Raw genomic sequence first — 243,793 nt, 5'->3', positions numbered from 1 at the left:
AGACATTCCAAATCCACTAGGACGCGTTTCTGTGTCACCTGCTCCGGGTGACTCTGCCTTGGCAGGGGGGCTGGCCTGGATGATCTCCAGAGGTCCCTTCCAACCCTAACCATCTTGTGATTCTTAACCTGCTCTGTGAAAGAAATCGGCCTTGAGGGTTTGCCTTGGGGGGGGCTTATCTGCATGTGCGTCTTCATGTTGTTTCCCAGGGCACAGTACAGATGGATGCATCGGGGATAGGATGGGACGGGATCCCATCGCGTCCCCTCCCGTTCCGTCCCACCCAGGGCCGGCCCCTCTAGCCCCGCCCTCCCACTCGGGCTCGGCGGAAGTGAGGGCGGGGGGCGGGGCCGCGCGGCTCCCCGCGGGTCTGGGCCGCCGCCATTTTGTTGGCGCCCGGCGCTGCCGGCGGGACGGAAAGGGCCGGGAATTGCCTGGCGGCTCCTCCCCCGCCGGGCCCGAGAGGCGGGGACTGAGCGAGGCCCTGCCGGGACGGGACGGGGCGGCGGGGCTCAGCGCAGCGCAGCGATGTCGGCGTTCTCGGAGGCGGCGCTGGAGCGGAAGCTGTCGGAGCTGAGCAACTCGCAGCAGAGTGTGCAGACCCTGAGCCTGTGGCTCATCCACCACCGCAAGCACTCGGCGCTCATCGTCAGCGTGTGGGAGCGGGAGCTACGCAAAGGTGAGGCCGGGGCCGGGTGGGCCCCGCCGGGGCGCCCCGGGGGCGGCGGATCCGGGGCAGGAGGAGGAGGCGAAGGTGGCCGCCCCCCCTGCGGCGTGTGCGGCGGCGGAAGCAGGGGGATGGCGGCGGGGATGCCCGACCTGTGGATGGCAGGGAGAGGGCGAGGGCGGGCCCCAGCGCCTGGGGAGAGTGGAGCTACTGGGGCCAGGGTTCAGCCCCTGGTCTCGGTTTTTTGATGACCGTGGGCTAGGAGGTGCTTCTCCTCCCTCTTTTTCCCTCTAGTCCCCTCTCTCCTGTCTTTTCCCTCCCATTATCCCTTCCTCCCTCAGCGAGATGCCTCTGAGGAGGCTGCCCCTCGTGTTTTGCCTCCCTTTTTTTCTTGTGAAAGGAGAGAGGAAGGTGGGAAACAGGAGGGACGGGATTTGGGGGTTTTTGTTATTAATACAGGTAATTACAGGTCTTCCAAGGCGGAGCCTTTTAGGTATTGTCTTTCATCATCTCTGATAATGGTTGTTAGTTGTAATACTATTTGAATTTCTTGTCCACTCATGCCAGAAACTGTTCTTGTAGGGCAGCTGAGGATGGGAATACTCTGGAGGAAGAGCAATTTAATGTGTTCAAAGTGGTTTTTACTTCCTGTTTTTGCCAGATGGCTACTACCAGTGTTAGAATAATAATAAAAATGTGTGTTTCTTTAACTATGTTAAGTGTACATCTGCACACTTAAATGCTTATGTGGCTTTCTTTTTAACAGGAAGGAACTTGCAGCTATAGATAGTGGTTCAGGGACCGAAAGGGAGAAATGGCATGTGAAGGTTTATTTGATGTGACTAGAAAATAACTTGATCTTAAATTAATTCATTTAAGAAATTAAAACTCACTTGATAGAACTGTGCTTTGCTCTAGGAAATATTGCTGTCTTCCAATAGCTTCCTTTGGAGCCTCGCTATTATGTGGATCTTTAATGGAAAAAGTAGAAGACTAGGCTTTCAAGTGGAGAGGAAAAATAGCACTAAGCCATGACAGGACTTATGAAAGAGGAACCACTGAGTTTCATGTAACATGGCTACTGTGTTGGGTTTTTTTTAAATACTCTTTTTGTGAGAAGTGTGATCTTTTGAACTTTCAGGCAAGAGTTGAATTCTTTTTTACCATTGCCGTAAGAAAGGCTTACTTGACGTATTTCGTCTTATGAAATAAACACATTTTCACTATATGTTAGTTGCAAACTTGCTTTCTTGTTCCTGGAACAAATTAATGGATCTCCCATCTGTGTCTGAAACATTTCACATTTCTGGGCCTTCTAATCAAACAACTTGAATGTTTGAGGTGGTGTATGATGCCAGAAAGGCATCTTAAACTAATTGAAATAGGGACAGAGTTTTGGTTGCTCATCTTAATTAATGTGCACAATACTACTACATAATAATGCAGGATATTAATGCTTAATCTTTAACCTTAATTTTCCTGTTGTGCTGTTTGACTGATTGGAGAAATGAAGTCTTTGATACATGGTCTATGTGTCTGAAGGTGGCATTGAGAGGCAAGGATAACCATCTTCTTAAAAAGTCAGAGGAATGCTTTGCTTTTTCTCAGTTTTCAGTGTCTGACTTCCACTTCTAAGCCTGTTTTGAGCTTTGGATGAGCATAGCTGCCATAATTGGTTTTGTCTTGAGTTTGTCGAAGCTGTTGTCCAACTTTTGAACCTGGCATAGTTAATATACAAAGGATGTATTTTAGTTTTTCATCTCTGATAACAGTACCTGAGTTTCAAAAATGTTAGCTTGCATTCACCCAGTATTAACTTTTTGCTAATTGCATCACAGAATTGCAATATAGTCCCTAATCTCCACAGGGTGGGTGTAGTGATCTAAGTGGACAGCCTGTGGAGGATGGGAAGGAAAACCAGTGTACTGTGGTGAAGTGAGGTGCATAAACACTACAAAGCAGAATGCTAGCAATGAGGCTGTAAACAGAGTAAGTTTAAGGCTCCTGACTTGCCTTCCATCCAAGCTGTATGAACATGATTCCTCTCCTACTTGAGAGGAAAATTACCTCTATTTGGAGAAAAGGTACACAAAAATTACTGGCATTGCCAGCTGCTATTGCTAGCCAGCAGTGTACTGGCACTGAAAATTGAATCTTGCCTTTCTAAATTTTATTTTCTTTCATTGTATATCTATTGTCACCCTCATCTCCAGACCTTCCTTCCAGCTTACTCCCTTTCGGGCTTATGGAACATGGTATAACTAACTAGGTTGAACACAATATAGTGTGATGTTACATTTTTTCTGGATGCTTTCAGTTTTGGTAAAACATCACTTGAGTCAGATGAGCTTGCATGAGCCTTTCTGAACATGTCTCTAGTGATTCATGAAAACCAGTGCTAGGATCTGAGCTCTTTTGTTCCTAAGTGTTTGGTTCTGATTCTTTTATTTTTAAAATAGTTGGAGTAGAGGTGAAGAGGCAGCTTTTCAAATGCACACATAATTTACACAACATAAAGTCTTAGTGCCCTTCTGTTTACTTGGCTTAATTGATACTAGTCAGGTCTCATGTTCTGGCATATCTAGAGATCATCGGTTCCATACACCTTCATGTACAGGTTTTCTTGAAAAGTTTGTACTGAGGAAAATGATCCTGCTTTGGCTAGATTTCAGATGTATGTGAAATGTAACACTTGAAGTTAAATAGTTAATTACTTGGTAGTCATAAGCTTTTTCAGTAGTTAAGTAGTTAAGTAGTACTAATTAATTAACTTGTAATGTGGATACATCAGTCATTCCCAAAATGCAACTGATGGGCCCATTTAAACTATGTAATTTTGTGTATCCATAAAGGGAATAACTTACTGGGTATTTTTTTTAAACTGAGTAGTGGTATAATACATAAAAATTTGTTGTGTAAACCTGCAGTCAGTAAGTGGCTGCTGGGAAAACCCCTAGGAACACCTTTGAATAGGCTTTTCTGAGATGGAATCTGTTGAGAATTATTTTTTGTTACTTGCAAATCAGGTATGTTCTCTTGCATGCATCTCTTGCTGCCTGGTTTCAGGATTCTCTGAAACGGTAGGGATTTTTTACTTGTTTGTATGTTTTGTTTTGAAATGAAAAATTTCAGTTCCATAATTCAAAGCATCAGCCTTCAAGGGTGAACAATAAGTGCTTGTTCAGGAGGCTCAGTGTGCAATTTGCTGGGTACTGGGTTAAAATGAATTCTTTTTCAAAGAAAAACAAACCCCAAACTTGCTAAAAGTTTGTTATATAGGAGTTGTTATTTTAAGCTCCAGTTGTTGTCTGTAATAATCTTTTCCTGTCATCTCATTTTCTGTTGGCTTTTCCAGGTCCAGCTCTGTCACTTGTTAGGTATTTATGTCCTAATGATATTTTAATAATCACAAAATATTCTGAGTTGGAAGGGACCCAGAAGGATCATCAAGTCCAGCTCTTGGCTCTGCACAGGACGTTGTCGTGTTGTATCTTTAAACCTGGTTTCAGATTCAAGTATCTGTTTCCTCAGAACCTGATGTGGCATCTCATTGATTAGTCAGCCTCAGAAACTGATGCTGATCATCCCCCACCTCCCTTAATCACTTACCCTCTTGTTTTGGCTGTCATCTGTCACCCCACCCCTGTCACACTGATCACTCTTCCCTGCACAGCTTATCTGGGTTAGCAGCTCTAAGACAGCCACAATTGTGTAAGTACATCTGGGCTGCTACAGAGGGATGGATGTATTTTTTAGTGCTCGACTCTGACAGTTTACCTGCTCTTCCAGTTAATATGCCTTTTTTTTTTTTTTGGTTTTGTGGTGTTGAAGTCATTCAATGGTATGAGAAGCTACTATTCTTTGCTTATTTAGTTGTTTGTCTGCAACTTCTGCTATTGGGACATATGCTGGTGTATGGATCCTCACTCAGTATAGCTGTTGGCATTGATGCAATATGTTTTCCTGAAGCTAGTGGCTGTTGTGGCAGCTGCTGAAATTTGGAAGATAGAGGATTTTAGTAGGCAAATTGAGAAGGCCTAGCAACACTGAAAGCAGATTTGAAAGTTGTATTGCATTTAAATTACTCTGATACTCAAGTCAACTGCTTTGAAGCACAACTACAGCCAAAACTGATTGCAGTATATTGCCTTGCAGATGGGAAGTAGATCACAGGAAATAAGTTCCTGATTTGCAATTATTTTCTATACTATGTCGTGTAGCTTTTTCTGCCAGAAGGGATCTTTCTGTACTGCTGATTGTAAGGTTATTTTACTTAATGGTGCCATAGTGTCATTGGCCCATGTGAGAGAATAAATAGATTCTGTTTTAATTAAAAGAAAGAAAACTGTGGCTTCCTGACTTTGTTGGTTAGTAGGTGTTCTTGAGGAGACCAGTAAGAATACTTAAGACAGAGGTGCTTGTGGGTGCCTTCCTACCTATCCACATGAATTTTCTCATCTATGCCAAAAGGTTTGGAGATCATCAAATAACAGGCAAAACTTTAGGTGAATTGGAGTAATTGAGTCAGGTTAGAGAAACCTATTTGCTACACACATGATTTAAAAAACGACCTACAGTTAGGAGCAACAGAGTAGCAATATAAGAGTATAACTATTGAAAATAGTTATATTTGGATAGTGCACTCCAAATATGTATTAGTGCTGTATCTCGAGACCTCATATTTTACCTGTACGTGCCTGTCTTTTACCATTCTGATTCTGAATACTTAAGTGTAGCGTCTTTTTCTTGTCCTGAAACTGTTGTTGCCGTTAATTCATATCCATCTTGGCATTGTACTAGCCAGGCGAGCCAATGAAAGAAATTGGTTTGTTTCATGTGTTCAGATAATTCAAGATACACCAAGTGCAGTGGGGAAGCTTCTGCAGAGTAATTATGTTGGAATGGTTTCCTTGGTCTGTGACCAGCTTTCTGCATCCCCTGGTAATTTGATGCTGATGGCCTTTTTCCCAGAAGTGTCTGTGTGCTGTGTTCTCTTTGTTATTGGCCTCCAAACTCAAAGTCCTAGTACTTGGACTGTCAATCCAAGTGGGCAATCCCATTCCCCTCTTTGAAAAGAAAACACAGCAGTTATCAAACCTTGGTAAAATTCACCAGGAGAATCAGGTGACTGTGCAATGTTGAACACTTAGTTTAACTTTTTCTTAAAAGAAGGTTAATGAATTTTAAGTGCTCATTGTACAGTGTGCCTTTTATGGATTATGTTATTTTTAAATTGTCCTTTCTGGTGGCAGCCTCTCAAGTGGCTTTTTACAGTCATGTTACAAAAAATGCTGCATTTCATCAGCTTGCATAAAAACTCAGGTTAGCTCTCCTCAGTGTGAAGAATCAGTGATCTTGCCCTCAAGCTTCAGTGCTGCTTGACCTGAAGATGTTTGGTTGTGTAATAAAAAGCTTGAAAGCTTGTCGAGTGTTTACAGAGATGTTGTGAACTTCTCTTGCAAAGGTGTGAAACGTGCTGTGAGACAGGAAGTGTCCTAGAGATTCTAGAAGTGATGACACTCTCCTGCATGTATGGAGACTAAAGTAATTCTAAAGCTATTGAGCCAAGTCTTTATTTGAATCCATATTACATAACATTAGTGTGCTAAATAAACTGTTTAGTCCTGATAACCATTGTGGGATTTTAATATACTGAAGCTTATTATCTCAAAACCTCTTGTTAGATGGTATTTTCTTTCAAGGTCAGTCGATGTAGCAAAGCTGGGCTGTAGAACCTTAAAGCCTGATATAACGTTTTCAGATGGCTCAGTCAATCTATACAGTTGAAGTGAGTGAAATCTCTTATGCTTGGGTGTTTTTCTGTAGTTATATCTAAGATGGTAAATATCTCTTGGCTCTAGGGAAGAGGTGTAGAACAGCATGAAACTAATGGGCATGTTACTAGCAATCTTCATGAGAGCTCAATTTCAAATCAGGAGGTAAACCTGGAGAAGACAAATATAGGTGATTATGGTGCCTTTGATTGCCAGAGCTAACCTCAGTGAAAATGACCATCTTATTGCCTTTCAAGGTAAAAATACTAGTTTCTTGCACTAAAATGGTGTCTTAGTGTTAAGAGCTCTCTAAGTGTTATGGACTAAAGCATATAATGTCAGGGCATCTATATTGAACTGGCAAAGAACCAGGCGTACCAGGTATGCTTTCCTAAGAAGCATGGCTTGCCAAAAACTAAGACTTAAAAATGTAATTTCCACTTAGATACCTCAGTATGCCAATTGTAGGTGAAATATCATTAATATCTGAAGGATATTCATTGGCATTTAAACATGTCAGGTACATTTTTCGGACAGACATAGTTTCATTTGCAAGATGCAGATCCCACTTAGTGTCATTATGGATGCTTTATAATCAGAATAATATGCTTAATATGGTCTTACACCAACCAACACTGTTGACATGTTAAAATATTTCAGAATACAGTACTTCAGGGAGCTACTTTGGTGGCTAAATGGTAAATCTAACTGAAACAAGCAGAGGAGTTATGCGAACGCTGCACAAATCTTCTGAAAAAATGACTCAGTCCAATGTGGATGATTTCTTAGAAGTTTTGTGTTAGCTCACTGTACTGTTAGGGTACCAGAGGTACTGTGGGCTGGCTACTTATAACACTGTACACTCTGGCAGCATGTGCCTTACAGATCCTTCTTCAACCTAAGTTCTTATGTTTTTTTCCCTTCATTTTCTTCTCACAGTAGGAATGCTTTTGCTAATAGCCTTGCCACGTGTTGAGGACACTTAAAATAATCCATTTGATCCATTTTGTTGTTCTGAGATTTATCAAAGCCCTGGACTGCAAAGTTCGTGTCACTACGAGTGAAGAGAGATGCTTTTAACATAATTTTTTTCCAGAACAGATCTATATGGTCCTGAATTCAGTTTTGTATTTCAGACTTCAATAGTTAATTTACAGTCATAGTAGAATGCTTTTCAGCTCAAATTTGTCAGCTTCAGTTGCCAGAGGTTACATTGTACTTTAGTCTCATGGGTAAGGCAGGTTGCTAGTAGATCAGTATGTAAGTCTTGAAGATTTGTGAAATGAAAGGAAGCCATTCTCAAGACTAGGCATAATTTTCAGCATTGGAATTTTGTGCACCACATTCTTACAGCAAGAGGGATTCAATTTTATTTCACAATTGTCTTTGTGAACATAAGGGTACAGTATTGATTGAACTTTTAACCAAAGCCACAGTTAGCTTAATAGTGGGTTTAGGATTTTTGTTCATTATATGCAGCTTTGTCTATGTTGAATTGTAATAGCAAGCTGAAAAGGTAGTACTAGGTGAAATAAGCCTGAAAGTGAGTTTCTGGGTTTTCAAAGGCTTTTCCAAACCTGGTACATGGATGTCTTTACTGCAGTGAATAGATCAAGTCTAGGTTTTGTGAGAATCAGCACTACCTGACTTCGTGGCACTGTGCATGCACCTCCTGTCTTTGCCAGCTCAATTGATTTGGCTTATGTTGGAAAGATAAGATTTGTCACAAATTAGTTACATCACTGAGCATTAAAACATGACTTTTTTTCTGTAAAATGGATGGACAAGGACCTATCTTGCATGCAGTTCCAGAGGATATAGTATGGGGAGTGGCCTGCTTCATTAGATTTTGAGTCATAATTCTGGGCTTATTTAAGAAATGGGGAGGGGTGCAGGGTCATCTTTGGTAAGTGCTCGTTACTTTTTGGTATGCCTGTGAGACAATATGTGTTTTCTAAGATTCTCTCTTTGAATAATTCAAAGCTTTCTATGTGTCAGAACTTTGTTTTACCTGAAACCTAGTAGGAGATGTGTTGTTGTATCATCAGTCAGGTTTTAATATAGAAGTTGAGTAGCATAAGTTTAAAAAAATCTACATTTTAGATTAGCCAGATTTTGTCACAAATTTATTTCCTTTAGTGACTTCAGTGTTTGGAGTAGACTTTTAATAGATCCACCTTGTGTCCAGCACTTCCAAGCTAATTCTTTTTTTTTGCCACTCTTTAGTTTGCCTTGACTGTAAGAGATAGGTGTGTTTTTACGTTTAGCAGAGGGGTTTTTTTCCCCCCACTTAGTCCAGAACTCTCAACTTGTTAGATATGTCTGTCCAAGAGGATGGGAAAAATTCAGTACTTCAAGGAGAAATCCCTCATAAGAGTCTTTCCGTAGTGCAAAATTTATTTTCAAAAACATTTCCCTGGAGTGAAAGCATATCAACAATGAATTTTCTCTTTGTATGTGAGGGTGATGGTTCTGCATTTTTGAGAGGTTGGAATAGAAATTAACAAAATCAAATCATATTGTGGACTAAGCATGAATTATAGGAAATCCTGGACTGGCTTTACTACAGTTGAGAGGGCAGAAAAACCTTGTCTTTCAAAAGAAATCTCTTTTTAAAATCAAAGTGTACATACTGAGACTATGTAGTGGTAATGATATTCTGGTGTTAACCAAGGATAGAAGTGTTACAATAAGAGTTATAGACTTGTAGACTGCTGAAGATTAATGAAGTATGATTGTAAATGTAAACACCCAGGTAGGAACACTTAAAAAACATGGAATAGATTTTCAAAAGCAACTTGTAAATTGCAAGCTTGTAATCTATTCCACATTAATGGAGAGGAGGTAGAATACTTAAGATGCTCGGAGAAGGGATACACCAAGGAGCCTGAAAGTGGTTTTTGAATGTTCTCTTGATGTTACAGCTACCAGCATGTGAGTATTTTAACAATTAAGAGATGAGGGAGGAAAGTATCACAGTGATAATAAGGAGACTGACTAGGGGTTGACTGTTCAATTTGCTCAAATGCAAGAAGGAGAAGTGGGTATGTAAGACTGATGAAATTCAGACTGAAAAGGAGGAGGTTCTTCTCAGGAATGAATGACTGTGGATCTGTGAAGTGACTTGTGAGAGGACTTCATGAGTGTAAGAAATTTATGCAGGCTCAGAGGAAAGCTGAAGAAATCCATGAGGGCTACCTAACAGACAAATCTCATAAGACTAGGAAAAGACCTGAGAATAGTTGGGGTCTGAAGGACACTTTGGAATATCTGGGGGTTTTCCTGTTTGTTTTCAAAGATGATGCTAAAGAAGTTTTCATACTATGAAGGAAGAGGAATTTGTACAAAGAGAGCAGAAGAGAGAGAAAACCCAATGGGTGACTGGAGTCTTTTCACATGAAAATGCTGTAAATGTGAAATGGTTGTAAGCAGTAATGAAAACAGAAAAAAACATCTTTTATTTCAGAGTGGGGGAGGTCCGGAGGTGGGTGTTTGTATTTGGTATAAATGTGGATAAGTAGATATTAGTTAAAGGAAATAAAATTTCTAATTTTTCTTTATTATTCTTTTTATTAGCAAAACCAAATAGGAAGCTGACATTCCTGTACTTGGCCAATGATGTCATACAGAACAGCAAAAGAAAAGGACCAGAATTTACAAAAGACTTTGCTCCAGTAATAGTGGAGGCTTTTAAGCACGTTTCAAGGTACGGTAAACTTGTATGTGCATTGTCCTTCTTCATACTGTGTTTGAGGGGGATTTAGAGAAGTCCTCAGTTGGTCTCTTCTGGCCCAACTAGTCTTTGTGTGCTATTTCTCTACTTGAGGTCTTGTTAATTTAATTTATTCAGTGTTCTTTTGATCTTGGAGAGTCTTAATGCTGTTGGATGAAGTTTCATAGTAAATTCATCAGCATTCAGTCCGTTCTGCTTTGGAAAGCTGTCAGCTATTCCTGAAACTAAGACTTGCTTTCAGTCTGTGTATATGTGCTGCAACAGTTTGATATTTTTCGTTGCTGGTGTTTCATGATTTGTTTTTCCCCAGCAGCCATTAATCTCATCGCATGAGGAAGCTAGAGTCTTGATACAGGATTATTTTCACAATGATACACAGCTGTTGAAGCAGCACAAACCTATTTGCAGTGTTTGCATAATAGGGTTACAGACCTGCAGATTTATGGGTTGAGCAAGAAAACAGAGTTGGGCATTGGCCCTTTTTTATTTATGTGCTTGCTAAGACACCATGAACTGGCATTTGCTTTTCTTTCTTTAAAATGTGATTTTGTTATTTTCTGAGATTATTTGACTTCTGATGCTTGGATATTGCTAAGGTATGTGAAGGTTCTTCTGTGAAAAATAATCATATAGCAGCACTGTACTTCTACCTAGTGCTGATACTTACTTTTTTCCCCTGTAACAGTGAGTCTGATGAGAGTTGTAAGAAACACCTTGGCCGAGTGCTGTCTATCTGGGAAGAAAGGTCTGTTTATGAAAATGATGTATTAGAACAACTTAGGCAAGCTTTGTGTAAGTATTTTGTGTGTGTATCAAGGTTCAGTCTCTTCTTTGAAATACTATTTCCCTGACTGCTCTGTTTGTTTTCATTTAGATGGAGACAGAAAGGGGAGGAAGCGCACGTATGAACAGATAAAAGTTGATGAAAATAACTGTTCACCTCGAAGTTCTCCCACTGACCCTCCTCAGGTAAAAACATGTTTATAAAATTCTGTATTTACATATGGTTTCATGCAGAATTTTTCAGTTACTCCTGTTTTTGAATGATCTCTGTTTTTCTTTTTAATGAGGTACTGTTTCTGTGCAAAAACTTTTCACAGTATTTCAGGTTACATGTATATTGTAACTTTAGTCATTTGACACTAAACCTGAATGTATTAACTGTATGTCCAGCTTTGCTCACATCAGGATTTCAGCAGCAGTTTCTACAGTGTTTTGGGTTCTCATTCAGTTTCCACGGTAGTAATGAGTAACCCATGTGTTAGAGTAAGATTGTTATGGATTTATCAGTAAAATATTTCTCAGAGTTGCAATCATGATGGTTGGGAAAAATTGTCTACCTTGCACTGTTATAGCTTTCCTAATTCGTGCGGGTTTTTTATTATGGTATTGCCCTATCTCAAAAGGCTTTTTGTTATTGTCAGGAATGACTGTCCTCAAATAATCACATGAGCTCTACTTTCAAAAGAAGCACACTGATCTAGTCTGATGCAATAATGAAGCAAAATGACACGAAAGATAATGTTAAAAATCTATAGTAAAATGAAAGGTATTGTAAAATATTCACTGTCAAAAATAAAAGATGTATAAGTAATCCTTATATACCAAGAATTTAAATGAAAAAAATCTGTTGAAGGAAGGTGACCTTTAAAACTGGGAACGCTGCAATATTGTCCTGAGAATGAAAGGTTTGGTTTTGTTCTCCATCTAAAAGCTGATGCTGCAAATGCTGTTGAAATTGCCATCAAATCAATTCCAAAGCTTATTGTAAGATACTGTTTTGTTCTAGGATCTGTTTACTTAAAGTAGTTCTCCATCTTGCATGCTTTTTTCAGACCACAGATCTCATTAGAGCATTACAAGAACTAGAAAATGCTGCCTCTGGGGATGCAGCAGTTCATCAGAGAATAGCCTCGCTGCCTATAGAGGTCCAAGATGTGTCCCTGTTAGACAGAATAACAGGTGAGGGTTGGGGACCCAGTAACCAATATGCTGTTGTGAGAACCTAACGATGTGTGATGAAATCACGCTTTACTTGTTTTTCTCTGCTTGCTTTTTAGATAAGGAATCTGGAGAGCAACTTTCCAAAATGGTAGATGATGCATGTATGTTGCTGGCGGATTACAATGGCAGGTTGGCAGCTGAAATAGATGATAGAAAACAGCTGACTCGAATGTTATCAGACTTTCTCCGATGTCAAAAAGAATTCCTTGCAGAGAAAGAACATAAGCTGGAAGTGCGTAATGTTTTGTTTTAGTCCATTCTTCACTAAAGCTTGTTCTTGCAAATGTTTTTAGTTGGCCTAAAAAACTGGTATCTCCAAAGATAAATATTTAATTGCCGCTCTTACATCTTTGCTTCCAGCACATTATTAACATTTTGTTTGATTCCAGTGTTCTAAACCTGTTAAACCAGCTCTTTGGTTTTTTAGCTATTCAGTCTTTGTTATATGTACAGACTTAGTTTTAGTAGTGCAGATAAAAACTCTTACCCTGAGTGTTACAAACGTAATTTCTCACAATTTTTTTTCATGCTCCTTTCATTCACTGTTGTAAGTCTTAGTTATGTATTTGCTAAAGGATAAGAATTTAATCATTGGTTTCAGCACAACTTTTTAACCAGACTCAAGCATCCATTAAACCTAGTAAAATGGAGTTTTAGCCTCTACAGCCTCTAATACAGCTGGTTAGCAGCACTAGCACCATTAGGACCAGACAGATCACAATAAAAGAAGGATGCAGAGTCAGCAGCTCATTATGAGCATGATCCCCTAAGTTATTCTATTCTTTGCTATTCCCAGTCATCTGTTTTCCTTTCCTACCATGTAATACTGTAAAGCCTCCTGTTGAACATCCCACATATTTAGAATATGTCCATAATTTTATGTCAGTTGCTTACCAGGGCTAACTTGAGTACTACAGTAATAGAACTGAAGCTGTATCATTTTTCAAGAGGAGATATCTAAACAATTGCAGTGCCCTGTAACTGTAGCATATGCATATATGGTGCCCAAATTAATTACTCTTGAGGTTTCGTCATACAGGCCTGTCAGGAACATTTTCTTTGCTTAATGGTTTTTTTTTACCTTTTTATAACTTGAGTTCAGATTTTGTATTGCCTTTGTTCAGGAAAATGCTGTTCACAATGTATTTGAAGTCATCATTCAGATCAGTTGTATCATTCCCACTCTTATTTCCTGACTTACTTTCCTCTGTGCCTCACAGAAAAGCAATTGATGAAGGTTCTTCCTGTCAACTTTACTGTGTGTGTTTATCCTGTGGGAAGAATATCAACCAACTTCATGTAAGATAGGTGGTATCACAGTAGTTCTGATTGCAATAGCAACTGACCCACCTGGATAATGGAACCTGGAAGATTAAAGAACAGGAAGCCTTAAGCTTTTCATCACATGCCCTACCTCCCCTCTGACTGTGTGTAGTAAGTTTGAAGGACAAATACCCAATTTCAGTGAAGGACTGGTTGTCTAGAGACACTGACTTGTTTTTGTAGCTCAGTACCAGCAATTATTCCCTGTTTAGGTATAGTAGACCACTGGGATAGTGAGTTGCTCAAAAGGCAGTGACTTGGTGTTTCAGACAGATTTATAATTCTGTGAAAACAAGAGAGCTCAATTAAAAAGAAATCACAAATGGTAGTGCAACTGTGAGCAGATTCTGCCCTTGTTCGTTGTTTTCATCAAATATAAACCAGTTTAATTTCCCAGTATTACTAGATCAGAGAATTCATAATTGTAAGAGACAGGAGTTGCGTATTACTGGGCTGTCATAGTCCTTAAAACCAAGTTTCTTGGCTGAATTATTTAAACTGCTAAAGAATTGCATTCTAATACAGCACAGTTCCATTTTGGAGTAGTATGAGGTCTTTCTTTAAAAAGTGGGAGACATTCTTCAGTAGCTGTAGCAGTCTGTTTTAAACAGATGAAGTCCTGGGATGTTGAAGGATACTGTAAGAATGTTTTTAGGCTGATCAGTGTGGTATACATGTGAATTACTAATAAAGAACTGTGAGCCGATATGGTGTCAACCCAGGTTACTAATAAAGGCTGATGAGCCAAGAGATCGTTAAGAACAACAACCTTACAATGAAGTTTCTAAGCTAGTGTTAAGATAAATGAAGTGACCTCATGCTCACTACCATTAGTGCTTTTTGGTTTGAGAAGTGGAGGCTGATAAACATTTTGATGTTTTGAAATGTTAAGATCAGGATGTTTTCATGATACTGTCTGCAGGGCCTCCTGACTTAGCTCCTGTGATTTGTTTTTAGTTCCTAAGAAATGGAGAGGAAGCAAGGACTCTGTCTTTACTGTCTTGGGAAATTCCATACCTTAAATTGAACCTTGCTTCTTGGCTTCACTTTTGAAATAGCACTGGGAAAGGGGCCTGTCACCTAATTCTTTGAGAATGTATTTCCCTGAACTGTGTTCCTAGGTTTCGCTGCTCAAGTATGATTTCTGATGAAATTAATTTGTTCTAGACAAGATTGTTTCTTTTGTTAGACTTCTGGCTATTGACATTTTTCTTAGCATAACATGGTCTCTGGGTCGTAACATATCAAGTCTTCATTTCTTCCTGAATTAGTATCACCAATCTGTGAGTATAATGCTGAGACCCTAGCTTACTGATTTGTTAAACACCCAGGTATGGCAAGAAACAAGTGGATGTATTCTTGGTTGAATCTAGAGATGTTACTTGCTGTTGACCTGGTTTAACAGCGATAGAATTTGAATTTCCAGAGAATTCTCATTAGCTTTCAAGTTTAGATGGGACCATTAGACCTAAATTTGCAGATCTTTTATCTTCTAAAGACAATTTACAGGTAAGTAATTTTGAATAACCAATCTTTCTATGAGTAGTTTTTTTAAGATTGAGAGTTTCTCTAATTGTTATTTCTGAAGCAGAAGCACATGATTCACATAAAAATCAAGGTAATGTATGCATTAAATCTTGAAAGGAGATTTTGGTAACAAATAAATAATACCATGTCTGCATCAAAAGCTAACAGTACTGCTTAGTAGGTGACTTTCCTAAGTATGTTTGGGGTAAGTAGTGTCATTTTTAACTCTTAAATTGTTTTCTTTAACGTCTTTCTAGCTTCTGTTGCAGGTGGTGGACATGGACCTATCTTCTAATGATGTCACCATCCATTAGTACACACATCCTGCTAAAAATAAATTTAAGAATCAAAATCTTGTATTGTCTGTTGTTTTTGAAAACTTGAAGAGGAGGATTTCTGTAACTAGTCGTACCAAACCTCTGCTATTTTCATCTGTATTCTCACAAACATTACTGAGTTTATGCCTGAGATGGATAAATATTTATCCAGTGTCATTCCTTTTTCTTGAAGACTAAATCTGTCACGTGATTGTTCTTAAAACTCCCAGGTCCTTTTGATAAAATCATTCGAAATTTGCAATGGAGAAGTTTGGGGGTCACTTGCATTGAAGCTGCCATTACCAAAAGGAGAGAACTGTGAAAACAAGACTTTTTCAGGCTTTCACTTACACTCTAGCTATTGGGTTTACATGATCAGAAATGAGAAGTGATGAATGTAGGGCTTGTCCTTCACAAGCACAATAAAAAACTTTATTAGGTAGCAGAGAATGTATGTTTTATAATTGCACTTATGCCCTTTTGGAACCTCCCTCAAATTTCACATCATCCTAAAGAGTATTTTCTCTTCACTTTTGTAAGTTTTAGATTAGTATAAATATTTAAGGTTCAGAGTACTGTAGCTCTGTCTAGGATTTCTAACTAGATATGATTCTGTCGATTAGAGAAAATGGAAATTTTTGCAGAAATAATTTTATGGAACCATTTCTTTATGAAAACTTTGAGTGCTAATACCATTTCAAGTTTTCTGCTGTTTGGGTTGATTGTTCCCACTTTGCTTCCTTTTCGTATACCCGTCCTAACTCCCTGCCTATCCCCTACTTTTTGAACAGAAGTGTTGGTTGGTTTCTTGGTCTCACTGAAGGCTGATAAAAGGAGCTTTTTATGTTATACAGGAACAGAGAATTGGGTATACATAAATTGATACCCAGGTGTGTTCATGTCCTTTTGATAAGACTGTCCTGTACACATTCTGAGGTTAACATGGCCTTAAAAATGAAATGAACGAGAGAAGTATTTGATTTACTGTTCTCTCATGTTGCTTTGCTTTTACCTCTTCCACAGGTTGATTACAGAGTAAATAGTCTCTTACTACGTTTCAAATAAAGGATCTGATAGTCTGAAATCTTACATGACGTATTAACAAGTGTGAGTAGGGGATCATGCAACCTTTTTCTAGAAAAACAAGACAGCCTCTCACACTCATTTTGACATTACAGAAAAATGAAGCATTACTACACTTAGTGTATACTGGATGACCCAGTTTCTCACATACTGTTTCTGTCAACTTACCACTTAAAATTGGGGAATATGTTGTCACTAGATCCAAATTTTTATGAAGGAAATACTACTCTGGGAAGTAAAACCACTACCGTGTTTTAGCAGCTTGCATTTAATTAAGACACTTTTATTGACGATGTCACTGTCTTGCATTCCTGATTTTCTACAGCTATATAGACAATATTCATATTCTTACACTCACACATCTGGTTATAAGTGTGGTTTCTTGGCATGTTGAGAGAATACTATATGTTCAGTACACTTTTATTATATGATTGAGCTTTATGGCTCAGTATAGTTTGACTTGTCTTCCTGAAGGTTTTGTCATGGATTTTTAAAGGTAAACAGCAAAAAGTTATTCACCCTTGTCTGTAGCTGTGGACTCAAAGGCCTTTTTTTTTTTTTTTTCCTGCTTGGTTCACAATTAATGGTTCCAAGTGTAGGCAAAAATGTTAAGTAAACAGTTCAGGGATGGCAGTGGTATAACAGGCCTCTTGTCCTTAGGTTTTGTTTCACAATACAAGACTGGATTGGTACTATTGTCTGCTGTTGCCCTCCAGCATGGCTTTAATGTAATCACAGGGTGTAGTGCTTTCCTTGCTATTTTTTTTTCTTTTTACCGCTTGTACTTCACTAGAACCTTTGTAAGTCAGCTCTTTTCGTTCAGTGACAGATTACTTAGGGTAATATATTCCATCATGCTTCCTACTTTTCAAGTCCACTGCAAATAATTCATTTCTTCATAACCTTGCAGCTGAGCAGCTAAAGTGTTCTGCTGAGCTTTGGTTGAAGTCAAAAATTGATTTGTAGCATGAGTGCTACACTGCCCTTTGTTAGGGGATAGAGTTTGCAGTATTGTAGGTGATCTCCAACTCCATAAATGTGGCAGCAGCACAGTAACTCAAGTTAATCTTGAGTTAAAGCTGAGCTGCCAACAATGCAACCATTACAGAACTTGTAGCTTGGAGGTAGCAGGAATTGGGCAGTAAGGTTCATCTATACTCATGAGGACTTTTGAATATTTAAGATCTTCTGATACATGCTTGGCAACGGAAATAATGGTACCAAACAACATGTTGTGTGATCTCTTGACATGAATCATTAATTTCTGTTCAGGATTGCAGCTTCAAAAATTGAAGCTGAGTTGGCAGTGCTTCCAGTTTGTGGATTATGACTTCTACACAAAGAGGTGTTTGAGTCAATTCAGATATTCTTGTGCTGAGGGGAACGTGACTGTAGACCTTTTAATAATAAAGGGAGGAGACCTTCACCATAAGTACTTTCCTTCTGTTGTGGCCCAGTTTCAAGTAACTTGTATTGTTTTTCAGAGAAATGTATGTAGCTCTTAACAATCAGGAAGGAAATATAGGCTAAGGATCTCTAATCAATGAATTCTTTTCATCCTAGCTCTCCCTATCCTACCCTGTACAAAATGGAATATATAAAATAAGACCTGGGTTGGGTCTCTTTTCTGCAATAGAAGTAGGCTTGCAAAGCATTTCTACAGGTAGATAGTGTATCTTTTAAATGTGGTTGCTTTGTTTCCATGAGCACTTTTTTCAGTGGCTGGAGATACAGTTGTAGAGTTTTGTAGCAGTAATTTGCAGGACTAGAATGGAGAACAGCAGCCTGGAGGTCAAACACAGCAAAGCAAAGTCAAGTGGTCAGTGCATTTTATTGCCCTGTGTTGTACGCATTTTATGAGCATAATGCTTATTTGACCCATTTCTCGTAGCAAGCTTATAACCTGTATGTACTTGAGTAATAAATATACCTTTTTCATATAGTGACTTAACAGTTGCAGGCTCAGATACCATGGTGCATAGTTACTCAGTTTTCGGTACCTGAAAGAGTATTAGATATCACAGATCAATTCAGAACAGCAGAAACACTTGAAGACTTCCACATTTTAAATTGACTTGCCAGATATTTGAATATAAATCCTGGCTTTACTAAGGCAGGTTTTAGGTTATACTTTGCTTATCCTTGTGAAGTAAGGATAATATTTGCTTCAGTTCATCACATTTTAAACATTGCTTGTCACCTTGAACATGCTCTGCTTTTAAAAAAGGGTAATAAAAATGTTACAACTTTTTTTTTTTTTTTTTTTTTTTTAGCAATTTCACCTTTATTATTTGTGAAGGATGGGGGTTTTTAATTTTCACTCTGCAGCTTACCCATTACTTTTTATTTGAAAGGGGAAAAAAAAATACAAGATACCACAAGGTACCAGGTACTTTAATACCCTTGAGGTGCCTTTTGAATTCCTCATTATAAAAATACAGAGAGAAGATACTGGTCTTACCTAAGTAGGACTTGCTGTTGTTTGCAAGGCTTTTAGACAGAATGCTCCTGGCTACTGCCAGCCAAAAACTTCATACTATTAACCAAAATGAATGGATCTGTTTGTGTCACCCTCAGAAGAACAAGTTTGCAGGTATGTAAAACCTTGTGCAAACATCTGAGATGTTGGGAAATTGAAAAGGAAATAATCAGTGTTATGTCTAGAACTTCCTAAATTTTTTGAAGGACAGCTATAGATTGGCAAGTGACTGTGTGGTGCTTCCTGCAGCAGATGTTTCCTTTGCTTTGATCAGGTGTTTGCTGGAAGAAAAAGTAAACCTGGATGTAAGAAATGGATATAAGAAATACTGAAACCGTAGTACCTGTTTGTGTTGGTAGTAGCAGTGAGGTCTTTCAAGTTAAGACTACACCTTTTCTGCAAGCCTTAATTTCCTGCAGTAATACTGTTACTGTTTACAGCATTTTAAAATTCTGATGTTTGTGTTGCTAGACTTATTAAATTGTAATAGTTTTTTTTTCATCTGTGTTGTGAATACGAAGTTAGCAGAACTGTAAACCCTGCCTGTATCCCTCCCACAGCTAGAAACTTGCTTTTGGAATTATTTGTTAAAGCAGCTGTGAACTCTAGATAGTAACATAAGACCACACTGGGGTGAAAGGTAGTAACTACAAAGACTAAACACTGGGCTTTCTCTCTCAGGAGTTACAAAGGAAACATCTGTAGTCTAGTTTCGAAAAAGAATGTTATGGATGGAAAGGAAGAGGGAAGGGAATGTATTAAAAAGCTCTGCCCCACAATTGGAGATGACTTGTGTAAACAAACTGAATGAAAATCTGTTGCTTTAGCTAATGTCTCCTGATAGTTTCATTTAATGGGAAAATAAGCCTATGTGTATTTGAAGATAAGTGTGTCTGACTCAAAAGCTGTGACTCAAAAGAGGACTTAATGTTCTCTTTAAATAGTGTCCTAATTAAGGCCTGTGCTGTTAGGCTGATACCCAAAAGTTACAATTGGAAATTTTTTCTGCCATCGTTAAGATCTAGAAACTTTAATATGTTTTTTTTTGTTTAACGAGCTTCTACATGAAGTTGAAGCACCATGCTCAAGTTGCACTTTACTATGCCCTCTACAAGTACTTAGATTTTTTTTGCTGCGTTTCTGATAATGATTTGCCTGGTAGGTTGGAAGAGCTGATGAAAATTGCTTCCAGGAATTTCCGGCAGCAGAAAGAAGAGAAATGACTAGAACATCAGCTTGCTTTTTCTCTCAGCCATAATGAAACAACACAAAGCAAATTTCATTCTGTCTCACTGACAGACTTCTGATGTTTTCAGTTAAAACCACTGTAGTGTTATACAGAACAAGTGATTTATGTGAAATCTGATGTAGAACATAAAAACACTCATGCTTTTGTGGATAGAAGGAAACAGTGTTCAGGTGGACAGCAACTAGCTGTGAGATGGCATTTAAAGAAAATGTGCATCCAGTGTGCTTACTGTAGATCGTGAGCAGAGTGCTTGTATTTACCTCTGTCCTCATATCTGCCTAGGAAAATAATTCATCAGCTTAAGTAATCATTTGAGGTGGCAAGTATTTTCAGATCTTGTTAATGAAATAATAAATTACATATTGTTATCAGTTGTGTTTCAGTGTCAGCATAGGGGAAAGTAAAAAAACTGATGCAAACTAATTAGTAAGTATAGGTGATATGACAAAAACCTCTCTGCATTTAGAAAAAATGTATTATGGGTGAAATATTCCTATTTTGGAATATGTTAGCATTTTGTAGTATGTAAGGGTAGTGCACTTTCCATGTGGTTCTGTTTGTTTATTTGGTGGGGTTTCTTGGGGTTTTTTTTGTTTGTTTTTTTTTTTAAATCCAGAGCTTGAATTGAAATTTGCCTATTATTGAGTCCATCAACTTTGAATAAAATATAAGAAAATAAGAAATAAGAACACTCAAGAATTCATATGAATCTTACATGACATAAGAATAATTTTTAGTGTTAGTAATTTTGTTGTCAAAATGATTTGAGTTCATGTGAATCAAAATGAAGTTCATAGTTGAGTTTCTTTAATCAAGCACCCAAGCAATTCTGTTTTCATAATTTAAATTCATTATGATCTTATGTAATGGTCCTCCTGAACTAGTCACAGGGTTTATTGTGACTGTTGCAGACAAATTCCATCTCTTCAGCTAAGGCTATGAATGTAGAGGGCAGAAATACTCTTCAGTAGGACTCAGTGAAACTGAATTTTACAGATCAAAAGCATCACAGTTAAACCAATGTCTTAGTCAGCATAGTAAACCTGGGGAGCTTACTTCAAAAAATAAAATCCAGCCCGTTTTTTTTTTTTTCAATCAACTACTCGTCATTCCTGAAAAGCTTAAAGAATAGTAGTCCACTTCATGGAGCGGTAGGTCAAGAGCCCCAGCTGAGAAGAGATGAAAACTGTTAGGGAACATAATTCTTAGCTGGGCTGTGCTGATAAATCCAGTTTGTAAAAACTCTTTATCTTTCTGTTATAGCTTGCTGGTTAAAAACAGGATTTTGAGTAATGTTTCCTTTCATCTAGTAGCAGCTGTAGTTCAGTTAATACTGGCCTTATTCTGAAGATTCATCTCCAAGAAGAAATGATAGCCCTTTTTCCTAAAGAAACCAATCTGGTAGGCTTGCTTCCATACTGAAACACACAATGTGTGTACTCTGAATCAAAATGCTGAGGGGGAAAGAGGAGTAGGGTCACTCCAGAACTTTCACACAGTGCTGCAGGTACCTGGCAGAAGTGTTTATTCTTTCACTGATTGGAAGCTGAGATTTATGTTCATGTATATGTTTAGACACATGCCTGCTGTTTGGTGTTTTGTTTTTTTTCTTCCTAGCATCTTATTTCAAATTGCGTTTTTTTTAGAAGCTGGATTATTTTCTTCATACCTAGATTTCCTTGACTGAGCAGGGTATGGTATATGTGTCTGCAAAGCAGGGAGAACAGCTTGGAACTATGGATTAAAACACAGTTGAGGACAATGTGGAAACACCAGCTCTCATTTTGAAGCTGTATGGATTAGTTATTCTGAGGGGGTGTAATGGAACAGTAAGAGCAATTGGGAGAGCTGTTTTAGCAGCAGTGAGGAAACACTGTATTCCACATCTGTTTTGCTTGCTGAGAATTAATTTCTTAGCTGGGAAGAAATGGAAGCTTTTTGTCACAAGAGTGCTCAGCACCACCTGATAAGTGTGTAAAGTGGTCCTTACACTTGGCTTAGAGTTTTAGTCTAAACCAAAGAAACAGCCAGAGTACATTTACTTCTGCATTCAGGCTGAAGCAGTTGTAGTGTTTTTCAGTTCTGCCAAAAGTAAAAGAATATTCTGTTGTTCTAGTTTAGAGTTGGTGAAGTTTTTCCACTGCCAAAGTCTGCAATGCTATGGACTAAAACTGAAGGAAATAAGGAGAAACAGAATGCTGGGAAACAACACAGGATGATGTATAAATCTCGTAAATGAGCTCTATGTTGTCTTGGAATTTTTGCTTTTATTTATATAGTGTGAAGATGTATCTCTGAGATAAAAAGTGCATTAAGTTGACTTTTTATCAGATTAGAGAGTGTAAAACATTTTTCTAATATTTCTTAGGTAGTGCTGGCAGCGATTGGCAGACGAGGGGAGTGAATTGCTCTTATATAAGGCTTACAGGTACTGTCCGATTTCCTGTGATACTTGACTGTTGCAGTTATGCTGCCAGTTGTATCAGTTCTTTCATTTGACAGGGAAACAGTTGTTCTTGAAAGTTTGATGAAATTACTTCTGTGAATGCATAAATAGCAGAGGGGCATAAAGGAATGCTTCAGCAGCTCTTCTCCCCTGAGTCTGCTATCCTGAGCCGTAACCTCCACTGCTCTTTGCCGCGACAATAGTTGGGCGGTGTAGAAGAGGTCAAGGGATACTGAGATGGAAAGGGGAGAGTTGGAGAGGGCAGACTGGGTGGGAGTTACTTTGGGGTGGAGAATTAGGCTAACTGGGATGCAGTTAGGACATTTGGCTCTTGATTTAGAGGAGTCAAATAGCGTCATTACTTATGGAACACTCTTGTACCACTGTGGTGCCTCATCTTGAATAAATGTACTACTGTGGGTGTAAAATATTTGCATGTGATAATAGAATTGAAACAGTATTTCTCTGAAAGTAGTCTCAAGTGCCAGTGTTTTTAGGTGTTCTCTCCAATATCACTAGCTGTTTTACTTTCTTACCTGATTCAGTATTAAATTCTTTGCTTTTCACAGAAGCACCTTTGTTTAATTTTCTTTGTCTGTGAAATTGACCTCACAGCAGTTTCTAAATTCTCACTGGATTAGTAATTTAGAAATATATTATGAATTCCAATTGATTAAAAAAAAACCCCTACACATAGTTATCAAATAAAGTACACCCTTTCATCAAGAAAAAGAAGAAAAATCTACTGTTACAACTTTTTGAAATTGAAGAAGAGCTTCAGTATTTGAAATGAAATAGTACATATTTAAATGGAAACATTTGAAACACTTTGTTGTCCAAGTGTCAAAAAAGAATTTTAGTTACTTGTTTTTCCACACTTCAACACTACCAAACTGAAAATATCACTTTTTTTTAAGTCAATGAGAACAGTATTTTTGAGGGGCATAGGTAGGAGAGGAATGTACTGTGACTTTTTAGGCAGACAAGTATGTTACAACTTAGTTAGTGGAGGAAAGAAGGACTCTGATGAAATAAAGTATTGTTAAGAGGATTATCTGGCCCCAAGCCTTATCTCACTGAATCAGGCTCATTTCTCAGTGTGAAAGGGAGACTTTCTCCATAGTTGGCTCTGTTTTCCACAGCATACACATAATTTTTAACTGGGAGTGAGAGAGGAAGCTTAGGAAAAATGCCACATACTTCCTAAAATAATTGTTGAAGTTACAGTAGCTGTGCACCAGGGGGCTGGGATATTAAATCAGTATTTTGTGATTTAGCACAAATCCTGCAGTATTTGAAACTGTTCTGTGAGTCTCTGATTTCAGTATAGGCTGGTGTTAACAAATAGATAGAAATCACTGTAAAATTAAGCCTTAGATCTTCCTGTAAGTTAGACATTTCCCTTTGTGTTTTGGTGAGATATTTTCCCTCATCCCCAATCATCCAAACCAGACATTTTTATGCTGCTCCATCTTTGAGGTCTCATAAACCAGATGGGGAGAATTTGTTTTACAGTCAGCACATGCAGCAGTTTTAAAGCTCTGCTGCATCAGAATTTGGGGTAGAAAACATGTAGTAGCTGCTTTGTTAGTTATTACATTGCAAGACAGAGGGTCAAGTTTTGAAAAACACAGAATTGAAAGTTGGAGATAAGCACTGAACTTTTGAGTTCGACCCTTCAAAAGACTTTTCCTTTGAAGTGAATTCTGAAAGTAGAATGTTGACCATAACATAATGTGGAGAGGGCTGGAGAATCAAGATTTACATCTGACTGTGGTCGTAGACATCAAGTAAATGCTTATTTTGCTCTATTTCCTCAAATACTTGGTTTTCATGACCCCTTTCTGTTCTTAATTATGTTTTTCTTCCTTTGTTTCTCTTCAGTCAGTATCAAAGGTTCATTTTACTCCAACCCAAATACTTAGTTCATTGGCCAGCAAGGGGGGTAGAGGGACATCATTGTTTGTTTGTACCACAGTTATTTATGCCTGTGAACAGTTCTCAGATTTTATGTGGAGCACTGAGCTCCTTATAACTTCTTTAAAGACAAGCCTCAGAACTGTTGTGTTCTCAGTAAATGTGAGCCCTTTGATCTTGGGTGCAGTAGAAAGCAGGAGACAGCAGATGGTATAACTCCCCCAAGTGATACATTTGGCAGTGTTTCAGACACAAAAAGTTTTGATGTAATTTATTTCTAGGTTGCTAATGGCTACCATAGAGTAGGAGGAATGATTCTACAAGAGCATTAGATAAGAAATCACATTTTCTGCATCACATCCGTATTTGCTTTTTGTAATGACCATCACTTTATTTCTTCTTTTCTGCCCTATCACTTACTCTGCATTCTCCTCAAACCATGGTCACTAAGAGAGCACTGAGAATGTTGCATGTGTATAGAACCTCCTTCTTTGCCTCCCTCCACTTTGTCTTTGCTATCCTACATATCCAGACGCAACAGTGAAAGTTGAATCTGGTGCTCTTCATTGCCCAAGATTTTAGAGTGTCAAGGTGAAGCCAAGTTAATTTCTAGATCTGTTCTAGAAACATCATAAAATTTCCCATCTTAAGGTACCTGTTTTCTGAGGGAGATAATTGACATCCATCAGAACCATCCATAGTGAACCATGTACAAAAGGTGCTAGCTCGTTTATAAGGTCAGCGTATTTAATAGGTAAACTTGGCGAGCTGTGCCATCATCAACTTTATTTTGGAGTATTTGGCATCCAGAGAAAATCAGGGGCTTTTTTGAACTGAAACTCCATGGGTAGCTTCCAACCATAGCTTTTCAGTCTTTCTCATGTACGATGATTCCATAATGACTAATGTAAGTGAGAGATACTGCATGGGTACCAGTAGATCATGGTTTCCTCTTTCCTCACTTTCTGTCTTCTGCCCCAGGAAAGCTAGGTGGTGGCGATTTTTGTTGCTGCTGTTGTGTTTTAAACCACTAGTACATTAAAAAATCTTTAGTTTTAGATGATTAAAATCTAGAAACTGTACCACTCTAATTAGTAATGCATACACTGACTGTTTAAGCAAAACAATTTAGTATGCCATCTTGAAAGCCAGGCATTTTTTGTGCTTGCTGTCACAGGTCATGTAGTTGAATTGAGTGCCATTTCCTGTACAGAAACTCATTGTTTGGCGTAGGATGATATTAGATGCAACCTCTGTACAGAGAATTAAATTCCGTCTGCATGTATACCTATTAATATGCCATAACATGATTACTGTGCTTAGCTTATCTGAAGATAGCTAAGGTCCTTATTCATAATATTCTTATCTGTGGAAGAAATCAGGCATTCTTGCTCAGCAGGGTTATCTCAAAGCATTTTTATTGTCAGGCTGAAAGATTGTGGAATAAAGCAGTGATGCAGGTGCAAACCCAAAGCAGAAAGTATGGTCACTACACACTGGTTTCGTTTTGAGGATCCTGCGTGAACTTTTTCAGACAATACATTCCTCTCAAAAAACTAACAATTCCCAGTTTTCTGGATTTCTTGTACAGTAGTGCTGTCTTAGAACACAGCAGCAAGAAATTTAACGTGACAAAGCTATCTTCCAGAAAGCAGTATTTAAACCACTACTCTTTTGGTTTCCTAGCTGGCTTCTCACCTATAGTTTATATGGATTGTCAGTGCATTCCCTTGCTGCAGTGCCTGTAAGTGAAAGTCATCCTGATGTCATTGAAAATGTACTGGGCTTTTCTTCAGCAGCTGTTTTGTACCCATATTCTCAGCATTTCTAGAAAGAATCACCTTGAAACTTCTTTTTATCTCCTGGCTGATTAGTGTCTTCTGCTTTGTGCAGAGTGAAGAATCTAGGCCAGTTTTCTGGAACACCAAGATCTTCCTTTTTTCCCAGCTCACGCTCCAGTAGAGCTATTATGCTTTGTGCTAATCCTTGAGTCCTAGAAGGATGCTGCTTTATTATTGGGCTTACTAATATTATTGGGCTTTACTAATTCTGGATCATGCAACTGCTTTCAAGCCAGGTAGTTGAAAATTATTGTGTTGATGCATATGTAAAACACAAAATTACTATTAGCATAATTTTTTTCAAATCTAACAGTTCATGATAGAGAAGGTTCCTGTCACTGTGCTGACTAAGAGCATTTCACTTATTCCTTTTGTGTCCTCTGCGCTCTATGTGTTCATTTACAACTTGGCAAATATCCTAGCCCCAAATCCTTGGATAACAACCACTAGTAGTCAGTGGAAAATTAATGTTTTTTTCATGCAACATGATCAGAAAAATTGTTCACACTCAATAGCAGCTATAGGTTTTAACTTGTGCTTCTGTTAAACAGCAAGCAATAATGTTTAGGCTTCTGAGGGTAAAACTGTGTGGGCTGTAGGATCATATTGATCACTTGAACTTCAGGTTTGTCTGAATAACTTAACATTCAGTTAGGTAATAACTAAAAGAGCGAGAGAGTTTATAGAAGCTACTTTTAAAAATACCAAAAGTGATAAAGACTGAGATGTATACAGTAGGTTTTAATGATCTTCAGTTATAAAATACTGAGCATAAATGCCGGAATTGCATCTTTCAATGTAATTGATAAAGGCTTTGCATTTAAATATATATTTTCTAATTTAAGAAATCCTAATTGTATGAGGTGATTTAAGATTTAGAGCAAGTTTATTTTCTGCACATGAGCTAGTACACAAGCTTCAATAGGAGGAGAGTGCTGGAAAATACTGAATTTCATTAGAGCTCCAGTAAAAACAAAACTACTAGTGAAAAAGGTACATGCATAGACACTGTTGTGAGGGTCAGCAGGCAGGCTGTCAGTGCTGCTGTGGGAGGGTGGGATACTGAGCAATTCTGACAATGCTGTGGGTCCAGAGTTTCCTTGAAATAATTTCTGCAGAAGACGTGTTCTGTACGTCCCTCAAAATTTTTTAATTGCAGAAAATCTTTCTCTTATGCTGCTGCATACAGACTTATTTGTTAAAGCATGTTGTTCACTGCTTCATGGCACATGTGTGATTAACAATGCTGTTTCTTCCAACACTGGGGCACGTAGCATGCTTTTATGTGATGTCACACAGCTTTTGCCATGTCGCACAATAAACTTTATCCTCCGAACTTCAGTTGATCTGGCAACATAATGAAATATGCCATAAACAGTTGCAGCTTTCCTCCTCCACATGAATGACTGTGGAGAGGGTTTTTTTGCTGGTTTTATTTGCCACTGTTCTCTTAACTCTTCTTGATAACGTAGCTGTGAGCAAGTCACTTTCCCTGAACAGTGACAAAAGCATGGTTTTGTAGTTTGTTCTTTTTAGCTGTGAAAAGGGGGACAGGTGTGTCCTCTCTGCACCATCAACAGGTACTTACCCTTCCATCAGAGGCTCCTCTTGCTATGTTATTGCACTACTGAAGACCTGCTAGAGCTGGCTGGGAGTCACTGAGGGACACGTTTGGGCTGCTTAGCTATTCAGCTTGTGCCTTGCTAGCTGGCTTTTGCAGAGTATCACTATAGAAATCACCTTTTACTTTACAAGGCAAGCTCTTTGATTTTTTTTTTTTTTTAATTTTGAATGCATGGTGACTTGTGCAGTCACTCTTTAAGATGGTATCTTAAATTTGGGCGCAAGTCTTTATATTGTATTATAGGTCACGGCTAAATCATACATAATTTACTGTAAGTGTTCATTGTCATGTTTCCCCACATCCCTACAAGGGGGAAGCATTGCCCTTTTCCATGATGATTGCACTGCAGAGTGACAGCAAAGTGCTCCTAGTACTCAAGCTCTCTACCTCATAGTAGGGTGGAAACATATACGCAAGGGAAATGTATATAGTTCTTTGTACACTTACTCTAGCCTACCGCATGTCCTGGCAGGTGGGTTTTGGTGTGCCAGCCAGTCGATCCAGCTCTTACCCAAACTTCAGCTGCAGGTTCAGACCTGCTGGCTTTGTTTCCCTTGATGAAGTCCCAGATGTCAGGTGCTGGGTGTACTTTATTTTTATTTTTCTTTCAAACATCACATTTACAAGAGATCTGGAAGCATGAGCTTATGGACAGACCAACCTTAACGGTTTACTGAGCAACTAGGGATAGACAATTAATAAAAAAGTTTTTAAATCGCCCTACTAGCTGTGAATAATGGATTTGTGTTCAATTCACTTTGCCACCATGGTAAGCCCTTTGCTGCAGCCAGAGTGCAGTTTCCATTGCTGCTTCAGGTCTTGTTTTCTCAAGGAATTTGAAGCAGCTCACCAGTGAAATGAGACAGATGTTATTATTTTGCAGTTTGGACGTTGAATCTGCTAAACCCCATGTACTTCCTTGCTTTCCTGAGACACTGTAAGGCAAAACAAAGGAAAAGTTTCTAGATTCTTATTTCAGCCTGTACAAATGGCATTAGAGCCTGAGGTTTTCTTTAGAACCTTTGGTACAAATTTAAAGCAGTATCAAGTTTGTGAGAGCAGATTTAGTGTGAATAAGGGAGAAGATTGGAGTGTCTGTCATACAAGAAACCCAGGGTAATGTACTTGGTGAAAATATATCTAAGTGACTTGCATTCTGACATGCAAGAAGCACATAGCAGAAAAGGAAATTTAAGTGATTTATTACTTTGTATAATTCTATTTTTTTCAACACTGGAAACACAAATAACTAGTTTAGAAAATACAGTAGAGAAACTGATGAAGAAGAGTAACTATGTTTAGATGCCTACTGAATAGTCAAAAATCTTATTCATTAGAATCTTTATCAGGAATATCTGAAATGTTCTGCTTTGAAACAAATGGTTTTTCCCTGTGTTCCCCTCCATCCCAAAATAACACATTTTTTAAAAATTGGATGAAAATTGAAAGAACAAAAGATTTTTTTACATTATTTGCTTCCCTCCCCCCATAACAAGTCTGCGGATTTACTCATGCTGATATTTGTAAATATCATGAGGCAAATATAGTAACACTTATTATGTTTGCCTCCTGACCTGATCTCCCCAAGTCCCTTCATCCGCAACTGGATAGAAATACAGACCTACAAAACAGAAAACTCCACAGATACTCTTCAGAGCTTCTGTATAAACTAGCATAATGATTTTAAAGATCATTTTAATGAAATATAGGTGGCTTGAATGGATGAAAGAGGCTTTTGAGGTTATTGCAAGCTGTAGGCTTTTGGGAACAAAATAGTTTATAATGGGAAAGAAGAGTTCAGGAGAAGAACTGTAAATGTCTTTTCTTGTTCCTTTTAATGTTGTTTACTTGTTCTGTGTTCTTCTTTCTCTCTGGACTTTTTCTTCTCTGGTTGCTCATAATTTCTACCCTAACAACCTCTTTTTTACACGGTTTTTGTTATAAAATAAAACCCGCAATTTGAGCAATTTGGAATCTGGCAAAGAATGTAAAAAATGTGCATATGCCAAATTTGCTGTCTGAAATTGATTGATTGCTAAGAGACTTTTACATTGTGAATTTTTGTTGTAATTGCTTTGTGACTTCATTGGTATCACTTTGCTAAGGCAGATTTTTCTCATCATAATATTTTAATACTAAAGCTCGAGAATAAGCACTTTCTTTCAGTGATGGAACTTGTATTTATGTGCATTGTTGGAAAATTTAGATTCTGATCCTTGTTGGTTGTAGAACAGGTGCAGTTGTTTGCTTGCTTCGTGCATAGTAGAGTTTTCATTGGAGATATTCCCATAGGGCATATGAAGGGCAGGTAAATCAGAATATGTGTTGCTGCTGTGTTGTTCTCCTTTCCAGCTTTACCTTTCTTAACACTTCTATCCCCGTTACTGAATACTACATCTGAAGTATCTATTTCACACAAGATAGGAGAAAACCACAAAAATCACCATGCAGCATATCAACAATTTGTCTTACACAGACAATTATTCTTATTAGTCACGTAAACTCTAGTGTCAATTATCAGTTGACACTGAGCACTTTCAAGTACCATTAAACAAATCAGGCTTGTGAATATGTATTTTTGAACTGTAACTTAATGCTCTTCTTTAGAATCCGTGTCTCTAAAATGCATATTTCAACCTACTTAATGAAACCGTTAGAATGAGTTGACAACTGTAATATGAAACTGTCTACCTGATAAAATTCATTAGAGTGTACACATATGAGATGGCCCATGGCATTTCTTGGCTTATTTTGAGAACCATTCTTTAAAAATCTGTGAAAAATAGCCACATGCTCTTCAGGTAAGGCTTTTCTGGGATTGTAAGGTGGCTGTCCTTCACAACTCTTTCTTCAGGTTGAATAGAAATAATTTATGAACTTTGAAAACAAAAGACAAACATGAATAATTAAAAAAAAAAAATTGTAAGAGCTTGTTCAAAAGGTCCATGACCAGTTTTATGTGGATAGACCTGCACTGATTTTTTAAATGAACAAGGTCAACAGTCTGGGCTCGCCTGTAGCTGAAATTTTGGGTCCTCTGTCTGAACTGTGTTTATTTATTTCACCCTAAATATAGCTAATACCCAATCTCAGGTCAATAAAACAACTTTGAATCAAACCGTTCTCATTTTCTTTCTTGCTCACAGGTTAACATTGAGTGCCTCTATACTGCAGTTGCAAAAGCTATATGCTTTAGCCTGTTTTAAGTTCTCTGCTGCTTGGATTAGACTGCTACTAGTGCTTAGCCTTGCTGCAATAAAACTAGGCTTTATGCTTCTTTATGTAGATGTGTCTTTGACAAAAGAAAAGGATTTGAGACAGTTGTAACATGGCTAGCAATAGATAAATCCGTACCTGGTGACCTGCAGTGGTACTTTCATTCTCAGATTCACTTTTCATCTTCAAAATAAGTACATGAAGTCTTGGCTTTACAGAAGTTTCATACTCTCAGATGTTCATTTGTCTCTGTTAAATAATGAACTTCAAAGTCCACGTTTTTGTGATTCAACACTCACAGCATTAGATTTAGAAAGATGAGTTGCATGTGTGGAATCTGAAGTTGGAACTGATACTGTTGTAATGACCTACAGGCACAGGGGTGCATGAAATGAGAAATGTGCATCTTATGCACACAATTTTTATAGTTCAGCTGTTAGGTCCAGTAAATATTTGAGCCTGAAGACTTTACACAGCTGTTCTTAAATGCATTGATAAAGGTGTGTTTTTCTTACAGACCACCAAAATTTTTCACTCATAGATTCCTTTAAAATTAAACCCTGGTATCCTTTAATTTAGATTTCCTTTAGCTTGTTTGTGGATGATTGAAACTAAGAAGCTATCTATAAGCCTCGAGCCATTTAATTTTATTTATTTTCTTATTTTCAAAACTGTTCTGCTTTATCCCTTCTGTGTCTGTATAGAGTATCAACTTGAGTATTTGAGAGCACAATTGCTCAGAATTGTTCTGAAGTATTTGATTGTCATCAGAAGTTCTCCAAAACTTCATTCTGTCAGCCAAGGTTTGAAACTTAAGGATTGAGTACAATTTAAGCATCTCTTGGAATTGTGTAGGTTTGAGTTTATTAATGGCTAATTTTTCAATCAGATAAAAATGCTGTATTGGATAATAAAACACAAGGAGGCCAAATTTAACCTCAAGCAGGTATCTTTCATTTGAGCTGCTGCTCATATCTGCCATCGTGGAATGCTTTAAATTCGATCATAGTCCCGTAGAGATTGTCTAATTAAACCAATGTCTTTATATAGTAATTTATAAATTAATATTCATCACCCTGGACCTTTTATGATTGAGTGGAGATAAATATAAACAAAGTAAGCCTAGTAATACTCCTGCTAATTAAGTTTAATCATAGAATCGTCAAAGTTGGAAGAGACATTCAAGATCGTCCAGTCCGACCATCCACCTATCACTGTCTCTGTAGCCCCTAAACCACTAAACCATATCACCCAGTGCCAGATCCAGGCACCTCTTGAACTCCTCCAGGGATGGTGACTCCACCACCTTCCTGAAGGCTTGTAAGTTCCTGTTTTCTTTTCTTCAACTTTCCCAAACATTGACCAACTTTTTGTCAACAATGCCACAATCCTCAATAATAAAACTAAGGACAAGTTTGTGATAAAAAAGTCATATAAAATTATCTTTTATTTGAAATTAAATAATTTATGTTCTTTCTCAAATTAGTACAGAATGGGGAAATCCTTCTTTCTGAGGGGACATGCATTTTGATATACCAAGGAAAATCAACCTGAATTTAATTAAATTACAAACCTGTGGAAAAATCTTACTTTTGATATGCTCATCAGCGATTTCTTAAAACATTGCTAACTTCTATGAACAACTTCTATGCTAGACAGTTTTCTGGTTTGGGCTCAAGAAGACTTCTGCAATTGAAACTGTGTACAATTGTTCTCTAGGCTGACCATGGGCCACTTGGCTGTTTGCTCTCTATGATGTGAGAGCAGAGAAATTCCATGCATGGGTTGTCCATGGCTCCTATGAGTGTGAGTAATGGACAGGTGGGAAGCCAATCAGTTTGAATGCAAAACTTTGAAAAGTGCACGTGGAACTTGGCATTAGAAGCTTTAGAGATTAAGAAGGAATCCAGGACTAGAAATTACAGTAATGAATGGATTAGGAGATCTGCTGACTGAGAAGGGAGTGACCAGCCAGAAAAGCGTAACATCATGTAGGACTGAAATGAGAGGAACTGGAATTCATTTGGACTAAGAGAATGGATAGAAAGATCTCATGAAGGTACTATAAAGGCAGAGAATAGGGACAGACCAAGTATAGGACTGGGGAGAAACAGGTGTAAGGGGATCAAAGCTATAGGCAGAATGATAAGTGCAGATGAGGATTGGAGAGGAAGGAATTTAGATATGGAGTCAGAAGAGGTGGAAATGGGAAGAAGTTGGCAAAAACCAGTTGTGATTGTCTGTATTGCGTGTGAATACAGGCACAACGGGAGTCTGAGAGGCATTGAACATCCTTGCTGGACAAAGGTTGGTTCTAGAAACAGTGTTCCAGGAATGGAGATGGAGACCAGGAGTCAAGACTGCAGTGAGTGAGATTTGAGATGCAGTTTTAGGCTGGAAGGAGCTGGACAAAGAAATTGCATATTCCAGGAATGGGAAGAGTAGTTTGTGACTCTGTGGAGGATTTTGCATTTTTGGTAATCACTCTTCAGATGGGAAACATCCTGATAAAATTTAATACTGTTTCGCTCAGGAATTTGTGATTTGAAAACCTGCAGTGTATTCCAGTCTGTACCACAGCATAACAGTTGATGGTAGACAAAGTCACACGATCAAGCTTTCCCCAGATGTTCACTGATTTAGTTTGTGGATTTCACACTTCTGAGTTCATTGCTTCCTGTTGCTTCATTTGCAGACAAGCTGAGGAGTCTCTGATACTTTAACTTAATTCAGAAAATTGATTTCAAAGTTTTAAGTTCTTGGTAATTTTAAGTACTAAGAAAAATGGGATACCCAGAATTAGACAGACGATGCATTTCATTTTGATCTGTCAGCTCTGAAGAATAAATTGTGTTTTGTAATGGTGAAGCATGCCATTAGAAAATCTATGAGAATATTAGTAAATCTGCACACAAAATAATGCATACAGTTAGTAATGCCTGGGGCAATGAACAAAACAATAAGGAATAAACAAAGCTGTCACTAGGTAGGTGTGCTCATTGCTTATTTAGCTCTAAATGTGACAAGACATAATAGAAAATGGTTAGATATAAACATACCAAAAAGTTGCAGTTTTCTTCCAGAAATCTGTTTTCTAGGAAATACACAATGTGCAATGGAAGGTTAACCAGGCCAGTCCTTTCCTAAGCTTGTCATAACTGTCCTTGGTTTTTCAACCTTGTGTGAAGCATGTAGATGTGTTCAAACGCAGTTCAGTGTCTTAAATGAAAGCTATTTCAGGGGTTTGTTTGTCCTTAACACTGGTAAATAGATTGAGCTTTTAATCATACTGCTGAAGAATTTTAAAAGGCAGCACAAAATTTCACCCTGCTCATCCGTTTCCCAGGGTGATAGGCTTATCTGGCTCCTTTTAGTGTAGTTGTCGGTCTTCCTTGCAGAAAAATACCCTAGCTGCATGAGGCATTTGATTTTAACAAAGTAGAGTATAAAAAAATACCATGATTCTGAACTTCGAAATCTAGATATCATGTTATCATATAATATTTGCTTTCATCTGAACCTTTGAAAAATTCTAGTGGTTTCTGCACTGCTGGACACAGCATGTGAGAAACCTTGCTCTGTGATGCAGCTCTGACATGTGCACCTGAAACTGGAAGGTTGTAATGGACCTACAAAGTCAGAGATCTCAGTTTTAAATATGGTGTATGTACAAGCCGTGGATGTCAATGTACACACATGCTCTCAACGCCTTAAAAGCCTTTTAAGCCTTTTTTTTTTTTCCTGTACTGAAAGTATTGATTTCCACCTTACTTTTCTTTCTGTAGCTAATAGGGGTGCAGATTAAATACTGGTCTTCTGCAAACTTTTTTATTCTTGCTTTGCTATACATTTCCTACCACACAGTATTTAGATGCATATCATAGCCTCAGTGAAGAGATGAAAGTTCAAAGTCATATCAATATCATAAAGGGAAAACATATCCACGAAATTTCAATTTGTTTTATCTGTACCGCCTTCCTACGGTAATTGCAGAAATTTTATATTAAGATCTATTTTAGTTGGAAGGGAAAATATTCTCTTCAGCCTGTTTAGCCTGCCTACATTTTTATTATTTATGATGTCTGTAGTGTCTAATCAAAAATTATTTGGCTTTTTTGCCCGGTGCTTATTTGATAGAGAATCACTGTTAATCTAGATGCTGAATCCATATGTTGTTAGCATTGCTTTCACAAAATATCCATATTCTACACTGACAAGTAATGGAAACTGTAGTAATCAGTGGGATTCTAATGAGCAAAATAAGTTCTTCTAATTATCTCATAAACCTACTTTTATGACTGGAAGTACAAAAAATTATTACTTGAAAGTAGTGTTATCTTAAACCACTGGAGAAATTGAAGAGACTTTACTTCCATAGATCAGGTTGCCCATATATCCCAAGAGTAAGGTTCTCCATAGGTAGGAAGGAATGCAAATTATTCTCAGTGCAGCAAGACGAAGCATCACGCTTCTGCCTGTCCTTGACTGTTTGAAGTAAAAAGCTTGAATCTTGCCTCATTTACATAGGGGTAATTGGAAGTTTATCTTTAAAATCAGCATAATGAAAATGAAATTCTCCATGAGGATTTCCACTTAAAATTTTCCATTTAAACGTGTCAAAAATATGGTTGAATTGTTATTTGGTTGTATAGTGTACAGCATTTCCAATGGAGCAACGATATCAAAAATAACACCAAGATATCCCCATTCCCATGACTCTGCTTTAATTAAGTCACACACTCAACATACATACTTGTGAGGGAGGATTGCTATGAACATCTAACCTGCACTTTCAATCTCACATATGCTTTTTATTAGCAAAATTGGATTAAAATTGCATTCTGTAGCTTAACAATAATATAATGAACTACAAAACCTTATCTGTTTTGGGGGTTTTTTTATTTACTATAGTTTTACAGTAAAAACTTTGAGCAAACTTTCTCAGGGTTCTCTGTTTCTGAGAAGACATGAGGAACAAGTTTTGACTACTGAGGGTGTGCATTATGCCAGAAGTGTTGGCGAGAGGAAGATGACTGTTTTATATAGGAGACTGAATGTATGAAAACATTTTCCTTAGTGAAAAAAGGAACCTACTGTCAGTAATATTGATCAAGCTGATAGTCACTAGGCAACAAGTGCCAGACAAAATTTATATGGAAAATGCTGGAGATCAGAAAAGTGATGTTGTTATGGAAGTTATTTATTATCAGCTAAAGGGAATTTTAAAGGAGTCAAGCAACTGACAGTCTAATATAAGGCATGTTTCAGGTTTTGGAGTAAAGTCTTGCAATAATATGGCTTCTAAGTCTGTCACTAAGTAATTGTGCATATTTGATGAGCATCAGGCTTCAAGCTTATAAAGGGATACTGATTTGTTGCTTCACATTCTTCATTGATGGAGAATAAATTTGGACAGGATTCAGCTGTTTACAAGAATTAACTGCTGGAGGGATTTTATAGTTACTATCTTTTACAAATTTTAGGCCTTTTGAGTGTATTGATTGATTAATATTCTGTGTATTGCCAAGTTGGTTGTTTTACTAAACCATGCAACCTGAAAGCTGTCTTTTCCTTTGACATTAAAATCTATTTCCTAAAATAATAATCAGGGGTATATCTCTGCAACCTCAATTAAAATGCCTAGTGAGAAGGGCAAGAAGTAGCTGGCAAAGGACCGTGCATCTTGCACAGACTCAGATCACTGAGGCCTCTCAATGCTGCTGTAATATTATATATGAATGTATATTATATATGAAACAGTGAAGTATTTGTGACCTTTGGGCATTATTGAAAGGATACAGTATCAGGATACAGACCTTAATTTCCACAGCCGCTTCCTGAAGTCATTTGTACCACAGAGAATGTTTTGGGCGAGAGTGAGCAAGTGATGGTTTTCATAGGACCAAGGGACTCGTAGTTGTAAGACTTCTTTGGTCATCTGTATTATAAAAGGAATGCTGCTTTACCTTGTGTACTGTTACCAAATGTTTACAGTTCCACTGACTGGGCATCTGTAGTATTTTCACTGTGTTTAGTATCTTGTAAGACACTGAACTTTATGTAATATTTGATTTTGAAAGATAAATTATATCAAGGAATTGATGATCCTAGTTCAGGGACACTTTGTTCCTCTCTATGTAAAGATTTAATTATTTTTAATTATTTTTAAATTATTTATTTTTATTATTTTTACCTTCTCATTAAGAATTTATGATATCTTGTGTTCTTTTACTGCCCTTGGTAAGAAGATCATGCTGCTGCTAGTGATTGCAAAATTTTTTTTTTAATGTGTGTTGGACCTTGTCCAGTAATCTTGATCATCCCCCAGGTATGTGGGGATACACTTTTACTAGTATATTGGGTTCTGTGACCAAAAGGTCCTTTTCTTTGTCCTTCCTTATTTTTCCATGCTATTAACAGTATAGTAACGTTTAAAATTATCTTTAGATAATAAACAGCATGATTGTTATCTCTAGTAGACATTTGCACAGTGTGTGTATACTTGTTGGAACTTTCAAGTATTTTGGCTCTGTTGCAGGAAGATATAGAGTTTTTTCCCCACTATTATATAGAAGTGGTTATAATCATGAGATCTTGGTTATCCATGTGTTGATTGTCCAAGTTGTAGGTTAAGTATTTGTTGTTATTTTTAACCATTCCCAGGCTGCAGCAAAACCTGCAGCCACTCTAGAAAGCATCTGCATTTGATGTGTTGTGAATTGTGGTATAATTTCATGAAGCACCACTTTACCTGGTAATGCTTAGCTGCTTCTGCTTTCCAGACTTTCCAAGTGTTTGAAGTTTAAGTATTTCTGTGAATTATACCTTAATCTTCTTATATTTTGGGATAACTTTTCATTTTATACAAACTGGTATTCTTCTCCATTATGTATTATGTTCTTAATAGGTGAGCGCTAACTATATTTCAGTGCACTGATTTACATTTTTAAATAGTTCGTCTTGTATAATGTTGTTTCAAGTGAAAAGTGCCTCATGATCATGAAATATATCAATTATGAGTAGTATTCCAACACAATGTGAAATCCTAAGTTTCCAATTCAAGAAGTTTCTCAAAACTCAGGGTTAAATGCATAAATGTACTGATTAAGTATGTTTTTTATTTTAAAAGTTAATACAAAATTGTTCAGCTTGGGGGGGCGGATCAGCAGGCCTGGTTAGAGGATATTTGGTTGGTTGTTATTCTTTCATCAATATGAGATGAAAATAACTTCTATTACATCAGTAAGTTTATTCTCCCATAGTCTGTGAGTGGTAATAGCGTATGTGTACGAACTCTCCATAATAAAGTTTTAAGAATAATTCCATTTTACTAGCTACATGGAAAAAGCCTGTGGTTGTGTTAACTGGGATTGTCTTCCTTGTTTAGCAATTATGTACTTACAATTCAAAGCAAAATAATACCATGTCTGTGCTTTTGAAGTCAGTTGCTGAAAAAATGCTAGAACTGATGCCTCTGTCTCCAAAATAGCCAGTTTTCTGGTATTTCACCTGTTAAAGGCTGTTTATCTAACTTGCAGAAGGAATACTTAATTTGGAAATTAATTACTGTCAAGTGCAGTAAGTAGTAGGGATGGTATTAGCAAAAGAACCTCATATTGAATTCTTCTGTGTTACAGGAGTACAAACGCAAGTTAGCCAGAGTGTCCCAAGTACGGAAAGAACTCAGGTCAAGGATCCAGAACCTGCCTGATCTCTCACGACTTCCCAACGTCACAGGCAGCCATGTACACCTACCATTTGCAGGAGACATCTACAGCGATGATTGATTACAAGAACATCCTTCCATAACCTCTGCTTTTCTGTGAAATGAGGGGTAGGCCAGACTGATCGGTACTCTTGTAGTATTATTTTTGTATATTGTTGGAGAGTGTCAGTAAAAATACTTTAATAATTTATAAAAAATGGTTTAAAAAGTTGATTTGTTTACTATTTTATTGGCGAGTGAACATAAGGGTACATTTATAAAAGTGGCATGTGTGTCTGTTACACCGAGGAATTAATGATTATCTTATCTTTTGTAAAGATTTTGGTTGGGTGCCCTGTAAAAAAACTTGCTAAGATTTTTCTTATGTACCCTATATTTAATGTAGATCAACATATTATGAAAACATAATTCTAACTTGAGACATTTCCGTTGCTAGTGAGGAAGCGAAATTTGGAAATCACAGGCTTGTGTTTGCAAAAAGGTCAATGCAATTTAATGCAAAGTTAAAAGTGATCTTACTGTCCATTACATTTAAATTATCCACTCCCAAAACAAGTAAGTTATTTTGAGGTAAATGTTAATAACCAATTTTCTGTTGGAAAACATAAGTCATGTTACACTGAGCAGATCTTTAAATGACTCAAAATACTGCAATATTTTTGTTTCATTTAAAAGTCATTGTGTAGAAACTATACAATTGACCAGTTTAATTATGATTTGAAATTGTAACTTTTTACAGCTGCTTAGTTTCTAAATTGAGGGACCATTCATTTGTACTCTAATCTCTTTCTAGAACATCTGTCTCCATCTAAAAAGGTTAATCCCAGAAATGTGAAGCTATTTTACAGCTTTAATTAAATTGAAAGGTCATTCTCTAAACTGTCTCAATTGCTAAATGCTCATTATTAATGTTTGGCAACGCTACGTACCATCCATACATGAAGCAAGATGATGATACAGCTGTGCTGTACATCCTCTTCCACTGAGAAACCCTGGAGGCCACCATGGGCTACCAGCTCCCCACCTTGACCCATCCCAGCAAAGATTTCTAAATCTCGATCGTCTTTTTTTCACACAATAGGAGGAGACAGTTCAGACCTGTGTATGAGTCAAACAGTGGAAAATTATTGCCAAGTTAACAATCTCCTCTGCATGGCACAAATGTGGTGTTTGTCTACAAACAGCTGAATTTGTGAAGAATCCTTGTTAGTGTACTATGCATCAGCTGCATATCTCAATGGCATCAAAATACATTGTGTGCCGGTGTCGTCTAGAGCCTTATATCTTTGTGGGTCTGATGTGCCAGGCCATTGGATCCACACAGTCCAATAGACCCGACTGTCCCTCTCCTCTACCTTGCTAGAGGCAGGGCCCCTCTAGTTCTGGTTGTGGTACTTGTTGTTCTCTTACCATAAATATGACCTGGAGGTCCCTTCGAGAGGATCGCATATAACATCATCACTTCTTTACTGTTTGGAGTCTTGCCCATGAGAGTCTGGAGCAACATTTATCCTTGAAGAGTTTCTTCTGGTAGTCATTCCTCTTTCCAATTCACGTACCCAGGCTGCTAAGGAAGAGGTGGGTTTTCCATCCCACCTCCTCATATCTTCTCCATGCTCATGAAGGTAAAACCATAGATTATCTTGGGGAGTGTACCCTCTTTCCTTAGCTGGGGGATGCTGGCTCCTGATAGCAGAGGCTCTCGTTTGTCCTGATGAGATATGGAAGATTCCTTCCTTAAATTCCTCTCTTAGCTTCTGGTGGCCCTCTTCAATCTTCTCTGCTAGGCTTCGGACATGTTCAGCCAGTTTTGTTTCCACAGAGGAGATGTGGGCTTGTAGTAGGGTGGTGATAGTGTCTTCATAAATCCTGAGTTTACTAACCAATGCACCCACCTTGTCTTCTCCCTCCCTCCATTGCAACATTGCTAAGTAATGGGAATATATTTCTGGCCCGAGCTGTGCAAACTTTAACCACATCTGGGAGGTGCACTGTACGCTGTCTGGACTTTTAGGGAATCTTTCATCCTCTGAAAAGATTATCTCCAGTACAACTAATTCTCTTGAGCATCGGATACCTTGTTCCATTATCCTTGCTGCACATGGAGGTCCTCCTTACAAAGATACCTCTCCCTTACACTCAACAACAGTCGCTGCCAGAGGCTGTTTCCTGCCTCTTTACAATCCCCTGATCAATGACCATATCTCAAGACAGAGATCCCAGTTGCCTTGCTTCACTCCCATCTAGAATTGTATCATTAGCTGTGGCATCCCAGATTCAGAGCAGCCATATCAAAATGGACTCATTTGTCTGTCACATGAACTCTCTCTGCAGCTCATGCAGATCACCCAGGTTAGGGACCGAGTGGATGATTTCTGGCTCTGTTTCTTCTGCTGAGCATGAAGGTCCTGCCTCTTCCTCGTCATCCACTAAGCAAACTGATTTAGTCTTGGATGCTCTTTTCTGGACAGGGATGACTGCTGTTGGTTCAGTTTGTCCTTCTGGCTCCACAACGGTTTGCGTGGACATCATGCTGGTTAATTTGCTTTGTTTTACCTCTGGCTCAGCTGTGGTTTGTGTGGATGCAGTACCTGTTGATTTGTTTCCTTTCTCCTCCTCCTTAAGGTGCTGTACCATACCAAGCAGCGACCAGTAGGCAGTGGCCAGGGCCCAGCATGTTGCTGTAAGCTGCCCATCTCTGAAGCTGTCAGAGCACCCTCCTCTCACGTATCTTATTGCTCTAACAGGGTCCTGCAGTTGTTCAGGGGTGAATTTCCAGATCATTGGAGGAGAGAAGCTCTCCAAATACTGGCCCATGTCCTGCCACTTTCGATGCCACTTAGCATTATCCACTCCCAGAGCAGGCCTCCAGGCAACTTCTCTAGAAGCTGCCCTGGGCAGCTGCTGCAAATGACCCGTTATTAACAGTCCATCAGAAATCTCATACAGGGTGTAGAATACACAGTTTTGGTTATACCCGCATAGTGATAAACTGGTCCTGGCCCCTATAACTAGGACAATGGTTGAATTCCATCCATGGAAAACTTAATTTGTAGCCAGAGGTACAAAATAAGTACAGTGACATGGCTTGTTGGACTGCATTGAAGGATCTGTCTTGGATACTTAAAATTATAGGGAATTTTTAAACAATCTTTTGCTGCCTTAATTGAAAATAATTATAATAATGAAGTTGTATGCTGAATTTTCTTGATTTCTCGAGGGTTTTAAAAAAGACATGACACTTCACTAGATTTGTTTTTCCTCTTCATAACTCTTAGTGGTAATGTTGTTTATCTGCAGATAATGTAGAACTGATAAAAGAATGAGGAAAAAAAGGTCAACTACTTCTTGATGTATATAAGTTTTAATTTTGAGAGAGTCTTATTTTCTGGATATATTTTTCTTCATTTTACTGTGAAATTGTTTGCTTCAAGGAGTTTTTCACAGCTGGGGTTTTGGAAATGATCCCTCAATATTTCTTTGGAAAAGAGGATTTGTGGAAGGCAAAGGTCACTCTTACAGCAAATATTGTATATTAGTGACTGAATGGTACGTTTTTTTTTTTATTTATATGGAAAAGGCATCAGGTATCAAGTAGTTAGAAGATTTATCTTGTGACTGTAATAGTATAGCAGAAGATAACATGGTACGATACAAATGCAGTCCTGTAGTGTCAAAAAATACCTCCAAATTCTCAGGTTCCAGAGCTTAATGTACGTACTTCTGACATCTCAGGAAGAAAAGAGGCTGGGTGGGGAATGGTGGGGTGCCTAGGAGCTGGAAGGGAGAACATGCCTGGGTGGAAATGTAAAGCAAACTGAATGTGAACTTTTGTCCAAACAGAAGTAACTGTGAAACTGGGCAGCACAATGGTTTAGCTGTAGGTGGGATTTACAATAGAACTGCTTTGGTGCATTACCACCCTGGGAAGGAAAATGCGTGGGTATACCCTGCCTGCCTCTTCTAACGTGGTCTGACTCTATGCAGACTAGAATGCCCACCCTACAAAAGGCACAATTATAAAATATCTGAACATTTTTCATCTAATAATAAAAGCATAATAATTAGATTATTTGCTTCACTATATTGCACTTTTATTGAGCATTCTCTGAAAAAAAGCAAAGAGATTCCTGCAGCACTTTGTCATATGAGAATGCTTATCTTGGAGGTCACTGGGACTGCTTGTATATTCTAGTGTTTGCAGGCTCAAGCTGTGTTTTTTGCAGAATGTTTTGAAAGATATCAGGAATATTACCCCAATTCTGTGGTTTGAAAAATAAATGTGAAGTCATTAGTTACAAAAATTACTATTCTTAGAAATTATGTTTCATTACTCCTTTTGGAAATTAAACTACAGCCTGCAGTAACATTAGCTTGTCTGATTCACTCTGTTAATGTTTGTATTAATATATTAAAACACCTCTGTTAATCCCTAGCAACACAACCCAGTCTACATGCTTATTATGTATTTTATCTGAGTAGTCTTCTGAGTGTCAAACTGAGAGCTTTCATTATGACAAAATTACATTCCTGTTTACCTGAAGTTTAAAAAGACAGTGTGTTAAGCCTTCCACGGACTAATGCTGCTCTCACAAGTCAGTGGCAACTCAGTCTGGTACTTCGATGAAGACCCAAAATAGATACATAGGATGCAGTAGCCAGCTGTGCAGACAACTATGGAAGACATGGAAATCATACACAGGCTTGATTGGCCCTCTACAGAAGTGCTGGATGTCAGCCTCTTGAAACGTAAGCAAATAGATCTGTGGGTGTGGATTTTTTTCAGTGGGAAGATCAATGAAAACCAGCACATCTAAAATTTGATGGTTACTTCTATAAATATTTAGGGCCGGTTCTCTTCATTCCTCATGCATATCATCACAGTGACTATTCCTGCAAGTAAAGAAGGCAGACTCAAATGTAGTGTCTGAAGTGGAATTCTTTTTTAATGAATGACCAATTTTGTCTTGGCTCCTATTTCAGTGTGTCATTTATCTTGATTAAGTAGTAAATCTCTTCCATTGTGTTATTTACGAATCTAATTCAGAATTCATATTTACAATATTTAAATTATCCTACTAAGCATGATGTTTTTGTGGGAATTTGCAGAAGTTCAATAGCACTCGTTATTTGTTTGCAACAAAAATAGATTCATTTGTTAAAAGCTAACAAGAAAAGTTTGAAATGTAAAGATGTTTCATTATTGTGCTTTTCTGACAGAACCTGTAATCCTTGTGTAATTTATGTCCTCAGAATAACACACCTGTATGTACGCTCTTTCATATTTAATAAAACATTGTTGTAAAAACATCTTTGAAATTATTATTTATTGCTTGCCTACTCAATCTCATTGTGGGAAATGGCTTTTATGTAAATGCTTCCTATACTTACGAGTCAGACAAGATTTCACAATGATGATGCTGAGGAAACAGTTGATAATAATTTCAAGGTTTATTACTTTCTGTATTTTGTGTGACAGTTTTCATTGAGGAAGCAGTGCATTAAAGGGTCTGAGGTCCTATCTCTAGAACTGTAAATTTTAAAAAATAAACTACTGTTCATATACCATCTAGTTTAGCCAAAGTTTGCTGTTCTTCAGAGGTGGGGATGGTGTTTGTCTGTATTTTTGTGTTTTTCAATATACTGTTTCTGTGAAAGTCCAATAACAGAAAAAGACTGTTTTAAAGGCTTAGGAAAAACATAAGAGCACTGGAGGTCATTTCTACCCAGCATTTTTAAGCACACTTGTAGAACAAGGAAAGGCGCATACTGAATGACCTTTTAAAATTTTTTTTTCACTGAATATAGTCTTATAGCTTTCAATAACAATCACTTTTAACAACACAGCTGGACATACCTGACAACTCTGGTAATTTCAAAGAAAAAACATGTTGTTTGGAACAAGACAAGACTATATTAACAAATACCGTGATGCAATAGTGATACATTTGGAGTGCAGAATAACTGTATCTTGGTGCCTGCCACCGACAATACACTTTTTGGAGACACCTAGTTTAGACATCTATCCTGTGGTCTGTGAATAGATTGCCCAGTAGCTTTCTCAGCATGCTGGTTGTGACCCCCTCATTGTCTTTTATCCCTTATCTGTAGTTTTATCCAAAAGGAATGCACTCTTGAGACCACAAGGTGGTACGCAAGAAGCACAGTAAACAGGGACAATTGGGAGATGTGCTTTGATCTAATATTAATGTTGGGGCACCTTAAAACACAGCAGATGGTTTCACATAAGCCTCATGGGAAGCACAGCAATAGCGTAGCTAATGTGTATACTTTTAATAGGAAATTTTATTGCAAAACTTGTTTTTTCAAACACTTTTGTATAATGCACATTTTCCGTCAGTAAGATTGAAGTATTTTTCCAGAGGACTGGATCATAAATACAGCAACAGGTGAAGTAATGCCAAGTTCTACACTGGAAAAGGCATCACTCCAAGGTTTGTATTTTGATCAAAGAATGACAGTTAATTTGATCCTACATGTACATAAGAGACAAACGGCAGTGAACCTTTCAGTTATTGTGCAAGTGTGCAGGAGATATAAAAAGGTTACATGCCAATCTTTGAGACTGTATGTACAATTTACAACAAACTATTCTCCCCTGCCCTGGATTGCTTTCCAGTCTGCCCACTTATTTGCTGGTCCAGTTTTGTTAAACGCTGTTCACTGAGTCTGAAAACACTTAAAAGGAACTATTTACTAGACTAGCAAAAAGAAAAAAAAAAGGAAAATACGGACATTTAAATTCAAGTATGTAAATGTTTTTAACTGATTCGTTCTCTTTTTCAGAGGGGAAATCTGAAGAATTTACCACTGCAGACTGTATGCAGGACAGGCTATAACCTCAGTCCTGAACAGTGACTTTATATACTGTCCTCTCTCATCTCTGTACCAAACTTAAATTGAAAATCTAACACTGGAGACTGCTTTAATCTTGACAATCACCTATTCCCATCAAAATGACTTCTCTACTGTCCAGGGCAATACTAGTTTTCCAGACTGAAGTCCAGAAAGGAAGCAACTCTGAAGCCTGACAAGGCTGAAAGATACTTAAGAAAGAGGTTCTCAGAACTCGGTCATTTTCACAAGACAAAAGTGACCCATTTTGGTAGCACCAGAGGAACTGGAAAAGAAGTATCCTTTCTTCTTTATGACTGTGCCACTCTTCTATCAGTAACTAATCAGGGTGCTGGTACCAGTCTAGTGTGGAGTTGTCAGTTGGTACTGAGAGCATCCCACATCTGAGTGCAGTTAGTGCACCCAAGGCTCTGTGTTATCATGGGACCTGTACCATCTGCAGTCCAAATCATGGAGAACATCCTTATGAAAATGAAGAAACTTAAATCTGGTGATAGTTTTCTCTCTCTGTATATGAGCGCTGTCTTAAAAAGTAATTTACCTTTGTAAAGGCTGTGCTTAAATTGCCACAGCTGTCAAAATACAGCGACACTACAGGACACTACATTAGACCCTTGAAAATACTGTACCTGAAGAAGGTGCCAGTGAGTGTGTCTTTGTTTTACTCAAACATGCAAAGCAGGGGTGAGATTTTTTACATTCTGTTGTGATGAATTATCTGTTGTGAAGGGGAGCAAACTGTGACCTCCCCATTCCCAAACTGCTTTTTGGTCAGCCAACCTATCTCTTGGTTCTGGTGGATCCACTGATCAATCTGATATCACTGGCTTCCTCAAAGGATAAATCCTGGCTTTTAATTCTTGGACTATCAGAAACTGCAAAACACATTCAAGGTTCCCAAGCATAATAGAGTGGCTGTGTTCTCATCTCCCTCTGGCAGACAATCACTACCCTTTGAAACCGAGCTTGCCTCTAAAAAATATGATCTATGCTTTCGCAGGGTACAGGCTTGAGTTTTAGACACACTGCTTTGTTGATTTACTAGAACTGGAACAATATTTATTGCTGTAATCTTTATTACTTTGAAATAATACAGAACTAAAGTAAAGTCAAGAAGGTCTTGAAATCTGCCTTCTGGCTTCTCTCTTTTTCTTCTAGGTTGAGCATCCGTTTTAGCTTAGAAAAGTGAAATTTGGAGTTTCGGGGAGTCTTGGAAGCAGAGTTGGTTGTTGCCTGTCCAGATTCACATGTTCTGAAAAACAAGACTCAAATGTCTTAAAGGTGAGAAATCAGAATTAACATAAAGTAACTGAGAAAGTGCACATATATAATTTGGGTGAAAAAAAATTCAAGGTAAGTAGTGTATTTTCATGTGAAAGCAGTCAGAAGTATAACTTTGTTATGCAAATTTTAAGACAGACATTTCACATTAATGACACTAACATAACCGAGCATTCTTTTGCACACAGTGGCTTTTCATGAGAATCTCTGATTTTAAAGGCTGAACAGTTAACATTGATCTCCTCAACCATACCACTGAGAAAAACACTTAGTTATCAGTTTAAAGTTTACTAAATGACTGATCTAAAATCAAGACATAATACACTCTACTTGGCAAAGTGCTTCTTTAAATAGGAGAGAAACAAGTACCTGGGAAGTGATGAGGGACCGTTCCCTTTAGATCCCGACCTACTGAAGCTTACAGGTGTAATTTTCTTTGAAGATGGAATTTTTACATCTGGTGTCTTGAGGCTAGATTTAATAACTGGAGTGCCAGAATTTTGTGTCTTGGTTGACAGAAAATCCCTGCTTTTACCATAATGTCTTGTTGTTTTGTTGCATGATTTGCAAGTAACTAGCTGTGGAGAGAAGAAAAGAAATATCAAGCCTTCTTTCAGTCCTTCTACCTTGATGTTATAAAGCCATTTTAAGAGTTATCCAAACTGTTCTCCAAATACCATGACACAAATTAAATATTTGCTTAAGTAAAACATGAGATACTAAAAAGTAACATATACTTTACAACTAATATTTTAATTCAGATTTCTTAAGCCAAACACTTCCTATGGGTTTATCTGGAAATTACTCCAATTCCCTGGTAACTAATTTCAGAAGACCTGTAACTCTGAACTTAACGTTGTACAGTGAACTACAGAGAACAACCCTGTCAAGACAGAAAGATGAAAGAGCAACTGAACTGGATATATGGTATCTTGGGCATACAAGATACATTGAGTATACAAGAGTACCTCTGTACATTAGAGGTACTTGTATTTGGCTAAAAAGCATGACATACCATATCATCTAAATACATTAGCATATTGTACGCCTGATAAAGTCATATTGCACACTTTCCAGGGAGTCTTGAGGTAAAATATTTAAATTACCAAAGTCCCAAAAACTGCCATCTGCTTAACTAGTAACACCAAGTCTCAGTGAACAAAGATAAGGGTTTCTATTAGGGCAAAAATACTTACTACAATAAGGAGGATATTCTGAACAAAGGGCACTTTCTCTTCTCTCTGTTTACTTCTAGGCTGCAGGGAACTTCCAGCAGCACAGTAAGTTGAGAGGTGCATCAGAACAGATAATGTCAGACAGTCACAGAGACTGTCAGATATTCCTGATATCCCTTACTGTCATGGCAACTACCCATATTAAGAGACATGAGAGTAATACAGCCAGACAACTTTCTGAGGCACACAATTACACTGACAGAGAAAGAGTTACGTGATGTTTCTGGTTAAAAAAACATACTCAAAAGACTGTCACAAAAATGTCTAAGCAGTTTTGAAAACATCTATACCAAATCATTTCAAAGTGTGTAAATTTAACTAAATTCAGATTGTTTAGAAAAAAATTGCATTTAGAGATGCTGAAATGTTTTCAGTTACTTAGGTATTTTGACTGTCTCTAGACATTATTTTGTCAGCCTAATGAACTAAAAAAAAAAAGAAATAACGTTAACTTTTGCTGCTCAGGTACTGATGTATTTTTAGTTTTTCTAAATGTAATTCAGATGGGAAAAAACCCAGCATCACATGGTGACTTAGCACTCTGTGGAATATAAGTGGAGGTGACCACCTTACAATGCAGGAATTACTGGATTAATAGTAGCACTTCACAGCTAGTTTCTGTTCCCTGAACTGGATCTGCAGTAAACTGCAAAAATTTTAAAGCCCCAAAATTGCCCTATGTTATACGCCTTTTCATAGCAGAAACAGACTAAAATCAAGCTCTACTTGCTAAGAAAGGTATCAGAGGTACAACCTGTCACATTGTTGCTCACTTTAATTTTCAACCACACTTGAATTTTCATTTTCACAAGTATTAGATTACAGGGATCTACACTGCTAATTTTGAAAGCTGCCAGTTGCTGACAGCATTTAAAGACGAGAAATACTTAAACCATAATCCGTAGGACAAATGCAAACTGAACAGAACAAAAGTGCAGCAAACTGTAGTTACATACCAAGATTAAAATATTATCCAGAGTTTACATTAGACCTCTTTGGAACTGAATTTTAAACTACTTATATGAATGCACAGTGCATCCTTACAAACTCTCTCCAGCTACAGAATAAGACTAAGAACCCATCATAATTTCATGTTCATCAGTTGCTTAAAGAGAGAGTTAAGAGTTAAGATACCCTTAAATGTTTGTGATCCCAGAAAAATAAAGCCAAGATTTCAGCTCACAGAATCTTAGAACACCCTGAATTGGAAGGCACCCACAAGCATCATCAAAGTCCAACTCCTGGCCCTGAACAGGACAGCCCCAAGAATCACACCATGTGCCTGAGAGCATTGTCCAAATGCTTCTTGAACTCTGTCAGCCTTGGTGCTGTGACCACTTCCCTGGGGAGCCTGTTCCAGTGCTTCACCAGCTGGGTGAAGAACCTTTTCAGATATCCTTTCTGAAGCTCAACTATGCTCTACAATTTGGGTAAAGTGATTTATAGAGCATCTTATTTTGCTCTCATAGCCAAGAACCTCGGTGATATTTCCCGAGTTTAATGTTGTTTTATTAACTCTTTAATAATTTTGGGTTTCATAAAGTTTACTCCCCAAACCAGCCGACTCTTAATAGAAGAAAATACCAAGTGTGCTAGCAACTGCTGTGCACAATAGGGTGCTGTTTCATTTATTACAACAGCCATTCACATAACATGTTCTAAAAGTAGTACATACCTTGGCAACACTAGATTAAACGTATACTGTTATTCTTCAAATAGTAGTTGTTATAAAAAATAGTAATTAAAGCTCACATTCCTAAGTACTTCTAGGAAAAATAACTGAACCCCCAAGAGCAACATCAGCTTGTTGAAATTACCTCCATAGTTTAGTTTTGAAAGATTTCTATGAACAGTAATATTCAGACAAATGTAAAAAATTCAATTAATACAGAAGGTAACAATAATCTGATGTAGCCATGAGAGCCTAGTGAAATAAATGAAGTAAAGCTTGTGTAAAAATGTATTTGCTCAACAACTGATAAAACTGAAACAAAGGCAGTAAATGTCAACTTATCACAACAAGCCTGACTTCAGTCAATGACATGTTTTGCTTTTTAGGTATGGGACTATTCTTAGCAATGGATTTAGGATCTACATGGCTGTATTAAAGCTCTGCATCAGGTACAGTTGCCTGGTCCTAGTTCTGCCACATTTGTAGGAAAAAAAGGAACAGGCAGAAATCTGCTACTCCTGCCATTTTTTTTGCAAAGCTATGCTAATGATACAGTAGCTGACAGTGGAAATACCAGAGCTTCTGGCAGGAAAAGATTACTTAATTTTCAGCAAGAGCTTAGACATCTGCAGAGTCTACCCAGACTGCTGCTAAAGATATCACAGGGAAGGCAGAGCTGTTTGTGTAGCTTCTGACAATGTGGGGTTGTGGGGTTTTTTGGAGGGAAAATCTTACTGTTCTTGTCATTGTTCATGATTTATATATTGGGGAGGGTAGATTTAAAAAGTTTTGATTATGAATAGAAGTTATTCCAAAAGAAAGAGTCATATGCTCATGAAAAAGAAATGTGCAGGTGTAGGCTCCTCTTCTGAGAGAAAGGTTTCTGTATCTTCTTTTTTATGCCACTGAAATAGGGATATGAAATTTAGAGAAATGTCATGTACTTGTCAGTCCCAAACAACTGTCCTTACCAGAACGCTGCTTGACTCCCTGTACTTTTTCAAAAGCTTTGTCTGTTTCATGTTAAGTTTATGGTTCTTCGCCTCTCGCTTAAGAACTTTCTCTATCTGTGGAGACACTTTCATCTTTGGTTTGAGACGCACCCGGTAGCTGTCAGGAACCAGGAACTGGAAGCAGTAAGGACATATCCTTTCTAATCCACGTTCATTAGCTACAGATAAATAAAGGTAAAAGAATGAAAAAGTTATTTTTATAAGCAAAGATTCATAGAGTATGTTTCAGTTTCAACAATACCTAGGTACGTGTTTTTATGTTTAAGATACAACTAGGATTCCAGAGGAAGCTGGGCACCAGTATGTGCTCAGCTAAGCACAATTCAGGGTAGTTTTATGCTTATGGTGTAAGTTTACACAATATGTAACTGCAGATTTTACTGAAAAATGGAATTCCTCGCTGTAAATCTTTTAACAACGGAGGCTCACAATTCTGCAAGGAGCTCCCTGCAGGCACACTCTTGCCAGATCAGGGACACCAAAGCCTTGTAAAGCTCTTTGCCCGTTTTAAGTGCGAGAAAACGACCGCACCTCAGCCTGGGATAAAGGAATGCTTTGAGATAATTTTCAGACCCAGTAAGAGGCTCGTGCATCTGCTTTATCAGCTCCTGCTACCAGAGCCGGAGTCGAGCCCCTCTCCCTACACCGCTGAGGAACACCTGGCCCCTGCTCTCCGGCAAGCTCGACGTTCCTGGCGGCAGCCAGGAGCACAGCGCGGCACAGCCCTCCGGGTGCAGTGCGAAAGGAAAGGGGATAATGGAGGAAACGGGAAATGCGGCATTCCCACGCTCCTGCCCCTCGGGAACCTCTGTGCTGCCCTCCCACGGCAGGAGCCTCTGCTGGAGGGGCGCCCTGCTCCGAAGCCCCTCTCCTCCGGCCCCGGTACCACCGTGTGTCCGGGGACCCTCACTCGCCTCGGGAGCTGCGGAGCGTCCACCTGCGGGAGAGAAGGGAAAGCGTCACGGCACCGCCACCGGGCGGGGACACCCCGCGCGTCACCACCGCGCTCTCTCTCCCACCCACCGCCACCCCCACCCGCGGCGCGGCTCCTTACAGCAGGAACCGCGCCTGTCCCGGGCAGGCTCCCGCCAGCTGCGCCGCCGCCGCCGCCAGCAGCCGCCGCCGCCCCATGGCGCCGAGCGCCCGCCCCGCCGGAAGGGAAGCACGGCCGATGTGCAGCGCTCGGCCGAGCCCCGGCGGCTGCCCGCGGCCGCAGCTTCATGGTACCGGGCTCGGGTGGGCCCGCGGTACCGCGGGTCGCTGGGCCGGGAGCGGGGGAAGGGCCGGGGTCGGCCGGGGCTGGCGCTGAGAGCGGCGGCGGGGCCCCGCGGCCGCCCCGGGGGTTCGGCGGGCGGAGGGGCCGGGGGGGAGCCGAGCCCGGCCCTCACCGCGCCGCCCGCTCGGAACGGGGAGTGCGTGCTCGGGAGCCGCCTGTGTCTCCAGCGGCGTGAAAAGTTTTGCCTGTAGGGAAGAAAACTTTTACCCTAGGGAAACAACATGAGGAAGAACTTGGCGTTGAGGGTGGCAGAGCTCTGGAACAGGCTGCCCAGGGACGTCGCTGAGTCTCCCTCTCTCTGGAGACATTCCAAACCCACCTGGACGCGTTCCTGTGTCACCTGCTCTGGGTGACCCTGCCTTGGGGTGCCTTCCAACCCTAACTATTCTGTGATTCTATGGGGAAAAAAACAACCAAACCCCAAACCAAACCCTACGGATGTCTCTGTCAGGGATTGTCACGTGAAGGATTTGCAGCAGCAGCAGCTCCAGAGTGACGCCTGATGCTCGGGAGTGCTGAGCTTAACCCGTCGCCCGCTCTATTTGAGGTGCCCTTCTATGAATTTTGGCAACTGCATACTTGCTTTATCGCTCTGCAAATGCGCTCCCATTAAAAAAAAAAAAAAACAAAAAAAACCCAAACAAAACAAAAAAAACCAAACCCTCAGCTTTTCACCGTTTGATGTGTGTCCTCGGCCCCATTCATTTGCTAGACGTTTTCCTCCTTTGATCTATCGGTAATGGTGTTCATTTAGGAGAGGTATTCAGCTGAGCAGGCTTCGATATTCTATCAAGGAATTTGAATAAATACAATTATTTCTTATTTTCTAACATGGAATAGCTAAGAGCTTTAGACATAGAAAAAGCATGGGGCAAAAAGGAATTTCAGGGCTTCTTTTAATAGAGCTTTACAATGCAGTCAGTAAATCTGGCTTGTTAATGAAATGTTCCTAATAGCTACAATTAGGGCCTCTGCTGACTTTTATCTTTGAATTGAAAATAATTTTTTTCAATGAACCTTTCAATACTAAACTTTTATTGCCATGTTGCTGGCTTGGTTGATCATAGTTTTTATGTGAACTCTATCTTTCCTAAGTGGAAGAGCAGGGATGTCGTATAATATCTATTTAAAGCACGACCAGTGTTCATCAGTCAACAGATTTTTTGGCAAATTAAATATTCCTGGTTATTAATATTGGTGGGAAAAAATGAATGTATTTTTTGAACGCAAGTACGGAAAAATAGTTCCAACACTTTTTTGAGGGGTGGGTCTATTTTTATAATTTTTTAACCATGCTTGCTCCCTAAGAGAGTTGGTTGCAGAGAAAGAATGGTACAGCAAGATAATGCCATGTTCTCTCCCAGCCTCTGCCTAGCAAAAGGGAAATGTGCTGGGGATTTATTCTGTTGCCTGGAGCTGACAGACCGACTTCTTCCTGCCCCTGGAATGGTGCAGGTGGGCCAGAACACTTGCACCAGCACCCTGGTTTAACTTTTTTTTGGTGAGAACAAGTGCCTGAGTGACCTGGTTAGCAAACACTGTGCTTTACTTATTAAGCAGTGACTAATACAATGCAAAGGATTAATTTTGATTTCTCCACCAACTGCTTCCCCCTCCCCCACACTCTTACACTCTTCTTATCCCTGCTTTTTTCTTCTCAATCTCTTACAGTCTGGCTGAAATGCTGTTTTTTTTTTTTTCCTCCGCTCCTGAAACAACTTTGGGCCATTCCCTTTTTTATCTTAGTTCGCTGGGTTCTCTTTGCATAATAGATCATCTTTGTCCGAAAAGCAGTGCCAACAGCCACTCCCAGTGCCATTCATACACAGTATGTGTCTTGCCCCGGATCCTGTCACATGATGTTTCCCATGTTAGGTGTGGTGCTGAATGTGCTAAACAGAACTCAGACACAAAGGGGAAATGACCCAAACCCATGGCCTTAAATTCATGGCTCTCTACCAGCCCCTTCATGCAGAACTCCCATCAAAAGTCAGTATTTCTGTGCATCCAGTGCAGGCAGGACCAAACCCTTAAAATCAGATAACATTCAGATCTCCAGTACAGTATTTGTGGCATCAGTGGGGTGAATTCATCTGCATTTCAAGGCAGAATGCATTCATCTGTACTTTCTCCTGGCTTTTGTTCGCAAAAAACAACAAAAAACCCCCCCACATTAGCAGAGCCATGTTACTGCTTCCTGCTTCTGTTGTTTAGTGTTTTGCAGCTACCACGGCTGGCCAAGAAGCTGTAAATCTTGCCTTGTGTTCTGTAACAAAGAGAAAAATAGAATGATTTGTGTTGACTTTTGGTCATCGTGTATCATTATCGATCCGAGGGAGGGCGGCGGGGGAACGCGTTACTGTGTATCTGTTGCTCGCCAGTTCTCCGGGAAGGCGGCGTTACCCAGCAGTCAGTAGAGGGCAATAGAGAAATACAGTTTTGTGATGCCTAAAGGATTTGAAGCCCTGATTATGTGTTTACAGAAAAGAAAAAGAAGAAAAGAAGAGCCAGGAGGATAGGTTGTTCAGTTTACTACCGGAGACCTGACTGTGACAGACTACCAAGGAAACAAAATTTTCTAAGAGAGTAAAGAAGACCTTCTGCAGCATTTGCAAGGGTCTCCTTTTTTTCTTCAGAGTTACGTGGGATAACTTAGCCAGAACTTATTGATGTCTGCATGTTCAGTGGACTCGGGAATGGACTGGGAGATGCAGAAAAGCACTCTTTGGAAGGAACAGAAGAGGAGGCATTTCAAAAATCCTGCAGGTGACCGAGGTGAGCAAACTCACAGCTTCTCTTTCGGGTGAGATAATAGATGTTCAGTCAGCTGTATAAAAGTCATGAGCAAACTGAGTGAGTGATTGAAATTAGATGAGAATTCTGCTTTTTTTGGGCATGCTGATGCAAGATTAATTTCTTCTTGGAAAATAAGAAGGGATAATGATGCTACAAGGATAAGCATTTCTAAGCATACGTTATTTTGGAGATGTGCTAAAACTGGTGAGCTGTTTTATGTGTGATATTTTATATTAAAACTGTTTGAAACATGCTCATCATTTTACAAGGTTTGTGTGCTATAGTTCCTCTGGTTTACAGATAAATATATAAATAAGATGTAACTATTATTGTTCCTTTTAGCGGAGATTTTTGCTCATCTCTTTACTAAGAGATTTTTGGATGCATGTTGGCAATGCCCTCAGGTTCTTCAAAGGCTTTATAATCAGAAAGATACTGAGAAATTATAACAAAGAATATAGCAATAACAAAAGGAGTTGAGCCATAGAAATCAAGGGAGTGACAGAGGCTTGGGAAAGCAGAAAAAACCCGAAAAGACTAAGTTAGGAAATAAACATATGAAACACTTTTCTGTTGCCAAGATCTCAGCTGGTGTCACCATAACACTTGGAAAATATCCTCAGGATGGTGGGAACCATTAAAGCAGTACAGATTATCAGAGGATAAACTTCCACTTCAGCTGCCACTGGTAGCAGAAGTGACCAATAAGAAACGTTTAGGAAATGAAAGATGAAGAATCAAAGCATTGACATTCTGGGGATATCACAGAGCAAGTGCAAGGGTATCTAGAGGTCAGTCAAACACTATCCATCTGAAACAAGGCAGGGTGATAAATAAAAGAAATAAATCATATTCTAAAAAGTATCATCAGCTTTGAAAAGCTAATTAAAGGAAAAGTTATCTGGTGTTCCTCCTGAGCATGGATTTATTTTGTAAGTGGTATGATAGGTAAGGCTATGACACAATGATTTTTCTGTGCCTTGAGTGCCAAAACATGTAAAAGATTAATATGTTTATTGTTAGTTTATACATTGTTTATTATTGTTTATACATACTTCTTTGTAGTATATACCTGAGGGAGGTAAAAGATAACATGTACAAACCATGTCACTATTTTCCATGGGTTGGCAACATCCATCTGATAGGGAATAGACCCCATGAATATCAGAATCCACCTGGTCTTGAAAGCTACGAGTTCTAGTTTCCAGTTTTTAATTCCCTTCATTCCATTTCCAGTATCTTATGTCTTCTTGTATACTTGCAAATCCATTCTCTCAAAAGAAAATAGAAATTAAAGATGGTATTGAACAAAAACCTGAGAGAGAAATACACATGCAGTTTAAGGATATCTATACTTGTGTGCCAACTCACAGAAGTTACTAGTTCTGTATCTAAAATGTGAAGCTCTTGGGCAATAAACATTCTCTTATAGCTGTTATCTATTTTCAGTGAATTTAGCAGTGTTGCTTTTTGGTGTTTGCTGAAGAGTTTTCCCACAGGTCATACCTCTACAGATACAGTGGAAGGGATTGTTGTAGTGGGGAGCCACACAGGTCAGCGGCTAGGGCTAAGGAATGGGAGCTACTGCTTGTTGAAATCCAGGCTTTGCTTTGCCCCTGTGTGACTTTGGGGTACATTAGGCTTGTTTATGGTCAACATATGAAGTGTCCAGCCTGGCACCTTGCCAAGGCTGAGGGCCAGGCTTTGAATGGCAGGGTGCAGATTGTACAGTGAGGCCCTCCTCGCATGGAAGTTATGAGAAAGGCCATTGACTGGTTGCAGTGTCCTTCAGTACATAGATAAATATACTTCTATGCCAGTTCTGCATAGGAGTCCTTGTCACTTAGAGTGTCACCTTTTTATGACCTTGAGTCATAAAAGAACTATTCCTTCATTTTCACTCACAGAACAGTTGTCTAAAAATGTTGAAATCTCAAGGCAAAGTTCCAACTGTGAAAAAGATGGTGCTAATTAATGTGTTAATTGTCATGTAAACCTCTTTGTTTAATGAGATGTGAAATAGCCCCTACCATTAGGAATATCAATGTGCACAGGAGTTTGTCCCAAGTGCTCAGGGTCATTTATTGCTGTGTTGCAGCACAACCCAGGGCTGCTATTTCAGCCTCTTGCCAAAATAGAAATGTTTTACTTTCTGATGAGTCATCTGGGTTTCACTGAGATCTAGCAAGGTTTCCCCACCCTATTCTTCTTTGCTGTACAGTCCAGGCCCTGCCCTAGAGGCCTTGCTTTCCCAGGGAAAGATGGGGTGGAACCCCATCCAGCAGCTGTTGGCTCTGTTCCTTGATTAACTTGGAGGGGACTGCTAGTGAATGGAACATTTTCTCTGTCACTGGAGCCGAACTTGGAGCATTCCTAGCCTTTTCTGGCCAGCAGTGTGGCAGAACAGCGCTGGCAACTGAGTTGGAGTTTGCCACACATTGTGCTTAAATGTTACCTGCATCAAGACAGAAAGGGAAGTAGGTCAACCAAAGGAGGAAGCTTTAATCTATTTTTCGTGTTGGTCATATTTATAATAAACAACACAGAAGAGCTATATGTTTCAAGAAAATATTTCCTTACTCCCTCCCCCCCCTTCTGGTGCAAAAGGGGATAGAGGAAAACTTAATTTTTTTTTAAATTCTTTTTCTTTAAATTTTTTTTCTTTAAATTATTTTCTTTCCCTTTTGATTCTGAGCTACCTGTTCTAAGGTGGCACTGATTTGAGCATGAGGTTGGACTAGATGACCTCTAGACATTTCCAACCTTACCCTGTGATTTTCAACAACCATGCTGTTATTTTGGATTCTTCCTGGCTCCAAATTACCTGAGAGAGGAAAAAACCCTCACAACTATTTTAAGATAATTTTCTTTCCCCTTAAGTTATTATTTTAATTCATTGAAAATGGACCAGGGAGAATAAAAAAACCAGGTACTTCCAATAAATAACTGTGTTATGGAATAGTTCTTTTCAGTTGTTACTTTCTGAATTTTGTTATAAAATGCTTTGATTACCATGCTCAGACTGTTTTACAGAATTGCTATTATGCAGAAATTTAGTCTGCCGAGGGCTAAATTGTTTGAGGGCTATACTCCCTGCTGCAGCCAAAAAGTAGCTTCTTACACCTATAGTCACCAAAGTTAGTCTCATGTTTCAGAAGCTGAATGTCATTGCTGATTCTTTCAGTTTATGCTTGGTGAGTCAGATGGCAAGAAGGGGTAAAATATTTACTGGTAGAGTATGTGAAATAATATGAATTTGAAAAATCCATATTGGTTTTTCAGTAATCCGTTTTAGCTAAGTTCATTCGAAATTAAACTGTTTGCCCAGCTGACATCCTTAATTCATCACCCTCGCTCAAACTGAGATCTTCAAAGCCATTTACAACAGCTAAACAAACATATCTTTCATTAGCTTCGATTATAATGCCTGATGAAGTGTGCAGAAGATCTGAATCTTTAGAGATGACAGTGATGGATATAATTTAGACACAGGAGAGGTAACAGAATCAGAGTGATGCTTGGAGTGAACTTTAATCCAGAGTTTCACAGTCAAATATAGGTGGGCAGTGCATTGCTCCTTATGTGCTTCAAAACTGCTGCTGAGGCACAGTGGTAGCACAGCACATTGTACCTGCCCTGGGAAGTGAGAACTTGAATCTTCATTGCTGGCAATGTGGCACTGTCCCCAAAACTTACTCCTCTTTAAAGGATAAACTGGAATGGAGAGGATGTAACTATCTCCTAAGTCTGAAGCAGCTACAGTAAAAAGGAAAAACTCCATGTGACACCAATTTAATTAGTATGCAATATCATTGATTAGTGATGGAAAACAGTGAGTGTTGTATTATAACTGCACAGTTCTCCAGTAGTGAAAGGATCTAGCCTTTGTAAAGTTGGCCTGCGTGCAAGGCCCTCTGCTTTCCTGTGCCCCTCAGAGATTTTGTACAAAACAAAACAGCAAGGGATAGATGATTCAACAGAAGATTTTTATTTTTTTTTCTAAAACCGCAGAGGTCTCTGCTTAAGCATCCTAAGCCATAAAAAGCTAACAGTAGTTATATGCACATATGTTAAACAAACATCAGTGGAGTTGTCATTAACTTGCTGCTTATTTGAAGTGTGGGGAAGGCCTGATGCGATCTCCAGACGTTTTGAAGAAGGCACATAGCCATATGTTTTTATGTATTCTTTTCATTATTATTAGATAATGCTAACAATAGTGTTGAAGTGTGGTCTGCATCAGTCTCCTGAAAGATCATATTGACCCTCAGTGAAGAAAGACTCGTTTTCCTTCTTCAGAGAAGTAATTTAAGGGTTAAGCTGATGGCAGGGCAGACATAACAAAGTTTGTCGATTCATAATTGGTTTGTACAAATGAAAATTATTTTTTTCTTTACTGTGTCCTTAAGCAATGTTTTCCTGATGAAAATGTGTATTGGTTTTTGGGTTGGTTGGTTTAGTTGGTTTTTGTTGTTGTTTTTTTTGTTTGTTTTTTTTTTTTTTATCTCCTTCTTTCTCCAAAGCCAATCTGAGATCTCTGCATCCTTTATCACTGCTTGAAAAAAAGACCTGGTTATCATAAGAATAGGAAAGATAGGACAGTGGAAAACCTGAAGGAATAAAAGTCCAGACAGAGATGCACTGGCATACTGTAAGGTCTATGAAGAGCTTGTCACAGTGCCTGATGGCTCTCAGCTTCTGTTTCATTTGCTCTGATGGTTAATCATTTGCTTGAGTGCTCAGGTGCCATGGTGATGGACACACTACCAGTGCCACAAACCCAGCGTGCTGCATATTTATTGGAACATTATTTTTGAAAGGAAGCCAAAAATAAATACAACTTTTGAAAATCCTCAGCACAGCTAACATTGCCATTTACTTTCCACTCTAACAATATGAATTAGCATGGTAGGATGTAGGCATCTTCCTCCCATTTTAGATTTTTTCCTTCTGCTGTTGATATCCATAGCTTTCTCATTAAGTGGTTTGAAAGGCTTTAGACTTCCTCCATATGTTGAGTATTGCACATTTGTGCATTGGCCTTTCTGTGCAGCTATTGAGATGTTAGTTCTACTGTCATCAATATTAACATCAAGGAAAGGGCCTTGGAATAAGAGCCAAATGTATCCTTGCTCTGTTAAGCTCCAGCAGTTTGCTAAGTGTGACCTTTGTGAAGCTACGGGTATAAAGTTCAACCTTGAAAATCTTGGCCGGCAACTAACTGCTGGAATGCCAGTTGGCAAGATATTCCTTCTTCTTCTCCAAATGCGAGGCCTTGTGCATGAATAGCTCCAATGCAGCATCTCTTCTGCAGTGTCACGTTCTGAAGTCTGATCCTCACACAGACCTCTGTTGCTGTTGTTACTTTTTATAGTGGTGTGCTATTTATATCTCTATTTGAATATGAATGGTGGCCACCACAGGAAGTTAGCACTGAGCAGTAGTTTCCCACTGAGGGCATTGCTGTGCTAGCATCCCTCCAAGATAACTGCATGGAATATAGAAACAGATATTATCTCTTTATCACAAGCACCTTATGAGTTTGCTCCTGGTTTTAGTATCTTGAATTGCTTCACAACGCTGCTCTCTGACCGCTGGTGCCCGGAGCAGATTGAAGTAGCATGCTGGCAGTCTATGAACCCCCAGAACACGGCGTGCCCACAAGGCAAGCTAAACCACAGAAGAAGGGATCAGATGGAGCTAGATGCAAGGTATGAATCCACTGGAGTTGGATAATTGTTCCTCAGACTCCACTGATTGTAAAAGCTTACTTTAACTTTTGTTTTAGCCCACAGGAAATGGAAAAGACATCCTTTCTCCCTTACATTTCCTTCACGTGATATAAAAGTACCAAATTTTTTTTCACGCTTATCTTACCATCTGCTCCAATAGCAATTAGCTCACCAATTGGTGTTGGACAAGTTCAATTAATACATGGTAAAAGCGTGCAGAAAACCTCAAAAACAGTGATGCAGGGATGCTGCTTATATCTCCCTGGCATGAGGTAGGAAGGGCCTGCTTGGCAGAGTTGGAGACAGAAGTGTGAAGACAAAGCAACGCTATTTGAATCCCTCATATTACTGATTTATTTTTTTTTGAGATACAGTAAAGACACAAAATATGGCAATCCTATAAACATTTCTGAGTCAAAGACAGAGTGAGATTTATAGGACTTGTGGGTTAGGACAGTGGTCACCTCCTAGTGTTCTTCCTGTGAGATCTGAACTGATGTTGTTGCAGGGGTGTTGGGAGAGAAGCCTCAGGTGATTGACCCTCTAGGGATTTAGTTTGGAAGGCATTGGAATTGGGGTCCTCTCCTCTCTATCAATTCTTCTGCAGTATGGGACTTTCCACCTTGGCACCATCCAGTGGTTGGACTCTCTAGGATACACAAATCCTTGTAAAACATACCAGTAACAGCTGCTGTGCTCTGGTGTTTTACTGGAGTGAAAGAACAAACCTTGAGGTAAGTGGGAAATGAGTGGTGCTTGCCTCTCCTAACTCCAGGGCCACTGCAGGTAGAGTCATATCTCTCACCCAGATGGAAGATGGGCCAGACTGCAGAGGAAGGCACCAAATGGGGTGTGGTGTAGTATTGTAGGGTGTGGAAGTAATACCTTAACAGTCCTGGTCCCTGTAGTACGATTGCAAAACTGGCATCAGAATACGAGTTTTCCTCGTAAAATAATTTTGTTGCCATGATATTGCCAGTCATACAGGCAACCCTTCCTGCCAACCATTTCCTTCTTTTCAGTGCTGCACGGTAATTTTTTGTTTACTTTGTTTACTTTGAATACTTTTGGTTACTTTGCTTACTTTGAATGGTTTTTTTGGCGTTCCTTTGCAATAAGGCTGAGGGGTATTGCCGTTCACAGGTGGGGTGCAATTCAGTCCATCATCCTTCTTTTCCTAAGGTTGTTCCACTTTTGAGAACCACCCTAGAACACGTGCAAATTGAGCGTAGATAGAGGCATCTCTTGCCAGCAAATCTGTGCACTTGGATTTTTCTATGGACTGTTGTCTGAAACTTGGCAAGTCTTTTGAATCTTTCCTGGATGAGCAGTTCTGGATCATTCACAATTTTTTGGGGGAGTTGGAGTGAAAATAAACATGTGCTTGGGATGCTGAGTGCAAACTCAAACCCAGACTTTCCCACTGTGAACCCAGAACGGAGAGATTTAATTTGGCTTTTTATGGATTATGATCTAGTGTCAGAATTAGGTTTTGAGTCTGAGTGGCATGCAGCATCTGTGATAGTCATGTAAATATACTGGTTTAGTGCTTGCAATATATTTACAGCCTCCTATTAATTGCTGACTAGTGGTGTTTTTGGCTACAGTGGGAGAAGCCGTGGGCCTTCCTGTTGGTACTGGATTTGGTACTTTTGATAGTAACGAAATCTGCAGATGTAGAAACACAATAAATCCTCAGACCTGAGGGTCAGAAATAAGTCCATTACTGAACAATCTTAACGTCTGTTGGAATGAACAGAGGCAGAGTTTATGTAGGTTTATGCAGTCAACTGTAGCCATTGACTGTTCACTATCATAAAAGAAGATCCATGATATTTCTGTCCTCAAACACTTGGTAATTTTGGCTTAAAGCAGTAGGCCCAAATCTAAACCGAGTTCAGGTGTTTAAAGTGTCTAGTTAACAACAGGTATTGGTATGCCTGGAATCAAAAGTATTGTAAGGCAAGGAAAGCAATCTCCTGGTCTGGTGCTGAAGGGGTTAATGAGGAATTAAGGAGAGGAAACAAATAAAGGCTTCTAGAGTTGTGTTTAATTTTTCAGTCTCTTTGCTGTCTGCCAGTCCTTTACACGAGTGCTAAAAATTTCATACAAAAATTAAAAATGTATTTTAAAAACCAATTTAAGAAACTGAACATGCAATGCTAACTTTGGAAAATTGCAGCTCTATTTTCTGACAGAATCTTACATTTGTGACTAAGGGAAAACTTGATTATTTCAGTGGATTGCTGGAGAAGTAGATGTGAATTTCTCTTTATCCATTCTCACCTTAACGGATTGACTTGGAGACCTTCAGTTTCAAAGAAGGTAAAGGTGTCAGAGGAGTTCATATGCAACAGACATTTTTCTGGAAAAAGCCTTAGATTTGATAAACTTTCAGAAAAATTGCACGACTTGCTGGAGACAAAGTACCTTTGTTGTGAATGTTTGCTGGTCCCACCAAAGTTGATGCTCCTTTGGGAATTCACTTCAGCTGAGTCTAGGACTTTGGTTATAGACTGTTGTGAGCACTGAAGATGAAGACACTGGTCATTAAAGCTGTGTCATCGTCTCAGCAATGAATTGATGTTCTTTTTGGCTAAAGTTCAATGTTCTTTGAATGAGAACTCTTGATTTACATTAACTGTTTCTCAGCCATTCTTGTGTGAGTATTAAGCTGATGTCTTACTACTCTTTGTGGAGCCGCCAAAGAAATAAGAAAAAAAAAAAAATAAAAGAACCTCAACCAAACAAAACCCCACAGAAAATATTGATTTAAATTTGGTGGCTGCTGTTGAATGTGCTTGTCCTTCCCTCATGCAGCTGCAGAACTTACTGGCATTGCAGGTAGGTTGTTTGACTGTTTCCTTTTGAAGCTTTGCCAGTTCTGCTTTGTGGATCAGCCAACAACAGCCTCCTGAATTGTGCTTGCACCTGTTTCCTCTTCTTCTGGAATAAGCAGTTTTTTCTGAAAAGATCCTTGACAAAGGCCAAAGTTGCGCACCTAGCCCGGCCCACTGATATAAAGGAAATCACATTTCCTTGGTGTTTGTAGAATGAAAGTGGCAGCTGTTACCATGAGAATAGGCAATTTATGAAAGAAGTCTTGAGAAGGCTGAACATTACCACTAATCGAAGAGATTGCAGTCAAGACAAAAGGTTAATGTTCAAGATCTGCTAATTAGGAGAGAGCTGCTTTTCTGATGTGAGGATGGATACAAATGACTTCTGTTTGATAAAAATGCTGTTGTCCTGGCTAATCCCTGAACCTATTATTTCAGATACAAGGGTTAGATTCATCCCTAGTATAGTATCCACTGATTTGTTTTCAAATAGGTTGAAACTTAATGGGTAAAAATAGGTACTATTTCCTGGAAAGGTTCTTTCAGATACTTTCTACTTCACATTCCCTTTTTGGAGACATTTTTCTGCATTTTGTTTTGTATTTTGCAATTACTGATATCCTCTCTGTCCTTTTGTCTCCGCTCAACACATTTTCAGGGGTGTAGAAATTACTGTGGTTCTTCAAATGTCTCCTTAAATGTGCTGAAAATGTTATCAGCAAATAGAGAAAAGGCTTTGTTATTTCTGCTGCACTTCCTCTGTTGATTGACTGTGCCAAGACAAAGTGCATAATATAAGAAAGTCATCATCTGCAAACACGAATGCTTTGGCCAGATCGTCTCTGCTCATATGCAGTGCCAAATCTTCACTCTCTTCAGGAGAATTCCATCTCTCCACAAGTTCTGAAAGTACAGTTTCTGTTAAATTTCTCAGCTTTAGAACATCCATCTGACAAACTCCGTCTAAGCAGCTAATAACAATTTTTAAACAATTCCACAGTTTGTCCTGGATTATTTCACAAAATACTTAATTATTCTTAATTAAAACTCCAGTTGATTGTATTTTTGGTACCCTAGCTGTTCAAATAATCTTGGGCTCTACATTCTTCTCTTTATTTATTTTCACTTGTAAGTAGCCTGCATTATTGCAAAAGCCTTTATCTGTGTAATTAGTTTGACATGGATTTTGTAATGAAAACTGCATGTGAAAAATGGAGTGGTAAATGTTCTTGGTTATGTTCCCCAAAATGACACCAGTAACATCGAAGCAGTAAAAATATCAACACCACACTATTAATGGAGCTTAAGGACCCTCTGTGACCAGTGGATGCAAGCAATGGGTCCAGGAAATTGTAAAGGGCATTACAGCATGTGATACTTCCAACTATATCTCAACCTCTATCTCAAAGGTTGTAATTTTACCCTTACTCTTTTATCTGGGAGGCTATTTGAGAAACTCATAGGCTTATTGGAACTTCCCTTCTTTACAGCCTTGAGGAATGTGTGGCATGTGTACTGCCTTCCCCCCTGCCCATGCTGTTGTTGCTCTTTAAATTAAATAACACTTCTCTCACCTGGAAGCATCTTCCTCAAGGCATTTCTAGCCAGCAGCTACATACTTACATAGCTCTTCTATTACTGGGCTAAACCACTTAGCTCTGTTAGTATCTTTGGATGGAGAATCTCCATGTCTCCTGAGTTCTACTGAAAATCTCCATCCTACAACCTCACTTGCCTTTTTCATTATGTTACTTGTTTAGTCATTTGCTCATTGACAACTTCAGTCTTCATTTGTCACTACTGGGTCGTCTCCCAGGTTACATTTGAATTTTCTGCCCGGGGCCTTGCTGCTTACCCCATTTCTTTGGCTCCCATCTTCAAGCTGCTCACTTTGTATAGTTTCACTGCTCTTCTTTACTGGCAGTACAAGAACATGCAGGTAGTCTTCTACCTGGCTGACAGTGGTCAAGAGCTATGAAAGGACAACAGAAGCCCCAGGGTGGATTCTGAAGGCTGTCACTGCTAATCTCAACTGATTTGATGCATCCCTTCTTAATGGCACTTGCCTGTTATTAGTCCTCCTTTAGCTGTTTTTTTTTTAACCACTAAAAAAGTCTTAGTTCTCAGATTCCTTAATAACATATAACACAGTGTCAAATGCAGTCCTACAGTCCTGAAAGATGAGATCTATTACACTTCATCTGTTCACAAAATCACTTACCTCATCTAAGAAAACTATGTGGATGATTTGTGTGGTGTCCTTTTGGGAAATTGCTGTTGCATTTTATCCCATTTTTCATTTACCTCTGTGTCTTTATATATTGTCTCTCTCAAAATGTATTTTAAGACCTTTCATACTAATGAGATCCAACGAAATAGCTTGTAATTTCCCAACTGCCATCTCCTCTTATTTTTCTTCACAGATTTTTTGTAAGTAAAGAAACCATATCTGCTATTTTTCAGTTTCACTCCCAGCTGGATGGTGCTATTAAAAATATTTGTCACTGGACTAGCATTACATGTGAACAAAATTTTAAAAAGGGTGAGTTAGTGATTAATCAGACTTCAAGCTTGATGCATTTAACTTTTTGAATCAAGTTTTTTGTTAGCTGTGGGAGTTTCTATTTGCATACCCACATTCTCATTATTCACCCTAACTTTGTCTCTAAATTTAACCTAAAAGTTTCTGATTGAAAACTGTGGAAAAATATTTATTGAAGGCCTTCCTTGTGTTGTCCTTAATCTTTTCCCCATCCTTCTTCTGCAGTGGCACATCGTTTCTCCTTGTGTATTTTTGTGGAATTTTTTGTTTGTTTTGTTTGTTTGTTTTCTGGGTGGTTTTGTTTGTTTGTTTGTTTATACGACCAAAGAGCCTTCTACTATATGTTGTCATATTCTTTTTAGGACAGAACTCAGTGAAGTTCTTGGGAGTTCAAACTTTATCTTAGTATTTTTTGACTTCTCAGATGTTCCTAGTTTGTGGACAGTACCTTTGGCATTCTGTGTGGACTCTGCTTATTTCCGGAGCAGAGTGGGACTTTTTTACAAAGTCCCACTAGTTGCTGGCTGTAGCTTTGTAAAAGCTTGTTGAATTTACCGTTCTTTTTCTGTATTACAGAATAGACGTAACTTAAAAGAGCTTAAATGCAAATTTTAGTATTTTATTTCATTTTTACAGTGCTTTACTATGTTAGCGCAATTCTTAAGTTCCTATGCCTACCTTTCTTCTCTCTTGTAGAAATAATCCTTCTCATGTCATAATCAAAGCTATGAAGATGATGTGTGTGAGAAACAGATCAGGGTCTACATTCCTTGAAGTACTTTCACCACGTGCAGCATTTTTTCACAGCGGTGGCTTTTTTAACTGTTTAAGAGATACGTATGCAGTATCAAAAGAAATGCAAAATATTTTGGAAGATGAAACTGCTTGGAAAGCGAAGGATGCATGGATTTGTTCAGGTGCCCGGTATTTCTCTAACAGCCTTTTTGCCACTTGACTCATGTTTTATTTCTGTCTTTTAAGTATTAGATTTTCTTTTGTCACACTGGTGATTTGCAAATATACAAGTACTGTAGTGAGCGCTCAGGAAAGTGGTCTTTCACAGAACTAAATTGTTGCATGGAAAAAGTTCCTTGGTAACTGCTTATTACTGGGATTTTTGTCAGGTCTCAAGATACGTCATGGCTGTGTTGCAATAACACTAGACAAGCATATTCAGTTGCAGACTGTGCCCCAAAGAGCTTGCAACTAAAATACATTTAAGGCCAAAGGAAGCAAACATTCTTTTCATGGTTACTGTGAAATGTGGGGAAATAAGCCAGTGTCACTCCTCTGGGCCGTGTCCAGTAGCTGCATCCAGTCCCCTTGACTTCTCAATCTTTCTCTCAGTTGCAGGAAGGTTTTTCCCTTTTTCATCTACTAGAGGAGTAGGAAATTACAGTAGGATACTGGGAATGAAAGGAGACAAAATTTCCTTTATTTTCCTGCTGTTTCACTTACTTTAATAATCTGTCACTATATACAAAGCAATTGGTAAAAGGGGGAAGCATAGTATGTTCTCTACTGGTGCCATTGCATTTTTTAGCCAATCCAGTAGGATTATTCTTTAGCCATTAATCTCTTACAGGGAGGAGGCAGTGGACAGGTCAAAACCCGATTTGTCTGTTAATTTACAAATTTTGAGCAAAACACATAAGCTCACTGAACAAAGAAGTAGATGACAAAGCAGAAAATATTTTTTGGTATTTAGAAAGCTTCCTCTTGAATTGAGTCTATTCACAAGTAATATGACACACAATTCTGAGAAGATATTAGAAAGTCTCAATAGATTTAGATTTTCAGATTAGCTGGTGAGCCGCACAAATGTGACCTGAATTATGACTCTCCTGTGCTTTCTACTTATAAATATTTTTTCCAATACAAATAAATTATAAAATAAATTTAAAGTAATAGTTAATGAGAAAAGAAATTTTTTTAATCTCATGGACACAGGTACTTTGAATGGTGTAATTTTTTGCTGTGAGAATGAAAAAAAAACTTCTTCAAATCTCTTTTGTGTATAAATACATCCATTTACTTCAGTAGCATCTGTGAATTCAAATTTGACCAATAAAACTCAGCTGGAATGTCACTTCTCTGTGTGTCAGAAAGATTCAGGAGGGGTTAGTAAGGAATCTGTGTGTGTTTCAGTACTTACCTGCTGTGTGATCTTCACATCAAGACAGGATCCTTGGTTATAGGAAAGAAAAGAAAGCAGAATTTTGTTTTATAGAGTGTCATCTCCTGTATGTACAGAGCTATTACTTCTCTCTCTGGCAGTGAAACCATGTACTATATTTAGGAAGAAAGAAATAGTACTTGGTACTAACTGTACTTAGGAAGAAACACTTAACTGTCAGGCTTGTGAGATACTGGAACAGGTTTTCCAGGGAGGTTATGGATGCCCCAACCCTGGCAGTGTTCAAGGTCAGGTTGGATAATGCCTTGAGCAACCTGGTCTATTGAGAGGTGTCCCTGACCATGTAAGGGGAGTTGGGACTAGATGGTCTTTAACATCCCTTCCACCCCTTAACATTCTATGATTCTATGAATCATTCTATGATTTTATGATTTGCAAAAAGAAGAGCAACAAATCTTATCAAGGTGCTTGCATAATGTTAAGGAATTTTAAGGAAAATCTGATCCAGATGGTACTAAGACTATGAATGGAATTTCAGATACCAGCATGATGTTACAGAGAGCACTACAAGAAGGCTCACCCAACTTTACTTTTACTCACCCAACAAATCTTGTGCTCAGTAATTCATTTTAACAACAACAACAAAAAGTACTAATAATTTTATCACTGATAGCGTTTTTTTCCCCCAGTCTCTGTTCTGAAACAGTCAACACAAATTTCTGTTCCCTTTTTCTGATTGTTTGGGTTTTTTTTTCAGGGAAGAAGAAGGTATTCAAACAATTGGAAATTTTTCCATCAAGAATGTGGAGATAATAGATTAAATGGGGATGTTAAATCACAGTAATGGAAATCTGCCCCTTCTAGTATATGTGCAGGTTTTCTGAGGAAAATTTTCAGAAAATGGGATCTTAGCCTTAGGATTTGTACTCTTCCATGAACTTTTCAGGAAAGCAATTCTGCTACATGAAGGACAATCCCTTTGTTAACAGCCTTTTAGAGTGATGTGTGTTGATTTAAAATTCAGAGAGACAAAAATAACTGGTTTAATTTTTGGATGTGTAAAATGTAGAGATCACTAGTTGAATAAACATACCATTTCTTGTAATGCTTATTTGTTAGAAATAAAGCATATTTTTTACTTGGCTTATATGTCTGTGTTGATTTTTCTTATCTCTGGAGCAAGAGCTGAAATACAGATAGCATGGCATAGCTATTTACTCAGCAGTCATCCAAACAAACTGACCTGATTAAGGTGAAAATTTCTCATTGCAGCAGTGTGTTAAAATTGGTGTGTTAAAATATTTGTAGTGAAAGGCATGTTCCTTTTGCAGGTTTTTTTTAATAAAAAATCCCAAAATGGTCAATGACAAAATCATACATTTTTTAATTTTAAAAAGGCTCCATAATGCCTTCTGAGTATTACAATTTAGATACTTCTTGTTCCTGTTCTGCTTAGGGGCTTGTTTTCCTGTTTGGACCTAGTCTTCCATGACATGCCACTATCTCTGCTTTATGATTATGGACATAGTGTATTCTCTGATGAATTGAGGGAAATACAGTCTAATAATGTAGCTACACAAGGGAATGAGAATATGAATCACTCGAACTTTAACATCTGTGAGGGCCAGAAGCTTGTATTTAAAACTCCTGTGGAAAATTTAATTCTTTTCTGCAAGGGGAAAAATCGCACAAATATTTTTAATTCCCTCCAGACAGTTGAAAATGTAGGGTGACTTCTGTAAAATTCTGTGCAGAAACATAGTATTGTGAGTGAAAGGCTCCATCTGAATTTTTGTACAAATGATTTCTTCTGACAGGTGGCAGAGAAGGGTGATGGTGAGTTAAGAACATGTTGGGTTATTGGTATTCTTCAGTCATACTCTATTTGTACAGAGAACTTTTTTGTTGATGTCTCTATTAATCCTTTCTCTTAGTTTGTAGCATTTGAGACAGAAAGCATTTTTTTACTCAAGTGTTGTGCGAATGGCATGGCCCACACAACTGAAATACATCTGTGTCAGCTTGGCATCAGTCACTGTCTGTGGCTCCAGGATAGGTATCTTTAAGCATTGAGCAACAAGCAGGAGTTGTATTTCAAAGCCTTGAAACCAGCAGCTGGTTTGAAAGCTCTTCAGTTTGGATAGAATATTCTCGGCTTAGATTGCTTAATCAATGCTCTGTTTTCACTTCATTGGCAAAAAATAATACAAAAAGAAAGCTTCTCTATTAACAAATCATTTGTCATTTCCAAGCTGGCTGCAGAGGTCTGTGCAGTCATGTCTGCTGAGTCGCTAAATCTTTATGCCTCCTCCTCTTTGGAGAGTCATTAAGCTTAGAAGCATTACCCTCTACAGGGCTGATCAGGATGGCTTGTTTTAAAACATGTCAAAAATGTTGGACAGCAGCTTGTTAAAAACTTCCACATTATGGATCTTTCAGATTGACTGGCCATAAATTAATGCCAGTTCTTTTATTATTTTTAGCACAAGTTGAAAAGATGCTTACACATCGTAATTAAGACTTTAGGCTGGGGTTGGCACAAGCATGTAGTGCATCTAAGCTCTTCCAATTTTTCTTCATATTAATCCAAAATATTTTTTACTGTCTATCTATTTCTTAGAAATCTCGGTAACTGTTACTCAGTGCAACTACAAGACTTTGCCCAGAGAAACTGTGAATGCCCCATCCCTGGAAGTGTTCAAGGCCAGGTTGGATGGAGCTCTGAGCAACCTGATCTAATGAAAGGTGTCCCTGTCCACGGCAGGGGGGTTGGAACTACATAATCTTTAGGGTCCCTTCCAATCCAAGCCATTCTATGGTTCTGTGATTTTATGACTGTTGAGAAGCTGCTTTTCAGAAAGTCTGTTTGCCCACATCTTCATTGTCTTCAACTCAAGTGAAGTGTCACTGCTCCTAAAAACTGCAGTTGACCTAAAGCTCTGTAAGAGACTATTAACTGCAACCTAGCCGTGCAGACCAACACTTCGGACCAAACCTGTTTGCCAGGGATTTGTGTCCAAACACAGAGCAAGTGATGAGTGTGTGCATATACTTGTGTCCACCCTGACTTCCATCAGGTGACCTTCAGTGCATTCTATTTGTACCCTGGTTTAAGACAGTGAGCGACCTGGGGCTTGGAGCGGGTATGGAGCAGGTACATGTTTCAGCTGACAAGGTCTCTGGCAAAGGGGCAGGTGGGGGCAGCCTGTGGAAAACCTCTGTGCCAGAATTCACTTGAGCTTGGCCCTTTGGTGAACAGGAGATGGAGGAGAGGAGAGCAACCCTCCCCCTTTACTCCCTTTCAGGGAGGTTAGTCCCTATCAGAGAGAAAGAAGGGCTGTCTCTGCCCACAGGAAGAGCTTTTTGGCTCTCTGCCTTTGTATGCACCATGTGAGGGTGTGAGCTATGTCTTTCCTCTCATTATACCACAAAGACAGGCTCTCCTCTCCTATAACTAGGTTTTCAGAGCTCAGCAAAGGTGCAGACCCATGTTTTGCTAGAAAATGACTTGACATTTTGTTAGTGCCAGAGAGAATTGGACTCTAGTACCAAAAGCTGATTTTAGGTCTTTTTTTTGAAGACTACACTCCAAATTAAATAATTTTGTTGCCTGACCAATTCGCAGTGAAGAACTACATCTTTATTTCCTGTCTTGTATGCTGTAAGTGCAATTTGATTATATTATGTTTGTTGTACTTTGAACTTTAAGTTTCCAGGAAAAGAAAGGAAGAAAAAATAGGAGGAAGATTGTGAGATAAATGATATCATATAATTCACTCTGGTCTAATTTGTGACTTTCAGATTTTGAGCATTTCTTAATTTGATTTGCAGGTGATGATCTGCTGACAGAATAAATAAATCATAGATAGTACTGAGACTGCTCAGCCATTTGCTGTGGTATCACTTCTACATAAGGTACCTGTATCCCTCTCTTTCTTCGAGTATGTTATCTCTTGTATAATCTTCTGTGTTAGGAGTTTTATGCACAATGAGTGAGATGAGTTCTGAAAAGTCCAGCTCTGGACTAGATCCTAGGTTTTGTTGTCAGAACTGGAAGCTATAGTCAGGAAACTTAGTTGTATTCTTGTAGAACACATGAAAGGCTTAGTAAGGTTGTGGAGTGTAGTAAATACCACAGAACTAAATTACAGGTGTCACTAACTGTAGTTTTTGTTACCTTTGTCCCCATGAAGTGTATCGTGTTTGCACAGTGTGTAAAATTTTTCTACTTGTCTGATAACCTGAAATTAAATTTTTAAATACTGGCACTTGTATTTGCAATTTATGACTTTCAGAGTGATGTCAGTTCCTCTAAATAATTAAAAAAGACCCTCTTGTCCAATATTAAAAACAAACAAACAAAAAGCCATAAATAATTCTGACAACTAACCTTTGGAATGGAGACCTAATTAGTTCTTATTGAGCTCGGTCCAGAGATCATTGAAGTAATTTGGAGTCTTTCCATTAAAGTTAATTGACTTTAGAGCAAAACTCTTTCTCAGACACACTGGTTTAGCAACATAGCAAATAGTCACCCTGTCACCCATCAGCAACATCACCTACAGACAGGGTGTGTTAGCTGTTCTATTTGACCTTGTTTCTGGAAAAGATATTGCCTAAATTGATGATGCCCCTGAGGGCATATAGAGGATGCAGAAAAAACTTTGTGCCCTGGGTACCTGTTTATTTGGCAGTCACCAAAGCCTGCAGGTTACACTCATTCCAGTGTCACTGTCAGGCTTTCGTCAGAAGTGTCAACATTAACAAGATTTTAAACTGTGGGCGAATATAGAACATCATTTGATCCTGGTGAAGAACTGTTTGCCTCAGCACTTGTGGGATAATGTAGAGTAAGCAGCAAATCATTGATGAATCTGTAATGCAACACTACTCCCAGGAGTGCTCAGGCAAAATTGCTGCAAAGAAGAAGGAAAGACACCAAAAGTGATTAAATGCAGCGAAGGATTTTAAACATAAAGGAAAAAAAGAAAAAAGAATACAGAATTATGAGCATAACCCTTTCATTCTGGCTTAATAAAGACCATAAGGAACCCACAGATGCTGAATGTTTGCTGAACCTTAATTGGTCTGGAATCATCCTTTTATGGATGTTTCTCTAGTTTTATGCCTGTGGTAATGTTGACCTCTGGCTACTAGCTACAAGTTTCTAGTGAAACTTTTACACATTCTGCCAGGCCATTAATTCTCGTCACTGTGAAACACCTTATTTGCTTTTGTTGTTCATAGAGATAATTAATAAACATAGGTAAAAATATGCATTGATAGAGCAAGGTATTTAATATTTCTTTGTACATTTAAAACGCAGAAAATTCTCTGACAATGTTCTGCAATACTTAATGGAGATTAGAGAACCTCAGTGGACTTGCATTGTCAAAATGGTACATCATATCTGCCAACACAGACAGTTGGCCCTTCACCTAGCATTTCAGCAGATGCTTCCTTGTTCCCCATCTCTGTTTTGTCTTGTATCTGGCTGCCATAGTTCTAATATAGATCCAGTGGGGTCAGTGCAGGTTCTTCCACTGTAATAGCTGGGACTTGTATTGAAAGCCTTGGTACTTGGGAGATCCCTGTTCGGTTTCCGTCTCTGTGGTGTATTTCCACTGGGAATATAAGTAAGTCACTCTTTGCCCAGGGTTGACAGAGGTACTTTCTTATGCTTGAATAGTCTGCTTTGTGACATAAGTTTGTTTGCTGCTAAATTGCTGTACCTAGGGAGTAGGGTTCAAATTCCATTTAGTGCCCCAGGTTACTTAATGTAGCAATTTAATTTAGACAGTTTCAAATAATGACATCAAGAGAAAAAAACCCCACCTCCCTATCACATTAATTATCCTCAGAGTAATCCACTCCCTTTGCAAATTTATTTGAGAAACTAGGCAAGGTTATACTGCAGTATTAAATACAGTCATCTGTTTGGGTGAAAGTATTTGCAAAGCTCCAGCTTATACTCTTATGAAGTTTAGATTAGAGTATGCATTCCACCTACTGATGCAAAAATGCTGAGTTAATGTACCAAAAATAAATATTTATTTAAAGAAAACAAGGAGCCTTTAAGTGAGCATTCTGAAAATTTCAATGCAGTTTTGCAGTCTATTCTGTTGCATGATTTGTGCTTGAAGTATTGTTTTCTACTTTATTTTAAATATGCTTCTCTATTGTTGGAAATTAAGAAACCTTTACTTTGCACTGGCTGATAGTTTTGGAGGTAGATGGAGATGGTTGTTAGTCTTTTATGATTTGCAGCAGTGGGGATGTCCCTTCAGACTATATTGGCCTAAAATGATGTAAGATCTGTTTAAGATCATACATCTAAAATGGTGTAAGGAGCTTCATGTTTATATTCAGGCCAGTGGACATCCAAAAGAATTTGTCTCCCAGGTACCATCAGAAAAGTGGTGGGCAGTGTGGATGGGCTTGGCAATGAAGCCCTGCCTGTTCCATGATAAAAGAGCCCCACAAGGCTTTTCAAGTCTGCAATAAAGCACAAGATCAAGGGATTAGGCAGGAAGGAAGAGGAGAATCTACTCTTTTTTTTTATCTGAACTCACAAAAAAAAAAAAGAAACATTCTCTCTCAGGCATAACCAAAATGGAAGGCAATGTCTTACCAACAGAGGAACATATATTTAGCACCGTGATTTATTGAAAGTGTGTGTGCTTGTTTCCTGAGAAATACATAGAACCTTTTGATAACACTAGATGATAGCAATCTGCTCTGTAGGCAGATGTGCATATAATAGATGTGCCTGAGGCACATTGGCCCACATTGGGTGAATTCTTTTTTTGTTTATCTTTCTACATGGTTTAGTTTTATTATATTGACTGTTGAGAACAATGTCTACCTTATGTTGGAAATTACTACCTTATTATAGGTATGCAGATTTTAATAATGCAGTAACAGTAATGATTTTTTTCTAAGTGTATGTTAAAAATAGTGTCAGTATTTTCCTGTGGTTGAAAATACTTTAAAATTGGTGGACTGGTCAAACTAATTTTGAAATAATCTATTTTGCTGTTTTTCCAGATGATGTAAACTAATAGAAAATGGACTCAGAATCTGGCTAGACAATGCTTTTGCTTTTTTGAGAGTTTATGCATTATGTTTAGGAGTCTTGCTCTATCCTCTCAGCTGAGATTTAGATGGGATCATTTTCTTTGAAGTTTTAAGGTTCCAGATCAATACGGGACTCATGTTTGCATGTTTTCAAGTACACAGGTAGTCCATCTGAAATCAGCAAATAAAGTTCTGACTGAATTGATGTCAATACCAGAACGCCCAGTCACTTCAGAGAGGCCAGACCTAATCATGGTTTTCAACTGAGTAATTTTGGGGCAGGGAGAGGGAGGATTGTCCTGGGTTTTTACCAGTGAATGAAGGATAGTCTTATTTTAAGATTTTAGCTACAGTGCAGATATCCACAGAGAACTGTCCAACATAGTTATTTCAGTTTTGTAAAAATCTTCTGGTTTAGTAATTCCCATTCTTTATTTTGTCCTGCCTTTTACATTATATATTAATATTAACTATATTACTATGATAACATAAAAATGTAATCTAAAATGGTTCAGACAGCATTTAGATACAATTGATGCAAAGATTCTAACTATATCAAACTTAAACCATTCAATTATATAAAAATAAATTGTTTTGTGATTACCAAAATGCTTTTGGTTTAGATTCCTGAATATCTTTTCTTCAACATGTCTGTTTAATGGGAAATTCTGAAGTAGCGACATTCTTTCTGATTTAGAGCATAATCAAATTTTGAAGTGTCAGGGTTTCCTGCAGAACAGAAATTTCGATTTTGACCACCTTTCAGTGCAGTGAGTACTTAGTTCACTGTGACTGTTTGCTGACCCAATGAAAAGCTGGATGCTAAAGTGCTGTTCAAATGTGGAGCTTAGCTGGCTAATGTTATCCCTGATCAAAATAATGTGAACATATGATCATACTGCTGGACAAATACATTTTCTGTTGTGCCTTGATTTATCAGAAGATAATGAGTCATTTTATGCTTGCTCTTACTCAGACACTACTCCCCATTTCTGGTTGACAAGATTTTAAAACAGAACCTAAGCTTTTGTAGAAAATAGAATGTTTATTTTACCTTCCTTCTGCACTCGGAAAACAACTTCATGACATAGAGACAGAAATAAACCATAGCCACAAGTAAGTCCCATAGCCACAAATAAGTCATAGTTTTACTATTAAAAGCTTTTGCAATAGATTGATGCACATTATAGCCTCTTTTATTGAACCTTTTATTAATTTCTACTTATTTCTTAATTTCTTGGCAGAGCACAATATACTAACAACAATTCTTTATCCACTTACCTGGTAACTTTACCTACAGAGCCACAGTGTTGTTTATCTTCAGCTGTACTGGTAATGGTCTGAGATTGACACTGTCTTTACACTATTTTATACAAATATAGTGTCCTCTGTTTAAGTGGAATGGGTCCCAATTTATACATGTGACTGCAAAAAATGGCTTTTTGACATTTTATCACATATTGAAAGTGCTGAACTCTTGGGTAATACAAATGCCTGTCTAGTGGTAATATCCTCAAAATGTTTCTGCTTGTTTCCTAAAATATCTACCTTATCAGAAGTGTCGTTCACACAGTCATGGAGTCCTTTGTTCAAACGGGGCTGACTATGGTGTAATAACTATCCCTAGCTGTTTGATGGGGATCTTTCACACATAGGCTGAGTGACAACTAGGCACATAAACCTTCTTCCACTGTTGTAATGGACCTGGAAAATCTGCTAAGCCCTGGAGGACAAGGAAGGTCAAGGAGAGGCAGGATATAAAAAATAATATCAACACATTGTAAGTGTAAGCAAATATAATCAGATTTTGCATTTAAATGAAATTTTATATACTCACAGGAGGCATCATCTAGTGGTTAAAGTATGGAATTGGGAGCTGAATGATGCTGCTTCTATTTTTGGCCATGCTACTGCAGGTTTTGTTCGAAATAGAGAAGAGCAGAGGTCAAAAATATACCTGTATAAAAGAGCTTTCCGTTTTTAATAATAGCATGAGATAAGGCCATATCCCAAAGCATTACAGAGAAACAGAGCTTTGATTGTAGATAAGATTTTTATGAAAACCAGCTCAGAATTTCAAAAAGGGACAGATCAGAGTTAAATGAGAATGGATATGGAAGGAAAGTCATACTCAGTCTGAAATCATGTGAAGAGAGGTATGTAAGTGTAATCTGAGGTTGGCAAATGTAGAAAGCACCAAGGGTAGTAAAGGCACAATAATTAGTTAAAGGGTCCATCTAATACACCCATGAAATTTCAGTAGCTGTCTGGCAAAGGATATTAAAAGCCTCCTTTAGTATGAATGTAAAATTACTTATAGAGAGAGATTTGTGCAAAGTTCAGGGTAGAATTCATGGTGTTCACAGAGTTTATGTCTGCAGTTTGAATGGGAATGGATTCAGACGAGTTCATGCCCAGCTGTGCTTAGCTGCACAGGTAAGGTACACATGTGAAACTGCCATCTAAAAAAAACAGAGCTTAACTGAGACAGCTTGGAAGGTATGCATATTCTTTCTCCTAGCACACCTTCATGCCATCACTAGATTTCTTCACCATTCCAGGATCCAGGATCTTATTGAGCAGTTTAGCTATTAATTTACAAAACTTGAATTAATGTGCGGTAGATTTCTCTTCTGTTCGTATCGTGCTGCTCTATGCTCTAGATTTGGAAGCTGGTGGTGCTTGGACATTCTGAAAATGTGAAGTTATTTATTTCCAAGATAAGAAAATATATAGGTCTTTGCAATCACAAATGGGCAGAACCACTTTTCTCTGAATATCAAGTGTAGTCTAAGCATCTAATGTTAAAAGGTTCCTGATGTGCCTTTTATCTTGCTCCTCTACATGCCCACTATGTCTCCAGCCTTGAGACTCTGAGCATTGCATCAGGCCTTGCACCTCAGACCTGTTGAGATTTCAAACTTAGAAATGGATGGCTCACTTGCAAGATTCAGTGTTACAAATATTCTTTGAGCATGACATTGACATCCTTAGTCAGCTCTAGTGGCATTCATCCAGTAGCTGGGAGATCCCACTTCAAATTCCATCTCTGCCTGGGTAGATATGATTTTGTATTTTCTGCCTCACAGGAGAAGCACCTTAAATAGCAGGCTATAAGAGTAAGCTTTGAGAAAGAGTGATGGGACATGGAGTCAAAATTACCCTTCCCTTGGGTCAAGCAGTTCCAATTTCTATGACGTGATTAAATGTTCATTGGACTGGGGGGGGGTGGAGTCGAGGGAGGAGGCAGGAGGAGAATGAATTATAGCAAGGGATAAAGAAGAAGGAGCCAAACATTTTCAGATATTTGAAGGATTTGAAACTGGAATTTGAGATTCCACGTGAGAGCTCCAAGAACGTTGTAGACATCTTGTCTGTATTTTGTGAGTAAGGGATGGCTTAAGTATCCATCTTCAGGAGATGGTTCATAACTGTGAATTACAGAAGTGCCAGCTGCAGCTCAGGATAACACCTATGTTGGGGAGGATGGGGAAAAGAGGAGGGCACCTCCATCTCCAGCAGCACCACTCTTCCAGCTTCTTCAGACTGACCTTCCATACGTCCTGCGCTGAGGCACCTGACTGTCCCCATGCATTAGCTGGTAGCACATCAGTATCCAAGTCAGGATATGGATTGTTAACTATCAAAACATCAAGGTAGTCCATTATACTTTATACATCAAGAATCTCAGTGGTACCTGTAAACCTCTTTGTAAAGCTCTTTAAAATCTCCAAATGAAAAATGAAATAGCAATAGTTTTTCTATTCAGAATGGATTAAAAATCTAAGAGAGGCAAGGTTTTAGAGGAGATATTATCTTTTATTAGATCAACTGCAATACTTGAAAGAAGCAGGCCACCTTTCAGGCATGAACCTCTTCTTTGTAATCTTGATTGTCACTCATTACCACAAGGGGTTGCAAAGTCAACCTCCCAGTTTGACTCTATCTTTGCATGCTTTTCTCATTTTATTGCAGGAAGTTATATTTTCCTTTATGTTGCTGATTTTGTGATTATTCTAGTTAGTCATCTTGCCTGAAGTATAGTTTTCAGAAGCTGGACTGCATTACCTTTTACAGCTCCAGAGACTTTTTTGCAGCAGCAGAATACCCATCTGCTGTGTTCCATCTGGTTTCCACTTCTGCCTCTGTCACCTGAATGTAGAAAGCCAAAAAACAAATGGGTCCAGCATTTTGCATTTTAGCAGGCACACATGCAGGAAGTATATTTAATGGTTAAATGTTTAATAGTTAATTAATAAATTTTTACAACTGGAGCTCTAAAAAGAACAACTGAACAGCTTAATTTTTTGAAATTCAGTTACCCCAATGCACTTGGGTTCACGCTTAATAAAAAAGTTAGTTCCTTGAGGGTTAAAAAGAAGAAAGAAGCTGGGAACAGAGGGGAAAAATAATTACATTATTTTTTTCTATATTCCAAAATGAGTGTTAGCTTTCTGTGGAAAATCAGTCTTCGTGTTCATCCACCTGCCCTTCTTTGACTTAAAAGATTCTAGTCTGATATCCAAGAGTTTCTGCAAATGCTCTTCAGAGATTATTAAACCGTTTTGTTTTGTTTTCTCTCTAAAATCTTCACTAGACTTTCAGGATTTGTAGATGGATATGCATTAAGGAGAAAGCAGAAGCTGGGTGTAAAAATGAAGTAGGTGTTCAATGAAGTTTGTCTGTAGCATTTGCTCCAGTAAACTGAACACTCTGTTATGCTCTATTTAAAGATGTCTCTAAGAACCTGTTTAGTTTTGCATCTGTCCAAATTCAAGGCATTCTGAGAAGAGATTTTTGTCTCCAGCTGAGTCCTAAGGCTGGTGTTTAGCTACTCAAGCACTAATGTCACTGTGTATTTTTTCATAGTAAACAGTTTTCCTAAATTTTTGGTAGATTTTTGTTATTTTCAGCTTCAAATGACAAGCAAATGTTCTCCCAATCCCCAAATGTTCAAGAATATATTGGCTATATCCGTATGAGGCTAAACTGTGACAAGCTAACACCTGTACCACACGCTATGGGTTTGGTGGATTATTTATGGAGCAAAGCATCATTCACTGATATAAACGAGTAATGACACCGTGGCCTGTTGTTTTCCCCCCTTTCTTCTTGGTCCTTCTAATAAACATGGAAAATATAAGAAGAATTTCAGGAAGCTTTACTTTATGAGAGGAGTCAAAATTAAGAATTGTGATGATGAAAATTGTCAGCGAGAGTAGCTCATAAAAAGTCAATTGCTTGCGAGGCATTGGGAGTTTGGCAAGAAAGTATCAAACCAATAGCACATAATGGCTCCCTATTAAGACTGTAGGTGCTTTGCAGAGTAACATTAATGAGCTCCTCTAAAACTTTTGGGAAGGTTAGACCAGTCTAAACTCACTTGCTGCTTCGGTTTAATTTAGACATACATTAATGTCTCTACAGTTGCTTGATGCTGAGGAGTAGAAGGAAACCTGATATAATTCACTAAATATGCTGTTGTGTTGTGTTAGCAAAACTATCAGAATGAATAAAACACTTTAAATATATAACAAAATTAGTTACAATTGCAAAATAAATTATAATACAGTAAATCAAAATAATAGCAAATGCAAATGAAGAAATAGTAAAGTGAAATATTGCATTTAAGAGTAAAAGATACTGAAACATTAACATTGGGTTGCATTTAAGAAATCACTAAAATGATGATTTAGGATTTGATACAAAATTTATTGGCAAAGAATTGTTTCTGGATTAAGGCACGACCGTTTGTTCTAACATCAGTAAATTCATTGTGAAGAAGCATGAGTGTAGAAAATTTCCCTCTCCACCCATTCTTCTATCTCAACTCCTTTCAGAATTATAGATATGCTACTGTATGTCACCAGGACATATTAAAATGTAGCACATTTCTTAAAAGCTATTCAGTTCCTTCTCTTTTATGCAGGTGCATGAAAAATGCTTTTGTTGGCTCAGGCATTGATAAAGTAATAGCAATTTCTGCAAGCTAAACTACTCAATTTCATTATTTATTTGGAGAAATTCTATGGAATGGAGCAAGGGGAGTGAAATTGAGGGAATTTATTGCAATTTAGAGTTGAAGAAAATGGTAATTAGTATGAAATAAGAAAGAGAATACAAAACTTTCCTATAGTTAGTTACTGGCAAGGTTTTGGGTATTTTTTATATGAATGTCCTTTCCTTCCCCTTAGTAGATGTTTTCAGTGCATGACCCATACCTATCTGAGAGTGTGAGAACCACTCTTAGGGTGTCTATAGAACTTTGCTAAGAAAATCAAGTCTACTGAGTAAATTTCAAGGAGCTGGGAGCAAAAAAAATGGTTGAAAACTAATGCTATATGATAGTACAAGTACAGAGTTGGGTAATTTTTTTCCAGTATCTTTATTAAGCTCTTAAAATCGTATCCTAAATACCTTGAAGTCAATAGGAGAACTGTTACTGGCTTTCATGAACTTAGAATCAGCACCTCAGTTTACTGGAGTTTTGTTTAAGTGTCTCTAATGTACACAGGAAGATGCTTGAATAAGTGATTGGAATTTCCTAGCTTGGTCATTTGGCAGACAAGGGTAGGGTGCTAGAGACTGGTCCTATTGAGTGTTGTACTCATGCTTTACCACTGACTGGCTGTGTGACCTTTGCACACTGACCCACCCAATACAGTTAATTTATTATGAAGAGTCAGAAAATATAAAGAACCCATTTTTTTTTCCTTTCAGAAACCAGCAGCTGTGAAATTTAAAATAGAGCATCTTCAGCGATTCTTGGTCAGGGAAAGAGGCAGAATGCTGGAAGGCAGCAAAGCAGAGGTTTCTATGTCTGCAGACAGATCCACATGGCTGGTAGCTAAATAGAGGAAGAAGCTGCTTGTGAAGATACCTGCACAAAAAGATTTTTCCTCTTAATAATAGTGTATTCCTTCAAGTAGAGTGGAATATAGAATAATTCCACAGAGGATGATGCTTTTACTGCAAGAACAGAGCTGAGTTTGGCCCATGAGGTGCAGAAATCTTTTGCCTTTTCCCTTATGGAAACTGCGATTCACAGGAAGACTTGGGGAGGAAAGAAATAAAATGTTAAGGAAAAAGAAGGTTATAGGAGTGAGAGGCTGCCGTGGTCGTGACCAACCTTCTACTCCTTTAAGTCCTGATGTTTATTATGTTGTGTATTCTGGGTTTAATTATGGATCCGGACTGTCGTGCTAATAAGGCTGCACAGTTTTGTCTTCTTCCTCTCTCTGAGGCAGAGCTAATTAAAATAAGCATTAATTAATATGTGCTTTGAGGTCCCTGAACTTTAGGTGATTAAAATATTCTAAATAATATAACTTATAGCACATGGATCACTATGAAATAGTTTAATGTCACTGACTGTAAAATGTGACCTATCTTAAATGCCGTACATAATAGGGAACAGAGCTGTTTGAATTGATCACCTTCATATCCCTGGAAGAGATCTGTTTAGCTGTCAGTCCCTAGACTCCGTTCTCAAGCCAACCATGGAGACATTATTGGCAGAAACTTTCCATCTTTGATCTCAGTACCTTTTTCTGATGCAAAGACTTTGCCTTATAGTCAGGTGCTTACCAACCTATTGCTAGTTTTATATTTGCTCTAGAAAAGTTGGAGGTTTGAGTAAGGCATTTTTTTATGGCTTTGTGCTTTTCGGAGTCTATTTAACCCACAGCATCTTTGCCGTCTTGTTATGGGTGATACATAAGAGATAATTAATTAAATATTGCAAACATTTTTACCAGCTTCACAATTTCTCTTTGCATCCATTACTGACTTTTTATGATGTTTATGATCAAGCATATGCAATGTCAGTAAAGTAGACAAGTAGACCTTTTGGTCTAGAATACTTATCTAGAATATGAATTCAGTGAGCAGTAAATGTAGCAGTGAATGTTAATAAAAGCAAGAGCCAAGACTACCTTAGTGCTAAATGGGGAAGTTCCTGGTCAAGCAGGACAGCTTTTAAATGATTGGCACGGTGGTGCCACCCTTACAGCCACCTCAGAGATGATGATGCCTTCTCCTTCACACCCCTGCTGAGAGGAGGAGGCTCGCCTCCCTAATGGGAGTGATATCCTTCAGATCTCCTTCAGACATGTTAGTAAGTTAGACAGTCCTCTCCTTTCTCGAAAAGGGTTAAAGATTTGCTTTTCAAAATGACCTCTCTGCTCCAGTTTTCCACCCCCATGCCCTTCATATACACAGTAAAAGCCTCCAGTTAGAAAGGACTCAAACCAAATCCCTTGGCTACTGAAAATTTTGAGTTTGTGTCTAGATTTCTAGGCGACTGTTTGGTGCTGATTTGTTCTTATAATCACCATGGCAGCAATACTTAACTCATTTCATTAAAAAAAAAGAAGCTTTTTAGACACTTTGTCTATGAAGCACTATGCCAAAAAAAAAAAGATAATTTTTGTAATTTATTACATGACAACACAAAATTGGAAGCCTGCAATCAGTGGGAAGTAAAAGCTTTCAAAAATAAAGCTCCAAGGTGATAAGTTAAAATTGCTGGTTGTCACATCCATCCTACTGCTTTTATCCATAACTGCTCTGTTCCTTGTATAAAAACCTGGATTTATTAGCAACCAGTGGAGGCCTTCAGACACCATAAGCCCTTGTAGCTCCCAGGTTAATGACTAGTATTAATTGCTACCAATGTACAAATTTCTAAGGCCCCATACCAGTTGCTATGTTTTTGTCTCAGATGCATCTAAAAATCCAGTCTCTTGCTTGATTTAATGTCACTGTCTTCAGCACTGAGGATTATGCTAAGACAAAACCATTTACAGGTGTCATGAATAGCCATATTTGTATTTGAGTGTAAAAAGGGTCAGTTTATTGCAGCAAAATGGACCTTTGCTCAGGTTTCAAGGGGAAAAAGGGAGCTGATGCTTTGGTCTAGCCTCCTCTCTGAATCATTTCACATCTTGCAGAAATGAAAGAACTGTTTGATTGATCACTTATATAAAGGTTAAAGAACAAAGATACAACTTTCTAGACTTCTTTCTGGGTTAGTGGTATCTGTCTTGTCTTGTATTTGAAGTAGAGCCTGACTCTATATTGCTCCTCCAGAGCTCCTCTTCAGTGCTGTATTCACAGAACCCTTCTGGGAAGTGCTGAGACTGCCATGGGTACCATTTCCCTGCAGGTAATCCAATAAGTTGGTCCTGCCTACAGGCCACCTAAGGTTTGCAAACAGCCACTTTGATGCTTTCTCCTCTGATGTCTCTCATGCTGAGGGACTACCCTCTACAAACATCTACCTGTCAACATCTACTTCATCATCACACTTCAAAACTATTTTCCTCTGTAGCTCCATTTGTGAGTTACCAGCAGAGTACATGGCAACATTGACAGCCAGTGGGCTGACACCATAACTTCCCACTGGCTAGGGCTGTCTCATATTGTTCTTCCCACTTGTGAAAGTTCTTGTCAAAGGATATAGAATCATAGAATCATAGAATCAGCTGGGTTGGAAGGGACCTTCGAGATCATCAAGACCAACCCTTGATCCACTACTGCCGTGGTTACTAGACCATGGCACTAAGTGCCACATCCAGTGTCTTTTTAAAAATCTCCAGGGATGGAGAATCCACCACTTCCCTGGGCAGCCCATTCCAATGTCTGACCACCCTCTCTGTAAAGAAATTCTTTCTAATATCCAACCTAAACCTCCCCTGGCACAACTTGAGACCATGCCCTCTTGTCTTGCTGATAGTTGCCTGGGAAAAGAGATCAACCCCCACCTGGCTACAACCTCCTTTCGAGTAGTTGTAGAGAGTGAATATGGTAGATTCTAAAAATTTATAAGGGATGACTGAAGCTCATGAAAATAAATACACTGAGCATTACAAAATACTTGAAGCCTACATTCAGAGAAATAAGGTCCTGAAATCATTAAAGGCAGAGAGATTATTAGCAAGTTTCACATATGGTTGTACTGTTCTTATGATTCAATAACCATCCAATTATGGCCATGCTTTGTGGAGTTTTTTTAGTCAAGACACCAGAATAAGAGATTGTCAATAGTTCCAGGAGCAAAAACTGTGTTCAGAGATCTCTTAATGTCAATTCTGTAAAAACAACGATGCTCTGCTGGAGTGGACAGACCTTTGGTCTAATGTACTGTAGTCATTCTTAGGTTTCCCTTTTATGTATCTAAAATGGGAATCAAAATCAGAGCATTTCTCTCTTTTATTGTTTTTCCTGTAGCACAAGTAAATTAGTTACACACACACACAGACAACATTGGAACAGTGGCACTCAGGGCAAAATACCCCAAACCTTAAGGTTTTACCCTTACCACCACATCCCAATGACAACACAGATGCTCTGATAAGACGCGAGTTGGAGGATGTCAGTAACGTCTTGAGTCACAGTCTTCTCTTGGAGAGCTGTTGTTTGAATCAGAAGAGGGTGAAGCAGGTCCTAGTGCATCTTTTACAGAGAATTTTGTGATGGTTTCCCTGTGATTTATCCAGTGGTACAGTGTGAGAGACTAAAACCCCACTATGAGTTTTAGATATTTTTTTCAGTACATTTTCTACCAGTAGAAATTTAATGGAATCGTTTTCTGCCTTTGAAATACCAGATGCTATATTGATCTTTCTCTTATAAATGCAGTTATTATGGATTTTGATGCCTCCTTGCTTATAACAAGACACAGAGATTTGTTGTAGAGCATGTTTCTGTATGCTTCTATATGCTTTTCTGTATGTTTTATAAATGAATGTATTTTTGAGTGATGGAGATTGCTGTTCTCTTTTGCATAGGTTTGAGCTACAAAAACAGTATTTACAGGAGGAAAAATTTTTGAACATTTGAACCTCAGAAGGTACAGAAGAGGTTTTTATTCAACAGTTAATTTCTCCTTTACCTGCATTCTTTTATGTGGAACTACAAAGTTAATCTGTCTGTCTGAATACTCAAACAGCTACAGGGGCTAATTTTACCTGTCTGTGGCTTCTTAAGGAGAAATACAAGTCCTCATTTACTGAATACTAGTATTCCCTTTATTGTAATTTTTTTTGTTGTGTATACAAATATATTCTTTTACAAATTTCCCAGACCTCCATCTTCTCCCACCTCTTTTAAGCAGTATATGCATAGTTGTGAACCTTCTCCAGCTCTGGCCTCTCATCTGACTGACTGTAGAAACTGTTCAGAGGTCCAAGTTTATGTCATGTCCCACCAAAAACTTCTCTGCTGTCCCTTGGCATCCAACTCTGTGTTTGCCGTCACTGGACAGCCTCTCCTCTGGAGCTCAGCCCACAATGAACCAAGCATCCTTAGCATGCTCTGGTCACCATTTATTGTATTTAAATTAATTTATAGACAGTTAAATTAAAATTGAACCACAAGCTCTAATCTAGATGTACTTAGAGACATGTTACCCAGATGGCACATGCATTCTGTGTAAATGAATGTTGCTGATCAGTCCAAATCATTTTAATTAAATACAAACTCTGACCAAAGTACTTTTTATGTGCAGTTTTGTATGAACGACACTGCAGAAGAGCTAGTGCACCTGTAGCAGCCGAAGGCTATACTACTGAATGATTCCTGTAAGGAATATATAGATGCTTAATTCCTTTGTTTTCTGTTTCTCTTTCCTCATTTTCACTCCCGCGGCTCTCTTTGGGAACCTTCTGTTCTCTTATCTGTTCATTTCATTCCATGTTGAACATGATGCCCCTAAACTTGCCCAAAATTTACAGTTTTCCTAAAGCACCTTTGACCCCGGGGAAGTGGGGAAAGCATTAAATCATATTCAAGTTCGGTGTCTTAGAGCCATCTACAGCTCTTTGAAAGGGTTGTCTCTAGAGTGGGTGCAAGGATGACATCCTTTGCCTCCTCTTCACCTCCTTGATGCGGCTGCCTTGGAGGCAGGCAGTGGACAGAGTGTGTGAGCAGGCTGTGAAAGCCGTGCACTAATGTGCTGATCTTGCTAGGGCACGTGCCCTGGAGGGCATTTCTCATCTGTACCAGCTAATGTGCTTTTGGGCTCACCCCTGAACAGAGGACATGTTTAGTTTTGAGAATATTTAAGCTTTGATCCTGTCCCTGCCAGACACTGTAGCCATGGTCTGTGTGACCTCAGACTAGTTACTTACTATTTTTGTGCATCTGTTCTTCTTTTGCAGTTAGCTGCAAGAATAGTCATTGAAGTATATGAAGTGCTCAAAAACTGTACTTCAATAGTCTGAACTTCAAAAAATGCCTTGCATGTTATTCCTTCCCTAAGTGAAAGCATTTGTTCTCCATGGGGGCTGGGTAACAGAAGGGCATCTATGGACAGGGTGGTAGCTTAGTCTTTTATGTTCTTTTATGTTCTTAAGAATTGGAATGGACATATATATGCTTTTTCAGAGTCAGAAGGACTTTGCACAAAATTTTCCCTGAATTAAAGAGTAATCAAAGACACAAAGAATACAGTAGGTTGATTCTCTGGTATCTGGTTTCATCAGGCTGGTTTCATCTGCCTACATCCTTCACAAGCAAATGCAATAAAGCAGGAGGTCTGTGCAGAGCAGACAGGTACCAGACATGGTGTCTGCAGTTTCTTACTGACTTTGTTCCTTCACCAATGTGGTACAGTGTGACCCATTTGATAGCAAATTCTGTAGTCAACTGTAGTGTAAATGCTTTAGTAAATGGCTATGCCTGAGCACCTAACTTGCCTAAGCAGCAACTAAGCTAGAGCTAACGTGTGCCCTGTGGGTAGGATTCTAGGTGTAATATTTGTATAGTGTAATAATTTGGTATAATTTTGTATGTGTCATAATTTGGTGTGTTCCCACACAATTCAGCCTGTCTGGCACTAATGGAAGACAGAAGGACATAAGCTAATGGTGTTAGAAGGTGTTGCACTGAATTTGGTAGCAGGTATCCACGTGGTTTCACAAAAATTACCAGCAGGGGTGTTATTCCTGAGTGTATTGACTGTGCCTAGCTAAACACACAGCTTCAGTCAGAGTTGTAACTGTACTACTGCTGGGGAAGAAGAGACTGGGAACGCATACACTACCAACCCCCACCTGGATGGGATGTTTCCCCCTGATACATGTTTCACATCCTAATCACCCTTACCAGATTGGTGAAGGAAGCAGAACTTAGAGAATGGAATAAGCTGCCTTTTTTTTTTTTTTCTAATAAATTCTGTCTTCTTCCCTTATTCATGAATTTCCACAAGAAAAATCAACTGCAGTCCCAACTTTTGGAATGGATCCAGATATCAAAGTTCAGTGGTGTAGTGGCAACTAAGTACTTTAGTTCAGTTTGAAGTTAGAGTAATTTAGCAAGAAGGGAATGTATTACAAAGTGCTATTCAATCCCATACATACGTTAGACAGCAAATGGTCTGTACGTTATTATTATTTCATTTCAAATTTCTGTCAGTTGTGCTGCGGGAACAATTTTTTCATATAGAGTATTTAATTCTGGAAGCAATAGTCAGTTCTTAGTACTAGAAGGAAGTAGCAGTGGACAAAACCTCCTGTACACTGGCAAATTTAGGGCATCTCTAAATCTATTGTCAGTTCCATTCTTCATGAAACCATGTTACAGTTACATACCACAGACAACACTGACAGGGCCTTAACAGTGAATGTGGAAATCAGTTTCTGCAAAATTGAAGTTTACAAGCTGTATTTACATTTTGGATCCATAGGCTGGCTGGGAGGAACTACATGGCAAGTGTTACATGTGGCTGATGGCATCTGGGAGGCTTGTTTTCTGTATGCCAGTGTGGCACACCAGTCAGGCTGTGTCCAACCCTATTTTCTGGTGCCCTCTGGGAACCACCTTTAAGCCTGCCAAGTATTTTTACATACATTAGCAGATGCTTGTTCAGTCACACCTTTAAAATCTTATTTGAATTGTTGATTCTGCCCCACGATTTCCATGTAACTGTACAGCAGGGCTCCCAGACATAAAATGCATGCAATAACTGCTCAGTTCTCCAGGAAGCAATATTCAGTGTCACGTCTCCATCCCATGGAGACATTGGTCTGAGGGTCACTATATCCATTAAGGGTACCACTAGATGAAACTTTTGTATCAGTCCATGTGTATAGCCACGTCTTCCCTTGGTGCTGTTTCATTGAATAAATTAGGGTGGTTTTAGTAACTGACTGCCTAGCTCTGCTTTGCAAATTGGTACCCAGAAAGCAGTGAAAAGACGGTGTTAAGTGCACAGGAGCAGGATGTGGATGCCATTACACAAGCATCGTGTGCTGTTACACAAGGGCATTTCTATGGGAGAAGGACAGCTTGAATCACAACTGAATGAGAAGTAGGAAAAAAAATGAAGGCCTGTTGTAATGACAGTGACAGTCTCCTTGTGCGTCCTCACCCTGCAGGACCAGGGAGGCAAAGGAGCCTGAACCGTCCGAATCGCAGCATCCCCGTTGGAGGTTGTGGATGCGCAGCAGCAGGCACGTGCTGGTGGCTGCCTAGGGAGGACAGATGGCTGTGTAGAGCAAGGCCATGGGAGGACAGCACTGCCTGACAAGGCAGAGCTTCTGTCGGTGGCCTTTCTCCCAAACTGATGCCAGTCCTGCAGTGAAAGTGGCAGTTTTGCAGGTTTTCGTCTGTGTTGAGTGTAAGTTCTGGGCCAGCTTCCACTCTCATTTAGGAAAGACACACTTTTTGTTTAGGAATTAATGCCTGACTCAGTTTTGATTTTGTCTGTGGAGACGGATTTTCTCTGTGCTACCAAGCTAGATAATGAACTGCAGCCCTCTTACAGCATAAACTAGCTCTGCCTAAGGAGGAAATGCTTTCACAGGGGTGGGTTTGCTAAATACGGATGGCCAAGAATCACTAGCACAATCATTTTCACCTTGACCCAATGCTCCATCCTTCTGGGCTCCTGAAATAGCTGTGATGTTGATTAATTCATGTACTTTATGTATGTTTGCTGTACAGCTGGAAAACAAGCAACAAGCAAGAATTTAACTTTCAGACTTTCTTTGGAGGTTGATGCAGAATTTGGACAGATTCTCCAGAAACACAGTGGCCAAGGTGATTGAATCCATCAAGCATAACAATGTGAAGAGATATCATGGGGATATGATGCAAACTTTCACAGTTCAGTGATGAGGACTGTCAGCAGAAGCCTCAAAATAAATGCTTGATTTGTTGAGATGGTGTGCTTTTTTGTGGCCTCTTTCCAGAACTGAACATACACACTGGAAAAAGTCAAACAACCTCCAAAACTTTGCAAAGTCACAATGTATGAACTGATGGTAAAAGAAAGTGGAGGTTGACTAATAGAAGTCAAATTAAAATGTTTGGAAAATTCATAATGGATATAGAAATAAAAAAAAAATATTTCCCAAAAGGTAATCTAAATCAGCATAAAACAAAAAACCACTAGCCTTTAGAATTTTGTCTGGTGGTGCAACCCCAGCTCAATGGAGTGTGAAGCATGACAACCCGTCCACGGCAACTGCAGGCCATTTCCACACCGTGGTTTCTATGCTCTAGTAGGAACAAAGCTCGGTATCTCCAAGTTACACAACTCCACAACTCTGGAGTAATCTCAGTGTTCAACCAGAGATATTGAGTGTGAAGAATGAAGGGAAGCTCCTTAAAATAAAGGCCATATGAGACACTTCCCCTAAAGCTGCAAGAGCCATTGAAATAATTGCTAGCTCCTTAACCTTTCAAGAAAAAATTATCTGAACTGTGAAAAATGGAGGATTAAAGAGTGAGGAGAGGGGAGAGAGAGAAAACTAGTAAGAGAAAGACACTTTTAATTTGCAACCTGCTCTCTTCATCAGAATTACTTTAAGATAATCAGGCAGATGCGGATGTTTCTTGGAAGGTAATGCTTGAGTGGTGAAGGTACAATATGATGGTTGGATAATACATGCTTGCAAATTTGACAGGTTACATTATCTTTTATTGACATCCAAACAGAACTGCCAGACTCTGGAGGCTTTATTTTTGCATCAACCTCTTTTTTTATGACATCTACCATCTTTAGAAATTAAACAAACTTTTTATTGCTGAGTTTTAGCAGAGTATTTCAAGCAATCTTGACTGCTTATAGGTAAATTGTGTGATATGTGATGTGCTTCTGACTTTAACCTGCATTTTTTTCTCCTTTCTTTTTTTTCTCTAAAATCATTCAAAATAATTTATTAAATTCACTCTATGTTATAATCTAACTTTGATCTGGGGAGACAATACCAAAGTAAAATAGAAAAAGATGGATTATAGTTCCTACATTAATAGACTTGCAGAAAAAAACCCCGTGCACTTTGTGAAATGAGAAAGATAAGAGCATGAATTAATAATGCTTTAACAGCAATGGCACAAAATCCTTGAACGGTAATGCTCCCAAACTACTCATATTGATTTAAAATCTATATTTAAGACAGTTAGGTCTAGAAGTCCCCCTTCAGTCACATCAGATATAGATTTTCAATTTACAGGATTATTTTAAATCACAGTCTTTAATTCAGAAAATATCATACAAAGCTTTCCATGTTTAAAAATAAATTCCTTTCTTTTGCTCTCTCAAGTTATACTAGTTAAAGTTTAACAATCACCACTGATAAATGCTTGTGCATGACCATGTCAAAACCGAACCACAATGTCCCACAGAGGCCTTGTCCTAGGTTGCATGGTTATTGGCTTTGGAGTCTAGAATGAGGGAAATCCCACTGTGGATACTGATCTGAAGAAGATGAGGCTTACGGGGAGCTTAAGGTTACCGAGGGCCAAATTCTGCCTGAGGTGATATGTACTTATTGATTACCACAAGGGTTTGTGTTCATGCAAGGGCAGTTTGTCAAAATTGTTTTACTACTAATAAATAGAGATTGATCTTCTTAAAAAATAAAGTTAGCCAGATCTTTGCTCTATATTGAAGTAGCAGCAATAAGAGAATTGATTATTGTTTTCTTGTATTCCAAAACAGTTCTTGAGGACTTTGCTGGAAGTGTGCACTGTTCAAAGGGAAATGATTACAGCCTGCAGCTGCATTAATGTACTGATGTGTAATTAGTACAGTGTCACCTTAAACAGCAAATTAATTGGAAGTAGTTAGGTAAATTGTAACACATACCCACATTTATTTTTCTATACAATGACTGCAACTTTTAGTGTGCCCCAGCAAAAGTGCCCTCACTAAAGAAAAAGATGAACTGGTGTGGAACAGATGTGAAACTTAATTAGAAAAACTAAAGGGTATTTGTCACAAACTTAGAAATTGTAACAAAGAGTGGGGGCTGGGAAAGAAAATTGATTCCAACAGTGGCAAGAAATTTCTCCCTTAGCTAATAATAGTAGTGGGCAGAGAAGGCAGTATCCAGATCCAAAGGAAAGTGCTAGTTTTTAATGGCTTGAAGATGAGGACAAATCACTCCGTCTTGAGTTCAAATTCACATTCTGTGTCTTCAGTATTCCTGTGATGTGTTTCTGGAACTGGAAAATAACTCCCTTCCCATTTTGGGTCCAGCCACACCAACAAATTTTAAGTGTGGGTTTGGTGGTGGAAGTCAGAATTCCTGTCAGACCCCCAGTTTATAAAAGGCTTGATTTGATGGCCAGGTCTGGAATGGAATCTCCTTGCCCCAGAGAAGGACCCCTTGGACACCTCTGAGGTCACATGAGCACATTATATCTATTCTTGCTCGTTATGCAAACCACAGAAGTAATGACTGTCTGGCTAATGATATCACCACTGATTGTTCTCAAATGGCTCACTATGAAGATTACGCTGGCCAGTTTAGCTGAGAGGTAAAATTTCAGTGATTATTCACTGCAGCTTCCAGCTTCCTCTCACAATAGCAGAGAGAGGGGAGTGAAATACCAGGCAAGAGGTGATTTGCAAATCTCCCTCCCTTCCATCAGTATTCATCATGACTCAAAGTTTATAGCCATGGAGTGAAAGATGATTGCACTGTCAGAATAGGGAAATGGATCCCGAGGAATGAGCAGGTTTCCCATTTGTCCATAAATCGACTTACCCTTGTTGGTAGCATAAAACAGGTAAAAGGATGCGCTGTATAGAGCAGGTTGCCTTGCTAATGCATCCTGCTTATTATTTGAGATGTTGCACAGAGCAGACAATGAAACCCTTCCACAGAGGCTTGTGGGCTCAGACCAACTTCTCGGAAATACCTTCAGTGAACAAAAACAAGGAGACACAAGAGAAGGAAACACAGAATAATTAATTGGAATCTTCTCTAACTCAAATGATTTTCATGCTTTTTCCACAGGGCATCAGCAAATTTTTAAGGATGCAATTTCAGCTCTAACCTTGAATTTCCTTGCTGTGGAAATGGGATAGAGTGAATCATTTAGCTTTATCTGAACATAATTTTTCTGTAAAAAGCAGATTAATTCTGGGTCCCAAGATTCTAGTACTCTGTTTTGATTTCCTTTTAGTGCCTATATAGGCACAGTTTAGGGAATTGGTAAGACAGATGGAGCTTGGCATGATTTTTTTTTCACACTGAATATGAAAATGGTTGGGGTTTTTTTACTATGCAGCTGAGATAAGAAAGGCAGGTGGCTGGAAATAACTAATTTCTAGATAAACTGTATAATTCTTAGCAAAAATCTCAGAATATATCCACAAAAAGATTTGGGGATTCTTCAAGCTTCAGACTAATGGCTGAAAACTGTTGTTACACTTGTCATTAGACAACCTTAGGAGCCATGTTATTGTCAAAAATACTGATGGCATTCCTTTTGATGCCCTTATATGGAAAGACCAGACCTTTTAATTCATAGCTTTGTCCTTTGCCTAATCTGAGCTGTGATTAGTTGAACTGTACTTTATTCCATGGAAGATAAATCTGGAAATGAACAAAGCTGATAGCTATGAGTTTTATTTGAAGTATATAGGAAAGCTTAAAAAAAATTAAAATCTTTTGAACAGAAGTTTGAGCAAACAGCTTATGTAGTTTGCTAAGTTCTGTTAATGTGAGTACTTATCATCAGAGTGCCTGTACAGGCAGTCGGTCATCTTCGTAAAAATAGCAGCTAAGTACACTTCATTTCCTCTTCTGCTTTGTTGAGTTTGTTTGGAGAAGCAAAAGTACCAAGCAAAGTAGTGACAGCATAAAAGTAATATATGGAGGGTCAGGGACAAAAAAACAATAAATCTGCCAAAGATATTTTGAACAGAGATAGCAATAATCTTGTCTTGTATACCTGGCTCCATAGTGCTGATCTTTATTGTAATGCACAGCAATATACTGTACTGGATTGACATTTTTATATAAATATATATATCTATATATATACACATGGACATATATAAAGGGATTTTCAAGCTCTGCTTTTCAAAGTGTTTCAGTTGGGAATGAATTGTAAGTCCACAAGGAAAAGAACACATACAAGTAAATACTGTGCTCATAAGAAATTCAACAACAGCTCTGAATATTTTCATTAGCATTAATTTATTACCTAAGTTGAGCAAGCAGTAGAAAAACATGCTGTCCTGTGACTATCCGCTTGGATTCACAAGTGAATTTCAATTTAACTCTTCGAACCATTTCAAAGGGTTGTTTTATGTGGATATTTGGTACCGAGCTTTATTAGCAGAAACTGTTCTCAGCGATGCCCCTTTTAAATTCATAAGTTTGGATGTTCACCGAAAGTGATTTCTTGAGCTGCATATCCATAGTGTCAGTTAGTTAATTAGACAGCTAACCTCATCAGGAATAAGTTTTACATGGCTTATATAATTAAGAAATGCAATGTGATTTGCAAAGGTTCACAACTCCTTATGAGTGATCTGCAGACCTGGAATTAATAATTATGAAGGCATTCATAAATAATTCTGCATAACAAATTTGAAAATGTTGTGATCTGTATAAGGGCAATTTGCAAACAAGAAACAAAAGGCAGCATTTGTTTTTACATGATTAGTTGCTAATTATTTGCTTAGCTTTATCTACTTTTGAAAGAACAGGTGCTGGCAAAGTTGCCAAAAAAATGCTTTTAGTCTTCAAGATCTGGAGATCATGCTGGAAAGGCAGTAGGGCTAATTTAAACTACTGTGAGCTGGCATGTCTTTGCTGAGGTCAACTGAATGGCAGCTTTTAATTCCAGGTCAGAAGTTAGCCTTTTTGCTCCAGGTTGGCAGCTACTTCGGTTCTTTATCCATTTGCTGTGTTGACAGTAGCAAAAGCACACAGTGTTATCTGTGCATGTGATTTCCATTCTTCTCCACTTCTCTTTCACAGATTGACACTTAGGTTGAATTCAAAAGTGCAGGAAAAGAGCTTTGCCTATGAAAGGCACACGCCAGAGGGGTTTTTTGCCTACACGCCAGAGGGGTTGCTCTAAACTATTGTGAGACCTCCGGCTACAACACAGGACATGGGAGCTTTTCTGAACCCTCGTGTCTTGTGTTGCAGCCAGAGGGGCACATCTTTTCAACTGAGTCTGAGACAAGTAGAAGAAACCAACGTGAAAGAGATGTAAAGAAAAAATGAGAGACGAGTACAGGCGTGGGACTTCACTGAACATCTAAGAGAAGCAGACTCAGGAATGTGATCCTTGGCATTAGCCTTTGAAGCTTTCTCCGAGATCCAGAGGAGATTCTATCAGATTTCTGCCTGTTCTTTAGTGCAGGTTGAAAGATCTGAATCAGGTAGCAAAAGTTACTGTACTTGCAATGCTACTGGTATTGATCTTTTTGTTTCTTTCTGCAAATTTGACTAGGATCACTGAATTAAACACTAGACTGTTTGCATGTATCTCATGATCTGTGCTTTTGAGACTCAGCAGTTTTGTTTCTGTCCTTCAGGAGTTGTAGGTGTGAGTTTTCTGCAGAAATAGAAATAGAATTAAGTATCCTCACAAGTTTTGAGCAGCATGATTAGCATTGAACTTTTTTGCTTCTCACTCGGACAAATTTTTCACTTTTTCAGCAGCTGAGTTCAGGGTGTGCCTGAGCCTGGGTAGGAGCTGCAACACAATTTCTTTGTTTTGGCTTAACTTTGCCACTTGTTTAAAATATTGCATGCCTTTATGTCCCATTAATAAAGTATACTCAATTGAAATCTTTCTTTTTAATGCTACATTAGACTGGATATACTAGGATACAATGTTTTAAATATATGCATTAAAAATATATTGAAATACTGAAACACTCAGAAGAGGACTCTGGAATTGTATTTTGAGTTGTTAAAATAACGAAGATGATTAAAAATGGCCATGTTCCCATCCTTCCATTTTGTCATCTTTTAGGAAGCTACAGAAGATGTTTCCTCATGTGACAATAGACACGTTTAGATTTTGGTATAAAAGCTGAATAATTTAGAGTACGTTTCCAGACTGTCTCTGATCACTCAGACTTTACCCCATTCTGTATTGATTGACTTCGGTGAGAACACACACAAAACAAAGCTCTGTTCAAAGGGTTAAGAATAGCAGGAGCTAAACCTTGTATCATCACAAGACAGATTTTTTTACGATTGCCTTACCAGATAAATATTTACTTTTGTAGTCCATTTTAGATTCCTATTTCCTGTGGGGAAAATAAAAAGGTAGTTATAAGAAATGTAAATAAATACTCTTACCTTCACTTCTCTGATCAGGCTCAGTGTTTCCTCCGCACTTTATGTAGTTATCATATAAATGAGAGAGAATGCTTTCATCAAGAAAGTGGCCTTCTGGGTCAGTACTCCTAGCTTACTTTTCAATGCCATTTACATTCTTCTGTTTGTTTTTGTGAGCTTTGGTGCAAGTTCAGCAGAATGAATTAGCAAAATAACCCACTGATGATCCGTTGCCATCTATTATCCCTTTAATTCCCACTGGCTTAAAAAGTCCAGCTGTTGCATCCCTATGTGCATGTGTCTCCGCGTCCAGGGCCTCTTGGGAGCATAAAACGTGATAATCTGAAAAGTTTTGCTAGAGAAGCTCCATCTCTCAGTATTCTCAAATACAAGTCATGTTCAGACATCTTCTGAGGGAAAAAGGAGTGAGAAAAACTTTCCCATCCCAGTGGAAGACATTGGAGGTGTCAACACTTCAGGAGGAAACAGGAACACATGCACCTGGATAGAAGAGCAGAACTCTGGGTGTAGATCTCTGCAGTTGCAAAGTTTACTACAGCCTAAGCATTTTACCTACTGATTTTTCTGTTTCTGAACTATCCCATGTGGGCTAGCAAAAATTCCAAGAGCTTTCTAACATACGCAGAGTGAAGGATGTACTTTGGGGGTTTTCCAGTGATCTTTATTCAAATACTTTGCTTCCTGTTGCATACATTAAGTTTTGCGCCTGAATTACAAAGCAAATGATTTGAAAGAAAATTATGCCTATACTGCAGAAGAGGGGTTTTTTTTTTGTTCTGGAATCTACCAGCTAGACCATACCAGTTGAGAAGATTTTTCCAAGTAGCTAACCATCAAACTGTAGCCAAACCTCTAGTTTAAAGAAAAAAAACCCCAGCAGTTAAGTATAGTTTAAACACACCCCCCCGGAAGTATTGTTATTATAAACTGTAATTAGTGGTTTTAACTCAGCAGTATTTCATTTCTCTTGCAGGAGAAAAAGCTTCCTAGCTGAGCATCTTTGTTAGAGCTGTCAGTGTCTGCTTTCATAAAAGGAAAAGAACTGTGATCGAAAACGGGTAATTTCTTGGCAGTTTAGATGCACACCCCGCCAATCAGGAAAGCCAAGGCCTCCTAATGATATTAAAATAACAGTAAATGGAATTTTGTCAAACATTCAGGTGTTTTTCAGAGAACCTATTTGCTCAAGTGAGAAGTTTATTTGTTGGTGATGGCTGAATACTTAATTACAGTAGCTGTACTAAATATCACTGCTGGCACTTGAGATATATTTAGATTCAGCTCCCTCTGTCTCAGAAAACCCAGCAATTAAAATGCAGCACTGTAACATAACTGATAATAGGTATAGGGCTGAGGAAGCTTTGAGATATTGCCAAATGTGCTATGGAAACCATAGATGAAGAATGAAAATGGTGTGAACTGTTTCTTCCTGTACTAGTCAGAGCCCTTACTCAGTTCCGTCTGTGCAACATGTAGCAGTACAGGGATTTTCTGGGGAATCTGAGGGAGTTATATGCCTTTGACAGTAATAATCACTACAGCATTAGTCTTACTGTCTATAATTTATCTGCTTCACAAGATTTGCTTCAAATAATGAACCAAAGCTTAGTCCTGAACAGACCTAAAGTATCCCTTTAAAAGGCTCTTTTCTTTTTCCTTTCCTCGCACATGAGGTTTATCCATCCTTTGGATTTTGAATTGCAGCATGTGATTCCTTCCCATCTTGTCTGGCTTCTTGCACAGATAGCACAAGTCTACACGATCATTCCAGTTGTCCCCATAAAGGCTTTGATTTCATCTTGAATTCTCAGATGATGATAGAGAAGGAGACTGAGTGCGGGACATAAAACCTCAAAGTTTATCCTAAGCGTGCCTGAACCTTTTGTGATTTCATCAGTTCTCTGCTTCCCCATTCTCCTCCTCCCTCTTCTCTGAGTACCCTAAGCCCCTCTGATTTAATGAATACTAAAGTAGTTAAACCCTACTAAGGCTCAGACCCTCAGACAGTCCCAGGACAGAGCACGTAGCAGAATGCAAGCTCTAATATGTAATTCTTGATTGTGTTTTTAACTGTCATCCATGTGCAGGAAACCCAGCATGGTACATCTTGAAGGGCAAAGTGGGAAGGCATTGTCTCCTAGGTACATACTGTTTTGACTTTGCTGGAGGAAACCTGCTTTGCAACATGGAAAAAGCCTGCACTCTTATGGGCTCTGAATTTTCCAGGAGTTGCATTAACTGAGAAAAAGAGATGTAATAAAGACCTATCCTTGTCCTCATTTAAGCTCTACTTAGGCTTAAAAGTCCCATGCAGTTCACTGAAAAAGTTTCTCCATCCTTCTTCAAAACATGGAATGTATTGATTGTCAGAGCTCCATACTGACAGGATATGGAACTGACTTAGCCTGTTTATCCATAAAACAGTGGCACTATATAAGTTACTTTAGCCAGTGAGTTGCTTGGAAAGCAAAGGGGCTGTTTGTATTTGCAGGCTGATTCAGTCTGTGATCACTGTGTAGAGCATGAGAATAAAAGTGACAATTTATTCAAACCACACAAAAAAATATTATCTGTCATTTACAGCACCATTCTTTAAAGCTCCTTTTCTTTCAGTATGTTTTTTAAATTGAATTATTATATGTATAGTGCACATCTTTGTTTCACTGAGTATTTAATTGACAAAAACCTCATTTTCAACTGAAAAAGGCAGCTTTGCCGGAAGCATAATAATCCATGCACCATTAGCCTTGGTTATAGTCAAAAAGAAACAGTAAAAATGTCACCTTCTAGCTCAGGTCAGCTTCCTGAGTGGATCACAGGTGGTGTTTGTTCACCTTACTGACTAAAATAAATCTTTCTTCTCTTGGCTGTAAGAACAAAGCAGATAATGGATATGGAGGTGGGCTTCAGGCTGTGTCACATATATTCAGCAGAGATTAATTTAGTACTTTAATGAAGAATGTTTATCAGTAGTTGTGATGCAGAGGAAACATCCATTAACAGCCTTGGGTGAACTTCCAGTAGTCAGAAAATAGATTGTCCCTGTACATTAAACCTAGCCAAGGGGGCATGGTGAGCGTGTGGGTCACCATAGCATTCCTTGAATGGGGCCAGGTTGGGCAAGGCACGCCAGCTGGGGGGACATGCCTTCTCCCTGCAGGTGAAGGAAGGGAGCAAGGCAAGGTCTGGCACAGCAATCCCGTAACTCTGACAGAGGGTCGACACCAAATCCCAATTGGAGTGATGGGGTAAGTCAGATCAGTGCCTAAGGCATCAGGAACGTGCAGAGGAGGTTTCTTCCCTCTTCACACTGGCCTGCAAAGCCAGCTAGCTGTGAGAGGACATTTTTCAAAGTTGTCTGCTTTTTTTAAGGCAGTCTGGCTTCTGTGGCAGTACAAATCCTGGTGTGAACCCTCCTGCATTCTGCTGTTGGATGACAGGATGACACCATGGCAGCATTGCTGGCTGTCATGCATGCAGACTGTTGGCTCTCACCCCAAGTGTACTTGTGACACTTTTCTCCCTTCTTTCTGCTCTTCAAAGATGAGGCAGAACCAGCAGCAGAAGGGAGATTGGTGGGATTTTCTACACAATGCCATTGGTACATCTTTTCCTCACCATCACTGTGCCAGAGAAGAGCTCTGAGCTATATGAACCCAGAGGGGGGCTGTAGGTCATATGGTGCAGCTGGAGCAGGAGGGAACTCTGCTGGGATTAGGACATTCCATTAGGGCAGCATGGGAGTGGGCAAAGGCTCCCAGCTTAGGTCATTCTGCTCTAAGGGGGCTGGGAGGGAGTGAGGGAGGAAGGGAGAAAGAGTGAGGGGCTGAGGGAGAGAGAGAGGAAAAGGAGATCCAGATCCACATCCTTCAGGACTGCACTGCCTCCCCCTCCTCCTCCAGGTTTTACAGTGTATACTTACACCAAGCTACTACTTCAATGTCAACTTTATGGTTGTTTGGATTGCCATTGGACCTCAGCATTTGACGCAGAAATGCAAAACCATGATCTCTGCTTTAATTACAGAAGGAGGCTGGGACTGTTTTGAATTTTGAAGTCATGACAATCAAAAAGGTTGGAAAGGAGAATGGTACAGAAAAGGAGACAAAAAAAGAGCATATGTGGGTGTGTGCAGGTGTACTCTCCAGATCATGGACTGAGGAGAGAAGAGGTGCAAACATTTGGGAGCTGATGTTAGAGATGCCTGTTTCCCTCATGTTCATCCAGAGCAATTCCATCAACTTCTGAGCCACCTGGCTTCCCTTTAGAGTGATGGGTCATGAAACTTTGCTCAGTCTTTGCTGCATGAGCCATTTCAATTACTTGGAAGAGTTGCAAACCTGCAAGCTGAACCTGAATGTCATTCACAAAAGCTGCTCCCTTTACTTTTCTCTCCTGTGTGGGCGCATCACATTGGGTTCCTCAGGCAGTGCTACAGTTCAGCGTTCTCTGTTTGCATTTGATCATGAACACTGCAAAAGGCAAACACATTTCCTTCCACTCTGCTAGCAGGGCAAAAGCAAGAAGTGGAAAAGGCACTGAGATGAAAGACATAAATACAGGTGGAACGTATCCACTGGGTAACAAACAAACAATACCCAGAATAGATGGAAAATACTTTCAATGTTGTTGCAGGACAGGGCAGGCTTCCCTGTTCCCACACATGGTGTGTAGTTACAACTGTGGCTGTCATGGGCATCCTGAAGAAACACCAAGTCCATCTGGTAGAGGGTTCCAAACTTTCCATGGAGTCGATTTCCCCAGAATGCCTCATTGTATGTACTGGGGCAGTTCCAGACAGGGAACTGCTCCTGTGGCAGCCCTCCAGGTGCATCCCGGAATTGAGCTGAGTATCCAGTGGGCACAATGTCCTCCCTACTCGCTCCCAGCCAGGAGAAGCCTCTGTGTGCTGGGGACCGCAGCTTAGTCACTCTGCAATGTGCATCTCTCTTCCTCTCCTGGTGCGGGGTAGGGGAGAGCGGGCAAAGGAGGAGAAATTGGTTAGGAGCACCAGTAGGCTGTCACCACCTAAAACATTGCTCCCAGAAGGCTGCACTTCTGTGTGGGTACCTCTGCCCTATGTGAGGAGTGGGAATCACACTGAGGTTGGGAAAGCTGGGTTCAGTCAAAGCAGCTACCTTTAAAAGGTTTGTGGGAAATTTAAATGCTGGACTCCTCTGGCAGGCTTCATAGCCCCTTCTCCAGGTTTTTTTAATTGTGGATTACCCCTCCTCCCTCAAAAGTATGTTTTTTCATGCAAGAGAAATCAACAGTAATGCAGTCATTGTTGATCTAATCTCTTCCTTTTGCTTAATTTTATTAACATCATAAAAAGAAAAACAAAATTCTCTTTTATACTGGGCCTCCTATGGTTGCTGTTGATAGCAGAGGCCAGTGCTGAGGAAGCACCTGGAGCCTTCCAGGTCTGTTGCTCTTTTTTCAGCAGAGGACTCCAATATAACCAAGTTAATTGGCCAAACCCTTTTATTAACAGTGTACACTGCTGCACAGGCTAGGTGATATTGTAAGGGCTAAATATAATAAGGGCTAAGAAAGGCCTTGCAAACTATTTAAAGGGAGAGTCAATAATTCTTATGTGCTGCCGCCTTCTCTGCAACAGATCCATCCACATGTATTATAAGAAGAGCTGAATCACTGCATTATAAATAGACTCACCACGTATTTTCTCTCCCTGAAAATAATTTCAAACCCAACATGCCTACTCTATTCACTTTGAATTACTGCTCCTAAGAAAAGAGAAGATGGTGACATTTTCTAACTCTTTCTACTTTCCCCATTAGTAGTCTGACTGTTAAAAGCCTTGACTGTTAGCCTTTGGGATGCAAACCTGCTCCTATTTAAGTCAATATGAGTTTTATCATTGACTTAATTGGAAGTGAGACTGAGCCATTGGGCATGTGAGTGGCTTTGTGTAGAGCTTGAAATAAAAAATAAAGCAGACTTAGGCAAAAAGTAGTGCCAATTTTTTCATCACAGCAATAACCCAGCTTTGCCCAGCCTGCCCATAGTCATGCTAAGAGGAAAGCCTAGCCTCCAAGGAAGCGCTCATAATATTATAGCTTAATTAGTTTATGGGAGAAAAATGCTGAAGGGGAGAGCCACTCCTGTTGTTAGATATTTTAGCATTGCAACGCTGACTAATGTTGTCTTCTCAACACTAAGGTAGCCAGAGTCCTTGCCCTGTTCCACTGCAGCCTGCTCAGGATTCTGTGCTCCCTCCTCAAGCCTCAGTTTTGGTTTAATGACAGTCATGACGAGTACCTCTGAAAGCACAGAAAACATTGCTTTTCTGTGTGTCTAATTTGCCTATTATTAACATTATCCCCAATCTTTTAAGTAGGTGATTATTAAGCAAAGAAATAGCAGTGAAGCAAGGAAAGAATGTGATAGGGAGATTTACTGTGTGGGAGGCAGAGATAAAATTAGATTTCTTTAAGCTATGTAGTACAGTTATTAGGAAGTTAGGCTAATTTTTCAAGGAGCTGTCGCTTAAATAACCTCATCTTATTATTCATGCTGAGGTATTTACTACAGAAATTTCTTCCCCCAGGTCATCATTTTTTCCAGCAGAAGTTGGGAAATCAACAATTGTTTGCACACCCGAATAATGCAATGACATGTTACGGTAATGCAAATAGTAGATTATTAAAGGACATGATTTAAAAATACTCTGCTGGTTCTAGTGGAATTTGTTTGTTTGGCCTCTTTTAGTATTTTCACCATCTCTTTCCAAATTTTCCATTCACAGTCTCAGTAGAGACAGCAGTAAATTTTTCCCACCTTGATTTGTTCTTAATGCTGCTTCTTATTATCTGCTGACTTTTCTAGAGGTGCTCCAGCATCAATCCCAGTGACTGTTAATAGCACCCAGTATCTCCACCACCACAGAATTCTGAAGTGTATTTTCTTTTCATTACTTCCTTTTTCACCCAGCTCTGTTCTGTTGCTCCCACTCCTATCATGTGTATGAATTAATCAGACTGACTTGTAGGCTAAACTATGGACTCTTAGGAGCATGTGTAGCTCTTTACACAGAATACATTTTCCAAGACATGAACTGGAAGGTAGTCTCAAATCGTCTGTGGGTTTGGCAGTCCCGCACTGCTTGGCAAAAGCTTCCACTTAATACTGCTTTCAACAAAGTGTCTCCAGCTCTGCTTCTTTCAATAAAGTGTCTCCAGCTCTGCTTCTGTTTTGTTTTGTTTTACAGGACTGTTTACAGGACTACCTTAGCATGTACTTCTCAGCTCCAGTCTGCTGGCACACCAGCCTGAGCACTCCTCCTGACTTTCCCAGTGAGCTAGGAGAGATCTGCATAAACTCACATGGCGCTTTACTGCAGAGTCAACTCCTTAAAACTCAGGGGGACTCAAAGTCTTCTATAAATGAGGATACTACTGGAAGGCAGCAGGTTATGGTGTTTATACCGGAAAACATAATAAAGGGATCGGGGGGGGGGAAAGCAGGACATGCTTTTGCCATACTTTAATTATTTGCAATCGTATCGTAATCTCTTGCCACTGGTGGTTTGCCAATAAAATGAGTCCTTCCTGTTTTAGAGAGGACACTTCCGTGCTGTTGGCTGTGACCTGCTCACATGCCAAAGGCTCCAGGTTTAGAAAAATAGTCAGCACACCGTGCAGAGCTGTGCTGCTCACAACACATGTGATTTAATTTGAGGACAGAGATACTGAAATGAAGATCATCTAAAGTACCTCAAAAACGGCTAAGATTTAGGAGCCTCCTTAAAGTTACAAATCCATGTGTACCCAAGACTTCTCCAGGTTAGGCAGTGAAGAGACACTCTTGCTTCCACAGAGTATTGACTACTGATCTCCTGGGTCAGAGTGCATGTAGCTGTTCCTCTAGGACAAATTTGGGGAGGTTGGGCTTACCACAAATTTATTTTTTTTCAAAAACAATGTTTACTTGTTTAAAATGAGGTAGAATATGAACATGAAGGTGAGAAAAATGTGTCCTTAAAACATGGACTCCGTTCTAGTAGGTGAAAGGGAAAATCTTAACCAACTCTTGGGTCTGATACCTCCAAAGCAACAGCAAATGGGAAAAATCAGTTTTGAAAGCAACCACTTTGGTTCATGTAAATAGGTGTAAAAAATGCTGAGGAAGCTCTGAAGTAAGATGGAAAAAATTAATATGACTTGTTCAGCTGGAGTGGAAAGTGGTGCATTTTTTAAAGTGCTGAGAATAGGAAAAGATGAACATAGGGTTGTTGGGAGATGTATTTGTCTCTGAAACTTCAGTGACTGCAGTAATTAAGCAGCACCAAGGAACATATTTTCAAGGCAGGTAGGGAACTGGTGGAGTGCTAGCAGAGACAGGGGCAGCACATTAGTGATGTACAAACATCTTGCCTCTGCTGTAACTTCTCCTTGTGCTGCTCTAGGTCCACACGCTTCCTTCCCTCCTCCTTCCCCTCTTTGTGTCTCTCTTTCTCTCATTTCTTTCTCTTTCTTTCTTAACATGAGGCTAATTCATACACTTTTTATTAGCACCAATAGGGCAAGGACAGAGGCTGAATCTGCCAGGCAAATTTGTATGCTCAATTCACAAGATTGTCAGGCTGCTCTCATTCCCAGAACTATCTGTCCTTAAAAACACTTCTTGTAACAGAAGTGACATTGTAAACAAGACAAGTGTCCCCAATGAGCAAATGAAGCTTTTCAGAATTAAGTTTTCAGTAATATGTGTCAGCAGTTAGTCAATTGCTTTCTTAACCTGATTGTGGCATTGCACTCCTTGTAACAATAAATATTACATTCATTTTGTTCTTTTGTAGGAAAAGAAAAATGGAGGTAAGGAATTATAAATTGGGAATGTGAGGACGGAAGGAAGACTGTAACTGGGACATGTATTTGAGGCAAGATGCCTTGAAAACCTCTTTCAGATTTGGTTTTTTCTCTCTGTGACCTTGTCCAGTCCTTTTAGGTTTCTTTTACTGCAGTACATGTGACTGTAGGATGGCAAGAGAAACTCCCTTCTCCATCATGTGAGAACAAGAGACAGTTCCCCTGAGTCTCCAATGTTGACATGCATGCATCCCTGCACCGACTTCATGTCGCACCATCACCAACATATTGGCATGCATGAGGAGCACAAGCCTGCTGTCTCTTGAGTTGCTCACTGCATGCAGGTGACGTGAGTTGTGTTTGCACATAGGGTTTCCATGGGGGTATGCTCTGTGACTGCCCTGCCAGTCACAGCACTGATGGGTGTGAGCTCTCCTTTTTTTCTAAGAGGAAAGCAAGACCCTAAATGGATCAGAAATTATCCTTATTGTCACAGTATCCTGGAGCCCTTGGCTTGTTGGGGTGTCCCAGCTGCAGGAGTGGGGTATCTGTGCTTTTTCTCCAGTCAACCCCAGCCCCAAGAGTATTGGTGGCCCACCCTGAATGTACAGCACACAAATTGGGGCTTAGTGAACACCCATCAATGTTTTGATCGAGGGTTCATTTCTAGTCACCTTCTCCTCCTTTGTCTGGCTCCCACAGTCCCATGGATGCTGTGGGATTCATTCCCCTGACCCAGGTTTTCCTCTGGGGCCCTACACAACTCCCAAGGCCAGAGGTTCAAAACCTTCTGCTTAGCTGTTCTGCTTTTGTCTGAACTCTCTGTGAAATACAATTAGCACATATTTACCTAGTTGAGAGGCACATTGTAAGGCCTAATGAATGATTTCACAGTACCTGATGTGGTGAAAAGCCTAGAAGAACCTGATAAGGAGGTGAGCTTTACTTAATTAAGTTAACCTTCAGATTAATTGAGCTGCTTTCTAAAAAAAATGCAGTGTGAGAGCACACAGCTCCTGCAGGGCTGTAGTCTCGTTTCTGGGCCTGCACTCATTAGATGCAGCCAAACACAGTATCTGTCAGAGGGTATGTACATTGCTGGGGCGCACGCTGATCCTCTCTGCTTATTTATGCTTTACAAAGTGTAAATTTCAGAAATAAATTGTTGATCTACTCTGCATGCAGCGAAACTTTGCCCAAGGCTGGAATGGTGATTTTTTTTCCCTGTGCATCTCCTTGCTCTTTTGGATGATGCCCTCATGCTGCTATTTCAGTTTCTAACCAAGCAATTATCCAGCTACATATATGTGCAGCAAGCACACTGAGCACAGCTGCCTCCCCAGTGACTTCAAGGAAACTCAGATGTCTCTTTCCCTCCTTTTATTGAATTGACCCTTTGTACATTATCTTATAATTCTTTTTCTTTGACAATTTATGGCTGTAAAGGTATATCGTTTTAAAGCCCTCTTTCCTGTCTGGACCGATTGCAATTCTTTTTCTTTCTTTCTTTCTTTCTTTCTTTCTTTCTTTCTTTCTTTCTTTCTTTCTTTCTTTCTTTCTTTCTTTCTTTCTTTCTTTCTTTCTTTCTTTCTTTCTTTCTTTCTTTCTTTCTTTCTTTCTTTCTTTCTTTCTTTCTTTCTTTCTTTCTTTCTTTCTTTCTTTCTTTCTTTCTTTCTTTCTTTCTTTCTTTCTTTCTTTCTTTCTTTCTTTCTTTCTTTCTTTCTTTCTTTCTTTCTTTCTTTCTTTCTTTCTTTCTTTCTTTCTTTCTTTCTTTCTTTCTCTCTTCCTCTCTCTCTTTCTCTCTTTCTTTTTCTTTCTTTCTTTCTTTCTTTCTCTCTCTTTCTTTCTTTCTTTCTTTCGCTTTCTTTCTTTCTTTCTCTCTCTCTCTCTTTCTCTCTTTTTCTTTCCTTCTTTCTTTCTTTCTTTCTTTCTTTCTTTCTTTTCTTTCTTTCTTTCTTTCTTTCTTTCTTTCTTTCTTTCTTTCTTTCTTTCTTTTCTTTCTTTCTTTCTTTCTTTCTTTCTTTCTTTCTTTTCTTTCTTTCTTTCTTTCTTTCTTTCTTTCTTTCTTTCTTTCTTTCTCTCTTTCTTTTTCTTTCTTTCTTTCTTTCTTTCTTTCTCTCTTTCTTTCTCTCTTTCTCTCTTTCTCTCTTTCTCTCTTTCTCTCTTTTCTTTCTTTTCTTTCTTTCTTTTCTTTTATAATGACTAATTAGCTAGGGACTTTTTGCATAGGCTTTTGATTTCAGTGCCTCACTGTAGGGCCCCTTCCCGCTCAAGTGTAAAAGGCAGAGAGGTTGCAATAGCAGTGCTCAGCATAAATCCCACCCCACCCCCCTCCGCTGGAAATCTGTCACCCACCTCTTTAGCTCTTGACATGAAAAAAGGAAGAAAGAAGCAATATGTGGGAGAATCTGTGGTGTGTTGTCTGGCAGTCTGACATGCTAATGTTTCTTTTGCTTGGAAACCACTGAAAAGGGAAAGGGCTTGCTGACTTGTTTCTCTTGCTGTCCATGGTCAAGCAGAAGACGCTGAGTGAGAAACCAGAGGTGCTACAGCCAGTAGGCCATGCAGAAGCACATGTCTATGTGCAGATGAAACTCAGTCAGCATAAAGTTCTCAGAAGATGCTGAATGCCAACCTAGGTGGAAGAAGACAGAGGACAAACAGTGTCACTCAGTGGAAGTGGGGCAGAGGGGAAGGGAACCCTCAGTGATGCAGGGTGTGACGCAGGACTCCAAAGAGCTTATCACAAGCCCAAGAGCACTCCTGAACAGGGGACTGTACCAAAAAGGGCCTCTTCCAAGTCTGTGCTAGCTGTGTCTGATGGGAAATCTTTCAAACTGTGTAGCAGTTGGGGTGGTTATTTTGTCTTCCTGGGGTGAAAACAGTGAACAGAGCCAGCATGACTAGACGGTGATACCTGGTGTCATCAGGAGCTGCTTTGCATCTAGTGGAGCTTTAATTGTGTAAACCTGTTGGTTAATAAATAGTTTAATCGTAGTTTTACATAGTAGGCAAAAACTACTTGTTTGTTTTTTTCCTGGGAAAATGTAGAATTCCGAGGAATGATGAAGACTCACTTGAGAGTTGATGTGAGTATCTGTGGCTTTGAGTGATCTACCAAATCTCAGAAAATACACCAGTCTTAAAGAAAAAGCAGATATAAAATGGAAAAATGAGTGGTTTACCTTTAATGGAAAGATCTGTAGTCTAATCTAGCATAGGACTAATCTATACATGCATATCTTTATAAATTTAAAGATTAGTTCTTCCAGTTCATACTCATCATGCTTATAAGATACATTTTAGGGGACAGAAAACATGTAAGCAAGGAAGCGAACTTAAGCCATTTCTTATTTGTTGCTTTTGATCATGTCAGCTCAGAGTCCTCAGAAAGAGATCTAACAGAAATATTTACAGTGACACAGATGACAATACACACCCTAGGGTTTGGCTCAGGCAAGTGAGATATCCAGGCAAATGACTTGTTCTTACTGAAGAAGAAAAAAAAGCATTCAAATGTGTCATTTAATGCATGCCATAGTTGTAGAAGGGTGTTTTTTATACAGGGGGCCACTGATGTATTTCCTTACAGACAGAATATATCACTGTAAGCCAGCCTGCCTGTTTTATTTTGTGTATCTGTCTATACATTCACTTCCTATTCTAATTTAATTTCAAGAAGATGAACTTCCATGAAGAGATTTATTATGGATGTAATGATTTCAGACTTTAAAAGTGAGCCACAGGTGATTTTAAAAGATGAGATAAACTTTCAAATACATCAAATGTCTCATTGGATGAAACATTAAGATGAGCTTGATTTTATCTGCATTTTCTGCAAATGCCCAAATTAGCTTTCACACTATCTAAAGGGATGTGGAGATCTGGGTTTGCATTTGTGAATCTGAAGGCTGGGGCTGGCTATCACCTGGTGTCTGAATGGGAAACTGGATTTTTTTGGTTTTGGATACAGCCCACATTTCTCTAAGAAATTTTCTCTTTGTCATTTGGAAACTTTGTCCAGACGCAATCTGGAGACTTTGGCTGTTTGTCAGAAGTTTCTGAGTGCTAAACAAAGCTTGCCAAGGGGGCAACACCGTACCTAGTTGTGCTTCATAGCTAGGACGTGGGTCTGTGGCTTGATTTCTTTCTGCACATGTGCACAGGCAGCAGGCTGTGAACCGCAACATAACCTTTGCTTGTAAACTGTCTCCTGAAGCCCTGTTAGCTGGGGCTGGACCCAGTTTCCCACTGTCTCTTCAAATCTATGGATGGCTGAGAATGTCTGCATGGGATGTATCCATGCTCCCCATGCAAAGAGAAACCGTCAGTTCCCATTTGTAGTCAAGATTAAATGACAGCATCACATGCAACTACAAAAGAAAAGTATCCAGGAGGGAGTATGTGATCTGTCCTCCCACCTCAGTTCTCTACTGCTAGATCAAAGCTGCCAGGAACTTAAAGGGGCAGGTCCAGAAAAAACCTAATCCCCCACTTGCTAGTGCTTGCCATTTAGTGGTAAGGTTTGTGATAACTGGTGTTTTCCCCAGTGCCCCAGTTCTTTGAATCACACAGCTTGGTGAGAATTGTTTTCTAAAATGTTAATTTCTAGGGGAAAAAAGCCTGAAGACATGACCAGAGTCCTTCTTTCTCAATGAGAAGTGAAAAGAAAAAGGGTAAAACTTATTCTTTTAAGCAGTAAATGTTAAGCTTTTCTGAGACATAACCTATGTTTTTTTAAAGTGTAGCTGTGACAACAACGTGCAACGATTACACAACACAGTATAACAATGCTTCCTATTGCCATCACTACCTCTTTACCTTGCTAATCCTTTCTGCTTCTCCATCTCCTTCTTCCTGGGGTTACTCCAGCCCCCATTTCCCCTCTTTAGTGCCTTTCCCAGGCTTTCCTCCCTCCTCAGCACCTCCCTGTGCTCCTCCTAGTCACAGCGAGCACCCAGTGAGCACCAGCAGGGCCTTTGGTCCACTTCTCATGTCCCTTCCACCTGTGGCACTTTCTCACTCCTGGCTCCTGGTGGCTTTCGGGGGCACAATCACCCAGAGCTTGCTGCCTCCGATTTGGTGTTGAGGTTCACAGGACTCCCCGACGCTTCTGTAGCAGCTGGGGTTTGCCATCGCAGGGGGTATGCAGCTGCAGCAAGAGGTACCAGAGGGTCACAACTCCCAAAATTGATCTTCTCAAGGTGAAGGCACCTCATATGACCTACCTTAGCAAGGACAAAGATACAGGAGAAACAAATAATGTTGGTGGTTGTATAAAAGGAACAGAAATGGGGAGGGATAAAAGGGTTCGATTTCAGACCTAGTATTTTGTAGTGTTTTACAATTTAGGCTTAATTTTTTATCCAGTTGAAGTTTAGTCTGTGGGGCTGTGATTGCTGCCTGTGGAAGGGAAGGCAAGGGAGGCAGCTGCACAAGGAAACTTCTGCTCATGGTGTCCTCTGGCCGTGGGTTCCCCTGACACTCACTGGAAAAAGGTAAACTCCTCTGCAGGACAATTCAAAGCAGAAAATTAACTCCATGTTCTCCTTTTTCTGTCAAAGGCCAAAGTTCCCCTTTCTGAATAATGCCTTCTCTGCTTTTCTTAACACATTGCTTTGTTGGATTAAATGGGGCTCAGCGTGTGAGTTGACCTGGACAACCATTGGCAAGCATATATAAAAGCTACAACTGTGAGGAACAATTGCAGGGAGGGCTGTCATGCAGCTCTGCAGGCTGCTCTGGCTCAGAGCAGAGGAGAATTGGCAATAAAGAGTGATGGCTTTATTTGTACACTAGTTTCAGGTGTAAACAACAACTGCTTCATGCAAAACCTTCTGTTCATAAAGCTCTTCTCTTGCCTATGGAGCCATTTAGCAATCACTAAACCCTGTTCAAGTGCAGATGCTGGTTTTTCATTCTGAAAAGATATATATGTGTATTTCCTTCTGATAACTTAGTGTTGCTACCAACAGCTATCACCAACATCTGCTTGAAATAACTCTTCTGGCCTGTTTCTCTCCCCTGCTATACGTCTTTCCAATCCTACTCAATTTCTATCTAACCAGGGGCAGTCTTGGCTTATGGTGCTGGACTAACTGTGAGTCAAGTGTGAAAATGTGCCTGCACACATCAAGTGACAGTCACGTATGCAATCGGGTGCAGCTGTAAAGGAAAATGAGCTCTGCGTGTTACCACTGCAGCAGGAGTCTGTCTGCAGGTACCAAGGTTTAACTTCCAGAGGTTGCTGAGATGAGGTGCTGATCATCTTCAGTTTCCAGGAATTGCTGTGGCTGGTGACACCAAAAAGCTTCATTCCTTGTAGAAGCCTTACCCCTAGTAATACCCTACCCTTGCCCTGCAAACCTTTTCTATGTAACTTTTGCAAATACTTACTGGATGTGCAAGCACTGCAGGACTTAATGGTGCTATTATGGTTAGCGGGAGTTTACATTTTCTTTTTTCATGCAAAAAGTGCCACCTCCACCAAGGCCCATTAAGGTCTTGCTGTCTCCAGCTGATGCTAAATATACCATTTAGAGTCCTTCTGACCCTCTCAAGAATGTAGCTTACTTCCTGGGCAATTTCCACAAGTATCCAGGACTCACCGGAGATCATAAACTCCCACCGGCAGCATGAAGCCCCTGAAGCATATATGCAGAGTTGCTTGCAAATCTACCTCAGAGCAAAACATAAGAAGCCCAGAAAGAAGACACCCAAGCTCTGCAGAGGTATGCCCATGCTTATAGGCGTTTCCAAGTGATAACAAAGCCAGGGATGGGCTACACAAATGACTGTGGGAGAATGAGAGCAACTCAGCTGGGTGTGGGGAGCCCTGCATTCAGGTAACTATTCAGAGAATTGGGTTCAGTTCTCTTTGGAGGAAGATCTGAACCCACTTCCAGATCAAGACATCCTACTCACCAGCCTACTTGAGAATCTCCAAATCACATTTATTCACACCATCTTCCTTTGGCCACATGAGGAAAAGCTTGCCAGGGCATTTCTACTGTTCCAGAGAGTGAGATGGCTATCTGATTGGCTTCTCCTTCTGTCTGTTCCAGAAAAGCAGAGGAAGGGTCTGAGCTCATTTAACTCTGAGCAGCAGAGTTTTGAGGACCCTTCTCCATGCCATCTCACTCTCCCTTGAGTTAAGGATCTAACCCAGAGCTTTGCATTCCCATGTATGGGCCATTCACTTGAGAGTTGTGTTCAATGATCCTTGTGAGTCCCTTTCAACTCAGAATATTCTGTGATTCTGTGTCCCATGTCTGTGTGTGATCGGTGGCCACTGCATGGAGTGCAGCCCTGTCCAGACATCGTTGGCAGAGAGTCATTCAGTAAACCCTCACAGTGAGAGGCTATTACCAGCCTTCTCTCCCTCCTGCTTTCTCCCTCTGGCTCTGCCCCCAAATCCATTTGCTATTACCAGGGCTGTTCTTGTCCCTGCAGCAAAATCAGCATGATGCACTTGAACACTTCCCAGGACCAGGGCAGCTTCTTGTAAACTGCAGTGTTTAAGCTATGGTGTAAGCACCAATGTGGGTGAGGAGCTAGTGCCCCACACCCCTCTGTTGGTTCTGTGAAGGTGCAGGTAACCACTAGCTGGAGTTGGATAGCAGGAAATAACACTTATGTGAAAACAGTCTTAAACTAAGTGAATAGGAGGCAAAACCCTACATATCTCTCAGATTTAAGCTTAAGGTGCTTTACAAGCTCCTAGGAAGCAAATTTCATGGTGCTGTTGGCAAGTTTTATAGGTAAGCGTTTAATCCTTGTTCTGTTAATAAGACAACTAATGCACAGAGAGCGTGATCTTCCCCTCAGTTTTACAATGTACCATCAACCATGCAAAATCTTTCCAGCCCAGAATGGCAGGGTCTTTTCTGCACCTCTGGGCATGACACACATACAGCAGAACACCTGGTGTGGGATAACGGAAGCCAGACAGATGCAGAGCCTCCAGGGATTGCAGAAATTCTTGCTGATTTTGTTTGGCATGGGGTGCATTCAGGAGTGATCTGCCTAGGGCCACAGCTCAGTCTGTGCACCGCTATCTGAAAGCCATGGCCTGAACTCTGGTCTCTGAGCCCTCCCTACTCCTGTGCTTGGGCTGGGCTCTGCTTCCCTTGGCACAAACGAGGGAGCTCTACGGGCTCCATCAATTTCCTAAGAACCAAAAAAGTTAATGGTAGAAGTGCTCTTTTTTGAAACATTAGTACTTGACAGCTCCTGCCAAGTATTAGCAGGGCAGCAAAATCTCTCTACATAAATTGTGTTGTAATTAGCATGATTTGTTTAATGTCACCTTGTCTGGCTGTCTGAGAAACTGTCTCAAAATGTAAAAGCACCACGCTTTTCAGTTGAGAGAGTGGACTCTGACTGCACTAAGACATTTTTATTTCTCTCAATTTTTTACAATGGCCTTTTCAAGTCATTCAGACCGGTCAGTTTAAGCCAAGTCAGGCAAGAATTCCCAGATGAGGAAAATAAGACATAATAACAACAAGCATCAAAATTTCTTAATAGAGGCAATATGCTAATAATTGATGGATGCTGTATTTGGTATGAAGGGCAACACAGTAAAAACATCCTGATAGCCCAAAAATACTTTGTACATATGCAAAAAAGCTGTTTTGAGGGGAAACAATAGAAAGGGTGGGAGGAGAAAGTAGTTTTCTTGCTGGAAAGGGGTGTTCAGGGCTGGTGTCTCCTATGCTGGTCTCCCTGAGCTGCACACCCATGTCTGAAGGGTCAGCACAAGGGAGTGATGGCAATTTTTCCACCAGGTGGCAACAAGGAGAGTAATAGGAAAGCAAGACTAGAGAGGAACTGGGTAGCAGCACTGTGGCATCCCAGTGGACTCCAATACATTAAAAAAGCCCCAGCTTGAATGTGGTTCCATTGACCAGAGCACAGAAAAAGCTCATGACAGACAGAGGAGGAAAAGTGGTCAGGTCTTACCCTTGGGTGCAGGAACCTGATAAAATGACTTATCTTCCTCATCCCATGAACGTCACCAGCAACCCAAGAAACAGAAAGAGAAAAAAATGATTGTAGGGCCTTTTCAAGCATGAGAAATGTTTGGGGATGAGAAAGATGCAGAAGGAACACTAGATGCCCAGCTCAACAGCAGCATTTTTCAACTTTAATGTTCCTTGCAAGTATTTTGCTTTTATTCCAACTAATTGAACAAATGTCTTAAAATTCACAACACAAACTGAATTTGATTAAATCTAACTTGGTTCATATGATAAAGCACTGCAGTTAGAATGCAGCTAGAAAAATACATTATGCTAGGACAAATAAGTATGGTTAACTTCAATAAGAACCGAGGTAAATTGCTTTTTGCGTGAGATGTGCAATTTTACCTCAGTACAGCTTTAATCAAAGTAAAATATTATAGGGCAAGGGAAAAAAAAGCCCTCACAATGTAATGTTTTGTCTAACAACAACTCAGGAAAACTTCAGGTTTAAATTGCTAAATAATGCCAGGACTATACATTATCTGTTCTCAGTTACTATGTAAACAATTAAGTTAAGGCAATATCTGGCTATGAACTAATTTATATTTATAACAGACCAAAAAAAACCACAGATGGGAATGCAAGCTGTCCATCAGAAGTTTGTCTGCTACCAAAACTTTCACTGAAAGGGGAAGAATGAAAATAAATGCAGGTATTTAAATGGAATTTTCATTCCCACTTATGCCGGTGTTTTCGCAGCCAAATGAAACAGAATGTAAATTAAACATAGCTAATAAATGGGATAGAAAGTATAAACCTTGCATTTGTGAGAAGGAATGTTGCTCTTTGCTCCTCAGTAGTCCATAGCTGATGTTCTGTTACCCACACTGGGTGCTTCAAATTCCCACTTATGGCCCATTGCAGCCTATCTTCTTTTTGGGGAGGACCTGCTCTTTTTTGAGAGGACTAACACTGTTATGCTGCTGCCATTCTCTGCTTTGATTATATGGATGCCTGCTTGTGATGGATTATATGGATCCTGATTGCAGGATCACCTGCAATCCCTTTTTCGCAGGGCCGTAGCTGGAGTTGTGCCTCCATTTAGGACAGAGAGGGAGGCTGGGGTAGCTCTGACACACCACAGCACAATCCAGATGCTGGGAAAAAGCTCAATCTTTGGTTGCATCTGGGATTGCCATCCCTGTGGCCAGGATGGGAAGACACTGACAAGCAGCTTCCAATAGAGCCTCAGAAGGGTTTCACACTCCCATATTTCTGTGTGCCACAGGAATGTATTGCCTAACTTGTAGTTGGGGGAGACACAGAATCTACAGGGGGATGCCTGACCATATCAGAAGTGGGTGACACAGAAGAAATGGGCTTCTTTGTTCACTGCAAGAGTCCTTTGCCTCCAGCCCACCCTCTCTTTGCAGGTTTCCCCCTCAGCTTTCCAGCTGGGCACTGCAACCAGCCAGCGTAACTGCAGAAGAGGAAACAACACTGGAGGGTAGGAGTCATCAAACCTTGTGCTGGTGAATCATCAAGCTGCAGGCTTCTGAGACCAAAAAAAACCCCACCTACACATCTGTCTGCCATGGATAGAATGGAGGGAAGTTTTCTGACAGTTCGTGATCTGTGTTTTGCTGCCCATAAGCTGCATGGCTGAATAGAGAGAGAAGAACTCACTGCAGGTCTGAACCTGAGCAGCAGCTGCGTGGGAACAAGGGGTGCTTGCTGCCTTTGTCACAGCAGTCAATGTAACCCCCTGGTCCCCATCCCTCAGTTCAACAGAGAAAGGGCACGGGAGATGTGTTTCAGCTAGCAATTCTGAGAGGATCTTCATGGAGGGTAGCAACTTGAAGAGCCACCAGAAATGCCTCAAGAGAACTAGTAAGGCAGTTCTTCATCACACTGTCAACTGGAGTAAGAATAAACTAAAGCAAATGTGCAAAGCCTAGATTAAAGTTAAATGTTTGATAGAGGCAAGATAATGATTCATTAGATAGAAGACAATCTTGACAGTTTAGCACTAAGGACTGCATACAGTCATTTCTCAGAGAGATAAAGGATTTGTTGTCTCACCATTCAGTATGCTTTTTATTGACCATCCCACCAAAACCATCTTCATCTGGATTTTATGTGAGAACTTTAGCTTCTGGGAGGCAAGACAAGAAGGGACATGACAACCTCCACTGTTGCACAGAAACTAATTCTGGGATTATGGAAAGGTGACATGTGCTCTCAGGCATCCTTCACACTCAACACTGAGCTTGAGGGAGACTTTTGCATGGTACCCTAACCTTGAGCACCTAACTTTAACCCTGAGCTATAAGGCTAGTTTGGCTGTGGAGTGAGGCAGAGGTGGAGAAAGACAGGCACTTCCTTCCAGTGGGGTTTCACAAGAGATAGAGCAGGGTCCTGTGTTAGGTCACTTGGCCAATCAGAAACTCCAGAATGGGAATCAGGATTCCTTCTGGGAATGTAGAGGACATGGAGGTGTGAACAAGCTAGTGCCTGCCAGTGCACAGAGCTGATGTAAACCAGGGTTTTCAGCCTTGCCAACAGACTAGTGAATCTCCTTTCTGGATGACCCTAGAAAGAAAATGGGACCAAGCAGCCTCTTTGCAGAGGTCAGTGAACAGCTCCAGTTACCTCTTACTGTCCCTCAAAGCTGTGAGGACCCTGGAAGTCAAACCCACTAAAGGGGTGACCTGAGATGAGACCACAGCCTACCTGAGAAAATAGGAGAGCACTGAAGGGAATTACAGACAATTTCTGCTTTGGAGAAGGCTCTCTCCCTCCTTTGGGATGGACCTAGTGTCTCTTTATATGACCACATGCCTCCTAATTTCACAGGGAGCTCTGGATCAGTTGTCAGCAGGAAAATGGGCTGGTAAAGGCTGAGAACCAACTAGTTTTCCCTGCCTTCCTTCTTTTCTCTGTGCCCTCATCCCTGGCACATTGCGAAGCACAGCCCCTGCCTCCTCATACCAGAAGGCCAGTAGGGAGGGGAGACAGGAGCTGCAGGAAAAGCAGGGTCTTCTGGTGCTCTTGGGGCACAGACTGAGCACATCCAACTGACTATGGCCCCCTGGGCATGGCCTCTGCTAACCTTACCTGGTCAGTACCTTATCTTGAGCTAGGAATGCCTCCCATGCCAGGGAAGGTGGTTTCACACAAGGACTTGGACTCGTGCTTTAACAGCCCACCTTGCTTCTACTATTTTTGCAGACTGTCTAAAGGAGTGAAGCATGTTCATCTGACTCCAGCTGAAATTCAGCAAATCTCACTAGTCTTCAGAAAATGTGTCTTTGTGCCTACAGGACAATTTTTAATCTGCCACATCCAATGATCCAGGTACTGTTCAGGTCGGACCAGGAGGTCTTGAGGGCAGAGACAGATGTTCTGTTCTGTGTGGCACCTCCTCCTCCTCAGATGCCTTCCTTCAACAAAGGATCTACCATCTCTGTCTCTTGGATCTCTTGGGGATCAACCAAACTTCTCTGCTCCATGTTTTCAGTTGTGATTTATTCATGTACTTCCTATTAGACCCAGAAATCATTTTTTTTCTCTTTCCAGCCCCTCAGTTTTATTAGTGCACAAGTGTGTTTGTTGCACAGAGTCTCACATGTGATGGGATTTAACCAGGAGCATTTCAACCAGCCAGATCAGAAACCACCTCCTCTTGGCTGCACACATATCACTGTCTCAAAATGCAACACTTCATGTAATTTTGATTCTGACAGTAAAGGCTGCACTGAAATCTCATCTGGGCTTGTTAGTGATATATCGACTTAAAATACCCACTTTAGAGAAGGCTAGGAAAGCAAAGCAAGAAAAACTCAAATCTCCCACTAAAGCCAATCCTTTCTAGGGAGAATGGGCAACTTGTGAAATAGAAGTATTTTCAGTGCCAGGGAGAAAGATACTGTGTATTTCAACAAAGCCCAGATATTTCTGAGTGATGTAGTCTTAATAATTCAGGTTTAGTAAGTGTAGTTATTGCCACAGTCTGAGGCCACACTGGAAAAAACTGATCACTCACCTCATGCTGTCTATAACTGGGTCTTTGCTGCGGCCCCCAGACAGTTTAAGCTGTGCTGGCCATAAAACAATTTAGAAGATTTTCCCAGTGCAGGCAGGCTTGAAGAAGAAGCCAGTTTATTGCAATTCATGTAAGTGAAAAATACATGACATTAAGTTGCTTCCTGGAGCCATTCCTAAATGAATAATGGATAAACAATGTCAGTGACCACCCCTTGCCCTTAACTGAGGCACAAGAAAAGAACACCCGTGGTTGAAGGTTTTGTTCAGCCTGTTGGGAAGCTTCCCAGCAGAAGGAGTCCCAGGCAGAAAGAGGCACCTGCCACTGCTTTATACGGAGATTACTTTCCCCATGACCACTCACTCCCCTATAAATTTCTTCTGCTCTGTGGATTTACACACTAAAAATATGTAATAGGGAAGGAATATAAACTCTCACTTTGTGGTATCGCTGGCTCGCATATTGCAGCTCAGCAGTCATGGACAGCATCCAGCATTAACGCTCAAAGGCAGCTGCCATATTTATGACTTCTCCAGCCTCACAAGAGCATGAAAAGCTGGCAAAGAGTGATTGAAGCACAGCTGAATGAAATGCATAGTATAAAGAGGCCAAAAATAAAATATTTTTTGAGTCTGGATTCCTAAAGTAATGGGGTTTATGCAATACAACTTGTCTGAGCAAGGATGTGTGTGTAGCAGGTGCTCTTTCCACAAGCCCCACACCATATTTTGATCCTACTGAGCTGCTGACTTTTGACAGGGGGGATCAGCAGTCTTGGAGGCAATTCAGTTTGCATGTGATGGATGGAAACAGATACTTATGCCTCATAGGTAGAAAGGCTAATAAACTCATTATTATTAGGCATCAGACTATTAAGAGAAGGTAGACATTTTTGAAACTGCACCCACTTATTCTGCAGCCCACAGAAGATCCCCTCCATGGCTTAAACTGGCTGAAAAATATCTCTGTGTATGTTTCAAATGCATTTACCAGCTTCTTCAGAAAAAAACCCTATATATTTCTGATGTGCAGCTCACCTGGGAAGGGTTGGCTACACTCACAGAGTCTTTTTCTGGTACCCTCTGTTTCTCTAAAATTACGTGCGGATGCAGATGCTGCTCCACGGGGGCAAGGCTGCCATCACCCAGCCCAGGCTTTGCTGAGGGCACAGCGTGCACTGCTGCTTGTGAATTACACTGCTGCATGTGCAATGTGAAGTGGGCACTTGAATTTATAGTATCTATTCAGACTTCTTGGTAAGCAGAGAAAGGGAACATTGCCATATATGGAAGGTAGGCAAACGGCATTGGGAAGGTTTTCCAAGGTGTGCTCTGCCACATAGTGAATGATTTTTATACTTCACAGACCTGTAAATGGCCAAATTGGGCGTGAGGAGGAGGGATAAGTTCAAAAATCTACAGTCAGAGAACAGTTTTGCAATACATTTGGATACACATCCAAATGCCACTGCTTCCATTAAGAAGACTCCCAGAATATCCTGATTTCCACAGTAGGTAAAGAAATCATAATAATGAATGCAATTACATCAAAGACAGCCCATTACCTGTGCTTATAACTAATGTGATCATGGTGCAGCAGTGATGAGTGGATATTCACTGCTTCTTATTGCAAACAATAGCAGTACTCGGGTTTTTGCACCCACATTTATAATATAGTAAGAGGGGAGAAATTTCATAGCAGTGGCTAGTATCAAATGCCTCCATCCAGAGAAGGCTGTGAGCACACTGATGTTCAGAGGTGAAAAAGCACCAACAGTTTTCATTTCATCATTTTTAAAATCAGATCACTTGCTCGGGTGCTGCTGTGATTGATAATGCCAGTGCTTGCTTCAGAAATGTCCGTGCTCACACCTCTGTGAAGAATATCCAGAAGAGTAGTCCAGGACTAGGAAGGAAGTTTTGGCCTACACTGCATCTGAATGAAATGGAGCTCACACTGTGGTAGTGATTATTTCAGGTTTGTGGAATTGAAGAAAGCTCTCTCTCGCCACATATGGTATCAGCTTTCACTCAAACCTCTCCCAAACAGTAAAAACTTCTTACTTTATTGCAGCCACTAAAGCAGGATTAAATATATGACCAATTTGTAAGTTGAGATCCCTTTGACTCTGAAGAGAGCCTGAAGCAATGATTCAAAACTATGTGAACTTTCAACTTCAGCTCACTCAGGGCTGTGGGCTCTTCAGTTGTAAGCTGTGTTTTTCCAAGCTTTTTTTTTCTTTCTTTTGCTTTTGCTACAAGGTTCGTTATTTTGCAGACAATGGGTCTTTCTGCCCTGCAGGGATTTATTTATCACTGCTGACCCTCTGCATCTTCTCCACATGGAAGAACTAATTGGATGTACTTTCTGCACATGACCAAAGCAGGGAAACTCAGAGCTGTAGGCCAGGGAACTGAGCTGTCTAGAGGGTAGAGAAGCACCTGATACCTAGGAAAACTAAATGTCAGAGTCTTACAACAATATCTTTCCTTTCTTCCCATAGAGGAACCGGGACATACTGAACTGAATTCACCAGACTGCCTACGAAGGTCTGTGGAAACCTTCAGGGAGCAGTGAAAAACAACTACCCAGATAAACCCTGACAAAAACCAGCTCAGGGGCATTAGATGTCTGTGAATATACAAAACAATATGTATTCTATGGGATACTAAGAGTTCAGGACATTTCTTAAAATTGCAGTGCAATTACCACAAAATTACAGTGGCATTTTTACGCTGTCAGGACTTCCATGTGCTACCCTGTGGCTGGTGTATATGATTGGGCAGGAACAACTGCTGCTTTTCAGCCAAGAAAAAAAAAAAAGGCATTTATTTAATATATTTCATGTATTTCCAGATAGGGTTGTGTTTATTATAATTAAATGTTGCAAAATGCCGTGTTGTAATCTTAAGCATTTTTCTATTTCTTTATTCCTAAAGACACCAGAATCCTGAAATTATTGTATTTGGGAAAAGTGATGGGATTGCCAAGACTTTATGCTGTAAGTCTTTAGGAGTTTAGTAGATTTATTATTTTCCTTCAAACGAATGCCTTCTTGTCATTGTCAACCTTCCACTGCTTATCCCCACCTCCAACTCCTTAGATCCAAGCCTAAAAAAAGAAGCTCTTTGGAGCTTGATGCTTTGCTTGTATCTGTGTTAGAGAAACTGTGCTATTCTGGAAACACTCAGGCTTCTCCAAATAGTTCTTCCAGGGGTAACATCATGCATGGTTTTCATCTCAGCCATAAGAACTTTCACTGGTCTCCTATCAAGTACCACCAGCAAAACCCCAAGTACTGGCAAGGCCTAAAAAATGTGTGTGTATGTGACTACGTGCACATGGATGTATGCACATAGGATCATTTATTCTCATGAAAGAGAGGTTTAATGGCCAGTTTTGAAACCACCCCAGCACCATTACAGCAGACTTATCCTGCAGGCTTGCTCTGACATACAGCACTGACACGGACTTGCAGATCTGACCCAACCACCACTGGGAGGTTTACTGATGGGATATGTTTTTTGCTCTGGACAAACCATCACCTCTGTCTGTCCCTGCAGTGGAGGCAGAGGAGGGTTCTACATGCCCATATGATGGCCTGTGCCTCAGGAAAGCCCCTGCCTAGGCTGTGTCAGCTTAGGTTTGCATGAAGGCAGCTTTGTACAGGGATGGGACTGCACTACACCAGAATATCACCCCCACACTTGTGCTGATCAGCAGCAGCAGAGTTTCTTATGCAGACTGAGTTGTACGTTTCTCTTCAAGAAATATTTTATCAACCTTGACTGGAATAAAAGCACTGACACACGGGGAAAACTGTCTGCTATTATTTTACAGTTATAAAGAACACGAATCGCATGATGAACCAAATTCTCCTATTGCAAAGATTATTTGTTACATGAAACAGCTAAAACAGCAGAAAGAAGCCATTCCTGGAATTCACAAGGAAAAAGATTTTTCTTTACAGCAGCAAAGCAGCACCATTGTCCCACTCAGCATATTAACACTCACAGTAAAAGATGGCAGTTGCAAAAATGTGGGGGAGTACAATTAAATCAGTATTTCTTAAATAGTTCTGGAGTGTGCAAGCTGATATTTTGGAATAATAATGGAGAACGCACCATGTTCTGAGCTGTCAGAGTTTCTGAGGGGGCAGATTCAAAGGTCTTGTGTCATTTAATACCTCCAAATCTCCAGATGAATGGAACAGGAGCAAACAAGACAGGGTGTTGTATTTGCATGTTGGATGAGCTATATTTTGTTTTCTTTTTTTCTTTTTTTAAGCAAATCCATAATTTAAATGCTGCTGTGATTGAAAACTAAAATTGCACAGTATCATACACAGATCTCCTACAGATAGTATGAGTTGGTGCATATGTGTGTGCGTGTGTTTGTGCTGTAATTTAAAATATAACATTACTCCAAGCTAAAAACATTTAGGAAACTCCTTTGAGAGAAAGTCTTCACCTCAAAAAGGGGATCCATGGTAATGAAAATCAGTGTGGCAGCCAGAAATAGCATTTAAACCTTTACCAGAAAGATATGGCACATCAAAGAAGTTAAATCAATCTTCCATCCTTCCATCCCAAATATCACGCCTGCAAGACAAGCATCCCTTTCTCTGTGCTGACAACTACGCAGTTGTTGCTTGTCCCCATCAGTGTACACTGCATGCTGTCTTTGCCACCACCCTCTCTCTCCATCTCCAGACATCTGATCTGTAGTCAATGATCTGGATTAACAGGAGCAGTTTTGCATGGGCAGTGACACTGCAAAATACAGTGAAACCGAAGAAATGTGGACCTTTACCTTGTGGGCAGCCACAGACGCTGGGATTTCGGTTTGCAGCATGGCTGAGACTAAACTTGGTATCATAACAAAGTGTGGGTCTAAATAAAAGTTGCCTTAAACCCCCAGGAGATTTGCTGCTTCTACGTGATGACAGTTGTTAGAGAGTAGCTCTCCTACAGAAACAACCATACCAAATATAGCGTGCTGGAGTAAATGCAAGAGGCAATGCTGGAAGAACACAAAAAATGTTTTGCTTTCTCTCTGAATGCAACGCTATTTCTGTGAGAGGTCAAATAGATGCCATATCTTAAGGGATTTGGGTATTTGTCCCTCTAGCTCTGTGATTCCCTCAGTTATTAATACAACGCAGCCATTTTCAGAAGCTCCTGGTCTTTCCTGAGGCTGTGCTTTGGGTTGAGAAACTCCTTCATGTACCAGCCCCAGAGAAGCTGGTGAGCAACATTCTCTCCCAGATGACTGCCAGCTGCATTGAACGTAGGCCACCAGGATGCCCTAATTGTGTCACCTTTCCTACTGGTCTGCTGTTGATCGGTTTCCCAGATAGTCTTGATTCAGCCATGTATTCATGCAGGCAGAAGATGCAATTGGGAGAGGAAGCAGCCAAACACAGTCATACAGACATTTGCCTGCTTTACCACAATGGTGTATTTTCATAGAATGATAGAATGTCTGGGGTTGGAAGGGACTTTAAAGATCCTCTGCTTCCCACCTCCCTGCCATGGACACGGACACCTTCCACCAGACCATTTTCTGTCAACTTCTCTGCTGTCCCTTTCCTCCAGTTCTGCTCAGAATGGCATGTGGATTCCTCACGCAGCTGCTGTGACCCACAGGAACTTTGCAAGCCTGTAAGACAGAAAAGTAGTGACCTTGTCTGGAAACTTAGGTACACCAAAGCCAAAGGGAAAGCTCTTCCAGTCCATGGAATGCCTGGATTTTTACCTGCGGATTTTAACCTTTGTGTTCAAAGCACAGCAGGCAGCAGTGCTCGTAAAGGAGCTTATAGAAAGATTCATTCTTTGGCCTTTTTTTCCACACAAGTTTTCTTCTGTGCATCTTCTTTTTTTTTTTTTTAATTTTTTAAAAATTTTTTAAATTTTTTTCTTATTTGGAGTTCTTCTAACTTCAGCACACAAAGCAGAATGCAGCAAAACCCCTTGTATGTCAGTACAAAACTGTAGCAAGAAATGGTTTCGATTGAAGCTGAACCAGCTTTCACCTACCTCGATCCATAACCCTTTCCGCTCCCCTGAGAAGCAACCTTACTGGAAAATGCTGCAAGCAGATGAGTCTGGTGTGGGTCTGTGGCAAGCCAGAATAAAACACAGTCACACTGCTAAGTGCTGCTCTGGGCTGTGAGAGGGATAAGATGTCCCAGCCCTTTTGTGTCCCTACAAAGTACATGTTTCCACACTGCAAAACGCGGGTCTCGCTTGCTATGGGGAGAGACAGAAACTGAGTGATACTTTCCTTAATGACCTTTGCTATAACATGCCCCTATGGGTACCAAAGGTGGACTTGCCTAAATAAAAGTGAGTGTTTGGACTGCTACGAAATGGGAGATGTCATAGGGTATGGCTGGGCCATCTGTGACTGCCAGCGCGGCGGAGCTTGCCTGATGCTTGAAACATCATCAACAATCTCAGCTATAAGCTCCCACCATTTCATTTTAAAATTAAAGTAATTTTATGAGTAATAGGAGCACATTCATGCTTGGAAACAGTAGAGCACTTAGAATCCTTTTCTATTTCAGCACCAGAAAAAAGAAAGGGACAAAGTACCAGGAAATATTGTTTCTTGGCTGAACCCTTGTAGACTGAGTTTTGGTCCAGAGTGGGGTTTTTTTGCATGACTCAGTGGTAAGTTTCTGAACAAAGAACTTTATGATACAGAGGCAATACTGTAAAAAGCATTTAACTCTAGATGTGCTGGAGGAAGTTTTGAAAACTTCTGCTATCTTCTCAGAGCAGTGCTTGCAAACAGATTGAAACCTTCCTTGGGGATTTCTGTAACAAAGTGGGTAAAAATTTAAGTGCTTTGTAATCTCTGTGAGAAGAGATAGTATCAGGTAGAGTAGATAATTTGAAATACTTAGAGCAATGATGCTTTTGAAAGCCTTACTTCATTCTTGGAAAAACTAGTTAGTAGCAAAATTACCTTCCAAAAGCTTCTCTGCATACTCTCCTAATGAACTTCTGATTTACATGCAGGTTTTAGATATGACTTGTCTCTTCTAATGTAATTTTCTTCCTTTTATTCAAGGCAGATTTCTGTTTTAGGGGGAAGTATTATGTAGTGTAGATAGCTGCTGTGGAGGAATTATTACAAATACCTCATTTGTAAAGCTTTTGTTCTTCCACTCTGAAACCCCACATCTCACTTCTCCAAGGAGGAGAGGATATTGTGTTTGACTTATGACAAAGCCTAAAGCATTCTTAGGATTAACTGCAACTAATCACTAAAACATGCCTTCTCATTTTGGGACTGTTGTGACTCTTCAACATAGGAAAAGTGCTTCCTATTTCAAAATCTATTTCACTTCTAATTTTTTTTTCTCTCCCCAAAGGCTAGGTCTGGGCCTGTGCCTTCCTTATCAGCATGTCTATTAATGTCAAGACTGAGGACATGAGAAGGTTGAAGTGACCAGCGCACGGCAGTGAAAAAGATGCCAGTACAAGGATCAAGACCAAAAGTGATCAGACTTCAGACAGAGAAGGAGTAGGAAAATTGCTGAGGTCTCCACACAGGTGTCTGATAACAGTCCCACCAAGGTGAAAGTAAAACTGTCTTACAACTCAGCCTCTTCTCCCTAGTGCCCGTGGAGGCAGCTTCCAGCATGACACATCCCATCTTTGCCTCTCCAGGTAAGACTGGGATATCAGTATGAGAATTAGGCAAATTTTTACTTCTTTTGATATATAGTAACTGCTGTATCTATGATAGGATATATTTATGTAATTTATTGAAGGATAATGCTGAAGAAAGGGATGTCAGATGCTGTGCTGGTATTTAGAAAACTGACCACTAATCTAGTGATTTCCAAAAAGCCACTCTGAGTTACAGCATGGAATAGAAATTGTCTCAAAAAGTGAAATAAACTTGTGCTTCAGGGCATAAACAAGCTTCATGAAAGGTTGGGATAGGAATAATATCCCCTTCGGACACATTACTTTATAATTGCAGAGTATGGGACTGCTTGCATCGTTCTCTGAAGGGTCTAGTGCTGGTACTTCTAGACACTAGGTAAGTAATTTTTTACATTTATAGGTTCTTCAACTTCTTTCAATGGAAATATAAGTTTTCAAGGACATTTTACACAGGTCAAATACTATGTAGAGACAAAGAACTTCATTTCCTCAATTACATTTCATGATCGCATAAGGGGTAGTTCACAGATGCCCGGGGACTGATGAACCTCATGATGAAAACCACAAGATAACTCAGACCAAGAATCAGATTCTGTCTGACAGTTTTCTAATACCTGATGTCTTTAAACCAATGCTTGATTTTTATTTTTTCTAATTGCAGAAGACATGCTTCAGTTCAGCCAGAAAATATGAACTTGAGGGAAGAACTTAAAAGTCTGTGGCAAGTTTATAAGGACCGATGTACCATTTGATTGTAATTGTTTAATTCTAGACTGAAAATCAATGAATATACAAAATTTCATATTTCTAAGAAAACAAAGACATAAATCTACAACCACGTTGGCAAATGATGTGCAGATATCTCCTTGGGGAATCTGCAAAGAAGGCCCACACTTGTGGGAAGGGTGTTCCCAGGATTATGTCACCTACATGTATCATGAAGGAATTTTCTCCTTGGCTGCTCAGTTGAGGATTTTTAACAGTTGCCTCCCATTTACTCCATAACATTTCATTGCTGAGTAACTCATACTTCTTCACACTGTTTTAGTTTGATGGCATGTACAAGTAATGCAGAGACTTTTCTTTCCTAGAGGAAATTAAGAAAATAATTAATTCTTTCACTCAGCAACTCAACTGAATTCAATTCAGGTTCATTCTTTTAGGAAAGGTATTTAGCTAATTTTGTCAAATTAAAATATGAAAGGAAAAATGTCATGCTTCCTCCACTGAGAATTTTATTTTGCAGAGGGAGAAACTAGCATAAAGCCTTAGAAGGCTCAACTCATATCTGTAATTTCTGCATATTACTAAACACTAGCATACACATATATACATGGCACAAAATCTCAGCAATGCACTTTTCATGTTGATTTGGCTTTTTGGTTTCATTTGTGAGATTTTCTTTTCCTTATATTTACTTTAATAAAGTAAATATATAAAGTGTATTTGCCAGATGCATTATATGCATTATATGCATCTGTGTAATAACAGGACAGGAATGTCAGCTGCACTCCATCCCTTAAGAGAGAGAGAAAAAAATATTATCTGGAAATATCTATGGCACAGGGCCCTGCTGGCAGCTGCTGATCTCATTCCTATCCCTCACATGGGGTTGTTAACACAAAGACACATCAGGGAATGGCCGAGTATTGGTAAGGCCATGACCAAAGTGAATATTGATTCTCTTTTTCCTTGGTGTGACCGGCTGCGTAGAAAACACTGATCACCAGTGCAGCCTTGAGAGAAGGTTGAATGAATTCATAGAAGAGAAACTCCCCTGAGAGCTACTGAATACACAGAAAACCAGTCTGGCTCAGGATGTGTCTGAGCTGCTAAAGGCTGTAAAGTACTTGGAGGAGAGGGGAGATGCCGCTTGCACTTCTCTGATCTCATGCTCCTCGTTCCAAAATCAGCTTTTGGGCGTTTGCATTAGCTGCTCTTGTTTCATTATGCTTTTATTTACTGTTTGGAAGGAGACGAGGACTGGAAGCTGTCAAGGACACTGGTTGCAGGCACTGAGAGACCTCTCTTTCCTGAGGGCTGGCTACAGCACAGAATTGACAGGCCCTGCAGCTGCCCAATAAGCATATTTCATATCCAGAATGAATTTTCCAGATTGCCTAAATGAGTTGAAACTGCAGGTTCCGTTGGCCAAGATCAAGTGACTTGCACATATTGGGAAACTACTTCCAGTTAGCTTTCTCTCTCTTTGTCTTTCTACCTGTGTTTGAGCATTTTCAATTATGCAGAAATGTATCATTAAGATCCACTTCTTTATATTTAAGCAGGCAAGGAACAGGGATCTTCAAACTTTGAGAGAACTGCAGAATACTTTGAAATATTTTAATGTGAACCACTCTTTCTCTGATAGAAAAACATATATTTCCTTGTTAATTCTGAGTCATGTTAACTGGTACTGGTAAGTTTGTACTCGCAAGCACAGCACACTAGGTGGATAGACTGCAGCAAAACGAGTTACATGTTGCATTTAGAAGCAAATATCACCTTTAAAAAATTTACCTGTCTGCCAAGACTTGGCAAAATGAGAAAGTTCATCTCAGTACTCAGAGCAGTTCCTCCCTTCCTGACTCTCCTCGTGGCTGCTGGGAATGCCTGGCATGTCAGGTAACACATGCTGAGCAACAGTCAAAAAGCCCTTCGGTTCTTGTAAAAGTGAAACAAGTTCCTTATTGAAAAAAGCTATTTCCAGAGGTATTACAGCTGCAGATGATGCTGTAGGCTTGCTTCTCAGCCATCAGGCAGAGCCCAAGAGCCTGCCAGGAAACAGTTTTAAACAGTTTCAGTAGGTAACTTATATAACAGGGACTCCTCAGTCCCAAAGAGAGAGGTCCAGCTGCCTTGTGCCAGAGCGTCCTACCTTTCTTTACACCTTCATTACCCAAACAACACACACTAACAACCAACATTAATGTGAAACAAGCAATAATAAAATATACCTATTTAATTGTTCACAGTCTGCTAAATGTGGAGGGGCCCTGGGACATCCTGCGTTGGTTTGACCTCCAGTTCTCTCCTAACTCATCTGCAGCTCTGCTGTTTCATGCTGGGAGATCTTTCAATTTTGGCTTTACCTTGCCTACTACATCTGCAGTGTAGGTGCTGTTCTCTCCTAGTGTGCCCAGTGGTTGCCCCTCCTGAGGAAGAGTGATGATTTTTTGAGGCTGTGGTGATCTGGTGTGACGGGTGGCTGTCTGACTTCTCAGATAGGAGGTCTCAACTAGCAGAGTCTCCTGTCTGTTCAAGACCTTACAAGCTAAATGTCTTCACAACCTTCTCCCCTTGGGCTTGAGGGTGGCATCAGGTGCTAGGGCTCTTTCACACTACAAGGTTTGTAACATCTGGCCAATGTCATGGATTATAACAATAAATGACACCACTTATAACAAACATCTCCAGGATTTTTCCAGACTTTTCAATGGTTTCCAGACTTCCTGTCCCCTGTATCTGTCTACAGTTCTCTAGAAATGACAATAGATGTGACTTTGACATTTGAACTGAAAGTGGAGAGGCTATAGAAGGGTCAGACTCACTTTCCTCTTTGTGTCATGGGACTTTGTGCATAACTGGCAATTACAGATATACCCCTGAAACTCACACGAAGCTTCTGACCTGTTGTTGCACACTATTTTATGCAGCATGTCATGTCCAACATGACTATAACGTCTTCTGACTTACTCAGATCCAGCTCTGTCTCCTACTTTTTTTAAATTCTCTCCCAGGAATTTCTCTTAGGCAGACTTCTTTTTTCATTATTCAGGCTCAAATCTGATTTCACCACTGTTTTGCTCCACATCAAAACCTCCAACCTCACTCCCTTTACACGTAAGGCTTCCAAAAGCCTAGAAAGCTGCTCCAAGGCAGCTGGTCTCGGTGGAGCTGGGGCAATGAGCTGGGGTGGCTGTACACGTTTCTGTTATTAAAAGCAAACCAATCTGTCCAGTTTGCTTGGCTTTTTTGTAGTTGTTGTTTTTTTTTATTCCCATGTGTCAGGTCTATCTCCCTGCCAGCTCACTGCTCTCCCTGTCTGACAGTATTTGCTGTGGGCACTCATGTTTGGCCAAAGGATATGCTCTGCGACTTCGCTCAGGCAAGGCTGTCTACCACATGTTCAGTGTATGTTGAATAAACAATGTCAGATCTTTGCTGGAGCTACTGGGTCGCTACTTAAAAAAATGCTGGGAGTTAGCACAGGCACATCCTGCAGTGCCCATTGTGGGCAGTAGGTTACAGTGGTTACTGGAGCCTCCCTCCTTGGCTGTCAAGGTTTTGCAAACAGACATCTGTGTGGTACTCCACACAGCGTGCCCTGCTCGCTGTATTGCCAGAGACATTGCTGGGCAGTACCCTCTCCTCACCTGAGAGCTTTGGAGTCCCAGTGACATGTGTTATAGTTGTCTGAGCACTCATCAGTGACTTCTTTGTGATGCTGGCTAGTCTCTCCAGGGCTGCATCTGTTTCTCTTAATAATTTTCCTTGCACGCTGGAATCCTGCAAGCAACCCTTGTTTTTAATTAGGGGCTCCATAATGTCTCCGATGATAGCATAGTGTCAGAGATCTTACATCTGAAACATAAGGCTCTATTGCCCCTTATTTTTATTCTCAGTTTTGAGCACAATTACTGAGTCCCTTTACAGTCTTATTCTGTCCAGGTCAAGTCTTCAAATAACTTTCTCGATGGTTCAATTGTTCCAAGTATTATTTTGAAAATAATAAGTGACTCTCTCGTGTCACTTCTTGTCCTCCGTGCTCAGTGAGACAGTAAAAAGTTTTACTTCCAAGTTTTCCCACTGTCTTTCATGACCAACTCCACGTATCAATTCTATGTTCACATGGACACCTCAGACTGGTTTTTTGACCTCTCAGTGACACAAGGCCCTTATGGCAGTTTGCCTGCTTCATTTCCAGGCTGTCTTTCTTTGCCTGGACAACAGGGCATTAGTCAGCAGGGCTGATGCTGCAGTGGTGTGTGTACTGCACTGGCTGATGACATAAGCTCTGTCCCACCTCTTAGAAAGGGACAGTTTATCTCCAGCTGCAGGTCACCCCCTTGCTGTGTGCTTCCTGATGTCACCTCTAAATGCTTCCTACATAGAACCTGTGCCTCACCCTCCCTGCTCTAGAACTGAGAATATAGAAATACTTGAATAAAAGAACTCAAAATAATTTCTGCTGTCCTTTATGGAGTAGCACTGCTACTGGTGTTAATAAGAGAGAAGTCCTGTTAGAGCCTGTAGCAAACATCCCTCAGGTAACTGTGGCAAATGAGGAAGCATTTAAAGGTGGGCTATGTCCTAATATCATGTTTCATATATTTGATGTTATTGCTCTGAAAGACTGAATGAGGGAGCACACTACGAATTGAAGTGCTTATGGAAATTAAAGCCATGTTTAAATGAATTTAAAATTTTTAATGCAAAATTCAGCAGTTAGAAATTTTGCATCAACTTCTACTTAATTAACATTAATAAGGTTTCAAAGAGTTTTAGTTGGGATAGATGAGGAAAGAATTTGGCCTTAAATGTGTAATTAAAATACAATTATATTGGAAGGAAGTCATTACTGAGGCTGTACCTCAAAAGCATACCTAATGGGCTATCAGGAGAAAAGGTTTATGCGTTTGGTACACCAGCTATATAAGATATAAAAGGCTGTAGTCACTGAGAGAAAGAGATATTAGCAAGATCATTTAGGTAGATAGTAACTGCTCTTTTATGGTCAAATCTCTCTGGCTGTATTCAGCAACGAATCTGCTTCATCTTAGTTTGGGATGTACAAGAACCTCTGCAAGTTTTTCTTCTGATACATTTAGTTGTTTCCCAGCCCTCTCAAGGGGCTGTGAGAGAGGGAAGCATTGTTCAACCATGTCAGACATCTCTGGATGATGGAAACATTAGCACTAAAATAGCTCAGCTGTCTGATTTTGGGAGCCTCTTGACAAAGGTACACTCAAAGTGAAGGGCCTAATCCAACCCTTGCTGAAACCATGGGGGGAGCTTTCCTCTTGGTACCTGCACCAGTCTGCATGGAGCCCTGAGCACAGCACCACAATTGTGGTGTCAGAGTTATGCACAACCCTACACTTGCAGGTTTTGTTTTTACTTTATTCTTCTGGCACACCTATGAAAAATGATTTAATAAATGTGACATTCCACAACATGCACAAAACAATTTGGGAGTTAAAGCTGAAGTATGAGCATTAAAACTGAAGCCACTCTGTGCTCTGTGGAGATAGAACAATCCATCATTCATTTGACTGTTTTTTTTTTTTTTTTTTTTTTCTTTTTTTTTGGTAATGTGATAAGTTTTGGTTTTGAAGTCAGTGGTGAGGTTTCTCTTGACTGTACTGGGGTTTGGATTAGGTTCTTGGAAATAAATGTGTTATCTGTTATAATAAATCATATGGGTAGTCAAAGATGGAAAGTTCACAGTCCCATTCAGATCAGCTCCTTTTCAAATGTTCTGAGTCATGGATTGAGTTGAATGGTCTGGACCACCTGGATGTAACCTTGAATTCAAATCACATCAAGAGGATTTTCTTGTAAGCTTTTGATTTAACCTTGTTTCTTCACATAAATTTCTAAATTTTTTAACTGTGATTTTTACAAGTACAGTGAGTTTTATAAAAGAAATGTGGGAGAGGAAATGTGCATCCCTGAGCTGTGCAGTGTCCCCTTTGATAGAGTACAAAATCTAGAGTAAGTAGCCTGATGTTTTAATGAACAGATATATGTTCCTGGCAAGGAAGTGAACTTAACACTTAGTGAGATACACTCTGCTGAACTGGTGACATTCAGTTCATAATCAAACTTTTATTGTTAAAGAGAAACTGCAGTCAGACCCTTTGTATTGAAGATTTAGTTCACTAAAATAAAATTCTGTGACAGTAATTTCTCTCTACCCTTAACTTCCCTGTGATAATGCTTGTTACATGGATAAGAAACATATAGAGCTTGACCTAACCTTTCTCACAACAAAATCAGATGTCTTCAGTAATACTCAACAAGGATGTTTTCAAGCATCCTTTTTTCATTTTTAATGCAATACTGAAGATGTGTGATTGTCAGTGTTGTAGTACTTCATCATGTAAAATGATTTCCGCATCAGAGCTCCTGAAGAAGCCTGAGAAGGGATGTTTCATGTACAATATTAGCAGCACTTTCAACAAGGCAGGACTGAGTGAAGACAGTCTTCTGTGGCCATAATAGCATAAGTGCATCCTTCCCTTCAGTAGTTTCTTTCTTTTCCCCCAGGGTCTTGTGGTAGCTCACACCTGGAAAAGCAGCCTCTATATCTTCCTCAAGCTAATTAAAATATAGATTCAAGCAGATGAGCAATATTGCTAAAGTGTCCATTTGTTAAGTTGTCAGTCTCTGAAGATTTTCACGTTTCAGTCATGATTGAGGTAAGTGGCAGTGGAGTTCTCAGTCATGGAAACCACATCTGGATAAATTACACCTCTCAAAATTGCAAAACTCATAAGGATTGACCTGGGGTGGCACTAACTACCAGGATCAAATAAATGTAGTGAAAAAGTGCTCCCAATCACAGAGGTCACTGAAAAGCCACACAGTTTTGGCTTATGCTGAGTTTTGCCTTTTTGTACACATAGGAAATACTTTTTTTAATGCTTTGAGAGGGGGTGGTGAAATTTAGCAGGGAAACTAATGGCCTGAGGTACACAGCTGAGACAGGCAAGGCCCATCGCTTCTGTCCGCACAGTATCGATGTGAGCACAGTGTGAGTGTGACTCACCCCCTGCAAGCCACAGCTCCTCTCCGTGTGCAGTCACTGGTGGGGCAGGGCAGGTGCAGTCAAACAGAGAGCATTATGGCTGAACCCCCTCAGGAGCAGACAGAGGTGGGATGGAGGCCACTCAAGCCTTTTCACTTGTATTTTGAACCAAGTTGAGAGCAGTGTGGTTTAGTTGATATGGTGGTGTTTGGACTTGATGATCATCTTGGAGGTCTTTTCCAACCTTAATGATTCTATGAATCTATGAATAGAGGTATTCACTGGCTGACATCTATGCCATTCAACTTACAGGGTTGTTCAGCTCCTTTGGATTTATATGTTGTATCCTGTACACAGTTTAAAAGAGATATCTTCTGTCTAGGATTTCAATTTGCAAGCTGTGTAACTTGAATGCATGAGGGGGCTTATGTCCAAGAATATCAGGATTTGCCATCAGTTTTGCATAGGGATAAGGCCTGCTTCCTTTCTTTTTTTCTTGTACTCATTAAAGGCAAAACACAAATCTGTGCATTTTAAAGCAGCTCTATGAAATTGCATGGCCATATAATTGCAATCTAAAATTAGAGATAAAAATCACAAAACTTTACCAGTCCTGAATTTAAGGCTTACATTTCTGTGAATTTCTAGGAAAATATTTAAGAATCAATTTAAATGCTAATGAACTGGTTTGCCATAAAATACATAATAGTAATTTTCAATAGTTGCTTCAGAGCCATAGTCTTCCCTTGGTTGGGCTTCACTTGTGACATTAAATTTACACGTATTGCTGTGTATCACAGACCGAGGAGCTTCCCTGAAACCCTGAAGAAACCAAGTCGTCAAAAACTGAATTGTTCATGTGCACTTTGAAAATCTGATTGTAGAGCCAGACACAAACTTGTGGAATCCTGAAAAACAGTTAAAGGCAGGAGTACTTATCTCTTCCTACCCTATACCTGGTGACTAGCTGTGGTCTCCAGCTTTGCCTATGGGATGTCCCCTATGGTTCAGAGACCTCAAAACAGTCTTACTCAGATCCTTCTGCCGGCTTTTTGCAGTCCCTTTAGTTTGCACTTCTTCGAGGACCACAGGCACTTCCCGTTCTGGGTGGTTGTGGGGTTACAGCCCATTAGAGGTTATTTCCATTTAAATCGGGACCAGCTACAGTTATTGCCTCTGAAAAGCCTGGTCTCTGTGACCTCTATCACACCATCTAGGGCTGGGCTTCAGACCATGTGACAGAGGTGATGATGAGGTGGCTCCTTTACTCAGCACACACCCAGTGACCTTGTTAAACTTCTGATGTAAGGGCCTGGGAATAGCACTTTCCCACACATTTTCTGAAGCAGTCATAAGCAGTGCTGTACAAGCAAATGTCCCTGGGTCTGGCCATCTTCACAAACCTGGAGCATTTGCTCCATTCAGCCAGTCACTACCAACTCATTCCTGAGCTGATGAAATCTGGTTTGCCATGATGTTGTGTCTTGTAGCCAGGCTTCCTGGTGTCAGGAGACAATTTGGTGTAGATTTCTGGCTGTTTGCTATCTGGCTTCCATTTCTGTTCAATTTGCAGGCATATCCATTGGTTACATTTATCCTAGAAAACTAAGCTGTGGCCATGGGTATATAGTCATCTCTTCAGCACAATGATGATGATGACCCCTTGCCCCATTTTGGCCTGTGCTGACCAGCACTCTCCCAGCAGATCCTGGACATGATACAGCAATAAAGCCCAGGATCATTCCAAATACACAGTGTGGGGAAAAAGTAGTTGAATCACATGGACAAGAACTGTTCTGTGCCAGGGAAAAACTCCAGACATATTTAATTCATTGCTATATTTGTAGCATTTGAAGCCACTTCCATTTGATCAAATTTGTTTGGAAACTGCCTAGCAAATCCCAGGGTCATTTGGGAAAGCTGGCATGGAGGAAAAAAGGGAGTGAAAAAGCAAATAAACACATATGCCAGTAGCTTTTTTTGCTAAATAGCTGGGCTAAAAAAAAAAAAAAAAAAAAAAAAAAAGAGAAGAAAGCTTCCCAGCTTCCCTCCTGGTACTTGTGGATTGGGTCAAAATAGAGGAATCATGGCAATCACAAGCATGTTCATGATCTGTAAAACATGTATGCAAGACAAGGAAAGATCCTGGAATGACAAGTTGGAGGAGAGTGAGAAAGCTGCTCCAGTGGAGCTGTTGATGGAGGAAGGTTGTTAATGGTGTGTCCCCACATAGCAGGGGACACTCACCAAGACTCCTGAAATGCCTTTGGGCTTTCTGTCAGAAGAGGAAACGTGATTTTACAATGCAGTCCATCCTGAACAAGGATGGAGGGAGAGGACAAAGACTCAAACCCCTGTTAACCTGGTGGGAATATAACCTGTAAGACAGAGAAGATAGAACAGTTCTGGAGAACCAGACAAGCCCAGCAGCTGCGCAGTGCACAGTGCCATCTTGTTTGTACTGTATTTCTGATGAAGTTGTACCCAAGACAGCTATTTCCTGGATGTGGCTTCCCTGTGCCAGGTGTCAAGCACCCCAAAACAACAGAGAAACCTGGTCCCTGCCAGCGGACACTCACACCAGAGAGCAGAGACACCTTCACTCCCCTGCTGCAGGCAGATGGAGGAATGGGGCACCACATATGTCACCTCTTCAGTGTCTCAGTGTGCTCAATAGCCTTGGATGGGACTAAGGTGTGGGGACATCTGCCGGCATCACTTCTGAAAAATTGAAGATTCATTTACATACTGTTGATTTTTCATCATACTGATTGTTAGCGAGTAAGAAATTTAAATATTAAGGGACAGCTTCAGAGTTAAACGGGCAGAAACCTTAGTCCTTTTTCATTAAGAAAACATCTGGGGGCTTTTTTGCCCTCCTGAACACGGTTTGAAAAGATAAGTTATCCTCATAAACTCTTATAAACACCCAGAGGACAATTTTGCTTTGAAGTATCAATATGACAGGGCAAAAGCAGAACAATTTGATACTAATGATTTTAGTCACCATCCTAATGCTTCATGTTTTAAAGATCATTCTGCAATAAAGACATCATGATTTTACAGTCACATTAGAATAATAAACTGTAGCACTTACCGAGTACTTTTTCTCCAAGACATGAAATAAAATGGAGCAAGAAGTGTTTTTCTCATTTTAGAGTTAGAGAAACTGAGGCCCAAAGATGTGAACTTCTCATAGCACAGTCTGGGAGAACCTCACCTGCCTCCTAGTTCCAGGGCTGCCCTTTGGGTCATACTATCCCTCACCTGCTAGTCCAGACAAGATGACTGATGACAACTCTCTGCAGGAAAGAGCAGATGCATATTGATGTTCTCACTCCCTCCTTTGTAACTTCAGGCACTTCACCAAGACATCTCAAATAGCAGTGTTGAAACTGTCATTAGGGAAAAAAAATAAAAGCAGAAAGAAAAAGTGTCAAGATCTATTCACAATAGACAAGATGAATACAATTCACCGGACCTGCTGATAATCTCTGGAGGGCGGCGGGGTGGCCACAGTCACCTTTCCCCATCATTTTTGCTGGCACATTCTCTGTCCTTTCGTCTGCATGAGAGAAGCAGTAGTGTCATCCCCAGCCTGGGTGACTGCATCTCACCTGGTCCTGCAACCGGCTCCGTCACTGGCCTTACAGTCACCAGCAGGTGGGGAGCACACAGACGTGCAGCTGGTATCGAACAGCCCTTCGAGTGCAGGGACTGCAAAGGCAGGAGGCCGACGATATGTCAGACTTCTAATTGAGATTCACCAGCCTCCAACCTGGGCTCGATTCATTATTCATCTGGAAATTTTCCTCTGTAACTTTCTTCTTTTCTTTTGTTATCACCCACTAAGCAAAGGTATTTATTTCCCTCCCATCGGTGTCTCTGCTAATATGTTGCTCTCAGATTGTGACAGAAGAGAAAGAAATGGTTACAAACCAGGTCCCAAAGCAGTCATCAATATTTACAGGAGTCTGACAATGACTTATTTTAGACCATCTACATTTAACCACAGAAATGCAAATGAGGTGCTGTTTGCATTGTGAGCAGTAAGGATGGGATATTCTTACATGGGACTCCACAAGTAGAGATTTGTTCTTCTTCTAGAAATATTTCCTTTTGGTGCTGTCTTGGCATCTCACTGCAACATACAGTCAGGAAGGCAGTTAGGAAAGGCAATACAAAAGACAGAGTGGATTTCCTAGCTTAGAAACAGGTGTACATAGCTTAAAATTTTGGCAGAGAAAAGAGAGGAAAAACCCTTTGCAGCAGGCGTTCACCATCAGAGCCTCTACTGCGCTCTTTCACAGCAGTTGCCCAGTGAGCCAGTGAGTGCTGAGCTGATTTAAAAGATTGATTCAGATAAAATATTTAAGGATTGACATGATTAAGTATGCAGGGGTTGATATGAACATTTCGCTTTCCATCGTTCTCCTCCAAAACATGATCCCATGTGTTGCACACGGTGGGTGAGATGGGATGGGGAAAAAAGGAAAAAGAAGGAAAATCTCTAAACTGGAGGCTCTCATCTTGAGACTTCAGAAGAAAGAAAGCTCATACTGATGTGAACACAATTCTCAAGATGAGGTTTCATTACAGGATGCACGCAGTGGAGAACAACTACTGCCTGCCTACCTGCTGTCCTGGGGAAGGACCTGCAGGTGCTCCCTTTTGATGGTCATGCTCACTCCCTGCAGCATCCTGGCCCTGGGACACTTATTGAAAGCTGTCCAGAGCATCAGATGGCACATCAGAGAGCAGAAAGCAATTTCAACCATGAGATTGCTTCTGGTGGCAGCACTCATTGCCAGTTCAAGGTTGTCAGCCTCCCAAACTGACTTTTACTCTCAGCTAGGGATTTTTTTTTGTTTCTCAGCACAGCAATCTTTTTGCTAGGCATCATTTGCAGAATTGGCTGGAAAGATATAGATCATCATTTCATCAAGTTCCCTAGATCTGCATCTTCATGTTTATTTGTCTTCGCATGACTGAGGAATGTACTGAGGACTGCTCTGGGAGTAGAGGCTACCCTCAGGAATAAGGAAAAGTCCCATGAGTCTAGAGATAATTTCACTACATCTTGGATGTGTGATATGTGGGAGGACAGCCCCCCTCTTTTTTGCCGCTTGCTTATGTTGCTGTATGTGAAAAGTTATTTCCAAATGATGAAAGTGTTTGCCAGGGGTAGACAGGTTGTTATGAGTGGCATAACTTTTGAATTCTGCTTATAATTAACCTCCTATAAATTTTTTCCTTCCTTCTTTTTTTTAAAACTTTTTATTTTTAGGGCCTGTAAATTTCTTCCCTTATGTGAAAGACTTAATAGTCCATTGCTTGATTTCCATGTTAATTAAGCACGTGGCTTCTCTAAATAACTGCCACATCCTTGCTTACTTAATATGTACTTTTATACCCTTAGCAATGATCTGATAACATTGTCAGAGCAAAGTACAGAACAAGAAACTGTGAGGATTAGATATCAAGGAGGACACTATAGGGACTGTGTTAATTGAGGCAATCAGCAAGATTAAGATAAGTCTTGCCGCTTCCTCATGTTGGTCTTAATGACACAACACAACCCCAAAGCACTTTACCTGCTGTACAATGTGGTTAAGTCGCTTTCTTCCCTAGGGTGTGTAATCTAATCTGCTAGATAAAACACTTAGCACACTGAAACCAGCTGGTGTTAAAAGCTGTATTTCTAAGATACGGCACCTGTGTAGGGTTTTAAAGACTGAAAATAGTAAGGGCCTATGAAAGTTGCCATTTGGTATATATGTGCATACACACAGAGATAGAAATCTGTGTGTATGTGTGAGTGCACAGGCTGGACTGAGCTAGGTTGATGCTGCTCCAGTTTCAAGATCGAGGCTTGCCCAAGTGGTCCCCAGGCATCTCTCTAAACAATATTGCCCTGAATTTCGGATAGAATCCATGGGTGGGGATGTGATAAAATTTAACATTAAAATTTTTAAAAAGACTATTCTTCCTTCAAGAATATTGGTGATTTTCTTTTTTTTTTTTTTTTTTGTTTCTTTCTACAATTAAAATGAAGATATCTCTGCAGCAAACGATTTTGCATAATCAGGCTTTGAATAATGGAGCTGTTGTCAAGGAAAAAAAAGGCACTACCCAAACCTTTTTCAAATCAATTCTTGACAGAATTCTTCAAACAGAGATAAACATTGTTAGTGAAATGATTTGCCACATGACCTTGCACTTGAAGTGCCAAGCAAAGTGAAAAATAGCACATTCAAACAAAAAAGGTGCTGATTCTGATTCCCAAAATAATATTTTTCTAGATGGAACTATTTCTGCTATGGACCAGCATGCACATACGGAGAGAAAGTTAAGATTTTCCCTCAGCAATATATGACATTTCCTTCTCAGCTTAGATAACTGAGAGGCTATTTGGGCTTGCTAAAAACACTTCTGCACATCTGGGAGCAATACAGCTCAAAAGCAATTCGTGAGGAAAGATAAGTCTTGCAGTTGAGGCAGAGGATTAAAAGGGAGAGTTCAGTTCAACTCTGTCCTGACCTCTGAGCCAGCCTCTTTCTTGCTCTGAGATTCTCTTCCCATTTCCATGAGTCTATGTGGGTCAGGGGCTCCCATTTGGCCAGAGACCCTTCCCATCTCCTGTGTCACCAGAGCCCTTGTTTTCCATGCATTTATAGATCAATATGAGGAGTTTGGGAAACAAGCAGGAGGAAATGAAAGTAACCCCAGTGGGAAGAAATCTGATATAACTGGCCTACTGAAACAGCCTGGAAGGTTTTATATGATGGCAGTGTTAAAAGCACCGGATAAAACCTGCTTGGGCAGGGCACAGACTATAAAATGGAAGGTGACACATTCTCCACTGTTGCTGGTTTGGGGATGGCGGGCATCTCAGGGGCAGCAAACCTCCTCTGCCTGTGTGTCAGGAACAGCTTCGTAAACTGCATACACCTATGAAACCAACACCTTCAGAGAGCAGAGACCCTTTGCAACCCCGGGCCCAGTGCAGACTGGTGTCCTCCTTTGGAATTGGACTGTGTGGCAAGGAAAACTGTGCCAAAGCATAAGTCACAGGCTGCCATCACTGCCCTGACAAGCTGTGTAACCCCAAGTGCCACATGCACTCAGTAGTTAAAAGATACTAGTTTCCCAGACCAAGAAAAGTTACAAGTGAAACTAAGTGTAAAAAGTTATTAGGCAGAAGCACATATTAAATGGCCAAAAAGCCATTACTTCACAGCAAAGGAGCTAAATAATATTGGTGAAAAGCACATTCTCTTTCAATGGAAGAATGAAGGCAGGAATAACAAATTAAAAAGCAATACGCAACATATGGCAAAAAGGAGGAGGTAATAAAAATCCATATAAATAATAGTTTATGAGGTGTAGAAAATTGATAAAGGATACTAAGACATCAGAAAAAACTTCATGGATGGTCAGACTTTGTTTAAGAAGAAGTATTTTCTTGAAAAGATATGAATAATAACAGAAAAACTATCAATGCCATAAACTCATTACTAGCTGAAGACAGCCTAGTCATTAATAACAATGAAGAAAAACTCTAAACTGTTCAACAATTATTTCTGCTCTCTATTTGGAATAATGTATTTTCTGACACATTACTAATTAAGAAAGATATTGAACAACTTGCACTAGAGTTATCCATTTTTTAAATTGGAAGGTCCACAAAAGTGGCCCACAAGAGTCAATGAAGGATATTTTTAGCATGTGTACATACTTTTTAATATTAATATTAATATTTTTTAAAATGGGTAAATTCTCATCGTTCAACGTCAATATTGTGTAAAAATTCTGAGACAAATGAAACCATGCAGGTGAATATAGTCCAGTTTACTTGGTATCAATATCAGGCTAAATAAATGAGAAACTAATGGAAGATCTAATTAATAAAGAGTTAGAAGAGAGGCATATAATTGACATGGTTCTACTGAGACGGAGTTTGTGATTTCAGACAGACCACCCGTCGTGGGAAGTGAGGTTGCTAGAGGGTAACCAGGCAGGACAGATCTGTCCAATGTGCAAAGCATCAGTGTGCAGGACACCCAGGGCCAAGACAAGAAAGACCACGGCATTGCTTCCCTTCAGTGTGCAAGACAGATGCTGTAATTCCCCTCTCCAGTTGCCCCCTAAAGCTGCAAGGGGTGGGTAGTCCCTGTGGTTGGAGCCACTCAGTGATGGGTGGCACGAAGGAAAAGCCACAGGAGCCAGAGACAAAGAGTCTGAAATGTCTCAGGTAAGCAGAAGGTGAAGGAGCCTGGTGGCTTCTGGTGGCAGGGGTAGCCCAGATGTCCAGGGCAGTGGATGCAAGGAGTCTGGGGCTGTGAAAAAATGCAGGACACCAAGATAGGGTTGGGGGTCAGTGGGGCAGGAGGGGAGAGTGGAGGCAAGATCAGTAGAAAGGCAGTGGGACAGGGAGCTTTGGGGTGGAATGAAGAATGTCTGAATTCAGCAATAAGATATAATTTTCTGGAAAAGCTGTGTCCTAGGCAAGGGATGAGACAGGCTCCCTTGGAAAAAAAGAGCTGGCTGTTGCGCCGTGGTCCACTTTGTTGCCACACGCATGCTGTTCATGTGAAGGCAAGCATTCAACATTGACCAATGAATTTCAAATGCCTTTTCTGTTTTAATTTGTTGTTCTTTAACACAGAAAGTCATTCCGATAAATAAATAAGGTGACTGTGCAGAAATCTGTGAAGAAATAAATGAAGCAGGGGCAGGAAGCAGGGCAGTATAGATGCTTCAGGAAGTGAAGGGAGCAACTGGGCTGCAGGTTGCTCATATGGCAAAGAAAATAAAAAAGGAGAGAAGGAAAGGGGCATGTTATGTAGACTTTAGAAGCTTCATCAAATGTTCTTAGCTAGCTTTCATGAAATGATGAGTGTGTGGCTGAACTACCCTTCCAAAGGAGTGCTCCAGCAGATTAGCAGGGAATACAATGAAGGGTCATTTTTCTCTTGGAGCTGTTAATTCCTTTCTTTTATGGAATCAGTGAATTGCAGATTGCGCTTATCAAAGGTTCAGGTTCCTTTGGAGCTCTCTGATGATGAGCCATATTCTGCGTTGACTTCCATCCCAGGCAACCCCACCAAGTTCAATTACATCTTGGGGAGAAAAAAGCAGGACAGACGTTAGCTTGATGTTTTTAACAGTGTTGTGGCTGCTAATGAAGCATGATCTGATCTGGTACAAGTTCAGACACTGCTGCCGGTGTCTGCAGAAGAATAAACTGTCTTTAATGTGAAGATGCAATTGATTCATCAGTACATCATATATGCAGGAAAGTAGAACAACTTTTCTTTTTTGTTTGGTTTTGTTCCCATTGAGGAGTCACTCAGATAAGATATGCAAGAAACAGTTCAGACAGTTTTGACAATGAAAAGGTTTCTTTTCCTCCCACTCCTGCCCCACCTGAAATTAAGAGAACTGGTTTTCTTGTTAGTTAGCATGGGCAAGTTTTAAGACTCCCCTTATAAAATAAAGGATTGGAATTTTGCTGTTATAAAGAAGAATTGCAGAACTGGAAATGATCCATATTTAGGACATGAATGCAAGCTGTTATGCAGATCAAAGTATCTATTTGAAGCTGAATTACTCAACAGCATCTATCTATGCCTCTTCAACACCTGCAGATTAGCAATGTAATCATGTGGAGGTTGCTATAGCTACATCTCCAGAGCAGGTGGAGTTCTTCATCTCTTGGAGCATTATGTTCATTCTTTGCAAATAAACCATAGAAGAGTATATTTAAAATGCCACCCTAGCGGCATCAGCTCCTGTCTCTAGCTGAAACTGTCATGTCTGATCTGTGCTTACCCTTTTAGTCCTGATTGTTTTCTCTAGAAACAATGCCACTTCCATCTGAGTATCGTGCCTTCCCTGTAAATATTTGTGAACAAACACAATCCAGACCTAGTAAGGTCATAAAGCAGGTGCTTGAGTTTAAGCTGAGAAAGGCTGCTCAAGTATATCTAGCAAATATGTAGTCTTGCCTTGGGTTTGATGGCATGTAAGACTGTAAGCTGGAGCTAAATACAGCACGTAACAAAACTACCAACCTTCAGCAACATTTTCCAGAGTCTGACCAAATGCTCAGACAGCAGGCGTGCTGGTTGTGATGGTTTTCAGCTCGTCTCTTTTAGAACAAAGGCTCTACTCACTTTTTTTCTCACTTTTTTTTTTTTGCATTGAAAATTTCAGCCTTCTTTTTTGGGTTCCCTTGCTGTTTACTATAGCAAAGGGCTGTCCAGATGACCTTTCCTTCCAGCTGTCTGTCTGCGGTGACTGATATATGCTGTAACCCTTAACCCTCTGCCAGTCAAGCCCACAACATGGTAACCTTTGTGAAAACTCAATAATAATCCCTGTGCAAAAATCTGATAGCCTAAAAAAAAAGCCCTGACAAGTAAAAACGATACAGACAAGAAGCTAAGAAGAGAAAGTACCAAAGAGTAGATAAAAAACAAATCAGGATGCTTTGACTTGTCTAATTTTGTCATTCTCCTTGTTTGTCTTTTGCTCTAGCTCTTCATCAAGTGCAAGTTTTTCATTCCCTAGTGAAGGTAGGGAAGGAGAGATTTCTTACTAAAAGTTGTCAACAGCAACAACAACATCAGAGGACGTTTTCCCTCCCTGGCAAATTCTAATTACTACACTAAAAAGCTCAATATCAAAAAATGCTCCAAACATAACTATATTTAAATAGCTTTTCAACAGAAAGTTTGAGCTTTTCCTGGAAAGTCGATGCTGTCGAAAGGGCATTTAGCAAAGAAGTAGAAATTTTTACCAATGCCCAACTTCATCCTTAGCACTGCTCTTTTTTCACTTTCTCCTTTTTCCCTCCAGTTTATTTTTGTCCGTTAAGTCATCTCTCTGATACACTGATGCTTTAACTTTTTACAAATTACTGAAATATGTATGCTCCTCAGAGCCTGCCAACTTTTGTCTGCCCCGAAATGCAGCGCTGTAAAATTTATTCCTATAAATTCAGGCAGATAAAGATATGTCATGTTGCTTTGAGAGAAATCCATCTTCACGTCGATTGGTGCATTACATATCATAGAATCATAGAATGGTTTAGGTTGGAAAAGACCTTTGTTTTTCTCTCTCTGTCTTCAGGCTGTTTCCTTTCAGGAAGTTTCTTCTACATGTTCTGCAGACTGCTGGTACTGATGACGATAATGAAGAGGTCACTCATTAGGAGAGAGGCTTTTTAGTGATCAGGCTTTCCGCTAACTTCAGGAATACTGTTAAAAAAGGTGAGCCAGACAAAGGTAGCATTGAGAAATTCACATCAACCTTGCCTTTCTTTTCTTCTGACACTGTCTTGGTCATAACCAGCAATCAAAACATTGCCAAAAGCAGCAGTATACATTCTGCCTTTGAAAAGGGTATGGCTTTAAGGCATAGAGGTGAAGCTGGCTACAGCATCATGTGCTGCAAGAAATGGTTCCTCCTATCTAGGTGCCGAATTCCTGTCAGGATTGAGCCATTACAGAGAAGGAATTAAGCCTTGGTAAATGTAAGACCTGGGGAGAGTGTGCCCAATAGACAACTATGAAAATTGATTCATTTGGTTTTTTCAAGCTTCAAGTCCAGAATTAGGGTTATTTATTTTTTTTCTCTTTGAGCTGTTTTTTCTCTAAGGTCTATTAAAATTTGTAAACTGGTTATTTTGTACTACACCAAATTAAGAGTAACACTTGCTCATTATTTAGCTGCCAGGAACTTAATTTTGCTTTTTGTGGCCTGCCTGACAAACAAGAGGTACACACAAATCTGCATGAACAAGGTTTTCAAAAGCAGCTGGCAATGTGGGCAACTGTGGTTCCCCACCCTGAGACTCCTGCAGTGGACTTCCTTCCCTGAAATGAAGCCTTCCTTAAGACATCTCCAATCAAGCAAATAAAAGACATGCCCCATATCATTAGTCAGTTTTAAAGCAGACTACCTTAACAATCAAAACAAAAGAATGTGGTCTCAATAATTGCCAGTGTGCCCCAGTCATCCAGAGCACCTGAAGGACTTTTTCTGAAGGACTAAAACTCTTGCTGGGAAGTCTCCTGAATGACTTTGTTACAGAGAAAATAAAAGAAAGTCAATCTGTTTGAAGTGGTAGCAATCAGTACTTGGGCTGAGGCAGAATTTTGTTCTGTGCCTGAAAGAAATGCAAAGGAACAGAAAAGACCACGAAAAAATGGCATCTGTTTCTTTGGGGGAGGAGCAGGGTTGGGGGAGGAAGTTAATCTCCATCCCTCGGTACAGCACTGTGCTCACAACTCCCTAACTGGGCTTGACCATGGGCCCTGTGCTGTGCCCTGCCCTGGGGGTCCATCAGTGGGAGAGTGGTCCCATGCTAACCTGTTGCATCCACCACTGGCTGCTGGTGGGAGCCCCGGGCACACTGGCTGGCACCTTGCTGCTAGTGCTGATGTGCCCAGCAATTCAGAGGCCAAAGAGCTGCAGTGGGTTGCCCACAATTCTCAGCACAGCTTCCTCTCTATTCCCATTGCTATGGAAATTGTTTCTGGAGGCAGCCCTAATTTTCCTTTCATCAATCAATTAGGGGCAGGCTTTGCACTGGGTTGTTTGTTTCCCCAGCACTGCTCCATTTGATATTACTTTCTTCATGATAAATTAACCACAGCTGGACCTGTCTGAAATTGCTAAGAATTCTCTTATATAAAGTGAAGAAAAAAAAGAAAAAAAAAAGACATACTAAGCATGAGAAGCAGGAATAAATTGATATTTCAAAGAGGAAGGAGTGGGAATAGCAGGGACCTGACAGCTGCCCAGGGAAAAGGATGTCCTCTGATTGCCTGTCTGGTCAGGTCCCACCATCTCCCAGAGTCAGGCAGGCTAACAGCGTGGTTCAAAATCCATAGCTCCTCTGTGTATTAGTGGTGACACTCCTTGTTGTGCTGAGCTTTGTAAACAGCCAGGAGCTTTCTGGAAAAGTCCAGTTGTGAGGCTGTCACTTATTCCTTTACCACAGACTCAGCCAAGCCAAGGCCCCATGTTTGACACAGGGACATGTCTTCTCATGGAATAAGAAAAGCAGGGGGAAGAAAAAGGTCTTTTTTTGCTACTATAAAAGTCTGGCACCAGGAGCTTTGAAATCATGTGCTCTTTTAATTCAAACAAACTTACTTTACATTTTCCCTCTGCCTTCCCCCACCTTCTATGCTTCCTTGCCACCACAGTCTCCCATAACATATTAACAGATTAAAAATAACCTTCTGCCACCCCTCATCTACTTTGGCCAATTTAAAACTAGACAAACTACCCCAGGCACTGTAGAGTAGAGGAAGCACTGTGTGCACATGTGCATGCATATGGGCTCTGACCTAAAGGGAACAACTTTAATAGCAAGAGGCAAGAGGTTATTTTTATTTCCAAGATGTCCAATTTTGCACCTTCCTTTTTCAGTTTTTTTTTTTCCTCTTCTGCTAAGACAATCAGCCAAAGGCCTAGAAAAGTAGTAATTACAGTTATTAAGTGACAGGAACAATGATTTCTGAACAACAGGACACAAAAATACTCTGTCAATGCATTCATCTTTGCTGAAGCGATCAGGTCCTAATGATTAGAGCTGAGTGAGCAGCAGAGAGAAAAATGCATGGAAAGGAAGACTTGTGTTTTGAATTGGCCCCGGGTGCAGATATTTCTCAAAATGTTGTGTGAAAATGGCTATTAACTGCCATCTTGCACCCCCCACCTCAGTATGAATTATTTTGAGAGGACCTTTGACACAGAGGCATCAGTAAGGGAATGAGCACAGCATCATATGCAGAAGCAGCTACAGTCCTAAAGCAAGTGCAACCTGTGCAGGGGCTGCACGTGCTTGCAAGGAAAGATGTAAGGAATACAAGGAATACAGGGGCTTGGAAATACATCTTAGTATCATGCATGTTCTTGCAAAATTAAAATAACTGTAATGTCTGTAGGAGCAGGATGAGGTTGGACAGGAGCAGAAAACCTGTGGAGTGTGGGGGAAAGAGATGCTGTGTCCTCTGCTCACCCAGCAGCTGCATGGCTCAGAATACCTGAGATCCAACCATGCAGAAACTGGACAAGAATAACTCCAGCACCCAATTGATACATGACATTCACCTGTAGAAGGGTATAGCTGGGCCACATAGCTGGGCAATGGCCATCCCAGCTGATGGTCACCACTGGTTTTCTCCTATTACAGACCTCAGTATTCTCTTCAACATGTTGTCTCTTCAACATCTTCGTAAATGACCTGGACACAGAGGCATACCAGGTAAGTTTGCTGATGAAACCAGGAGGAACTGTCGACTACCTCAGAGGCAGAGAGACCCTGCAGAGAGACCTTGATAAATTAGAGGGCTGTACTTCCCCCACTGTATGAAGTTTAACAAACACAAGTACCATATTTTGCACCTGGGATGGGGCAACCCCCGATGTATGTACAGACTGGGGAATGAGATGCTGGAAAGCAGTGCTGTGGAAGGAGACCTGAGGGTCCTGGTCAATGGCAAATTGAATGAGTCAACAGTGCCCTGGCAGCCAGGAGGGCCAACCATGTCCTGGGGGCATCAGCAGCCGGTAGAGGGAGGGGATTGTCCCACTCTGCTCTGCACTGGTGTGGCCTCACCCTGAATATTGTGTGCAGTGTTGGGTGCCACAATATAAGAAAAACATTAAGCTCTTAGAGAGTGTCCAAAGGAGGGCAGCAAAGATGGTGAAAGGCCTTGAGGGGAAGCCCTATGAGGAGCAGCTGAGGTCACTTGGTCTGTTCAGCCTTAAGTAGACTGAGGGGAGACCTCATTGCAGTCTTCCACAACTTACTTGTGAGGAGAAAAGGAGAGGCAGGCACCAATCTGGTGACCAGAGGCAGAACCAAGGGAATGGCCTGAAGTTGTGTCAGAGAAGGTTTAGGTTGAATATTAGGAAAATATTTTTCAACCAGAAGGTGGTTGGGCACTGGAACCAGGAGAACGGACACAGCACCAAGCCTGACAGAGTTTAAAAAGCATTTGGACAACACTCTCAAGCATACGAGTGTGATTCTTGGGGTGGTCCTGTGCAAGGCCAGGAACTGGACTTTAATGATCCTGATAGGTCCCTACCAACTCAGGATATTTTGTGATTCTATGATTCACACAAAATGTTTTGTGTCACAATTTAAGATATAAATTCCTTTAGTAAGGATTTGGAGCAGATTTTTCTTAAGCATTTTTGCTTCAAAGATCGTTTGTGCTGGTTATTAAGCAGTGTTAACCAGGTTCAATCAATCTGGCAACTGGGTTGCAGGGCAAAATATAGAAATTTCTGGGTAACCTGAGCTGACAAAAAATCTGTTTCCCCATTGTTCTTCCTTGAGCACATACAAAAATCAATAGCTCAGAAAGCCCTTCAATGCCTCTGTCCCCACACGAACTCAATTTTTTTCCCAGCTGCTGCTCATTTACCTACCAAGGCAACCAGATGCTTCCTGAGGTTTGCTGCCAATATTGTGTCATCAAAGGTGAACTGATGTCAAGACACAGCACAGTACATGCTGAGAGACTGAGCTTATTCAGAAACCATGGTTTGCTTTCCCCAATCTTCACACAAATTTGTACTTATTCACCCATGCACATATTGCTGAAAGAGCACCTGGTATAGGGAGAACACAAACTGATGCATCCTGTCTGCTTCCCTCAGTCCACAACTTCAGCCTTACAACTTCTGTGAGGTGCACCAAATTTCAGGGTAGACCAAAAGGTGCTATTAATTTGGACCTGTTCAAGAACTGAACTTCATCACAAAGGCATCTCTGCCCAACCTGTCAACTAAGGAGGGTTTGGAGGACTGCTTTCTCCTCTGACTTGGTAAAGAGCTGTTCATTGCATGTGGAAAAATATAACATCTTGTTAGACAAGTCTTGGACACTCAGCTCTCTTGTACTGCTGCATGACTACATCTCTGGCATAAATCAAGGACTCTAAGTTAACCTAACGTCTGGCTTACTAGCTACACAAAGCTTTTAATGATATATTTAGGATTGTTATTCTTCTTTTCCTTCATCTGAATTTGAAAACATTTCCTGGCAATGGAGTATCAAATAAAAACTTTGAGATTGATGGACTTAGTTGTTTTTGTGTGGGGAAGTAAGAATGTTTCAGCTCTGACAATTGTACTTCAGATCCCCTAGTTAGTTAGCTGGTAATTTTCTTTCAGATTTAAATACTCTTCATGATAGTATTAAAATAGTAATTTTCAAATTTAGTGCACATTAGGACTTGTAAATTCTCCACTGGTACACCAACTGGGGGAAAATGCTCATTAATATCTGTTATTCTCTTACTAACAATAATTCTTAAGGTCTGTTCCACAAATACTTTGTGTAAAATGCTTAGTGGCAATTTCCTCAGAGCACTTAAGATTATTAAAGTGGCAACAGAAAACAGTTATAACCTTGGCTTTTTTGATTTGCTTTGCCAAATCATTCAGCAAAAATATCAACGTCAAGATGGTAGCAGTCATCTCCCATTACCCACTCGGCAGCCCTGAACCAATAACTCCCATGTTTACTGCATGTAGGGACCAATTATTTTGAGCTATTATAAATTCTTTCAAAATTATGGCTTTCCGTTTGCACATGAAAATGTTGACATAATATTTTTCAGCTTTCAGCATTACTGAACAACAACCAGAGTTCCCAGCAACACTGTGTTGGACAGCCCTGCTTGTTGGAAGAAGGTGAAGAAGGAACTTCCTATGTGGGAACCTTGGGAGGGAAGTGACTGTCGTGGATGGAGGTGTGCAGACAACATACCCAAAGTCCCACTGCTTTCCTGTGCAGGGAAATCCTTCAGCTTGACTGGAGTCAGAGGAAACCTGGTCCCCACACAAGGTCACACTGCAGTCTTGGGGATCAATTTTCCTGAATAAACCAGAGGTTTCCTCCCAGTGGACACTCTTATGCTCTCTTTCTCTAGCAAGCAGCTTTGATTCAGGAAACTTTTTCCGCTGATTGGGTATCAGCTGATTGTTACTGGAGTGCTGGGGTACTGGAGAGTTGGATGATGAAATGCCTGACCTGTGGCTGCCCAATCTCATGGTGCTTCTTCTCTTCAATAATGCTCCCACACAGACATCCATTTACTTATCTAACCACGGGCTAACTTTTTGTCTGTTTTTTTTTGAGCTGTTGTGGGATTTGTTTCCAGTAGGCGTATTACTTGATTAATGACCTTTCTGTTAACACTTGCTCATATTCCATATGGGATCTTCTTGGGCTATCTAAATGCACAAAATACTTAAACTAATTTTTTTTCTCAGCTCATCTCTGTTTTTAATAACACAATTTTTTTCTCCTGCCTCCAAAGAAAAAAGAGCATTTTCTAGCTTGCTCGAGCTCACGTTGAATGTTTCTTGTGATTCATGTTGTCACTTTATGCAGTATTCCAAGAAAACAGAGCATGGACAGGCTCTGTCAGGAAGGGTTTTGTAATCTATTTGTCATTTCTTTTCTGTATAGATTAAGGACTAAATTTTGTGATGGCAGATGAATTTGTAGACCCCATCTCCTTGAAATCATGCCAGCTATTCAAAAGAGAGAAGCTGCTTTTCTTTCAACCCATGATAGTAGCGCTTTCCTTGATGCAAGTTGAAAAAATATTTACATCATTATAAATAAGCAGTGTGTAACTATAAATAAAGAACACGGGTAATAAAGTGTTATCATTGAAGTTGAAATTAAAATTGGATCCTGCCAAGCCCTAAACATAGATCATGACAGAAAAATCCAATAAGGTTTTTTTGTGTGTTTGTTTGTAGGTGCTGTAATTATAGACTAGATAAAGGAAAGAAAAGATTATACAGCAGACATAATTTGTAATGATTACAGTAACATTTCTGATGCAATGCCATGAAAAGAATGACTACTTGTGCATGGCATCCACACGTGCATCTACATCCCTCCTCAGGGAGTTGCCCTCTGCAGCACTTACCTCATAACCTGAGACATGTCACAGCCTGTATGACCATGGGCTGTGTGACCACAGCCTGTATGACCGCGGGCCTGTTTCCAAAGAATAAGCTCTCGTGTGCACTGGGTGACTCCTGTTAGGGTTGTCCCTGAACCTGACCTCATGCAGCTAGATCCCCCCACCCAGGGGAGCCCCTGTTGTATGGTAAATTAAGAAGCCCTGGAGCAGAGGGATATGTTGACTGTCTGTAAATGCAAGACGTTCATCTTGAATTAAGTTACTTCTTTATCACTAGGGTTTGGTCCGAGCACTGTGCCCTCCACTGGCAGAGCAGGAAAAGATTTGCCTCCATTGGGGACATGGACCGTTGTGAAAAAGTGCAGTTGGGCGCAGAAAAGCCCTGAGAGATGTTCATGCAAAAACAGAAAGCATTTCATTTTAGTTACCAAGAGTGAAGTCTCTTGTTGCCTTTCTTGAAACCAAGGCTTGAGGCCAAAAGCAATTTCTTGTACTTCAATAACTGAAAAAGCCTTAAAAAAGAACATGTCAGGGAATTAAATGAGGACCACAAGTTTAGCAGGGCTAGTGATTGCCCTGGAGAATATTGAGGTGAAATGTATAGAAAAGAGGGGGTTAGAGACACAGTTAAGTGAATTACTAGTCCCATCTGTAACACCTGTCATAGTCCTGACTGCTGGGTATTTACTTTCAAAGAAATCAGCTTGCACTACTGTTTGATGAAGAGCCCTAAATCAGGTGTACAGGTGCAATTACTGAAAATGAATCTGTCAGAGCAAATCTCAGGTAATCAAGGAGTCCTGTTTGGGCTCCCCTCCTGTACCCATCCTTGCCTTAGGGATAACTGAAACCAATGTTCCTCAAATCTGTTGGGAACGAGCAACACAGATACAAGGTAGACTTACTAAGAAGGTTAAAGCAACTATAGCATGTTTGCCACAGGCTGATAATGGCATCTGGGAGTCAACCATCCACAGGGGCATGTCAAATGGTGTTTGTGTCTCCATGAAAAGAATCAGGATTATTTTAGTGCCAAACAGAAGACATAATCTGATGCAATTTTCAGAAACACCATCAGCCCCTGATAGACAACATATGCCCACAGCTTCTCACACCTTCCTGCAGTAGCGGGTGTGTTCTGATAAGGTTTCAGTGCGCAGTGCATGACAGATGATTTGAAAACTGAGTATTCCTGAGGAATGGGCATGAGACTCGTTTGATTCTCTGAACTCAGTCCATTGACTAGTGTCTCTGAGCAAAGATGTTTTTTTCATTAACTAGATCTCTGTTTAGTTGTGCCTTTCTTATTATAGATGAGATTCCCCCCAGCTTGTCCTTTGTCTTTAAGCTATGCAAGTTTCTGTAGAAAATTATGCATGAATATATAAAAGGCTATGGACAATATCAAGAAATGAGTATGCTAACATTTCTGTTTCTCGGACACATTTTGGTTGGGTTTAGTTTTTTTGTTATGGTGATTTTGGTTTTTTGTTTTAATAAAATTTTGCTGAAAGGACTGCTGTTGTCTGAGTTTCTACAGCATGTGCTTGCTTTAGTCCCTGCTCCACACAGCAAAGACACATGGAAGCTCATTGAGCCATGGCTCCTGATTAATTGCAGGCAAATGTTTCAGAGCTCTCCTGAAGGCATGAACTGTTTTTCAGAGCAATGATTTCTGTACTGTCCCTTCTGTGAAACAGGCAGGAAAAAAAGACAGGTGACACCTTCTCACAGCCTCTGTCACGATTACTCTGAACACTTTTGCCCCCAAAGGATATATTGTGCAGATGAAAATGCTAGCATGAAAGTTTAGGCCTGACAAAGATTTTCAACATTTTTTTTTAAAAGAAGATTTTTTTTTCCTTTATCTTCTCTCTTTTTATTCAAGTTTGGGCAAAAGGGAAAAATTTAAATGCAGCTGTTATATTTAATGAAAAATAATTTATTTCTCTTGCTTTTAAAATAAAAATCCCATTTTCAACCTCTAATTATTTATCCAAATATTTTTATTCTCTTCTGCACTCTGGACATCTGATTTATATGAGGCAGTGCTGTATTTAACCTTACTAGCACTAAAAGCAATAAAATATAAAATGAATAGGTGAAAAGAGATAGCAAGTCCCAGTTGCAGAATTACCTGGAATGTTCTGAATCATGGGAAGAAGTCAACAAAATAAAATTTACCTAATATTGATGAATGTCACAGTAATACACCTGAAGAGAAATAGCAACAATCAACACAAATATTTAGAACACATAGATTGGTAAAATACCGTGGGATTGTAGTAGGTAACAAAGACTGTAAGAGCTTACATTTTGAGGAGAGCAATCTCTCTTCCAGGGTGTATAGAGTAAAGAGGGAACTGCCATGTGACAAAAAGAGAGTGATGAGTGCAGCATTTTGCAGTCTGGGTAAGGAGAGAGCTGGACAACAGCAAGCGATTTTAAGCCTCATTTTCTAAAAAGGACACTGAAAAGTGTCAGAGGATGGGCAGCAGGAATGGCGAAGGGAACTGCAGGTGTAGGTATGACGGAAAGCAATTCACAGGGCAGGAGGGAACCCCAGCTAGCACCGGGATGAGCACTAGTGTGTGCTGTTATGATGGACCTTCCCTGCGTCAGAGATGGTAAAAGGGTCTCAAATTAAAAGTGGAACAATCCCATTTAGATACAAGAGAAATGAATTCATAATAAGGGCTATTACACAGGCAGTAGAATAAACTGTCTGATGAGCAACTGAATATGAGTCACCACTGGTAAAAGGTTTCTAAGGCAAGACTGGAAAACGTAGCAGTGGGATTATCATAGAAGAGGCCTCTCAGCATCATCTGAACATGGTTGATCTAAAAGCTCCTCTGTTGTTGTTTTCATCTGCAATTCTGGGATCTCAGAGGCTGCAAAAAAAAATGACTCTACACACAACAGAAGAGGTGATACAGACGGTTTATTAATTAAATCCATCTGCCAAATGTGATAAGCCTAGACTGTGACAGGGACAAAAGGTCCAGCCCTGCAAGCCTCACCCCAGCTGTCCCATCTGCTTTACAAGCATTTGCAAGTGCAGGTCCAGAAGCTGGAGGTGCTGCATTCAAAGTCATCCGCAGAGGTGGCTTTTACCACACGCATTTGCAAAGAAGGCTGGCACAGTTCCTGCCTATTTTAAATCGTTTTCTTCTGGAATTCGCAATGCTTGTACCAGTTAAATACTAAATTATCATAAATGTAATTTACATGTTTCCCAAATAAGGGAATGCAAGTGGAGAAGAGGGTTTCTGAACGTTCATATTTCCAAATTAAAGGGATGTAAATGAGCCTGCTGTTCAATTCAGTGTGTAATGTGTTATTTCACGGTTGTCTCCTTGATATTACAGGCCCCTTTTACATTAGGCAATGTCACATCCCACCCAAATCACCATGAGATAAATATGTTCCCCTTTAATGTAATAAAGGACAATGACAATATTCCAACAGAGAAAATAGCATGCGCACTGATTTGGTACAAATGAATCATCTCCTGCTGGAAATACTCCAGTGTGTCCCCTCCACCACAACATGCAGTGCTGCGTAGCATCTTTCAACAAAAAGCCCTTTGTGGTGAGGCTCCCACTGACACCTCATCCTTCCTTCAGCACCGCACATCATTCCAAGGAAGAAGCTGCTTCAGCTTCCCATGGAGCTGAAGATCACAGGTGTGATGTGATGCTCAGGAGATCAGTCTGCTTCTTGCCAGAGGATTTCTGCTCTGCTTGTTTTCCTCATGTTCTTATAGCCAAGCAGAGGGAAATTATAGGATGGCTCAAAATTCATTCATTCATTAGGTGTTGGTGACAGGTCTTCCCTCCCTCCCCAGTTATCTTTAAAGGAAAAGGGGTTGCTGTCTATAGCGTGGTTAAAGGCACAGTGGGAGGAGATTGATTTGTTAGACTTTAAGGAAATTATTTTTTAGACTTTAAGTCAATCATTGCTCAGTCTGGGCAACCATAAAACATCTTTACTTCACACCAATAGGTGAAATTTATAGAGCTGTTCACTGGCAAATGAAATGCTCCCACAGGTTGAAGGGAAATCTTGAAAGTTTCTTATTCATTTGAGGGGGAATGTGTTGCTCCTTGGTCTTCCCTCCCCAGATTTACTTTACAGCAGACTGCCCCATAAATCTATTTCAGTGACAGCCTTTGGTGGTGTTTAAAAGCAGAGAGCACATCCTGAAAGCATAGTGGTTTAGGGATAGGCAGATCTCATACTTTGCTGCTCCTGCTAAGGTAAAAGTTGCAAGGCTGTCTTTGTCTTTTTTTTTTCCATGGCCTTAGGGTTTTTCAGGTGGCTGAGGACAGCCCAGACAGCTGCTCTGACCAGTTTCTCACCTCTCTGATCTTCTGGACCTCTTGGGGTGCCCACAGCACCAGGGCATCACAGCTGTTGCCTTGCTTGCTGCCAGTACGCCATGGCCACCTCTCTACAGGGGCCTGAATAAAAGTGGGAGAGTAGCCTCAGATGCCCTTTGCATTACAGTGACTGACTTCCTCCTGTTGTTTTCACTGTGCGTCAGGCAGAGATTTCTCCCTCTTGCTGTCCCCAGGAGCTTTTAAACTGAGCTGCTGAAGAAGTGTCTTGGTTTGGGGGAGCTAACCCTCTCCTGTGTCTCAGTGGAAGCAGGCTCAGGACAAAATGAACGTGTTACTCTGGATCCCTTTCACTTTCTAGTATTTGCTTTGGCTGCACAAGTATAATTTTACCCAAAACACAGCTCCTACTGTGATTTTTTCCGGCTTCCTTTGACAATATAAACAGCTAAATGATGGGGACTGCAAGGGCCACAGCCTGCAGATGACACACTGCAAACCAAATTCTGACCAGGTTACTCTGATGTAAATGCAGCTCCATGACACTTACATTTAGTCATCCAGATTCACACCATTGTATCTGAAAACACTCATTGTCTTTAATATTACAATTTTTCTCCACAGCCAAGTTCAAGGCAATGTGCTGAAAGTACAAAACACTGAGTGCTTTTGTCTTACACTGAGCTCTGCCATGGGTTTCACGTTAACTTATGATATGTTGTCTTTCCTGTCAGCATAGGAGAACATAGGAGAAGATGATGCTAAGATGCTGACTTGGGGATTTGCAGGTTGGTAAAATAATTTTTCTGGCTGTAAAACAGTGATATGACAAAACAAGCCTTTCCTAGGAATATACCTGTCGTAATTATTTCTGTGTGGCAGTCAAGTTTCTCTGGTCCAGAGGGAGATGTCCCATTTCATCAGAGAAGTGCTCTACCTCAGCAGCAGAGGAGTAAATGAAAAACAACTTCTTAGTGCTCCATTCAAGGCAACAGGGAGTTGGTAAGTGTTGTAATTCACAAAGGAGAAACAGGTGAAGAGCACCTGTTTTCCACAATGTCACAGGGATGGATGAAGGGGCAGGATATCCTCTTGCACAAGATAACAGACCCAAACCAGACCCAAACCAAACCTGCGTGAGCCAAAAGGGGGATACAGAAGTGCTGCTTCTGTCTTCCAGCCAACTGCTCAGTTACAAATCCACAGAGCCCATCTCATCTCTGTCAGTGTGAACATCTCTCTCCACAAGAGCAAAATGACTGCAAGAACACAGTAGTTAGGGCACATTTAAATGCAAGGCCTACTCTGGGCTTGAAGGCAAATCCCCCTCAGCTTGGATGTGCTTAACATATGGTGTGCTAGCGGTCTTCTGTTTTTTATTAGTGTTTTTGAAAGGCTGGATTTGCTTCTATTTCAGAATGGAAAAACCCTGGACTTTTTTTAATGAATCCATATCTGGCTAGCCCTCATTCTGATCAGGATAACATACTTTAAGAGTTATTGATGAAGAGGTACTATATAAGAGGTATTATTTCTTGAGAGTCCTGGAAGATTTAAGATTTACTTCATGTGCTCTAAAATTGTCATTCATTAGCAAATTCAAAACATTTCAGACAAAACAAAGACAGTGCTCTTCAGTAAGTACTTATTTCACAGGAAGTTTTAACTTCCAAGATTTATTATTTTAGCATAAGTCTCATTTGCAGTTATTTCATGCAGTTTTCTGCTTGAAAAAACAGTCTTAGCTTTAGGAGATAGTATATCTTGTCAGTTTTCATAATGCAAAAAAATTGTCAAAGGTATTACTTGGCTTAAATGCCTTGGAAGAGAATTTCTCCCCCAAGAAGTTTTGCAAAACTGGGAACTGAAATTCAGAACGGAAATAATTTTGCAGCCTGAATTGCAATGGAGGTGAACGGTATAGGCTGGAACATAAAAGCCTTATTTCTGCTATTGCAATGCTGGAAGGCAGACGTTATTCACCAGAAAAGACAAACATCATAAGCTCCAGCCAGTCAAAAAATAAAAAGGCTGGTTTCTAAAAGGTGGTTTTCTTTCATAAGCAGTACTGTAATGGCTAAGTTATTCGGTAGTGCTGACTGACTGAGGCTCTCAATCGCTCCATTCCCTATGGCGGCACGAAGGCCACAGGACAATCAGGTTAAAGTGAGCAATTGTAAGTCTAACCCATGAGCCACCATTAGCAGCAGTGCATCCCCACTGCAGCAGAGCTACCTTGAAAATTTTCCTCCTACTCCTCTGAAGTTGCTGCAGGCCAAAACGGATTAAATCTGCTGCCCCTCATTTTTCTGAAAAAAATTGAATTAAAGGTATCAAAACAGAACAGTGTCCCAGGATCAATGCCTCCTGCTTTGAAAATAAACATTACGGCTTTCCTTCTGTATTTATTGCGTTTACCATTTATGCAGCAGCAGGAGACTGTTATTGTGTGACAGTGTTCTGCTTTACTGACATTACCTCTTAATTATATCTTTATTAAAACCAAATTAGAAAGCGGTCAGGAAAGTTAAGCCAACTGAATTGCTCATTTGGCTGAACATCCTGACACTTTTTTTTTGAAAAGTGATGGTGGCTCATGCAACAAAATGTTTAATGATCTGCCTCACTGCTGGGAAGTGTTGATTTTCACTTTAAATGGTGAACTTGCTACTCAGTCACACTGCATTCATTCTTCATAGACTCTGCTTAGTTAAATACTGGCATGGCAGTACAGCTGGTTTAGCCCGTACCTGCAAGGTGATGACGCTAGATTGGGCTTGCTACTGCGGTCCCTTGACACTATTTCTTCATTAAAGCCGCAGGCAGGAAAAATCTGTGCCTTAGGAGTGCAGAAAGAACCAGGAAATTGCGTTCCTCAACAGCAGAGTTGGTACCTCCCATTCATTGCTCCCTCCCCTGCACTGTGATGAGGACAGCTATAGAGGGATACTGGGACAGAGACCAGCTCAGCCAGCCAGCTGTTGGAAACCTCTCCTTCTCCTGAAGGGGAGAGGTAAGGCCTGCCTGCCAGGCACTGTTGCACCTGCAGGAGGAGGTACCACATGCTACCAGTACCATGCAGTAACATTTGACATGGACATAGCTGGGCTGCCCATATGCATCTTGCCTGCAGGCTAAAGCAGACAAAAGGCAGCATTTTGCCTGTGGCAAGCTTTTGGGTAACCCTCTGTCCTCTGTCTATGTGGACAACATCTTTGTGTTTCATGTTCTGTGGGGGCTGAGTGACAGAGACCCAAGCTTTGTGTCTGCATCTGGACAGACTTGTACCACCAAGATCAGAGAAGAGCTCAGACACCCAATCCTTCAGCTTTAACAGCTCCCAAGTCTTTCTCCTATCCCCCAGGCTGCAGCATCCCCTAACAGAGGTTTCGCCATAGCCTACAGTAGTCAGGCTCTTCAGGAATGAGTTATAGTGTGTAGACCTATCAGCTCAGGCATTACCTGTCAAGTGCATCCACGAACCATCTGACAAGTATCATCAGCCAGATGAACTGGGGAGACAGAGATAACCTTCACGAATGTACAGACACAGACAAAGTGACACAATTGCCAGTGCAGGTAGCATGAGGACATGCTACCTGCATATTAATTCCTATTACCCAGTGTTCTTATCATCACAGTTAGCTGATTTTTAGGGAAAAATCAATTAATAGTTAGGTATAATGCAGGGAAAATAGAAAGGAATGTGTGTTTTGAGGAACTATTCTACCTAAAGCTGTGTGGGCGAGGAAAAAGAAATATTCCATTTTGAGCAGACAGCAGAGATCAGACTTCTTATAGCACAGGTCTTCAAGCAAAGAGAGTTCATAGAGTCTCAGTGAAGAATGCCAGAGGCAAAATTTTCCTGCAAAACTGGACAGCTCAATATCATTCACACTTAGCAGCTTTGACAGCCAGAAGCATGTGGGGAAATAGGAATACTAGAATCATGGATCCCTTGGTTCCAGTGATCTGATATACACTTACAAGTGTAGTTTAAATAAGGAAAAAGATATATGTTTGTTTTGAAAATTGAAAGCAAAGAAGGAAGGATGTGTTAAACATATGTCTAGCTCCTTCTTGTTCAGAATTTAGAGTAAGGGAATTTGTAATGATGTTACATGGATGCTACAAGGCAGACCAGGCACAAAAAGGAACCTTGCCCTTTCAAAAACAGTCACCAGCTCTCCATTAGGCCTTTGAAAAGCAACTTAATATGCAATTTCCAAAGAGAATCAATGCTGGCACTAATGTTGGCAGTCAGTGAAAGTACCACATACATACCCTCTCTGACATAAAAGAGAAATCTGCAGTTTGGAGCACTTAGTCCAATCTCTCTTGTCCCTCCACCTCTCAGATGCATAGCTGCAAGGAAATACCTCCATCTGCCACTAAGCGGGAAGTCATTCTTAAAAAAAGGTTTACCTGCCTGGGATGCGATGAATGGATTGTGTTGCATTTGGGGTGGGAAAAATTATCAGAAGAAAATGAGCACAATGAGGTGGATACAAACTTTTTAATCAAGGAACTATAATGAATCTCTTTGGTTTGAGTACTCTAACATAGAGGAGAAACAGTTTGTGTTCAACCAGGCTGTTGTTTCTCGAAGGGCTGTACCTTAGGTTGAGTAGCTGTATTTTATAGGTAATCTGTGAGGCTTCATTTTCAGTTCCAAACAAAAGTGAATTAGAAGGAAAAAAGGCAGAGAAGCAGAGAGTGAGAACATGCAGCAGGAATGAAGAGATCATTTCCAGTCCTAAAACAGAGCAAGTAAGCTGAGGATGCGACTGGTTTAGTGATCACTGTAATCAGCACAATTGACTGCTTACAGGTGACTAATTTTCAGTCCTAGGGAGGTAAATTGAGACTTATATAGTTCAGCTCTATGCTAGCACTACAGGTAATGAAAGACAAATGGTCTGTGAATTCCTAATACCAAAGAGATTTGTGGATTGTAAAAGAGCACAGAATGCAGACTTTGGGTGAAGTTACAGAAATAAAGATTTGGCTTCAGATGAAATTTTAAACAAGCCTTGAGGTGAGTTTTATTTCATTTTAATTATTCCTCAGGTCCATTCAGGCCCATCTGTATTTTATCAAAAGTGATCATGTTTTCGTGGATAAATGGAAAATAGATCTCAATAGATGGTCATTATATCTCATTTTGTTAAAAGTCAAAGAATTAACAAGAGTAATTAACACAGCAAGAAGCGGGGTTCTGAGAAAGAGAAACAAAGAGTAAGTTAAAAGATTATTAAATGAAGTGAACTAAAGCTGTGGTGGACATCCTAATTAAATCATAAAGAGGAATAATGGAGCAGGGACACATGAGTATCAGCAGATGTGGATAAATAGTACAGGGGAGGAGGCGAGCATGGGAAGATCTGAAGTTATCCTAGGAAAAAAGAGGTAAGACAGGACAAAAAGACATAATATATTTCCCCTGTTCAAGAAGAATAAGAACACAGGGAGCAGAAAGACATAGGACAGGGTATAAGCTCCAGGAGTGTGACCCCAAGAGCACTCAGAATGAGGCAGGTTGGAGGTAGGACCAGACACTGACAGCAGCTGGCAGAGTCCTGACTAGAATAAAACATTACCTCTATTTTGCTCTCATTCCTCACTGACATTACAATCCCCTGACTAGGAGGGGTTACCAGGTTCATCCTAGCTAAAGGAAGACATTCAGCTCTGTGCAGGGTAGAAGCACATCACAGGAAAATACACCAATGCAATTTTTACACTTTTCCAGAAAAAAACCCAAAAAAACAAAAAAACCCCAAAAACCAACATACTGTCTGAGCACCAAACACAATTCTGCTAAAATGTAACAGGAGTGAGCCCTAGAGCAACCTGAGCCTCCCTGCTGCTAATGCCCCTGAGCCATTTAGGGCACTAAATGGCTCCTGTTTTACAGGATGCATCTATACTGGTCTTCTAGGTAGCTCTTACACCAGATCATGTCAGGGAAAATCACCAGTGAATGCTGTTATTTACAGTCCCTATCTCACTAAGAAAAGTCTAGTCTTAACCAAAGACTTCTCACTTCTTATCAGAGGTGAGATTATAAGAAATGGGGACCCCCACTCCAGCCCTTACCAGGTGTTCTCTGGCGCTGTAAAGAGTACAGTGGACCTTACCAGGTCCTTGGCACTGTACAGCTGGACAGTCACTGGTGAGCCACAAAGGCACAGAAAACACAGGGGTGTTGACCTCTAAAACTCCCTTCCAATGAAGGAAGGCATCATGTGCTGCAACGACCACAGTGGGAAGGACACGACACTAACAGCCTTCCAGAAAGACAAAGGCTACTGGGGCAGAGGAGGCGGGGAACTCTGCTCCTTGAAATCAGATGAAGTGCCGTGGCCCACAGTAAGATTAAGACAGTATCACTGGGTGTTAGACAAGGTGATGTTGTATCACAGCAGAGAAGAATCAGCCCAGCTGCTGGCACCCCACAGGGGCAAAGAGCTTGCAAGAGCATTGAAACAGTCAAGGGGGAACAGGACTGGTACACAGAGGACTGGTACACATAGGGGACAGGGTTGGGACAGAGGGAAACAGCTTTTGTCATACAGCTGTTGTCCTTATCATGACATACGGGGGGAAAATGGGCAAGAAGTTATAGAGTAAGAAAGTTGAATGAGTGGTCTGTATCAGTCCATGCTGAACTCCCAGTTTTATGGGGAGCACTTCAGGGATAGAGACAGAATCCATAGAAGTGAAGGGATGCAGAGAAGTGGCAAAGCAGTAAAAACAGCACATAATAGTTACAGGCAAGACAAATTAGAACAACGCCCTGAAAAACAAAAATGTTGCAAAGTGATATTTAATGACTCTACCTTTCAAGTTATAAAGGCAATAGAATCTATATGCATCTGGTAAGAAAATAAACTTGAATTGTTAGCACATCTTTCTTACAGGATGGCTCAACAAAGCTCTTTTTTTTCGCTCTGTTTTCTTTCTTCAAATAATGCCCCTAAGTCCAAGCCCCCAGGAAAAATAATTAGGTTGCACATGTCTAAATTTTAGCACTGATATTGCTGAAGTCAGAGGAGTTATTCCTGTAAAGCACCCAATTCTTGATGAAGAGCGGCTTCTTTCATGCGCTGGTTCTCTTCTGTTTTCACATGAGATGCTTGAAATATCACCATTTTGAAACAAAACCTTAGTATATTAGTACCTTTACAGTGATAAATGTCTACATTATACTCTTCCTTGAGAAAGACATTGCAGCAATGAATTTTTCATGTCAAAGCTCATATAGTCACCCATGGATTACAATGTATTCACTATTGACAAAAAAATAGATTAAAGGAAAATTGTTTTTTAGCTTTTTAAAAACCAAGGATATCTTAAAAATTATGGTAAAGCTGAGTGGTGGAGTAATGGCGCACCATGCATGTCTGAGATTACCAGAGTTACTATTTATTTTATTTATCGACACTGAGCATTTTGCCTTTAAAGAACTTCATATGGAGAGCAGTGGCAGTACCATCCTCATCCTTGGTGGATGGCACATATCACAGCCATGCCAGTGTGCCAGTAGGATCTCCACTGCTTTCAGGCTCTCCAGGGTGGTCCACAGAGTTTGGGGAGCTGAGGGCTGGGACAAAAAAAGGACTCTCCTCAATATTGAAGTTGTTTCAAGCCTGTGAATGAGCCCTGTTTCAGTGGGAATGGAAACTAGGGTTCAGAGCAAGTCCACAAGGAAATTCACTGCCTTGTTCCATATCAGCTTTGTTTAACTCATATGGACAGAATGAAACCCAGTCAATAGTAGAGCAGACCCAGTGGGGACATCATATATGTAAGGGACATGCAGTCCTTAGTTCTTAGATTATGATTGGAAGAGCCACTGAAGAAACAGCATTTCACAACCTATCCATGAATTGAAACAGTGTGAATTTCCCCTTCTTAGCCATTCATCATTCTTACAAAGACAGCTTGCCTAAAATTTTGGCAAGGTTGACACAGCAACCCCTTTTTGCTCATCATCCAATATAGACCAATTCATAAGCTAGAATAATAACCTAGAAATTATATATATGTCACTTCTAGGTCCTTTTTTATCTCTTTCCCTGTGATGTTATCCCCCCAAAGTCTTCCCACGCCATGCCCATCCAATGCTTCCCAATTTTCAATCCACTGCACCCTGACTTCATGCCTTGGTCCTTCACCAGATCATGAGAGTGCAAGTCCTACAGCGTTTCTGTAGGCTCATTGATAAAAGAACCACTGCATTAATCAGAGGCAGGACACAAAACCCCAAATAGTTGCTGCCAATTTCTTTCTTTGATGCTGCTTCACAGGGCTTGAAGGAATTTAGCAGGACCTAGGCATTCAGACATAGGCTGTGTTTTTTTCTCTGTGATAGGCAGACTTTTGGCTGTTCAGAAATGTGCTTGACAATTAATCCAATGCTTTACATTTGAGTAAATACGATGTATTTTTAGTTTTGCTGGAACCTAACATCACTGCTTGTAAAGGGAAGGAGCTGTCATATTCCTGCAAGCATTTTTACTCCTACAGAATTAATTACAGCATCAAATCAAATTTGACTCTCCTCTGGCACCTGATTTGCACCCCTAAGCCAGCAACTAGACACGATAACCCAAGTGAAGGGACAGAAGCCCAAGTACAGCTTGAGCAGATAAACAGAAACCTGCATTTTTGAAACTATATCACAGACAGCAGCACCGTGCTCCCTTTGGCAAAGGAAATCATCCTGAGGAAGAATTTATCTAGTGACTGACAGGAAGCAGTGGGCTATGAGCCTAGAAGATAATATTTTGGCTGGCTCATTTCTCCTCCTCAGAAACTCTCCCGTAGAGCTGTGTGCTGCACAGCACTTACCAGGGTAACCGGTAATGAGGCTGCATTTTGATCTTGTTTACACTTTGTAGAGGTTTTCCCTGTATATAAACTTACTTTTATAGACTACAGAAGGTGAGTACTCTCTGATCATTCAGCTAAAAAGGTTTGCTTTTAATACAGAGCCTTCCTGTGCTTCTTATGCCATATCTGGTCAGGACCCAAACTTTATATCTTGTTGCCTCAGAACATTTATGCTTTAAACATCCCCTCACCATCATGTTTGTTAAACTTACAGCTTTGTAGGTTCACCCTGAAAGCAGAGGTGGATATCTTCCCACCTGCTCATTTTGAAATATTTTTATCGGAGGTCTAGATGTTATGACCATGCTTGTGCCATAATGAGCCAGGAGAAAAGAACCAGATATGAGAGTGAACCTAATCTTGGCAGCAAAGCATGCACTGTTGTTGTGCTGACCTTGCCCTAAATGAAAAACAAGACTGTGCAGTGCTCTACTGCGGCAAGGCAGTAATGTCAGAGGGACATGACCTTCTCTTTGCTAGTGAATGGCTGTTGACCAGGAAACAGCAACTCCGCATGAAAAAAATGAAAGGAAAACAGAGAGGTGGGAGTAAGTAGATATTCTTTGAATGACCCATTACATATATCTAGACTGATGAAAAAGCCATTTCCAGCACAGCCAAACTGATATGTGTGCTTGTGTTTCCAAGGGTTACACACCTGCCCAACATTGCTTTCCTTTCCCTCCTCAAGGTGAGGCCTGAACAGAATATACAGGTTGCTGCACTCTGTCCTATGACCAAAGAGAAATTAGGTTAAAGTTGCCTTTCAGTCAAAGTTCTAAATTATTAGTGCCAGGTTAATAAAATTCATTAAGGCTACCTGAACAAATCTTTTTATAATTTTGTAAATCACTTAACAAATGTATGAACTCAACTGTGCCATTCTTTAGTTAAAACACATAATAGCTGACTGATGTTCAGACAAGTAACACTGCTGGTTAATGTGGTTTAAATTCAAAGGGTACATGGGTAAAGAAGAAGTCATCTAAGGACCAAAGTAATTAGAACAAATGATGCCCATCAGCTGTCTTGAATTTATGAGGGTGTGGGAGTGGATTAACAGAGGGATTTACCCCCTTCAGAACATCTTTCATTACCAGAAAGTAAAACCTCTATGAGAGGGTATCAAGGCAGCATCTAAATTGCCTGATCTGAAGGCAATGCTTCCTGTTAGCTGTCACTGTTTCCTCCAGCTTTTACTTGGCAGTGAGCCAGAAACAAGCACATCCCAACAGCCATCCCCAAGCTCAGCTGTCTGTGTGTGTGTATGAGAATTTGTCATGTATCGTCTTCAGTTTGCTCCTACTAAACTGCCATTTTGGGACAGGGAGTAGAAGAGAAGGAACATTTAGCAACAGTCTGGTATATGGGACTACTGCCTTCCCTACTGGGTCACTGTGTATTATTTCTTCTTTGTGGTCATTCCAGCTGTGCCTCAAGAAGAGATGTCACAGCCTAAAACAACTTGACCTGTAGGCAGGTGGCTCCTGAAGCTCTGGGTTGGGTTCATCGGGAATGGAATTTACATGGAACCTTGGCCCATAGGATTCACAAAAGGGAAGACAAAAGTGTAGTCAAAATATCTTCACCTATCCCTTGATCCCTTCCCTCTGTTCCCCTCTCCAACAAATAGAAAGCTCCACACTAGCGTTATAGACCACAGAAAACAGAAACATTGGGTAGACAATGCCACACTGAGACAATGCTTTACATTCCTGGTCTGGTCACCACCTCTCCTCACAGGACAGAGCATTATCTCAGAGATGAACTCTGCTGTGTGTACATGCAAGAGAGAGCTCACTGTGTTCCCCTGATGAAAGGAAAACCCTTCCTTTTAAGCACTGTCGTCCAGAACAGTGTCAAATCAAGGATAGATGAGATGCCACTGTCCCCATGTATACACAGGAACTGCAGAACAGCAGGTTTAGTGATTTTCCAAATCCCACTCCAAGATGCTGTGAATGAGCCAAGGGAGCTATGCCCAGGTGCATCAGCATAACTTAGTGTGCTCAGTGTGCAGCCACACAGCTGATTTCCCGAGGAAGGTCACTAAACTGGCCAGAATGGAGTGACAAGAAGGAAGATATTTTAGTAGCTGGCAAAGGGAGGATTGAAAGGCATACCCCATACTGCAGTGCCTCAATGACAAGATGGTTCTTGGTTGTCATCAAAAAGAACAGTATGCTTCAAGAGAGGCTCACATCTCTCCTACACCTTTCTGCAGCCAAGAAACTGCCTTATAAAATTTTTATTGGACACCTGCATAGAAATGATTTGGGATATTATTAAGAGGCTGACTTAATCATCAGGTTTTAGGGCATGGCTAGGACTTCTCCAAGGGGATAAGGCAGAGTGTACCAATTAGAAAAAATCAAGTGCAGTATCAGCTTGATTTAAAAATCATCTTAAGTGAATCAGAAAGCAGATTGCCTTTACTTGATAGCAGCGAGGAAATGAAGTCCGTAAGACCTCAGCCTGGGAGGTGGGGTGGAGGAGAAACAGATTTAACTAGCAGCATCACATTTTGGCAAATCTCTAGGGCAAAAACTATTCTTTCATAAATACATTCAGCTGCCAGGAATTTAAAGAAAAGTCTGGGGAAAGCCCATGCAGGATTTGAAGTCTCCTATCATCCAGTGTAGTTTGTTACAAGTCATTTGTTTACATACAAAGATAGGAGAATAATCTCCCAAGAACATGCATACCTTCACCCTGTGAAGGTGGTGACCAATCCCTCTGGGAATCGTGTCCAAAAACCTGAATGAGAAGAAGGTGACCTGAAGTCATTAGCATGGATCATGACACTCAGATATCTTGTCAGCCCTCTGCAATGACAGGACTTGAGGGAAAATCACCGTATGATGTTCATCTTTTCTAGTCAAAGTTTTTGACATTGTCTCCCATAACACTATCATTGATACATTGATGAAATACAGTCTAGATAAGAGGACAGTGAGTTGAACTTCAAACTGGTTGATTCACTCAACAGGTTGAAGTCAGCAGCATGAAGTCTAGGACTACTAGTACTGTACCCCAGGGATCCACAGCAGAGCCGGTACTAAAAACTGGCCCAGTCAAACAACTACATTAGTGTCCTGGATGACCTGACAGTGTGCACCCTCATCAAATGTGCAGATGACACATAATTGGGTGGAATATCTAATACACCAGATGGATATGCTGCTATTCAGAAGGATTTTGACAGGATGGAGAAATGGACCAACAAGAATCTCACAATGCTCAACAAACACAGATGCAAAGCCCTGCGCCTGAGAAGGAATAGCATGCACCAGTACAGGCTATGGTCCTACCAACTGGAAAGCAGCTCTGCAGAGGAGGATCTTGGGGTCCTTGTGGACAGCAAACTGACCACGAGCCAGAAGCGCACACTCACGGCAAGGAAGGCCAACAGCGTCCTGCGCTGCATTAGAAAGAGCAGTAAACAGTGGGCCAAGGGAGGTGATTCTTCCTCTCTCCTCAGCACTGGTGAGACAGAACTGCGGTACTAGGTCCAGGTCTGGGTTCCGCAGTACAAACCATACTTGAGCATAATGGAGTAGGTTAAGCAAATGTCTACAAAAGTGGTAAAGGGCTTCAGTTTTCTGACACACAAGGAGAGGCTGAGGGAGCAAGGACTGTCCAGCCTTGAGAAGAGATGACCCAGGGAGACCTTATCAATAAGTACCTGATAGGAGGCAGTAAAGAAGATGGAGGGTGAAGGGTTCTTGCTTGGTGACAGTACAAGAGGCAACGAGCACTAACTGAAATACAGAAAAATCAATTTAAACATAAGAAATAAAAACATTTTCACTGTGAGGCTGGTCAAACACTGGGACAAGTTGCCCAGAGACATTGTGATGTCCTTGTTCTTAAAGGTATTCAAAATCTGACTGGACACAGTCTTGAGCAACTTGTAAACAGTCCTGAGCAATCTGCACTGAGCATAGGGGATTGGACTAGACAATCTCTGGGGCCTCTTCCAACCTCAACCATGCTGCTCCTGTATCCTCAGGGCCTTGACAGTGGGAAAGATGACACAGTCCTCCAAAGGAAAGAGAGACTTAAGGGTAGAAAAAGACGCTTGTTTGCTATAGCACAGTTCCAAGTGGCACTCCCAGCTGAGTTATTACACCAGCGACCTAATTAAACCACATCCTTTCCATCTTGTTTTTCTTCCTCTGTGGTTATCAAAGACAATGTTCTCATCTGAGTAGTACCATTCCCGTTCTAAATCTACTTCTATATCCCTTCCAGTGCTACATACACTATTCCCGGTTGCCAGAAGCGGCTGCATGAAAATGGGACTTTAATTAGCAGAGAACATTTCTTAGTCTTCTCACCTCCCTAGTGGCTGTCCTGCATCTCTAAGGGTATCTGTCTATCCATTAGTTACCACTATACAGGCGCAGAGACCTCCAGCAAGCATCATGTCTTCAATGAAGTAGTGTTTTCCGAAAACCTTTGATGGTGGATTATAAGGCTCCAGAGAAAGAATCACACTTCAGGTGAGAGCTTTGGGGTCTGCCTTTCAAAAAAGGGATGCCAAAATTAAAAAAAAAAAAAAAAGCTTGCCTGGAAGGGCCCCATTCATATCAGTCTGGATCCTCACTGAGTGCATGTCGGTGAGACTATCCTGCAGGCAATAGACCTGTGATGACGCACAGAGATGTGCTCATTTGCCTGTATCATTTACATTTCAGTGTTAATGACTGCACCCACTTTTACAGATCTCAGTTCACCAGGAAGCTGAAGGATAAGAGGTAGCACCTTTGTAAAATACAGCTTTGGACTTCACCAACAGCACAAAGCCAAAATAAATGAAAAACTGAAAAAAATAGTAACTGCTTAAAAAGACTTGATCATAAAGGGAGAAGGAGGAAATTCAGACTTGGCTGCCAGAATGTCCCAAAACATCAAGTGGTGTTTTAGGATACAGCACCCTTTTCATTACACCACCAGACCACGGTGGTCTGTAAAGAATAAGTACTAGAAAATCAAAAATCTAAGCAACAACTTCTCATCTGCGTGAAGGCAGGGATACTCTGTGTCAGATCACAGCCTTGGCACTGGAGGAACTATGCTGAACTTCCCTGCAAAGTTTCACAGAGGATGTTTTTAATTTTTTCTTGACTTATTCTAGGTGAAAGGGAAAATGCCTGCTGCACAACATTTCCTCCGAATGCATACAGGCAGTATCCTCCTCTTCTGCTGATCAGAGTACTTAAGCAGCATTTGCCAGCCAACGTGAAAACTCTAGGAGCCTTTTGCTTTGGAGGCATTGTTTCTTCAGTTCATTATCTATTTATAGTTCTTGCCTTTGATCAATGTTTGTATTTAACCTTGTATTTCTTAATTTGTAGGTCAGTCTGCATTTACCATGGTTAATTTATTTGGGCAGATTCTTCTTCTCAGTCAGCTTGTTGGGGGAGGAAAGTGTGTTTAGGAGCTGTAAATCATTCCAAACAGATCTCATCTAGTAACCTTAGTAACTGAGTTTTATACTGGAACAAGTAATATTTTTATGCTGATAGTTTTTTCAGAGTGAATAATAGGAAAATAATGATAAAACAACACATTTGAGGATGAACTTACCAATAAAAACTGCTATAAAAGCAGCACCCTTGTTTCAGAGCAAAATTATTGCCAATCCTTTTTCAGAACCTCTGTAAATTGTCTCAGAGCAAAGCTTTTCTCCTGTGTACACTGTAAGCTAATTCCTCTATTACTGGATCTTGTAATGCCGACTCTAAGCATATTTTATAGAACCTCGAGTCACAAGCTTCGTTAAGCAGTAATGTGTGCTGCTTTGATTGAAAGGATCATGCAGACTGCAACTTTCATCAAAGAGCACTTTCCACGGCAAAGAAAAGGCAAATGCTTCAAAAGACACCAGAAGACTTCCTGCCATATCAAGATAATCTTGAAAGTCTCAATAAGCACCAGCTCTCTGCATGGCACCGCATCTAAAAGTGCCATTAGAAAAAACCTCATCTGGCCAGAAGGCACCTAGACTGCTCTCTGGTGTGATTTCTTACTCACTCAGGAGTTGAGTTTTTGCAAATACTCCTTCCTTGAGCTTAACACCTAGTCTATGCCCTAGACTAGGCCTTAGACCTAACTGCAATCACAGAATCATAGAATGGTTTGGACTGGAAGGTACCTTAAAGATCATCTAGTTCCAACATCCTGCCATAGGCGGGAACACCTTCCACTAGACCAGGTTGCTCAGAGCCCCATCCAGCCTGGCCTTGAACACTTCCAGGGATGAGACATCCACAGCATCTCTGGACAAAATGTTTCAGTGCCTCACCACCCTCACAATAAAGACAGTATCTAATCTAAACCTACTCTCTTTTAGTTTGATTCCATTCCCTTGTGTTCTGCCTTATAAATGCTGTTATAAATAGTCTCTGTCCACCTTTCTTGCAGGCTCCCTTCAGGAACTGGAAGGCTGCAATTAGGTCACCTTGAAGCCTTCTCTTCTTCAGGCTGAACAATCCCAGTTCTCTCAGCCTTTCCTCATAGGAGAAGTGCTCCATCCCTCTAATCATTTTGGTGGCCTTCCTCTGGACTCACTCCAATAGGTTGATATCTTTCCTCTGCTGGTGTCCCCAGAGTACAGTACAGTACAGTACTCCAGGTGGCATCTCACCAGAGCAGAGTAGAGGGGCAGAATCACCTCCCTCTCCCTGCTGGTCATCCTGCTTTTGATGCAACCCAGGATATGATTGGCTTTCTGGACTGCAAGTGTACATTGCTGGGTCATGGAAACTAGACCTTTATCTGTGATGCACAAGATGGATGATCTGAAAAGTGGTTTCAGAACATGTTTAACACGTCACATCCTCAGACATAACTCTCTTCAGACCGAGTAATGAGAAAAAGATGAGAACTTCTCTTACAGCAGCAAGTGGCCAAAGCCCATCTTTACTTTTCACTGCCCTAGGAGGCAGGAGACCTCAACTGAGAGGGAGGTAGACTCACACATACCACATCTCACCTCTAATTTACACCTCCCAGTTTGCGTGGATTTGGCTCTTTTCAGACAAATGAGGGGATATTATCTTGCCTTCTTGCCCCTTGGGGAAACAGCTCTAGCCAATGCCTCCAGGACATCTGCTAATTTTTTTTTAAGGAAAACATCTTCTGACCCATGAACATTACCATTCCGGAGGGGTGAAAGTACCATCCTACTGCTCCACAAGCACACTCCTAGGCTAGGCTATTCTTTTGGTTAGCATAGGCCACGTGCTTCAGCATGGTGGCCTGGAAGCCCCTGTCAGCGGTGTGGGACTTCCTGTGCACACAGGTGTCTAATGCAGGGCTCCAGGTCCTGGATTGCTCATCTCAGCATTGTGTGTTGCAACCTTTGACTTTTAGACACACTATACCTTTTCAGGTCTAGCCTGAGGGAACGTTTCTCAGCATACTGTGAGGCTTTGAATACAAACCACAGCCATGGTGACTCCTCACAGACACAAGTACTTTGTTAAATCAGCACTAAGTTTTGTCACAGGTCTTGCCATACTGCTGTGTCTGGGCTGAAACAGTTTGCTATTCAGTACTGTGGCCCTCACATTTACTGAACAATTATTTGGGCCAAGAAAAGCAAAATGCCATGGAAACTGAAGTGGGATATTTTGTGTTCCCACAGGGCAAGAGTCATTGGCTTTCTCTGTGCGAAATATGCCATCGGTTGTTGAATAAAAACAGGCTGAAAGGCTCATCGGGACAGCATGGGGACAGGCTCTAATCTGCTTTTGATAGCATGGATATTCCACGCAGACTTCAAGATTACCCCCTGTGTGAAGACTGAGTCACCTGTGACTCGTGTAGCAAAATATCTTCTCTGGGACACCAGCTTTTCCCTTTGAGCCCATTTCTGTGCCACTCCCAGCAGCTGACCTGCTTCAGAAAGATACTCAACTCCACTTATCTTCTCTGAGAGGAGATAACATCCTCTATGAGTCACAACTACAGCACAAGGTCTTTTCCAGTTGGAGAGGTTCAGTGGCTTGGCTGGAAGACTGAGCTTCCCTCTGCAAAGCTACCTCATACTACTATCACTTTCTGGTTTGTACATCTGTCATCATCAGCATGAGAGCATAATAATGCCCCAGACACCATTTGCAGCGAAGGACAGTATCAACCCCTGCCAGGACTCTTTTTTTAGCCACTGCAGATTTACAGAATGGCCTTTTAATAGTTTTTTATTGCTAATTCCACTTTCTATTGCTCTTATTACCTACTTAGACCATCTCTTTAGTCTTCTCTGGGTATGAGATGAGCATCATGTTTGAAATCTGAAGCAACCGCAGGCTCTATGTCCTGTCTCTGTGAACAGCAGGCAGCAAGCAAGACTGAGGAAGGTGCTCAGCATGAGAGACAAGACAAGATGGAAGCAGGAGGATTAAAGAGTAGCCTTAGAGCTAACACAGCTTTTCTAGCTGGAATAGCATGGCATGTTCAGTGGCAGAAGTACTCAGAAGCTACTATTTCTTGGGTGCCATTTAATGTCCAACAAAAATAGCAGGAACTGAGGGTATTGAGCACCTGGAAATATTTGATTTTTTTGAGATTCAAAGTCAACTAAATACATCTTTCTTTGCACCAAAAGTGAATCCAAGAACCACTCTCAAAGACCCATAGGAGAAATGAGGCTAATCAGGGTAACTTTTAGATGCCGATCATCATCCTTGAAGCTTTCCTAAGAGATTTCCTCGTTCTGCCTCCTTTTTTCCCTTTAAATATGGGACTGAATTGTATTTCACCATATAAGTGTCAGAAAAGCCTTACATCAGACCACTTGAAGTATAGCTCTCCCATGATATCAAGACTGTGAATTAAAGTTCGCTTTTGGCAAGCTCACAGAGAGTCTTGGTCCCTATCTGCTAAGTACATTAGGTTTCCAAATAATTTCACAAGCTGTTCCAGATAAGCACACAGTAAGAAGGTGAGGCAAATAGACTTATGACTTCTGTTTTTTCCCAGCCAAGTTTTTCATCTCAGAAGTTACAGCACAAAATCACTTGGACGTTTCTGTTACTGGTGACTTTTAGACAGTGCTAGCGCAACAACAAATTACTGAAGAAGGACATGGCAGCACTGATATGGCCACAGCACCACAGAAACCAATAATGCCCTCACACATGGGGCATGGCTTTTATGAATGGGGCATTGAAGACACTTGGGTTTTTATTGTTGTTTTCAAAGCTCACAAACTCAGGCTGGGGTACTTGTGGTTGTTAAGCTTCTACAACAGGGTAGTCAGAGGGGGGGAGGTGGGAATCAAGGTGGGAGTCCATTCTGCATTTGAGTTGATCACAGTTGCTTATGCTTTTTTTTCAGCCTCTAGCAGAGAGTGCTTAACAACAGAAAAAGAGACTGCAGCTTGGAAATTTTAGTTCTTTAATTCACTCACTCATGATCACCCCTGAGAGGACAGAGGTTACATTTATATAAGTTTAATATTTATGAGCCGTGAAACAAGATGTTTCTGGTGAATAAAAGGTGAACTTCTATGCGTGCATGTAAAACTGAACTCTGTTTGGCCTTGATATTTTGAAGATAAAGTGTTGAACTTGAACCCAAAGGAGGAATTTGTTCAGACCCTCCTGACCAAAAAAGTGACATATGCTTGCCCAAATGAATTAAATTACCGTCTTTAACCTCTCGGTGCTGCTACTGACATTGACATCACCACTTAGCTGCAAACAGTCCAACCCTTTTGTCAAGAAACTCCAGCTCCTGTCATCAAAGTGTTCATTAGTTTGAAATGAGGAGCTCTGACAGAGTTTGGACTTCTTCATAACCTTGACCTCATTGTGCACTATGAAGCAATTGCATTATTTTAAGTGCTTCCCTCGTCAAGTTGCCTTCCCTGTTGCTCTGATGTTCCTGTTTTCATATGTGTCCTTCATGTAAGAAGCCAAAGAGTTTCTGTTAATTTAAATACATACTATGATCTCTGCTTTCCTTTCACATCTCCCAGGAAAATTAAAACCAAAGAACAGAAAAACCTGTTCTATCTGGTACACATATCTGTCCCCCATTGCAAGTTGTGCCAACTCTCAGTGAGGGAGATTGCGACTTTTCCTGCTGTTTGTAGGCAGAAGCAGGGTAGCACAGTTCTCCTACCTGAAATCTCACAGTACTGGTGCAAATGAGGGCTCCAGAAATCCCCTGCAGCCCAGAGGTGCCTGCTGGAGGGCTGGTTGGTGCACCTCAGGAGTATATTTCCAGCATGTCTGCACCAAGTTTGCCTTCCCAAGAGGAACCAGTGACAAAATGTAAAATATACATAAGCCTAATCTTACTAAGAATGGCTTCCTGATTGTTGCCTGTTTCTCCTGCCATGCAGCTAATCTTAAAGCTGCCATCCTCTATTCTCTGTTAGTACACACTCAAATAGGTGTGGGTCTCCCACTAACGCATTGTCACTGTCTGGCAGTGACTGCCTGTACCTCTGCACCCACCTAATGCAGCAACTGAACACAGTATTTGCACTCAGAGCTTCACACCTAATAATACTTCAGCACCTCTTTAACTGCTTTATCCATTTTTACCCATTTGCAAGCCTCAGGCTCTCTACAAGTAGATAGTAAGTGGATCTTGTAAATTAAAAACCTATATGCTGCAGGTTTTTAGCATTAAAAGGCCCAAAAGTTCCCCTAGTTCATACCATCTGCCATTAACATCAACTCCACTGTCAGGAGGTAAATCTGGTGGTAATATTTGCCTATTAAAAATTCTGTCACAGGCTTCATTCACTGGCATTATAACTTTCCAGTGTTAGAGAGTAAGTTCAGAGGATTGCAAATGTCTGAAAGTGTTCTACCCAAGGAAGATAAATGTCCATTTTAAATCAATGTTTGTTGACAGAGAACTAGAAAGGGCTTAAAAGAAAGAAGAAAATAAATCTGTTTGTCCTGGTATAAATGAGTTGCTCTTAATGGGCTTTTCTGATAACACAGAAGAGGCAGTTGTGTCTAACCACAGCCCCAGGGGGTAAGAACAGTATTCTCCTCTTGACTTAGATATTGATCTACTGGGTAGCCTGGGGCTTTGTGACATCTACTCCTAGTTCTCTCAGCTGATGGCAGGACCAGGAACGGGAGTAAACCATATGTATTTGAACAGCAAGGACAGTCATCCAAGTGGTCCACCTTTAAAACATAGATCAAAACATTTATTTTTTTTTTCCAACTTCCTTATGGCTTATGTTCTTCTCTGGGAGACTGTTTTCACTGTAAGTCTTAGCCAAATAAGTTCATGACTGTGAACAAATTGGTGATGCCATTCTCTCTCTGATCTCAATCATGCTTTTGAGAAAAATATAAGAGCTTTGAAACCGAAAAACTGAGGTCAGCTTGAAAGCATGATATGAAAACATTTTGAACCTCTGTGCTTTAAATCTTATATTTTCTGACCCGCTCCATGGGAATATTACATATCCTACAGGAATGTTGTAAAGAGTAGCTAGAGTATCACTGGAACAGTCAATCATTTTTACAGGCTATGAAGTCGGGCCATGTTCTGTTAGGGGACTTTGGAGATCTCAATTAGCATGTAGGTACAAAATGCTATTGAAATGTCAGATGTGTGCCAAGACAGGGTGGGCTGATTCAAAGGCACAGGGCGGAAAGCTTCTGGAGTAGCAAAGTTATGCTTAGTGCTCTAGGGCGTAGAAAAAGCACAGAATAAAATCCAGTTCAAATAAATAAGATCATCTTTCTTATGAAAGAGAAAGTGATATTTAGTATTTCTCCCTCAAGGCTTATAACCAGCTGCCACTCAGGCAGAATAGATAACACAATTTTCGGACTAATCCATGAAATCAGGAATTGGAATACAAACCTTTCCAAGTGTTGTTTTTCCTTCTGAGTACCATGACTTCTCAGTGTGGTGGCTCTACTGAATAAGGAGGCTGTTAGCCCTCTTCAAGATGTGTTCACAAATCGCAGAGGAAGAGTCTGCCTAAGATGGAAACGCAGAAGGATAGGTTAGATAGATGGAGATATGCATGCACAAATCACTAAGGATCAGTTTATGAATGTATTCTGGTGTTATTAAAGTCTTCTCAGACATTAATGACATCCCACACTAAAATCAGGTAGATTTTATCTTTTTTGGTAGGGATCAGATTCACTTACTGAGGAAATTCAGAAGCTTGAAAAACCATTCAGCTCTTTGCTAACTACTGTTTTTTCTCGGTAACTTCACAAATGCACTGGAACTTGGCAGAAGTCTGTAGCTGTGGTAAATGTGCATGCCTCATGCTACTCCCAAGTTGAGTATGGAACCCTCACATCAGACCATTTGTTCCTTCCTGTTCTCACCTGTGCTCCAGTTATCCTACTCCGCTAACTACTGCAGCCTTCCTGGAATCTGGAGCAAACCCCATGCCCACCCAGGGTGGGAGTGCGAGTGCTTCAACACTGGGCAGTGGCAGGGATGCGCAGAGGGATCTCTGCATTACTCTGAACTGCGGAGAACTGTTTTCCAGGGTCTTCTGCAGCTTTTAAGGTTTGGGTGGGATCAAGGAGGGGAGATGACAAAGTTTATGTGTTCAGTGGCCAATCTGTTTACATGTGTGGAGAAGCATCACGGCAGGGATGGCTGGCAACACTGTGATGCTCGTGTCATCACTCATGCATCTGAATTCTAGCTGCAGATTTGTTCACTCTCTGTCACAAGGAAAGACACAAGCACAGAAAAGCAGAAAACAGCTAATTAACTGTCTCAATTTTCCGGGGAACCAAATGGATATGTTTCAGAGAGAATCACAGCTTTCAGGTGGAGACTGTGGGTGAGAGCGGTAAAAAGTGGTAAAGTAAGGTTTTTCATGAGAAAACTAACTTGTGTAAAGCTGATAATGAGTATTGCCATTGCAGCATTCCGTTGAATCTCCTCCCAACAACAAGCTCTAGAGCAAGGAAGCAGGAGGAAACTGAGCCTCCATCTTCTTTCTCAACAGATGTAGCCTGGTTTTCTTCCTCCTTCAAAAGTGGGCAATTGATCTGGGCATGGTGGGAGTGAATTCAGTGAATTCTACTACTTTCTGCATCTTTCTCTCTACTCTACAGTAGATTGACTGAGCTTTGGTCATATGGATGATGAGCGGTTTGAGTTTTTTCTGCAAAGCCTGCATTTGTGTAGGAGCCAGATTACTTTTGCATGGGAAATATAATTTCTTACAGAGTTATCTTTTATCTCACAATCCAAATCAGCCATCACCAATTCAGCAGTCTGAGACCACACACTGAAACTTAGGTGACTAGTCATAGCCTGGGTAGCACGAATATTGAATCAATGAAGTCTGGAGAAAATCTGCTGAGGAATATTTGGTTGGGATTCCCAGTAAGTAGAGACTAAAGATCACCAGAAACTACAGATTACTCAATAAATATAGGTCTATAAACAACTCATGAACAAGAAGAGAAGTGAATAACTCATCATTATTTGCAGGGAAACATCTCATATTTATCTTGCAAACTAAGCTAATTAAATCCAGGAATTATGGAGAGATTAGGAGAAATATTTAAGATTAGAATTATACATATAAATTATACTTTACATATAAAATTCCATAACTTGAACTTTTTTTTTATTTCACTTTTATAAAAATTTTGGCCAGGAGTTTTCTATTACTTGCAGCTTTGTATTGGCAACCAGTAGACAGTCTCTGCAGCAAACTTCCAAGATATTCCTCAGAATATGTTCCTTTAAATAAGCTAAGAATTTACTTATAACTGTGAATTACCAAGGCCTGAGTTCTATGGCGGTCTTAAAAAAAAAAAAAAAAAGAAAGAAAAAAGAGAAAGAAAGAGAAAAAGTTAGTAACACTAATAAAGAATTTGATATACACTAGTTTCAGCTGACTTTATGTAATATCCTTTATTATCCTTGAACCTTCAAATTTCAGGGACCCTTGCTTTTCTAAATCTCTAATTGTTACAGGAATGGAGCCTAGATCAAAGGTGAGAGGATGCTAACTCAGTGAGTTTCTTTTTACTGTCTTAAGTCAGACCTAAGACATTACTGTAGTATAGTTTGCCTTTCCTATCTGATGTGGGCTTTCTTCATGCTAAAGTTTTCTGGGGCACATTCCTTAGAAACAGAGAGGTTTAGAGACAAAGAGCTCTCTGCTGGGCATATCTGAAACTGCCAGGCCAAAAAATAAAATAACTGGGACTTCTTATTCATGGTTTGCTGACAAGTTTGCTAGAAGTTGTCATTGTTTTTAAACATAAACTCGCAACTTGTCCCAGACCTGGAAGACTGGGTTTCTATTGAGGTCTACATGTTTTGCTTCTTTAAGAAGGATCCCAAATGTAGCCAGCTGATTTTGATAAATTAAAAAATATCAAATTGTAAGCATGGGAAGCTGTCTCTAATAGCTGGTGTTTTAAGTACCTAAAATTACACACCAGAGGGTCCCTTACTCTTGGTAAACTCTTATTCGTTATTCTTCTGATGTGTCCAAATTGCAAGATAAAATTATAAACTCAGTAACTGGCATGTAGAAAGGCCTAAATTTCTTAACTCATTATGCAGGGAAGATTACCTCAAAATGGCATATCATCTCAAAACTGGATTTTTATACAGCTTGAGAATTAAAACTGTATTAGATTTAAGATTATCTCACATTCGACCAGCACATTGTCACAGAATCTATTTTAAACATTCAGAAGTGTCATTATCACTGTTATTATTGCTCATTACCTAGACTAATAAGAGCTCCAAGCTCCTGCCAAGGTTATAGAGCCAGTACAAAAGGAACTTTACGGTTATCATTTGCCTAATACAGTTCAAAACCTTCAAAATATTTCAAAACCATCTTTAAAAGAAGACAGACCATTTTCTTCAAATTCTGCTCAGAGGGGTTTTTGCTTTGTTTAAAAAGAACAAAGAACCATATTTTAGATTTGCAATCAGGCCAAGACTGAAAACAAATGCAACTGTATAACCTGCTGTGAGACAGAAGGTATACGAAATTATTTTCTGAAGAATGTTGCAACAGAAAACAGTTTTTTGAGCAGATGAAGAGGAGCCTTCTCATTAAATGAAAGGACTAGAGCAAAAGTCTGAACCATCAGAGCTTACCTGACTTTCTTCCCTTCTATACACTTTGACTCAGCTTTAGTCTTGGCAGAACACCTGTATTTGGTGTGGAGTTGTTATCTTTCAGTTGCAAGAAGATTTGGGAAGATGGGCACACGTGTGACAAACTAAAATATGACACACTTCTGTATGTTATAGATGGAGAGACAAACGGACCCAGCATCAATGAGTAAATGTTGCAGGAATGCATCACCCCCGAGCTTCAGACTTGGTTGAGGAGTGACTCTCAAACAGATGCCTATGTCTAAAGGGAAAACAGCCAACAACCAGCTTGGCACTGGCAAAACAGAGGCTACCTCCTCAGCCAATGTGACCTACTGGAGGCTGCATCTGCCTGGCAATTGCAGTGCAACCATGAGAAATCTCCTTGGGACCTTCACAATCCTACTCTGAAACCATCAGTTTAGCTAGGGACAAAGGCCTTTCCATGCCTGAGGGGACTGCTTAATAATTCTGTCTGCTTAATTTAAGAGCCCTCTACTATCAGTCTTCTCCTCAAAGTTATCAATGGACCATGATCAAGCCACATCCTAACCTTCTCTTTGATAACTCTTGGAGGATTATGTCTTTCGTTCATATTGTCCTTTTTGTTTGTTTTTAAAATTTCTTTGCATCTTTTCATTGTCCTTTCAGCATCAAAGACATTAGAACTAGAAACAAATGCCAGGGATGTCTTCAGCAACCCTGCACAGAAAGGCAAACCTCAGCCTCCATGACAATGGTGAGCATCCTTCTGGGTTTTTACCCAAAGTCATGTTGCTGTCTGCTTGCCATTAGCTTTTGGGGACCTTCCCTTCCCTTGGTCATCTTCCATAACATCTAATACATTTCAAGTGGGAGTGCCTAATGAATGGGAAGTTTTCAAGCTTACCTGATGGCTGAGTATGAGGCAACATGGCAAATATTAATTGGGACTTTATTCTTGACCATATGAGACAGCAGGGAATAAAGAACAAAGTCATAGTGGGCAAACTGCCTGGAAGAAAAAGATGCTGCCGCTGACTACAGCAAGCAACCTACTGTGCTAACATGCTGGACTTGTATTAGTTTATTTAGGGTTTAGTGTGAATTTCTTCCATACATGAAAATATTTTCAATCATACAAGAAAGAAGAGGTCAATTTTATTCACTTTTTTTTCAGGGCAACAAAGATGCCCACCTAATGTGAATGGAGTCCTGCTTAGAAAACAACTGAAGAGCAGAGACCGGGCAGTATAAAGAGGGACAGTCACTGTGATCCCTTTGTCAGGGTCCTGAAACACTCAGCTTCCTCTTTCGAGTAGTGATGAAATTTAAACTATGTGTGATAGTTTAACATCTGTGAGTATGGAAATGTTTGACAGGGGACATGGACTGCTTCTGTCACAGCAAGAAGTACGATATGCATTATACAGAAATATGGTGAGGGAGTCACAAGGCTCCTGGAGCAGCATGGTGATAGGGTATACACCAAAAAATCAAGACAGTACACAAGTTAAGTTAAAAGTTGGGGGGGGTTCTTTTTTTTATAATTTATTTTAATTAAGCACCTTGTTTCCAACTATACCATCTGTGGTATCATGTTTGGTCTTCATAAGGTACTCTAAAAAGAAGGATAATCATGAATTTAGTAACAAAATAGTACTTTTCATATTTCCTGTAATATGTTTCTAGAGTCTTACCCATATGTTTTCAGAAGATTGTATCATAGATAATCAGTGGGAAGCCAGGAACATGATAATAAATATGTATGGTAGCAAAGCTGAGAAAGAAAGTAATGTGCTCTCCCCCCAGACCCATTTCCTGCACTCCCTCTAAGACAAGTAGGCAGTAACATGTTTTCATTACAAGTATCTGGTCGCTGGAGCAGAGAAAGCAGCCTTCACCATGGGGAAAATGGGCAAAATAGAGGCATATTAGCATGAAACAACAACAAAGAAGAGAATAAACATTTTCCCTCCTTAAAATAATAGTTTTAGGACAGCAGCAGTTTCAAAGGAGAAACAGGTTGTGTGAACTGCTTGACACACTACATTACATTACATTATTCTGAGGACAACACAACAACTGACTCTAAAACCTGCAGAGACCAGTTTGAAAGCTGGTACCACAATGACAGGAAAAAAATCTGCCCTAAATCTGGGAAGAGTTTTTGACGATTATCTGTTCAGAAATACCTCAAGCACAACAAGAATAGTGTCTAAAGCACAGCTTGTAAACTGCCATCATTTATTAAAGTGAGGGCATTTTGAGAGCTGGGAGGTATAAAACTGAGCCTCTGGGAAAAGGAAACGACCAAGAAATGAAAGAGTCAAAGAATGCTGCTGTAAAAGGTAAAACATGTAAAAGAAGTTAAAGATGGAAAAGTCCTGCTAGGTCATGTAAGTCAGTGCCCTTACAAGTGCACGAGAGAGAGAGACAGCAACAAAAGTGCTTTGGGCTCAAACATCGTACATTGGCTGAGGTTGCAGCGACAAAATACAGAGAAAATGGGCAGCTACCTCCAGGAAGGGTCTCTGCTGTGACCTCAGGGGAACCAGAAACACAGGGCTTGCTTAATCCTAGCACCTGCCTATTACATCTCTCTTGGAAAGAGAGAAGTATCTTGGAAAGACAGTCATAAATATCTGCCCTAAAGCTGTTCCTTTTCCATTGCTGATAAATAAAAGACAGTGAAAAAGTTCACGTATGAGAGGACATGAGGTCAGTGAGGGAGAGATGGGACAGAATTTGGTGATGGATTGGATCCTTCTGGCCCAGCTATGTTTCCAATTATTTGTAGGAATAGGTCAGTGACAGCAGTGCAAGCTGCTTTGCTCAGAGGTAGCAGAACCCAGAAACAATCAGCAGCAAATAGAAGAGCAAATAGGAGAAAAGAGAAATGAAAGGACAGGAGAAACCTAGCTGAATTATGCTAACCCAAGCAGTAGCGGGGAATAAGAATGGCTTTCTCAAATGCCTTGTAGGGGAAAGGAAAGATGGCCAGGAAGTAGTTTCATTAATAAGTGAGGGGAAGATGAAAAAAACAGTATTTCTCCAAGGCCAAATTACCCCTTTACTATTTTTTTCTTGAATAAAATAGAAAAAAAAGGATGTAGTAATTGGGAAATAACAAAAATCCTAACCAAATAGCCATCACTGTAATGCAGGTTACAGGATCAGTTGAAAATTTGGAATATCCATCATACAGATCAGCTAATCTGGTTGCACTCATCCTTAGGTGATGAGGGAATAGCCAGTTAATTTACAGAACCATTGGCAATTATTTTTGAAAGTCATGGAGAACTATGGAAGTCCCAAAGGCTGGAAATAAAGCAAATATAGTATTGATTTACACAGAAGGAAGAATGATCTTGGCAATTACTGCCCAGCACTTTTATCTTCAATCTCCAGTAAAATAATCGACCAAGCAGTACAAAAAGAGCTGTTAGAAAACTTCGAGAGGGCATTGGAAACACGAGTAACAAGTGACATGGGATAAAGAAAGAATCTATTCTAGGGGGAGATATTGATGTTTTATACATAGAAGACTAGAATCAAAAGGTAAGGGATAAAAGAAGCCTCCCTTCAGCAGCACTTAAGCACGTGCTTAAATCTTTCCAACTCAGTTTTGAGCAACCACTGGATGAAAGCAAACGCTTGTTTGCATTCTTGAAGTTCAGCAACCAGCATAAACAATTTGCTTAATAAAGACCAAGAGGAGGAGCTAAAGCAGAAGGGAGACTGATAAGGAGACCTACACAGAACTGCAACAGGGAGAGTGATGAGGTAGCAGAAGCAAAATGTTCACAGGGTTCCATCTAGTTTTGACTCAGAGTAATACCTTAATTAGGGATGCAAAAGATGTTGCAAAGTGCACACTCAGGAACAAAAGAGAAAGGACAAAACCACAGCAATACATACATATCTACAGAACTGAAGTGAGAAGTAACAAAAGGAAATTCATTGTTAAACAACACTTGCACTAACCCCTACTAACACAACCCAAAGTAGCATCATCCAAGAAGGAGAAATCCAAAATAAACAATGTCAGGCACTTAGGAAGAAGAAAACTGGACAGTAAATTGTTCACTGCTTGTAAATGAAGGATAAGAAACACCATAAAGCCAATAGATCACAGTGAAGAGGCGTGATGGACTTTCTCACCTCTGCAGTGTTGAGGCAGAGGGGCCAGCACTGAGAACCCTCATTATGTACCAAACAACCTAAATAGAAAATTTGGGAGAGGGTTCGAAGGACAAAAGGCAAAAATTATTAAGGTGTAAAAATACAGTATTTGAGGAGACATTATGACATTAAAGTTTCATAATACAGCTTGGCTGCGTTATGATAAGACTTCAATTGTGCCCTCAACTGCATGCCCTACACAGAGAAAACTGAAAAACGATGTCTGGGGGCTGGTCACATACAATCACTTTTTCTGATGCCTGTAGCTCCATTACTCACACAGAGACAAAGATTATGAGTTTACTCATGTAAACTCATACCTCCATGTAAACACATACCTCCATAGAAAACGGAAAGAGCAAGGAGTGAGACTGTTGTGTTTCTTGCGAAAGGAAACATCAAGCTTCAACGCTTAGAGAAAAGGGGGGTGGCCCTAAGCCACGCATTCACGTTTCTAAATCTGAATGACTCCAACATTTATACACATAAGACAGAGCTACCTTTTAGATTGCCTCATGGACAATATAATCTCCACAGCCCTACCTGAGACTGATGCTAACCGCGTGTCAGACATGTCAGGGTTCAGGCACCTTAAGAATATTAAGCAGAACTTCCGCAATTATTTTCTTACTTCAGTTTGTCTTTCTGATGGTAGTAGAATTTTTTTCCCCTTAAATTATTTCCTTTCTTTCTTGCCATCTCTCAGATCATCCCAATTATTTATTATTATTCCTTGCTATTTTTAATGCTTAACATCTGTTTGAAGAATGAATACTTCAGCCTTGAAAAAGAGAGTGCTAGTTTATTGAAGAAAATTATAGGTAGATAATGCTGAGAAAATAGTGTCACAATAACACAGAAATGAGAGAATATATATGGCTGGAAAAATCTGATTTATTAAATATTATATAACTGCTTGGCAAAAGGTCATGGAGGTGGTCAGCTATCATTTCTAGACACCTGATTTAAATCAGACACAGGCCAGAGTTGATAAAAATCTTAATATCCATTAATGACCTCGTGCTGTCAGTTCAGCTCTGATTATTAGCAGGTAACTGTCCAAAAGAGGTGTGGGCTCACACACATGCATAGAGCAGCAGGCTGCCTGATTGCCAATAACTAAATAGGTCAAGGAAGGTATGAAATATTCTTCTGATGGCTAAGCATCAGCTCCCAATTCAGGACTGAGACACGCCTGAATGATGTGGAGAATGAGCACTCTGGCTGCATTCACTCTCCGGCATTTCCCTTTGGAAGAGGATTTACCAGAGAGACTACAAAAGACACAAAAGCACCTCCTTTCATCTGCCTGCTGCTGCATGGCCATATCCTGACACAGAGCTGGAAAGCAGATGTGCTTCTTCAGGGTCCCCTGTCCCTATCACAGCTGCCAGCCTCATTCCAGTCTTTCAGTGTTAATATCAATCCCCCAGCTTTTCTAAATATCTAACTGAATCTTTCCACATAATAATTAAAGCCACCATAGAGATGCACAGTTATGGCTGCTGTAGGATTTTGTTTCCAAGATCTCTTTTTCATTTTCTCAGAAATATCTGTCTCTTGAGCCAAAACTTCCCAAGATTGCTCTATGCCTGAGGGAGAATTTTGTTTTGTCTTTTTGAAAGCTTGATCAAATGCCGTACAGCCAGGGGTTTAGAGCAAGGAGGAGAAAGGAAAAGGATGTGGCTTTTTTTTGTAGCAAAAATAGTTGTGACTTTATTTGAGCTTTCTTTACAGTTTCAGCCACAAAGACATCAACTGCAAAAATGTTTGACAGGATGGTAGCTTTTACAGAAGATATTATGAGGTTTTGAAAGTCATATTTAGTGACGCAGGGAATTTTGTGCACACGCTCTCTTCTCTCAGCTCCAGCTCCTCTAATAATACCACTGCCAAACAGCATTCTCTGAGAGGGCTGCTTGCTGTCTCAATCTTTCTGACTTTACTTTTTTTAATTTTGAAATGCTTCATTTTAGATTCAGAACGCTTTTGTGAGTTAAAGCAATGCTCGTACAACCTATCTGCATTCAAAACAAAGGAGTGAGAATGAGAAGAAATCCAAAAACACCATCTCACAAAATATATTCAAATCCTCCAACACTTTTAAGGAAACATTATTCCAGTGAGTTAGCTATTTACTTTTGACACCTGTTGGCTTAATCTCTGCCTAGATGAAACACTATCTTGTGACCAGTTGCAGTTCTGGCCTTTTAGGAAAAAAAATAATCAGGAAATGCTTAATAAAAGCAAGGAATAGGTTATTTTCCATCAACTCAACTGCAGAATTTCTTCAACCAAAATGCTTGACACAGCAGCCATCACATTTCTAAGGACTCTCCAAAGATTTACAGCAATTTATTCTCAAAAAAATTAAAATGAAGTCTGATCTTAGGAGCAAAGACATGGGGGAAGTATTGCCTGGAGGATTAACAGAAAAAAAACCTCACTGAAAGTCTGGGTAATAAAGTCAGAGCATTTCAGCTTTGGCCATTTACCAGTGCCATTTTCAAATACACATATATTTTAATATATTAATATTTCTACTGATTTGTGAGGTATTACTGACTCTACCAGTCTGCCATTCCTGAGGAAACAGTCTCCGGTGCCAGCGACAGGCTTCAGCAGCTACACAAAGAAATTTTCCAACCCATCAAGGTGAATTAGAAACCCAACAGCACTGTGTTTAATATCCCCCTTGGAAAAGTGCAATTCTGTTAGCACTATAATACTCAGGAACACCTTCAGAGTCCTAGTCTGGAAATCCCTAGGCCATCCTATTTCTTTATGTCTTTCTGGTTGGTCCCTTAGACATTCTGAGGCAAGCATGCCTGTTCCCCAAAATGGCTCACAGCTGACATCTCTACCTGCGATGCTTGTTCAACCCCATGGTCTCTGATGCATAAATGAACCAGCAGTGTTGAAATGAAAGGAGAATATTTTTAATTGCAGTCAACAAACAATTATGATATGGATTCCTTTTTACATCTTCAGCATTTTTTATTAGTGTTGCTCTGAAGAATGTTTTTTAAAAAAGTATTTAATGGATCCTTTTGGGCTTCACTCTGATTTCAGGGTTGAGCTAAATCTTAAATAACTAAATGCTAAATTACAAAGGACTAAAAACATTTCCTATCAGAGTTTCTTTAAATTTAGAATGGTGAATAACAATGAAATTTCCTCTTTACTGCTCAGGCTGCATGGCAAATATCATGTCCAATTTTGTGTCTGCAGACACAAGGACGTTGACTGACAGAGTGAACTAAGCAAAGGGCCACCAAAATGTTTGGTGTGGCAGCACTTGGGGCATGAGATAGGGCTGAAGAAACAAGGCTTGTTCAGCCCAAGAAAGAGAAAAAAAATTGAAATTGAGGGACCTACTAGCAGCCTGCCAGTACCTACAAAGAGGTTTTTGACAAGATAGAACCAGGCTCTTCACCGAGATGTGATCATGGGACAGGACAGTGGTCATAAAATGAAATAGGGGGTGTCCAGACAGGATATAAGGAAAAATCTTTCCAGCATGAGGACAGTCAGGCTTTGGAGCAGATTACCCAAAAAAGTTGTGCAGGCTGCATCCTTGGAGGTTTCCAGTGCCCGACTGGATAACGCCCAGAGAAGACAGGTCTGAATTCAACACTGGGTCTGCTTGGAGTCACAGCTAGGATGTCTCTAGAGCCCTTCCCTCCAGATTATGTGATTCTCCAGTTCTCCTAGGCACTGCACATTACTAATTCATCAACATTGTGGCCACTGCATGTGGTGACTATGTACAGTGGTTATCTTGGCGGAGCACAAGGATTGGGGAGGCAGGGAGTCCACCTTTCTGTTTTGTTGCACACCTGGGGTTTCAAGAAACTTTGCATTCAAGCCCTAGTGCATTCCTATAGCCTAGAGTAATGAATGCCCATAATGTTAGTACATTAACCCATCCTGCAGATATGCTGGATGAGTCTGAATCACTTTGGTCCTCAGATTCTGTTTCATAAAGCAGAAACATTCACAGAAAGAAGCAGAAAACTTTGCAGGGTTTTTTAATCCAGTGCCTAGCTTCAGAAGGCTGCTTTGTCCTCCTTTCCATTTACATAGCCTGTTTTAACCAGGACACTCCTAGAGGCACAGTGTGCCATGGGGATGTGCAGCTGGGACTCATAGGTATGACTGTTTCCCTAAGTATTTGTTGATGCTCTTTATTGCTCTATTTGGAACCTTGGACCATTTAAAAATACTGTTATCATGAGGAGTCACTTATGCAGTGATCCAATTCTGTAAAAGGTGCTTCTCCAACCATAACCACTCTGTATTGAAATGTCTAATGATTTGTACAAACCATTTCTGTGGTTACTGAGCAGACACACACAGTCCCACACCTGCCTGAAACAGCATACTGAGAAGCCAGAGATTTCCTCTTGCTTGACTCATTCCTCTCGTGCCTGCTTTCAGAGAGTAAGGGGAAACATCAGAGACTTCTCTGTCTAAATTGGAAAGTTATTTTCAGCATGACTACTCTCTGCCATACTAGGCAGTGGAGGTGGATGTGTTCAGGGCTCAGGGACTGAGCTCCTCCATATTCCCCCTGCTGGATGGGACTCAAATATTTTATCATCCTGGACCTCCCTATCCATCCAAGCAACTGTTTCTCCTCATAGCGACACAGAGCTCTCTGCTACAAAATTACTGTAAGTCCCAAGGCTGTGGCGACAGTCCTGAGGACCTCAAAAATTGCCATGAGTTGTAGGCAGACCCATGCATATAACAGAGTGTTTCAGGTGGTCACTCTCGCCATCCAAGCTCATGCCCCTATTTTATCTGTGCATATAGCCATAGGCTGACTGCCTAGACATCCCAGGACAGTGTTGTTGAGAAGTACACCAGACTCCTCCAAACAAACCCACCCACAAGGTATGGGGCAACAGCAAGGGGGGCTCAGCATCAGCTCTGGCATAAATTCTCGGCATTTGCTGCTGCATCAGTCTCCCTGACAGAACCCAGTACAGAATTGGTTTGGATTATCTTACTACAAAGTTTGAGGCCAGAAGGGACCATGATATGCTTTAATAGAACCTCACATTTATTAAAATTACACCTTCTGCACAAAATACAGAATGAACCTAGATTTGGTTAAAGATACCTTCTAGAAAGGTATTTGTGGCAGAGAAACCTCTGCCTAGAGCACAGACTTCGGTATCAGGATTTGCACTGCTGTTCTGCCTGGGACAGAAAACCATCTGCAGTATCTGAAGGAGGATGGAATAACAGTAGCCTTTTCTTTCCCTCTGCCGGCAGAAAGGAGAGGAGCACCGTAGCCCTGTACTCATCCAGAGCCTGCAGAGCTGGGTGCCTCATACTACCTTCAGTAAAGGGCATGTAACTAGAAACAGCCATATGGATTTTTCTCTCTATTTTTAATTTTTTTTTTTTTTAAATTTACCTCCTTTAGCAGGCTCTTTCTGTGCAATTGTTTAGATTAGAACAAGTGTTTACAGCCCGGTTATATACTCTTGACAACAGGGTTTTTTAATGAATAGACTTGACAGCCCTCTAACTATTGACTCTCACATTAAAAAAAAATGGATTGAGATTTCCAGCAGAATAATTATACACATGTACAATCAGTGATTAATGACCTTTTTAAGGAGAATTAAAACCACTGAATCATAGCATGTGACTTTCATATGAAGGTCAACAATCACAGCATCAGGATTCTGTAACCTTATATAAAAACAAAAGGCCAAAATCTGTACTTGTACAATCCACACAAGTCATCAATTTCTCTGAAGTTGGCATGGAGTATATGTCAGGAAGAATTTATCCTACACAGTTTCACATTACTTTTTACTCTTATGTCACCTCCATATTATGAGGCTGCCGGTTGATCTGGCTGCCCCCATAAAAACAAGCCTGCTCACATGAAATAATTATTCACCTCTGCATGCTTCCACTCCCAACCTCCAAAAACATTCTTGTAAAGCTTAAAAAGGACACTTTGGCTGGCTGGGCTTTTTGTTGTTTGCAGGCTGGGCTCTTAAACTTGTTGATAACAAAGAACAGAGGATGGGGAAGCGAGGAGACTGCTTCCATGTACCAAAACCATCATGCTCTTCTGCCACTTCTCGTTTGCGGCGAACAGGAAGGCAAAATATGGAAGCGGTGCAGGAAAGGTCACTCTCAAGTTACTTCAAACCCAGCTGAAGCTCTGATCTGCCAGATGTCTTACAAGAAGTTGAGTTCTTTTTCATGAAACTCCATAACAATTTCCACAACAAAGAGGTTCAGATAAGCTTACACCTCTTCCTGAACCTCCAAACCTTTTGAAGTTTGCCATCACTGCCGTTTTTCCTCTGTGCTGCTGTTTTCTCTCATGCTGACTGAGCTCTTACAGAACTACCCAGCCCTGATAACCATGAAGAAAATGATAGGAAAGATAACTTAAAAATAGAAGCAAAAGTAGTGTTTTCAGAAATTACAGGCTGGCGCATGGAGAATTATGGCTGGTGATTCCAGGGTAATCCTAACACAGGATATCTGGTAAGTATGGCTTTGAGCACACATCATTAAATCTAACACAGACATTTGCTTGTGTTATTTTATACCTCTGCTCATGCTGACCTGTCATGCTCAACCATTTATCTGAGATGACAGAAGGAAGACCTCCATGCAGAAAGTCGTAGGCCTGGAGATCAGGAAGAGGTTTTCTATTTTTGGCCCTGTAGTCAGCTGCCTACTGCCCTGGGCAGGTCACCTCATCTCTTGCTGTCCTGATTGTACACAAAGGAGTCAGAGGATCTTTCCTTTTCACAGGTCATAGTGAGGCTTCACTCATCTTGCACTGAACATGGTCTTTCTGTGAACAGCTGCTTGCACTCCTTTTGAGAAGTATGAAGGTGGGCTAACCTGGGAACTTGTGAAGCTACATTTTACCGTATGCAAATCTAGGACTTTGGATGGGTAGGATCACCACCTTTTTCTTTGGGATTGTAGATGGCAGAGCAAACTGAGAGGAAATGGGTGAAATTTTGAATATTGAAAATAAATTAGGAAGTTGAACTCTTGCTTGCAAACCAAAGGCACAATTCCCTACAGTGCCTTTTTCTGTGGCTAGAAGTACAATGTTTGTTATCAGTGAAGGTGTAGTGCTGTCATTGTAATTGAAACAGACTGTTCCCTCCAGGATACACCAAGCAACAGTGCTTTTACAGTGAGGAAGGGCTAGACAAGTAGGGGAACAGAGGAAAAAACATGCAAAATACAGGTAAATACAGGTAAAAGTACTTAGAAATAGCTGAAAGCATGACTTCTTTGTGCTCAGCATCACACCAAGCTCAGCAATGCTGGTGGCAGATCAGCAATGCCTATTTACCCACAAGCAAGCAGCAGCTTTACTTCCAGGAGAGCAGTGCTTGCCTTTTACTCCCAGAGCTCTCCCTGCGGCTGACAAGTTGGCAATTGAAGCTCCATCACTGGAGTATTTTATGCAACACGAATTTCCTGCAGGGATGTGGCAATGCAGTCCTGCTGTCTCCCTTGATTTCTCTGGTTGCTCTGTGCCCAGCTAGATCTTTGAGCATGGTAAAGAGTTAACTGTGGATGGCGATCCAAACATCTATGGTTGAAAGAAAAGAGATAGATTTGCTTCACTTCTCTATGGTCAAGACAAAGATGGACGGTATTGTGTTGATAGTAGGGTTTTGTTCTCTTTTATGTTCTTTTGCTGTATTCCCTGGACTTGTTCTCCGTAATTTCTCACTTTGTAGAAAAAGAGCTGTGGGTTCCCTTCAGCTCTCTGCCAATATCTGCTTAAAACCTCTGGATACATATAAAGATGCAGACAGAGCACCAAAATAAGCACTCTTGACTCTTTCTTTTGTTGTTAGGGATTGGGAGCATAGTTACTGCTCAGTATCACAGAGGTGTTCAAAATATGCTGGGTGCTGGAGAGCGAGAAGCAGACCTCCAGCCCTGGGTGAGTTGTACAGTCTGGGATGCTGTACAACAGTCAGTAAAAAGACTCAGAACTGGACTTTGGTGAATGGGCATCTTTGAGTGCTGCCTGCTGAAGCCTGGTGTCAGATGTAGACTTCATGTCTTGAAGTGTCCCTCTTACAAATAATATTCCTGGTGATTTTTGCACCAAAGAAATAGTAGTGAATAGTTACAATTGTGCAGTCCATTTTCTTAACACCCACAATATTTCATGAGATCTCAGAAAGGAATTTGAATGCTAAATTCCATTTCCTTAACCAAGGCTGTTGTAGGAACTCATTGGTGGAGCGAAGATAAAAGCAAGCAGTTCATTTCATCATTTTGACTTCCAAAGTTGCAATAACAAAGATCTGGGCTTCTTTTTCACAGTGTTTTCAAATGAATAGAACTTGTTTTGCAGCCACTGAACTGGGGATTTGCTGCCTCATGCTGTTCTGGAAGCTCACCAAGACGTTGAGAACCACTCTGGATTTTTTCTTCCCCTCGCATCTTTACTAGTAATTAATGTTTTGCAGGCTAGATTCCGAAGTGAAGCTTCTTTGCAACCACTCCACCTGTTAGTCATATGCAAGTCCACTTCTTCCATAACAGAAGCGTGGGATCTGTAATGCTAAGACGAACAGGAAGCAGCAAAAGATATTTTAATTACCAAAGATGGAACACATTTGGAAGACAGATACAAAATCTACTGATCTCAGTGGAAGTCTTTTTTCACTGACCTAAGCAGGCTTTTGACCAGATCTCCAGTTAAGGAAAATGATTTTGCTTCTGCTTAGCTGTTTTTCACTGTAGGCTGATCGACCTCTGTCTTTCTCACTTGTCTCAGAGTTGGGCCACTGACTAGCCTGGACAGAAATGCTGGCTCCTTTACTAATCTGTTTATGCTGCTTTTTTACATCTCTTCTCAATTTTCCGTGCTGGTCTTCCTGGTTGCTTTATGCTGTATTTACTGACTCCTAAGAGAAGAAACAAAGTTTTACAGGGAAGCAATGAAGCTATATGACTGCTACCAAAAAAAGAAATCCCTGGATCTCACAGCCCTGCAGAGCCACTGAAATGTACAAAAAAGATGAGCGTGGTGAAGAATATATAAAAATGGAAACAGCTTTAGAGGGCTCACCAGACTGATATTGCTCATGAACCATAAGGGACCACCTCTCTAATTGGCAGTTTCTCCACTCTGTAAGAGATCCTCATCCTCTCTAAGACATCTGCAGGACACCATTTCTGTAAATGGCAATTGGAAAGCCTGTCACCTGATGCGACTCCTAGGGGCAAAAGCGGCATCATTTCAATGCCATCCCAGCATGAAAAAGTTAATAAAATGTATGTCACTGAGAAACCAATTGTACCAGCAGGCTAAGAAAAGGTCATATATGAATGCATGAAAACTGGGCATGCTACATAAACTGTTGATTGAAATCTCCTTTCCACTCATATGTGAACACATTGAGCGTAAACAGGATCAGCACGCAAAGAAAAATAAGACCAATGATTTTTCAGACTAATGACCTTTGGCTGGATTTTCTTTCATTTCCTTTTTCCATGGTACACTGGCTACTTATGCATTAGGCGGGTTGGACACTCTTCCTCCTTGGTGAATTAATAAACTCAGACCCATATGTTTTACAGAAGAAATAAAATAATGGGGGCTGCTCACTTCTTCTTGCATGATGTGAAATCCTGGAAGACTTTGGTGGCCCCTCCTCTGAATGTCAAAACCAATGTTACCTAGTGCCAGCAGTTGGATCAGTCCGTTGTGTAAATGCTCGTGAGTGTGGTGACAGTGCTGTTGATTTCATTAGGACAGCTCCTATAGAACTGTATTATGTGCTCTGTGGTCTTAAAAATAACAATTGTATAAGGAGAACCTGCAGTGCCAGCAGTTATGTTATCTCCAGGGCAAAGAAAGATGTATATGGACTTAATGAAGGGAAAGTGAAGCATTCGTTAGGACTGTAAATGAAATAGGAAATTATTTCATCTAGAGCAGCATATTGGGTGCTGTTGCTTTGTTATCTGATTTCCTGTAGCACTGGTAGAGACAGCGTGTTTTAATTAAGGTTTTATATAGATTTCATTGAGAAAAGTTTTATGGAACCAGATTCTGTTGATGCAGTCCTATAAAAACCAGAGGGCTGTGTGGAACTACCTAAAAGTTTCCAGAACTTCCTTTTAAAAACAAGTTGTGGAAAAGCTATGATTAAAATATGCAGATATAGCCTTTCCATACAGTCATATGATACTTCCATCCTTCTGTCACCCCATGTTCAAATAATTTTTTGTCTAACTTTTTAACAAATTTCATCTTGTATAATATAGTAGATTGCACATAGGAGCATATTCATAGCACTTCAATTTGCCCTTTGTATGTTTTGCACATTATATAGTGCAATATAATGCAAAATGAGAAGTCAAATTCATAAGGAAATAGATCTAACTGCTTTAAAAGCACTTGTTTTTGCAGATAATTTGAACATCTTTCAATATAGATTCTTATTCACAAGAGTGATGCTCTTTAGCAAGTCGAATGTTCATCTTCCTTCATAGCTTAGATTCAAATCAGATGAAAAATGAAGAACAGAAAGACAGGAAAGTAATTTAAGAAGACAGGAAAGATAGAGTAAAAATTTTTACCCTGACACTAACAAAGTTAGGTAGGGACAGAAAACATTACTAAAGAGACAGTGTGCACATGAATACATGCACACACATATATACCCACGCAGTACTGTATAACCCATGTTCAGTCTCCACATATTTGGTCCCTGGCTCCATTTTGGCAACTGATGAAATGACACACACTGAGAGAAAGTGCTTTTTATCCAAAGCTTGTAATTGGCAATACACAAGGTATGAAAGAAGCATCATCACGCAGTGGAAATCGGACCCAGAAAAACAAAGCCCACATAGTGAAGTTCCTTTTAATTCCACAAGAGCTGCGTACCTAAATGTCTTTGAAAATTTGCCCTTGAACATCATCTCCAAGGACCCACAGAAAACTATAGCTGAGGAACATACATAAGCCAGATATTTCTAATGTCCTAATGTCCTAATCAAATGCTTTACCCACAGAAATCGCTGTTTCCTTGCCACCTGCATGAGACTGCTGCTCATGTGGCATTCACTGCCTTATGTTCTCCTGTGATAACGAGTTGTAACCGTATGCACAGTAGTTTAAGCTGCTCTCAAATAACAAAAATATCAAAAACCAAATAATATTCACTACCACAGTTTGCTTCACTAGTCATAATTGTAGGAACAAAAGAAATCCTCTTTCATTTCTTATTAAATACTTTGATGGTATTAGAAGAATGTCCTGCATTTCTTTATTTATTGTGTTACATTAATAGAACTGAAAAGCTTTGAAGAAATGCCTTTCAATCACAAACCAGAAAAGATTACCGGGAGTAAGCCTAGACTCTTTACAAAAAAATATAATTTAAAATGACCAGAGTAGAGTCAATGTCCACTATTATGGGCTGCATCATTCATACAGCACAAGGCAAGTGATGAATAACCCAGAGCTGTTCAGGACCAGATTTTGCTCAGAGTAAGGTCTTTATCACAACTGGCAGAAGAGAAATGTGCAAATACCTGTAAAGCACATAGAGATGCTACGATATCAACAGGCCCTGGAATATTTCTGCTCCTAAGGTACGTGTCATGTTATTTGAAGGTCAGACCACTTTCAGCTAACAGCAAAAGCTGTAGTTCCTGTAACAGAAGAATTAATTAAGCTCCAAGTGAGAGGTGAGTTTTTATTAATCAGTCTGAAGTTGCTATCTTTTCCTGAACCATCCTACCAGTATGTGAAGAGGTTGTTAGCCATTTCTTAAGTCAAAATGGCTTAAATTACCTTCAAATTGGCATTGACAGCACCATCCTGAGGTCTCCTTTTACTAAAGCACATTGCTCTATAATATTGAATTAGTGCCAAGAGTGCATGGAGTCCTGTCCAGACAAATTAAACAGGGAAAGAGGGGGATCCTTGACCCCTTCAAAATCCATTGAGGCATCTGCACAGGCATCGGTGTGTTCAGGATGGTCTTTTGCCAAGAAAGCTACAGCTGGAAATTGTATTTATCCTCTATCAAACATAATGGAAAAAAAGAGCACTTTCTGGTTTCCTTTTATGTTTGGAAATCTCAGCATTCCCAAGGAAGAAACGTTACTGCTGCAGCAGTCACATGGGTGAACTCCTCACACTTGGTACTCAAGATGTTCTGTAAAGGCTTGTTCCTGGCCTTGTGCTGGCTCTGCCCCTTGTCCTTGACCTGCCTGAGGGGGAGAGTCTTCTCTGGGCACAATCCCATCACTGTTGCAGGGAAACTTTAATCGCAAACTGAACAAGCTATCATAATTGGGAAAACATTTCTGTTTCATAGAGTGGAGCCAAGCTGCAACAGAGGGAGGACAAAAAGTGATGCAAAAGTGTTCTAGGCATAGAAGCAGTGCAGTGGTCTTCAGTGGGGGACACTGCAGCTTATCTCTATTCACTGATGATTCATGCAAATATTTTCAGCTGTGTGGGAACAGGGCACAGCATTAAACAAAGGAGTTTCAAGTCACATTAGTGAGGGAAAGATGGGCAAAGAAGAGAGAAAATTATTCTAGCTTCTAGCAAAGTTCCAATTAAAATTAGATTTTAAAGAATGCTAAGTTAGTCATTTAATCAAAATTCTGTGTACATAGTTAAAATGCAATTTTTTTTCATGCAACCAAATGTAGGAAGCAAGATAAAACCTTAGAAACTTACATATTTAGGGCCACCATTTTCATCTGTTAATGAAAACATAATGAAAATACAAGGTGGGGGACAGCATTTTCAAAGCATCTCAGATCAGTGCCTGAGATGCCCAGAGTTCCCCACTCCCAGCCAGTTTACAGTGGTGCCAATTATGCTTTGCTACAAACATGTGTTTGCATATAGAATAATTTGGCAAATTATTCATGCACATGATGAGTTTTCAGACACAGGAGTTACAGGCCTTGTTGCATCGATATCATACGTCTTCAAGGACAGACTCTGTGATGGCCACAAGAGACATGAAACAATAATTTAGAAATAAGTATTTGTCAAACACAGGTGTGCCTGTCAGACACAGCCAGAACACATGAAGCACAACAAACCGCCTTCCTCTCACCTGGCCCACCACAAAGCTTTCAGCTCTTTGGTCAGCAGTGCATTGCCACTACACAGCGACAGATTGGACGCTGACGAAAGCAGAAAGCACGTTCCTCACTGCTGCTGTCTTCACTGTCACCCCTCCACTGCCTGCTAACGTCTCACAAGCCCCAGTAGGCAAAGTGCCACACTATCAATTCACTGCTGAGATATAGAAGAAACAAGTTTTCTTTCTTTCTTCCTAGTTATTTGCCAATATATGTGTGTTTTAATTTAACAGGCACCTCCCATCTCAGTGGAATGTAGCCCAGTGGTGTTGGGGAGAACTGGAGAATGAAGGCTGGGAGTGTTCCTTAAGACCATGGTTGGTGGCACAGCCAGGTTTACCCCTGCTGTGTGTGACTTCTCCACTGCTGTGAGGGACAAGCTTGAAAGAGGTTTTCCAGTGCAATGAAGGCAGTGAGCAGGGACAGTCTTCCAAAAAAACACCCCACACTTTAAAGAAAAACAAAAGGTCTAGTAGACAGATGTGCAGAAAATGGTCAAGACTGGCTTGGGTAGTCAGTTAAACATTGAAAAATATTATTGCATGCCTTTCCAAAACAAACTCCTAAACATGTCTTACCTAATTCAGGAATTACAACAAGTAAAACTAAAATATGAAATTTTTTCAGACCTGATATATTAAAACCCCCCACCCTTTATCCATCCATTTTTATGGGCATCAAAAGCACCTGTGAGTGGCTGTAGGGCAGAAGCTTTCCTTGAAACATTGACTTCTAGGATGTTGTTGGAAGTTGGGACTTAAAATGCAATTGAATAGTCACATAAAAAAATAATCCGGAAGGCTGAGATCAACCAATCAGAGAATAAACATGGGCTATATATCTTATGAATGCAAATAAAATTCAAGAAAATTTGAATATCAAATGCATCCCATGACTTGTTTTTGAACACCCACCGACAGCTTGAGACTCTCTTACATATTATTTTCTTTATATATAAAAATAGCAATGAAAACAGCAAATATCAAAATAGAAATTATTTCAAGCACCTGTGAGTTTCAGATAATATTTTGCAAAAAGCAGTTCAAGAATATCCAAATCTTATGGTACTATAAAATTCCCTTTTAAATTCTGTATTATGTAACATATTCTGTTAAACTAAATATTTTTTTCCTGATCAGATTATTTTCAGGAATTATCAGTAAAATATTTCAAACAACTAAATCAGTCACAATGTATTCATAGACAAACTGCTAAAGAGAAAACAGAAGAGAAAGTAATTGAATAAATTATTCATTACAATTTATTCAATCAGCTTTGATTTAAATGCTTGTTAATCCTTTGTGGGTTCATGTAGTACAATGTTACAGTAGCCCTGGTCAGGAATTCCAATAGACGAAGTATGATTTTTTTTTTTTAAAGTTGCATCCTCAGATTTGCCATGCAGTGCCAAAGCCGAATAAAAAATTAGTTTGGAGCTCTCAGAACATTTTGTTTCTCTAGTTGTTTTCTTCAGCAAGAAAATAATAATTTGTTTCAGTAATGTCAAAATATTTCAGTACAAAATACTAATGTAAAACAGTAATATAATGCAGTATCATAAAAATCAGAAGTACAACAAATGTGTCAGATTTTCTCCAATATAAAACTTCATCAAAAGTGATAGTTGTTTTGTAAAAGATTTGGGGAGATTGAACACTTTTCTGACCCTTCCACACTGTACCAAAAACTCATGCTCTCTTTCCATGTCCATGTTCTATGGCAAGAAACACCTACTCAACACTAATTATAATTAATTAATTAAAATTTCTAAAATTTAAACTATGAAACTTTATCAAGAAACTTCTCCACAGTGCTCAAGACCCTAGAACATGGTGTTGGCTTGGCTGAGGAGGCATAGGAACAATCAAATATGTTGTTTCTGTAAAGGCTGCCTCACACCTAGACACGGAGCTGTTAGATGTGGGTCCATTACCATGACACCCTCTTACAGAAAAAAACAATTGTTCAAGTGGAAATAAAGGAAGATTCATATTACATGGATTTAAATACAGATGACACATTTTGAAGAGCAAAAACAGTTGTCAGAAAGAGCACAACACCAAGTTTACATATCCACCTGGGCTTTTAATGAGCCACAAAAGTGCTTGCACTCTCTGTGTTTCCTGCTGTTAACAAGCTGTCTGAACACCTGTAAAGCCTCACTGCAAGGATTCATCTCCTAAGCACAGTGACCTTCCCTGAGGATGCTTCTGATGTGGGAATATATGTTGACTGTCCACATAAACAATTCCTTGGCTGTAGTCAGCCAAACCTCCTGTCTCTGATTTTCTCCAGTCTATAACTTGAGCAACACATAAGTTTTAACTTTCCTTCATGAGCCTTATTGATCACCTTCACCTAAAAATGAGCAATGGTCTCGCCTCTGAGATCTGACCATGCAGAATCACCTCCTGTCAAACTGATGAAGGGTTGAACTACCTGCAGGCACACCAGTGGTTTGTCAGGAGCTTTAGCACTGCCACTGACCTGTGGAGGCCCAGATCAGCTCCTTCAAACCAACATATCAAATAGACATGGAGAAACGAGGTTTGCAGGAGTCCATAAAGGAAAGTAATGAGTGATGTTCGCAACCGGACTCTGGATGTTGAACGTGGTGTGGGCGAACACTTGGATGGCTAGGTGGTACAGCTCCAGATGGGGAGTTGCAGGGGACTCTGGCAGAAAATTGCCCCAATCCCTCCGGAAGAACAAGGTCTCATGGCTACCTGAACTTTATAGAAATGGCCGACAGACAAACATCAGAGGTAGCCAGGACTTCCCTGTAAAGCTGTATAGGCTGGGAAATAACATACTTTTTCAAGAAAATGGCATTTCTCCGTCTTTCTCCTCCCCTTCTGGGCCTGCTAGTGGGGTCCTATGAGGACGGTACAGGATGGCAATAAAAGATGGTTAGTGTGGGTGAGCCCTTTCCTTCATACATAACCTGGCACCAGCTGGGACTGTGGCATGAAGGGCTGCCTGCTGGGTGGAGGTAGTGCCCAGTCCCTGGCACAGACAGACGGGCAGAGATCCTTAGGCTGTGGTGTGTGTGTATTGTATTAGGCCCTAACAGAGTCTGGAATTTGAAAGCTCGCTCGTGCCATTCAGTTAATTATAACAGCTAATTTATATCTTTTATTGTTCTGTGAACTTGAAACTTCTGTTTCAGTGAGACCAGAGTGACAGCTGATGCAAAATGTGCTCTTGTAAATAAACATGGGTTGAGGCAAATGGAGGGAGGACGTTCTACAGCAACAATCATTCTTGGTTAGGATATTGGAGGAAAAATTGCAGCACATTAAGAAAGCAATAACACTCAACAGGCTGTGCACTCATCAGTCAATATGTATGCACAGGGAGCATGCAGGAGCACGAAGAGCAGCCAGCCATGCAGGCTTAGGTAACAATTACTCTTGTGCAGTGTATCAGGCCTTGCTGATTGATCACACAAACCTGTGAGGAGAAGAAACATCCATGAGCTCAGCTCTCACAGACACCAAGTGTCACTACTAGCCTGGACAAGTCACACGCTGTCTCTGGTGTCCTATTTTCCTTAAGGAAGAAATGGATTAAACTGACTGGCTTTCCCAGGGGAGTTGCTTGTTCCGTACCAGGAAAGAGCAGCAGTACTTCTGCTGCTGCTCTCCATAAATTAAGAGTAATACGCACCTACAGAGGATGGTAGGGAAACTCCTTGTTAGCACCAGTGAGTCACTCTCTATTCAAGGCTGGTAGGAAGGGGGAGCAAGACCTTCTTCTCAGCAAGTGTTATTGTCCAGAAGGGTCCTTGAAAAGATCAGAAGACAGAGCAAGCCATCAATATCTACTCAAGGCTCCTTCTGTGGCTGACCTCTACTGTAGTTGTCCAGGACCATGTCTCTCTTGGTTGTCCACACAGGTTGGTTACACAACCACATGGTACCCAGGGATGTGGATGGCTCTGATCCCCAGCAAAGAACCATCCTGCTACTGCAAGGAAGACCTCTGAGACACAGCCACCCCTCTACAAGTCTAGTCCCTGCTCAGCGTACTCATCCTGTCACCCCTGACATCAGAATTCACATTCAAAAAATAGTACCAGAATTAAAAACAATTAAATTTGAGGTTTGCTCCCCTTCTCCCCACATTGCATTTTCAATTCTGTTATTTTGGGGAAAAAATGCATTTCATATGTGTTGGGTTTTCTCTCTCTCTCCTTTTTTTTTTTTTTTAAAGCAACAAAAAACCCACCAAAACCCAAAAAAACCCACCCCAAATTATTCTTTCTTAAAGGAAAATAAAATTAACAAGCCACACCTCAGGGAATCAGGCAGGTAATCCACAAAACAACCTTCAAATGCTCCAGTTGATTGTTTCTCACACTTATGATGTATGTGCACATGATATGCATAAATCCACTTGCCTCATGCAGAGAAAACAAAAAAGGAGCAAGTTCATGGACTGCTTTTCATTCACTTACCATACACATGTTTCATTGCTGGGCATATGTATGCAGTGCACATAGACAAAGAACAGCAACAGTTACATATGGTGCCTACTGCTGTTAAGAGCCTGTCACACTGCACTTCCCAGTGTTTGAACCAGTGTAGGCTCATTTGAAAGGATTTTGCAAACCACTCAGGCTTTCATTTTGGAGGAGATGCATAGTAGAGGGTTATAGGACAGCTTTAATGTTATTTTTATGCACAATCATGAAGCTAAGTTCCCTTCCTTTCTCTCTCTCCCCTCTAGTTGACATCTCAGCAGCTACTTGAGAGCACAAATTGACCAGGAGTCTGCATCTGCCAAATAACTCTCCTTCTTAAGCTATATTTATTAGCCATCTTTTTCCCCTCTCTCTCTCTCTGCCCTTCAGGAATTAATTCAGTATATTCCTTTCAATATAAGCCTTTCCACAAACCACATCTCTTTAATCTAAAAGTAAGCCACCATCTTGAACCAAGGAAAAGAAATCCCTCCTTCTACTGTCCTATCAACAGCCAGGTACAAGTAGATCTAATACACAATGTACTGTGTGAATAGAGATACAGGTATTGCAATTAGTGGGGTGCCAGGTCAGAATTTTAGAGTACAATCTTCATGTACACATCCATTTCAGTGCTCTGTTCCCTAGATTTTCAGTCCATTTTGACCCTGTTTTTTTTCACTGGCCAGTTTTGTAACTTCTTTTTTGTGGTGCTGGACATGATCTCAGAAAGTCTTTCACCAGCCAGGTCCACACATCACTAAAGGGGCATCCCAATAGAAAGTGAGCTGGTTGCTTCCCAGCCCTCACGTACCCTCACAAAAAGAGCACTGATGCAGTACAGCAGGCATCAGGATTGGCCCTAAAGTGCTTTTCCCATTCTTAGTTCTAAACGACACATAGGCAAACTCTATCCATGCATCAGAAAAATGACACAAAATTGGAGGGATGGAATACCTCTTGTTTGAAGACAGGCTGCTTCTTGCTGGATTTATTCAGTCTGGAGAAAAGAAGGCTCCACGGAGACCTTAGAGAAGCCTTCCAATACCTAAAGGGGGCTTTGCAAGAATGATGGGGTCAAACTTTTTAGTCAGGGCTTGTTGTGACAGGACAAGGGATAATGGTTTTAAACTAAAAGAGGGTTGATTTAGATTACAACAATGAGGGTGATGAGACAGTAACGCAGATGGCTCAGAGAGGTGGTAGGCGCCCCATCCCTGGTTAGATGGGGCTCTGAGCAATATATTCTAGTTGAAGATGTCCCTGCTCATTGCAGGGAGGTTGTACTAGTTGACCTTTAAAGGTCTCTTCCAACCCAACTGATTCTATGAGTACAGCACTTTTGATTTATTTTTAAACAGATGTAACTATTGTCTCTTTATTAAAATAAATGCAAGCAGTGTGAATTAGAAGCCTCTGCAGAGTCAGCACACACAGAGGGAAGCTAATATCATCATAGTTAAGTAGAAAATATCCTGTCATTATAAGCCTGATCTTGTCTCCCTGTCACTATTTAGCTTTGCAAAAGTTAAACCAGTTTCCTTGAATTTTCATGGGCCAGATTTGATGAGAATGTGCAATTTTGTTGGAAAGTTTGGGGTTAAATGGGAAAAAACACCTAGATGAGGTAGGTGTACTCCTTCTTCTCCTTTCTTTGGTCATATTTAGATGCATTAGAATGCTATGAAGAACCACCAGTCTCCCTTTTCCTGGAACACCTAGTATCTTTCCAAAGGAAAGGAAAAGAAGCTGGTTGCACATTCTGCAAAGAGTTTCTTACTTGGCCCATGCTTAACAGCTTCTGCTCAGGACAAGCATTAGTTTCCTTCTGTGAGTATTATGACTTTGCACATGTAAAATGCGCATTTACCATATATATTATGGAGACATTGCCCCAGTACAGACTTTAAAAAAATCCCGCAGAAGCAGACAGGTTGCAAAAGCTGGCTTGAATGGAATGCTATTGAAGTTGTATTTAGGAAGAAGGGTTTGATCAGATGAGTGACTGCTCCAGAAGTCACCGCTTCTGCTTGGTGAGCTGTCATGAGCTGCTCACACAGTGGACTTGGTGATTTGGTTTAGACTGACTTCAAGATGAAACAAACATTATTCTGATGAAGGGATGGGCATTCATTAGTCAAGAGGTCAGCAGCCTCTCAAAATCTCAACCCCAATCCATGCATAGCTTCAGAGGATGGGACTGGTGTGGGGGGAACAGGACTGGGAAAGCCACATGCAGAGAGGAAGCAGATCCATGAAGGGATGCAACACAGTTCCTTTTCCTGTGTGTGCACAGCAACAGGATACCTTCAGCTCTTTCATCTTTGGATAAGGTTGAGCTCAGATTTCTATTGCTGCAGGTCAGGCCCTTGCTTTCTGCTTCTGAATGCAATAAAGCACAATGTTCTACGACTCTGTAAACATTTTAAATTACTTCACATATGGTTTTGAATGCTTGACAGATTTATATTAAATAGAAATGGTTTTTATGAAATAACTATGTGAAAGTGTTTCTTTGCAAATCACTGTGTCAGCTGTGAGCAGAACTTAAACTCAGGGCTTGAATATACAAATCATAGTTATCTGAAAAGCCTCAGGGAAATAAAAAACAAACCCACAAACAATTGAGCTTATGGTCCACCAAGGGGTTAAGCTGAAGGACAAGAACAGAAATGCAATTTTAATTGCTCATATTTTTGCTAGCTACTCCAGTAGATTCTGCCTCATGAATTCTCATGACAATTGCATAATGTTGAACCTATCTGCTGGGAATCCCAAAGGGAAACCTTAACCCTTTTACTTTCTTTAAGTTTGCTAATTAATTCTATTTCTTTCAGCAAGAGGAGACAGCTTACCCAAATGACCAGTCCCGAAACAAACACTGACGTAGGTACTGTACTGTACTGTACGTGCTCTGTGCTTTCAATTTCCCTGCCTGGGTCGCAGAGGAATAGGCAAACTCATTCAGGTAAAATTAGAATTGACCCAAACCTTGCTATTTTAATAGGTTTCTGAAACATTAAGGCCTATTAACCACTGCTTTGTGGGGTGGATTCAGTGGCTTGCATTTAAGCTAATGTCCCATTGAAGTCACTACAGGAAGGGTAGAATTAGATCCTGGGTAGTTTGTTTTCCCCAGCAGTGGCTGCCTGCTAATTGCAACTGTTGAATGCATGCATATTCATTACACCATGGAGTTTGGGAAGCTGCATGGTCTGCAGCTAATGTGCTGAATCAGATAGTAAATCAAACTGATTAAGATACACACTTTGGTTTAAAAGACACACTAATCACACAGCTTTATCTTTGGAGCTCACTTTCAAATCAAAACACAAGGGATGCTGTATAGAAGACAGGGACCTGAACAGGTGTCTAAAATCAACCTCCAGCAGCAGTGGGGTGGGGGGGGGAAGGCAAGTGTCTCCTACAAGACTGACAACCAGCACAGCCACTGTAGCAGGAGGACCAAGAGTAAGCTTGCAGACACCTAGTGACCTCAGATTTCCCACAGCCCCTCCTGGCTGCAACCACGCTCCAGCATGTAGAAACTCTTGGGAGGCTCCAGCAGGATTCTGCAGTGCAATCTTTGCCACATATCAGCTAACCCAGCGCAGTGATGTGACTCCTGTTATTTTTAACATTATTCACAAGAGGTTTGGATGTGACAAAGCCTTGCTTTGTGGTAAGCTAGAGGCAGTCAGTTGGAGAAGGCTTAACCCTATCACAGAATAGATACACAAGAAAATACGCACATAGCTGACACTGCAATCCATACCTCATGCTTGGAAGCCCTGTGGACCTTATGGTATGAGATTTTGGGGTACAGGCACCTGTTTCTGCTCCTCTTATGCTCATTCTTTGCCAAAGAAGATAACATGCATGAAGCTGCTCTGCTGTATGCAAAATGGGGCTACTTTACACCTTAATACACCTTTCTTTACTTGGCTCTCAGATGCACTGCAGGAGTCACTCTTAAGAGATGACTGTGGAGAATGCTTGTGGATTCATTATAGAGCACCTTCAGAATAATATCTGCATTCAGTATTAGCCATTTCACGTCTCTCTGTCCTATAGGAAAGGAGTCCTTCCTTACACAAGTAGTTCTGTATCTGTCTGCAAGCCAAGCGTGGGAGAAGAACGAGACCTCTATAAATGTGCTCAGTGAGTTAAGTTGTTTGTTTTGTGATAAATAGCATACTATGCTGATACCTTCAAGTGTTTAACATTTATGACTCACAATTTAAAGCCTGAAGCACGTAGTGGTGTTTACTTCCAGATTTAACCTTCTGAAGCCCTCTTTGCTTGTACTCCAGACTCGTTTAGTTTGACAGGTGTGTGAGTTCCAGCCATTGGACTGAAATTGCCATCCTGGTTTGAATGAGCAATGCCTCCCCTTTGCACAATAATGACCTCTGAAAAGGTGCATGCGCATAAAAAGGGCACGCTTTGGATTCAAAGTCTGCCAAGTTTGCAAACACACCTCCTTTTTGTCTGGTTCACTCTCAGCCTTCTCTGTCAGGAAGTGAAAGAAGTGGGAGGAAACTTTCCTCTCTACTTCATCTCTCTAGCTATATCACCATCAGCAGCAACATACACAAAGGCACCATAGTCTGTAAGGCGTGATTGGAAGGATGTGTTGGACTTCCCTATTCTGCCACAAGTTTTATCAGATCTGCCAGCTTTGGCTTACCTTCCTCTGCTCCCCTGATATCCAACACAGAAGCACACTTGCTGTGTTTGAGCAGAAGAGAAAAATGTTAGTGCAAACATGGTGGTAAAGCTCATTTTCAGGAGAGATCTTCAAAGTATCATCAAACTCCCAACAAATACAATTCATTAAACCCTAGATCAAAAGAATCTACATCTGGCATGAACTTGTATCCCATTCTGAGTGTTAAGCTTTTTCTTCATCCTAGTCATTGGACAGCAAACTCAAGTTCTAGCTATCCTTAAAGCCTGCAAGAGTTCAGAGTTGTACTATAGCACCTCAGGCCTTTGTCTGTCAAGCACTAATGCTCCTGGAATACACCATCTTCCATCTCTAAATAGCCATCATGCTCACTGCCTGTGTGTTACTCTCCTTCACATAAATTACCCACAGAGTCAGGCTGGAAAGACAGAAGAGACGCAAGAAACAGTTGCGATATATAAGTCATCCTAATAATAATAACCAAGGGAAGAAGTGGTGAATTAGGAAGCAGAAGTGGGGAAACAGGTTGGCATAGGTTTGAGAGAGGACAGACCTCTCACCAGCCAGTCAAGCTGTGTGTCAGGTCAGAGAGATGGCCAGGAGCAGAGCAAGACAGACAAGTTAGCTTGCAGCAATCCACAGAGAGTTTTCAAAAGAAGGAGAGTAACTTAAAAGTAAAGCACAATGTGAGTGGGCAGTGCTGTGTAGTCAATCCCAAATTAGCAGAGAACTCAGCATGGAAAAGTGTAAGCATGCCCTGAAATAATACTGGAAAAAATGGCAAAAAATGGTAAACAGCAGCATTCAGCACATGCTTCAGTGGCTGCAGAGCAGGTAGCAGGGACATTCAGAAAGGAATGACTATGAGAAATAATTCCCATGTGATGGGGTGGCATAGTCGCACACAGGAAGGGAAAGAAATCTATAGCTCTGGTTTTCTGTCACCCTGCTTGTGCCACTGTCCCAGTTTCAGTCAGGACAGGGTTAATTTTTTTTCAACAGCCAGAAGGCACCCTGGTCAGGACCCTAATGTTATTCGATACCACTGCAAGTCACTACCAGGGTGGGGGAAAGGGAATCTCTCTCACTTCTAAGGAGAAGGGTGTACCTACGGCTTGGGAGAAAACGTGTCAGGCAGAACGGTCAGATATTTTTTATTGTTGGGGGCTTTGTCTTATACATTTTGTTATTAATATTGTTGCTGTTACTGTTTGTTTTCTTATCTATCTATCTTTTACTGTTGTTTCCAGTAAATTGTTTTTAGCTCAACCTGAGATCTTTGTATTTTGTGCCTCCAACTGGAGGGTGAGGGGGGAGTGAATGGTAGCATGGTTTTAGAGGGAGCACTAAATTGGAGAATACTGTTCCTAAACCATGACAGCCACTGAGTGAACAAAACCCCATAAGAGGGTGGGGATGACAGTGGTTTGTAAATACAAAGGACGATTGAGTGTTTCAGTTACTACTTGATAACTACAATGCAACAGATACTCTATACCTGTACCGACAAGGAGGTGCCAGTATTGATACCCAAGCTACTATCTTGACCACCTACCCACCCCCTAGCAGACAGGATTGCCCTCTTTATTAAACACAAGACGTTTTCCTGCGCCCATAGTTTCAGCAACTGTTTCTTCTTTAAAAGGTGCCTTGATGCTGATGTTCTGAACAGCCCCTGTCTTCCACAGTGCTCACGCTTTGAACTGTAGTCAGAGCAGAAGGGATAGAAAGCACCACAAGAGGAGCATTTGAGAGAGACAAAACAGATAAAGGGCATCTTTTGTGCTTTTAAAGCCTCTCCCACCAAGTTCTGCAGGCTTGTAACAGTCACTGCCAGAGAAACTCACATGGCAGAGAAACTCTCCCTACGTCTTGGTCAGCAGCAGGCTCTGCCTCCAAAGCAGATTCTTGCCCTTGCTGGTCTGTCTCCCCTTTGCAAACTGATGTTGGTGCACAATGGATCACATTTAGGATACTGCTATATCAAGCCATGCAACCTCACTGGCTTGTGCAAAGCAGGTTAGATATCTGTAGGAGAGAAAGATATCTCTTAAAGGGACCTAAAGAGCATAGTATCAAATAGGCAACGCCATTTCCTTTTTAAGATAAAAACAAAAAAGTGCTCCTGAGGAAATGGTTTTCAGTATTTTATTTTCAAAAGCAGATTTTGTAGGATGATGTACCTAGCCCGTGTTAGTAAAAAGATATCATCTTAAGCCCAGAGCAAGGAAGAAACAGTATGCTGCATAGGCAGACCCTTTGCCAAGAGCAGAGATTAACTAGCATGCAGATATACTTTATAGAGGTCCAAATGGATGTTGGGACACGACGAGAGACTGCAGTTAAGTGGAAATAAGCTTTGCTGAATACATGAAATGCCAAAGGATCTGCAGAGGAACTCGTAGCAGAAAGAGCCATTAATCACTGTAGCCAGCTGCATCCCATACACGGTGCTCACCTTGTGAACCTGAAAAATATTACTGTAATAAGAAAAAAGACGTCCTTCAAAAGCTTCTTCAGGTGCCCTGTGCAGAGACTGCAATAACTTTTTTGGATGGATTATTTTCTGGCTGTATTTCTTGGTAGTTGGATTCCTCAGCTCCATTTTCAACAGCAGCTGACATAACTAACATCACTTTCATCTGTCGCAGTCACCTTCCCCTATCTTTTCCCTACAAAAAGAGCTCAGACAAGTGTGGGAATGGCAAGGGGGGAAGCTGAGAGGGAAAGATATGAATTGGCTCATCTAGTAAACTTTACCACCTCCCCCCTGCCATAGGCAGAGCTAAAATTCCTGAAGGCCTTTCATGAAGGGCAAAAACAGTGCCTTCTTTTTTCTCCAATTCTTTTGATGTGGCTGTGATTCTAATCAAACAATGAAAAATAAAACCCCATGCATGGAAACAAGATCACCTCTGGCTTCAATCTGGCTTACATTTCCATCCCCCAGAGTTGAGTCAGCATCAGGCACACCAGCTGCTTAAAGAGAAAAAGGTGAGCTGTGAATATTACTCACAGGCAGAGGCAGCAGCAGGGAGGGACAAGTGAGTCAATTCCCGGTTGGTTCCAAGAGTTCCCATCGTTGTCTCTACATCAGCACATTTTAAAGTAGGTTCAACATGACCTTGTAAATTCCCCCCTACGTCACCACAGGGGCTTTGAGGACCTCCTCATTCTTTACAATTCAGTTTCCCTCTCTCTCTTTTTCTCATGCATATTGCATTTTATAAATCACTTGCCCTAAAAAAGCAACAAAAAGTTGTCTGTGTATGTCAAGTTGCCTACAGAAGAGGAACTTTTCTATGAAGGTTTCTCTAGCTGGGACTACTCACATTAAATCAGAAACTAATTCCTGAGGATTCAGGACTGCTGCCTGGAATATGCACTTAATTTTCTAAGAATAAATTGCTATTATTCATAGAATACCAGGCTGGAAGGGGATCTCTAGGATTATCTGGTCCAACTTTTCTTGACAAAAGCATGGTAGAAGCACAATCTAGACAAGATAGTTCAGCATCCTGTCCAGCCAAATCTTAAAGAGTCCAATTCTGGGAAATCCACCACTTCCCTGGGGAGATTATTTCGATGGTTGATTGTCTTCATCGTGAAAAATTTTCCTCTTGTGTCTAATCAGAATCTCCCCAGAAGTAACTAATATACACTACCCCTAATCTTTTCCATGTGACTCCTTGTAAAAAGAGATTCTCCATCTTCTTTGTATCCACCCTTTAAATACTGGAACATGGTGATAAGGTCCCCCCTAACCCTTCTTTTTTCTAGGCTTAAAAATCCCAGTTCTCTCAGTCTTTCCTCATATGTCAGGCTTCCCACCACTTTGATCATCTTTGTGACTCTTCCTCTTACACCTCTTCCTCTTACACCTACATGCTTTGTTACCTCTCTGGAGTGTCTGTATACAAAGGCACACAGCATGAGGAATAAAAAAGAACCAGAAATCTACGTACGGTCGCAGGACAATGATCTCGTTGCAATTTGAGAGACATGGTGGGATGACAGGAATGTTGTCACGGATGGCTCTGTGCTTTCCAAAAAGGACAAGTCAGCGAGGTGAGCCGGTGTAGTTGCTCTTTATGTGAGAGAGCAACTGGAGCAACTGGAGCAACTGGAATGTGTAAAGCTCTACTCAGGGACAGACAAATGAGTTGAGAGTTTATGGGTGTGAATTAAGGGACAGGCTAATATGGGTGACACTGTTGTGGGTGTTTACTGCAGGTCACCCGATCAGAAGGAGGAAGCTGATGAGGCTCTTTGTGGAGAGCTGGAAGTAGCCTCACGATCACAGGCACTGATTCTCCTGGGGGATTTCAGCCACCCTGATATATGGAGAAAAAATTGGCTCAGCACACACAGTCCAGGACATTCCTGTAGATCACTGAAGATAACTTTTTGATGCCAGTGGCAGATAAGCCAATGAGGAACGGTGTGTTGCTGGACCTTGTACTAACAAACCAGGAGGGACTGACTGAAGATGTAACGATTGCAGGCAGCCTTGGCTGTAGTGATTTTGAAAAGGTGGAACTCAGGATCCTGTGTGAAGGAAGCAAAGCAGAAAGCAGGACCAGAACCCTGAACTGCTGCTGAATCAGAATGGTGTCCTGGTGACAGAAGACACAGAGAAGGAGGAATTACTACATATCTTTTTTGCCTCAGACTTTACTGCTGGGGTTAGCCCTTAGGAATCCCAGATCTTGGAGGAAAGAGAGGAAGGCTGGAGAAAGGAAGACTTCCCCTTGGTCATAAAGGGCTGGGTTAGGGATTAGCTAGACATACTTAACACCCATAAACCCATGGGCCCTGATGGGATGCACCCATGGGTGTTGAGGGAGATGGATGATGCTAAGCCACTCTCCATCATCTTTGAAAAATCATGGAGAGCTGGAAAGGTGCCCAATGACTGGAGGAAAGCCAATGTTACTCTCATCTTCAAAAGGAGCAAGAAGGAGGATGTGAAAAACTACTTGTTATAGGTTATAAATCCAATAGGGTAATTTTTCTTCCCCTGCTCCACTGTGAGAAAAAGGAGTGAGAGGGGCTCTGGGGGGAAGGGGGTCAATTAGCCTTACAAAAGAATCTACCTGGTCAGAGTGCATTCCTAATGGATGGCCCATCAGAGGCTGGGGGAGAGGGGAGGAGTTTTGAGAGGGGGTGGCTGGCTCTTCTCAGAGGGAAGTGATCAGACTGCAGAGTTCTCTCTCTGGGACAGAGACAGGGTCTGTGTCTGGGAATTTTTGGAGAAAAGGCCTGGAAGCTGGTGTTTCTGATTTTTCGTCTTGGTGAGGCCTGAACACCAGCCTCGATCGGCTCACACACTGCCTCGTGACTCCAGCCGGGACCTACTGGGTTTTCATCGGAGAGTTGTGTGCTCACTGGGAGAGAAGGGAGGAGCCTTGGAACACCGTCATCTGAGAACAACAGTGAGTCCCGTGGGGGTGGACTGCTTTTTCCTTCTGCCCTTCTTCCACTGGGGGAAGGGTCCTCATTCTCTTTTCGGCTTCTCCCGCGATCCAAGACCACCCCCAGACCCCTCCCACGCGGTGACCGCCAGAGCCCGACAGTGCCCCCTGCAGGCCAACACCGAGTACTGCAGGCTCTGCACCTCCAGTGACCCAACAGCGCCCCCTGCCGACCGTGATTGGAACTGCGCTAAGGACAGAGAAGTGTTCAGACTTTTTCTTTTGTTTGAAGGGGACTTCTGGGTACAGGACTGTTGTCTAGTTGTTTTTGTGTTCTGTTAGTGTTCTTGCCAATATACATTTATCTTTTAATAAAGGGTTGTTATTTCTTCTTTTTTCCCACACGTCCTCGATTAAAGCCCCTTAATTTTTGAATTTACAATTGCTGAGAGAGAGGAGTTTGGTCTATCTCATAACTCATCCTCTTTAGCAAACATTCCAGTCTCTTCAAACTGAGACACTACTGGCCAGTCAGCCTCACCTCCACTGCTGGAAGGCTGATGGAACAGATCATTCTGGAAGTCATCAGTAAGTATGTAAGAAAAAGTCATCAGGAGTAGTCAGCATGGATTCACCAAAGGGAAATCATGCTTGACCAATCTGATAGACTGGCAGATGGGTCAACGAGGGGAGAGCAGTGGATGGTGTCTACCTCAACTGCAACAAGGCTTTTGACACTGTCTCCTATAACATCTCCATTGGTAGGCTTAGGAATCGTGGGTGAGATGAATGGACAGCGAGGTGGATTAAGTACTGGCTGAATGGCACAGTTCAGAGGGTCGTGATCAGCAGAGTAGAATGCAGCTGGAGGCCTCTAGACAGTAGTGTTCCCCAGGAATCAATACTGGGTCCAGTCTTATCAACTTGTGTATCAACAACCTGGAAAAAGGGATAGAATGTACCCTCAGCAAATTTGCTGATGATACAAAATTGGGGGGAGTGGCTGATACACCTGAAGGCTGTGTTGTCATTTAGTGGGACCTTGATAGGCTCGGGAGTTGCGTGGGGAGAAACCTAAGGAGGTTCAAGAAGAGCAAGTGCAGGGTCCTGCCCCTGGGGAGGAATAACCTCAAGTACCAGTACAGGTTGGTGACTGAGTTACTCGAGAGCAGCTCTGCGAAGAAGGACTTGGGAGTCTTGAAAGACAAGTTGATTATGAGCTAGCAGTGTGCCCTTGTGGCCAGGAGGGCCAATGGTTTCCTGAGGTACATTGGGAATAGTGTGACCAGCAGGAAGAGGGAGGTTATCCTCCTCCTCTACTTGGCCCTAGTGAGACCACATCTGGTGGTCTCACTGTGTCCAGTTCTGAGCTCCCCAGAACAAGAAAGCAAGGAGTTATTGGAGAGGGTCCAGCAGAGGGCCACAAAGATGATTGGGGTCTGGAGCATCTCTCTTATGAGGAGAGACTGTGATAGCTGTGCCCATTTAGTCTAGAGAAGACTGAGAGGGGATCTCATCAATGCATATAAATATGTCAAAGGTGGGTGCCAAGAGGATGGTGCCAGACTCTTTTCAGTGGTGCCTAGCGACAGGACAAGAACAATGTCTATAAACTAAACCAGAAGAACTTCCACCTCAACATGAGAAAGGACTTCTTTGCACTGAGGGTGGCAAAGCACTGGAACAAGCTGCCCAGGAAGGTTGCATAGTCACCCTCTCTGGAGACATTCCAAATCCACCTGGCCGTGTTCCTGTGTAACCTGCTTCAGATGACTCTGCCATGGCAGTGGGTTGGACTAGACAATCTCCAGAGGTTCCTTCCAACCCTAAAAATTCTGTGATTCTATGACTTATTCCATAACTTTCCCAGAGACTGAGGTAAGACCTCCTTTAAGATCTTCTTGTAGATGGGGGTGACATCAGCCTTCTTCCAATCTCCTGGGGCATCCCCCAATCTCCAGACTTTTCAAAGACTAGATAGAGTGACCTCACAATGTTGTCAACGAGCTCTCTTAACCCCCTTGGATGGAAAACACCAGGGTCCATCAATTTGTGGGGGTCAAGCTCCTGTTCCTGAACTAACTCTTCTTTCACTGATAGTGGGTCTGTGTTCACATCAACCTGGATTTTTGTTATCAAGGCCTGAGGACCCACAGAATTGGTAAAGACAGACATGAAGAACATGTTGAGAACCTCTGTCTTTTCAGCATCATTGGGAACTAATTCATCTCTCCTGTTCAACAGCAGGCTAATATTTTCCTTCTGTGTCTACTTGTTTGCACACCTGAAGAACCCATTCTTGTAGTTTTTGACATTTCTGGGCAATTTCAAATCAAGGGAAGCTTTTGCTTTTCTAATTTCATCTCTGCATGCTTTGGCAATGCCTAGATAATTCTCAGCTACAGCTACTGCATGACTAACTTTCAGATGAGCTGTGCCTGGTACACTGGTTCAGACAGACTGCACAGGGCAGGGCTCAGTTGGTTGTACTATTGCCTTGGGATAATCGCTTTTACTGAGAAGTTTCTGGTAAAATGCCTGGGACATTGGAAAAGATGAAAAGTGGGAATACCTTATCTGCCTCACATTCAGACTAGCCAAAGCAGGTGTGGGTCAGGGTTACCAGCACTCCAGTGTATTCCACAACCTCACAGCTCTTGCAGGAAGAGGTGGAGATTGCCGACAGTTTTTATTCTTGCCCTGCAAGGTACTTGAGCTTGTCTTCTCTTTAAAAACACAGTTCCTGTGTAAATTTACAACAGCTGTTGTAAATTGCTTGAGACCCTCTGGCTTTCACAGAACAACTCCAGTTTACAGCAAGTGAAAACTGAGATGTTTCCATTCTTTTCACAAAAGAAAAAGAAAATTGAGATCAATAGCTTGCCAAGTGGCAGACACTTAAAAATGATAAATCTTAGGATGTCTTCTGTAAACATATTTATCCATCTGGTTTTATGGCTTATATAATATCTCTCAAACTATGTATCTAGCATTGTCCTCTGTCTAAGGCAGTCCTTGAAATGTCTTCTCCCTCTTGTCAAGTCTCCCAGAGAGATTTTGCTCTAATTGTGCTCCACAGCTGTAACACAAGAGACCAGATCCTATCTTACTCACACAAGTATTGCAAAGTAGCTCATACTTTCAGAATTGGGATCATACAGTGAATGGAAACACCTGTGTCTTGTTTTCCTTATTGACAGGTACCCTGTCAGTTCGTTAATCAGTTGTTAATTTCCCTTCTTCCTATTTATAGTGCCAAACCTTAAGAGCCTATGCCTTATTGTGTTGTGAGATTGCTGGCCCTCTTACACCTTTCCATAAAAAGCAGCAACACATCAGAAAGATTAGCCTGTGTCTGCTCTAGTTTATGGTGATGACTTTGGTAGTAGCATCCAAAGGAAAGTAATGAATGTTTCACACACAAGAATTATTTTACACCTACAAGTGAAGGATTTGCATTACCTCATTGCTGTACGATCCCCTTAGCTGAATCCTCCCCAGTGACTTAATAACCAAGATGATTGCCTCAAGCAATTAAAAACTCCAGATTCTATTCCAAGCTCATTTTGTTGCCAAGTTAACAATACAGTAGTGAAGGTAATTTAGAAGTATTAAGTGTTCTTCACTTACTATTTTCCTATCTGGTTTCACGGCACTCTGAGGACACCTTGCCTTCTAATGGGAGCTATGGTAATGAGCTGAAGGAAGGGGTGAAAGAACTCTTCCGTTGTGGAGCCACTGAGGGGCAACCAGTGCAGGTGGGACAGCTACATGCTTCCTTCTGGCACAGCTGCTGCCTTCCATCCTTCACATCCTTCTACCCTTTAGGGATGTAATTTTCTGACTTTACATTGCAAGACTAGACCTAACATAGCCTGATCCAGTCTCTAACATTCAATTGGCTTTTTATCTCATACTTTTACACACACTTTTTTAGGGAAAAATAACATGAGCATTCAAAGTGCTTCATAGGTCTAAAGAAGAAAAATCTTGCCCCTAGGTGGGAAAAGTCTCTGTTCTGAAAATCTGCTGACCGACACACAGAACCATGGCTTCTGAAATGTTTTCCCACAGCCTTTGAAGTAAAGCTGACTTGCAAATAAAAAACATACCTTTGGACGGAAAAATTGAAAAGGAAATTTTGAAATGGGGTGCAGAAAGCATGTTTTTGTTGGAATTTGTAATTTTTGAGGGGAGGTTAATCAAAAACTGAGGGAAGTTTCAGTCTTGAGAAATTTCCATCTTATTTTGAAATAAAATGCCTCTGGGAAAAATAAAAAAAAAAATCAAGTAGGCCTACATTTAACCACTTGGAAAAAATTACTTTAGTCAGGCAAGTTAACATGGAGACTTGTAAGCTGATTATGAAGGTAAGAATTAGAAGTATTCAGACTGATAATTTTCTATTACATTTCCACATCACATGGAAAAAAGGAGGATGTTAATTGTTTAAAAAACACCCCACCTTCAACCAACTGTGAAAGAGGCCAAAAAGTTCTCAAGCTTTTACAAAAATGTTATAAAAAATAACATTATTTAATAAGGAAAAGGAATGCACTTTTCTATAACTGAACTTTCTAAGCCTTGTTGAGAAAAAAAGCACGTTCTGAAAGATCAAATACGCAGCTTTGTCAAATCAGTGAAAAAAAATTAAGTGAAATGTCTGCCATATCTATAAGGTAATTAAATTTTAACACAACCATGGCCTCCAGCCCTCACCCTTTTTCATCCATCTCACCTTCACCAGGTTTTTAAAGCTGGTCTGATTTAAGCTCAGCATTGTGGCACAGTATTTCTAGATAAAAATAATGACACAGCTAGGTAGCTCTATTCACATTTGTAAAGCACTTCGATATTTCTTTTAGGGTAATACTAACAAAAAGTGGACATAGGACACATATATAAATACAGACACAAGTTCACTTGTTTCTCTGTATTTACCCTCAGCTCTCAGTTTCATTTACTTTTTAAGCCTCTCAAAATCTTTGTTCTTTGGGCTGTTAAGAGTCAGAGCAAATAAGCACGTGTATTTTCCATCAGTGAGACAAGATATTTGGACTATGCTATAGGAAGATAAGGAATAGGGTATTAATTGCCATCCCCAACTCCTCTTCCAGTCATTTAAAAAAACAAAAGCTGTCTATTGCCCTGCTATAATTGAGATGAACATTTACTGAATGTTTCATGCACCAATCTAACACACCACAGTGGAACAGTCTTTGACATCTTCTTGCTTCTGTGGCTTTATGGAGGCTAGATTTACAATAATTTGCAATTAAAGGAAGGATGACTTTATGCCAAATTTATACTTTTGAACCCCAGTTGTGTCAGTACTACAGCTGTTCAAATAAAGTTAAATATCCCTAATAATTGAAAAAGTGTTTGTAAAATATTCTAATGGCAAAATGTCTTCACTGTAGGCTTGGGACTACTTAGACTATAAATGAGTTGATTAGTAAAAAAATCCTTGTAACAGAGTGAAGCTGTGCAGTTGATCGCGTAGATCATACATGTGGATTAAAACATGAAGAGCACCAACACTGACGGGCTCAGTGCTCCTGGGTTGTAGCCAGTGCTAGTGGGATACCTGGATACCCACAAGCTCAGCCAGCCCTCCACTTTTCCAGAAAACAGAGGAATGATTTGCGTTTGCTGAATGGATAAACAAATTCTGTGTCCAAAGCAAATGTAAATGCAAATGCATATTGTGTATAGTGGTGGGGGAAAAAGAGTCTAAGTCTTCTGCCAGCTGGCCACTATTCCTGCTTGTAGTAGTGTCCAGAAACTGTCTAGCGCTATATAACTTGTAACATGGCTCTCACAGAAAGAAGTTCTGGAGCACTTCTGATACAGAGCCCAGATTTTGGCTAGGGGATCTGGGGTCCTGATTTGTGAGAGGGGCTTGATCTGGAGGGAGAGCCAGCATTTGCTGTCACTGCTCAGACTTTTCAAAAGTAAGTCAATGTTTCATTGAATCATAAAATGGTTTGGCTTGGAAGGGGCCTTAAAGATCATCTAATTCCAACACCCCCACTATGGGCAGAGACAATTTCCACTAGACCAGGTTGCTCAAAGCCCCATCCAACCTGACCTTGACCACTTCCAGGGATGGGACATCCACAGCTTCTCTAGACAACATATTCCAGTGTTTTACCAACCTCACAATAAAGAATTTCTTCCCAATATCAAGTTCAAACCTATCATCTTCCAGTTTAAAGCCATTCCCCTTTGTCCTATCACTATAGTCTCTTGTGAAAAGTCCCTCCCCAGCTTTCTTGTAGGCTCCCTTTAGGTACTGGAAGGCTGCTGTAAGGTGTCCCCAGAGTCTGCTCTTCTTCAGGTTAAAAAAGTCCAACTCTCTCAGTCTATAGGAGAGGTGCTCCAGCCCTCTGATCATCTTAGTGGCCCTCCTCTGGATTTTCTTCAACAGGTCCATGTCCTTCTTATGCTGGTGGTTCAAAAGCTGGACACAGTACTCCAGATGGGGTCTCACCAGAGCAGAATAGAGGGACAGAATCAGCTCCCTCAACCTGCTGTTTGCACCTCTTTTGATGCAACCCAGCATAGAGTTGGCCGCCTGGGCTGCAAGTGTTCATTGCCAGGTGGTCTACAGAGTTTTGCATCCACCCCCAGGCAGAGAGTCTTGCTCAGGGCTGCTGTCTGCCCAGCCTGTATTTGTGCTTGGGATTGCCCTGACCCAGGTGCAGGACACATACAGAGTCCAGCTGAGGCATTCAATTTTCATGGAATCTCCTAATTTGGAGTACAGCTATTCTTTGCCTGAAATATCTAAAAGATAACTTTTTGGAGTATAGATGTTCACTATTTTCTGCAGAAACCTGTGCCAAAAATCATTAGACATGTTTTAATATCAGGCTAGACTTACTGACTCTTTCAGACCAAAAACTGAAGTGTTCAGAAATTTTTGTCCACATGTAAGCATGGAGTAGTATGATGCCATCCATCTACAAACTCACAGCTGACGACTTGGATGAAGGGCAGTTTCCCTCAATGGCCAGAGAACAGAAATGAGGCTCTGAGTTATTCAGCACCCTAGAGTAATAAATGGCCTTGTGCCAGTGTCCCATATGGGTGTTAGAAAAACATCAGCCAAAATTTAACTTGTGATGTCTTAAACATAGAAAGCCATTGCACGAGCATGCTGTGAGGACAAAAAAAATTAAGAAAAAAAAAAAATCCTGCGGCCTTTCACTCAGTGCTTCTTTCCTTATGGTTGACTTCGTCCCACAGCTGCTCCTTGCGGGTGTTCATCTTTCTGCCAAACATTTCTGAAAAACCCATAGACTGCAGGTCATGAATAACTGATCTTTCAGTAAGAAAGGCATGAAAACACTGCTGGTAGAGAGGGAGGTAGGCAAGGACTAAAAGAAAAGCCAGTTTATGGGCTTTCCAATCAGTCTCTCGTACTTCATTAATCATCTCCTGAGAAGGCATATGAGAGAGAGAGTCTTTATGTGCCCTGTGCCTTCTTATCCACTACTCAAATCCAGTATTGACACGAGCTGTTACCAAGGCAGGCGTGCACAATAGTTCTTTTAAGAAGAAATAAACCTGAATGGCTTCCTCCTGGCACCAGCCCCCTGCACAGGAATGACTGCAAAGCACCTTCCATGAGCTAGAAAGATGCAAATAGCAAATAATCCTGGCTTCAGGCAAACACTATGGAGACCACAGTGAGCACTGTGTGACAAGCTCTGCACAGCGCAGAGCACCACATGCTGGGTGTGAGCATCATCTCTTCCTACCGCAGCAAGAGCAGTGCGCAGCAACAGTGGATCACAGTTGATATATTAAGCATGTCTACAGCAAACTCTTGCACCATCACTTATGGAAAGGAATATAATGGATAATACTCATTTCCAGCTCAACTGTACTGACACCAGTCAAGTTACACCAGGATAATCTACTCTGTGTATTCATTCTCGGCACAAAAGATACTTTATTAATTTTGATGGTACCACGTATGTAAACAAAAAGGGATGTGACAGAACATAAAGCAAATGTCATTTCCAATGCCAGTTCATTTGTCCTGAAGTGAAAATAGTGGCATAGCTGTGCCTACTCCCTGAGAAGGCAAGAAACAGCTTTAACAAGCAGTCGGAGTTCATAAGGATATATACTGTATCTCAAAAGATTTGACATTTTCTCCAGATGCCCAAATGTGTCTATAGTTTAGGAATAAGATACCTGTAACCTTAAAAAAAGTCCCAAAGCTAAACACAGAAGACTAGCAAGATAAATTCACAGAAAGGGTAGCTTTCCAAAATAGAGTTTGAAGGTCAAGAAAAGCAAGGTGCTGTTTCAACTTCTGCAGATGAATGAGGTTCCTATATAACATACAAATTTAATGGGAACATTTAAGCAGACAAATGTAACATTTCTAAGCTAAGCGTGTTACCAGGCAGAACGTAGCAAAGTTCCCAGTTTTTTCTGTTGTTGGCTTTCAACCTGTACCACAGAGGTGCGATAAAAAAATAGACAAAATTTCTTGACACCAAGACAAAGGCCTTCACCAGCAGTCATCAAGGAAAACCCTGACAAGGTTTGTGATGGAGGCTTTACATGTTTTATGCTGTGGAACATACTTGAAAGGTTACATCTGCTCAAGCTCTAATGCACACAGAGAGGAACATTATTTGTAGAGGTAACCTACAGTACAACAGAACCTTAGGTAGATTTGCTTACTCACAGAAACCTATACAAGTTTAAAAGCCTTTAAACATCAAAACCCAGTTTAGAGGTTTGATTACTCCCTGAAATGCTAATACTTGTAAAGAGTTTAACTCCAGGGTAACTATGCATTCTTCCCCTTCTGCTTCTCTGCCCTTTGCTCCCACCACGTTTCTACACTTTATAATAATTCTGATAGCAGCAACTAATTTTGTCACTAGTAATTAGCCCTTGCAGAACAAAAAAGGCTGACCCTGAAATAATAATTGTCCTTTCTAGCTTTTTTCCTATACTTCCTGTGTTCAGTAGGTAAGAACAGATTTTTTTCATTGCTTATGTCTTTATTGCTTTATCCTTGCAATGTTATATAATGTTGGTGTTTGTTAGGAGTTTTCATCACAGCACTTTTTGTTGCCATTCATTTTAAATGAGACACTTACTTAACTATCCCCTTGCAGTAAAATGATTCTGCTACCATTCAGTCAGTACCACAACCCAAAACCTGGAATAGTAAGAGTAGACTACAGCTTTATATTTTAATTCTGTCTGTAAAAGGTTCATGAATGCCATAATCTAGAAACATTTGAATGGGAATGAGACATAAAGGCTATTCATCAAACTTCTTGAAATCACAAGGGCTGCAGTGAGTGAAACCCTTAGAAAGGTGCCAGAGGTATTTATTATAAGAGCCCAACAAAGGTTTTTATGTTCCCGAAAACCTGTCTTCAACTAAGTTCCAGAACAATTGTTAACCATATTTTGAGCGTTGCCATATTCTTTAAGAATAGAAGTTTTTGAAATTGATTACATCAGAGAAAAGAGATGTCATGCACTTTAGTATGAGTTCTTCAGGTTTTCCAGCTCAAACAGGCTTATATATGTTTATCAATAAGAAGGGAAGGAAAGTGGGACAAGACTCTTCAGGAGCAGATCAGCAGTGAGTCGTGCAGCATCACTGTAAGGTTCAGCCAATCCCCCTCTCCCTTAGGTTATCCTCAAATGAAACAGCTCAAGCCTCAAAGGGAGGAATCCCAGTGGTGCTTGGAGGCCACTGAGGCATAAAACCACCTCAGTGAACACCTCAGCAGGGAATATGTCATACAAAGACAGGTGTTCTACTGTGCTAACAGCTTTGCTAGAGGAAGGAAAGGCCTTGACACTCTCTCTCCCTCCCTAACCCTACTCACCATCTGTACTCAACAGGAGTTCATCCTCCCCAGTGTAAGTGGCCCATCTGCTTAACATGATTCAGCTGATCTACCCATGTCTTAAGAGTAAGGGCAGCTGCAGTAGGTGAGATCAAAAGTTCATTTAGCCTAGTACTTTGCCTCCAGCTCTGGCCAAAAGTTGTCATCTAGAGAAGAGTATAGGAACTGGCCACAAGACTTTCCTTGAGCACTCTCCCTTGCACTATACATGGATCAGGGATTTCCTGAGCCAGGAACATTTCTAGGTATTTAGATCTCCATTGCACCTTACTGACATCTGTGTGCCTTTTTGACATCCCTCCCTCTTCTCTGTAAAAGAGGAGGTCTTCCCTCGGGCTCGTTAACACAGCTCTGCTGACTGACTTCACTCATTTTCCAGAGTCTGAAATGAGAGAGTAAGTGCCTTGCTTACCAAATACTGCTCTGGATTTGCTTGTGTTCAAAAAAGGAGTTTCCAGGAGACTCTAAAGTTGGGGGAAACCACCTCTACTTCAAAAGAACTCAAGTGAAGGATAAGGAGTTCCTGAGCGAAATGGTTTGTCCTGAAAGGTAAATGCAGTGCCAGGTAGGATCAAAGCAATCATATTAGCTTGGGGGTTGTAGGATGGCGGATGGAAAGCTGTTCTGGAAAGAAATGAGTTTGAAGTTCAGCTATTCCTTGCTTATCACTCGAAGTACTGACAGGCCATGCTATGATGAGCCAGAGGAGAGGACATAATACATGAATTACAGCTTTTCAACTTGGAAATAAACTAGCTCAGTGTCTTAACAAGCAGTCTGGATAAGGTGAACAAGGAACTGTTATTCAATTTCATAATATATCTCCATGAAAGAAGTAGGAGGGAACTGGGGAAATTATCAGGTGGCAGGTTTAAAAAGAGACACAAGGAATTGCTCTTTCACACATGTATACATAAGTGTGAAACTCACTGATCTGAGACATTGCTGATGCCAAAAATAAAACTAGGTTAAAAATAAAATGGTTAGACAAATAAAAAAATAGGTTCAACATGGGCTTTTAAATACGTGATGAAAATATATGAAGTCCATGAACCACAGACTGCTAGAAGGTAGGACAAGATGAGGGAAAAATCACCCTCTGCTCCCTCACTTCCGATGTTTTCTTTAAACCTCTGCCACTAGCCATTATGGAGAGAAAGTACTGAGAGAGATGAACTTTTAGACTGACCCTGAATTGCTGTTCTTATTCCCCAAATCCAATAGAGTTTCTCAGCAACTACTTGTAACAGCATTTGCTTCTGCTGTCACTGTTCTAACAGAGTGTGCCAAGATGTATGGAAATTAATTATCCTTTTTTATTTCTGGAATGTAGGCTGTGGGGATCTGACATTTAATGCATCAAATGCTCTGCATACATTCTATATCTGGTAAGTGCACTTCTCACAACTTCATCAACAAGTTATGGTTCACAGTCCTGATATGATTCTAACATTAATTCCTACTGTCAGAGTGTGTTTACTGCACCAGCTTCATGAAGATGGCTCAGAGCCACTGAGTACAGAGAAGTTGTGGTTCTTCTAATCAGGGACAATCCACAATCTAAACTAGGAGGAGAAAGTCCTACTTTTTCACTATCTCACATGTCAAGGGGAAAAATAACACATTTGTCTGAAATGACTGTGTTTAAGAAATCCTCCATCAAGATTTAATAATGGAAGATGATATCATCTTTATCTTGCTTCTGTGCTCCAGTCCCAAATCATTTGACAAATGTTATCTGGCAGGCTGGCAGGATGGGGGAAAGTTGTACTTTTCTGGAGGCCAAGCTCTTTGCAAGACGAAATACATTAGTTCACCTTAGGGCACATTTTATATCTGTTCCCATTCCCTGCCTCTTCAATGTCCCTCCACTACTCCCCACTGTGATCCCCAGCATTTGCTTCACATGTCCCTTTCTGCCATGGTCCTCACTGCTTCTCTTACTAACTGCCCATGAACATGATACTACCTCTTCCCCACCACCCTGTCCCTGGCTGGGTCCTCTTTCTCTCTGCCCCACCCAAGTACACTTGGGCCATGCCTTTCACATGAGGCCAGTAAGAGAACTAGGACAGAGTAGAGGTGAGGATGCTCAGGCCAGGAGGTCCAGGACATCATCCAGCACTAGCCACTGCCCATGTTACATGGGTTTGAGTTCCGGAGAGAACCAGTCATGCTGCAAGACATTTCTCTCTCTGTCAACTGTAGAAAATGCCTGCTGTAAGAACATGTGCCCTCACTGTGCCTCCAAAGCCTGGGTTAGACAGTTGAATGTGATCACATAGCAGAGATTTTCTATTCTCCCTCCTCCCTCCCTATTCCATGAGCTTTGCCCTGCCTCCTCTCCCACTTTCCCCAAGCAAAATTATTTTCTTTTATCCATTGAGAGAGCACGCTATGCATGTTATCATATACTGTTCAATAGACCTTGGATAAGATGGGAGTAGCAGTCCAAGAGTGTTAACTAGAGTAGCTTCCCGCCTCTTGCCTTGTTTTTTAAACTCTGGGAAATACTCAAGAGAGGCTTGAGGCAGTGTATGTGCTAAGGGGTTTAACCTCTTTTTTCTGCTTGGTGGCTTATCACCTCCAAACATTATAGTTCTGCTTCTGAGTGCCCAGATGGTCCCTGGAAATCCTGGAGTTAGTCAGATGCAATATTTAAAGCATATCACCACTATCATGTCTCACAGGCTTTGCTGCTTAACCCTAATGAGCCCTCACTAGAGTGCTCCCATAAGCAAGGTGCAACGAAAATATGTTCAATGGAAATAATTCAGTGTTCTATGGGCACCCTCATCGAAGATGAGACCTAAACTATCTTTTCTTCCAGCCTGTGTTCAGCTAATGACACCTACTCCAGCAAGTTTCAAAAGCTGGGCCATTTGCTGATGAAATAGCTACAGACATTTTGTGCACATTTCATATTTATCAGCAGGTTGCTAACAATGCAGAAATGAGCAGAACAGCAATTTGGAGCTGTGCTCTAATAGTGCAACCCTCCTCCTTTTGATTTATGAACTTTTTTTCTGTGTGGATCTGTCTTAATGACACTCATTTATTGACAAAAGTTTGCCTTTTATAGACTTGGAATTATTTAGAGGTCAAAAGAATAATTCTTTTAATAATACAGTTTCTGCTTCCTCAGCAATAGTATTTATGAAGCCATCTTTCTTTTGCTAGGTTATTTCCCTATCTTTAGAACAGCCCATTTCCCTTTTGCTCTGTTAGGCATATTTTAGCAGAAGCAAATGGATTATTCCCTCATCACACTTCATCGTTCCTCTTGACCTCCTCTCTGAAAATAACAAAGCGATGAGCAAGAAGATACTGATAATCCTTTCCAGAATGTAATTTTTACCTGCTTGAAGCTTGGATAGTTTAGGTAAACCCTCTTCCACAAACCCTTGAAGACATACGGCATGTGCCCATACTGGAGTAAAGTGTTCTCATCTAAGCACAGAGACCTGGGCGGGCTGTCCCCAGAGCTTTGTGTTACCGAAAGCCTGGTTGCACCCACACTTGAAGAAAGCTCATTTCAGACTAACTCACACCACTATCCACCAACATATAATACAATTAGGACCCGTGTTCATCAAAGTGAATGCATCACATGCATGAGACACAACAGAAATTTTATGTTAAAACATAATTTAACAGTTTATGTTAAAACATGTATTTTTTACTCCATGGTGAAAAGTGCTTTCATTTCAGTCAGTTCAGGGTTCATCTAGTCACTGGGCTGTCCTGACTGTGGAGCAAGCCCCATGTGATGATAAATGTTGTGCCCAAATAGCACAGCTCAAAATGAGTTTAGCTACTGACACTGACCCACAGTGCTGGCTCCACCCAAGGGCTTCACTGGGCTGCCCCTTCCTTTCTCCTGCCTGTCTGGATCATGGACTCTTTGCATAACCACCCCATCCTCTACATGTTCACACTTACAGGAGCTTGAGCTAGGAGACCTGAGACCTAAATTTTATAGCAGCTAATGCCATGCAAATATTATTGTTATACAAAGGATAACATGACTATCTAATAACAAACAGTACATCACACTAAAGATAATACATCTACTGCTAACAGAAATAAAAAGAGGAAAGATTCCAAGGAAAATGAAAATCTAGAATAATTCCAAGAGCCTCCATGAAGCCTAGCAAACCAAAAAGACAGAACTAGCCATCAGGCATGCGGCAAAAAAGCAACCATTGAAAAAAGTGTTTTTATTCCCAGCTTTGGACTAACAAAAGCTGTCTCAAGCTGCAGGCTAAAATAGCTAAACTCCTGATATTTTCTGAGACCCTCATGACTTCTACACAGAGACTATTATTCCATCTCTGAGATTTTAATTTATCAAATGGTAATGCATCTTTCCATCCCTCTTTCAAGGCTGTCATACCAGAAAATAGGCTTATACTGGCAGACTCCATCTTTCAATAAAGTAGCTGATGAAAATTAAATCTTTTGCCAAATGTACATTTTAAAATAATATAGATTCTTTTTTGGACAGGTTTGGGTTTGGCTGCTTTTCTTTTTTTTTTTTTTCCTTGAGAAAAAACACACCAAAACAATAGTAGTAGTTATGCTTTCCCTTTCTTTTCTCAAGCCAAACCAGTCTCCTTCTCATCATCATAATTTCCCTTCCTTTTTTTTTCGTTTCGTTGGTTGTTAGTTATTTTTGTTTTTGTTTTTGTTTCTTTTTGCTCAAGGAAAATAAAACAAGGAGGAACGACGAAATCAGGAAAAAGTTGTTGAAATTTTCACTTGAAAACTTGTGATAAATATAGTTATGAAACAGTGATACAATTAAACTTTCATTTTGAACTTTAAGAATGAATGATCTCTGTAAAAAAAATTGCAGCTTTTTTGTTTCCATTTTTTGCTATTTCTTACAACAGATTTGACAAAAATTTTTGATCACCAGAAAGCCCTGAGAAAGCATGACGCAAGGTCAAAATGGACTGTAACCTCTGCAGTTAGCCACATAGTTTGATGTCCATGACCCTATTAATACCTGCTTATTTTTGCTTTTGTGCCAGGGTGTAGTGCCGGTGGGGCTGTGGCAGGAGGAGGGCTGAGCCAGGGTGAACCCCTCATGAGGTGCCATCCTTTGGGGTCTGAGCCAGGGGGGCAGAGCTGGGGACAGGTGAGAGGCCTCAGTGACAGCATGACAGAGCCAGGGATGAGCCAGATCCAGGATCCAGTCCAGGTCCAACTGGGAGCAGCTGCAGACGGAGCTTGAGGCAGGGCTGGAGTTAGACCCTCCAGCACTGTGTGTCCAAGGTCTATCCAGGAGAAAAGGTCCAAGACCAGGCTGGAGATAAGCTGCCCACAGTGAGAGTCTGATGTAGGGCAGTGCTGGATGGGATGCTCTGACCTGAGTGGTGGTGGAGGTTTCCCCAGCACAGCTGCCTCTGGCCACCATGAACTATCACCCAAGGTGCCTGGTATTCTATCTGAGATAGTGAAAAGGTATTATGATCCAGCTCATTAGCATGACTCATCGTGTTTCCTTTTCGGTTTTTTTGCTGAAGAAAATGGGGGGAAAAAATCCAAACTATCTCTGCTCTGGCCATGAAATGCAAAGTTTGGGCATGGAGCAAAATCTGACCTTCCCAGGGTTTCAGTAAATTAAGACCAGGATTTAGGTTTAGGTCTATTTTTCTTTCATCTGTTGTCTTTTCTTCAAGTGCTATCCTGAGTTAGGGAAGAAAGAAAAAATAAGACTCAGGAAACACTCTGAAGTTACCTAGCCTCAATCTGAATTCAGATCTAGTCACCCAGCTTTCTAATTTTCCTTCTCCATTCTCTGAAAACTCCTTCCTTCCCTCTTACCATGAAGCAGTCTAATAAACGCATTGTTCGTGGATTCTTTTCTGTTATTTTTTTCCTATTAAACTCCACCACTTCACACCTGCCGCCTTCTGACTGAATGGCCCTTCTTAGCCTAAAAGTTAGAAAAAGAATCAGTGAAAGAAAAGGACAAGGGGGGGTGGATCTAAAGCACTGCAGTTATGCTAATACAACATGGAGCACCATCAGGAGCTGCCAGGAAGGGCTGATTAATAACGAGAGGAATATAAGTCTTAATTTTGCAGAAGCACACTATTTCTCACACAGATTTAAAATTTAGGGCTCAGGGCCATAGAGCAGCAGTTAAGGGAGCAAAACAACCCATAAAGCAGGCAGAGGTTATAGCTAGTTATTGACAGCACAATCATCATATGCCATTATAAAGCAACTGAACACAGTCATAAAAACTCATCCACGATATACCCAAGGCCACAAGCCCTGTGTTCAGATTATATTGAAGGTGAGATACGATGATACCACAGTGTTTCAAATTTTTATTGACATCCTGGCCCTGAGAATTAGGAGGTGCCAGGATGCATCTGTGTATTCAGAGGAAGACAATGATATCCCCTGCTCTATCTCAGCTATACTTAACAGCTTACTTGGACTGTGGTGCAGGTGAAAATGAGAAAAGCAAAGGAATGCCACATTAGAGTAGCAGCAGCTCAAATAAGACCAGGCAGTCCAGAGTCATCTGGCAGAGCATGGACCAGAAAACCAATTATTAACTACATGACAGTACAGTACGACCTCAATTCACAGTAGCAGGTACTTCACCTGGGCATAACACAAGCCGACTTTGACCCACAGGGTTTGAAATGCAACGACTAGAGGACAAACAACAGATGAACATAAAAAAAGAAGTTACTGTGGTCCAGATCATGTATCTCTGCTAAAAAATATTATCTCCAAGTATTGCTGAATGCATTTGATTTTTGGTATTTTTCACTTCTAGGTTGCTTCCATAACAGCTTGCAATACTCAAAGGTCCATCTTCTGCTGTCATTCACTAGAGTACACATACAATAAATGGGGGAGATCAGAGTCCACATTTATACAGTACCCATTCACACCAGAAACCACAACTACTACATGCCCTTCTCAAAGAAACCAAAATACGGATTTAAATTACTTGCCCTGAGATATTAGCAGGAGCAAGCACTGACCTATGAGTCCTACCCACCAGTTCAGAGTTAGAATCATTTGACCACATTCCCTCTTGCAGGCTGGAGCCAGGAAATTATTTCCTGTTTGTAATTACTTCAAGCCGTGTACTTTTTACAAATTATCATGGTCCACATGTGCAGAGTGAGTTGCGACACTTTTCTTGGGGCTCTTATTGCTGAACAGGCTTGGGTAACAACACTCATTAGTTGTTGTCTGATGTCGGAGCTGATGAATGCCTTTTCCTCTTGAAAAATTGTAATGAGCAGAAAAAGCACAACCACATAAATCTACAGCAGTGACAGTGACTGTGGCCAGAATCAGGAACAGCTCACACATTGAACCAAAGTCTGAATGAGTATTTGGGATTGCTCCTCTGAAAATCACTGTCTGGTGCTGATGGGGATCTGTGTGCAGCACAGCTCCTGTCACCATCCTCTGGTTATCCAACAAGATGGAAAAGTAACCTTATTGACTCCAATGACCTCTTAGTGTCAGCAAAAAAGAAAAAAAAAAGAAGCAGCAAGTTTAACTGTGCATTGGGACATTAATTTTAAAAAGACTTCAAAGGCATGCAAGCACACTGCATGACCCAGAGCAGTCAGTTTTCTTCTGTTCTTTGAGGAAGTTGCTAACCCAATTTCAATCCTACAGATAAAAGTATTTTATGGTTCCAAAAGTCTCTCTTTCAAGTGGGGTTTAAGCACAATCATGGGAAAGGCTGCATCTTATATTTGTGACCACCAAATTCATCCAATGCCTCTTTTATCTCTGAGTTTGGGGAGTAAAAAAAAAAAAAAAAAGAAGGAGAATTATTTAATCTTGTCAGTAACCTTCTTGTTAATACCAAAATGGAGGCTGAATAAAGCTAAACCCCAAAGAAACAAGTCCCTGAAATTTGGACGGAATAATCTAGTGCAGAGATCAGCAGTTTTTGAGGCTAAGTTGCTGCTGTAAGAAAGTCCACAGGCATTTCTGGGATGGAATAAAGACTATAACTATTTTTCTTTTCCTGAGATTTTTGGAGCGTTGTGCAACCCCTGTGTTGGGATAGAGTCTGTCACATCTCCAGGGCATGGGTGCCCATCCCCCCCAGCTGTTTTTTCCAGGAGGAAAGGTCAATTTTAGGGCTCAGGGGCAAGCACATTCCTGCACAGATGATTGCCCCCACCTTTTGTGGTTCACAGCTGGCTTTAACCTCTCAGCAAAATGGTTTGTGAGCTGGGCCATGTCCTGTGAACTGTGAAAGGGCACAACTGCTGGGGAAAACCCAATATAAAGCAGTCCCAGAGGCAGCAAGGAGTTATTAGAACCTTGGACCACGCTCCTAGCCCAGATTATTTTTTCCTCTGCTCTTGCACACAGGAAAGCCAAAACTATTAATCCTCTTGTGAAAAAGAAGTACGTAAGAAAAGCTGCAGAGCAGAGAACAGTGCTGTATAATCTGCTTTAGCAATCCTCAGATTTTGCCAGTGTTTGCCATCTCCTTGGTGCAAGAAGTAGGAGCCTTTGTAGCTGTCAGACTCTTGGGAGAACCACACAGTGCCCATCAAGTCATTAGGGATTCTTATTACTTGCATAATGATGTGTAGGATTTTAATGTAACCTATTCACTGAGCATCTTGACAGGCAATAAGAGATTGGAGCAGAAACTTGAAAAAGTGAAAGCCAAGCAACCATCCTTGCTGCCAACACATCAGTGTTTTCTACAGCAGCTAAGTGGAGGATTCAGAAGGAAACACTCTGCTTTTAAATCCTTTCCCTTCAAACAAGTGCCAGTTCCACTTCCATAATTATGTGCTGCTGTCTAAAGCAGTCTGTACAGTTCTGCCACAGTCCCGTTATTAACTGGTATCTCATTGGCCACTGTTGATTCATAGCTTTGTGCTGACAAAATAAAATGATTGCTGCAATGTTGATCAACATATTCGGAGTTTTGCTGAGATGGCCGCAGTGGAGATATTGGTTCCCATGAATACCTTCCTTTGCCTCTAAATTTCAATAGCATAGATTGCAAAGCAGCTCCCTGAAGCCAGACTGTTGTCACAATAGATTACTATCTGAAATTAATACTGGCTTTGCCTACAAACTCGCAATGCTTACTGGGAACTCATGTACACATTTGTATATGTGGCAATTACACAAACCATATTGTTTTTTAATATTTTTCTGGAACTTCGGGAAAAAAATCAGCCCATGCCAGCTTAAAGTTCTTCTCTGCGGTGACCATTGACAGGACCCAAGGGAATGGCCTGAAGTTATGTCAGGGGAGGTTTAGGTTGGGTATTAGAAAAAGGTTCTTCACCCAGAGGGTGGTTGGGCACTAGAACAGGCCCCCCGGGGAAGTGGTCACAGCACCAAGGCTGACAGTTCAAGAAGTATTTGGATGATACTCTTCGATACGTGATGTGACTCTAGGGATGGTCCTCTGCAGGGATAAGAGTTGGGGTTTTGCATTTTCAATTTACCTTTTACAACAGGCTGAACGTTTGCCAAATAGGGAGATTTATTTCCCATGGGGAATTAACAGGCAAACCATCCAGGTTTGCTTTGTTTCTTGTAAGCTACTGGGTACCCCCAGGGCTACTGGTGAGCAGCAACCACCTCTACAGTACCCAGCCAGGGCAGCCTGGCAGGGAGGACATGCCACCCTCCCCAAGCTCCACATGGCCACTTGGCAGGGAGACCCAGCTTGTTCTCTGCTGGTTCTCTTCTGATCCTTTTCCTCCTTCGTGGACTCCCATGGAAAATATACCAAGATGGATGTATCTATCACCCTGCTTTTCATATCATGTTTCCAAAACAGCCAGCACAGGACCAACTTGAAAACTTCTAGTCCACTTCTCCCTGAGATGGTAACACTGCACACCACCGAGCTTATTCCTCAGCTAGGTGTTTTCTTTCTCTTAAAATAGGTCTCTTCACCAGACTCTCCCTCCGCAAAATTCTCCCCTGCCTTGTTTTCCTGCCCCCATAACAACATAGCTGCCAGCACCATCACAGCGCTTGCTGGCACCCAAGGGCTGGCTGACTGTCCTAATCCTGTGTCTCACTCATGAATAAAACAGGGTGCCACAGATTGCAGGCAAGAGCAGTCATTCACTTCACTTCACTTACCCCCATTTACCTCAATTCCCTCATCTGTAAAACACAGATAACATTTCTCTACTTCACAGGAGATGATGGTCGTATTATTTATATACAGATTCACATTCGGACTACGCAGCTGTAAACATCCAATGATATTACATAAATGTCATCAGTGTAACCACTCACAAGAACGTGGGAGGATTTGTGTAAAGGCACAAACGGTGACTTTCGGCGGATGAGGAACGTCTCTATTCTGCATGAATCTAAACATAACGATAAAAACTTAATTCTAGTGTGCCTTTTTTAGGTCCCTTCTGGCAACTACTGCAAGAAAGTATTTCTGTTGGAAAGTTTAACATTTGATTTGAATGAGAGACAGAAAAAAGGTAGTGAGGAAGCCAAACACTTCTCTAGTATTTGCTGCTTCTTGTTCCTAAAGTCTGCTCATGCTTACAACAGGAAAATAAGCACATTTTTCCCCCTCCTTCAGAAATTCCCCTCAATCCCTGCAAAACAGCAGTGGTGACTGGCGAAGATTTGAGTCATGGACTGATGCCTGTTCCAAATCTCAGGGCTTTTGAAGCCACTCAGCCGTAGCCAGGTCAATAGACACACTAGGTCATGTCCAATTGATTCCAAAGGTTTTCTGCAGACTCCAGAAAGATGGGAGTTGCAGTCCAGGATCCTGTTTCCAATGCTGGACAATACCAGATGTTTCAGAGGTTAGATGCCATTTAAGCCCCAGTGACTTCTTTGTACAATAAATTTGAACTGTGTGGACTTATATTGCTACCTGCTGAGAAGAAAATTGAAGATATGGAAATTGCATTTTGTGGCTGAAATGCAATTCGGACCAAAGATATTGTGAACTAGAGTGCTGTGAGAAATGGTTTGTAGGTCTGAAAAAGCAGAGTTGTGAAATCCTGTGCAGTAGTGTAGCCATCTAGTGATCATTTCTAGAAGACTCTTTTTCTTAGGGAAACGTGATGCGACACATTGAGAGACAGAGACAATGAAGCCTTTTGAAATAAAAGTAATGGTGAAGATCTGAGAGTAACAAGGTGCTGTATGTATGGGGGTAACATTTACAAAGCTGGAAAATACGATTACAAGAGTTTGGTGACTCCGAAGGATCAAAAGGTTTATGTGCAACACGCCTGCTACCTGGGAGAACATTTACACAGTACAAGGAATCAAAAAAACATCATCCAGAGAAGAGAGAGCTCACATGCCAAAAGATATTCAGAAGTGCTTGCAGATTGCAAGTGAGCACCTGAAGAGTGAGGCACACGCAGCAGGACCAATATTCTCTGCCTGGTTGCTCACAGGATGTCTATTCAATCTCAGCAGAAAAAAATAAACCCAACCAGAAACAAACACCTTTTTCCTAGATCTCAGGTGGGAGATTTTCAGATGGAAAAAAACTGGAGATTCCCCCAAGTGCAAACTCTCACAGGGTATCGGGAAAAAGGATTGTGTGTTTGACTGATGCAGCAGGGTTAATTACCATATTGATGCATTCTGTCTAGGCAAAGTATGGTGTCAGTCAGCAGCATGCTGCTGAAGCCAAAAGCTCTGTGCCACTTTACACCGCATGAGGAACCAAAAATCAGCAAGGCAAGTCCAAAGCTAGGAAATGAACTCACTAAACCAGAACCAAGATTAAATGGTCCCGCACCTTGGCTCTGGCCACTGCCTGCACCTCATCCCACCACAGCTTTCCTGTGAGCCATGTTCTGTCCCACACCATCTCTGGTAGCTGAAGCCTAGTTTAAGCTCTGAAGCAGGAGGCTTGAGAGATCCATCCCTCTATTTTTGGCAAAGGTCAATATGGCTGCTCTTGGTATTTTTGATAGGCAGATGTAAGAATATCAAGAGAACGTGGTATGAGTTCCAGTCATTAGCATTATAATTCAAACTACGGGCTTAATAAAGTATTTCAGTATCATACTTTGGCAATCTGCTCAATAGTTTAGTTATAAGAAGGTAGAGAAAGAAAGCATTTAATCTTTTCAGTACTGAATTCCACCTCCTTAGTCTTATCATTCTTACTTCATGAAACAGGGAAAACAGAAGTTCTACCCTGCCTTATATCTGGCCTATTCTTTATTATATTACTTTTATTCTTTATTACTTTTAATTAAAAACTATTTATTAATTTTTATAAATATCTTTTTATTCATCTTCTTTCTAAGAGACATACAGACCTTGTCCCATTCGTCTCACTTTCACCATGCCCTTAGATCACTATAACTGCCATGCCTTCTCTTACTCTGTACTTTAGCATAACATACAGAGCAAACTTCTCTGAGACTTAGCATCACCAGTTATAATAGCACTACACTGGGTACGTTGCTGCTATACCAGACCTCTCCCCATCGAGACAGCATCACAAGTCATCTGTGGCTTACAAGAACACTTGAGTCTCACTGCAGCTCTAATTTTTCCTGGCTTATTTCTAGACTACTCTGGGCTAAGGGCATATATAGCAAAAGCACCAAAGTGACAATAATTGTGTAGTTTCCACTGCACAGTCACAATGTTCAGAAGATTGCTACATCCGTGGAGCTCTCTGCTACTTATCTGGGTGTTGCATCCTTTCTCCTTCTGTCCTGCCTCTAGTTCTTATGATCTAGTAGAGACTTTGAGAAGCAAACCTCCTCATCGGGTTATGACAGATGTCAAAACTCCTGCTGGTTGGTCAGGAGGGTTTGGAATTTCAGCTAGTCTGTAGCAGATAGTGACATCTGGGCCCAGCCTTAGAAAAGAGGGGGAAAGTAGGTACTAGAGACAGAGACTGCAGATAAAAAGAATAATTGTGTTGAGTCACGTAGGCTTACTTAGAATTAGAGGTAAGGATTGTATTTATCCACGCTGAACAATAAAGAGGCTGGCAATGTTAAACCTGAGATTAATTTCCTCCTCTCCTCTGTCCAAGAGCTACATTAAATATGCAGAGCAAAAGTATGAACTAGCAAAAGAAAAGCAATAGCCAGGTATAATTTAAGTCTTAAGCCAGCCCTTGTCTTTTTCTTTATAAATCACTCCTGCTTCCTCAGAATTTTCCTGGAATTGTTGTTCACAGATTTCCACAAACTGTCTCACTGGTCCTGCATGTGACACTAGAAATAGGGAATAGGTCTCTTAATTTTCTCAGTACATAGTCGAAGGCAGCTTTCAGCAAGAGGATCCCAGTGGGGGCCAGTGGGTTATCTACCATGTGTCTTCTTCCCAGTTGCTATCTATCAGGAAGCAGCCTCTAATCCTGTAAGCGTGGTCTAAATTCTCCAGTTCTGGATGCATGACCTTGAATCTGGCTGCATCGAAAAGGATTTAGCTCTGAAAACTCCAGCCTTATCAAGTAATTCAGTTCAGTCTGTAGAATTAGGCTGTCCCTATTTTTTACCCTTATGTCATCCACCAATTTTATTAGCAATGATTTTACACATTCTTACAGAAAACTGGGAGGAATACAAAAGGAACTGAGCCAAGAAGTGATCCCTGGGGAACCCTTGTGGGATATGCTTCTTTTAAAAGATGATTCCTTATTTGCAATTACTACTTGAGATTTATTTGTGAGACACCCTTAACCCATTTAAAATATGCTACTTTTAGTTTACCCAATGCTAACCTTAGAATCTTCTGTGGCATCGAGTCTAACACCTGAAAAATGATGAGAAGTACATCACGTGGACATAATCAAAAAAATTGTAATCATATCAAAAAGCTGTCTAAATTCCATAAGATGTGTTTTCCACAAAAAACGATACTGAAAGGCATCAGTTGTCTTCTTGCTTCTTTCTTCTTTGATTATATCTTTCTCTTTTTGGACCAAATTCAGTGCTCAGCAAATCAGCCTTTAGTCACCTGTGGTTTCAAAGTATTTTTTGTTTAAATTGGTATAACTTTACACAATCAAATTCACAAGTGCACACTTCTCTGATGCATTCTTCATGATTTGCTCATAACCAATGTGTACTCTTCTTGACTAAATATTTTCTGAACTCCTGAGCAAGATTATTTGGCCACATAAATTTTAAGATGCTCAATGATAGCAATGGCTTTCTAGCATTTTCATTAGCTACTTTCAAAACAGAATTCACTGTGACTTCCAACCATATGACAAAGCACCTTATCCATAATGAATATTAGTTTAACAGTTCTTTTTTTTTTTCTGCAGTAGTGCCAATTGTACCAAGTAATGAACTTATGTTTTCTTAAGGGATGGCTTTCATTTCAGTATCTGAATTCTTATTGTCCTCAACCTCCTTGGCAAATGTACATAGAAATGTTATTTACTCTGCGCCAGTTTTGATTGAGGTGGCTGCATATAATCCAGACAATTCCAAAACTGTTTATTTTCAGCCTTCACAGTCATTTTTGCATTGCACTCAAAATACCTTATATTGTAGTTATTTTCATTTCAAAGCACTGTATGCTTTAGAAATATTTTGCTAGCATCTCCACAGAAATGATGTCATCCTAGCAGGAAATTAAGTGTACCTTTGCTATTTTATGATGAGCAGCAAACTTATTTATTTGATTTGACTCACTCATGGGAAATATTTTTCATTGAGAATATCCTCTAAGCATTAATTCTACTAAAATAACCGTAAAGAACACCTAACATATGGCCCTATAAATAGTTGAAAGTAAATATTCATAGGATTATGTCATTACTCCAGCTAACCTGACAGCCATGCTTGCAGCCATGGCACCCCCAGACCTTTCCCTTCCCAGCCCCCTGAAAACCCAGCTTCACTCTCCAACATCTGCCTTGGAGCCAGCAGCACTCCTGAGCTGTCAGGAACTGAGTTGGCCTTAGCTCTAGGTACCACATGTACCACTTTGCTCAGGGTGCTAAAACAACCTTCTGGCCGGCAGGGCTGAAGGCATGAAGTTCCTCAGCCGCAAACCCTCTGCTCACTGCTGCCTTCCTTCTACCTCTCACACTTCCACCTTTTTGCATCATCACTTACTGCACACAAAAGCAGGCAAGGCAGGCTAATCTCCAGAGCAGCCCCAGCTCACGTGTTTCATGGTGGCAGGAGACACTATTAAGATTGACCTTAAACACTGGCATGTATAACCCCAAGTTAGAAAGATGATACATATGAGTATCCAATACCCCAGAGCAAAGAAGTGAAAGCACAAGAGGATGCAAGAATGCGAAGCAAGCTGAAGCCACCAAAACTGCAATGAACCAATGTGGCACAGCTCCAGCATGACTGGATGCTCCAGCATCCAGTGACAGTGCACTGATACTACTTTTTAGATAAATACTTTGGCCGTGGGCAGCACTTTGGGTCCTCAGGGTGTGCTAGGGAATGAAAAGGCAACAAAGATTGCGTAGGAGTCACATTATTGCCAACAACAAACTCAGAGACAATTATTAGACGTGGAAGGCTGGCAAATGCTGACAATAAATAAACATATTCAGTGATGACCACTTCTTTTCCACTGCTTTATGCACCCTCAAGGGACATCTTTCAGGCTGGGGAACTGAAAGTTAAGTTTGTTTGTTTCCCAACCTGCTAGCAGATCCCACTGTCTTGAAAGGTAGCTAAGGGACATCCAGTTAACAAACTCCTGGTCGCCAGTCTCCCAGTCTAAGCCACACTTCCCCAGTGAGAAAGGATGCTTTCTGGTCCGCAAACCTATTTGTCAGTGGTGAGTGACTCAAGGCAGTGTTTGTCATGAGTGAAACTTTCACTTTTCATCTCCAGCTTCTGGGCAGAAATATTAATCTTTTCTCTTTTCCCTTGACTGCTTAAAGCCCTTTTCTCAGCTGTTCACCTTTAATATCTCTGCCTTAGCAGAGCAGGGTGTGAGAACCCAAGCAGTGCTGAACAGAAAGCATTACTTCTATACTCCCACTGCAATGACAGCTGCAAAAACAATCAGTTCTGTTACATTGACCATGATCACATCAATCACTGAATATATCAAGTTATGATATTCCTTGTCTTGAGCTTTGATCTATACAGTCCTAGGAAGCCAGTATTCAACTTTATATTCCTGTATTGGGTGCTAGACATGGTCCTGAATGGCAAATTTAGATGCAGACCCCCAGCTGCCCTGCAGTTAAAGGTATTTGTTTTCCAAGTTCTGGTTCAGGTGACTCTCCTGTACAGCGGGATACTAAACCCAGCAGGTTGTTAACAGTCACTCTACTTTCTATATAATACACAGAAACTTTCCCCATTGCCCCCTCCTAAAAAAGTGAGAATGAAAAATCAATGTGATAATTTATCTACACTGCCTGAAAACTCACTACAAACACACACCACAAATAACCAAGTGAAGCAAAGACAAAGAGAGAGAACTTAACAGAGACAAAGAAACCCTTCTGCAATTTAGTACAGTCTACAGTCCTGTTTCCCTCTGCAGCACAAAGCAACATGCCAACACCCCAGTCTGGCCATATTTCTTCATGAAGAATGTTTTATTTAAAAAAACCCCAAACCTTTCTACTTTCTTCCTTCTCTCTCCCATTGCGTTTGCCTTTCTCTTGATTTTCTGTGTGCTCATCTGCACCGATTTCTTTCCCTGATTTGTCTTTTTTTTTTAAAAAGTCAACCTCTGAGCCGAAGCATATCTGTTAATCTAACCCATCTATCAGCAGTTTCTGAGCCACCTCTTCAACCTATGCAGCCGGGATTTAGCAAAGCTTTTATCATTTTTATGTGCACTGCTGCCACCCGCTGTCACAAGGTCACCCTTGGAAATGATACTATGCCTCAGTGGGTACTTTTTCACTTAATAAAATATACAGCACACTGTATATCATTCATATCATCTAGGGACCAAATACTGAACAGTCAAAGATGGTTAAATGCTTCCCTCTGGATCAATTTTTGACTGCATAGCATAGATACCCTCTTTGCCAATGGGAGAGTCAGAAAGTCCAGAATTAGACTATGAGGAGCCTCCTGAGTCATTTTGGAAGCACAGTCTCTCTCTGCTCTTACATGTTCAAGGAACTGAATACAAAGAGGTTATGAACAAGATGTGTGACAGATCCAACCATCCAAGCAAATTTCACCACCAACACTTGGGCACTATTTTGTCCATCAGCCCTTCTTGTACGTAGGGCAGCATCCAGATAGACCTCTGCAGGTTTTGGAGCTGATGCACACCAATCAGGAGGGAAAACTCACTGAGTAGCATGTACTTGAGGAGACAGCCCACTCCAGGGAAATGCATTTTGGAGCTCACACTGCTTAACTCTGGAATCAGCCACTGCTTTTCCTAAGCAAAGAAGCAGCACCTAAGGCAAACTTGCTTTAGCTGTTCTGTTTGTTACAGAAACTCCCTGGACACGGAAAAAACACCTGGTGGGTGTAAAGTCAGGTTTGTAGTGACCTCTTTTCCCCCTAAATTAACATCTGTCTCTCCTTTTCTTTCTTATTGGCTGTAATACAGCTCTAAAAGCCCTTAAGACAGAAAAGAAAGAACACTAGAGAGAGGTACCTCCCAATTTATATAAAATCTCTCAGATTCGATGATTCTATGATCACAGTGATATAAAATCTTTTAGAGTGACAGAATTTAAAAAAGAAAAGTTAACATCTGTACAGCACTTTTGGTTCAAACTCAAGTCAAGGGTCGCACCAGGAGAAGAAGACAAGAAGGGAAATTTTTGCTGCTGCTGCTCGTGGCATCATGTCACAGCTCGTATCAGTATCAGGACCAGCAAACCTGGTGCATTAGATGGGCAGGAACGAGTCCAGCCCAGGGGTCTCACAGAGCTCACCCACACCTGGACAACTATTTGTGCTAACAGGGCAGACACTAGAGTAGAGCTGTCTTTCCAGCATCAGCTCTGGACACGTAGCTCAAATGCTTGCTGTGGGTGGGGTGGCTCTGCACTCCTAGGTGCCCAGCCCCATTCAGCACCTACCCCAACCCTTCCATCCCTGCATCTCCATTGCTAAGCCAAGAATGACTAGGAGTGACATACAAGACTTTTGTCTCTGTCTGGCTGCCGCCTCATCTCTCCTATTATTTCCCTACTCCAGGAAAGCAATGAGCTCCCTACCTCCCAGAGCCTGTAGAAATAACTTACCCCCTTCCCAGCAAGATCAACGCCTGCTAACAGCACGAGATATTTCTCGCAAGCATTGCTAGCCAGCTCCATGCTGTTTTAAATGAAACACTTCCATTAATGCTACAGGTGGGCTCCAGATACTAAGTTAGCCTCTGGATCCAAACGTGACTCAAATTTGGAAGAAGCTTTTTACAAATGTGGGCCCAAGATAATATGCCTTTCTCCTAACTGGACATAAATCCCTTCCTCTCTGTTTAAGGGAGACGAAAGGCCTTTGCAAGCAGGGAACTCAAGTCCAGGTTTATTACAGCATGACTTGCAGTCCAACCCAAGAGTCTTGCTAGCTCAATGCTGCTGAGGACCTTAGTATTCAATAATAGTTTCTGAAGAGTATGTGAAGACCCTTCCTTGGCATCATCCAAGCAGGAGGTAGCCTAGGGCAGCAGCGTGACAAAGACTAAAAAAATCATTGCTGAAAGTTCAGTCAGTGCCAGGCCTTTGTTTTTCCTTGTTCTTGAGGACGGCAAAATTGAATCCTCCGAGAGTACATCTGACAGATTCTGTCCTGCCTGCTTGGCCTCAGCGATGTTTTGTCATGGTACCTAGCCAAAACTTACTTACCTCCTGCACTGCTGGCTAGCAGGGAGGAGAGAGGATGATCAACCCTTCCTTACAGCTGGAAGGAGAGGGCTGCAGACTTGTTGAGGACCTACACATCAAACTTCCCATCCAGCAGCCTTCACATCCTGGGGGATACACATCCAGGACTACCACAGAGGAAAAGACGAGGCCCGCCTCACATCCCTGATCTTCCCTCCACCACCAGAAGCCAAGGGCGGGCAACATCCAGGGGTTGCAAGCAGCAGATATTTCTCTCAGATGAGGTACTAACAAGAAGCATGCAGACAAAAAAAGGCATTTCTATGTGCTGCTAATAAATGAATTACCTGACCTACCGGTCAGACACAGCAGGAGTCAGCTCCAGACAACAGCACAGTTTCTGGCATGAAACATAAATTATGACAAAAGTAAGAAAGCAAACAAAAAAGTAAGCCTTTTAGTCAGGCACACAAGCAAATAAGTTAGCATAATGCTTCAAATTCACCTCATGTAGTCGTAAAATCACTTCTAAGGGCAGGGTTAGATGATTCCCATCTCACCACTGTTCCACTGCAAATAATTAATTGAGTTTATTCAATGGATTTTCTATGAAAGACTTAGAGGGTAAGGAACACAGCTAAGTTTGCAAAGCAGAGTGTAAATCCACAGTACTATAATAAGCTTTTATTAATACAAACAAACCATTTGTCCCTCTCCCCCAGGATCTCCCAAGACACAAACTAAAGAAATGGTACAGGACAATGCAGGTGACCTCTCTGGTATTTATCATTGTGTACCGAGAACCACTGCCCGATAAATTCAGCCCCTTATGTGAGTCATTAGCCATCAGTCCCATTCCAGTGAGCAACCCTCCTCTGGCACCAGCATCACGGCTCTTCATCCTGGGGCTGCAGCTCTCCTCTTCAGTTTCTCCCCTGTGACCCAAAATGAAAGGGACTGGGACCTTAAAGCAGTACGTTCCTTTTTTTTCTCTCTGACACCAAACCTGCTTCTATCATCCTCTTCATCAAGTCACTTAAAACAATTGCAGACATCAGCTTATCCAGGCACCAGCCATTGGAAAAATGTGGAAGGAAAGAGTCTGGGACTGGTAGAGCACGGTGAAATTTGCACTGTGTCTCTGCCTCCAAGAGCAGAAGAATCCACCATGGACTGCATGTAGACTAAGTATTTGTGATCATTATGATACTTTAAATCTCCTGTTTCTCCCTTAAAAACATCAGGGAGCTCTTTCCCCCCTCCCATGCTGGCTCCTATGGGCACAAAAAACTGAAATTGAAGACGCCCAAAACTGGTTTCAGGTCTGCCAGATTAGATGAGGGGACCTTGACCAGGATCCAGAGCTTTTCAGGAGAGCAACATCACCAGAAAAGTTCTGGGCACTAAGGGGTAAATTTTCCTCATTTTCTTCTCCTGCTGGCATTGATGTAATTGCCACAAAGACTAAAACATTCAATGAGCCAGATCAGTTGTCATCTGGTGAGGGCACTCGGCTCAGAGGAGAAACCCTTATGTTCCAGACTTTGTTCCAATAAACATTAAACTGCTTTATAGATACTGGAAACCATTAACTGGAGAGATGGCATTTCTCCATCCCGGGATACTGTCTGATTCATCGTGCTTGCTAGGGGAGTCTCCAGGGACATAAGTATGCAAGTGATCTCCCATGAAAGATGAGGTTAAACTGGGTTCTCCAAGTGTTCCAAGAAGCAGAAGAGGTGATTTCACATTCAGTTATAAGAGTGAAGAGGCAACCATAGTCTACAACAACCTGCAAGATGTGTCTTCACCATTTGCCGCCTTTGCCTTGTTTTTGCCAAGGGATGCTCAGAATAGAAATAAAATTAAATTATTTGAGACAGCTATTCTTTTTTTCCAATGTGCAATCAATGGTTTTCAGTTCATTAGGAGTACAATAAAACATTGTCATTCTAGACTGGATCAAACTGTTTTTTACTTTCTCCCCACCCCAAAGTAAAATCTCACTACTCACTCAAGGGAAGGAATGTCTCCTACAGAGGCAGCATCCTCACCAGTTTTTGCAAAGATGCAACATAAAATACAGTGTACTATGGATGCTTAAGCAAACCAGACAAGATTTCTCAAGAAAATAGACAGAAAAAATGTCGGGTTTTTTTGGTGAAAATGAAGATATTTTCGCAGGAACATTGATTTCAAAGAAGTTTGAGAGAGACGAAACTTGAATGGGGGGGCAGGGTGTGGTATCAAGTGCCACAGTTTGTTTAGGTAGTATTTAAATATATCATTTTGGTTTCATCAGACTTTTGGGCTACATTTTGCCTGCTGTCATATTTTAAAATTGTTCCTACCCATTTTATAAAACATTATGTCATTTAATATTCAGAAATGACCAGAAAAAGAAAAGAAATTAAGCAGCTTGAGATTATCAAAACTCACAGTATTTCCAAACTGTCTTTTCTTTAATTTACATTTCACAGAAATAGTCACGATTTTCTACTTTTTTCTCCAATTTGAAAGAAAATAAATTTTGAACTATTTCCTAAGGGATAGGATTGTTATAATCCATAATGCTCCAGTAGAGATGTGGCACTAATGCTCCTTACTTTGTGGATTATGATATACTCTAACCACTGGGGCTGTGGGGAATGCTCTTGGGACAGACCGATGGTCAGGAAT

The 243,793-nt window shown here is 40.6% G+C and overlaps 2 protein-coding genes and 2 long non-coding RNA genes across 11 annotated transcripts; 2 read left to right on the top strand and 2 right to left on the bottom strand.

Moving 5' to 3' along the window:
* Window positions 1-345: 345 nt before the first annotated feature.
* On the top strand, window positions 346-44,234 carry RPRD1A (regulation of nuclear pre-mRNA domain containing 1A). 2 transcript variants are annotated; one of them, XM_051812651.1, is made up of 7 exons: window positions 346-679; window positions 10,018-10,147; window positions 10,860-10,966; window positions 11,049-11,143; window positions 12,010-12,136; window positions 12,235-12,410; window positions 38,838-44,234. In XM_051812651.1, the coding sequence occupies exons 1-7, from the start codon at window positions 529-531 to the stop codon at window positions 38,985-38,987; spliced, it is 936 nt and encodes a 311-aa protein (XP_051668611.1). In that variant the 5' UTR covers window positions 346-528; the 3' UTR covers window positions 38,988-44,234. The 2 variants fall into 2 exon arrangements, with proteins under 2 accessions (XP_051668611.1, XP_051668612.1); XM_051812652.1 differs by lacking the exon at window positions 38,838-44,234 and adding an exon at window positions 15,286-19,499.
* On the bottom strand, window positions 30,138-33,005 carry LOC127482405 (uncharacterized). Of its 2 annotated transcripts, none has more exons than XR_007908590.1 (3): window positions 32,791-33,005; window positions 31,339-31,449; window positions 30,138-30,861 (listed from the first exon to the last, which is right to left on the bottom strand). It is a non-coding gene; the product is annotated as an uncharacterized LOC127482405 (long non-coding RNA). The 2 variants fall into 2 exon arrangements; XR_007908591.1 differs by having other exon boundaries at window positions 30,138-30,390.
* A 2,626-nt stretch (window positions 44,235-46,860) lies between the features above and the next one.
* Window positions 46,861-52,602, bottom strand: CUNH18orf21 (chromosome unknown C18orf21 homolog). Of its 4 annotated transcripts, none has more exons than XM_051812654.1 (5): window positions 52,487-52,602; window positions 51,918-51,940; window positions 50,962-51,161; window positions 47,453-47,661; window positions 46,861-47,054 (listed from the first exon to the last, which is right to left on the bottom strand). In XM_051812654.1, exons 1-5 carry the CDS (start codon window positions 52,585-52,587, stop codon window positions 46,901-46,903), a joined length of 687 nt encoding a protein of 228 aa, XP_051668614.1. In that variant the 5' UTR covers window positions 52,588-52,602; the 3' UTR covers window positions 46,861-46,900. The 4 variants fall into 4 exon arrangements, with proteins under 4 accessions (XP_051668614.1, XP_051668616.1, XP_051668618.1 ...); XM_051812656.1 differs by having other exon boundaries at window positions 51,094-51,161; XM_051812658.1 differs by lacking the exon at window positions 52,487-52,602 and adding an exon at window positions 52,058-52,162 and having other exon boundaries at window positions 51,094-51,161.
* Window positions 52,603-52,688: 86 nt separating this feature from the next.
* Window positions 52,689-153,688, top strand: LOC127482407 (uncharacterized). 3 transcript variants are annotated; one of them, XR_007908595.1, is made up of 4 exons: window positions 52,689-55,054; window positions 126,196-126,493; window positions 126,813-126,872; window positions 150,905-153,688. It is a non-coding gene; the product is annotated as an uncharacterized LOC127482407 (long non-coding RNA). The 3 variants fall into 3 exon arrangements; XR_007908594.1 differs by lacking the exon at window positions 150,905-153,688 and adding an exon at window positions 129,472-129,828; XR_007908596.1 differs by lacking the exons at window positions 52,689-55,054; window positions 150,905-153,688 and adding exons at window positions 121,772-121,815; window positions 129,472-129,828.
* Window positions 153,689-243,793: the final 90,105 nt, after the last annotated feature.

Source organism: Manacus candei, unplaced genomic scaffold (assembly GCF_025592945.1).
Source record: "Manacus candei isolate 608988 ecotype Guabito, Panama unplaced genomic scaffold, ASM2559294v1 h1tg000088l, whole genome shotgun sequence".
NCBI lineage: Eukaryota > Metazoa > Chordata > Aves > Passeriformes > Pipridae > Manacus > Manacus candei.
The sequence above is the reverse complement of the archived record's forward strand: the minus strand, read 5'-3'. Positions and strand labels throughout refer to the sequence as shown.

What these genes read in the sequence shown, in the direction of transcription:
- RPRD1A (XM_051812651.1), top strand. Translation starts at nt 529, where the DNA reads ATGTCGGCGTTCTCGGAGGCGGCGCTGGAGCGGAAGCTGTCGGAGCTG. An exon ending in CTCCCACTGACCCTCCTCAG is followed by an intron (nt 11,144 to 12,009) that starts GTAAAAACATGT and finishes TGCTTTTTTCAG; the next exon opens with ACCACAGATCTCATTAGAGC. An exon ending in CCTGTTAGACAGAATAACAG is followed by an intron (nt 12,137 to 12,234) that starts GTGAGGGTTGGG and finishes CTTGCTTTTTAG; the next exon opens with ATAAGGAATCTGGAGAGCAA.
- CUNH18orf21 (XM_051812654.1), bottom strand. Translation starts at nt 52,587, where the DNA reads ATGTCTCCAGAGAGAGGGAGACTCAGCGACGTCCCTGGGCAGCCTGTT. An exon ending in CCTCATGTTGTTTCCCTAGG is followed by an intron (nt 51,941 to 52,486) that starts GTAAAAGTTTTC and finishes TCTCTCCCGCAG; the next exon opens with GTGGACGCTCCGCAGCTCCC. An exon ending in GGGAGTCAAGCAGCGTTCTG is followed by an intron (nt 47,662 to 50,961) that starts GTAAGGACAGTT and finishes TTCTCTCCACAG; the next exon opens with CTAGTTACTTGCAAATCATG.